At 41.5% G+C, this 220,875-nt stretch overlaps 4 protein-coding genes and 2 long non-coding RNA genes across 33 annotated transcripts; 4 read left to right on the top strand and 2 right to left on the bottom strand.

Moving 5' to 3' along the window:
* The first annotated feature begins 17,287 nt into the window (after positions 1 to 17,287).
* CKS2 (CDC28 protein kinase regulatory subunit 2) lies at positions 17,288 to 19,635 on the top strand. The gene is made up of 3 exons (XM_032097306.1): positions 17,288 to 17,445; positions 18,224 to 18,351; positions 19,184 to 19,635. Exons 1-3 carry the CDS (start codon positions 17,387 to 17,389, stop codon positions 19,234 to 19,236), a joined length of 240 nt encoding a protein of 79 aa, XP_031953197.1. The 5' UTR covers positions 17,288 to 17,386; the 3' UTR covers positions 19,237 to 19,635.
* Positions 19,636 to 20,492: 857 nt separating this feature from the next.
* SECISBP2 (SECIS binding protein 2) lies at positions 20,493 to 46,948 on the top strand. Of its 5 annotated transcripts, none has more exons than XM_032096535.1 (18): positions 20,493 to 20,566; positions 21,703 to 21,848; positions 23,692 to 23,884; positions 25,893 to 26,019; positions 26,437 to 26,591; positions 27,705 to 27,792; positions 30,958 to 31,091; positions 31,620 to 31,778; positions 34,460 to 34,561; positions 35,865 to 35,984; positions 37,149 to 37,281; positions 39,817 to 39,986; positions 40,750 to 40,888; positions 41,340 to 41,469; positions 43,021 to 43,241; positions 43,965 to 44,119; positions 44,562 to 44,760; positions 45,540 to 46,948. In XM_032096535.1, exons 1-18 carry the CDS (start codon positions 20,525 to 20,527, stop codon positions 45,647 to 45,649), a joined length of 2,523 nt encoding a protein of 840 aa, XP_031952426.1. In that variant the 5' UTR covers positions 20,493 to 20,524; the 3' UTR covers positions 45,650 to 46,948. The 5 variants fall into 5 exon arrangements, with proteins under 5 accessions (XP_031952426.1, XP_031952425.1, XP_031952423.1 ...); XM_032096534.1 differs by having other exon boundaries at positions 25,890 to 26,019; XM_032096532.1 differs by lacking the exon at positions 20,493 to 20,566 and adding an exon at positions 20,879 to 21,116.
* Positions 46,949 to 48,884: 1,936 nt separating this feature from the next.
* SEMA4D (semaphorin 4D) lies at positions 48,885 to 149,535 on the bottom strand. 24 transcript variants are annotated; one of them, XM_032096523.1, is made up of 19 exons: positions 148,987 to 149,260; positions 94,872 to 94,934; positions 87,139 to 87,531; positions 84,687 to 84,832; positions 83,418 to 83,480; positions 81,008 to 81,106; positions 79,779 to 79,872; positions 78,725 to 78,838; positions 77,651 to 77,802; positions 76,245 to 76,420; positions 75,966 to 76,122; positions 74,948 to 75,170; positions 74,464 to 74,588; positions 68,494 to 68,666; positions 68,233 to 68,276; positions 64,105 to 64,311; positions 52,728 to 52,937; positions 49,923 to 50,020; positions 48,885 to 49,415 (listed from the first exon to the last, which is right to left on the bottom strand). In XM_032096523.1, exons 3-19 carry the CDS (start codon positions 87,239 to 87,241, stop codon positions 49,386 to 49,388), a joined length of 2,214 nt encoding a protein of 737 aa, XP_031952414.1. In that variant the 5' UTR covers positions 87,242 to 87,531; positions 94,872 to 94,934; positions 148,987 to 149,260; the 3' UTR covers positions 48,885 to 49,385. The 24 variants fall into 24 exon arrangements, with proteins under 24 accessions (XP_031952414.1, XP_031952415.1, XP_031952417.1 ...); XM_032096524.1 differs by having other exon boundaries at positions 74,473 to 74,588; positions 148,987 to 149,258; XM_032096527.1 differs by lacking the exons at positions 48,885 to 49,415; positions 49,923 to 50,020 and adding exons at positions 55,104 to 55,125; positions 62,262 to 62,286 and having other exon boundaries at positions 52,780 to 52,937; positions 148,987 to 149,259.
* A 33,365-nt stretch (positions 149,536 to 182,900) lies between these two features.
* Positions 182,901 to 189,275, top strand: LOC116438361. Its single transcript, XR_004237694.1, has 2 exons — positions 182,901 to 184,515; positions 188,773 to 189,275. It is a non-coding gene; the product is annotated as an uncharacterized LOC116438361 (long non-coding RNA).
* LOC116438360 lies at positions 185,984 to 199,585 on the bottom strand. Its single transcript, XR_004237693.1, has 3 exons — positions 199,507 to 199,585; positions 188,457 to 188,463; positions 185,984 to 185,997 (listed from the first exon to the last, which is right to left on the bottom strand). It is a non-coding gene; the product is annotated as an uncharacterized LOC116438360 (long non-coding RNA).
* On the top strand, positions 193,647 to 195,355 carry GADD45G (growth arrest and DNA damage inducible gamma). The gene is made up of 4 exons (XM_032097226.1): positions 193,647 to 193,783; positions 193,892 to 193,993; positions 194,099 to 194,312; positions 194,683 to 195,355. The coding sequence occupies exons 1-4, from the start codon at positions 193,731 to 193,733 to the stop codon at positions 194,791 to 194,793; spliced, it is 480 nt and encodes a 159-aa protein (XP_031953117.1). The 5' UTR covers positions 193,647 to 193,730; the 3' UTR covers positions 194,794 to 195,355.
* Positions 199,586 to 220,875: the final 21,290 nt, after the last annotated feature.

Genomic DNA, 220,875 nt, shown 5'->3' with positions numbered 1-220,875 from the left:
TACACCAAAGCTGGGACTTAATACTCACTACTATTTTTAACAGGAAAATACAGAGTATCTGCAGGAACAGAATTAAAGCTGTGTTTTCCCTGATTTTAAATGGAGGAGGAGAATTTCATTCAAAAAGCCTTTTCTGTCCCTGGCAGTTATTTGCACTGGGAAAGTACTAGACAGTTGCCTTCCCAACTAATAGGTCCTGAGAATATGGTTGCATGTGTGATTGCAGTGGAGAACTCCTGATTGAATTACTAAAGAGAATTTGATCTCCTCCCCACTCATATTTTCAAGCTGCAGAAAGAGGCATCCTCCAATTACAAACAGGGCAGATTGAGATGCAACAATTGAATGGTAAGGAACAATCAGTCATAGATCTCACTCAGAGTGCCACAAATATGACATTCAACCATCTCAAAGAAACTGTGCTCACGCTTACCAGATGCTAACACATCCACTTCATTTAGTTTTGCCTTCTGCACAGTGAAAAATATTGTAATTTTGTAGTAATTACTGTCAAACTCACAGCTCTAATTATATTCTGCCATTTTAAAGTGCTTGCATATGCATTTAATGCTTCCAAAGATGTCACCCTAAATACTGACATTTTCTGTTCATTCGCAGAAGATACACAGCATTAATAGCCAATGCAACAGCACTTTAATGTAAAACAAATCACCAAGGAAAGTAAGGTTCAAGCAAACACTTTTGCATTTTAAACTGAGGTACACCTACATATTTATATTTGCATTGTTGCAAAATACCCAGCTTCTTCCTTTTAGTCTGCTTCATGCAGCAGCAGAACTCTGACACCACCAAAATGCACGTTGAAGAACTGCTGAGTTTAGATTAAGCTTCAGGCTCTTCTCCTCTTCTATCTTTATTTTGGTCACCATAAAAGTGAGCCAAACACAAGGGCAAAAATAATTTGATCCTCTTACTGTCTAAATTCTCTTACGCTTTGAATTACCATAGTAGAGTAGGTTCAACATTTGGTTGCTCGATTGTACTCTGTATTGCAATTTATATACGCTCTAAAAAAACTTCATCTTGAACAACAGTTGGAGCAAAACACATCCTTATTCTGTAACAAGTTGAAACTGGAATATACAAAATATTCCCTACTGATGAAACCATATGTCTTCATCTAACATGCTGTATTTATAAAAGCTCAGTCATATGATTGACTATATTAAAAAAAGGCAACACATTTAAACATATTTAAAGCGTTACTACCTGACTTATCTCCTGGAAGCTTCACAAAATTCCCATTTTGCAAGGTACTCTGAAACAGGACAAAGTGCTGTATTTTGTCAATCATGAAGAATATGTGCTTTGGAAAATATGGGTAAACTATGGATTTGTTTAAGCATCTCTATCAGTCTTCAACTGATTGGTGAGGAGCCTTGCTACTACTTCCTACTCTTCAGGAAGACCTTTCCCCTCCTGCATCCCACATCTCCAGCAAGGAGCTGACTGCATTGGCAAACCAATTCTATGATAATGTTAAACTGCCACATTCCTAATTCCTACATTCAGTCCAGTGGCTCTGTTTTAATTTTACCTTTTCAGAAAGTACAATATTGAACACCCTGAAGGTTAATTTTTTCCACTTTTCCAGATATTGGGTTGAGGGCTTAAATAAGGGGATATAGCTTCAAGTTAATTAAAGGCTGTCATTTGTTGTTGCTAATTTGTGGTAATTGGCTTTGGTTATGTACTGATTAAATAAATGAGAGCACATGTTTAAATAACAGATGATATATTAGAGGACTGTTTCCTTTAATTTATCATCAATCATATGGAGCATTTTTTATAACAGGTTTATTTTAGCATTATGCCATTCCAAAATTCTTCTCTCAAGTCTTTTTTCTCCTCTTGTGGCTCCATATGCTGATTGAAAAAATGTTAAAAGGTACCATGGTAACGCTTGCTATGCTATAAGACATATTGAAGAAAGTTTTCAGACTCCTCAGGCATAACTAAGACATTAAAAAAATGCACAATAGTGTCAGAAAAATACTCCAGAGATATAGTGCTAGTATCCAGGGATACTATTTTGAGATTTCATAGACTTGTTAATTATATATATTTTACATTAAGAAATTATAATACACAGAGAGTGGAAAAAATGTCCTAATGAAAGCCAATTTGGTATTTCACAGATGCAACATATTTTGTGACTTAAAATACAGTTCCAGTGCTCTCAAAGTGTGAACTGGCAATTTTGAAGTCTAAACTTCACTGCGCAGCATCCAACTACCAACATCAATGATCAATGTCATTAAAAAAGAAATGATACACATAAGGATTAATTTTGAGGGACAACAGGTTAATCTGGCTGCAAATTCAAAAGCACATACTGGTTTTGTCTTTATGAAAGTCCACCTCTCTCATCAAAGACCTAAATGACCAACCAGCTACACTGTTTAGACTGCTCTTGTTCCCTTAAAAATCAGACTAACCCGATCTTCACTGGGGGCTCCCTTGCAGCAGCACAGATTAGTAGCTGATATCAAGCAGGAGAAAACAGCAGGATCTAGCCAGAGCACAAATCCCATATGCAGCCTTTCTTCTCACAAGAAAAAGCACACATCTAAATCCATACTATGCTTGCACATTTCTGCCAATGGAAGCCCATGGAGAAAGGGCTCTAACTCCTGCCTTCAGGCTGGATAATAGTCTGAGTTCACACTTACTATTTAATTTTCTTTCAATTGCAAACCCACCCCACATATGATACTAATATAAATAGTAATAACACAGCAGTGTCTTCTGCATTTTTGCAATAGGACTCATTTCAGATTTGTTTTGCATTACACATATGTACAAAATGGTGGACCTGACAACACAACACCTCTGAAATCCATTTCTTCTTAAATGAAATGAAATGTTTCTTATCTGTCAAGTCTCAAACTCCAAGTATAACACTGTCTACCCAAAGCAAAGTAATTTTTGTAAGGAGGTTGTGTAACACTGAACCAAAAAAACGAAGTGACTTCATCTCAAGCAACAGTTAGTTTACGTAATGTCCCGAAACACACCCTCCCCCCCTTACTCCTCTTTTTATTTCTTGTATCTTCCCAAAACAGATTTTTAAGTCCAAAACCAAAGTACATTCTCAAGGCTGTATACATTTTATGGCTTCTTTAAAAAGTACTGTTCCAGATTTATAGCCTTACCATACTGCAGTTGGAAACCAAGAGCAGTTACAACATCTAACACAGTTCTTTCTGCATACAGCTGTAGGATTTGATAGTAAAGTTATACTCTGTAGGAAAGCTAAATATACCAAAGACTTAGCAATGATCTTAATATACCAATTTATAAGGTAATTTATTTACCTTGTGTGAGGTAAAAAAATAAGGTAATTTATGAGGACCCTGAAAGGGGAACCTCTGACCAGGTTTTAATGTGTGGCAACTGTGTGTTGCACACTGCAGTTCAGTAAAAATGTGTCTGCCATTTCTACACCCACTGTCGTTTCCACAGAAGATAAATTTATGACACATTTTGGCCAGTCCTTGGTCTGTGGCATACAGGAATGAAGAACCCAGGATGCATTCTGGCAGGCACATTCCACAGGCATAGATATACACACAGTTCCACAGTGCAGATTCAGTTGAAAATGTGAATTAAGCTTACACATCCCCACCCCTCCGCCTGTCAAACACTTGCACTGCAGTGGTTATGTTACCAAGCACCTCATTCCAGAAAGCATGTAAAGAGACAAATTAGAGTATTTTTTTCTGTCTTCACAAAGAATCAAGCTGTTGTTTCCCACAGCCTTTAATGCTTCATCTAAAATTAAAATCAACATGGCCAGCAGTAAGTAAAGGGATTTTTTTTTTTTTTAAATAGACAATCCATAAAGTCTGAACTACCAGCAGTATTTTGATAATCCGTGCATCATATAACCTCTGTCCTGAGTCTGAAGGCAGGGAGAGTCATGAGGGTTCTAGCTCTGTGCTGTACAGCTGGTAGCATGAGTGGGACCAGTGGGTCAGAAGTGGCATTGTTGTGCCAGAAATGCAGGCGATTCCAGCATCACAAAAGGGAGGTTGAGTTGGAAAAATGGCTGGGGGAGAAGGGAAATGGAAATCCCTCTAGCTCCCTCTGTAAGGTGGCACAAAGTTCTGGCAGGGTTTGAATTTACAGTAAAAGACAAAAAAGGAGGTATTATAGACATGACAGTTCTAAGATACAGCTGAAAAAGGTTAGTGTCAGGGAAAAGCAAGGACCAACAGCTCCCTAAGGGAAGGAGTGCTGGGACTCCAGTGTGTGACACAGACAGCAGGTTTAGGGTCCTGGGCCAGGCACAGGCATGCCTGCGACACAGAGGGAACTGCAGCTCAGGCCAGACCCAGCTAGAAGCAGTTCCTGCAGGCTAGGCTTGACCCCAGCACATTCTGCCCATGGTGCTGCCTGGGAGCCTCTTCCCACCACTGTCACCAGTGGGAAGGGGTCATCAGCAACTGACTCAGCCACCACAATCAAGTCCACCCAAAGGGAGGCATGTTCCCACGACTCACAGACCATGATGGAAACACCAGAAAACACCACTGTAGACAAGAACTGTTTCCAAAGTTGCAGTCAGTCCATGCTTTGAACCTCTGATAAAAAGATTATGCCCCAAAGTAAAAGTTTTAAAAAATTATTTTCAAAAAAACAGTAGCCCCGAGGCCTAATATTTTGAGCCTGCATGCCTCTCTTACAGTGATGATAGGTTCCTGGGAGAAACACCAAGGTGCAGGAGCTGCACTACCAGACTAAGCCAGCAGAACCTTGCAGTTTGATGTGCTCCAGCATGAAGGAAAGTTCACAACATGCATCTAGTTATCAACAGTGGAATAAGATGTAAAACTACTTGAAAAATATTATGAAACAAAACATGTGTTGACATTCCATTGTTCACTTACATCTTAGTCCAAAATCTGCTGAGATGGCTAAAGACTTTTCACTGATTTCAATCAAGTTCATATGAATAGTTAAGAGGTGGGAAGGGAAAATCCCATTTTTAGCACATCTGCAAGATGGCAAAACAGGATCTGACTCAGTATCCATGACAACACCACTAATATTCCACTAAAAACACAAAACGGCATTAAGTTTTAATACCACTAAAGCAAGATGAATCAGTTTGCCTGTGTTTCTCTTCTATGAATTTGCTGAACTTTTTTTTTTTTTTTTTTTTTAAGGTAAGCCTGTAAATGCATGCAAGTAATGATCTACAATTCAAGTATGGCCAAGGAAGACTTCAATCAAGGATATTCTTAGGAAAACTAATAGTTTAGGGCAGAGGCAATCCCTTTCATAACAGAAAGGGATACTGCTGTAAAAACAGGAGAACATTTCAAACTGAGCATATTTCCAATATATGCCATTTCTAGAGGTGAAGTTATCTGAGGAAGGCTCGTATCAGATTTGTAAGATAGCCCCATGAACAAATGTCCTGAATGAAATGCAGAGGTTAAGTTGATGTACATTTTTAGTCTGAGAAGGAGTAAAGACAGATTCTGACAAAATGTATTTCCAGGTAGAATCTTCTTCCCATCTACGTTGTAACTGTTAAATTATTTTCTGTATAGATACTGCATGATAATGCACAATGGAAGTTTAACTGATGGATGTTTTTCTTTACATGATTGACTAAAAAGCGGATGGAAGGAAGTGTTGAGCACTAAGAAACTAAAAATATGTATACTTAATTGTGAACTATAAGAAAGGTTTACCTGCCAAGACAAAATCAAAATTTTGTGTACCCCCTGCAATAGATGACTTTTCAATATCTAAAATAAAGAAAGAGGGGAATCACCAGGAACTCTTGAAGTAGAGACATATAAGCAGGGAAATAAACAGAAAATAAAAATATAGAATTAGCTTGCAAAATGCAGGATCCAAAATCGTGGGGAAGAATCAAATAGCTACTCAGTGCAAGGCAAATATTTTGAAATAGGCCAAGCTGAAAGTGACCATTGGAGAACAACAAATTAGATGAGTTTCCTTAAAGCAAAGCAACAGACTGACTGAAGTTCTGGGATAATAATTCTTACAGGAACAGAAAGAATGAGATAACCACAAATGACTGACAAAATCACTTTAGGAACAGTGTATCTCATACAGCACATGTTTATCCCACAGAAAACTGGTAAGTACTGCTGTGAACTTAAGGAAGATGCTCATAATAAATATAAACCATTTAGCTCATTCATTGGATCAGGGATAGGACTACATATGCAAGAAAGATACTTAAAATCCAAAAAGACAAAGGAAAGATTCAGGCTGGGGAAAATACAAAAATATGAGTTTATGTAAGCAGAATTAACTGTTCCCAAAGTTTCTGAAAATTAAGTTTTGTTTAATGCCAATAAAATAAAGGATTGATTCGAAATGCCAGGAAAAACTGACACTAATTAAATGTGTTGCATTTTATCCCAGTTCTACCAGTGGTCCAAAAAGATCACAGCCCTGGGCCTGACTCATCACTGAAGCTTTCGTGCCACACACAGAATGGAGAAGGGAAGGGAAAATCTGTCACTTGTGTAGGTGGCTCCACAAAATGGGGAAACCCTGCTGTCTGACAGGAAGACATTTTACATTTTTTATGGTAATGGAGTGGGAACTCTGGTCCTTTATGTTCATTTTATGATATTTAGATCCTCCTGCCTTCCAAACCTTTGTAAATGTTCCCACATTGTGACACAGGTAATAAGCACAAGAATTGCTATTCTTTGAGATGAAAATGTAGGTGTTCCCTGCCCATTATCTTCAAAAATTCTGTTATCATCCAGTCTTCTTCAAATGGGAGTACACCAATTAATACTGCCTTAACCAAAACCCGCAAGTACTGGCTTTGAAAGAGAAGCTTGTCATTTACCATGAGATCAGTGAGCCCTCCAGTGGCTATTCTAAACCTTTAATTGTAACAATAACAGTAAGAAAAAATATTTGTATGTATGTGGATTATTCAGATTACACTTGATTTCATTTGTATTCTGTCATCTTCTATTACTTTAACTAAACAACACTTTAGGCAACCTTTATAATACTTGCAAACAGATGTATTTTCAGCTCACAAACACTTTCACTCCTGTGCATGTACAAAATTTTTAAGTGATACATGTTAAACATTTCAGTAACTTCACAAAAGTCAATGAGCAATATTTATGTAAGGGGAGGGAATACTGATGCACTGGGTTAAAATCAAAATCTTAGCCTATAATTCTGTAGGATATAAACCATATCTCTTGAAACTACAAACATCTGGGACAATGAAAAAATATTCACAGGCCTTTTCAATGTAAAACCCAGCACATGGCAGATTTAACATAAATAAAAAATGCCTCTTCTCATAAAGGAACTTGTTCAGGCATGGAACTCCTTGCAACAAGATACTGTGGAGAGAAGGTATTTGGCCCAAAGACGACCTGAAAATTCATGAAGCAAAAATCCATATGGGCAAAGAAATCCCTCATCAGAATCTAGTCTAAGATGGGAATGTGTCATCACATACTTTTCTGACTCTTACACTCTTCCATTACAGAAGGTAACCACTACACAAAGCTGCTTGGCTAAAAGGATCTTTCCTCAGTTCAAACACTGACATATTAAAGTTTAAGCAAAACCTTACTCGAAGTATTTAAACACTGTATGAAAAATATCCAGTAACTGAAGAACTCTCCACTAAAGTGTTTTTGCCCTTGATCCACTTTAAGACACTGTCATGTTGCACAGCTTCCAGGAAAAATCGGAGCAGGACTGTGCCTCATTTGACAGAATCTTCTTCTGCTTGACTCTCCAGTTATTATACAGTATCATCCTGAATTTGTTATATGAGCATTGGTTGCTATGGAAATCATCTGCTAAATTCTGCATTATTGATTTTGTTTAACATGGGAGTTGAATCATAAGAACCATTATGGTTGGCAAAGACCTTCAAGATCATTGAGTCCGACGTTTGACAGAAGTTGATGTTGTCAACTAAACCACAGAACTAAGTGCCATGTCCAGTTGTTTCTCGAACAGCTCCAGGTTTGGTGACTTCACCACCTCCCTGGGCAGCCCATTCCAATGGCTTGACAACCCTTTCCATGAAGAAATTCTTCCTGGTGTCCAACCTGAACCTCACCTAGCACAGTTTGAGCCTAGGTTCTCTTGTCCTGTCACTGGTTGCCTGGGAGAAGAGGCTGACCCCCACCTGGCTACACCCCCCTGTGAGGCAGTTCTAGAGAAGGATAAGGCCTCCCCTGAGCCTCCAGGCTAAACAATTTCAGCTCCCTCAGTGGCTCCTCACAGGACTTGTGCTCCAGACCCTTCACCAGCTCTCCCCTGAACATGTTCCAGCACCACAGTGTCTTTCTTGTTGTGAGAGGCCCAGAACTGGACACACAATTCAAGGTGTGGCCTCACCAGTGCCAAGTTCAGGGGGCCATCCCTGCCCTGGTCCTGCTGGCCACACTACTGCTGATCCAGGCCAGGATGCCATTGGCCTTCTTGGCCACCTGGGCACAGCTGGCTCCTGTTCAGCCACTGTCAAACATCACCCCCACATCCTTTTCCAGCCATTCTGCCCCCAGCCAGTAGTACTGCCTGGAGTTCAGACACAAGGACCCATCACTTCACCTTGTTGAACCTCATGGAATTGGCCTCTGCTCATCAATCTAGCCTTGTCCAGATCCCTCTGCAGAGCCTTCCTACCCTCCAGAGGATCAACACTCCTGCCCACTTTGGTGTCACCGACAAACTTACTGCGGGTGCATTCAATCCCCTCATCCAGACCATTGATAAAGATGTAAACAGGAGTGGCACCAACACTGAGGCCTGGGGAACCCCACTACTGACAGGCCACCAACTGGGTGTAACTCCATTCGCCACCACTCTCTGGGTCCGGTCTTTGCTTTAACTCAGCGAAGAGAGCGCCTGTCCAAGCCATGGGCTGCCAGCTTCTCCAGGAGAATGCTCTGGGAGACAGTATCAAAGCCTTTGCTGAAGTCTAGGTAGTCCAGATAGCATCCACACTATTTCCCTCCTCCACTGGGCAGGCCATCTAGTCATAAAAGGAGATGAGGTTGGTCAAGCAGGACCTCCCTTTCTTAAACCCACACTGGGTAGGCCCAATCCCCTGGTTGTTCTGTATGTGCTGTGTGATGGCACTCAAGATAATCCGTTTCATAACCTTCCCAGGCCTGTATTTCCTGGATCCTCCTTCCAACCCTTCCTGTAGATGGACATCACACTGGCCAACCTCCAGTTGTCTGGGGCCCCCCTGGTTAACCAGGGCTGATGATAAATGATGGAGAGTGGCTTGGTGAGCTCTTCCTCCACTCCCTCAGTACGCCTTGGTGAATCCCATCCAGTCCCATACACTTGTGATTGTCCAAGTGGCACAGCAGGTCATTAACTACTTCCTCCTGGATTGCAGGGGTCTATCCTGCTCTCCATCCCTGTCTACCAGGGCTGGCTGCCCTGAGGATAACAGGACCTTCTGTTAATAACTGAGGCAAAATTGCCATCAAGCAACTCAGCCTTTTCCTCTTCCTTGGTGACAATTTTTCCCCCCAAATCCAATAAATGATGAAGATTTTCCTTGGGTCTCTTTTAAGTTGTTAATGTATTTATTTAAAAAGTTTTTATTATCTTTCAAAGGCCAGAATGAGTTCTAGCTGAGCTCTTGCCTTTCTAATCTTCTCTCTACATGACCTAACAACACTGTTGTACTTTGCCTGAGTTGCCTGCCCCATCTTCCAAAGGTCATAAAATCTCTTTTATTCCATGAGTTCCAGTAGAAGTTTCTTCTTCAGTCAGGCTGGTCTTCTTCCCTGCCAGCTCACCTTTTAGGAAATAGGGAGAACCTGCTCCTGCGCCTTTAAGATTTCCTTCTTAAAGCAGATCCAGACTTCCTGGAACCCTTTGTTACTAAGCACTGTTTCCCAAGTGACTGACTGAACCAGTGTCCTCAACAGGCCAAAGTCTGCCCTCCGGAAGTTCAAAGCAGAGGTTCTGTTGATCCCCTTACTTTTTTCACCAAGAATAGAGAAACTCCATCATTCCATGGTCAATGTGCCCAAGATGGCCTCTGACCACCACTTCTCCCACAGCCCTTCTCTGTTTGTAAACAGCAGGTCTGGAAGGGCATGCCCTGGTAGGTTCCCTTACCAGCTGTGTCAGGAAGTTACCTTCCACACTCTCCAGGAACCTTCTAGACTGTCTCCTCTCCACTGTGCTGTGCTTCCAGCAGACACTTGGCAAGGTAAAATCTCCCACAAGAACAAGGGCTAGAGGTCATGAAACATCCACTGATAGAATATTTCACTTCATCCTGGTTGGGTGGTCTGTAACAGATTCCCAGCAGGATCTCTGCCTTGCTGGCCATCCCTCTGATCGTCACCACAGGCACTCAGCCTCATCCCCACTGTCCCTGAGCTCTGTACAGCAGAAACCCTCCCCAATGCACAGAGCCACCCCACGGCCTCTCCTTCCTTGCCTATCTCTTCTGAAGAGCTTGTAGCCATCCACTGCAGCACCCCAGTCATCCCCCCACATTTCTGTGATGATAACTACATCACAGCTTCCTGCTGCCAATGGCTTCCATTGTTTGTTACCCATGCTGGGTGAATTGGTGCACTTCAGCTGGGCTGTCAATGTCAGACACAACAGTGGCATGTCACCCCAGGCTCGTAAGTGTCACTTTTTAGATCTAAGCTGTAGTCTTTTGAGTAGGTTCTGATCACTACTTCCACAACAAAATTCATAAAAACAGAATGAGAGAATTCAATCTCAATGAAATGACACAGATCAACAATAGCCTCCAAGCTCTGCAAGGATCTGAGTGGATCACAAACATTCTGTATTTCTACACTCATCTGCAAGCTGGGCTCTTTTATGACTTGGGAATAATTTATTTAAGAATCTATTCAAGGACACCTTCAAAATGAAATTCTTCAACCAGCATAGGTAGTGCAAGGAGCATGCATCACAACTGGCTCTATTTGTCAAGTGAGTTTATCCTCTCTCAGAGGGCAATCCTCAGTGATTCAACTGGATTATTTTCAACACTTACATTGTTTTATTCACAGTCAGCTAGACCACCAAAACATAGCATCATTTTTTAGTCTCTCTACAATTTTGTGCGAACTGAAACAAAACAAAAAGAATCTGTCTTCTGCTTTTACTAAGGGGATGTTAATTAGCACACAAATAACACTTATGATAAAGTCCATCAAATTAAGTAAGGCAGTAAATTCAAATTTAACTATCTAAATTGAGGTAAATTCTGAAGATCAAATCTTCAGAGACAAATACTGTTAATATTACACAAACAAGCAGCCTGAGAGTACTTTGAGGACTACTAGTGTTGTGGAATACTAGGCAAACACCATATGAAGCCAGCAAATGAAATCAACGAATGAAAAATTAACCTGACTGAATATAAGAACTATGTGAGGCTGGTTTTCTATTGACTCATGATTTGTGGCTTTACGCCTCAGAAAGCATGTGCACCAAACGCTGAGAGATATTTACCCCTAAAGCATTTATGCAAAGCTTTTTTCCCCATGCAGATTCTCTGTCCAATAAAATGCAAGTTTAACTGTAACATCATCCCCCATCAGAGTTCTTCTGCTCTATTTGTCTGCCTGTTATCATGAAACCTGCAAAAATTTACCAGCATTTGTCTTAAGTTTGACCAAACAAGCCAACAGGTTCAAAAGCTAGTTGAGGATCAAAACTCATGGAAAGTACAATTGTGTAAGCCTTGCTTCCATAAGAAACAATGAAAATATAAAACCACAGATAACAGTTCATCAATATGTGCTATGAATGTGATTCACATTCAAATTACTCAAAAGTCATTAACTGTGTATATGATTATGACTCATGAAGACAGTACAAAAGGTTCCTTGACTCTGATCTTGCTGTTCTATTCAGAAAAATACATTCAAGAATCTGACATTAGTGTTTTATAAGGACATGTTTGAAAACTGAAGCACAGTAAAAGTACATATAACTTATTTTTTTAAAATGTCTCACAGAACTGAACAGGAAAAGCTGCAGAGAATTTTAATCAGAGACTGCTATGCACAACATGGGAAATTTTGCATCTCCCCCTTCTGACAAAAAACACAGAAAATGTTTTCATGTACTATAACTTACATCCTGAACTCTGCATATGCCATAGTTAAGGTGCACATAGGCCCTTTATTGTAACACTTTTATTTATCATAGCCTACACATCTCTGGATGCCCTTAGTCACAAGCAAACAGCTTACATCGAGGATTTAAATCTGCTCCTGTCTAGATACACAAAATTATCCCCCACAATAATGTTCATAGTCCATCTTTAGTTCTAAAGAGCCTCTGTGCTGACTACAGTCATGCTGTTCTCATACAGAGTGCAGAATACTAGTGCTCAATTTTATACATGCCTGTGTTACAGCTACAGGAGACAGAGAGGGCAGCTCAAGAATATTCTCTTCGTGTTCTGCCATTTTATCTTGTGTTTCAACAGCAACTTAATGACAGCTGCTGCCCTAATCAGACAGGAGCTTACATTCCAGTTGAGCAGCTTGCTCACATTTCTCCTAACACACCTATACCCCTAAGGCTATGTGGATATTTTTTAGTCTGTGCTATGGCAAACTTCTTTGATAAATGCTTTAATACGTGCCTTCAACATGCCGAAGCAAAAGTGTATGATAAAGCTTTTCTCTCCCATAAATATGGGTATCTGTGGTTTCATTCAATTCTGACCTGGTTCAGAAGCTTTGGAGTGAGGATTCAATTCATCTCTTGATAACCTTAATCTTAATTCTTAAAACTAACTTCTCTGAATTTAAAAAAATATAACAATTAAAATTAAAACGTCATCCTAGAGCACTGGAGAGAAAAAATTACTTTTGTTCTACACTCAGTGTTTGCAAAAGTTACAGCAGGAAAGCATAACTAACACAACCATAGAAAGCAGGCCTCAAAGAAACCACTGATCGGAGACAGGATCAGCTTGACCTAAAACATTACTGCAGAAAGCATTTTTTTCTGAAATGTTCTAAGACATTTAAATTACGTACTGGTAAAAAATGTTTCCTAAGGTCTAGCACAAAGCTGCCCTGACAAAGTTCAAGCATTTTTGTTCTCTCCACACTGCGTACAGAACAGTTTATTCCCTTCTTTGCAATGTCACTGACACAGCCTTTGTGTGTAACAGTATCCTGAAGACAATGATGAAGAGCCCTGTTTCACACAGTACCACACAGTGTGGCTGAGGCTGGACCTCTGGAGGGAGGTCATGTGGTCTGACAGCCCTGCTCAAGCAGGGTCACCTACAGCCCATTGCCCAGAATCACATCCAGACGGCTTTGGAAGGTCTCCAAAGCTGGAGACTACAGCAGCTCTCTGCCAGTGCCCCATCTGCCTCACAGTAAAGAAGGCTTCCTGATGTTCATGAGGAATATCCCATGTTTCAGTTTGTGCCCACTGCCTCTGGTCCTTTCACTGGGCAGCACTGCAATGAGCCTGGTTCTGTTCTTCTTTGCACCCTGCCTTCAGGTTTTCACACACAGGTTCTCACCTTTGTAGCCCTTCATTGAACTCTCCCTAGCAGCTCCATCTTTCTCTTGCACTAGGGAGCCTAAAGCTGGGCTCCAGCAGAGGCCTCGCTTGTGCTGTATGGAGGGGCAGGATCACCTCCCCCAACCTGCTGGCAACAGTCATCCTACTGCAACCCTGGGCACTGCTAGACATCCTTGCTGCAAGGACACAGTGCTGGCTCACATTCAGCTTGGTGTTCATCAGCATTCCCAAGTCCTTTTCTGGAAAACACATCTCCAGCTGGAGGGTTCCCACCATGTACTGGTGCCTGTGGTTGTTCCCCGCCCCGGTGCAGGACTTTGCTCTTCCACTTGTTCCCCTTGTTGTTCCCCTCATTCTCCTCAACTTCATGAAAGTCCTCTCAGCCTATTTCTGCAGTTCCTTGATCTGGCAGCACAAGCCTGCAGTTTCTCAGTTATTCCTCCCAGCTAGGTGTCACCTGCGAACTTGCTGGGAGTACACTCTGCCCCACTGTGCAAGTCATTAATGAGGATGTTGAAAAGGCTCAGGCCCAGTTTTGACCCCTGGGACACACACCTACTTACTGGTCTCTTGTGTCATATGTCACCATACTCTGGGCCCAGCCATTCACCTGAGGTCATTGTCTGCACAGCCAGTCTATACATCAACTGCTTCTCTTTGAAGGTATTACCCACAGTCAAAAGCCTTACTGAAGTCTACAAAAACAATGACTGCTGTCTCCCAGGCTCTTTAACAAGTTGGTCAAGAGCATGATATTGCCTTGCTGAATGCATACTTACTCCTGATGCCTTCTCATTGTTCATCTGGAAATGATTCTCAAGCTTAACTATTCAACAGGTTTAACCATTTAGCAAGCTCACTGGTTTTTTCCAGTAATTTTACAAATTATATCCCTAACACTACTATTCTCATTTTAGGAAAAGGATAGCAAATTAATAGTAGAACTTAGCAAGTTCCTGGTACTGTTGCATTATTTATAATCCTCCAGAGTTTTAAAGTCCTGTCTGGAAAAAGAACTGATGAAAGCAGAAGCTGAAATGACACTCCAGTATTAAATAAGTAACCCTCAGTTACTAAAACCAATATGTTCATTTTTTAGCTCCACCAGGTGCCTGACAAACACACTTGGTCAGTCCTGAGGAACAGGGATTTTCAAATTAATCAGAGGGATCTCAAATATGATTGCATAGATATCTAAGAATCGTTTTGATCCTCTTCAAAATTATTATTATTAGGTATGAGTACTTGCAACAGAAGGAAAAGTTGCTTTAAAGGGACTCCAGGTTTTCACTTCTGAATGAGCTCAATGAGAAAGGCTTACACATAGCCTTACATAAAGGTCAATTTTCTCTCATGTTCAATATGCATGAGATAAGCAGAAAGCTTATAAAGAAAACAGGGAGATGAAATGTCTTTCATCCAGTAGAACCCATCATGGTGGTTTAATCTTTTTTCCCCATTACTACACAATGACATTCCTAACAGAAATCATTGTGTATGTTCTGCCTCAAGAATTTAAAAATAACAGTTGTGCTGCCTGAAATAAGGCTAAAAAACTCCAAACCTCTCTGTTTTGAATAATCCAACCAAAACTTTAGAAAACTTTCAGGTGGTTTGTACTTTTACAATTATACTGGAATATATATTCCTTTGTTACATTGATGCCATGAAGATTTTTGCCTTTTCTTTTATGCCCCTGTTATATCTTTTTTCAATTTCTGTATTCTTAGTGCTTTTTGCCTACATTCTTGGACTTGTTTGTTCAGCTAGGAGACTAAACATTTTAGAAGTTTCATAGTTACGGATCAGTGTGCCCCAGACCCCAAGGTCCTCTCCAGAACACATTCTGTAAACTAAGATAGAACCATCCATGGGAAGATTCCTTAGGGAGGGGGGCTCATTCAAGCCACTCATTGGGGAATTTTTTGATAGATATGCTAATTAGCAAGACCTATAATGTTATACCAGATCTTTTCGGGGGGGGTATTGTGGTGTGCACTGAGGTGCCTTCGACCTGGACATGGTGCACCTAAAGATCCTTAAAATAAATACCAAGCTAAAATCCCTTTTTCCCTTCTAACCATGTTTCACTCTTGATTTTAAGACCAGGAAAAAGCATCAACATGAGTTTCACACATTTAACTGTATCAGTTCAAAAACACTGACTTCATTTTGCCTGTAAATGACCTGTGCCCAACAAGCTCTAATATGCAGTCCAATTAAGAGAAAAATATTACTGCTAGATTACGATAAGCACTCCCTTTAATGATTATACGGTGTGAAACTGGCTTAAACTTTATTGTTTAAGAGAAGCTGCAGTGCCAAGCAGAAACAATGCTGCTAAAAAAATCATCCCTATTACCCACGCATGTGTATCTGCAGTCATGCATCACATGGCTTTGGTTGTTTTTTTCCTCTATCAGAACTGTTTTCAGACACATGCATTACATAACCCCGGGCAGTACCCACGTTTCTGGCAGCACGATGGAAGCAGAAACTTCTTGAAAGACTTATCTCCTTTTTCTGCAGAGGCCCAGCAGGGAGAGGAGAGAGCAGCACACCACAGGGAGGGGGCATGGACCCTGAGGGGAAATTTAGGTTTGACGCTAAGGAACTCTTTACTGCGAGGGCGTGAAGCACTGAACAGGCTGCTCGGGGGAGGCTGTGCATGCCCCATCTCGGGGCGTGTTCAGGGCCAGGTTGGATGGGGCTGAGCAACCTGGTCTGGTGCAAGGTATCCCTGTCCATGGTGGGTGGTTGGAACTACATAATCTTTAAGGCCCCTTCCAACTCCTCACCACTCTATGGCTCTATGATTCTATGAAAGCAACCGTAAGATTGCTCTTTCTGGCCACGTTCCCACCGCCCTTACCTCATCCCGCAGGGCAGAAATAGCACGCGTATCTGGGGAGCTGCAACGCCTCTTAGACCCTAGCGGCCTGCTACGCACGTATTCCCGGGGATGCGTTTGATGGTTTGTTTCGCTGGGTAAGGATGTTTGCAAACTGAAATCCTGTCCGGAGTTCCCACCCTGCTCTGGGTACATCTGCACCCCGCGTTTTATCTGTTTTCACCCTGAGCAAGTACGACCGACACTGCGGCCACTCCCGATAGCTGCAGCCAGGGCACCATGGGCTTACAGCAGCTACCCGGCAGGCCGGGGCCAGCGTACTTTTAATGTGAACGCGACGCTTTGTTAAGAGGACGAGGCGTCTCTCGCTCGCTACTCTGAAAGAAGCAGGCCCCCCGGACACCGGGGACCAAGCCGAGCCGGGCCCCGCCAACTGGTGCAGGGCAGGGCAAAGCAAAGTACGGCAAGACCGGACTGGGCTGGGCCAGGCCGAGTCAGGCACCGCAAAGCAGTGGCGGTGAGCGCCGGAGCGAGCTACGCATGCGCGGGCCGGGCGCACCCTGCCCGGCCCGGCCGTCCCACCGTCCGCTCGAGAAACCGCTGGAAGGGCCCCCGCCCGCCCGCCGCTGGCCAATCACGGCGCGTCCGCGCCTCTTCCCCCACCCGCCCCGGCCCCCCCTCGTGCCGGCGCCGCCGCTCTGCCCGACCGCCACCGCCCGTTACGTAACGCTGCCCGCCCGCCGCGGCTGCCGGGGATTGGTTGGGAGCGGCGAGCGCGCGAGTCACGCGGCGGCGGGCTCGGGTGGGGCGCGGCGGCGCGGCACGCGATTGGCCGGCCCCAGCGAGAGCCAATGGGAGCCGAGCCGCTGGATTCAAACGTTGAGGGGCGCGGAAGGGGGCAGTTAGTGCGCGAGGTGTTCGTGAGGGGGTCACCAGAGGGCTGTGCTGCTGCTCCAGCCTGTGCTGCTGCCCGCCATGGCCCACAAGCAGATCTACTATTCTGATAAGTACTTTGACGAGCAGTACGAGTACCGGTAAGAGGCTGCGGGAGAGTGCAGGAGGGCTAGCTGAATGGATTGGGAAGAGCCACTCCCTAGGAGGGCGGCTCAGGCAGGCGCCTTGGCCGAGCTGTGCGGACTGTTCTCAGGGAATGAGGGCTCCGCCGGGAGAATGGAGCCAGCGAGGGCGCAAGGCCAGGGGGGAGGGGCTGTGTCGAGCCTCCCCATGGGAGGTTTCCGCGTGGCTTTGAACTGGCTGGAAGAAGGGGGTGGGTGATCCAATGCTGTTTTCGGCTGGTCCGGACCGCTGGGCAAGCGGCCACAGGGTGATGGCGGAGGGGCGGCACTCGCTGCGCGACTCCAGGGAGGGGATTGTGGCAGAGCCTGGGATGGAGCAGCGTCGGCCCCTGCGGACGAGGGACTGTTGAAGTTTAACTCCCTAGGCTTACTTGAAAGCTGTATTACAACTATTTTAGAAGTCCAAAGTTCCTATTTTTCAAGTAGCTGATATGGCAGCCTGTTGCTAGGAGCGCATGCTTCTCTCACTGTAGCGACATTGAATTTCTTCTAGAAGGCAGATTGGCTTCCAGTATGCAGTTGCTTTACAGCTATAACGTTTAATATTCGTAAATAATTTTAAACTAGATTATGGGACGGGTGTCATAATCAAATTCATGCCAAGACTCTGTACTCTTGTTTTCTTCATAGGGAAACTGAGTATTCATAAGCTGCTTACTGTCTTTCAGTGCAAATCTGTTCTAGTTTTCTAGTGTACATTATGTTGTGTGTGTGTTTAATAATTAAACCTCTCCAGACATGTGATGCTGCCACGAGAACTTTCAAAACAAGTGCCAAAATCTCATCTGATGTCTGAAGAAGAGTGGAGACGACTTGGTGTTCAGCAGAGTCTTGGCTGGGTTCACTATATGATCCATGAGCCAGGTGAGCACATCTGAACACAATTAGACAAACGAAAAAGTCAAATATCACCTACCTGGTGTTCAGTTGAAGTATGTGATGCATAACTCCTACTGTGGGATCCATTTGGAGTTCACTACTGAATGTTTAGACTCTCTCTCCTTTCTATTTTAGTCCACTGCCAACAAAGGCAATGTAATCTTTTTTTTCAACCTTCACATCCTGCTTCCAGACTTGCAAAATGCAAGCCTTGTCCTACATGTGTATTGTTTAACTGTAGAGAAAAAATACCAGACTGGAAAGTGTTCCTGCCTCTGCCCATAGAAACAGGCTTTTTGTGAGTTCTTAAATAACAGGGGTATGCAGTGACTGAATCAAAGTTAATGTAGCAGCATATCTTTAAATCATAAAGCTGACACACCTACTTTTACTTTCCATGAGGCATTTAGAATTAAGAAGATCGATAATAATGTAAGCTGGCTGTATTAACCAGAGTGGATCTTGTTGGTGTTTGATATGTACCTAACAGACAGTATCAGCAGTTTGTTAGTCTAAGTTACAGTAGCAGAGGTTATCAAATAGTCTAATGTAAAGAGACATTATAAAATACTCTGTATTTCCCCAGTACTTCCCTTCTACAGAAGTTTATGATACTGCCAGCATTGAGTATAAAAATGAAAGCTTGACTGTTGCAAGGGTACTGCCGACTTGGTCTGTTAATATTGCATGTGAGGCCATATTTGGGCTTACTAATTATTTATTTGAAAGTAAGCTTCAACTATCATTCTAAATAAAAGAAATCCCTTTAATCAAGACTTGGACAAACTGACACTTTGTTCAACTTTTCTTTCTGCAGAACCACATATTCTGCTCTTCAGAAGACCTCTTCCAAAGGATGAGCAGAAATAAGCCATCACCTCTTGAATCTTCTGGAACTATGTATATGAGTGTATATATGTTGGTAGTATTCAGTGAATACTTTGAATTTACAAAACATACATCCAAACCTGTGCATGAGCTGTATTATTCACAGCAACAAAGCTCAGTCAAATGCAATTCCAAGTAGGCTGCTATGATGTTCAAAGAGTGATGACTGTACTGTTAATTGTTAATGTAAGTGCCTCTCTGACTTAAATTGTGTTAATGTTTGTGTTGCTTGCTCTAATTAGCTCATCGCTTGTTAATGTTCTGTAACTTTTGCACTCATATATTCTGCTGTAGTGTAGTATGTTCAAATCCAGTAGTTCAACTGTTTAGGAGTAAGTAGGCTTAAGAAATAAACCGGTTTTAATGTTCTATGAAACTTAAGTGTCTGGAGTTGCAATTTATTGGATAAAACAAATATTCATTGTCCAACATTTTTTTAAGAGTACCTACTTCAAAAAAACAAAAATAATTTGGTGAACCTATTCAATGATTACTTGTTATAAACTTAGGGTTGAGTAGTACTCAGTATTTCAAAGAGCTATTTTTATGCTCCTTTGTTTGCCAATACCAGTCAATTTTCTATCACAAGGTTTTTACGCTGGGGTTTTAGCCTGCTCTTCCTGTCTTGCATTCAAATTGTCACTGTGGCATCTTGGGACTCTGTAGTTATAGCCATACAACCACTTTTTTTTTTTTTTTTTTTTTTTTTTTTTTTTTTTTTTTAAAGAAGGTGCTTCAGTGTATTGAGTAACAGGTTCATTTCAAAGGTGAATTGCAGTACAGTTGTGCAAAAGTTGGAAGGCCAAACAAAAGCAGGGCTGAAGTGTGTGCTCGCTCTGTGTAATGTGTGCTTTCATGGAGGCAGACAGAAGTAAGTAACCTGGCACGTTTGGTGAGGAAAAGAACCCTTGTAGTCTTTCCTCCAAAAGCGCCCAAAGATGTCTGTCTCAAGTGCTGATCTGTACCAGGCCCGGTCAGAGCAGAGCTGTCCAAGTCTGCTTTAAGGCATGCTTTTCCCCAGAACGTGACCACCGGAGTCCTGCCTTTATTCCGTGCTTTCGCTCCTGTGGGACAGAAGCGGCTGCACCTGCCGGCAGGGCGGCTCCGACGGGGCCCCAGCCGCTGCCCGGGCTGCTTTCCCCGAGTACGGGCCCTCCCGGCGCGGCCATTCGCGCACCGCCCCGGGCGCGCGGACGGAGCGGGGCCGTGGCGTCATCGCGCGCGCCCTGCGCCGGGCCGGCGGCGGGAGCGGGGCCGCGCCCCCCGCGCCATGTCGGCCGAGAGGCGGCCGCGCTCGGGCCGCGGCGGCGAGGTAAGGGCGGCAGCACCACCCGCAGTCCCCTGCCCTCTTCCCGGCTCTTCTCGGCGCGGAGTCGCTCGCCAGGAGCCGCCTGGGGCGGGAGACGCGGGTGGATCTCCTCGGCTCGCGCCGAGCTGCCGCTCCCCGCCCCAGGGGCCGCTCACTAGCCCGGGCCGAGCGCGCCGGCTGCCCATACACTTCCCCCGGGCAGGGTAGCTCCCACTGCGCCTTGGGTCAGCCTTTGGTTCAGGACAGGGAGAGGAGTCCTTCTGGAAGGTCAAAACCGGGGGGGGAGGGGTCGCTCAGGTTGGAGCAGAGCGAGGGGCTTCCTACCACTTGGGGTGGGGAACTCTAGACATTACTGCCAGTGAGCTCAAGTGTGGAAACATCTCTTTATTTAGAGTGGAGAGTCTGCTGGAAGGACAGGTAGACATCCCAGGCATTCTAAGGCTGGGTGCCCAGATTCTAACCAATTGCAGTAGTGGACCTATTACCTGGTTCGGGGATGTTAGTGATCAACCTACGGTCACAGTTGCTTCCTGCGTGTTTTGATGACATGGCGGTAAATAGTTCGAGTCTCATTTCATTCAATATATACATATCCAGTTTAAGTCGATGGTAATTCAGAACAAATGGAAAACTTGTCTTAATAAATTTGTGTTGTGCTAGAAGCAACAAGGCTATTAAATGAAGTGTTCCATTTCAGGCGGACTGCTTTAAAATGCAGATGTGCACAAAGACATTATTGTTACATACTTTCAGAGTTTGGTTAACAGAAATGCTAGTATATTTATGAGTTTTAGCTTGTACTGTTCAAATGCGAAGTAAGAATTTGTATATTTGCATTTACTGCATCTTGTTTTAAGCAAGCCTTTGTCCTTTATATAACTTACCTTTGTGAGTGTTTCATGATAAATGAGGGTATTTAATAACTTTGCAGAGCAGTCACATTTTTTTTTGAGTTCCTTGGTTTTGTTTTCATCTTATTTCTCCATTTCCTTTTGGTGAGCTTTATTGTTTTGCATGTTTTATTAGAAGAGAGCAAACTAACACTTTCCAATGACAGTTAAGCTCACAAGTCTGAGTATTTTTCACTTAATAACATTAATCTCCAAATGCATGTAGCCAAAAAACGTTTTGTTTCTCAGGGCATCAAGTTGTCAGCAGAGGTCAAACCATTTGTTCCAAAACACGCGGCGGTAACTGTGGCATGGTCAGAACCCTCAGAAGCATGTGTCTTTCCTAGGTATTTAACTACATGCTACCGATTTGTTCAGGAACCATCTTTGGATAAGTATGTATATTTTCTGAATCTTATTTCTTGGGGGATTTAACCTTCTGGTTTTGAACAGTGAGTAGTCTTACGAAGCGAGGTTCAGTACATTATTAGTCCAACTGTAGAAATGCTTCTGCATTATCTTCATGATTTAGTTTTTTACATTTATGTTCTCTGGGCATATACTGGGTACCTTGTCTTTTGCTCACAAGGGCCTGTACTGTTTAAGAGCATTAATGTGGATTTGGTGGTCTGTAATGATTGGTCTGGTTTTTGTGTGTTTTGGAAGGAGCTGAATCCAGTCCTTGGATAAAAGTTGTGTTATGACCGGGCTGAGGTAGTTGTAGTTGTACACGAGCAAAAAGATTCTTCAAGAAGGTTTCTCATCCTGTAAATATATGATATATGGGGCCTCTCCTGGATCTCCTCTCCACAACCTGTGCATCCTCAGAAAGGCAGTTTTACTGAAAATGCTACAGGTTTCTGAAAGTTTTGGTGTTTTTCTACTAGAGCCCAAGAAAAGTATTCGTGGTAGACTTACAAAAGTATTTTTTAACCCAGAGCAAACTAGAAGAAAGCCTGTATAATAGGATAGGAAGTAACTGGGTCTTGTAAGAATCTGATGATGTTACACAATTCTGTCATTGCTTCTCAGGACCCTAAGCATTGGATTAATTATACAATTACTGCAAAGTTGTTGGTGTTTCCTTAAAAATTCAGAACATTAGTGAACAAAATCATTGTAGGCCTTCTTTTTATCCTGCAGGGAATCTCAGTATTTTCAACCTATTTTCATTTGTACTAGAAATTTAATGTTGAGGTGAGTATGGCCTGTTCTATGCGTTAGAGAAAGGCCACAGCATTAGCATTAAATCAATTACTATGAAAAAAACCCCAACGCAGACAACAGTAGTCTCCTAATGAGTGTTTTGCCTTGTTGTGAGACACAGTTATATTTTTGAGTCTCATTTGGTGTATTTCTACTTCGTGTCTAAACTGATTATAAGCATCGTTTTGACTACATTCTATCAGAATTGCAACGGGCAGTATGAAGTGTGTTATCTGAAGTCTTTTGTACTGATGGGAAACTTTCTCTGTCATTATCTACACAAAATTCTGAGGTTGGCAGCTTCGTGGTGAACAGCTTTAAAACCTGAGTGTAACTTTTTGAAGCTGAGAAATTTCTATTCTCTCTAATGAAATCTAGACTCTCTAAGTATATATTTTCTGGACAAAGTGTAGAAGGAAATTGAAAGGGAATTTTTGAGCATACATTTGAAGGAAAGAGGCGTGCCCCAGACATGTTGTGTATTCATAAATTGTGATGGTTACATGGAGGTCAGTTAATTATTATTATTTTGTAATTCTACATTGTATTTCATACATGTTTCACACTCCATAGAATGTTATACTCCTACTTTGTTACTGTCATTTTAAGACAGGTTTTAATGTTTGCTTTTTTGCAGTCAAATATGTGATGCATGTCATGTCCTTACGCTGTGCTTTTAGTTTGTTTCACAAGAAAAAGCTTACTGAAAATAAGCATGAAGAATCTTGGTAACCTTAAACAGGCATGAGAACTATAACTGCAAAGCAGACTAGTTTTGACACCTGGAAATGGTTAACATCTGTGTTTTAAGATATTTGCTTAACTACATGTTCTCCCAAAACAAAATTAATTGTTTTTGAAGAAGTCTGTAGCAGTGAGTAAATACTTAACTGAAATAACATGGAATAGTTTTCTTTTGAAATAGAGCTTTCTTGTCAAACAAATTCTTTAGACAAGGAATATGTTTGTCTAGGCAACAAGTAGACTTGCCCCAGGATGACTTTCATTTCTTTCTCAATATCCATCACTTAGTGTTCTGGGAGATCCTGCCTTCCGTGAATACTCCAGCTGCTCTTACTCACCTGATGTTGTTGCAAATGTGTATCCAGGAGCTGGCTCACAATATCAGTCTGACAACTCAACACACTATAATGGTTCAGGAATAGTCAGCGAATCTGCTGAGCAAACATGTCTGGTCAGACAAGAAAGTAAGAGCCTTTCAAAGGTGAGCAAATCTGTGTTTTTTTAAAAATTAATATTAAATTCTTACTTTAAATCAGTCTTTGTAAATGTTTGGTTCCTACTTTTAAAGTGAATCATCATTCTTTCTTGTAGAGGTCATGAATGGTATTTAAAGAGGATAGTATTATAGTGTGCCCAACTTCAGAATACTAAAAAGTTCATGTAATTCTACGCTTCAAATTAATACAGTTTTTCAAGCAGCATTTTTGGAACATGAGGGGAAATATTTTTTTTTCCTCAGAAAGCAGCATCTAAGGTGGGGGGTCAGGGGGCAAAGGCCATTCATTTGTGAGCTGTGCTTTCTTTCCTCACTCTTTGGGCATGGGGGGAAGGGAAAAGGGCTTTCTTTAAGCCCAGTGGCAGCTTCCATGAACCTTACTTAAGAGAGACCTGTGTAATCATCTGTTTGACTGGTAAGTGATAAGACCACTTCTGTTGTTGAAGGATTACCAAGACTTGCTACAGGTTGAAGACAATCCACAAGAATGGAGGAAGTTGTGTTGCCGTGGAGAGGGAGGAAAGGTTCATGTTAGGAATGTACTCTTTTTCAGTCAAAAGTAAAACGGATGTTCAGTAAACACCTTCAGTCATTTGTGTGTGTGTCTGTTCGGAGATAAATTTCCTGAAACTTGCAAAATATTTTCAAAAAAAAAATAGACAAACCTTTCAAAATATAAAAGGGAAAAAACCCTAATGTATTATAAACTAATTTCCCTCCATGGTTAGACATTGTGCCTCTTAAATTTGTTGTGTTTAGTGGTGTTGTTTCCAGTAGTTGCATCTAATCTGTTCTGCAGTCAAATCCTTCTGGTGGACCTCACTATCTAGGCAGAGACTTGGTAATTTCACTGTGGTCAAGCTTCTGTAGAGGAGTTGTAAGACTAGGTCGTAAGCATGCATTACTAGACATAACATACAAAGTCTAGACACCTAAAATTACTCGTTTTCTTGCTGAGAGGAGGATTAAGCATTGAATCTGTCTGGGGAGAGGATGAGCTCAGCATTAGCACAGGTGATGTAATATGAAGAAACTTAGTTAAGCTTCTGGGGGGAGTTCTGTGATCTTTGTAGGGGCTTGGTCTGAGCTGTGTACTGTTTTACAGGTTTTTTGTCATTTTTCCCTGTCGTGTTTTTTTGTGAACTTCAGAGAAGTGATTCATCTTTGTAGCTTTGCATTAATTTGATTATGTCTCCTAATGCTTTAACAATTTACCTTTGGAGATCAAATAGTGCCTTGTCCTGCCACCTAAGTAAACAATTTTGCTTCCAAATGTACTTCGAGTTTAGTCCAACGTCCTATGATCAGAGTTAAGCCATTCGTTTATGTTGGTATAGTATAGTTTGCATAGATGCAAACCTGGCGCTTATTCCTTGCTCACTGATCCCTAAGTCCAGCTCTGCCAAACCTTGTTTCGTGGAAGAATCATAAGATTTCCACAGCTGTGCAGTCAGTATGTGTGAATGTGTGTTCTTTACAGGGATCATGTAGGTGTGTCTTCTCTAACTTCTTTGCTCCAAGTTTTTTGGATGTTGTGACATTGTCTTACACAGTTTTGTACTTGATATGTGATTTAGTTAAAAGATTGCATGCTTTTAAGATTTTGGCTCTGCTCTAAAAGAAACTTTGTTTTAGAAAATCAGACTGGATGATAATACCAAACAATTTCAAATTATTGGAAGTGCTCTGATGAATGAGATCTTAAAAGTGCAGTTGTCTAGAAGCATATGTATATATCCATCTTATTTGAGCTATAATATATGCTAAAAATGGCACAGGTAACAAGGTAGATGAAATTAAATGGCATATCTCTAAATGGCTGTTCGTAGTTTTATTGGTTACTTGTGGTTATGGTATACTAACTATTTGTGTTGTATTAACTTGATGGTCGAACTCCAGATGCAGAGATGGTTAACTGTAACTCATGGCAAACTTGCTGGCTTTACAAAATTTAAGTAAAACCAACTAAATATGTTGCAAATACTTGCAGCAGAGGAGATCAAAAGAAGGGGAGAAAAAACTGTACAAGAAAAGGCATGATGGAGGTGAATCTTCGGTCAGAATTGTGAACAGGACTTCATTCCAGACATCTACATGCAGCAGAGATTCTGTGAAGCCAGGTACAAACATGTTGTTTGGTTATAAGTACATGGAATAGATGTAGAATGGTTGTCTGTGCAATACGCTGTAGTTTGTGACTATGTTTCTAAGTATAGAATAGTTAAGGAAAAAGATATTTTTTCTGTGTGACTCTTTTGAGAGGAAATGGTGACCTGTCTTTTCCTGATTGAACAAATTCACATCGACTGATACAAAAAATTTCTAAAACAAGCATCTGAAATTTATAGTTGCTTGTTGAGTCAGTGTTGTGTATGCATGTTGATTATAATTGCTAGGTTTTTTATTTAATATGAGCTGTGCATAGCAACAGTCCTCAGTGATGATTACTGTAGTTATGTAAACTAGTGTACCATAAAACGTACCTAGAAATAATCACAAGCAAATTTAATTTCTTAGACTTTACGTGCTTTATTTAGACAGGTTCAATAAAACTACAAACAAGAAGTCAACTGAAACTCCAAAACCAGAGTCTCGTCCTATACCCACATTTGAAGCTAGCATTCTGGATTTCCGCAAGTCACAGAGTTTGGGAAGCAGTGAGATACTGAATGTACGCCATAAAAGTACACCAGTAAGTTTGGTGGAAAGTAACACTGTCCTTAGTCAACCTCACATGTCTCTTCTGCTGAACACTGAGGTTAGCCTGTGCTAACCCATGTTGCAGAACTCATAGGAATAAAACTTGTCAAAAGTACAGGCATTTCTGAATGCAAGTATTTTGCATTCAGTATGGCAGTTTACGACCTATGTAAGTACCTTGCAAGCAAGGAGGTTCAGAGCTAGAGGTTTCAGGGCTCTTCTAGGCAGTGTTGTCAGTGCTTGCTGTCTCTTACCCTTTCTTACTGTTCTTTCCTTGTCTGTGCTGGCCATAGATAGAGGAAAGCCAGGATCCACTAGAACATAGATATGTACTGATGTGGTCTATATTGCCTATGGAGACCACATATGTTCCTGTACTTTCTTAGCAGCTTACTGTTTTCTTTTTCACCTGGAAATAATAGTAAGTAGTCACTTACTCAATAGTTTCAACACATTAAAAAAAAAACAAAATGTGGTGTTGTACTTAATTGCTTTATGCTAAATGTTAAAATAAGAAACTGAATTCCAGAAGGAGAAAAAAATTGTTGAGCGTTATTCTTTATTTCCTCGGTTACCTGTTTGTTAGTAAATAAAACACTGAAGTATTCAGCAGTATGTCCTGTATATTGAATCAAAGTTTTCAGTAGTGATTAATGATTAATAATTCTGAAGGATCCAGACAGAATAATATTTCTGATGCTTCTGAGTGGAAGACTGTCTGTAATGAAAAAAGACCTTTCTGCTAACTCTTGAGTTTCATTTTTCATTGCTTGTTTGAGTTTGATGATGGAATTTGTTTTTAGCATACATGAAACATCAAAATATTTTCTTGTCTATTGTTAGATCCTTGTTTTGATGCTTTTGTAAAATATAAGGCATAATCTTGCTTGTACACCAGTGAAGAGATACCTGCTCAAATTTTGTATTACTGTAGGTCTGAAATAATCGTTCTGCTAAGACAAGCAATAAAAAGGCTAAAAGGGTCCCTATGCCTTTATCTGTAGATGGGTTGAGGATTTTTTGGTTTATGGTGGTTTTTTGTGTTTAGCTCTGTTTCGGTCAGTGATTCTAATCCTTTTATGATACCTGATCATCTGTTTTGCAGGAAGATACTTCTGCAATAAGCAAAGCTTCACCACAAGCTTCAGATGAAGCAAGAGCCAGTTTAATTCCCTCTTCATTTGATGATAGAGGTAAGTTCTCCAAAGAAAAATGATTTGCTTGCATTTTTAACTGCTTGTGTCTCATCAGTTTGGAAAACTAAAGTGTTCTGAGGAGCTGTTGATGTGTAAAGTAAAAAAAGGATTTAGGAGCAAGCTCATTATAAAAGAAAAAACCCTGAAAAAAATAATGCTGTATCACTTTCTTTCCGGTGAAATGACCACTTATCACTCATTCTGGCTCATATATGTCATCAGCTGGGATTGTAGAATTGAAGAATTATTGGACCATAACCCTAACACTGCCAAGTCCACAACTAAACCATGTCCTTAAGTGCCAAGCCTCCACACGTTTTAAATACCTCCAGGAATGGTGACTCAACTACTACTCTAGGCCGCCCTTTCTAGTGCTTGATAACCCTTTTGCTGAAGAAATTTTTCCTAATGTCCAGTCCAAAACTGCCTTGGTGGAACTTGAGGGCATTTCCCCTTGTCCTGTCTCTTGCTGCCTGGGAGAAGAGACTGACCCCCACCTGTCTAGACCCTTCTTTCAGGTGGTTGTGGAGAGTGATGAGGTCTCCCCTGAGCCTCCTTTTCTCCAGGCTAAACAATCCCAGCTCGCTCAGCTGCTCCTCACAGGGCTTGTGTTCCAGACCCTTCCCCAGCTCCATTGCCCTTCTCTGGACACACTCCAGCACCACAGTGTCTTTCCTGTAGTGAGGGGCCTAGAACTGGACACAGGATTCGAGGAGTGGCCTCACCATTGCCAAGTACAGAGGGACAATCTCTGCCCTGGCCCTGCTGACCCCACTGTTGCTGATACAGGCCAGGATACCATTGGCCTTCTTGGCCACCTGGGTGCACTCTGGCTCAGTTCAGCTGCTGTTCACCAGCATCCCCAGGTTCTTTTCCACTGGGCAGTTTTCCTGCTGCTCTTCCCTAAGTCTGTAACACTGCATGAGATTGTTGTGGCTGAAGGACAGAACCTATCATTTCACCTTGCTGAACCTCATGCAGTTGACTTCCGCCCATCAATCCAGCCTTGCCCGGATCCCTCTGCAGAGCCTTCCTACCCTCCAACATAAAACGCTCCTGCCCAGTGTGGTGTCACCTATGAATTTGCTAAGGGTGCACTTGCTCCTCTTGTCCTGGTCATTGATACACAGGACTGGCCCCAATACTGATCACAGGAGAAAGTAAAGAAAACTGGCTCCAATATTGAGTCCCATTCTGTCATGTCATTGATGCTCAAGGGAGCATATTCCTGTAGTTGCCTCTCATGTTATTTCAGGTGAGGAAAGGAACATGTATTGGTTATTGGAAGTCTATTGAGTCATATCCAGATGTTTTCCATGAATAAATGAGAGACGTATATTTGGTCAGTCTTTATACGCAGATTTGTTTTGAATAGTTGGCACTCTAGAGTTTAGTATGTACCTAAAACTTCTTTTGTGTCATATTTTATTTCTTTTAAGAGAACTGTAATGCCAAAGCACCTCCCTTTTTTTGTGTTTGTTTTGGGAGTTTGGGTGGGGAAGAGGGGCTTTGGGGTTTTTTTTGTTTACCTGTTGTCTGACTGCGGGAATGAAGACCTTTTTTTTTAATTGCCACAAGCTATCACGTGGCTAGTTTCATGTGAAAACAGTTCTGTTCATCAGGACTCTGTCTTGGAGGCATCATATACGTTAAGATTGAACTAAGTGCCTCTCACTGGATTTCTGTGCATACACAGATATGCACCAGTCTGAACAGTTTGGTCCTTATCTTCCCAGTAACTTCAGTAAGGATTCAGAAAGGACAGGAGAATCTGCCGAAATGCCTTGAAGGACCTTCTAAAGATAAAGTTATTCCAGAAATTTTGAAGTCATCTGGTAATGGTGTTTTTTTAGTTAAATACTACTATAAATTCTTGTCCCTGAGAAACAAGTAACAGTTTCTGGTGGGTTGACTGTGGCAGCAGTCAGACTCCCACCCAGCTGTTCTCTGGCTCTCCCTCCTCAGCAGGACAGGAGGAGGAAATAAGATAAAGAAGCTTGTGAACAGAAATAAGGACAGGGAGATTGCTTGCTTGTCAGGCAAAACAGACTCAACTTGGTGAAGATTAATTTATTGACAGTTAAAAATAGGGTCTGATGGTGAGAAGCAAAAACAGAACTAAACCCACTTTCCTCCCACTCTCTCTTCTTCCTAATATCTCCTTCATGCCCTGAGTGACACAGAGAAAGGCCACTCTGCCACTTCTTTCTCTGCAGGGTTGCAGGGGCACAGTTGCCTCCGCATGGTCTTCATAGGGGCTGCAGGAGAACCTCTGCTCTGGTGCCTGAGCACCTCCTCCCCCTCCTTCTTCACTGACCTTGGTGTCTGCTGGGCTGCTGCATTCAGGGCTTTTCTTACCATTGGCCTTCCAACTCCTGCACCTGTTCTTCATTCTGTCTAAACACAAGCACCACCAGCGTGGCTGATGGGCCCAGCTGGGGCTAGCAATGGGTCTGTGTTGGAGCTGGCTGGGGCTGGCCATGTCCATCTCCTCACAGCAGCTAATGCAGACTCCCCCTGCTACTGAAACTTTGCCATCTAAAACCATTACGCTATTTTATTGTTCAAGGGAAGTTTTTTCTTGTTCTTAAGAAAAATCTAGATTGTGTTCTATGTTTGCTTTGCGTTAGGAATATTTACAAAATTAATTATGTCTTTCTAAACACTGATACACCTCAATGGTACTAGGTGACGTTCTTGTACACTGAGGCACGTTGAGAAGTATTTCAGCTGGTACATGTGTCTGTAACACAGGGAAGGTTTTAGGAAATAAAAAGTACTGATGTGGCCTTGTGCATGAAAGCTGCATGACTGTTAGGAGAAATATTAAGGGAATTTTATATATAAACATAGCAGAAGTTTCAGTATTTTGGAGAGGATCATGGGAGTATGGAGTTAGGGTGATACAGTACAGATCTCCAAATATTGTTTAATTGTGTTTATGTGTAGTGTGGGACAGTATACGGAGTAGTTACAATTCAGGAGGTTTGCTGGAGAAATGAAATGTGTGTTTTATTCCAGTCCTTCTTCAGAAAGAATATGGCTCTGCTTTACTTGCTAGGCCTTGATTAATTAATTACCAATGCTTTTCCTTTTGAGTATTTGAGGCATGTTTTTGAGACGTCTTTGTGTTTCCTTTTTTCCCAATGTCATTTCCCGAAGCACCTGCAGATGGCTCTGCTCAGCCACGTGTGTCTTGGGCCGTGGTACTTTCGCAGCCCCCAAAGAAAATTGTTTCATCACCAATATCTGAAGGTCTTTCCAGAGGCAAAGGGAAGCAGGAGAGTGAACCAAAGGTACTTCTCTGCTCTCACCTAATTTCTGTCACTGTGTTTGTGTCTCTTTGCTGGCATTTTTTCCCTGGGCTCTGTACAGTATCCACTTCTTTTAAGAGATAATGTAAAGTCAGCTTGTTCTTACTAGAATTTTTCTTGTAGTGGAAAAGAATCTCAGGGTATCAAAAAGACAGTGCTACTCCAGGAATAAGAACTTTCAGCTCTGAGGCTGGATTTTTCTCAAATTCCTGACCCTCAGAATGAGACATGAAACATGGAAACTCTTGCCTTACTTGGCTGAATATTTCCTAATTAAATCCCAGTAGTCCCAATATATTCTGAAAACAATGCAGTATGCTGCAACTGAAGAATTCTTGCTGTAGCTATGAATTTCTAAGAGATATTGAATTTTCCTTGTCCACTTAATGTCCCAGCCTGGTTTGATTAAGATACCCTTTAGTAGTGTAAGGCTAGTCACTTGCATATATTTTGGTAGGTGATACTGAAAAAGATTAGTTTTTAAAGGTCATGCCTCGTGGTCTTTTTCAGCAGTCAGAAACAAAAAATAATGCGAGTGAAACTGAGCCTGAAGAAGGGTCAGAAAAGAAGAAAAAAAAGAAGAAAAAGAAGAAAAAACCCAAGTCACCCACTGATGTAGAAGGACCTCAAAGTGAATCTAATACAATACAGGAGCCACCAAAGATTGAGGTAAACTGAAGAAGTTTTTGTTGCTGTTCTTTTAAGTGTTATGAGTGTACTAGAAGACCAAATGCCAACACAGCTTTGTAGAAATTTAAGTTCAAATCCTATTTGTAGAGGATGTTGGTATAGTTTTATTTCAATTGAGATGTTTTCAGAGGTTACTGGTAGGAAACTGTTGTACTTTTTAAATTACCACATATTTGTTGAGCACAATTTCCTAAATTAAAAATACTCTGTAGCAATTGTTGCTTGCGGAATATACTAGGTGCTACAGTGTGCCACAGTTTTAAAGATTGTGGCACCAGTATTACAATTCTAATTGTCTCACATATGGAAGCAATTTCTGTGTAACACAGTTGACAATGCTTACATTTCTAGCTTTTAATTTCCGTGTCTTTCCAAATTCATGTAGCTGTTACAGGCATATTTGTACTTTGATACTTCTGTGTATCGGTATTCCAAAGGCATGAGCCTCTCCCATGTTAGAAGATTGTTGTCTGGTCTGTGGTTTAACAGTGCTTCACTGAAGGCCCAATATTGTACAGCATATGCATGTGTTGATTTACATGTTTGATCTAGTGAACATAATATTCAGTCTCCGAAATGACAGCATAAAGAAGCAGAGCTTGTGTCTACATGGTTTCATTGTGTGGTTCCTTGTCCAGGAATGGCATAAGAAATTAGTATTAACAGACCTCTTTGTTAGAGAATTATGGGTAAAATCAAAGATCTGCTGGTTTTTTTCTTCAGAAGAGTATCCCCATTTTTGCTATATGCTACCACATGGTGCCTGACCTATGAATGGACATTGTCTAGACTGCAAGAGAATGGCAGAAGCCATGGAAAATAAGCAGAATGGTAATGCAACTATTGAAGTCAAAATCGGAAAAAAATTGCCTAGAATCATGGAACAAGACACACACATTGTACTGAAATCCATGATGTGGATGCAGCAGCTCTTGTGGCAGTGGGGGAAAGCTTTGTGACCCTCTTGGTTTGCTGGGAATGCTTGTGTCCTCATCAGCTTGAAAAATGGGTGAGATGCTTGTATGATGCTCTTGAAATAATAAACATGAAGAGATGATACACGTGGAGCTTCTGGGCACCCAGGAGGCTTCAGAAGGTTCTGCTCATGTGCAGCAGCTCAACAGAGCCATGTATTGGATTGCTCACTAGTTTTATACAGGTCAGACATTTATAGGCACTGCTAATAAGTATAAGTGGATACATCTGGAGAAAGCCAAACCTGTATTTTCATATGCATTGGTAGGTCCTGACCTAGATGTTTTTCTTCAGTTAAATATTGAGGCTGCTATTGATAATCAGGTGAGTGCTAGTAGTACTGGTCAGACATGCAAACGGTGCTGGGAATTACTAGGAAAATAAAAAGGAAAATGGATTATGACAGTACAGAATTTCAGGGCATATCTGATATAAATGTAGTGTGGATTTTATTTTCTTACATTCCCCCCATTCCTTAAAAAACACACATATTTGAACTAAAAAAGATAGACAAAAGGCCCCAAAAATAATCAAAGGTATGAAGCAATTTCTGTGGGAGGCAAGACTGAACAAAATTAGGACTCTAAGTATGCAAAAGAGATGGCTAAATGGGAATATGACAATGTTAAGAAAATAAGAAGGAAATTATTTGACCTTTCTCCTAATTTTTGATGTTCTTACAGATGATAACTTACGAGCAAATACAGGGAGGTGTAACATCACACTGAGTGCTACATTTTAATTATTTGGTTTTCTACTGGATGTTTCAAATGCCAGAAATCTCTTTGCATTTCAGAAGCAAGCAGACAGACTTACTTGACTCTTCTGGTTGAAGATGTCACTAAGCTGAAGAGAGTGTATTTGTGAAATACTTTTTCACTTCCTTGCAGTTGCTTTTTGGCTTATTTGCAAGCTTCTTTAAAATTATTTCATTGGTTAAAGTGTGTCAGTCCTTGTGCTACAGCTCCCTAGCTTGGGGTGTTTAAATGAAGCCTTTCAGGCTGGAAAAAGTCTTGGTGTGTTCAGTAGTACTGTATCACAGCTAAAAAGGCCTCTCAGGAAGTGGGAAGAGAAACAAAAACCTAGTTGGTGGATTGGGATCGTTATGATGGAGACAGTGGATATAGGGTGACCAGAATAGAGCAGACTTCAGCCTGTCTGCACTTGATTAATCCAGATTCTGCATATGTATCTTCTGCTAATAAAACTTACTTTTGTATGTAAGCCATAATAATTTGAGTAATTCCTGTGTTTATTTCTGTACTCTAGTACATACTGCCTGTTTTGTTCTTCACCACTCACGTAATTAAGGCAGAGTTGCACAGCTGGAGACTGTACTGGAAGAAGAGGGAAGTTGTTTGCAAGGCTTTTAAATTATTTGAAAAACACTCCTTTAGGAGTTGTTTACCTCTAATTATTTCTATCAGCTGACAGCCATAACCAGCTGCTGTTGGAAGCACCTCTGTTACAAGCTGTTTCAGCCCTGAATAAGCTGCTGCATAGAAGACTTAACCATTGTAATATTTGTCATAGCTGGTGGCACTACCCTTGGCTTCTGGATTTTTGTACAGTGAAACAAATTATGATGAATGTTTGATAAGCGGGGAGAAAATCGTTGGAGTGTAGGAAAAACAATTTTGAAAATACGGATTGTTCTTATGAAATCATCTGGTTTATTTGTTTAGGATGTTGAGGAGTTTCCTCATCTGGCAGCTGCTTCTGAGAGGAGAAACAGAGTAGGACCTCAGAAACCGTCCTTTACTTCTGCAGTCAGAAAGCAGTCTGAAGTAAGTAATCCTGCGACACTGTGTGAGTCAAATGTCAGTTACGAATCCAAGTTGTTTGGGTTTTTTGGGGGTTTTTTTACATGACTGAAATAAATCCTAAGAATTAATTTAGAAATGCATTCATTATGCGAATGAATCCTAAGCATAAATCACAATGATTGGACATATGATTGTTTTGTCAGAGCAAGTAGCATAAATAATAATGGTAACATTCCAGATTTCAGTTGCTTTGAAATTCGTTTTGCTGCTAAAAATTTTGGTCCTTGGTTTTATTTCCCTGTGAATTTTAGTGGTTTAAAAAAATCCCAAAACACAAGAAAACAAAATCATTGTTTGCTTTGTTTGAGGCAATAAATAGCTTTGACAAGGAAGAGCGAGTAGCAAAAGGCACAGCAATTGCTTAAAAAAGATTTATTATAACAAAAGGTGCTCTACAGACATGCAACTCAGATGAAAGCAACCCCTTACCTTTGTAGACGTAAGTGGGATATAACCCCTCAAAGCTTACATAAACTGTAGAGACATGTGATTATTAGGCTATTCATATGCCTGTAACAAGTATTTGAAAATGAAGCTGCCTTGCTAGTTTTTTCTTCCAAATCTGAAAAAAAAAAACCCCATGAATGTGATTAAATAGTACGGCAGCCAATAAATGGTCACTCTTCTAGAAGGCCACATAGGGTCTTCCCAGAGCCTTCTCTTTTCCAGGCTGAACAACCCCAAGTCTCCATATTTTATCATAAGAGAGGTGTTCCAGCCCTCTGACCATTTCTCTGGCCCTCCTCTGGACCTGCTGTAGCATGTCCATATATTTCCAGGTAGGGACACACAAGAGCAGAGTAGAGGTAGAGAATCACTCCTCTCAGTTGGTGGGCCACGCTTCTTTATACACAGCCCAGGACACGTTTGAGTCTCTGGGCTGTGAGTGCCCATGGCTGGGTCATGTCCAGCCTCTCACTTGCCAGCACCCCAGATCCTTCTCAGCAGAGCTGCTCTCCATCTGTTCATCCCCCAGCCTGTGCTGATACTGGGAGTTGCCCCGACCCAAGTGCATCACCTTGCACTTGGCCTTGCTGAACTTAATGAGTTTCACACAGGCACACCCCTCAAACCTGTCAGGAATGCCATCCATCATTCTGAATGGCATCCCTTTCCTAAAGTGTACTTCTCGGCTTGGTGTCATTCACAGACTTGCTGAAGGTGCACTCAGTTTGAATTTAATAGCATCTTCACCCTTTTCCGTGTGTCTGTTTTGAAATATTTTTTCTTCCTTCCTGTCACCTTTCATCTTTAAAATTCAAAGATCCATCTCTCCGAAGAACCTTGTGATAGTTGGTCTCCCTCTCTGGATGAAACTCCCAGGGTGGATGGACTGTCAGGGAAACAAGTTTCATCTTCTGTATCAGAAAGAAAGAAAACTCAGGTAAATGAATTCGTGTTTGAAGGGAATTCACAACTCAGAATGACAAAGGCAGTGAGCCTATTTAAATATAAAACTAAGTCCATTCTCATCTTGTATTCTGTATTTATACTTTGAGATAAGGGATATGGTCCTCTTGATTAGAAGCAATCAGTAGTAGTAATTGCTAGCCCCCAGGATATGATGCAGCGTTTAGGGAAAACCACAAACTTTTCATTAATATCTGTGGATTTCAGATACCAGGAATTTTTCTTTCACCTGTTTTACTTGGTCATGGCATAAATCCAGTCCAAACTGTTTGTCATAAGGAGCTGGGAACCTCCTAAAAGTGGTTCTAACAGAACAAGGAGGTAAGGAGATCCCTTTATCTTGGGGCAAGGAGGAGGAATACAGAGCAAGAGTGAGGTCAGGAGGTAGTTTCGTGTTGGTAAGTAGGTTCTGGCACAGCTCTGATGCAAAGTGGGATTCTATTTGAAGACTGAGGAGGTCATATTCTGTAACCCTGTTGTAAGAGAAATTACAATGAATTGATTCTCCCAGATAAGACTTCTGGAAGTGCAAAATCTGGCAGTCATTTCCTTAGCATGTTTTGCTGTGGTAGTTTGTCTGTTAATAGTCTTAGCCACACTTTTCATTTATAGTCTATTCATATTCTGCCTCATTAAATATGGATCATGGCTTTTGCCTTCTCTTCAAAGCAGAGAGAAAGATGAGTGCTTATGAGGAGATGGTGCAAGATGATGACCTCTCTTTTTAGTGAGACATTGGAGATAATGATTTATGTGCCTTGCAGTCACATACCCTGGAAGAATCACCGTAGTTTTTTTATACTTCTAATAAAACTTTAAATTCTGATAAGCCTTTTATCTCATTCAAAGATAGATGGCAGTCTGACCAAAGTGGGACCCCGACATAAAAGCCTTCCTTTATTGAAGACTTTATATTTTTATGCTTTGTTGCAGTAGCTTTTTAAAAAGTTACCTGAACTGTTCCTGATATTGTTATATTTTTGACATTAAAGTTGATGTTTATTTGAAGATCATTGAATGACTTTAAAGATCAGAAGTATTGTGGATAAAGATGTTAAAAGATGTATTACACCATAAAAAATAACAGTCTTTACGTTCTGAAGTGGAGGGCATTACTAATTGGTTCTGAACTGTTCAGGAAACATCCAGGAGCAGTGGTAAGAAGAGTCAAATTCCTGTGCAGTTGGATTTGGGTGGCATGCTTGCAGTCTTGGAGCAGAAGCAGCAAACAGAGAAGTCAAAACAGTCTCCTAAACCTGTGGTATTTTCAGGTATTGGTTACTATGAAATTTCTTTTCTTTCACCTTAAGCTATTTTTAAGTATTCAGACATTAAATGTAGTCGGATTTCTGAGCTGTGATGATCTCTATGCAGGCAAGAGCACAGTTCACCAGATACAGGAGAAAGTGAAGGTTCTTGAAAAATTTAAAAAGCATGGCAGTCTGAATTGTTTGATGGAAGACTTGTGGAAAGAAATATCTTAAGGACACTGATTTGTAAAAGAGTGCCTTGTATAAATATGAGGCATGATTGAAATGTTGCTTTGACAGAAATACCAATGTTTGTGGAGGTTTTTGCTCTGCCTTAAGTATGTGTGTTATTGTTCTGATCTGAAGAGGCAGGCAGGGGCTACACAGTAAAAAAGGCTTTCTTAATCTTTTCTGATGCTGGAAATCATAGAGCTGTGACTTGATTGAAAACGCTCCTTTTTAAGCACAGAGTTACATGAGAGTCAGGCAGCCTAAGCCAAGGGACGAGTTCTGACATACCTCTTAATTGTGAAATAATTGATGTTAGCAAAATGCTAGGTTTTGTTAATGGAGAGCATCTTTCAGTCCTTTTGGATGTATAACCAGGATGCAGAAAAAAATAGCTTAGTGCCTTTCTCATTATAGGTCAAAGTTTAATCTTGATTATGCTAGTGTAGAATATTTTGCAGAAGGAACTGTGATATTTGCTAGCATTCAATGATGGTAAAATTTCTCTTACTTCAGCAAAGATTTTTTTTTAGAAATTATTTCAGACAGAGATTTAATCACAAGAGGTTTCATCTCACAATAATTAATGTGATAGCTGAGATTTTAAATATGAAGCTCAAGATTACCAAGCACCGATGAGATTTTTCCTTCACTAAGCTGAGAGAAACTGTAAGATGCTTTTTTAAAATACTTTTTTTTTCATTTGATCTCCCTTTTTTTCATTTGAGTCAATCAGACTTAATGCTGCAGAGGCACTAATAACCAGTTTTGTTTCTACAAAATTACACAGTGCACATATTGATGAGTAGGTGATGGGCCACAAAGGTGTGGGTAAAAATACCTCTTTCTAATCCTAAGTTTCCTGTGCCTGAATCTGCTGCAGAAGAGAAATTGATGTGGCATGTTTGTATCCTGGAAGCATAAAGACAGATGTTACCTTAGCTTTGTAAGTTTTTGATGTTCAGTGTACCCATTAAATTGGTGTGTGCCAAAGTACAACTGTAGGTTGTGAAGTGGCATTGTGCTGGCCTCTGTTACCAGAAGAGGACAGTGAACAAGAACAGAAAGGAGTGTGACCAGAGACAGTTGTTTTTATTCCACTTACTACTTCACATGATAAATAATACTGGTAAAGTCATCAAGTTTAGGAGCATGAAAACTGTGAACTTGAAATGGTGATGTCACATGAAGGAAATTTGTGTCTGCAGGGTGTATGCTTATTTATTGCTTCAAATCCAGCTTCAATTTTTGTAGCCACCTGTGCTGCATAATGTTCTTGGCAGTGTGTTGTCAGTTTGCCTTTGATACACAGAGCCAAAAAAGAAACATTAGGTGTAGCAGTTTTGTGACGTAAACTGTTTATAGTAAGAGTACTGCATGTGGTGTGGGAGGATCTGCATATAAATACTGTGGAAGCAGTAAATGAAGATGGCTTAAGACAAGCCTGCCGGAATATTTGAGTGTATTTAGGGGAGAGAGGTTGCCTGAGTCACAGAGGTGTCAAGCTGGTTCCACTGATACTTAGTCATCCTCTCTATTGACTTGCTAATGTGAACTGCTTTATATTGCAGGTAACTGAAGTTTGACAAAGTGCTCTACAGGATGCAGCAGTTCCTACTGATAGTGAGGGAGAGTAGTTTTTTGGTATGAGGTCATGGTGTGGAAGATCCAGGTTTAATCATTTGTCCACTCATTTAAAGCTTCTGTGCTCTAAACCCCCTGAAAAAATGCAAGTAAAGTAGACATCTTCAGCAAGCTTTTCAGGTTAAGCAAAAGAGACCTAGCTGTAGCTTTGCATTACTCATTACCAATTTGCAAATGAATTTCATCCAGCTTCACTAAGGTGTAACAAAAGGTGGGCGTCAGTGCTCAAGTTTATTTACAGCAAGTGAATCTAAAATCTGTAATACTGCTACTCAGTATTTATCTTAACACAGTACAGAATCTGTGGAGGAAGAAATGCCACCACCATGAAGCACAGAAATTCCTGAAAGTTTACCAAGCCAGCATGGCATGGTGTTGAAGGTATCTTGGACTGCAGCGTTTGGTGAAATTCTGCTTTTGAGACACAAAAAATCTGCTTGTGATTCCAGGGGTGTAATAGAAGTAGAGGACGCAGCAGTCTTTTGTGAGTCTTTTTAAAATAACAGTGTTTAATGACACAGGATTGCCTGTAAATATTCTTAATAGTAACACAACACAAATTTAATATATGTATACCAGTCTTAAACTTGAAATTGGATTCTAGTTTAGGTATTCACTAGGTATTTCATCGGTATATTTAGGTGTATCATAGTTGTCTGATGCAGACTTCTTCTTAAATCTCAGTTGGCGGTGCCATACCATTGCTTTCTAAAGACCCTGCTACAGCCACAAGAAGTCACCGTTTAAACCAAGGAAAGATGCCTCATAATCCCTTGGATTCCAGTGCTCCTTTGGTAAAGAAAGGGAAACAGAGAGAAGTACCTAAAGCAAAGAGACCAACACCTCTTAAAAAGGTCCTCGGGTATTTTTTACCTTAAATAGTAAAACCATAGGGTAATCTATTTTCTGTGAGTCTGTTAAGCCCCCTCATATGGAGATTTGCAACTCAGTGTCCACTGGTCTGAATTAAATTTTAGCTTTGCTTGGTTTCAAAGACGGGATGGGTAGAAGAGGGTAGTCTTGTTAAATGGCATATACAAATTCCCAAAAAATATACTTTCTTCCTTGAATCAATTGATAGCTGAAAAAGTGCCACTACAAAAGTGTCCACACATCAGTGGTACAGGGGGACATGCAAAGAAACATTACTTGCCTTGGCAAAGATGACTTTATTTGCAGGAGTGGGGGGAATGGATCAAACAGAGGTAGTATTCAATGTTTCTGTGCTCTTCCAAGCCCGAACTCCAGCTGATTCTGCAGCAACAGGTGTTAGGTCCAACTGGTGATTTCTGTTGTATCTTCCCTCTTTGCCCATTCATGTTGCTTCCTGTCATGTCTTCTATACAGAGGATTTTTTTAACTGTAGTTTTGCCCTTGTAGTTTATCCCTAGTAAATATTTTCTCCACCCATGCCCTGGTAATCAAGGTAAAAGTCCTTTTCTATGTAAATTTAGGAATTATCTTTCCTTCTTTTTATGTGCAAATAGAAAAGGTTGTAAACTTCAGATGCTAGTGCTGAACCTCTTTATGAATGGTCTGTATGTACATATGTGGTAAGAGTAATGCTTTGTTATCTGTATGACATCAAATTGATTTGATTTTGATCTGTATTTTTAGATTATTCTGAAAGAAAGAGAACAAAGAAAACAACAACACCTGTTAGAACAGAAAGCAGCGCCAAAAGATGAAGATAACATTTGTCAGACAGCTGGAAATGTTACTGAAGACGAAACACTTCTACAGGATAGTCGCGCAGGTATCTTTCGAGAGAAGCTGTAATATACAGTATGTAGCTGAAAATTTGAGCACATTTAGTACTTTAGAAAATAGGTACTAAATACTGCCAAATGAAAGCTGTGACCTCAGAATTTTCTGAGAATCATCTCAGGCTTATCTTGACTGTAAAGTGGGCCAAAGCTGCAAGTCAGTGCAGTTGAGTAATAGGGATTCTGATTACTGTTCCACACTTCTATGCCTGTTGGTTTTATGGTATGTTGTAATGACAGTTCCCACACACCTCTGGCAATTAATGAGGTTTGAGATGAGAAAAAAACCCTATGAGATAAAAAAAAAAGTTAGACCTGTTTCCCTACTACCGCAGACTGTTGCAATACGAAAATTGTGACTCTTCCATGCTTGACAGCTTAATCTTCTCACAATGGTTTTTGGTCTGTTTTTTCATTGAAATACCTTGATTTACATGATAGCTGTTCCAGTAACACACGTTGCTGAAGGGTTTCCAGAGAACACAGGGATCAAGGAATCTAAAGAAGGTTCTGTGACTTCAAAGCAGCTAACTACCACTCTTCCAAAAATCCACAGCAGGAATTTTAGAGAGTAAGTATTGATAGTATTGATGTCTCATTTTGCACAATGCCACCAATACGGCATTTTTCGAACAAGGTAATTCAGTTGCATTCTCTGCAAAACTAACTGGAGTTTAGACTGAAGACTCTAAATTATTTTCTTTCAGTCTTTCTGTAAGCCGACACACAAAGGAGTTAGAAACTTTGTGTGTTTTGTGATTCTCACTTGAAAATGCATGTTTCGTGAAGGAAAAAGCAGTCAAACTCATTAGAGGGTAAGGGAGGAAAAGAAGCTGCTATTAAAATAATAGGTACTTTATTTTAAATAATGCAGTAACAGCTTAAATAAGGTGTGCTACTTTATTTCATAATAATATTTTTAGTTGTAGTTTGCTTTTCTACTGCCAAACCAAATGGCAAAGATGGAAAGAAACCAGATGACATTTTCATGTTGGGGCTGGGCAAAGAAATAAAGGGGATATTTATCAATTATTATGTGCAGTTTCAATTAAACATTTAAGGTGATGTGTATACACATTTCTTTATAAAGAAGAAGTAGTCATTACTATATATGAAGAGGTCAGAGATCCACTCATGACAGCTTAAAGCAGTTTTTTGAGGAAAGCAGTGTTTTAATTTTTTAACTCAGTCTTACTTATTACAGGATGTAGAGCATTCAGCAAAGCTTAGATTATTTTCTTTAGGTTAGGTTTTTTAGTGTTTCAGTAGATCTGTCTTCAAGACTTAGTGAAATCAGTAGGAAATATTAAATACTCTTGTAACCTGAAGAAAATTGGGAAATAATTGTATCTCTAAGATCCAGGATAGATGATGTGATCTCTTGTCATTATCTTACGTGAATTTGCCAGTTGGCATCCTTCTGTTAACAGTGCAGTTGATATATCTTTAGTTTTTCTCTTTGATACCCTTCCTCACTGAAAAATTCTTTGTGTAAAATGTGGGGTGGGCTGAAATAATTTGTAACTCTGATCTTCCCAGAGAGTACTAGAAGGATGAAGTGCATCGTTTTATATCCTTTCCTTACGAACAACACAAAGCCATAGTCAGATAAATGAAATAGGATGACAGACATGAACATAGGGAGGAGGAATCTGATCCTGTTTTCCATGTTTGTTACACACAGCCTTGAACTTACAGAAATAAGTGATAATTTTGTACTTTGGTTGCTGTACTTGGATTTATATACATCAAAATAAATGCCCTCAGAAAAATGCTTCAGTAGAAAAAGATACACACATACTTATCTATTGGGATAAAATATATATATATGTGTGTATATATGTATATATATAAATAGGTTTATTGTATATATGTATTTTTAATGTAGTTTGATTGAGGAGCCAGGTAACACAAGGGACAAAACTTCCTCCTCTTAAGGTCTCAGACACTGAAAAAACATCCCAAGTAAATTTTTATATAACAAGTGTGTTTGGATTGGAAACGGAAAAAAGTACAAAGACATAGAATAGAATTTAAAATGTATATTTAATGTTTTACTCATTTAAATGTTACGTATTTGTAATTTTAGTCAATTTAACATTTGATTGCTCCTTTCTTCCAGTTACTGCAGCCAGGTCCTTAGTAAAGAAGTTGACAGTTGTGTGACAGATCTCTTAAAAGAACTGGTTCGTTTCCAAGATCGCTTGTATCAGAAAGACCCAGTAAAGGCCAAGATAAAACGCAGGCTTGTTATGGGTCTTAGAGAAGTTCTGAAACATCTGAAGCTGAAAAAACTGAAGTGTGTCATCATCTCTCCTAACTGTGAAAAGATTCAGTCAAAGGGTAAATAAGTTCTTAACAAAAAAAATACCAGTTCAATAAAAGAAATGGAAAAGGTTCAATATACTGACAGCAATATTATTGTTGGAGGAATGTATATGAGTATCCTCTGAAATCCAGCCATATAAAGTTGCCTCCTGTGTTCAGATTGTTTACTGCTGTGCAGCTAACTGTGAGCTGAGTCAAGACTATCTTGGGTCTTGGGGTGGGAGAAGTTACCTGAGATTAGGATCTCTTTAGTCACTGATTTGCAGTGCTGCCCTACAAAAAATTGCACTGAGACAATCCAAAGGCTGCTGATGCCAGCTCTGCTATCACAAGGAGTCCCACTGTATCAGTCTCTTTTAGGACATGGAGTGACAATAAGTCACTAGTCATAGTTTCCTAAAAGTTGTCATTATTTGCATTAATTTATTGTCATTATTGTAATTATTGTCATTTAAATAATTCCTTAGCAGCTGGGTCTTTTTTGATACTAGATTAGACTGTACTACGTATATAGTAAAACATGGAATAGTAGTAGTCTAAAATTAATGCTAACTAAGAATTAAGAAAAAAAATGTCAGGGTCTCCTTTAAAAATGGATATTCAATGCTACTGTTGTGATCCCTGGTTTTTTTCCTATAAAATGTAGTTTCAGAAAGCACCCATAATTTTGGGATTTTGCCATGTTTTAACAGTATGGTTCTTTAGCTCCAGTCAGCCTGATTGTATTGTCTGCTCCAGGTGGGCTGGATGAGACTCTACACAACATCATCGACTGTGCCTGTGAGCAGAATATCCCGTTTGTTTTTGCCCTTAATCGTAAGGCCCTGGGCCGCTGTGTGAACAAAGCAGTGCCTGTGAGTGTGGTGGGAATTTTCAGTTATGATGGGGCTCAGGTAAGCTGAAATAAGTCACTTCATGTTTTTGTTCAGCTTCATTTTTTACCTGGAAGAGGAGATAAAAATACTGAGATATTTGAAGGGTTTTTTGTTCGTTTTGCTTTTGCAGACTTAGACTGTTCATCACAGGTCATACACATAGCTTATATGAAAAATGGATTTTAGAAAAAAACAGGCAGCACTGTTTTAAAAAAATTACTTTTGCCGTCTCTTCCTGACATCCTCTTCATCTTTATCTCCCTCAGGTTTTTTTTTCAAGAGAACAAGTGTTTTTATAAATGCTAATAAATGCTGTGTTCTTCATGTCTTCATGCATACTAAGCTGCTCAACTTTTATATATGAACCTACACATTCTGAATAAGGAATATTCATTAGATTTTCAAGGAGACATTAAAACTTGCTGTATGATTTAAACTCTAATATTTTATATTGCCGTAGGACCATTTTCATAGAATGGTACAGCTGACAACAGAGGCCAGGAAGGCCTACAAAGATATGATAGCAGCTTTAGAGGAAGAAGCTAAAGCAGGACTAGGAGAAACCCAACCCAGCATCTTACATGAATCTGAAAAAAGTGGCTTGTTAGAAACTTGTAAAACATCTTCCAGGGACTCAGATGAGGATGTTCCGAATTACAGTAAGTATTTACTGACTTGTTTTTTGTTCCATTTTCATACATAGTGCTCATTAATTCTGTGATTTTCAATGAAACAAATGATACCTGCACTAGTCATTAGTAAGGAAGGGGGAAATTCTTGGGGTTTTTTTTATAAATTGGAGGTCAGGTTTTGCTGAGAAAGTGTTAAAGAAAGTTCCTTTCTGAAATTCACCAGTGGTGAGCAGTACTCATTGCTTTGCTGAAGAGAGTTTAACAGAGCTCCTAATTACATTTCTGTTTGTTTAAAAAATCCTCTTAAGATTAATTGTAGATGTCCATACTTCGTGACTGTGGTAGACTTGGCTTTTGTAATGAAGCCTCTTTGTGATCCATCTTCCTGTCCACAAGCACTCGCTCCTAGAAACATTTTCCTCCAGGTCTGTTTTTAAGTCAACAGACAATACAATGTATTGCAGATACTACTCAAAACTTCTTTGAAAATCTTGAAAACTTACAGGTTTTTTTAAAGCTGGAACCACCTTCAGAGTTAGCCTTGCTTGAGTAGGGTGTTGGACACAAGGACGTCAGTAGACCCCATCACTCCTAAGCTATTCTTTTGTGTGTCATCTGATGCTGCGTAATGTAAATGCCAATGTGCCTGTGTGTCAGCTTATCTCAGCACTTACTTTGAAGGGGAAGTAAACAATCAGGTTTGGCTTTTCATTTTAAGTTTTACCTCAAGTATTATATGGTAATATGTTGATTTTCGTTTTTTCTTTGTTTTCTTGTTTGTTTGTTTGTTTTCCAATATTCCCTAGTTAAAGTCTGGAAGAGAAAACTTGAGGAAGAATATAACCCATATGCACTGGAATTGGAAAAGAGTGCAACTGCTGACATGGCGATACTGAATTTGGAAGACCATCAGTAAATCCAGATCCAGCTCTATTGGGCTTTTTTTTTTTTTTTTTTCTGTAAGATCCCTAGGAAAAAGGTAGAAAAATAACATAATCTAAAGAAATACCTGAAGTTAGCTAAGTAAACTGTCCAGAATCCCTTTAAGCAAAATATACACTGGAGCATGTGAGGCACTGGTTAATTTTTATGTTCTGTGTGTTTGATTACTATAGCAGATGACACTACCAAATTGTCATAGCCCCAAACCATTTGAATTGGCTTGAACTTTAATGCTTTTATGGACTAGCATTGATGTCTTGGGATAGAATATACCAAAAGAATCTGATAGAAAAATAATTTTCTTTGGGAAGAGATTCCTCGAGCCAGAAGGGGCTAAAGGAGAGTTGCCCTTAATTTGCAACTCCAGTATAAAAAACTTCAGCTGTTGTTTGATTGTGGGTTTGTTCTTAGTTTTTTCTTATAAATAAGCCTGCTCAGAAGGGCAGGCTGCTATCAGTGTCACTTTATTCTAGTCAGCAAGAAATTAATTTGGGGCAGGTAGCTTGATTTAAACTAATTAAGGAAGGCCATGACAACAAAGTTCCTAGTTAGCTCTTCTGTGTTGTTATTTGGGGATCATACATCAGGTGTGAAGGAGATAGCACAGACTACAAGAGTCTGAAATTCCTGAACTGAATGTGCTCTGTTTAGACTTTTTATAAATTTCATGTTTCTTTTGCTACTGAGAGTAGTTTATCGTACATCCTGCTTTGAAGTTAGAGGATATTGCAGGACAGCAAATGTGCCAGCCTGCTATCTGTACCTTCTCCGTGCTGAGACTCCTCATTCCTTCAGTTTGGGGTTGTGTTGGTATGTACATCTAGGAGTTTTTGAGCAATCTCAGTTTGTATCTAAAGAGAAAAGATTTATATCTTACAAGAAATGAAGTTTGTATCCTAGAGGAAATAAAATGCTAAAAACAAAATGTGCTTATAGTAGTGGTGGAGCACCTCAGTGGGAATGGCCTGTATCAGTACTGGTTTTTGAGGACAAGCCTAAAGAAAGTAACTGGAGGGATGCACATGTAACTTGTTTCAGCTTTTCTAAAAGGTGATACAGGTGCTGCTCAGCACCTCTGAGGTATGTCTGCAAGTGCTTCACCATACTGAACATTTGTAGTGCAATACTTTGGAAAATAGCTGCCTTGTGATGATAGAAGTGATTTTAAAAACTTTAAATAATTTTGAAATGCAAACACTTTTGTAGAATATGAATTGTATAAAATCTGTTACAATATATTGATTCTATAAAGAATGGTTGTGATTTAAGTAAACTTGTCTTGTGGGAATTTAGTGATACTTGAAATGTCAGTTTTGGGAAAGAACATTGAGAAGGGGAGCCGGCCTTATGCTGAAATGCACAGTTGGTCACTAGTTATGATGATGATCTTCTTGTATTAGTTCCTTCTAATCTTAAATGGAAATTGGGGGTGAAAGGTCCCAGTGACAAAACATGCTTTTGGCCAGCATACACCCTTGATCCAAAGGTAAGTTGTGATTTATTCATTTGGACCTGTGCCATTCAGATACACATATAAAATTCTGGAACTGCTAAACCCAGTCATTGCATGGAATGAGGACCATTTGGTGAAGAAGTCTGGGTTTTGACTCTGTTTTCTATTTTGTCTTACTGTAGAAGAGCATAAAACTTTGGAAACATAGGTTGTTCACAATCTTAGGGACTTATTTTCAGTTCTTCGTATAAAAAAAATTTAAGGTGTCACAGCTGGTGCACAGATTTTTTTTTTTCCCCCACAAGATTGAACTAAACAAAAAATTTGGCAACTTTTTACTGCTTGCAGTAATTTCCTGCAGAGACAAAGCAAAGCTTAGCTATGTCATCCATAACCCATGTTCCCGCTCAACTCCACTGAACTAAACTTAAGTCTGCTCCAAATCTGTTGAACAAATGGAGGAGAGACAATTCAAGGAAAGTCTATTTATCGTTGTCCTAAGAACAAAAAAATTAGAACAAACGAGACAAAAATATCTCTGGTGGTGTCAGAAGTCTGCATCAGCATTAATGAAACGCCTATGTGAAAAATAGGGAAAATGGTTAAGAAAATAGGGAAAATATGAGTTGTCACTTTGTGTGTGTGACAAGGTGGTCTCATACTAAAGAAAAAGGGTCATTCGAGTCTTAGCATGGGGTGACTGCTGTCTTTAATGTGGAAACACTCATTTAAATCTTACCACATAGGGGAGAACTTAGGGATGACTATGAAGCTTTCTGCTGTGGCTCGAAGCAGCTCTCCACCTGGGCTGATTGATTAGGGAGCATCTTACTTGCTTACAGATGGTTGAAATCCATTAAGCAGATAATAGAGAAAATTTGATTTATACCTCAGACTTTTGTTTCTTAGATGCAGAAGGACAAAACTTTACAGCATTACTGCTCAGAACAATTGTACTGTGGATAGTGTAGGTCCTCATATTTTCAGTCCACACTTGATCATCATAAGGAATGATTGAATTCATTCAGCATAGAATTCTTTTAAGCTACATTTTCTCAAATATAGAAGAAGAATTTTCAAAAACTAGGGTCTTCTTGCATACTTTGTAATCTATCTGTATTTTAAGCAGTAGTCAGGACTTCTTTATTTGGTACAGAATTATTACTGTCATGGTTTAAGCCCACGCAGCGACCAAGCACCACCCAGCCTCTCACAGTGGGAGCAAATCAGAAGGGTAAAAGCTAGAAAACCCGTGGGTTGAGATGATGACAGTTTAATTGGAAAAGTAAAAGCCATGCACACAAGCAAAGCAAAACAAGGAATTCATTCACCACTTCCCAATGGGCAGGCAGGTGTTCAGTCAGCTCCAGGAGAGCAGAGCCCCATCACACGTAATGGTTACTTGGGAAGACAAATGTTATCACTTCATACATCTTCCCCCGCCTTTGTATCCTGAGCACGGATGCCATACAGTCTGGAATATCCCTTTGGTCAGTTTGGGGTACCTGTCCTGGCTGTGTCTCCTCCCAACCTCCCATGCACCCCCCAACTTCCTCGCCATTGTGGCAGTGCAAAACGCAGAAAAGGCCCTGGCTCTGTGTAAGCCCTGCTCAGCAACAACATCTCTGTATTATCAACCCTGCATTAGCACAAATGCAGAATAGCCTCCTACCAGCCACTGTGAAGAAGATTAACTCTACCCCAGCCAAATCCAGCACAATCACCAAAGGAAATGTGTTTGAACAAATGAACTTGATGACACTAGAAAGGAATGCTCTTCAAAACACTGGCAACATAAGGGTAAACATAGTAAAAGAAAAATAAGTGTACAAGTTGAAATGTCTTTACATAAATGTGACCCACATCCTAATTTCTAAATCATATGCCAAGATCCTCAAGCCCAAAATTACCTGGTTGGCTTTATGAACTCAAAACAGAAGACAGGCTATGTTCTTTGAACAGCACAAGTTTTACTGAGACTACTTTTGTTCTTTATTAAGCTGAAATAGCTGACATCAGAAAACCAGAGATAGTTGCAGCGTGGGATGGATGGCTTTTCCTGTAGCGTGTAACTTAGTTATTCTTCGGTGCAGTAAGAAAATCCCCTTCCACTTCATGCTTGAGGTGATTCTGAATATCAGTTTTAAAGCCAACTCTAATACTTGCAAAGACTTCTCCAAATGCAATAACACTAAGAGTACCAGGTATTCTTAACTTGCATACATTTCTCCTTCTAGCCTGTTCATTCCTTTGTCCCTTAGAGGCTGTTTCTCTTGTTGCAGGTCTCCTGAAGAAAAAATTCAGAATGATCTATTAATACCACTCTAAAAATGAAAATGGGGCTTAAAGGTTGCCTATCCTAACTGTTCCACAGGCAGCAAGCATGTCATATCTAAGGTTTTCAAAATTAATCTTTGTTCTAACTGTTGAAGAAAAATACTAATAGATGGGTATGGACCTTTTTTGTAAAAAATGGTCAGCCTTTATGGACAGTACCATTTCTGGAGTCCAGTAGTCTCTGCAATCCAGTTAGTCTACAGATGTGATGAAATTGATCTACTCTATTCATTATACACAGACTTACTCTTTTGGGCAGGAAGAGAACTACTGACTGATGAGCACTTGGTTAGTGGACTGAAGGAACAAGCTGACGTAACTGCGATGAATGTCACAGATAAAATAGACTTCACTGCTGAGACGGTCATGAACCATGACTTGTACAGGAACATTGATCATTTTGTTAGTAAGTACAGGCAGTTGCAGAAGTGCAAGAGGCAGTTTATAAAAGTCTTACCCATGTTTTCCTCCAGTTTTGCATCATCTTGTCATGTTCACTGATGGCACTTCTCCAGGTATCAAATTCTTTGGTCCATGCATCCTGGCCATCACTATCTGAGAATTGTACATGGGATGATTACATAACGATATAATGGTAGAAGTCAGTACCTGATCAGTTGCAGGACTGCCTGTCCTGCAGGAAGGAGAGCTAGAAGGAACCATCATCTCATTTGGCAGTAAGTGCTGTTGAAATTGTTCTCTCACCCTGTGCAGCAAACTTAATATCCTCCAGAGGAAACAGGCTTAGTGCTGTTTATCTGTGATTCAAGATCTAGAAGGTAGGACCTACAAATTAGTAGTTCAAACCCATGTAACAAGCACAGGAATGCTTCAGTTAGATCATAACAAGCCTGGGGAGAAAAATGACATGATGGAGAGGACCAGTTGACATGATGAACCAATGACCTGATGGATGTGTCCAGCTAGTATTCCCCATTTTTCAGTAATCGTAGAATCACAGAATCAGTCAGGTTGGAAAAGATCTCTGAGATCATCAAATCCAACCTAGGATCCAACACTACACTGTCAACCAGACATGGCACCCGGTGCCGCGTCCAGTTTTTCCTTAAACACCTTCAGGGACTGTGGCTCCACTACTTCCCTGGGCAGCCAATTCCAATGTTTTATCATCCTTTCTGTGAAGAAGTTCTTCCTAATGTCCAATTGAAACCTTCCCTGGGGCAGCTTTAGACTGTGTCATCCTGTCCTGTCACTGGTGGCCTAGGAGAAGAGACTGGTCCCCACCTGGCTGCACCCTCCTTTCAGGCAGTTGTAGAGAGGGATAAGGTCAGCCCTGAGCCTCCAGGCTAAGCAACCCCAGCTCGCTCAGCTGCTCCTCACAGGACTTGTGCTCCAGACCCTTCACCAGCTCTGTTGCCCTTCTCTGGACACGCTCCAGCACCTCAACATCCCACTCCATCATCTCCCCAAACTGCGGGCACCCAGAACTGAATGCAGTACCCAAGGTGTGGCCTAAGCAGTGCTGAGTACAGGGGAAGAATGACTTCCCTGGTCCTTCTGGCCTGTTGCTGATACAGGCCAGGATGACATTGGCCTTCTTGGCCACCTGGGCTCGCTGCTGGCTGGTGTTCATCCACTGTCAATCAGTACCTCCAGGTCCCTTTCTGCCTGGTCTCTGTCCAGCCATTCTGTCCCCAGCCTGTAGCGCTGCAGGGGGTTGTTGTGGCCAAAGCAGGACCCAGCACTTGGTCTTGTTGAACCTCGTTGCTGGATTCAGCCCATCAAGCCTGTCCAGGTCCTGCTGCAGAGCCCTCCTATCCTCCACCAGATTGACACTCACCCCCCAACTTGGTGTCATCTGCAGATTTGCTGATGGTAGACTCAATCCCCTCATCCAGATTATCAATGAAGATATTAAATAGGACTGGCCCCAGTACAGACCCCTGAGGGACACCACTGGTGACTGGCCGCCAGCTGGATGCAGCACCGTTCACCACCACTCTCTGGTCCTGGGCATCAGCCAGCTCTTAACACAGCAAAGAGAGCCCCTGTCTAAGCCGTGGGCTGCCAGCTTTTCCAGGAGTATGCTGTGGGCGACAGTGTCAAACAAAGGCTTTGCTCAAGACCAGGTAGACAACATCCACAGCCTTCCCCTCGTCCACCAGGCAGGTCACCTGGTCACATAAAAGGGCATCAGGTTGGTCCTGATTTAAGAAGGACCTGTCCGTCCTAAATCCATACTGGCTGGGTCTGATCCTTCAGCCCTCTGTAGGTGCCATGTAATTTCACTCAAGAGTTCTTTATACTTCCTCCCAGTGATAATTAAAGAAGGGATATGTTACTGCATCTTGGTAAAATTCTAGTGCTATTTCTGTTTGCCAGCTTTTTTTGCAGAAGGTAAGACTGATGGTGACATATTTTCTGTTTATCCTTTGGGACACTAGCAATAGTGGTATGTACGTTTTAAGAGCACAGTGAGAGCCCTTCTGTCTGCTTTACATTTACGTTGGTTTCACTGAGATGCTCTTAATTCTGCTTCCAATGCAGATTTCAAAGTAACTGGAGTGATGGCATAACTCCCATGGCTTTTCTCTGTCATAGAAAAAAGCAGCACTGAGCCTTGACAGACTCACATTCAGTATTAACCAGTTGGTTAATTTTTCCTTCATTTTGCCAAGAAAATCCATGCTGTGTCATGTCCATTGCTCCTGCTGTCTTTTTAAAGACTGTTCAGACCTTCTCCAGGCCTGGGTAAGGTCTCAAGAGCTAGTTGCAGCAGGCATTCTGGATACTCCAAAATCGTGCAGTTGCTGAAGTTATTTAACTGCCTACCTGCCTAGTTAGTGTCCCGATGGAGCTGAGAATACTGACCTTGCCCAACCATAGATGGTTTACAAATCATGCAATTTCAAAAATCTAGGGTAGTGGGGGTTTCTCTTTACCTTCTGACTGCCTTAAGTCCGTGTGCATTAAAGAATTTTTCTACATTACCTTGTAGAATTCCAGCTGAGTACTTACTTGTAGCTCTCTATTACTCATTTGGTTTTCAGTTTTTGTTAATTAGTTTAGCAGGTTTTGGTTCAATTTCTAGATCATAACTGCTAATTTACATAAGCCCTTTGAGGGAAGGGGTAGAAGGAGTTTTTATGGCTCTAAAACATTTTCGTAATTGAAGTGGATACTCATGCTGCAGGCAAGAGTTACCACCTTTAGATATGCACATGTTTTATGGGTGAATATTACAGAGCTTTACTCTTATCAAGGTCAGGCCAAACACAGCATGCATTTGGAACAACCGTACCTTTATCTTCCACTGTGATCAGCACTTCCGACGTTGTGTTCCCAACTTTTGAGATGAATGAACATCTGTATTCTGTGTTTTCTGATACTGAATCTTTCACCCAGCTGAGAACATGCACTCTGCCATCAAGCAGCATGTGAGATTGCTCTGTGATGCACGCCTTCATCTTTTGTCCATTCTTCTTCCAGACAAAGTAGGAGTCATCCGGACCTGTAAAAATGTCAGGTTATTCTGTAAGAAAATAGACGATGAGTCTTTGAAAAGAACACAAACCCCATCACATCAAGATTAGGCTTAAAAACATGAATGGTTGATTGTAATGCTTCTTAGGTTTCTTCAGCTAAAGTTCTAGCTACGAAAAACCTGGGATAAAGAGGAGCTAACTCTGGAAATTTAGGTTCAAGCCAAAGCTGTGAGTTCGTATGTACTGAGGAATTCTGTGTGGATTCTCGCAAGGGGGAACTTAGCACACACATTGTAGAACCAATGATGAACACCAGCACCATCTGCCCGTATGAATTCCTGTAGCACTAGGCACATTGCCTACTGCTGCCCAACATAGCTCCTGGTACAAAGCTGAAACCACCTGAGACATGCCTTGCAGAATCTGAAAAAAAGGCCAGGAGGGGAAAAGTTCAAGAACTCAGTGCATCAAAGATGCTGGAAGTAGTAATGAAAAAGGCAGAAGTGGAAAAAGCACAGAACCAGTAGTCACAGCAGGCACTTAAGCAAGACAGAACTTGAAAGAAGCTTGGATCAACAACAAAGAGCAATTTAATTTTTTAGCCTGGTTACTGTTATTTGTCTTAACCTGCAAGGGCAACATTTGAATAAATCAGAGATTGACAGTAGCCTGGAGGAGAGAACAGCTGTTCCCAGAAAACTGGCAAGGTTGGCTGAAGTGTGCTTGGCAGCATCAGAGCCTTTCCATTTAAAATACAGACATCTGGGCCAAGCTAAGATCTTTGTAATTCTGATGTTTAAAACATGACTATTTCTCCCTCTGGGCCTAGGATCCAGACTAGCCTTAGCATGAGAAGATGTAAAGAGAAATTTGAGGTAAAAAGAAAATGAACTATTTTTGCAAATATGTCTTGACAGAACCTACTACAGCTTTTACTGTGAGCAAGTTGATGTGGCCTTTTTTCCCTAGAAAAATACAATTCTACTGTTAGTGTCCCAATTAAGTTTTAGATAATCATGCAGAGAAAAACCAACTAGTTTTCACATTTGTGTACTTCCTCAGTGTATCATATTAAATTCTTAACTCCTAAGTTTTATTTCCAAATCTCCCACAAATAATGGGCACACAAATTAGCAATAAGAGTAAGGGTGAATGATAGAGAACATGATCTAGTTAAAGCATTGTAGAGTTTCTCTGAGGGAAGTGGCACAGTCTGAAGGGCTGACAGCAGAAAATAGCTGGTCTAGCACACTTTTTTTTTTAAGGGGTTTTATGGATGATTGTACTTATTCTATAGTTGACAGCAGACTGGTTACATGTCACTAAATTAGTGGGAAGTCTGGAACCAGGGACAAGTTACTTCAGTAAACTAAAGCTGAAGTTGAAATTTGGACAAACTTGAAATTTGGAGGAATAGTAAGTGCAAGCACAGCAAAAAAGTCGAAATACCTAAGTGCCATTTTAGAGCCATGCAAGGAAGTGGCATGTTTAGTGCAGGACACTTCCCTAAACTTACTCAAATGTACTAGAGAACCTGCTCTATTTTCCTGTGCTAAAGATCTCAGTTGTGCTGGAAATCTGTCAAAATTTCAGCTTACATCCACATTTCACCAAGAGATAAATATGCAATCATTTCTTTATACATGTATAAAGAAATGTATAAGTATAGTAAAATATGTAAAATATAAATTTTGCAAGCTGTCTTGGTTCAGATTGGCCCCTTACAAAGTTGCAACTTGGCAATTTTACTCTTCCTTTGTTTTTCTGTGCAGTCAGAAGCACTGGAAATCCCCAGAGATACATACTCATCCCCACTTACACTGGTTGACAGCAAAATCTAGGTGCAAGCAGTACTCGGGATTTTACTGATCCTGTTTCAGTGGAGCTTGTTTCCAATTCTCGGGCAATTACCTTCTCTACTTTGATTTCATTTTCAGATGGAACAACAGAAAAAAATACACTGTGAAACAGTTTAATCTGCAAAAATTTTCAATCACATTTGTTACATTTTCTACAACTCTGTGGTGAGAAATTCAGAATCATATCTAATGGTTAGGGAAGTATTTTTTTAAGATAAAGGAAAATAACACGAGCATATTCTCTGCATTTTCTATTGTTACTATAACACAAATTAATTGTATGTCAAGTGCAACCTTTAAAATACAAGTTTCTGTCAAACCTGATCTACTTACTTTGCCATCCATGTTAGGAATGCTTGAAAGATTTAAAAAAAGTAATCTTATTAAAACATAAAAATCCAATAGAGAACTAAACAGCACAACAGGCCAGGTATATAAGTAGCTATGTCTGAGAAGTCATTAAATAGATTTCAAACAGTTAACATCAAAAACATTGCTTCAATAAACTACATTAATTACACGTGATGAAATAAAACCAACTTCACCACCTTGGTGATTCTAGAAGGGGAATTAACAGATATCAAACAAAAATATAAGAAACTTTGTGGCATTATCTGAACTACCCCTTTTCTTTGCATAAGCCTCTCAAAATTTCCAGTGTCTGTGGAAGTGTTTGCTTCTTTCCCACATAGACTTCATTTCCTCTGCTTTCAGCAGTTCGAATGAAATTATAACACCCAGGTAGTAATGGCCCAGGTACTGTCCAGGTAGTTTCTGCCAGCAGAATGGGTTCTCTGACCTATGTGAAATCAGGCTGGTTTACACAAATGACATATTTAATACCCAGATGATTTTTTTCTCAGTATTTTCCATGAGAAAAAAATTCAGCTGTCATAGGTAGCATAGAAACTCAAACCACTGCAGCTGCTTGTAATCTTCTACCCACAATCTGACTGCATTCACTGGGTTATTCATGTAAATTTGACCTAAGGTTAAAAAAGTAAGTAAAAAAAAGCAGACTTGAAGCAACTGAAGTATACAGCTACAGAGTCAGAGCAGCATGGGGATGCGCCCTGCTCAGCTGGATCAAATTAAGCATTTGCCATATACACATCACATCCTAATAGACATACGGGTTTCAAGACAGCTTGGAGATACTAATTTAAAAGGAGCTGATTATGGATTAAGTTGAGCTCAGTGACATAAGGCAGGAGGACCAAGAGGGAGCACTGGCCACGCTGGCTCATTGTGCCAAGTGCAATGTGCAGAGAGCTGTGGAGATTTCAAAAGCAGCCCAGTGAAGCTGCACTGTGAACCCTGAGCAGTGCTACCACTGCTGGTGGTTCAGCATAGGGTCTCCCTCATTTCTAACCCAGTTCTTGAAGGGTAGCATTTAATAAGGCTTCCCTATATTCACAGAAACACTTCCAAGATAAAGACAGGGGACTTGTTACAACAGCAGGAGCCATCAGCAAACCTAGACCCCAGCTAATAATTTCTGCAAGTTGCCAGCAAATTGAAATGCAGGGAAGATAACCGACAGGTATCCCACAGAGAAATTCTACCAGGGCAACAAAGAATCTTTTACACAAATGCCTATAATCTAGACAAAGAACTGCTACCGGAGGCTATCCACAGTGATGGGAAGTTCAGGTTTAGGAAAAAACTTCCTTGTATAACCCAATACACACCAAAACCTCTTTCAAAGCTCACCACGTGCAGCAGACTAAGAAAAAGAATGGCATCTGGATTTAATGCTTGCTATCAAGCTTGCAGCTTTCCTGAATGCTACTGAAGCAAACATCCCAGATTTCTGAAAACCAAGATCATACAGGAAGCCCTCATCCAGAGCAGGGATTAAGTTTTAAAAAGGCCCTATAATCTGGATGCAGGAAGTTTTTTTAAAATCAGGCATCAAAGTTAGCCCAGGAAGAGGTTAGTCAATCATTAATATGAAATATTACCACCAGCACTACCTAGTATGTGAATGTAAGATTTAGGGCTGGTCATAGTTCTTGAGTTGTAGGAGTCTGAGTCATTGCTGCTGATAACATACCAGAATAATAAATCAGTACAAAATGAAGCCATCAGTGGATAACTGACTGGAAAAGTGAAGAAAAAAAATCTTTAATTGAGGCAATCATCTTTGCAGTTTTCTTCAAATATTGTGCAAATTAAATAGCCTGTACCCCCTATAACAGGCGTGCATTTTTTTTGTAGTCTTGTTGACTGGTGTTTGTTTTTGATTGTTAAAGTAGGGCAATGCATTCTAGAAGACAAGCTTGACAGCAATGGAAAAAAGTCCCTTCAAAAAGCCAAGAAAATAGACCGCTCTGAAATGCCACAGAATATTACTTCCAACACCACATATTTCATACTGAAGGATGCATGATGTCCTCCTCCTTCAGACACGTGGTGCTTCATTAAATTACCGGTCCCTGTGTGTGACATCACCACAAGCTGATGCAGCCTTACGAAGGCAGATGAAAAGCAGGAAGCACTTCCTTTCCACCTAAAAGCTGGAAGCAGCAACCAGTCACTAGAGGTGATGCACAGCACACGTGGGTGCAAGTAGGACACGGCCTCTGTCTTCTTGGAGTGGAATTTAAAAGCAGGTTGGGAAAATGGCTGACTGGCACATTACATGAAAATGCAATTGGTAACTGTTCATGCATTTATTCAGATGTTCTCTGACGGTGTCCAGAAAAAGGTTTTGCAATTGGAACATAGATAATTGTCTGTGAAGAAAAATCAGATGAGGCACCAGTAAGCTAGAACCAGGGACTGTCAAAAAAAAAAAAAAAAAAATTAGGTTCCATTTTCACAGTATCACAGAATTAACTAGGTTGGAAAAGACCTTTGAGATCATCAAGTCCAACCTATAACCTTACACCACCTTATTTAGACCATGGCACTATGTGCCACATCCAGTCCTTCCTTAAAACACCTCCAGGGATGGGGACTCCACCACCTGTGTGGGCATCCCATTCCAATGCCCAATCACCCTTTCTGTGAAGAATTTTTTTCCTGATGACCAGCCTAAACTTCCCTGGCACTTTGAGTTTGCCTAATTATTTCTGGCCATCCTATCAGCTAACAAGGCTACTACATTAAGTTTTAAAATAAAGTGAAGAAAATTGGAGAACATATTTTAAGGAGTAACATGCTCTCCAAAAATCACTCCTGTTCTCCAGAAAACACAAACTACTGCTTTTGCTTTGTTTGTCAGGTAGATCTAGCAGAAGATGACTGAAGAGATGGAAATGAGACTTTCATCTCCACTGTGGGGACAATGCACACACAACATGCTGAGGCAGCTCTGGTAGCAGTTTCTGCTGAAATAGCTGAAAAAAAGGTGACAGCTTTGGTCTAAATTATTACTCAGTTAATCAGCCACACCAGTGGATTAATAATTACAAGTCTACAGGCTGTAGCTCTCATGGGCAAGAAAAACATGTGTACAGGTAGCCAGGCTGCAATCCTGATCAGTTGCAGGTAGCAAGACGTTCTGAGGAAAACAGTGTAAAATTGTGGTTATGCTCCAGATTCCAATACCAGTCCAAATCCATCACATCTCTTTAGGCATGACTGGGAAATCATGGCCAGTGTGTAGGAGTTATTACCAGTGTACTGCTCCAAGCTGAGGCATTACTGAATCAAGAGTTCCACATTAGCAAGGAGAAAAACAGATGAAATATTTATGCTGAATTGCAAAAGAAGAAAAGCTAAACTGGGAGGCCAAGTAAACTGTTGTAAGCAAATGGTACAGGAACAAAACACACCTCTGAATCCCCCTCTCCTGAAATAAGACATCCCAAAAGGCATTTGGGTCTCAAAGACCCCAGTGCAAAGCAAGCTTCTCCTTTTATACATACCTAGGCACACTACAAAAGCTGACATGGATTCTGCAAAACTTCTTCTTCCTGAGCCCTCGTAGTCTCCCAAAATCGCATACATTAAATTCAAATGGAGAATACTGCCTCTTTTGTGACCTAGTCAGTTCATCTCTGCTGACAGCCCATGCAGCACCCAATCCCCAAGCAAGCTGAAAAGCTGAACTAGACAACGAAGCAGCAAAGCTGCTGCTTCACAGAGGTACTCCTGCAGAGGTGCCAGCTCTTTTCCTTGGCCTCGACAGACTTTTTGACAAGTAAATCTCTCAAAAGGGCAGCTCATTCAAACTGTGTGCAGGTACCAGTGGAAGGCTTTGAAAACCATGCAGTGGCTTCCTTTCCCCAAGCCCTCTGCTGACACGAGATGCAGCCTGTAAGACTTAGTGGTGAGTGCCTGCAACACCTACTGGCGTGCAGGAGACACACTACAGCACACTGCAGCTTCAAGTGTTTCACACACATTACAACAGCAGTAACCACTGCAGGCTACAGCTTCTAGTCCTAAGTGGACTGAATCTTCCATGGGAAGGTATTTTAGGGCCTTTCTTTATGTTTTAATCATTTATAAACTACCAAAAGCCACAAAAGATGTTTCCCAACTACACCTTCTTATTCATTCTGCAGGAAAAACCTGTGCGAATGTGGTCAGCTGCACACTGTAAAAGGTAGGAAAAAAAATTGATGAAATCTTCTGAGAAAAAAGTAAGACACTTTTGGTTCTACTTCTTTTCCTTGCTCTCTGCCTTCTTGATTTGATGCCTGATGCTTTTTAATTTGCTTTATGCTTAAATTATTTTTACACTGAACTTATTCTAGCCCTTACTGGAAAACCAATATAGTAAAAAAAAAAAAAGCAAGGAAAAGGCATTCTTGTTGCACACCTTTCCACATATTTCTTAGCTTGACATAGCCTTTACACATAAAACTGCACAGCAAAGGAAATTTCTACAGAGATGTTTCAAAATCTGCTGCTGATGACAGAATTTAAAAATGCATCATCCATGTCACAGTCCTCATGAAAATGAATTTTCAATTTCCTTACAGAAATCACTGTGAAGGAAACCATCAGAGCCCAGCACTTACAAAGGCGTTTAATGCTGTTAGTTTTGCATGCAGGCTTAGCTATGATGGTCTCAGCAAGCCCTATATCTGAAAAAAGGAACGCCAGCATTGTAGTAAAAAGATTACATTCCTAAGATATTGCAATCTAAAGCAACAAGGGTATCTTTAATGTCTGTGAGTTTAAGGCAAAATAGGTCTGTGATATGTACCCAGTTTTGTAACCTTAAAACTTCCAAGCCCTTTTCTGTTATATATTAAAGGTACAATCTTAATTTTTCAACTTATCTTCTAGATGCGTCCCAAATAATAATAAACAGGTGGCATGTCAAGAGATCTGCACACAGGAAAGGTTAAAACCTAGTGCCAAGGCGCTGTTAAGCAATGTTTAGTCAGTGCAGAAATCATTGAAAAAAATTGTACAAATTTACAAAATGACAAATTAACAGCTACTATGAGACAACTGTAGCCAAAGACTGATACTGAGTCAAAAAGCATGTGATGAAACACCAAAGGTCTGCTGAGCAGACAATTCATGAAGTGGGGTATGAAATTGTTTAACATGGTGCAAACTTACCATTCCCACAGGAAGGTAAACCAACCATTTACTAAGCATACAGATTAAAGTAATGGGTATTGCTTCAGGAAAGCATCACTGTGTAAATCTCAAAACATACTGCATAGAAACTTTAAAGTTCTATAAAGTTTTGAAATATTTGTGCAGTGGATTGATTTGTCCTGGAAGATGCAGAGCTTTTCCTTTCAAGGCTACCAATTAAACCATTCTCACATTTCAAAAACTAACATTGTATCTCTCCATAGCCATAATTAAGAGCCACTTACCAACTTCAACTGGTTATAAAACACAAGTGTATGAAAAATTGCTCTTGATATTTGTGCTCTTGTAAGAGCAGAAAAGTAACAACCCAAGTAAAGTCCATTATAAGATGCTGGCATGCTGTAATTTAAATGCTGTCATTTGTAGTTCTGGACAAACATTATGTCCAGCACAAAGCACATTCCTAGGCAGGCTCATTCTGCTCTGGATGCTGCTCACCTCCATGCCTCTCCTGACTGAGCTCTACACCAGACCAGACCAGACCATACCAGGGCACCATGGCTGATGCAATCATGCAAATGATGCAAAAAAACCTCACCCAAGAATGAATTACTCATTTCCATGGGTAAATCAGTCTCTGACAGGCGACTTCCTCCTCCCAGGGGAAAAAAAATCAGGCGCAGCAAGGTATACGGACTTTTGAGCCCTTATGCTGGGACCTGCAAAGCACCAGCACTTGGTGACACGAGCACAGGCAGCCCTCAGGTGCCGGGACAAGCCTGGGGCTGGCCTCTTTCAGACTCACTCTGCAGGTGCCTTCTCAAGAGTCTTACTCAGTCTGCAGCAGTCCTCATGAAGTGCACTGCGTTTTGTATTTTCACTGCATTGCATTTTGTATTTTCCCACCCTTCTGCATGTCCTTCAGTGCAACTTCAGGCTCCACCAAAGAGGAACCTCTAGTGAACCACCCACAGTTATGATTCTTCAAGTTATGGATCTTTTCTTCCACGGATGTGGGAAACTTTCTTGTACTCCTAAAATAGCATAACCACAGGGAACAGGCATTGTACGTGGGTATTACCAGATACCCATCTTAATATCTCCATGAAATAATAACTCCTTTAAAGTATACTGCCAAGTTCACAGAGCTTTTATGGTCACACTCCTGGGTTTTTTTACCAAAACTGGAAATAATCCAGTATGTAAAATCTCCAGCTGCAGACAAACTAAGGGAGGGAGTCATCCTGACACCATGGACAGAGAGTCTCAATCTGCAGGTAAAGCACAGTGTTTTGCAGCATTTCTGATCATAGAAGTATTTACACTGTTGCACAGCACACTCAGTGTAGTTTAGCTATGTCATTGGTCTGTGAAGTTATCGACATGGAGATACTACTCCAAAGCTGAGGGAGGAGGTGCCAGTAAAACATCTCCGAGCAGAACCAAAACTCTAGAAAATGCCTGTTCCTACTATATTTCAACAGAGCACACCAGAGAAATTATACAGCAGGTGCATACATCATCAACTCACTGTCTCTCCCCTGAACTAGATGGTATAGTATTTTGTTCAATTTATTTGAAGCTTGCCTCAACTGCCTGCAAAGATTTTAAAATTCTGTAATGGGAGAGTAAAGTTCTATTAGAAAAAGTACATAGGAAACGTAATGTTTGCCCATGCACACACAGCAGACAGGTCTCTGCAGAAATGTGAGACTCTTTGGGGGACTAGAGAGAGACAAACTGGGAAGAAATTTGTGAAGGGAGATTTATTCCCTCCTTTTCCAGAAGGGCAGGAGGACTCCATGCTTGAAAAAATTTATATTTCAGAAAAAATGTACCAGTTTACCACAAGTGCTGTTTGTGCTGTATCCACTTTACCTTATGGAAATGAGCCAGTTACAAAGTTGTAAAGTGTTATCCTTAGGCAAGCTTTCAGGTTAAAACACGTGGGATGAGTAAGAGATGAGCAAAAGAACTCACCAACTGCTGCCGAGTTTCCAGACAGCTTGAAACAGATATTTACAATTAAAAAAAGGAAGAGATTCAGCAATTCTGATAAAATAACAATTAAGTTAGAAACTTAATTAAAAATAAGCTTGAGGTTTTTGACTGGATGATGTGGCAATCTATGTATTTGCATCATACATTTACTGATGCCATATCCTTTTTGCAGACAAGGCACAACATTTAACTCTCTGCCTGTCTCATTTAACCCTGTTGCTCCTTGCAAACACGTTTTACCTGATAGTCATAGCTGAGCAGAATAAAGTTCCATTACAGCTATGTTAATACAAAGAAATATCAACAGACACTGAACAAATCTGAACAAATCCAAGCAGAGACCTTCCTTGCAAAAGCAATTGCTTAGCCAACCCCCACCCAGGATGAATTCATATATCCCCACATGCAGGACCCAGAAAGATGCAAAATATCTGCACCAGTTCAGTGTGATGGTTTACATTTGCTGGTTTGTTTGGTTTTTAACTCAAGAGACTAAAGTTGTAATCTTGGGTAAGACGAGTGTGATGTCAGCCAATTGCCTTGTTTCCCAAAGGGAGCAAAACCTCCATCCATGACACAAAGTCCAGTCCTTCCCTGCTTTGAGAGGCATTGGAAGTGCTTCCACAGCTGGGTCACCTTGGCCCCACCTGTGCCATTACTGCATCCCTTGGATGTCAGGTGTTGTTAGCTTCTCACACTATTCACCCCTACACCTCCTGACGACTGAAGTCCACAAGCTGACTTTAGGACACTGCACCTTCCTTCTTAAGTTCACTACCAAGGCAAATACAATTTTTAAGGACAGCATCAGCATCATGTTAAGATGGACACTGCTGGATGAAAAAAAGCAATTTAAAAATAAAGTCCAGATCTGTAGTATGATTATCGAACTGTTTAAATCTTTTGTGCTACTGTAACTTTTTTTTCCCATGGTGGACAATGAAGTTTCTGAATTGCCTATGGCAAAAGTGAACGAATTACTGCTGAAAAGTGTTTTCCAATCTAAATGATTCTATTCTATCAAAGAACCTTCATCCCACTGTTGTTCCTTTTAGCCATGGAAATACAAACAGTGCCTTTATTAAGATCTATGCTTATAAAGATTTATGCATTTTGATCTGATTCCATATAACACTAATGGACACAAATATGGAACAACACTACTTTTTATAATTATTCAATTAGTGTAATTTCTTCTTTTAAAGAATAAGGTTACATATGAAGACCCGTTTAGATCCATTAAACCACACTTAGTTTAAAACAGCAATTACAAACCGTAATTTGTAACAATCTAAAAAAAACCTTGAAAAAAATGTTGAATTGCTATGGAAAAAACAGCTTTGTCCTCCTGTACACCTCATATAATTTATCTGTCATAAAATGGAAGTTGTTATTACTGTATGTACTTCACCATTTGAAATAACATGAAAAAAGAATGACCTGGTCCAGAAAATATGCTAAGTTCAAATCCAATAAAAGTGTGATTTTCAAACTGCATACACACTGACAATGGAAATATCTACCTGCTAGACATCCATGTGCAATCCTGATTCACTGAATTCCTTCAGCATGCAAGTGAGCCTAATAAAATCAGTTACCTATTAACATACTAAAGTGCATTGCTGAATCAGAGCCTCCATTATACAAAACAATACTCGCAGTGACTCACTGTTGGTAAGAGCATGTTGGCATCCTGATACCATCTCTGCTCTTGTTCCCCCCCACCCAAACATCAGAAAAGTAAAACTTACACAGTACACAGTGACACAGCTAAACCTTTAATGCAGAAAGTGCTGGCTTATACAGGGGTCCTCCAACTTACCTGTGGCTTGGCAGAAGAGGTGGAAGGGTCCCCGGATACTAACATGCTGTGCCTGGTCACTTAGGAAAGGTGGCAACAACATGACCTTTACGGGGTCTTTGCTAGACCAAACATCAGGCTGGGTACTGGTGGGTGAAGGAGGTGAATCACTTCCCACACAGGACAAAAAGGAGGTACCAGTAGGAGGGAAAGGTATAGGAGATGAGGCTGTGTGACAGAAGAGGACAGAAAAGAAAGTAAAAGGGTACTAAGGAAAAAAGTTGCAAGAAATACATCACACAATGAAGAAATAATGCAAAAAGACAAGTGAGTTTTAGAAAGGTAGTAAGACGAAGTGTCCCTAGACCCCTAGAGAAGAGCACTTCCCTCCTTCACCCACGTTGTTTTTCTCCCATCCTTCCCATCTCCCCACCCTGGGTTATATATAACCCATACAACTGAAGCTGAGAGGCTGCTTCAAATTAATTACAAAAAGTTTTTACATTCCCCCCAAAGGAAATCTGAAGGAACATCAGTGCTTGCCAAATGGAAAGCACTGTCATTGTGTCACGTTTCAGAAAAGCCAAGATGTAATACAATTTATTTTAATATTTATTCTGTTATATGTACATAATTAAAAATAGAAAAATAAAACCAAACTGAATCTTATAAAATATAAACCGTTTACACTAAGATGTTCTAAATTATGTTTGCATGAAGGTTCAACACAGAAAAGCAGCCCAGGCATACTGCTATTTACTGTTAAAATGTATTCTACTTCTAGCAATATTTACAGAAAGAAGCAGTGAGAGGAACAATTCTTCAGGACTGTACTGCACACAAAATGCTTTTACAGACAAACAGTGCTGCTGTGAACCAGGCTGAGAACAAATGCACACTTTCACGTTAGCAGGCATGATTCACATAAACAGTTCAAAGGACTGATTGTTTAAGCAGCTCCAGTTTCAAGTCTCCAGTTGCATAGGAGAGTGAAGGTATCATCCAGAAAGGGTGACGCTGCAAGTATTTGTCACAAAAAGAAGCTGAGTTATTTCTGAATCTGAAAAGAAGAAAAAAATCAGCAATGTTTTCTCATCAGGCTGTGTCCTAACAGTCCATTCCAGCAAGTCACTAGCTGAATTGTTGGAGTTAATTCTTCTTGATTCCTGTTTTGCTTCCACAATGCAAGAAATCTCTTTCCATGTCACTGCTAACTGACAGTTGCTTGCCTGTACTGTTCTATAAACTAAAGAAAAAAAAAAAAAATCCAGTTTTGTATAGAAAATAAAATGTGACTATGTCCAGCTGGCTGGCTGGTGGGGGGAGGAAAAAAAAAAAGAAAAGCATTTGTTTCCTCCTTCCCCATTCCCCACTTACTCCATGTTTTGAACTGATATTGTAGTACCTACATTTCTAGAAAGCAGCAAAGAAAAAAGCCTTTAAACAAGATTATCCCTGAGTCTTACATAAATCAAGGCAATGCTATCCCCATTATACCTTAAAATCTAAGATACTTACAGAGCAGTTAAAAAAATTAACTTTAACCAACTAAAGAGATCTAGTGTGCCAAAACAGAAAGCATAAAACTAAAAACAATCACTAGGAGCAAAGAAAAAAAATGTCCCAATCCGGACAAAAGTCTATAATTTACCAATCTGATAAACTAAACTCAATTTCCAATTTGGAATTAAAATGAAACTAGATCTTTTTTTAATGGCAACTAAAAATATGTGTAGACTGAAGTACTTTTTAAAGCCAACTGAATTATAAAGTTACTTTTACACTCTATTGAAGAATATGGCCAAAGAACAAGCAAGTAGCTTTACTAGAGCAAAGCACTCACTGGAGGGGAAAACTGGGAATAAACAAGTGGTGATCTGAAACTGGCCATTTGAAAAAAAAATAGAAAAAACCACAGTACAACACAAGATGCTACGGTCTCCAGACAAGTACACCACTTCTCTAATCTGTTGAGATCTGAATGAAAATTGGCTTGCTGTACAGCTTAAGCATGTAACCCCTGCTATGGCTTAGCTGTCACACCCAGGCTCTCCGTGCTCAAATAGCCAGCCGCAGGACCACAGCTCACTTCCGCCACTGAGAGGGACAACGGGGCCTTCACTCCCCCTCCACATCCGAGTCAGCATACTTGAGCTCGCACTTGACATCGAAGGGCTTGTCCCTGGCCTCGCGGGATGCCTGCGAGTCCCCTGCCTGCAGCTGGCTGTTCCCACAGTCGGGCTCGGTCTCGTAGCCGGTGTCGTGCGCAGGCTTGGGCTGTTCCCCACTCTGGTGGCTGACACTGCCCTGCTCCACCAGCGTCTCTTTCACACTTTGCTCACAATCAGAAAAATCTGACTTCGTCTTCTTCTTACCGAGCAGCATCACAGAGCGAAACTTCAAGCACTGCCCTGGCAAGTAGCCTTTGTAACAGTTGTAGGAGAGCAGGCACAAAAAGAGGATGAAAAAGAAGAGGAAGAGGAACATCAACAGGAAGTTATCATTTGACTTGAGGAACATTGTCTTTTCCGGGACTGCATCAGGAATTGAATTGAAGAGCTCTGTGCTGGAGGCTACACTTGTTAGGACAGGGCCAATGGGCTTTGATAATATCCTTGCTGTCGTTACTGGTACCATGTGAGTGGTCGAGATGTGAGCAGTGGACCCCTCGGTTGATACAGCTGATACTTTTGGCACATCACTATTACCTTCTGTTGGTGCGGCTGTCACAGTGGGGCCCACTGTGGTATGCTGCATTTTTTTCAGTTCCAAAACATGCTTAGCCAGCACTTGAGAAAATTTCTTGTTTTTCACTTTTTCTTCTGACAAACATTGGTAAACACCACTGTCTCCTTCTGATAAATTGAAGATGAGCAGTGCCTTTTCCAGCAGACGGTACTTGGGACTCTCCACTCTCAGCACATCATCTTTGAACTTCCAAACTACCTGTGCCAGATTGGACTTTTGAGAACACTTGAGTTCTGCTGTGCTCCCATGCTTGAATGTATGCTGTAGGGGATTCTCTCTTACTTTATCTGGAACATCAAAATAAACGTGCAGAGTATCAGCAATGATTCCAGTTTGTTCTAATCTGTACAGCTTCACCAGACTGTGTTACAGTCTTACTGGAAGCATGAAGATTATGGCATTCACCTCACAAGACCAGGTGGACAGCATGCAAGGATCTCAGTGGAATACCAAGCTGCACGTGAAACATCAACACAAACTAAGAGATAGGACACCTCAACTCTAAGACAGCCTCCACTTCTAGACAAGTGAGACCTCAGTGACCCACAACTGAGAGTACACCTGAGACAAGTCATTGTTTGGGAAAGATACTGTACTTAGTCTCATTTTATATCCAATCAGTGCATTTTAAGTAAACCAGCAACTACAAAATATCCAAGAGGAAACTGAATTAGGAACTCTCTTCTGAAAAAAAAGATTAGTTGCACTTAGGGCACACCCACAATGCCACCCTGTAAGTTAACAAAAAAAAAAAACAGGCAAAGCTCTCATAGCAGTCCAGAGTTTGCTAGGATTAGAAATAAAAAGTGAGTACATCAAACTCTTAAGAGCTTTTTTTACTGCAGCTCAAATCTCCTGTAACTGTACTCCTCTTTACGATCTCCTTGATCTGGTGGCAGCAGGACATACTATAAAGAAAGGACCTGTGGTTACTTGGTTAAAGCACTGTGGAAGGTACTTCAGCTGCTCTGTATCATGTTCTGAGTTCCCCCTCCCCTCTCACCATAAACCCAGCTTTTTTTATAGAATCATTTAATCTGATCTAGCAGCAATAACCAAGCACTTGTCAAAGCTCACAGTAGAATGTCAAATGCTGCATCAAAGAGACAGAGGCCTCTGCATTAGAAGTACTTCTGGTATTGCTTTCATTCACAAGTCACTGTTGAGGTGCCCCCATTCATTTCAGGGGGTTGTGCACTGCATACTGAAATGCATACAAACACAGACAGTTTTTAAGACAACATGCAGGTTGTATAAATGCTCAAACATTCAAAGCAGAATCCCATACCTATTTAAATGCAAATCAATGTCCAGATAATCACAAAATAAAAGCTGAAATAAACAGAACTCTTTCACCACTCCACCTAGACATATGACAGAGCTCTTCAAAGACTAACTCACCAGAACAAGAAGATGCATCTCCACCTATGTTTTGAATCCAGCTCCTGTAAAAGGAAGTCCAACCATTACAACTTCAAATCTTGTTTCCTAAAGTCTGTCCATCCTTTTGTACTAAATAGGACTCATCTAAACAGAACTAACAGACATAAATGGATAGGAAAAAGTCTGTATCTGAAAACATTCAATTTTTAAAATTCCAATCATCAGTAAGACTGATTAAATACTGATTGTAACTGTAAGGTAACCAAAGGATACTATTACCTTTCCATTTCACCTTCTTTAAAAATATCAATGCAGGAAGCTTCAAGGGGTTTCCAAGCACAGTAAGGATCCCTTGCTAAAACACAGTCAACACAAGTGGTGTACTTGTCACAGAATGCCACTGGAGACTGCACCACACCAGAATTTGAACCAGCAAAGAGGTATCTTCTGCCCTAAAGAAAACAAAGCACAACAAAAAAAATCACAGCCAATCACTTTCTCAAACCCAAACAATCCAATTCATTGAACAATTTAAATATTATTAAAAAGTGCATACATACAGGCATTTTGTAAAAAGTGGTGCCTGAGGAGAATAAGCATTTGATTAGCTTTTATTTCTAGACAGTTATCTTGGAAATATTGCAGCAGCGCTGAAAGTGCAAAAAGACAACAAAAAGCTGAAACAGGTATGTGGAAAGTAATCATGTCTAACTATGACTTTACGTCTTAGGTTACAATGTAAGATGTAACCAAAAGTATGTATTCTATCACCATCTGCTAAAACCAGGTAGGGCAGTGTTCTTTCTCTCTTCTGTGACAGATCCCTGATAACTCCTTCCAGAGAGGTATCTTCTGTTAATGAGCCATCTAGGCTCACTGCATGACTCATAAAATTACATCATCCCATTGTGAGATGCTCCGCCCAGGGGGAGGAACCAAGCGTTCCTACCTGGATATAATCTGAGGTTTGGAAGGCCACAGGCAGCCCTTACCTACAGAATTCCCAGAGGACAAGAGCTACATAACCACCACTGGACCTTCAGAGGAAGACCAGACCCTTCTACAGGATCACCAATTCAACAGAACCACTTCAAAGAGGACCGCAGCCACCACTTAATCAGACTGCTACCACCACCCTGCCTGGCAGGGCGTCATGTTGTATGCTGACTGTCAGGTTAAGCCAGGGTTTCTGTATTATTGCCTTGTTATATATACTAGTAAGGAACTATTATTCCTATTTCTCATATCTTTGCCTGAAAGCCCCTTAACTTCAAAATTATAATAATTCAGAGGGAAGGGGGGTACATTTTCCATTCCAAGGCAGGCTCCTGCCTTCCTCAGCAGACACCTGTTTTTCAAACCAAGACAGATCTTGGCGCCCAATGTGCGGTTCGAGGGCATTGAGAGAAAAGGGCGAAAAACGAGTAACAATTCCTGGGTAACCTGATTTTTGTGTGCTGAATAGAGAAACCTCATTAGGCAGCACCATGTGGGCTAGCTTACCCTGGTTCGGGTGGCAGGTGGTCGTGGCTATATTTCTCCCATTTGCAGCTCCTTATCTAAACATGGGTCCTACAACTAAGGGTACCATGACTGTTATCCAGTTTGCACTATGGGTCAAATAAGGTGAGGAATTAATGGATTTTTAAATTCCCCTGGAAGGTGGGCACATGGATACAAGGCTATCTCACACTGAGTGCATGTTTTTGGGGTTATGTTAATAATGGTACCTTCCGTGAGGCAGTAACACCGGGGGAAGTTTTCTCCCAACCCTTCAACCAGTTCTTTGCACCTATCCCACCAGCATTGGAAGGGTTTACATTACCTCTAGATATTAACCAAGTGGTGCTGATAGGCCTACTCTATTTAGCACTCAGAGGTAAGGTGAGATTGACTTGGGTAACTACCCAGACAACCACCCCAGAGACGAGAGGTGCTGCCCCAGAACCTGACATGGCTCCAGAGACTAGGGATCCTGCCCCACAGCCCACCTCAGAAATGAACCACCCAGACTTAGTAGGGGCACTAATGAAGGAGATGTGTGAGATGTGCAGAGGGAATACACCTCCTCAGCTAGTGAAAAACCCTCTCCCTGCCCCAAAGAGGGTGAGTCCGATGGTGCAGCAGTGGAACCCACGGATGTTACAACCGTCCAGGCTTCAGCTGAACCACAAGGACAACCATAGCCAGCAGCAGTCGCCTCTGTGCAAAGGAGGAAGTCTAAGACCAAATCAGTACAACCAGTTAATGATGATGGGCAACCAGGGCCCTCACAACCAGCAGGAGAGCCAGAGCCAGAAGTCATCACTGAGTCCCTGTCGCACGACAGTCTCCGTGCTATGCGAAACGACATTGTGCGAAGGGGGCGTGAGCCTTATACCACCTGGCTGCTTCGGGTTTGGGACCTTATGGGCACAAGTGTGCAACTGGATAGTGGTGAGGCAAGGTATCTGGGATCGTTGACCCAGGACCCAGGTGTGGACCAGATATTTGTGAGGGAGCCAGGGCCCCTTTCTCTCTGGGAGCAGCTTTTAATGAGGGCAGGAGAGAGGTTTGTTCACACTTTATCACATAGTTTTTCCAGAAATATGAATGCAATAATCCTTCTATGAGGCAAGGCTTGCTCTGCGCAGGACCTGCTCCTGTTAACCCAAAGCAGCCCTACTGCTTTCAGCTTTCCAGCCAGCCAGTCTCTGCAGCCACATCGGCATCCCCCTTATGAGAGCCAAATGCTTCTTATGGAAGAACACTGGTAGTATTCAAAGGAAACAGCACTGGCAAGACACCTAGGAGAAGGGGAATATAATCAGAATGGCTGTTGAACCACTGCTGCTGGGGATCCCAAATCCCCTGAGTTTGACTCAGAGTCTGACTCTAAGCACCGCAGGAAAAGACCACACTCATCCTTATTATAAAAGGCAGGCAGCTGCCGTATTTCACTCATCTGCTTTAGAGCTCAGGGAAAACAATGGCTAAAAGTAGACTCTAACTTTCCGTATTATCAAGCAAAGCCTCAAGAAATGGACCTGTGCTACAGTCCCAAACCACCGCGACTGACCCACTACTCCTTTTGAGAGGCTCTGCATAAGAAGATGAATGGCACACCCCACCTCAGCAGTGAGCTGGCTTCACCCTGAGCAGAACACCGAGCACGTTTATCAGCACCCCACTGCAGCTGTCAGGCAAACAAGCTGGATCCAAGCACAGAATGGCTCTTCTTGTACTGCAGCCATACCAATCTCAGTACACAGCAATGTACTCGGAGTCGTGTCTGCAGTGAGACTGCTTGACTCCAGCAGGATGAGTATGGTCACAAAATGATGCGCGGACATGCAAGGAAGGATTTAAAGTAGAGAAATATTCTTCAAAAATCTCACGTTCAGGTGCAGATATTTGGTCTTGACATCGTAAACACCCTGAAGAAAAGAACTGACAGAGCATCTTAGGGCTGAATTTAGGTTTTGGGGCTCACTGATGCTCTGCTCTTTCAACTAAGGATGTAAGGAGATTCTTCCATGAGAACTCGGAACACGTCAGTCTCTTTAATGCAATGATCATGAGGAAGTCTCTAGAGGAAACTGCAAGACCAAGCACAAATTAGTTTGAATCCTTCTTGAATATAAAGTGTGCAAAGAACCTTCAAGGAAACTCTTGACACTAAAAAATGCGAGATAAAACAGGATCAAAAAAGAAACTGCTGGTACTGCTGGAAGATACAGCTTGAAAGACAGTCAAACGAACGTTGAAATGCAGTCTTCCATCCTGATATTTGACATAGATTAGTGCTGGACTGTGATGCAGTGCTCACAGAAGGAAGTCTACAGTGTTGGAGACATCCAACTTCCTAGGGAAAGTTTCCCATTCTGCTCCAAGATTTCCACAGTGCCCTAAGCACTGCTCATCTCTAGTGCCCTGCTGGGTAACGCTGCAACAGTGCAACACTGCGCATGGATTGTAGTGTCTTGGCCTGTTTCCCAGCTCATGCACTCAAAAGTTCAAGGAACATGCAGCGAGCTGAGCAAACCATTTAAAAAAAATCCAGACACACCTTCCGGTCAAGCAGGAGTTAAGATAATCTACTGTAAGCTCATCTGACTCTGTCCCACCACCCTCCACACACTATGGGAAGAACCTAGAGACTAGCAAAAAATACACTCAGAAAGGACTCTGACTCCAGAGAGGTCTAAAGCCCACCATCAGGGTAATGATCACCCTTCTGTGGTACATCCACTGCTGTGGGTATGCCATGACATATATCACAGTTCAGTGGTGGACTTCGGTAGCCACTGACTGTGGAGGCAGAGACTTGCGTTTTCAGGCTAGGAAGCAGCAGGAATCCCTGCTTGGATGGTACCGTGACGATACAGTTACCATGGCTCTGGCACCTGGCACACTTCTCATCACTGAAAAGGACCTCTGGTTTTACAGGAATGTACTGGGCAGTATTACTTCAGGGTTTAGTTTTATGCGTCAACAACTATACTTGCAACATGGAGATTTTCCCTTGCAGAAGATACAAACTGTTACTCTCCACTGTGACAATGCAGGAAGCAGTGTTTTATTTCAATTCCAAGCTCTGAGAGAAGTTTCTCTGTGAAAAGACAGAGCATTCCCTATGCAGTCTCTGTGCCATGCCTTCTACTGTCCCCTTTCTGGATATCCTTGAGGAACTGAGCATACGGCGCCTGGACCTAGAGCGAATAAATTCAATTTTTCTACACTACCAGTATTTCTACACTAGTCTTCACTACCAAGTGTGTGCTGAAACTGCTACATGATGTGTCTTTGGTATCAGGCTTAAGGCCCATTTCTTTCTTTGCACTCCCCTGAAATGGGCAAATCATAATTGAGGAAGTGTAGGAATGATCCCACAATTAGAAAAATGTGTATTAGCATATTTATTAGAAGAGCTATCTACCACTGTCTTTTATGACAGGGAAAAGTCTGAAACTTCCTGTCAAAGCAAGTAATTTGAAACTTTCTTTGCACATTAAGCAAATACTTATTTGCTTAATAAATACAATAATAAATACAAATAAAATAATGTATATCTACACATACACAAGTGTGATTAGTGTGATGTATCATACAAAAATAATACAAGCACGTTTACGGAAAACTAAGCACAGATGGTTTTAATCCTGATTTTCATTTGTCTAGCAAAAACATACTCTGTCCTTTCTTTCTATTATAAGCATGAACGGATAAGTAAGTGTGCAGGATGAGCTTGTAAAAATTATGGCATAAAGCTTTGTTCCACTGAGCTGATCATGTTGACATGCAACATTTTATTAAATATCACACAAAAATAAAAGCTGTTTCAAAGTATTCCTAAATCCCTAAGCTGCAGAGCACTTATGGATCACTGTGTAGCTACTAAAGGCTGGTATTACTCCTAGATGCTTCAAAAGAGGCATTCATTCCTTATGAAACCCAGAAAATCTCACTGATGCTACAAGTGACTTTAGGCATAGACAGATACATTCATGGATCTGAAGGTTTGAGTAACTAGGGCCAGAAACCCAACTCATGAACAAACTACACACAGTGATTATCCTCCTACTGTCACAAAACCCCTCCAGGATTAAACCAAGCAACTGATGAATGGTGCACGACAGCTGCCAGGTTTGGAGCCTGCAGCAGGTCTTGTGCCACTCAGCTGCAGCTGGTGCCCCACTGGGCAGACAGGACCTCACCAGAGGTCCTCACCCACAGATGCAGCAACGTGACTGCTCTCACAACTCATCCAGCATGCAGGAGCCTGTGAGATTTGGGACGGCAGAAATCAATTAGCTACACAATTATGAGTCTCTGTGCTAGAAGACTTTCTCTCTTCTTAGGTGTATTTCCTCAAAACCACACACCACTCCTCTAACCTTAACCCCAGGGATTTTTCCTCACAAATCTACAGTGGCCACAAGGGGTCAGGTCTTTTACATTACTCCATTACTGAAATCTGGTATCTTAAATCACTTTACAGTTTCCAGCTTTTGCACATGCAAACCAAGCGAAGACCTGCACACCTGTGCTCCCCTGGCCCTTCCCCATGTCCACATAGCTTCAGAAGCTTGCCACCTACCAAACATACTGAAACACAGCAGGCAATACGTGATTGCTGCAGCATGGTGAGTTACAAATGCAGCCTTTGGCTCTATGCACAGTGATTGTTTCTTGTCACAGGGCCGCAAAAGTGGTAAAAAAAAAAAGTTTTGTGAAAGAACAAAATGAGATGAATGCTGTGATGCTTACACCACTTACTGTTTTGGATGAAAGCACGAGAGTTTGGACTGGTTCAAAATTTGGAAAAAGCTGTGTTTCTTCAATAATATGCATTCCATTTTCATAGCTGATAGCTTTGTGCAGGGCTCCTCGATCTGAAACAACAGAGAAATATGTTTAAGTAAGATCCTTGAAATAAAAAGGCAGGAAAAAAGCCTGCACAATTGCTACAAGTTGTCTCAATAATTTGCTTGCTGTTCAGCTTTGACTCTGTGTCAAAGGCAACCATTAAACTTGCCATCATCAGGACCTCTGAGCAAGAAATAACATTTTGGTACACAAAATGACCAGTTGGGGATTATATTGTGTGGTTTTGCTGAACTCGTTGAAGCTTTGCAGTTCTTTTCCCGTGATACTTTTTTAAAGCACCTAAGATTGTCCACTTACTGCGGCATCTTACTTTTTACATCAGCTGGTGTGAAAACACCAGAAACAGGTGTTTTGTAGAACTCACCTGTACCAATGAACATAACATCATAGATGGTGCCATTGAGTACTCTGACTCTGTCAACTACAATCTGTGTGTACTTCACATCTCGCTTTACTAGCCGAGGTCTGTCTCCCATTGGGGTCACTGAGTCATCCATCAGAGGATGATCTTTAACAAACTGCAATGTTTTGTCTGGTAAATTCAGAGAACTCATGTAGTTTGATGCTCTGGCTTCATTGTTTATACACTAGAAGGGGGGACAAGGAGGGGGTGAAAAAGGAAAAAAGACAACCAAATTGTATCATTTACTTGTACAAAATAAAGACAATTAACAGCAGCTGTATGCATTTTCTTCTCCACATTATTTTGGCCAGTAACCACACCTGTACACTATTCTCATTGTAGCAAGGAAGGTTCTCAGGTCTCACTGCACTTTGGCTTCAGGGATGTACTAACCCCTGAGTTTTGGACTACGTTTTTGTTTTGGTACAAAACATATTCTAGGAAAATATTCCTCCTGTGCTCTCGTGCATTTTCAGTACTTTTAACCATCACTTCTTTAAGCACTAGCAACAATATGATCGTAAGGAACGTAAGGAAGTAAGAAAAGTTGGAAGGAGACCCAGCACTAGGAAAGTTTGAGTTTGCAAAGCAGTGCACTACATTGGATAAACCTGCTGATTCTACTGTGACAACGCAACAGTTGCTGTATTTCTTTTCATCTGAACTAAAAAGTATATGATGTTGCCAGTGTAAACTGAGTTCTATTTCCCAATGAGAAGATAATTAATGAAATAATGAAATACAAAACCAGAAAATAACTTAATTCTAAATTTCAAAAACCCAAAACCCAAAGACTTTGATTCCCAGATAAAAAGTTCAGAACACTTGAGTGTTTTTCTGCAAAGTTTTTACAAGAAGTAACCAGGTGAGGGCAAACAAATGAATCATTAGTAGGTTACTAATGTCTAGTAACTAATGCCTAGTCTGTTCACTACTGAGCATTAAAAAAGTCATCAGATCCAAGATTACAGAAACTTACCGCACCAGGTCGAGGATTAGGAATTTCCCCATTGTATCGTACCCACTTTGTGTGAGACTGTTCTACTGTAGCACTCTGCATGTATTTTCCTTTTGAGAAAACCTCTTCTACAGTAGACAGATTGTACGCACACACTGCTGACAACCCCACATTATTCCTGTAAGTTCAGGAAGAAATTAGGAAAAAACCCCAACAAAACATAGGAGTAATTACTATTTTCTTATAGTAACGAATTGAGATTAAAGGAATTTATCCAGGAAAAGGCTATACCACACTTACAGCTGCGGGGTGAAGACTCCATATATCACTGGTTCCTTCAAAGTTGGAGATTTGAGAATAAAAACATCATTGATAACATTGAAAATTAAATTCTTATCAGGGATGGTACAAATCAGTCTGGCCTTGAGAAAGGAAGTCCATTTTTTCTGCAAGGTCCTTAATCCTCCTTGGTCCCTCTTATGATATTAAAAAAAAAAAAAAAAAAAGTGTTTGTGAGGAGAACTAGCAGCCTTTTTGCATTTAAAAACCATATTTGATATTTGAGATGTAGCTCTGATACTTCTCTTATAAAAGGGCAAATTGCATCACTATTAATATTTCCACTTAATATTTCCATTCATTATCCAATGGTGTATGCAATGTATTAAAGGAAATCTACAAGATTTATTATAACAGTTAAGTATAAATGCTTACAGATTTGCAATCTGCCACTGATTTCTATTTCAAACAACAGTCTGAAATATATAATAATATAATAAATGAAGCTCTCATATTCCACAATACTCCCCTTTTAAAGTGTGCACAAGCTGTCAGTGGACAGAGTGCCACAACAATAAGCCCCATCTAAACCTGCCTCCAGCTCCTTGTTTAATGGAAATCTTAAGGGCACTAACTTGTTATTGATGTTTTGACTTCCCTGTTTAAATACAAAACAGTAAAGTCAAAACTTTCAACCTCATAAAAATGAAACAGCCAGATAAATTTCCTGTTGGAAAAAAAAAAGGAAATTGATACATTCCACTGAAAAAGTTTTTGTTAAATAAACATTTTCTACTGAAAAAAACTTTAATCAGCAAGACTTTTAACCAGCACTTCTGAGGATGTACTTGAATCAGCTTAACACACTGAGGTTTAAGCACAGCAAGTGTGACAGAATCAGGCTGCTGGTGACCATTTCCCCTCAGGCTCTGGCAGCTGTAGCAGCTTCACAGAAGTACCATCGGCTACACCACAGTCAAGAAATATTTTGCTGTGGACACAGCTACAGTTTCGCTTGCACACAGCTACTTCAAAGTCACCTGACACATATCCTATCTGCTCAGCTCCAACCAAAGTCACTTCTTCACAGGGAGCTGTACTTGTTTAAAAAAAATTACAAAGAAAACTGGGGCGACACTTTTTCTGTTGCTGGGTTTTGTCATGGTTGTTTTGTTTTCTCCCAGAGAAGAGCAGAACCTTCAGATGTACTGAAATCTCACAACTGTGCAAAATTAGATCAAGTATTTATTTACAAAGCAGCCATTAGGCTTTCTTAGTTCTGATTAACTGATTGGAACTGCTCATTGATTAAGATTCCCTGAACTCAAACATCTCCATTTACCTGGCAGTAAGTCCACAATAATGAATGCTTTTTAACACGCACACACAAGATTCTAAGAGATAAAGTAAACTGAACTATCTCCCACCTTGCATACTCTAGCTATTCTTGGTATCATCAATTTTCCAACAAATTCATACTCCACAGACACCTCAGTGAAAAAGAAGTATATCTTGTCGTCTTCTCCATCTGCGCTGTTTGGATCTGCTCTTATCACATCAGCAAAAACAAAGTTGGGCTCTACAGATACAAACAGAAGAATTTTCTATTACATATGTGACTACTAACTTGATCCCCTCAAAGACCCTCAGAAGCTGTGTCTCACCCAAACTCCACACTGCATTTCCCTCCTCTCCACTCACTGACCTGCTTACACAGTTTGCTGCTCATAACATGAATAGGATTTCTAAAAAACACCAAACCACCAAAAACCTACCAGAAACAGAAAAAAAACCCAAGCCCCATAAAACTTATGTGAAAGCACTAAGATACCTGAGAGATCTCTATGATCTGACAGCTCATTACTTCAGCACTCTTCAGTTCACACTCAAATGTGGTTTTCTAATGGGCCTGGAGAGGTAACCTTCCCTTGCCTGCTTCTCCTCTATTTCAGCTATTAGCTGAAGCACTGAATGACAGTGCCATTACAATACGTATTACAAAACTCAGAATCCTGTGCTTTTTGGACAGTGATCATGACTTTGGTCCTTTTGGTACAAAACCTCAAACCTCTGAGCATTCACAAAACTCAGTGAATTTTGAAATTGAGGTACTTAAAAAGCATCAGGAACCATGATCATCTCAATTTGAGAACCAATTCAAGACCAAAACCATTCCATTCCTTACCATATCATAACTAAGCTGCATTATTGCACAGATGAACAAGCAGGTAAGAGATAAACTGTTAATGTCAAGTTGAAGCGTGTATATTCGGAAGCTGTTTTCATGACCAATGCTGATAGAAATCCTGAAATTTCAAAATAAAGTCTCTTGATGGCATGCATGAGGGCACACACTCATAGTGTATGCCAGTATAACAAAATCCATCTCTTTGAGATACCAGACAATTACTCCTTACCCAGGGTCAGACACTTAGACCCTGTACGTGTGATGTTGAAAAAGGAAAAGTAACTTGTTTGAGCCAGTTCTCATGCCCACTTACCATTAAGCCAAGGAATTGCATACTCTGTTCTCAGAGGGCTCTGATGAGAGTGCCGTGAAATAATAGGTTCACTTCCCAAGAAATTGTAAGAAGTCCCAGAATAAAGCTCCTCATCTTCAACACAAAACCAAGTATGTTAGAACTTATGGACTGGATACCATAAAGGGTACATAAATATTTTGTAAGTCTATATATATGTTTTAACTTCCCACAAGAAAAGGTAAACACGGATTTCCTCTGAATTGCCCTACACATGCCTTTTATGTTTACATTTCTGCCAATCATTCTCAAGCCTAACACTTTTCCACACTTGGGTTTATTGTTACTACTGCTCTAACATGAGAACTGACAAAAGTCAATGTTGTTTTTGTGGTACCTTAACACTTACCATGAAAACCTACAGTTTAAGTTAAAACATGCAAATTTACTTAAATGCATCAGAAGTCTGGAATTATTTTCCTCTCTTTCTATGCCACCATTACTCAAATTCAACTTGTACGAATTTAGGCACAATGCAGGGAGCATGTTCTATTGTTCTCATTTCCTGTTTCATGCTATATTGAGCTTCTCTCTTCTGATCTTGAGACACACAGGTAAAGCCACAAATTCTGGCTTCCCCAAATTAAGATTCAGTGGTGTCTTTCCATGCAGTAAGTACACTTGCAGTAAGTATCTCACTTCCCTATTCTGCTGCATGCCTTCAGGACAGCTAACAATACTACTTGCTATATTTACTGAAATTACAGTAATTGATACTACAAGGGCAGTCTAAATACATTTAGACTATCTGGACTAAGTATGTTTAACATCTGGAAATACAGTTTGAAGACTGGTATTCTAGAAGTTGCTTCCAAAACAACCATGAGTTTGAAGTTCTCCTTTTAAAGAACATGCTTAGGGTGACTATGTAAGTATTTTAACGTCTATATAGATACACAATAAAGACAAAAAAATAGAGACGCAAGCTACTGTTTTGATAATTACAGTGAGAGTGACAGTGGAAAAGATAGAACATTTTTAAACATAAGAACCAGGATGCAAAGTCTGAACTTACCAACCATAACAGATGTGTAGCTTTGAGCAGGATCAAATGGACATCTGCCCTTACCATCCTCATTTTTACCTCCAAGTTCAAATGAAATTAAATTCTGTTGAAAATCACAAAATAACTGTTAGCACTTTTTTCTTTCAGCCACTCAACTTGTGCAAAGTTAGCTAAAAACTAAACACTAAATAATGGGCTATATCATCAACTTCCAGCATCAAAGGAATTTTGTGTGAAATTATAGAAGGCATATGTGTTTTCAGAAAATCTTATCAAGTCCCAAAGACAGAGAGGAAATGTGTTCCTGTAATTTTGTGAGGGTGGAAGCAGAAAAGAGCAAAAGATGAAAAGTTAAATCCAGACAGACCTCAAGAAAGAGTACCCAAAAAAGCTAGACAGCAGGAAAGGCAGACAAGTTAACTGATACACAGAAAGAACTTGTAAGTATTCAATTAGCCTGAAAAAAACAGAGAGTCTTAGAAATCAAAAAGGCTTTCTGAGATGGATTAAGCAACTTTCTGAGATGACGTTAAATTTGTGAGATATGGTGTAATCCAACTACGCTTTAAAAAGCAACAGAGCACTTTGGCTGCTACTTTATAAATCCCTTACAAATCAAGAGAATGAGGATCAGAAAGCTGAAATGTAGACACAGTCCTGGGGAAGTAATCAGTTATACTATGTAATGAAGGTACTAGAAGCTAAAGACACAAAGAATTACAGGATTTCTCAATTTTCGAATTACTAAGAGCTGCAGTAAGGAAAATGATACAAGAGTCAGCAGCGAGAAAAGGGAGTTTTAATTTTGTGCCAAGACTTCAGTTTGAAGGATTCAGCACTACAAGTCTTAGGCACAGCCAGGAGCAGAGACAAGCAGAGACAGGAATCTGAGAAATTTCAGGGAGATTTGGTAATGGGAAGTGGCAAACAATGTAATTTTAGTTTCAGTAACTGGTTTCATGCTAATGCACAATGCATAAAGAAGTATAAAAGCTAAGAAAAAGTAAATCTGCAGTTAGACAAGATGAATCAGTAACTCATTAAGTGCTCTGAAAAAGGAGCAGCACCGTTTATTTCCATACTCTCCCATTATGATGGGACAGTGAAATAAACGCTCCTAACCATACAGCCAGCAGTGAAGATGCAACAATTTTGGGAATGGAGACTAACTCATTTTCTATCTGAGTTGCTTTTAAGTTACAGCTGTTGCTGGGTCAAAACACATGTACATTTCTTACCAGGTAATCACATGTTGGCTGAAATGCATTAGTTCCACACACGTAGAGAAAAGTATCATTCAGCTGTTGCAAGACGCGCACATAATTACGACACTCTGTCTGTAATAGAGGATGAGAAAAGGACTAGTCTGATAAACCATAGCTTCTACATTCCAACATAAACAAACAACGTTGTCCATTGCCACTTCTTATGCCACATCATACCAGCAAGCCCAGGTGACACATGGGTGACACTGGGATGCCATGTCCCTACAGCTCCAGAAGCAGGTGGCTTCCTACAGCCAGTAGTGTTCCAGCTACCTCAGTGTCCTAGCAGGATAGCATGCTCAGCAGGGTCCACCCCAAGCTGTTTTATGGAAGGACAAGCTCCAAACACACGTCCAAGTCCATGGGAACAACTAGTTAAACATTAAGTGAGTTTTAGACTTTGTCATCCCTTGTACACCTAGATGAAACAGTGACAGCCAAGGCTGTATCTTAAGCGCAAAACCTCTAATACCCTTAAATTAGCTACAAAGCTTTGTCACTTATAGCCATCTTTTTTCTTTTTTTCCAGTCCTTGATATCATCTAAGGAAGCTCCTTAGTATCTTTTGGTCTGAAATAGAACAAGGAGTTTGAGCAAAACCCTTAATGAAGGATACAATAAAAATTCTTAATAATAATGAAGTGAAACAACTCTAAACATCCACTTAAAGAGAGGGAAAACAGTTTCGACAATACCCCTTAACTCTTGCTGGTACACTGCCAGATCCCTCCACTGAACTGCTACTCCATGAACTTCTTAAGCAAGCTTAAGCACTGACCTTACTATTCCTTCTTACAAGACAAACTAGGTATTTCTCTGACTGTGTGGGAAAACACTGCAGGAGGGAAGAGTGTAAAACCAGTTTTCTGCCAGATGAGGCCCCTGAGCAGCTGTATGAATGCTTTCTGCTGGCATTATACAGCATGGTGCTGATGGGTGGGGGAGAGAACTGCCCATTTAAGTGTAAGAAATAGCAGTAGTAGCTTAATTCCTTGACCCTTTTGAAACTATTGTACTGTGCAAAACATCATGGCTCAACATAAATACAACTACTCGGAGGTTAGAAGTACAGTGAGGAAAAAGTATGACTGGTAATAAGTGTGAGTTGCTAAACTGGGAGCAGGAGAAAATAAAAGAAAATAAATTCAGAGCTCAGTCGAAGTACATATTTATGGGGTCTAATATACCCCACCAGGAATTTTTGAGAGGTCTTGTGGGGATTCACACACAAGTCTGCTAAACGTATGCTCATGCATAGGAGGAACTCATATCCCATATTCGTCATGGATGTATGTCAGTATTATCAGCAGCAACCCCAGCTGAACAGGAAAACAAAAATAATATTCTCTGATCCCATCCTGAAGAGGTAGACAAGGAGGAAACCTTAAATATCTGTCACACCTCGTGTTCGAACAATGTACTGATGGTCATCAGTGGTCAGTCAAGGAAAAGAAGTAGCTAGTCAAAGGGAGATAGTCCACTCCCACCCTGATGAACCACATGACTGCAGGACAATCATCAGCCCTGGATGCAGCATTTGGGGTTTTTTAACAGTGCGTACCAAACGGGCTGCATATTCAAGGATCACATCCCTCCAAGCACAGAGTAGATCTGCTTTTTGTATTCACAGGACTTGCAGACTTCTACTTTCAAACCTGTGCTAAAGGCCCAGCAAATCCTTGCTTTACTGCATCATTAAATGAAGTGGTGTTACACAACAGAAAGGTACATCCACATACAGTAAACTACCTCAAGTAAGCCATCTCCACAGAGAGGCAAATGAGCAGGCCAGCCTGTGCCCTGGCACTCATGAGGAGTCTGTGGGTCCCAGAAACACCAGGGAACCCTGCCCAGCTGACAGGAGGTCTGGCTGCTCCAGCGCTGGGGAACTGTCTGAGTCACACCACAAGGGGCACACCCGCCAAGCAACCCAACACACATATACAGAGTCAGTGAAAAAAATACACTGGCCTAATAAAAAACTCCTATGCCCTAAAGCAAAAATTAATCATTCACTCTGTAGAATCAAATGCTGTGAAGGAATTACTGCAATAACAAAACACAACAGTTGCTATCAATTACTTCAGTGAAAGCAATACTGGTTTATTGTCTTAATGGAAAACCATTAACGTTAAGCACACATCAGGGTGTGTTCAGATTTTCAAACATTCAAATAATATTCAACAACAAAAATAATGAACTAAGAATTAAAAAAAAAAAGACTAAGCATGCCGCAGTTTCTAACGCTCAACTTAATTAAAAAAATTTAGGTGATTGTTTTGAAATTTTAATTTCACACAGTTGGAGACTTTCTTCTTTTAACGTCACTCCTCTTGAAGTAAAATGTGCAAGATCTTTCTCAAAGTTCAATAAAAGTACATACCTGTTCTGATTTGCCCTTGACTGCACATTTAGTCCTTTTATCTTCTGTGACCTTCCAGTGTAACTAAGTGAAAAAACATGCAACAAAAAAGCACATTCGAAGCACTTTAATTCAATGCAAGGTCTGAAAACCTTGCAGTAACACACACAATAAAAGACAATCCTAATACTGTCTAGAGCAAATTCAAGACATTTTGCAAGTCGGATTGCAAGGTTCAAAGCCATTTTTTCCCAGGGATGTGACACTTTCAAATCCATGTCCCTTAAGCAGAACTAAACTACCATCTTCTGGGTTCATAATGACGATTCTCCACAAATTGCTAATGAACTGTTCATTACCATGTGCATTAGGCAAATGCAACTGTAACTGGTTTCAGTGTTTTTTTCCAAGTTAAAGTGCATCTCTATTTCATTAACACTTGAATAAAAAACACTTTGGGGAAAGGAATCAAAGAAAATTTACTGGACTAATTAACACTGTACTGAGTACAAATTTACAGCTATGTTTTATATGCTGGTAAAAGTGCCCACCACCACCCATTAACATGGTCTTCAGATTAAAAATCATATGAGCATCTTCCAAAGCACCCTGGGTGGGAGTTCATGCTGCACCTGTACATGTCAGCCTGTGTTGCTGATGTGATGAAAAGCAGGAGCCTGGGAAGGACCTGGAAGCAATACAATATTAGCAGACTTCTGCCTGGGCTAATCTACTTAGAGAAACCAGCACCAGAATATTCAAAGTACTTCTCCTGAGCAAGCTAGATCAGACCTGTCTGCACCTCCACTTGCTGTGCAGACACACCTAGACACAAACAGAAGATGAGACTGAAAGGACAGGGCTTTCATTTGCAGCACATCTGCAGCCAGCTACAACTGAGCAAGCCCCAACTTTGTTTCTTTTTCAGATTACTTTTTGACTCAGATTAACAGAAGATGGCCCATTCCTGATACTAAGAAAATGTGTAAGAACTACTGCTACAGATGATACCCTCAGTCCCTCTCGTCCAGCATCCTGCCCCCAAGAAGAAAATACCCAAGGAGACCTCTAATTACTTGTTTATATCCAGCTTCTCCTTTCTTACTCTCTATTACTCTGTAAAATCTTCCAGAAACAATACTGGAGTAGACCATACAGAGTTTCCCTTTTATTTCTCTTTTATATTCTCTTTTACCTATTTGCCTAAAATGCAATCCTACTGACATAAGGAAATTAAGTCAAATTTGGAGTACAATTTCTACATGGAGGATAACGTATTAAAAGGCATACCTCGTGCTGCTTCTCAGCAATATTCACTGCGTTTAAGGCAAAGATCACTTCCCTGGCTCCTACATATAGAACATTTTTGTCTTCACTTAACAGCAAGGTTGAATAGTTTGACACTTTTGATTCATTAAAATGTATTAGCTGGACCTCTGTTGAAATGGAAAAAAAAAAAAACAGCACCTCATGAAGAAACACAATCACTTAGGGTCAAGCTTATGAGTCATTTTTTCTAAGTTGTCTAACAGCTGTTGGATAACTTGAAAACAACAAAGGTTAATTCAGACAACCTCTGTAGAAAACAAGGGACCCCTCAGAAGCTAGATTCAGCAGAAACAGCAGCTTCCAACAACAACATCAAAATCACCTTTCCCGACTTTCTCATTCAATTTCCAATGCTTAAATATCTCCTCTTGTGGTGATCCCTATAACTCACTTCTTCCTTCATTTTTTTTTTCTACCTACTTTTTCTAAACTTCCATTTTCCACATCCACTGTCAGGTTGTTTCTCACCTTTTCCTTTCCACATACCAATCTACTGTGGAAAATCAGGCCAGTCACCACATCCCTTGCAACCACCCTTAACAAATCTTACAAAATATTCTACACCTTAAGACAACACTTCAGCACACTGACATAACAGAAAGAAGACACAGAAGCAAACACAGGAGCAAATAACAAATCATTTGCAGTTGATTGTGAAGTGAAAACCAGAGATGAAATACATAACATACACACAAAATAACAACATGAGGGAAAAAATCAAGATGAATAGAAATAAGACAAGAAAAAGTGGGAGATATGAGAGAAAAGGCAGTGGAATGAGGAAGCATACAGAATGGACCAGAATGGCTTGGAGAAAGATGACACAAACTGACTAACACAAAAGAGTATTTTCTCTGAGTGTACAACTATAATATAAAAATGACTGAAAGCTTTTGTACATGAAGACACAAGATTAATTAAGCATGGCTTTTTATGATACAGATGAAAATAATGTACTATTACTTCCAATCCTATCATTAGTAATTGCACATTTTCAACTTTAATACTCCAGAAACATTAATTTTAAACTAGATTCTCAGGCCTGAATTTTGAAATCTTTTACTTGGCAGGAAAATTTTCCCCAAATGGATAAAGTGGTTCATACAACTCCGCTGAACTAAATTTCCTCTCCTATTCAAAGTAGGTTTCCAACATTTCAATGCAACAGTCTTTAACAGACAGACGAGAGAGAAATACCAGGAATGAAAATAAACTCCATTTATTCTGACTAATTTGGATGTGAGTTAGCAGTACCTCACCATACCATTAAATAGCAACTTGCCAAATTTTAACTACAAGATAGAAGCATCAAAGCGTCTAAGCAGGAACTACAACTCTTGGCTAGGCCACCCTTTCTGAAAGGCTGTATCAGCAACTCATTAATTGCTATACCAATAATCAGGAAAAACACTTCCTACAGTCATCTCATAATCTGCTTATTCCTACTACATTCTTAATCTCCATCTATCTTTTCCTACAGAATGTCTGCTCAGAATTTAATATCCTTATTTAAGATTGCTTCATTATATGACCAATGTATTTGTTCGGGTTTGTACAGTTATTGCACAGTTGGATAAGTAATCAATTGCTGCTTACTAATATTAAAGAAGGACCCAAAGACAAAATCTCTTATTATTTAAAGCATCCATGCCACATGGGGAATGGGGGGGTGGGAGTAGAAAACAGGAAAAAAAAATGCATATGTACACAAATGCAGCAAATTACTATTCTACAGTCTTTGCTCTAAAGTTCTTTTCAGATCCAGGCTAAATTATTAAACCAAAAGTTAACGGATCCTCTGATTTCTATTACTTCTCTTTGCACTGCATTTGCACACTCCTGATTATTTTATTGGAAGATTATGAATATGTGCTGCAATTTCAAATGCAAGAAAAGCACTGTTCTGTGAAAGACTTTCATATCTAGACACCATAAAATGCTGTCGGAAGAGGGCCAAATGCTGATTTTTCCTTTGCCTGGTGATTTATTTAGTGCTCAGGATGGCTTGGTGTCAAAATAGATTATTAGCGGGAGAGGTGCATTTTGCTAACGTATTCAGACTCCAGGCAAAAATAATTTGTTTAAAACAAAATACACCCACTGAGGTTTTCTCTTGAAACAAGTTTCAGTTGCAATATTCTTCAGCTGAGAAAGCCAAATCTGGAACTCCTCCTTTAAAAAGTTCTGTTTTCAAAGCTGCTTAAAGGAACCAAAATCAGTTAACCCAGTGCCTGAATGACTTTTGAATGTTCTGGTCCTAAGCATTTTGTAAGATGAGCAAAGCAGCAACACCTGATCAAACTCACAGCAAATTGGCTGAAAGAACCTAAAGCCTCAATGAGTTTCAAATCCCACAGAAACCCTGAGGATGCGGCAATGTCCCATATTACAATACTTAAATTTCTGTTCTTACCTTTGTGTTCCCAAGTGATCCTTGGTACTGGGCCAAATGCTACTGCCACTTCTAGCAACAAACCCCAAACTGCATAATAAGCACACAGGGCCATCTTCAGCATCCTTGCTCTTCGGGGTTCACTGGGTAACTGCAGCAGGTAGCGTTTCTTTGGCAGACGAAATGCAGATCCCAGGGAGTATTAGAGACAAGGCATTTCAGACCTTGAGAGCAGTGCAACAAGGGAGGCTGGAACAACTGTACAAGTACGTGCTTTTCAGCAGATCACTTCAAGAGAACACACATTTTCCAGGATGCTGCATACAGAGACTGCCCACACGCTCCACAGGCTGCAGAGTTGCTGAGAAGTGTGACTGAGTGCATTCTTCTGTTTCGCTGGAGAAATAAATGATGCTGTGGACAGAGGAGGGAAGTAAGAAGTAAAAGAGAAAGCAAACCAAATACTGCCAAAAATAGCATTGATCTTGCACTAGTTCTACAGCTGTCTGTAAAGCTTAATTTAGATACAAAATGTATTAACTAGTGAAAACCATAATCTTAAAAAGACACACATTACATGGCAAACAGGCAACAATTGAAAGCAATCATTTCAATCTAGAATTCCAAGTGTAAATACTTTGAATTGTCCATTATGTTTAATGCACAAAACTTGACTCTATTCTTTCAACAGTGTGTCAAAGAAAATCCCATCTCTCTAACAAGCAATAAACAAAGATAACAAAAATCACTATGACTAAGATCAGAGAGCAAAGAACATGAGAAGTACAGCACTAATAATGAGCATGGTTACACAAATCTTCTGTACCTCCCATCGTTGGGATCTTACAGAAGTGTCTTTTTTAGTGAAGTTTTCTATAATGCTCCTAACTCACTCAAGATGTTTAGGGGGTAGAAATACAGCTACAGACACAAAGAGCTAATGCACTGCATACAAAAATAAAGGGAGAAAACACTTCAACAGTAGTGTAGGCAGTTTCATAGGTAGTCCTATGAAAGCCATTGTGTCTCTGAGTCACCTGTTACTCTCAGACTCAGAAAGGTGTGTCCTAATAAATAAAACTGTTCACTGCTTTCTACACCATCTTCCACAAGTCTCCACCGCTTCTGTCTTCCTACAACCACTCCTAGGTGAAGACTCCAGAAGCAGTGAGTGTATTCATCAATTACTAGATCATAAATAGGTTTTGAGGGCTGTACATTTGAGGTGGAGATGAAAAAAACCACACTGTTCTTTGCAGCAGAGTACACAAGATGCTAGATTTTCACTGTGCCACCACTGAGACACCGAGGTGACTCTAGTACGACACAAACTACAATGCAAGATAGCTGTAATACCTAGATATCCAGCAGGAGAGCAAGTGAAGGTCTAGTGCTTTTGCATGGCCTGGTTTTGCTAGCAGGGGGGCTACAGAGGTGGCTCCTGGAAGAAGCTGCTAGAAGCTTCCACCATGTCCAGCAGAACCAACCCCTGGCAGCTCCAAAGACAGACATGCCATTGGCCAAGGCTGGCCCAATCAGAAATGGTGGTAATGCCTCTGTGATAACATAGTTAAGAAGAAATCAAAACAAAAGCAGTGGCACAGTTTTAATTCTGAGCAGAAAAGAGCAGAGTGAGAACATGTGAGAGGAACAACTCTGCAGACATCAAGGTCAGGGGATAAGGAGGGGGAGGAGCTGCTCCAGGTGCTGGAGCTCAGATTCCCCTGAAGCCTCTGGTGCAGCACACGGTGAGGCAGCTGTGCCCCTGCAGCCTGTGGAGATCCATAGGGATGTAGATATCCACCTGCAGCCCATGGAGGAGCCCCAGGCTGGAGGAGGTGGATGCCTATAGGAAGCTGTGACCCTGTCGGAGATCCATGGAGAGAGGGACTCTGTTCCTATGCTACATCAGCCTGTCCCTGAAGGACTGCACGCCATGGAAGAGTGACCCACGCCGCAGCAGTTTTGGGAGGACTGTTGCCCGTGGGATGGACTCACACTGCAGCAGGTCACAGAGAGCTGTTGCTTGTGAGATGGATTCATGTTGGAGAAGTTCATGGAGAACTGTCTCCTGTGAGAGGAACCCCACGGTGCAGCACGGGAATGACTCCTCTCCCTGAGCAGTGGGATAAACCGTGGGTGATGAATTGACCATAATCCCCACTTGCTGTCCCCTTGCACCACTGGGGCAGGAGGTAGAGCTTGGAAAGGAGAAAGCAGTGGGGAGGGGAAGTTGTTTTTAAGGGCTTTTTTTACTTCCCATTATCTTGTTCTGATTGTGTTAGAAACGTTTTCAATTCTTATCTCTAATTAGAGCCTGTTTTGCCCTGGTGGTATTTGATGAGCGATCTCTCCTGATCCTTATCTCAACCCATGAACCTTTTGTTAAATTTTTGCTTCTCTGGTCCAGCTGCAGAAGAAAGTAAGGAAGTGGCTTTTGTCGGCACCTGGCAACCAGCCAGCGTCAAGCCATGACAGAAGGTTACAAAATCGCTAGTAACATTAAAAAAGAAGGGGCCAGTACCTGAGAAACACAGAGGTTAAAAGACTATGGTGAAGCTGCAGCACGAACATCTCTTAGTGCAGGCAAGATGCCTCTGGGAGGACCTGGGTTTAAGCAGGAAAACGCAAGGAAGATGTCGCAAGGGCAGCCAGTGGACCTTAAGGCAGCCGAGTAGAAGATGAGCAACTACATCCTAAGTGTTTACACCTGCTTTATTAAATGATCACAGGCAAGATTAAAAGATTCAAAATCTCATTTATTTCTACACATCTTTTGTCTACTAAGAAAAAAATCCACACAATGCTATAACTTGCTCAAGCTGAACCTGTAACTTGACTATTTTTGTCTATTTGTTTTTTGTCTTGGTAAGCACTTTGGCTCAAATGCAACTGTTTGTAGCACATCATGTAAAGCGTTTTGGTTTTTAAGGCATCATGTTTTCAGTTAGGCTTACTAGGCTTTTTTGTCTGTCCTTCATCCTTCTTGTTTATCATCATATACAAGCAATTCCAGGTTTTACCCTCCAATACATTAAAAAGTGCCCACTCATCCGATTTACAAGGTATCACATATTTCTGAGGCAAGCAAACAGCTTTACAGTTGAATGTTTAAAAAGGGAATAGTAATTCAATGATTAAAGTTCCAGGAAGTTTAGCTATTTTATTTTAAGAGAAATGTAAGGAAGAAAACAGCAGTTTGAAGAAACATCTTTGAGCCATTGTTTAGAAACACAGCTAATCCTTTTCTTAATGCTACCTTTTGTTACTGAAAAGACTGCATGTAATAATCAATTCCCTGTTAACTCTTTATTTTTTTTTTATTTATGAGAGACAGCCAGGACACCTTTAAGCTATCAGTTACAATACCATATAGTAGAGACGACTGCAGAGAAGACTTCAGAAGTCCTGTAAATTTTTTGGACCTTCAAATAGGATTAGTAAATGTAAGCCCTAGTAAAGGAAAATCCTGAGTTTTCCTACAGTCACATTCCTAGTCTAGCTCACCTACCGCAGAAAATGCAAAATGACAATGAAACTTGAAACAAATTACATTATCTTTTGAAGGAAACAAATGGTCTGGCTGGATTGTTTAGTGTTTGCTTTTCTGTGTTAACTGAGAATAGCTCTAGCTATACAAAATGGAAATCTGTGATTTCATTCCTATTGTACAGGGTTGCAAGAAAGGTCCTTTTTCACATTAGTAAGTTTGACTTGTGGGACATTACTCGATCTAAGGCAAAATTTTGTATGTTACAAAAAGGAATGAAACAGACTACAGTGAACATTACATGCCCAATTGTGCAATATCTACTTTGTTCTCATTTCTATAACTTTTAATAGAGATGAAAATGCAGTCAGAACCTTGTCCTATAATTTAGTCTTCAATTTAATTACTCTCCCCTGCCCCTCCCTTCCCTGTGCTGAAAATTTTCTGGAGTAAGTCCTTCACTGACATCCACTGGGAGGTCATCCATAATCTAATATGAACCTCTTTTTACATAACACAAGTGGCACAAGAAGGAAAAATAACAAAAAATTTTAAAAGGCCCAGACAATGGCCTGATTTCCAAATTAACTCAGTTCCATCAGTGTTCACTGGTTTTGATTAGATCTGAATGCTTTGAATTTCTGAAAAGTTAGGTCTCCTAATACTTTAAGCACTGCTCCCAAAAAATAAGCTACAATTTGCTTGGAAACAAGTACACTGAAGAAGTAAAGCAAAAAGAAACGTGAAATATTTGGGTACATAATTAAACTCTAATTAAAGTGACCACAGGTCCACTTTTCTGTAAAACTTTTTAAAATTTTCTGAGGTAAATAATCAGTAAATTGGTAATTCAGGGATTCTATGATGATTTTACATCAATATATAATGACGAAATTGAGCAAAGTGAGTTTTCCATAATGCTTGTTATTTATGGTGACTAAAAACAGGGCAACTACAGAAGCAGAAACAGTCAACACAACTCCTGTCAGTTTGGCAGAGCACAGCTGGAACCTCAAAGCTGTGAACATTCCCCTTGATGTGTATAATTGTAATGCACAGCAGAGAAACAGGGAGAAACAACTTTCTGCTCTCTTGAAGGACAGAAATTCAAAGCTGTCAGAAAAATTTCAGGCTGCATAACTGCTAATAAGGAATACTAGCACGAACTTTTAAACAGGGAATTGCAATGGCATATACTGACTATTACTGAGATCAGAAACCATCCGTCTCTCACATCACCTGTGTCACTGGGCATCAAAGAAGCAGTGCTTTAGTCCACCTTCTGGAAAAATCCTAGCCATGCAGTGTGAGAAGCTGGAAAACCAACCATGGGAAGGAGACTGTCATCTTTCTCATCCTCAGGACACAGAGGCAAAGTGTGCACAAAGAAGTAGTTACAAAATTTCATCTTTCGGAGATATCAATTCAGCAAACCTTACAAGTACTCATGTTTTTTTTACACATAATGCAACCCAGAGGCAAGTGTCCTCTTCCCCAGTCAGCATGGTAGAGCTGGATCCAAGTGTATATCCTGTACACGCAAATCTTGCACAAGTTAGCCAAATTCTGGAATTGCAAAGCTAGGAAATGGACAATTTTGCAACACTGATTTTGAAATATTTTTTTCTTCTAAGAAACACTTAGTTGCATTGTGCAACTTCTCAGTTTGGCTCAGCATTACATAAACTGCTAAGTGGATCTAGTTTTATTTTGTATATGAAGGTTAAAACCAGGAGAATTTACTAACACACCAGAAACAATCAGCGTTATAGCTGGGATTGTTGTGATTCCCAAGAAATGATTATTACCATCACATAGCATCCAGCCTCTCCCTGAAGAAAGCCAAACAAGCACTGGCCATCCTGGCCTAATTCTGTCACTCTCTTCATGATTCCCAGCCATGCTAAGTGTCCCCATAACTTTCCTCCCTTTTTGTATTGCACTTTATTCTCCTCCACAGGGTTTATCTTTCCTTGCAATCCCTCACCTACTCTGTAGTTATGTTTCCACCCATGCCATCACTCACTCTTCTTCCTCAGTACAAGCAATGCACAGCTCCATGACCACAGGTGATGCCAGCCCTGCAGTAAGGCTGCCAGACAAAAGACCACCTTCCTTCAGGCTTAAAGGAAGGCCCTTTAAAACACATACTTCCCTACCTCTCCATCAAATCACTGTCACACACCACTCATTGTCCAGGGACAGCAAAATGAGGACCTCACAGTAAGGAACTACCTGCAATACATCCTTCCTTCCCACTGCCAGAAGCAAAACAACCATGGCAAGTTTACCAGGCAGTCTACCCTACTATTTTTAGATAATTAAAAAATATATATATACATTTGCAAAACTTGCAAGGAGTAACTTGTAAGTCACGATGATGAGGGATATGAAGCTCAATATGTGGAGACAGGAGCATTTATGAGTGAATTGCTTCCGCCAGCAGAAAAGGGGGAGTTAAAGGATTCAACTGTCAGAGGGCATAAATTCCAAGTTCTTCCTAAATAACTTTCTTTTGAAAGCTTTTTAAGCTTTAACAGAATACAGGCCTGCTTTAATATTTGTTGATGCCTATTTTATAACAGATTCTAAGGTTCAATACAGGAAAAACAAACCAGGGAAGTCCAGCTGTGAGATTTTGCTTAAACCTTTTTTTCTTTTCAATTTTGTTTCCAAAACTGAAAGGAAAAGTTAGCAATACTTGTCTTTTAAGTAATCAAAGTTACACAGGGAGAAGTATACAAATTACCTTTGACAGCTGAGTTTTATTTACACAGTTTGTGAATTTCAGGCCAGTAAAGACAGATTGGTTATATCCTTTGCTTTAGTTCTCACCCTTTTAAAAACTTCAAGCACAGTGCCATTTTTATAGAGTCTCATGAAAAACATTGTTTACAATAATGTAAATACATTATTTACAATCCTTTAATTATAAAACTCACATGGACTCATTTTCTCCTGAGGTAAGATACAACTTCAAACCAGCAGACCAGTAGCCTTTTATGACTAACATAAATGTAGAGCATGGGATTATTTGCATTTCAAACTGTAACCAAAATACTTTGTAGTTGCTAGATGATTACAAATTAGATGAAGATCCTTAAGACAATTGGTGTGGTCTTTATCTCTACCAGAAAGCCTGCTGGAGGATGTGCACTAGTGCTAAAAGAGGATATAAATTCTGAGGAAACAAATTCCCAGTTTTAGGCCAGAAATCAGTATTTTCTGTTTCTGCATGATAAACATGTCATCAAGCAGTCCTTGGGAAACTAATGCTTGTGCTTAAAGAAGAGAATTTATGTTCAGAGGGATACTTCAAGAGATCCTTTATTTTTTTAGATTCACATTCCTGTTCTTTTACTACCACGTGCTTTTTCTGTAGGCAAAGATTACATGAACATAAAGTGTTATTAAAAAAAAAAAATTACAAGACAGATTAAAATCCTTGTTTTTCAGATTATTGTGGGTAGGTCACTGGAAATAGTATTCAACTTCCAAGAGCAATAGGACAGAGCTACCTTGGATGCTGAGCTATCCCAAATACAGAATTCAAGAGCTGCCCTAGGCATGTTCTAAGACCCTTTTCTGCCTGAGCGGGTACTCCCAGATACTGAACCCAGGTTGTGACAGTGACAGTACTGCAGTTAAAACCAAGCAAGAAAGGAAATCCCCCAAGTTCATCTTCTCCTACCAGTTAAACATACTGTCACAATCAAAAATATTGCTCAGTTTGTTTCTCATTTCTTCTTGGGCTCATAGGACTGAATGAGTCATTCAAAGTTACTCAGAGATGCCTATGGCAACTAATGGCAATGTGAAAGTACCTGCATGTCTAAATTAACAGGCCTGTGTGCTTTAAAAAAAACTATCCTAGGCATCCAGCAACACTTTCAGAGTCAGATATCTCCAAAAGCAAGCCCAGTACCCCTTCATACACATAAACTGCATAACACAGGGAAGGTGCAACCCTGAACATGACCTTTTAGTGATAACTAAAGAACAGGTAAATACAGAGTATGTTCCCAAGTGAAGTAAGTCCTTTCCTGGTAAGTTTCCTGAGTGTTTTGGTCTTGGAACAAAAGAATGTAATAAATCAAACTTATAATTCAATCCTTATTAACATTTTTCAGTATGCACTAAGTCCCTAGTATTCTTGCAGTACGTTTATTTGTTTTGCTAACAAAGACACCTGTAACAGAGTCACCACGAATCCACCACAGCCCCCCTTGCTGTGGGGATGCCCCTCTGGTTTCAACATACGTACCTGCCACCCTTCGGAGCCTCCTGAACACCCCACAGCTGAGAAGCTGTCAGAGACACGTCCTTTCTGAAAAGGGGTAAGAAACAGGTTTTGACATCAGTACCACATAATCCTGAATGGCAGGTTCTGATATGGGAATTATAATATATCCTCCCTCAAAAGTTTGGCTTTTCCAGATTACCAGGGCAGAGCATTCCTGACAAAAACCAGAACTGCTACATTTGCATCCAATGAGCCAAGATCCTGACGTTGCACTTAACACAAAAGATATTAAGCAGACCTGATAAAAAGCAGACGTATCAGCCCTTTTAAAATTCAATTTGTTTCTCCTATCCCAAGCTGGCTAATACATACTCAGTACAAAATTATTCAGCACTTGCATTACAGTAGCAATTACTGATACTGGAAGAGTCTGGGACCCCTCACATGCTGGTACAGGATGTACTAAAGAAAGGTTAGACACCAGCCAGCCCCACACACAACTACCGTTACTAAAATCATACAGAGCAGTTCCAACACTCTCCTGCATTATTAAAGAACTGTATGATGCACAAGCTTAGGAAAGAGGATCTGGACACGGACAACGAAACCTGGCATGCTCGTATTTATTTTGCTGTAATCACAGGAGAAGAATGGGCCACTCTGAAGCCATCACAACTGGGCGCAACAACACATTTATCCCAAGACTATTCCAGGTAACATGCTTCTAATATGCAGACCCATAACACTGTTACATCAGACTATATTCAGCATACGTATTTCCTAGTGCTCATCCAAGCACTTTTAGAATGGTCTGAGCCATGTGAAGGGACAGTGTTTTTTAAATGCAAGTCATTGTGGGTCTGAAGTAGATTTTACTGAAGTCAACAGTAAGGAGGTTCCCAAAGATGCAAGTGGTTAAGATGGTGCACCTGACAAAAAAATCTTCACTGCACTTCTGAAGACTTCATTCTTGATCCAGAAGACTGTAATGATTCACAAGACAGAGGCCCGAGAAGAAAAAGGCCAGAGAAAATTTTAAGAAACAGCTCAATACTGCAGGTCTCTAAGGAAGGGGAGAGCCTGATACAGGGTCTTTTCCAGAGATCTTCAACAGGCCATGTTTTGTGGCTACCAATATGGTAAAAGGCATCCAACAGCTACATCAAACCCACTTTTGCTTACAAAACAGTATTTTCAGTATCCTTTGGGTCTTTTGGGCTATAAAGAGGGCAATCCAGTCTGATTCTCCCCACAATCTTTTTTCAACAAGATACACCACAAAAATCCATCACCCACCTATGTTATTACCAACTGGCTACTTTTCACAAACGGTAGCAGAATATAACTGACTTATTTTTGGTATAAAAAGATCCCATCCACTTTTCATTCTGTTGAAAACAAACCAGAGCAGGCAAACTGTAAATCATACAATCAGTTATGAAGCTCTCCACAAACCAATTTACACCAGATCATCTCTATGGCTGTAGCTACTCAATATTTAAGTGAACACGTAAAATTTACAAAAAATTCCTGCTTGCCACAAGAGGACATCAATCAACATAGCCAGTCAGTATGACTACAGGAGTTTTCAGATCCCAGTATGCCTCCTTATAGTTTACTGCTCACACAGCAAACTATAATCATCTACTTTAGCTGCAGGTACCTCAAGGGAAAAAGAAAATTCTCTTTTGCCTCTCTTGAGAAAGAGCTTCCAGCAGCCTACAGCTTGTACAAGCACTTTTCATTGTAACAAAGCACTTGCATCTAAATGAATTGCTACAGTAGGTGTGAAACTCCTCTGAGAAGTCTAGCAGGAAATTAGCTAACCTATATACTTTCCTGGCTTACTTTAAACAGCCTTACATGGAGGTTTTCAAGTCTCCACAAATAGCTCCAGGTTTCTGAACTGTGATCTGAGGTCACTGGGGACTGAAAGACAGGTAGGCAGATGGCTGGAGGTCAGGCCAGCTCTCAGCCAGCCTCTGGATCTCCACAGAGAGGGAATGATGCAGATCAACTGCTGGACTTCCAAGCTGTGGCACCTCAGCTCAAGAACTCTGCTCCCAAGAGTAGTCCATCCCTCCTCAGTGTGGTCCTTGGGAAGCAGTCACTAACCACCAGTGTTTCTTGCAGAGAAGTCCACAGACATGGGGCTGGATGTGAGAGGGTGGCCGGGCTAAGGTGAAGAAGGGTGGTTTGTAAGTAGGGCCTCATTCCTCTCCTTTGGTCACACTGCCATTGGCTGCTTGTGAGGACACCATTTGTAGCCATGCTGCACACATGAGTAACTACTCCCTGCTTGCCAGAAGCTGTGACATAATTAAGCCCTTTAACCCAACTTGAGTATGAAATTAAACATCCGTGTAAGCACTGCAGGTTGGCAGACATCCTTCAGGTCCTCTTGTTTGACCCAAACCTCACAGGTGATCCTTTACAGCAGGCACCACAGGAGCTCCTTAACAAACCTTAGACCCTGTCAGGTTTTAAGAGTACTTAAGTCTAAACTTACCGGGAAAAAAAACCCCGAAACTGTTTCTTCTGGCAACAATTACTTAAAGCTTGAGGAGAAGAATTACACCTCGAATAGCTCATTATTTTGACAACTGTGACTAAGTCTTCAAAGATTAAAGAAAACACCTACTGGATTATAACTGAAAGACAGCCTGGAATACATTATGTAGAATGAAAGGATAGTCACCTTAACGAAAATTTTCATCAAAGATCCACAATCCTTCATATATGTGTTTGCATACACTTTATTTATTTGAAGACCTTCTCATCTGTCAAATTCCAAAGCACATTAATGCATTACAAGGTACTTCAGGCTGTCACATCCTACTTGCATTAAAAAAAAAAATCCAAAGAACAACTAACATGTACTACTTTTCTTTCTGCACATCAATTACCATCCAGATCAGTAGCATTTCTTTCATTTTCTGTTCAAGCACACGCCTGCTGTAACCATGTCCTAGTGATTCTAACTGAAAAGAAGAAAGGAAATTTAAGAAAACTAGTTTATAAACAAATTTTCTTTACTCAGAGGTCTCTTAGGGAGCCCATAGAGGCAAATTTTAAGTTTGAGAACATTTCTAGTGTTACAGCATTATACACTAACCTTTGTGAAATACGATTTCCAGATAAATATACCTTGATGATCACAACTAGAGCTGTATTTGCTACCTATACCTCAAGTCAGCCACAATCTACACATATCGGCTTTCTTAGAAAAACTATTTTAAAAGCTTACATGGAAGCCACAATAAAGCCAACATACAGCTATGAATAACTAAGGCTGCACAGACAGCTGCCCACAGACAGTGTCTCTCACTTAGAACTTTCCTGTGAATGCTGTGTGTGGTTTAGAGTTTCAAATGACATGAAAAGGTAGGCTAGACTACAAACTTCAAGAACAGTGCATATTACCATCAATTATATTTAAATAATTGATCTGACATACCAAAGTAACAGTTGCTGACACGGCCATAACTTCCACTGCTCCCACCCACTCTGGATGGGGCTGATTACACCTGCTAACCACCTGTGCAAGACACTGGGGGTGAAAAATCAAGTAACAAACATGCTACAAGACTTAAAGAGCAAAGCTCAAATGTTTTTTCCCCTTTCCTGCCTGCAAAGTTTACTTTTCATAAAAACATCTTTATTTCACAGACCCATTTACTGGCCTATCAACACCCTTCTACTTTTTCTAAAGATTATAAGAAAGATAAGTACATGAGCTTTAACCTGAAACAGAGGCCCATCCTAAACCTTGTTCTGAAACAACAAAGTAAAAAAGCTCTGTTAGGTCTCAAAAAGACATCTCAATCTAGCCCAAACTGTGCTGGGGTCCTCAGTTTTAATTCCTGTCACCTTGGCCCTCCTCAGATCTCACAAGCATCTTCAAAAAAGCCAAGAAAAACAGAGACTAAACTGGAGACACAGAAATACAAATGCCTTCTGTATCCAATGGCAAAATACAAGTATCAAGATTGGGCCAGCTACTGCCATGATGAGAGTTTCTCCATTTTTAAGGATATTAAGAGAATCTGTAGTTAAGCAACTTCCTTGGTGTAAAAAAAATCCCATCCAGCTTTCATTCTGTTGAAAACAAACCAGAGCAGGCAAACTATAAATCATCTGGTAAGTTATGAAGCGCTCCACAAACCAATTTACACCTTAACTTCCATAAAACTGAACAGGAGCTTTCATGATAGTATCTATGCATCCCAACCCTTCTTCAGGAAAGGATTTGGTTCTGAATCAAATTCCAGTAAAGGTAGAGAAAAAACTGTGTGAGAGCAAGAGCCACAGTGCAGGAGAGAAGAAACGAGGATGCACAAATGCATAAAGAAAGTAACAAGTACAAGCACTTTTGCTTCAGATTAATCTTTTTAAACCACCACTGCAGGAACATGTAAAATTTTTATGTATTCATATAACCTTTGCTTAGGGAAGGAAACAATTCAGAAGCAACACTGGAATATTCTGGTCAATAAAAACATAGTTTTTGAAGAGCAGAGATCACTGTGACCACCTCCATATTCACCAATTTTTTTTACTTCAACAAAGTCAAAATAAAGGAGACAACTACTAAGCCTCTCGTCATAAAATCCCATGTAATTGGCGTCTCCTTCTATCAGAAAAGGAGCAATCCTGGAAATTATTTGCCGGTTAAAAAACCTGCACAAGAATTAACAGCAGGTAAGCCTTCAAATCTTACTCTTGGTATTCAACGAAAAGTAACAGGAAACGGAAGTCTAAATTCTGCCTGTATTTTTCGCTGATGTTCTTTATCAGATGTTCTTTAAGCTCTCTAAAAGAAAATCAAGAGTTAAAAAGCCCTAAAAACCCCACAAAACCATGTGTCTTACCCAAAAGACTATCAGCTGCCAATTATGGGGAAACACTTCCTAATATTAGTAAGAGAAGTTACCTACTTCTGTATTCATTCTGACAACACACCAACCCAGGAAAGCTAAAACTAAGGTCAATATGCTGTACTATACCACCTGTTTTCTTAAGAGCTTAGATCAAATATTTTGTCCCTTTCAGAGAACGCCATTTGTTGCTTTTCAACTATACAATACTACAGCATTTCCTGTTTTTACTTTTCTGGATTCTTTACATAAACTGCATTAGCAGTGCTTACAGGTGATAGTTGAATATATTTAAGAGAGTTATCTAAACATAGATTACAAAACACCTAGATTTCACAGTATTTCATATTTAGTATTTTTCAGTGCTGCCTTGGTATTTTTTTCTCTTGCCTTGAGAAACACAACGCCCCTTGACAAAAAAACCAAAAACAATACCAAAAAAAACCACCAACACCAAAAAAAAACCCACACAGGCAAGGAAAAGACATGAAGAATCTTTAGTGTTCTTTAGAACTGAGTATTTTACCATCCTGATAGTGCAGAAAAACCCAGTTATTCAGTATCAGAGTCTAGTTTTTCAGGCTTTCAAGCTAGTTTTTAACAAAACATGCCAGTTACTGACAGGTCCCAGACTCTGAAGTTTCTTGACTCTCAGAGGAGGCAAATACAACAACAACCTTTTGCCCACAGCAGCAATTTTCAGTACCAAAACATCTTTGGCAAGTTTGCCCACTGAGAACACTCAACTTGGTAAGCTGTATATATCCCTACACACTGTCAATACCATGCACTGCTCAGGGACACAAACAATGAGACAACACAATGCAAAACCAGCTTTAAACTAACTTTAAAAGCACATTCAAAACACTGCCTTCCTTTTTCTTTTTTTCCTAAAGTTGTTTGGCATTAAGTGGAACAGAAGGAAAAAGAGGAGTAATTTTCATCTCAGCACATAAAACTACAAGCCAGTACTTCTTCAACTGCCCAGCAAAACGTTTTACACCTTAAAGAGAAGCCTTGGAAGAGGTTACCTGTCCGTCTGAGAAAAAGCTTCTGTGCTGAAAAAAACCACGCAACTTCAGTTCGAGGAGCCAGAGAATCAGCTCCCTGGTTGTGTAAGATATAGCACAACTTCCCTGAGGGAGCTGCACAAGGTTGCTGAAGTAGGGAATTTGAACCAAGTTATTCAAAACAGTGGAGAAGTAACGAAAACAAAACTTAACTGTGTTTGGCTATGTAAAAGTCAGAAATTGAACCTTGCAGCAGTATTTACTGTTAAAAAAAATCCCAATTAAAATTCACAGATGGAATTCACCCATTTTTTTGTAAAACCAAAACAAAACTCTTTATGTCCAAAAAAACCCTAAAAAGCTATAAAAAGGGATTTCCTCAAGCACTACAAGTTCTGTAAGGACATCTCTGATTTATGAACAGGTAAAATTTGTTCTACTTCTGAGCATCTCTATCTTACTACCCTGCATCACACCTGCCTTATCACACATGCCACTTTGAAATTATCTACCCCTCACGTTCAATTGCACAAATCATAATGCAATGAGAATGTCAATCGAACTGGTTAGAATGATACTTCATAGCATGATAAAAACACGCCCATTCAATAGTAAGACAACCAGAATGGACCACAGGAAATTAATACATTCTTGAATCCTCCTGTACCACACTCCCAAATTACATTTGGGATGAAGAACTACAACAACCAAATGCCAAACAGGTCAGTTTTGGATGCAGAGAGGGCATGGAAGCATCAACCCTCCCAGTCCTTCACCTGTCACTCCACAGAGCTGCTTCTACTGCCCAACACACACAACCAGCTTTGCATTTGACATGAATCATGCTGCCTGAACAGTAAAATCTGCAATTCTTCCTCCATCTGGCATTACACACATTTAAGGTGGTGCAGTAAAGCCCTCTTTCAAAACACTTTTTCCTCAAGTAATTGTATTTCTATGGCAGTTAGCTGAAGAGTCACCATCAAATGCTGTCAATTCTCTTTTCAAAGCTCCAAGCTGAAGCCAGTGCCTCTATGCATGTGCTGTTTGTTTTGTAAGCTGTTTTCTCAGAACAAGTTTCACCACTCGTGTTTCCATACAACAGAGACAGGGGTGTTAAGACTTACACAGAACATCAATTCCTTTTTTCCTGTCACTCAGTCGTGGGATAAAGTCATACAGGGAATCTTCTCAAAGCAAACCCAGTCTTGGCTTCTGAACTTATTTCCACTGAAAACCTGATACAGAATAAAGAATTAACCACAACAACAAAACATACTAAAAGTGGTAATTTCCCTCAGGTCTGCTTACCCTTCCATTAATAAAAATAACAGAAACATCTTTTTTTCTACCTTCCATACCCATTCTTTGATACCTGACTTTCAGACAACAAATGTAAAATTCTATTTTCAGATACCACATCAACAGCACAAAGAAGCAACGCAGTTTTCAAGTTTTCGTTGCACTGACACAAGTAGAGTTTGACATTCTCAGCTCTCATGCCTGCTCTACCATCAGGTAACTATTTTTTTCCTCTTCCTCCTGCAGTATACCACTTGCAGTATGAGGTAACTCACTCTTGTTAATACAGCACATTTAGGCTTTATAGGTCCTAGACACCAGCTGATAAATTACATGAACATCTGAGTTTTAAGACACTCATCATAAATTTAGCAGTGTACCAGGGTAAATGGCTTAAAACAATCATTCCCTGGTTCCCCAAACAGGGCTGGGAAATACAAGCAAGATAACTGCTTTTCTTCCTTACAGTTTCAAGATGTCCAGCCTGCTTACTTACACTGTCCTGCCTCTGGCCACTCCTGTCCTCTGGTCTCCATCCATCCCTAATTCCCAGCCCAGACCTATTCCAGAGGTCAACTGATCAACTTCCAAAGGCTAAAAATGTAGTCTGGGGAGGTGCTGGATCAAGGGAGTTTAAATCCACCCACAGTGCCCCTTTCAGCAGGCATGCTAGCCTGTGGCAGTTGAAATGTAAGTGGAACACCACAGGAGACATTAAGTCTGGGCCTTCCTTGGGCAGGGGAAAAAAGAAAATGGGAATGGCAAATAAGTGTTAAGACTCACTCCAAGTCCTCCTTGCCTCATCTCAGGGCCAATATAAGAAAAAGTGAGGAAGAGATAAGCCATCCTGGCCCATAAAAGAAAACGCTGAAGGACTGAGGGCTGTATATTATTAGGCCTGTGACACATGTAATGCAGCTCTCCCCTCTAATGCTGCACAGCAGCCACCAGGTATGGACCTTTCTGCAGGATTGCTTGCCAAAAAAAGATGTTGAAAAGACAGAAGTCCACCCAAGGGTAATACCACTTCCCCAAAGAATAAATACTGCTCTTCTGCTGCAATACCATTAGAAAAACAATTTACTTTATTCTGCCAGTGATAAGCGACTACAATTCCTTCTCATCAGCTAAACCCTGGCCACAAGCACGTTAACCCTTAAATTTCCTTGCATATTTAAGAAACTCCACTGTCTCTGAAGGACTGGCAAAGATCACATATCATGGTAAAACCGCATGTCCCAGCCAACCTCACTCAAAAACAGACATACAAAGTTTAGGGTCAAAATTCAGAATTCACCACACACTGCAAAGGTCATTTTAAATAGCTGAGATCTTGACAAGAGATTATCTCCAACAGCAAAATACAACTCATATTTTCTTGCCAAGCATGACAGAAATGCAGTAAAATAGCCTTGAAATTTAAGGAATCATCATTTCACCTTAACAGATACACTTAATGCAGGCAGCTTCAGCAGCAAGCATTTTAAAAGGTTTGGGATTTCGCTGTGCTTAAGGTTCTGCTAGGTCAGAACCGAATTATCCTTTTTTACTGTGTTAAAACATTTACATCAACCCTTGCATTTTTTATGCTGAAAAGTAACAGAACCATACTTCTGAAATAAGCTGCTAGTGCTTTCCACAGACAGCACAGACATGGGCTTTTACAAATCATCCTTAGATTATTTTACCGTTGCTCACTAACAACCTTTGCTGTTTTTTGAACTATGTACAGCCAGGGAATCTGCACTCTTCTGTAAGATATACAAAGAAATTATAGATACCAGCAAATACAAAAATGTTTGCACAGAAAAGAATTTGTTAAACATAAGCAGAATTCAGTTAGCAACAACTCAGCAATGACTGACTCTAGAGTTTGGAAAAAAGAAAAAAAAACCCAACCAAAACCAAAACCCTCTGACTCTGGGGTATCTTCCACAGATGCAGTGATTCATCATGTGCTGTTACATCTATTCTATGGGATTATAGAGCATCGATCTTAACTGTTCCTGCCTCAATACAACCCTTGTGTTGATATTAACAGTGCAAAGGTCATTCTGACCTTTACCTAGTAACTGGGTATCAGGTTTTGCCCATATTACTGCTTTCCGTACGTCCGAAAACACAGGTGCAGATCTCTCAGTACAAGTGCTTCAGGTTTCACATGAAATTATGTGTGAGCATGTCAGGGACAGGATTAATAGAAGCTTTGCTCGCAGAACATTCTCATGAGCATTACTGGGATTTTAACTCCTACAAAGCCGAAAAAGAGCTTTTTCTTATGCCAAATGAAATGCTGCAGAGAGAGTAATTATTACACTCGACGATTAACTTTCAAAACCTTGTTTGCACTATCATTACAGATATTTTAACAGGAGAAATAGGAGATACATACACCACAGAGGTTCTGCCTCAAACTTTGTTGACAAAGCACATAATTACTGCAAGTTTCTAGCCTTTGAAAGCTGAATTTGAGGGGTTTTAGTATTACAGAAAAGCAGAACTGGAAAATTACATGAAGGCATTAGAGGCAAGATGAGATTTATGTGTTTCCTCCAAGGTTTAGTGCTCAACAGAGAAACAAATCTTTCCTTGGCAAAGCTGACCTCCAAATGCCACAGCAACCACCATTCATGTCTTATCTCAAACCACAGATTCCCACCCCAAAACACTTACAGCTTTCACATTTCAAATGCCAGAGTGGAAAAATTAGGTTAAGCTCAGCCAAACGCAAAAATTAATCCCAGACAAGAGAGATTATGTTAGAGAATTCAGTGGAAACTAATGTGACTTGTGAACCAGATTCTGCATAGGTGTTCAAGCCATTAGCTGCTTCCCTGTATCCCTTTATATCCTTCTGAGGTCGTCACATTACCAGAAAATATGCAAAGAAGAACATCCTTGAGACTGCTATATCCTCTTTCCTTGCTGCACAACACAGAACACGTAGAAACAGGAGTCAAGAAGATAACCTTCACTGTCTATATTCCAAGTGTCATTCTACACTGCAAAATATCCTTCTCTTCTAAAGTGCACTTAATAGAGCAAGAAACAAACAAAAGCCCCCATACAGCCTATAAAATAAATGGGCCCTGTCTACAAAACAAAACGAAAAATCATCCTTCTACATTAATTCAAATCAATTAAACTTTTAAGTGGAAAGTTCTTTGTGGATGTATTAATTTTCTAAATTTAAATTTCAATTGTTATGCAGCTCATTTGCTAAAAGTCTGGTGTTTTGTTTTGGGTCTGTTGGTTTTGGTTTTTTGGTTTTTTTTTGGTTTTTTTGGTTTGTTTTTTTTTTAATAAGGGCAGATTTATTACAGTAAACAAATCAATGACTCTTACTAAGCATTGGTTTCCTTCTCACTCTTCCTTGACACTTCCCCCAATTTTCTCTAATTGGAATATTAGCTTTAAACTACTGCAAGAGTTTGTAACAAAACAAAACAATGTCCCATTATTAAAATGTGAGCCCAGCTAGATAATGTTATTTATTTGTGGAGTTGCTTCTGATACAGAGTTTTCTTTCCAGATAACTATTATCTACACTTCTTTTAATCCAGAAATTTTTTTTTTTCAGAAATTGAAAACCACTGACCTTCAAGTTTCCTATACAATGTGCAGACTTGCAGTTAGAATTTAAATCTACTAACAATCAGCTTGCTATTCTTAAGTAGCCTTTGCAGATCTATTAGAAGTCATTCAAGGTAACCACAAATATACATACTACAAACTGAAATCAGCACTCCAGATTAACATCCATATATTAGCTGCTTTCCTACTGCTCCTCTACAATTTAAGACAGAATGACAGATTTCATTATTTTTGTTGCTAAGAATCCTGTCTCCCGTTGGACTGTTTGCTAGCGAGCTTCATTTAAGCTTCCTTATTCTTAAAGGCTGCAGACATATTTCTGCTTGGTAAAACACTGTCTTTTTAACAACAGATTTGTTGTTCAATGACACATGAGAAACTGCGCAACTGTTCACAGGCAGTGGTCTAAGCTGCTCACCAGCAAGGTAAGCCAACTGCACACCTTGAGACACAACACAAGCGGCTCCTTTATTGATCACAAAACTCATCTGATTTCCCTCTGAGAAACCCTAAAACTAATAGTCACTCTGCAGAAAAATTAAAGGTACTGGAGTATCTGTGCTCAAACAGCTTCTCTATCTTTCTAATACAATGGACATTATGAACTTTACCATTAGCTCTTTTGAGCTACGGCACTTTAGAAGTATCTGAATAAGTTAAAGTTTTTAGAATCCTAACATGCTTTGAAAGGCTGGTGGCATATCCAACATTTGAGTGACAGAAAATGGTTATGCAATTTCACAACAGCTGACCCCTCCCTCAAGACTGCTAGCAAACACTTGTCATGCTGTGTCACCTTAGATGATGTTAAATGGCATCACCCCTCAGTAGCAAAAAAAGCCCTTGCTTACTTTTGTGTTAGAATGAAACAAAGAACTTAAAATGTTAACACTTGAAAGTACTGCTCAAAATGAACCTTCTGCAAGAAAATGACACACTTATGAAAAATTAAAGAGTTATGTTTATTTCATCTATGTTTCAGCAGTGATACAAAAATTTCTTTTTGCAGACATTCACCTAAGTTCTCCAAATTACTTGAGATGCACAGGGAACAAAAGATGCATCTCCTGCTGTTTCTCAAGAGTATGAAAACTGGTTGCTTCATTCTACCTACTACAGGATTTTTTGCAAGATTTCCTACAGGAGTCCTTCCCATCTAACAAGAGAGGCTTCATAGGACACTTCCTGAGAAAACATGTTCTGAAAACAATGTGGTCAGCTCCTGACCAAGACGAGCTGCTGACTAGCAATTGCTCACACCACTCCTTGGGTGATGGGTCTTTTTTCACCCAAGGCCCAGAACTTGTCATTGGCATTTATCTTCTCTCCAGTGCTCTGGTACATTCCCAGCTATCAGAGACATGCATTATGTTTAAGCTTCTCTGATACATGACAGTGCAGCTGCCAGTTCCGTGTCTGACAAAGAGTGCAAAAGCCTGGGATCAACTGTTTCACCTCCAAAGGACGCGGTAACTGCAAAAACAGAAAGTGACCACGCCTGGGAAAGCAGCTACTCAGCAGAGCACTCCACCAGCTCCTGTGGCACACAGAGGCTGCCAGGAAACCTACTGAAGTGTCACAATGGACTCAATGAAAGCCTCTTCTTGCTAGGGCACTTGAACAACAGTTCAAAAAAGCAAAATTTTACTAATCAGAAAGACTTGAAGACTTCAGCAGCTCCAACAGAAAGAGGGTGAGAAGCCTGCCTACTGAGGATTTTCATGTGGCTTGTAAACGGTACAGTTTGGATAATTCAGTGAAAGTCTGCACCACTTTCAGCTTACACATCTCAATGCTTATGTCACTTAGCAAGCAATTCTCTCCTAAGCCACTTCATAAGGTTTCAGGGGGAAAACAAAGTTTAATAAACATTATTTATCAGTCCCTTTAACAGTCTGAGGAGCTGGCAGCATAGCCTGTGAGCACCTCCCATCACCTGCCATCCACCTCCATGAGGCTCTCCCAGCCACTCACCACACTCCTTCCTTCACACCTATCTCGACACCTACCAGAGCTACCTCACTGTAGCAGCCACTCCTTTGCCACCACAGGACTCTTCCAACTGCACCCAACGACCCAAGCCTGCCACAGAGTAGTACAACCACACCTTCAGTACTTACATGCAAACTTAGAAAACACCCATCAGCAAAAACAACCTCATGTATATGAATGCAGAGAGGTTTGAAAATAGTGCCTATTCTCTCAGCAGCACTCTATCTGGTCTTCTAGCAACTAAACCCTGTGCCCTGAATAAACCCATCTCCATGAGCTGCTGGTAAGTGAGAGACGCAGGTGCAAGCAAAGACCCCATGCCAGCCCCTCTACTCTCTTCCATGCTGCCAGAAGAGGCCAGCTGGACTTCTCTCTCCCATTGCTGTGCAGGGTCCTGTTTCATAATTTTGACTCCAGGATGACTGACAAATTTTCAGACCAACAAGCAACAAGAAGCACTCTCTCAGACAGCAAAGCACATAGCCTGTTCTTGGGATATCGACAGCAAAGACGCACAATTTCAAGGAATAAATATGCTGTCATTTGGATTGCCTCACTGAGAAAGTACTAAACAACCTAAAGCTGAATATTTTTCAGGTGAAATGCTCATCCAATAGGAAGTCTGTAGTCCTCCAATCCTTGCCCTGCCAGCTTGAAATTGAGACAAATAAGATTACAAGATATTAAAGCAATCTATGCAAACAGATAAAGCAAACACTTCAGTGTGTTACTGCAGCACACTGGAAGACTTAACCAAAACACAAATACTGTTTCTCAAAGGAAGAGGTCTTCATAGCTGCAGAGTACCATGGAAGAACATGGAGTTGTTTCTGCTGCTAGTTTGCCAAATTTAAACAGAAAATAGCAAATAAAAATGCTTAGAGAATATAAAATATTGTCAAACCCCATTTCAATAATGTCAATTATATGTCAATGTCTGTAGTCCAAAAGATTAAACTCTATTGGATCAGAAAGGATGACATGTCACTTTCAGAAGGCTGTCTGTGACAATTATATCCATGAGACTGCAGAAGGCTGATCACCAGCAGAGGGAGGATAAAGCAAGTCTACAGGCCTGAAAGTCAAGTTACTAGTCCATTCTGCAGACAATACTATAGTCAGGCCAGGGTTTACACAGCATTCAGGCTCTTGATCTACACAGTGGATAATGCTGCCCATCAACCAGGACTTGAGGAAGCTAGTGGAACAATGACTCGCTTTTTTGTACCTGAAACAGAAACAACCACCACTGATGAGCAGGATTTGCATTAAGCACTAAAGAGAACAATACAAGAACAGAACAGGCACAGCTTGTTTGGGCTGTAACATCCCACGTGGTACAGCAGAGATAAAAACTAAAAAAAAAGTAAAATTAAAAAAAATCAGACAGCTGTTTCAGAGGAAAGCTATCTTGTGAATAAGACAAAGAATAAATTTTTAACCAGGACACTCTACAGTCCCATCATCGTAAAGATCTCAGTCAAGAGAAGCAGCAGCACAGGAGTTCAGGGAAGGGGGCAAAAGGACAAGCAACGGGCAATTGCAGTTACTCAATTAAGCACAACCTGAAGCTATGACTTAAGGCTGCATCCTTGGAGTACTGGCCTTCCTCCCACCCTGCTCCTGGGCCACTTTCTGCAGCAGGTCAGAGTAGTGTGAAGCTGTTCACACCTAGGAGCTGCAACACTGACAACTAGATCAGAGTTGAAGGAGCGAATACTGGAACACCAGACTCATTTTCCTTTGCTGTGTATTAGGAAAAATCTGGAAACACGGCAGACTCTGACTAAGAATTATTTGCACTCCAGTCTTAGCAGACATTTTATCTTCTTAACATACGGGTCATTATTACATCGCCAGTTTCAAGGAAGCTGATAATCTACTCCACCAGCACACAAAAACACTACCAAACTAGCAAAAATGTTTTCACATGTTGTGTATTATATGGTCCCAAACCAAGGCTGACGAGACACACAAGAGGCATCTGATCTGCAATAGGTCTGCACACACCCTTTCCTTTGCTTCTGCTTATAGAGGGTCTGTGGTTGACAGAAGCTAAACAGAGCAAGAGCAAAAGCAGAGAATTTCCATGTGCCGAAAGATTAAACCTAGACTGCAAAGTGACAATCATTTCTGCCTTTATGAGGAAAATGCCATGGTTAGAACAAGCTGAGTGAATTTAGTTAAATCATAACCACATTAAGCCATTCATCTCTGTGCAGAATATCCCAGGCTTTGCAGCTAACATTTCTCTACGTGAATGGGTAGAAACATTTGCTCACATAAGCTGGTTAAATGTGATTCAGCCCAGATGTCCGAATGGCTTAGCAGTCTTTGTTGTGAGATGTTTGCAAAACATCAATAAGGAATGACAGACACAAATACATGACTGAGTTCCTGTACAGAGGACGTGCAAGGCCTGGCGTTTAACAAGACTACTCTTCATAGCACATACTGCTAATGCTCACTGATGTACCAGAACTACGGTTATACAACATTCAGTTCGTGTTCAAACGAAAGGTGAAAATGGATACAATCCAGAATCTAAAACACCTGACCATTAGTGTCCCCACACACTCATGCAGAGTGCTGCACCTGTCAGCAACAAGGAGGCAGAGAGACAAAAGAGGTAAGAAAAATGCTGCCAATCTTGGAAAATACCTGATACACACTATGGGATGAGGTGAAATGCTCCACTTACAGCCATGACTGTTTTCATAAATGTGTACCAGGATAAGTCCAAAAGCTTTGCCTTACAGACAGTGGCAGGGATGAGTTAGCTAGGCCCAGAACTGCATTTACAGTGGATCTGCTCAGATACTTCTAACACAACAGTAGCACTGTCCAGCTCTCTTAGTACCACATACAGCTCTGGAAAACACACACATAAAAGACAGCATTTTAAAACGAAGTATCATAGACATACAAAGCTTAACAGGAGAATCCAGGGTGCGAGTAACACAGGGAGAAACTTCGAACAAGGCCAATAACATGCCAGTAATTCATCCTCCCAAACACAACGTCATTTTCTACCCTCATTGTGGAATGTATTGATTCTAATTAAACACAGAATTTCCTCCAGCAATATGATGTCTGGCTCAGCCAGTTTCCACAACGCATGTGTACATTACAAATTTACCCTTAAAAAGCAACCTGGGTAAATACCACAAACTTGATCTATTATGCAAATATGTGTAAACATTCACATACAAACTTCCGCACCACTGCTACACTGAGGTATTTGGTTCAGTGTGGTGAAACAACCTGACGTACAAGCACCTTCATAAATAAAGGCATCCCCCTGACTCAATCTCAAACAACAAATTAATCTCAATACGACTGTCCCAGATTATCTGCTAGGGGCATTTTAACAGAATACAGAGCTGAAACCAACAAAAAAGCTTGATTAGAGCCCAAGTCTTCCCTGGAACACACCATATACCAACAGACAAGCCTTAACACACAAGTTAAAATGTACCAGCAGCAGACGCACTAGTTCTCCTCCACTACTTAAAACAAGCTAAAATCTAATTTGTAATAAAGAGGCATTTCACAGACCAAAAAATGGATATGCAGTAATAAATACCAATAAATTTAGCATTAAAGCAGGACACTGTCTTCCCAGACACCAGTTTATTGCCTTCAAATTTAATTTTTAAGACAACAAATTAAAGGAAACACTCAACTCTGAAAGGGCCTAACAGCCCTTCAAATTCTCCTCCTTAAAGCTATCCCCATATTTGAAGCTCAACAGACATTCTTTTGCTTGTAAAATTCAGATATTGAGTTCAGATATTGTAATTTGAGAGTATTTGCATTGACCCACACTTTAGAAGTTCTTTCTTTAACACTGGGGCTAGAAGGATTGGGAGAAAATTGAGCATCAAGTACCTAATTACAGCTCAGGTGCAAGCAAAGCAAAAATTTGCTCACACTGAACACACTAAACTTTAATCAACACAAAATACTGAAACCCTGAGCAACCATGTTCTTGATACACTTCTGCCAGAAGTCTTTATATTCTAAAGGAAGAAAATTACCTTTCGGGCATCATTCTCCTTCAAAAGTCCTTTATAGCTCCATGTTGTTACATTTAGTTATAAATGTAGTTTTCCAGTGTGTTCTCCAGAAAGGAAAGCAAAAAAAAGCGGAACAAAGGACTTTGTGGCAAAGAATAGAATTCTGGGGTCGAAGAGCAAAAAATCAACTAACAGAGATTCTCCTGTCCAATATCAAAAACATGCAGAGGAAGTTTACTGATGAAACATTCAGTCTTTTGTTATAATTAGTACCTATCATTTCACTGAACAGAGGCACCACTCTCCTGCATCTGTATTTTGAAGGTACATGGACCAACTGTTTTCCACTGAATTGTACCAATAATCTTTCTACCTGCCACACACTTAGGATGGCAATGTACAAGCAGTTACTCTAGCCAATTTTGTTCCAAAAGAAGCAACTGCTCTCCTTGTTCCTAAAAAGAATTTAATGAAGCCATCTGCTCACAGTTCAGTCTATTCTAAAAACATCCTGCATTCTTTATGCTCTCTTTTACAGTTCACAGTCTGGCTAGCTTCCCAAGGCTACAACCTTTGCAAAAAGCAAAGCAAGAAGCAGAAAAAAAATTCCTGAAAATATTTTGTTCATATTTACATTAAAATACTTTAGTGTCTGCATATATCATATGCAGATATCACATAACTGACAACATTTTTGGCAATATTCGTATTTTGAAGAAAGGCAATAGACTAGTAAATTGGAATGCAAATTGAATCTTGGAATGCTTGTTTTTAAATATTTGAATAGATTATTTGGTAATGTAAGCAATGTCCAATCGAAGAAGCTAACTAATAGAAAGTTTAAAAAGTGTTACAGCCTCATATGAGCATAGCCAAGAAATTAAGAACTTCTGTTCGTTTAAACTCTGTCCAACCCATCTGTAAAACAGCAACCAGGAAATACAGATTTAAAATAACTGATGCAGGGTCTACAGGAAAGAGCCATGTTTAACTGTCACACACCTGTGACAGCTGGTTTCAGCTGTCAGGATGTTGCCTATCCATGCAGGATATACAGGACAAGAGTACTGGAAGTGGCACACCTAGGCAAGAATGAACCTAAGGTAGGTCTCCTACATTAAGTTACTGCTTTTACACATAGCACAGATACGGAACATGTATTGACTTTCAATACTCCAAACTTAGAGGCACATTTCTCAAATTTCCCCTCTGGCAGCAGTTTAAAACATGATTTTTCATTATTAACTTCTGGTGCATCTGGCAGTATTAATAAGCATTAAGTATGGTTTTCCAGCTGAAAAATACTCCCTTTACCCACAAGTTCAAAACCTGTTTCACTGTGCATCGAACACAACTCTGAAATTAATAGTGCTGCAAATCCAACCAGAAACAGAAAATACATTCATCATGGTACCAAGCACAATGGAGCCTTCAATTTTGCCTGGCTCTTCTAGATCACTTTCAAACTCAATTAAGGGTTATGCTAAATTACAAACAAAACACTGTGAACAACAACAACAAAAAAAAAATACCAAAAGCCTGTAAATGGCACAATAAAAACACCTAACTTAGTTTGCAGGGAAACAGAGCCTTCAGACACCAAGAGCAATAGCCTGAATATACAACATGCATGTTTTGGGTTTCACTGTTTCCACAGAAAGACTTTCTGGAAGGCTGGGGACAAGAGAGGGAGAAGAATCTCTTTCAGATGTTTTTATTACAGTTTCCAAAAAGCATGGTTACTCCATGGAACTCACATTTAACATACTAAGACTGCATACCCAAAATTTCAGTAATCATCTGGTGCCTGAGAGAGTCGGCAGTAGCACCGGACAGGCAAAAATCAGACCAAAACTGCTGTTATAAAAATATATATAAAAAATCTGCAAAATTCCACACCAAAACCTGGGTGTGAACATTTGCTCTGTTCTCACAGCACCAAGTGTCAAAATTCCATGCTCACAGTTCAGAACATATTGTCAAAGAGCTGCTTCTTCAAAGAGCCAAGCCTGTTGTAGCATGAAGAAAAAAAAAAAAAAATCTCAATTTACAGTTTTTTCGCCCAGATTTCTCTGTAATAAAACCAGAACTGCGCCTTCCAAACTTGGCCTTTTCATGACCATAGAGCAAGGAAAGCAAGGCTGTAATTTTGGAGTTTTATACATGGAGAAAAAGAAGTAGAACTGCAATATACTGCAATAATTAAGTAATTTTTTTCCCAGTGCTGAGATTCTTCAAAAGCAATCACGTGCCTACTGTCACAGCCACGGCTAACTCATCTGAAATAATATGTGGCTGACAAGAGACAGCTCCCAAAATAGGCCAAAGCTTTCAAAGGGCCTCCATAAGGCCAGAATTAAACTTCTCATAGAAGCCAGTTCTCCTGTTGCAAATGGCGCCATCTCCTCATTCTGCATGTGGTGACTGAAACATAAAATTCATGAAAATCGAATCAGAAAGCACCAAGACAATGCTACAAGTGTTGAAAACACACAGCATCTCCTGTTCTAAGAACAAAAACCAGTCCATAATTCAAAGGAAAATGGGGTAAGTAGGGTGTTTGCTATACTCACTGATTTAAAACAAATATACCTGTCCTCCTCTGCTCTGGCCTGAGAATTTGCGCCATAACAGCAAAAATCTTACTAACTGAACTGCATCAGCCTCACTCTCTGTGCCATAAAAGAAGGCACATCTGCAGAGTGATGGCAAGATGGGCCTTACTGTGAATGAACCCAGCATGCTGTGCCCTCCATCCCTACACAGCCCTGGTCTCAGGCCAGAAAACAGGCAGCCAACAACACATCTCATCACTGTGCAAAGGGGAAGTGAAAGATCTTCCCATCAAGGGTGGCATGGGAGCCTGCACCTGGCTGTCAGTGGCTACTTAGCAATTACTGCTCAAACAGCACCACCATCCAGCTCCTTCTCACATTCAGTGAAAATTCCCAGCATCATCCCCCACTGCACACTGAACCAGCCTAGGCCATATGGAGAGAAGACTGGCATTCCCTATCAACACAGCCAAAAGAGAAACAGTGCTCTCCCAAACACCACTTTCTTAACCAGGGATTCTAGCTGGAAGAACTATGGCAGGGATCCATACTTCTGCTTGTTTCAGCACTTCTCAGACCTGACCAGTTCTGAAGAATATACTTCTGGGATATATAGAAACAAGTCAGGCAAAAATGTATTTTCCAGGTTTTTGCTAGAGTCACATCTGCACATACACCTTTTTTTCCTCCCCCTTGTTGTCTGGTGTTACTTACCAAGGATTAAAGAGACTGTAAACTATCAAGTGCTTGAAATCTGCTCCATCAGAAAAGCCCCGAAATTCACTTGTTTGAAGAGTATCAGGCAAGAGATGGAAGATAATTCGAATAAAAATTAGCAGTGCATTAATGGAGATAGAGAGATTTGCCAGCAACGAACAGTCTTCTCTCCACCTACACCAACCAGGAACAGAATATCATCACCCAAGGGACGAGAAAAACAGGACCAGGCACACAAGCAGAAAACTTCAGACTTTATACAATCACCAGACTGACAGTGCCTGAAATGACACTTCAACAGCAGTAAATATGTAACATATGTATTAGTACGAGAGATGCAGAAAGCTACACATGCATAGGTTTCTTCCCCTTATTTTTACAGAGAAATGAAAACACTAAATTTGAAGTTTCAAAAGACTTACCCAGACAAAAAACTAGGCCACTTGCTTTGATGGGGAGAAATGAAGGTGTGACTTTTCAGCCAGATCAGCTTCTAAATGCAGCTCAGTGTAGAGCCAGAAAAGTTTTAGTACTAATGCAAGGAAACAAGTAAAAGCTCACTTAACTGCACATTTTCAGGAAGAATATGCTCTCTTTCACAGTGCAGAACTACGGTTTTGGAAAGTGTTAAGGTTTTGACTGAAATTCTGCCAACCAGAGAAAACACATTGGAAGCTACCAGACCAGCTGCTGCCATGGAACAAAGCATCTTGAATGTGTTCCTCACAGATTTGGGTTTCCACTGATCCACCCGTCTCTTCAATTTTTAATTGCATGTGGGTATCTTTTGAATCTCTTTTATGTAATTTTCCTTCGGGCAGCTGCACCAGAGACTTGATAAACTATGAAGCATGTCTCTTCAGCTCAGAGCACACACAGGGTTAATGCTCTTGCTAACCAAGTGAGGAAACACTGCAGAATACCATCCTATTTTATTTGAAGTCTGTGTTAACTTGTGTTTGAGCTACAGTGGAGGTGGTGAGAAGCATACAGAGAGGCTGGACCTCTGAAGCTCTGAAAAGTCTGTGCTGATACTAGAGGACTGAATAAACATAAGTGCAAGTGCACAAGCTGTGTTGCTGTCACACACACACAGGAGAACACTTCAGAAACACCAACCTGAGCGTCACTGAAACACAGCCACAGACGGCTACAGGATTCTGATCTACAACAGTATTAAGAACGGGTCAAAGCTTGTAACGCAGGTGCACTAAAAAGTGGAAGATCTGGAGTTCAGAATAGCAGGACTCAATGCAGATCCCACCGCCTTTGCTCTCTTCCCATCCTAGAGCTTGTCTCAGTCCATTTAAGCAGACAGATAACATGGGCTTCAGCTGCCTGCAAAGCGTCTCTCTACAGAAGTGTATGGGGGATGCCAAGCCTACACTACTCCATTCTCACTCCAGCCAAAACATGAGCTGCTCCCAGAAGATAAATAAATAATAAATAAATAGCTGAATGACAGCAGTCCCACAGCTCTCTTCTGTTCTCATGCTGACGAAACCTAGCAGACTGTGGCAGGGACATAATGATTTAGCATTATGAGAATATAATGATGTGTCACAAATGGTCAGCAGCAGGACCTGAAAACGAACACTGAGGAAGAACAGAAAGAGAGAGGTCACCTACGCTGAAGCCGGTTTATTTACTTTTGTCTTCCAACTTCAGTGACTGCAGAACACCAAAAGCCATTTTGAGTGCTGTGAGATAGAGCAGATAAATGCCTGAGAACAAGCGTAATTTGTACCACAAGCTGGTTTCACAACTTGGGATAGCACAAAGAAAGTATGAACAAGCAATGTTAGCATGTTTAAAATTTGCTTGCCACACGTTGGAGACTGAAAGTGTACCATAAAGGATCACTAAGAAAACTAAGGCACTGGGTATGGCAAACACAAACCAAGTGCATTTACAGTTTTAATGCAAAGTCTCAGCCCTCAGCCTGATGCAACTTCAGGCAGCAAACAAAGGCTCCAAGAACAAAAAAACCAACCTGAAAGACACAGTTCTGTGTAGAAACAACATGAAGTAAACTAATTTGACATAAACTGATGTTTAACCAAATTCTGCCATCTCACTCTATGAAAGTTAGACTGGTATTCTCATCCAAAGATTCTAAATGCAAAACTGCTAGAGAAGCAGGTAGTGGAATGAGCAATTAATGGCTACCCCCCTCCAGATCAATGAACAGTGACAGACTGAACATGACACACGGTATAGTCACGACAGCTGCAGCAGACAGAAAACGCTTTGTACAAAAGCTGTAATCAGGAAAGTTTAGAGCTGCCAAAGAAAAAGTTAACATACAACTAAGACTTTCACACACAGGCACTTCATTAACCTTTGCTTTTCATGCTATGCACCCTTGAGTAATGGGTATGTGAAACTTTGTTTTAAAAGGTTTGTCTACCTTACTGTAAATGTAATGGGGACCCAAAGGCAAAGCACTGCAATTACTAAAACAGTTTAGGTGGGTACTGCCATCTTGAGAAACAGAACTAGGTCTGTGATTAAAGCCCTGCCTAAGCATGATGGCATCCACTTGTTTCCCTGGCAGAAGAACTGGATATTAATCCTGTCACTCTCAAAAGTAGAGCTTCAAAACAGATAAATCATAATTCACAGCTACTGGCACAAGTCTAACTTTTCTGCCAATGAATGAGTTTTAGATGCTGAAACTCATACACCAGTCTGAAAGGTTTTCAAGGCAGACAATTACATATTCCTGTAGCTTAGTGTATCACTGAGCAATGGGCCTCCTAGCACTGCTCAGACAAACAAACTGTACTAACAGACTGTCCATTAATTAAAGCTGACGCTTCCTTGCCTATCAGGCAACAGCATTCAGGAGCCATCACATAACGAAACCATTGTTAGTCAGTCTTTTACATATTCAACTGGAGAACAAAAGGTGACTGTTGTACAGTCAACAAGGGCTTGAACTTCTGCAGGTAGCTCCATTTCTCATCAACAAACACAACAGTGAAAAGAGATTTTGCACTGAAAGAAGAGGTGAAAACTCTTAGCAAAAATAGAAAGTTTCCCTGAAGTTTCCTCTTACAGTTTTTCACTGAACAGCACCTTTTCATAACAGCCATCAGATTTTAAGTTCAATATCATACCACTTAACTACTGCCATCAGCTAGCAAAGACAGTACAAAACCCCTCCCCAGGAAGGACAGTTTCTCCTCCTTCCAGCCTCCTAGGTCACCATATTTAGTGCTCTTTTGCAACTTTTAAAACCTATGAAAAAAATACAACATTTTGACACTCAGGTATGAGACAAACATCTAAAAAAAAAGAAAAATCAGATATTCACTTCTTCCAAAACATTTGTAACATGACAATTATTCTTCAGTAAAAATAGGACACAAGAAATTGAAAACACTTACCATGAGAAAAAGGTAAAGAGAAAACTCCTTTCATAAAGGAATCTACGAAGGATTTTGAGTTTCTGTTGGTGTTTAATGAACATATACAACACATTTAAGAATAAAAATCAATCATATCAATGTTGTTTCTAAATTGTAATGTTTTATCAACCACACTAACTACAAGCAGCAATCGCAGGTGGCACAAAGTGAGGACCAACTGAGAAGAGGTGAATAAATATTTTCATCCTAATTTTCATGAGAAGAGAAAATTGATGAAAGAACATCCAAAGCTTCAGAAACAAGTAAAGAAAGAAATCCCAGAATAAAATGAAATAGCAGGCTGACACAAGTAAAGGGCCTGTAATGGTAGTGATTTATTCTATCACAGCCTGTTAGTGTCAGGTTATGTAATAAACCCACATGATTTAGGAATTCATGTAGGGAGAAAATGTTTTTCAATTAGCAATATGGATCTGAGTTGGCTGATGTCAAGTGCCTGTAAGTGATAATCTCGTGAAAAAGACAAATGAACACTTTAAACAAAGTCTTAAAATTCATTTATTTTTATGACCCTAAGTTTATTAAGACATGCCTTAATGCTATCTTCAAAATCAACCAAAAGAAATTAGATACCAGATATAAGCTGTTCTCCCAACTACCAACATTTCTCTTTTCAAGTATCTCCGCTTCCAAGCTAGGATACAGATGAACAATGTATGAAGTCGAAACACAAAGGTAGGTAACACACAGCTTTGAATTAGAGTAGGTGAAGGCTGTAAGAAATGAAATAAACTCACAAAGAACAATTATTATATGATAAACATTTACAGAAGGGAAGATATGGATGGAAAAAAACCACACAGCTAACAAACTCAAAGCTGTCACTGAAAATTTTTGCTCTTCTGTATAACAGAGGCTGCTAAACCCCTCCACAGGTCAATTGAAGAGAAAATCTGCTCTTAGAAAAGCAATTCCCAACATACAGCCTCCCTGCAGAGGTAGAATCCATAACCACTTTTCCTTTATGGAAGCGTGCTTTATTACTTCTCTGAAATACCTGCCTCCGGTTTCCAAATATTGGGGTCCTACATATGTTACCCTAAGGAGTCAGCTAAATTTTTCTTCCCCATCATTTGTAATTATCCATTTATACCCATTATTTTTTCTTTGAGAAATCACAAAGGTAGTGCTTCTTGAATTTATCCCACTGTAAATATTTTTTAGCACTTTTCAACCCTCCATGACTCAGGTAATACCCTCTGCTCCTTCACAGGCAAACAAGATAATGGAAGAAGACTACACCAAGCTTTTGTGAGCTTCACTAAACTAATACTCATTACAAGCATCACAGATTAAAAACATACATAGCATCAGTTCACAATGGCTAAGTCATTACTGATGCCTTGGAGTGGCTACCTCAAAACAGAGCCTAGACAAGATTAAGAGAATAAAGCAAAATAAAGCTCCAAACTTTCAAATTAATCCTTGCAAGTGTCTTTTAAAACTGTTTTTTGAGACATTCAGACAATGTCTGTCCAAAACCTTGTGTTTTCAAAGCAACCAGGTTCAGAGCCAGAAGTCATGACTGAGACCAACAGCCTCTGGGGGCTGTCAGCACTGGAGTCCTCTGATGTTAATTTAGGTAGCTTGAGTTACTGAAAAGAAAAGCCTACAGCAAGCGTTTACCCTCCAGAATCTCTAAGACACAGATACTCTTTACAACATAAAGGGCATAGGTAAAGCCACTTCTTGGAATTTGCTTTGGTTTGAGGTTGTTTTTTTTTCTTTTTAAAACAGTTACTTTTCAGTACACCGAGATCTTTCATTAAGTCATGCAACTTCAGCCAGTTCAGCACAGTTCCTAAAGTTAAGAAGCAAAAAATTAACCCTTAGTGCACTTCTGCATTCTTTTCCACTGTAGTTACATCATTTCATGTGAGTAAAGGAGGTCTGTCAGGTAGAAATCCTTCTGACCAAGTAAGGACCAGAGATAAGCTACTAACACCCAACAGATTTTTCTCATGGCCCATTTTGGCCATGCCATGAATAGGTGTACTTCTCTTCAATCTGAGTCCAATTCTTAAATTACTAGAAGACACAAAATCCTCTTCATCCTCTTACTCCCATCAACTAAAACTGACATAAAAGTTTGCAAGAGGAAGAGAAACAAATGGGATTACAGAAACAAAATTAAACCCTTTGACTCATTTCCTTCTTCCCCTTTCATTCCAGTACAAGCCAACAAACCTCTTGCCTTCACCACTCAGATGAAATTGCTCGGCTTAATCACCATCTGAACTTACCTTCTTCAGGTCATAAGAATCCCAATGTCTTCCTCCTTAACTGAGCTTAAACATTACATGGATGAGAGCACAGCAATATCAGGATGGGCACAAAAAAGCAGTGAAGTGAGGGGAAGGCCACCCAGCTGCAACGCCAGAGAAGACAAGTTCCCTCACACTATAATGCCCAGTGCGGCACATGCCCCATAACACAGCTTTCCTTCCCCATGTCCTGCAGCCAGTCTGGCCACCACTGCATCTGGCTCTTGTCCTCCCAGACTTGAGTGCGCTGCTCAACCACAGGGAGGAAAACAATGAGGAAAGCAAGGTCAGAGAAAGGGTCCTGTGTTTTCCACCAGCTGACTTTCTGGTTTAGGGGCCCATTTTTGTTTAGAATTTGACTTACATGAGAAGCAACTGATGTCATCTTGGTTCAGTACTCTAGGGCACCAGGACAGCAGTGACCACGGGAATTTAACGTAGTGGCTACCACATCTACTCTAGAAAGCTCCTCAACAAAACAGGCAAAAATACTTTAAAAATTGATACCTACAGAATTGAGAGGATTACAGAGAAGAGCTCAGCAACACCAAAATGGGAGAAGAAGAAAAAAAAAAAAAATACAATCCAATACTGTGCTGTAAGTGAGCCCTGGAAAGCGTAGAAACCTGATGATCCAGATGGCATGAGTCAGCATTCAGACAAAACACATCAGTTTGGTCAAAGACTACTACCAGATTACACATTAGAAAACCTTATTAACAGTATCACTACCCAGAAGAGATAGAGGCCAATCCTCCCCGTAGGCCCTGTCGTTGTCATCAAATACAAATATCCTAGAAAGGCACCTTGCTCGTTAAACCTGGTATTTTTGCTGAATCCAATTTCTACAGATACAAAGAGGCGAGTCACAGTTCTTTACCAACATTAAATGGGACATGGAGTTCTTGTGGCAACCCAGTTCCACCTCCCAGGGCCAGCAGAGCAAGTCCTGTGCCAGAGGGTCTTGGTTTGCTGTCTCTCCCTGGTGCTGGATCAGAAGACAGTCTGGACCCATATGCTCACAAACCACCATTCTGGCTGTCTGCAATGTAAGCCAGACCATGCCACACAGCACTGTTCCCCAAAAACCACAGGGATGGTAAAAGATCGAGGAGGCGCTTCCCGGAGGCTCAGAGCCTGCTCCCTCTGGCAGGCACTGGGAGGCAGGGAGGGAGCAGCCAAGCACACAGGGATACAGCTAGGCAAGAGGCTGACAGAGGCAGTGATCACCATGGGAAACGGTGAGTGTAAAAACCTGGTAAGAGGCATAAATTACTAGAGATGGAGGCCATTTTTGTAGTGCTGCCAAAAGGAGCTGTGGCATTGCAACTTTCTCAATCATTAACTGAGGGGAAAGCAAAACATGCTTCCCACCCATCTTTCAGAGCGGGTTTCTCCTGGCCCCCTTCAGCTCCAGCAGCCTTTCCCAGAGGCTGGTGCTGGACAGACACGGCTCTCCTGTCACACCACCTCAAAACAGGGGAGAGCTGGCAGCTGCTCCTCCTTGTCCTCCATCCTTGCCCCATGCCTTCAAGAAGGGCATAAAGGCCTCGGAGGAAAGTCAGGCTGACACTGGGGCTGATCTTGCTATGCCAGATTGCACATACTTACAACAAAGGGGGAACAAATAAGTTAACATCAAGATACTCAAAATAAGAATGACTGTCAGATGATTCTACCAAATCTACTACTCAAAGAAGGGTAAATAACTCCACACCTAATTTAGAAAGAAAATTAGGTCTGTGCTCTTAATAATCTTCAGATGACATAAACTTGAAGAGCCTGCCATCCCAGCAGTAACGCTCCTTCCCCTCCTTAATGGATGCCCAGTTGCGTTTCTGTTTGGTGAAGAGTTTGGGTCAGAGCCTCCCTGGATCCCTACCATATCTCACATCCCCAGTCAGCCTTCAGCCACCCCAGAAGACTCTGCTCACACTAAGCCACCAGCAGCTGGCCAACACTGCTCCAACAGCCAGAGGGCCCCTACACAACAGACACTGAAACATGTCACAGAAGAAGGAAGGAGGTTGTCTTGGGGTCTACAGCTATCATCTGCCATTAATAATTTAAGGCACAGTATCAGACAGTTTTACTATTTTTAAAAAGGGCTTTGTTCAATGTTAAACCACACAACTGATTTATCAGACCCTTAAAAGGCATTTTATCCAGGCTGAAAACACCAGCTGATCTGTTTGTTTCAAATTAAGGGTCAACCCTCTTTTCTTAAGGCATACAAAGACAGCTTTTATCAGTTCACATTTTATACCTTGAAACTCTTGCCCAATCAGAACCTATCAAATGATCTGTATTTTAACTAGACATTAAAAAAACCCCTAACACTAAACTTCACCAAACTTTTATCTATTTCTAGCTTTGAAGAAACCCTGCTGACATGTATTTTTCTTACCCATGAGCACAAAACAACACTGTGCCACCCTTGTAAAAGGCAGAAATATCTTCTCCATGCCTAAACCCTATTCCACAGTCAAATGTGTTACCGGAAATAAATGCAGTCGAAACAATATGGAAAATTAGGAGTTTCAAGTGCTAGATAAACGTACACAGCATGACTAAGCACATTTTTTTCTCCAGGAGCCCCTCAACAAATAGACTAAAGATTTATCAGGTCTACAGCAACCATTCTTTCAGGAAGATGATTAAAAAGAAGCTGCCCACCATACTGTCCCTATGATGCAAGTTTTGATACAGAAAGATTTCTGCACACTTAAAAATTTAAACATCAAATCAAGGAGTAAATTAAGACCTGCCATTAAACAGCTGTGTTTTCTGACACACTTTTCTTAAAATTTTTCCACCATTCAAAAGCAAACAGTACTCCCATAAAAGACTAAAACCACATGCTATATATATGTCTGTGTGATTCTCTGCAAAGTGTATCAAGCTACAGAAGGTTAAGTTTTTAAATTAAACAAAAACTTCTGTTTTCAGCCTTCTTACCTAGTAAGTAGCCTGCTGTTAAGACAACAGGACCAGCAAACTTCACAGGAGCTGTCACATATGGGTGAGCTAAAGCAAAACAGTTTTGTAGCAAAACACTGCCTACAGCCGGTGAAGTAATTTCTAAATGAAGATTCCATATTAAAATCAGCAACTTGTTCAATGTAATTAAAAAACATACGTTGGAAGCAGGATATTAAATCTTGAGGAAACTACTTAAGCACAATGCAAGCTGTGAAAAAGTACCAACCACTGACAGTAACAAAAATGCAGAAAACATCCCAATTCATTAGTAGCCATATAATTGATCACAGTGAGCTGGTCAGTGTTGGAAAGTGTCCCCAAAAGCCTACAAAGCCAGATTACATACTTTTTAAGGAGAGCCCTCCCTCTACATTTAAAGTCTGGGCTTAAACAAAGACAGCCCACAGAACAAGATGCCACCTATTGAGAGTGAACAACATGGTAAAAATCTGTGCCTGCACAAACAAGATCAACTACTAACCTGAACTAAAATCAAAGAGAAAAGAAAATATGCAGCCTACTCTAAGAAACTGTCAGCTGGAGACATTAGAATGCCAGATGCTCTTATTAAACTGACCCATAGAAGTCAAGGTGCAGAGAGCACCGAAACATGAGGGAAAGACATCAGCATCAAAAGAAAAGTACATTGTGCAACAGGTCTCCAACACCCCATCCTCTGCAATTCCATTCTAAAACTTGGGGGGAGAAGAGATAGCCTGACAACCCATCATCACAAAGATCATAATCTCTTGCTTCAGGGAGAGGTGTGGAATTAAAATAATTCCCTCCTTTGGTGGCTGCCAACGAACATGACCTACAATTCCACACTAGATAATAAGTGAGAGAAAGCCAACACTTATGAAAGCTAAAAGAAACTGTCACTTCAGTCAAGTCAGATTTACCCCTAATTTGTTCATGCCCATTTTCATGCTCCAGCTCACCACAGCACAGATCACACCACGGTTTCACTAACACTCCTCTTGCTGGCAAAACCAGCTGAGGCAGCTCCTGGCCTCACAGCAGTGCTGCTTTGTCACTGGTGGGGCCACACCATCAGCAAGAAGCACTGATGTGGTGCAGCATCAGGCCTCTAAGCAGCGACACTACCACTTCTGAGGAAGTTAGCATGGGAGCAAGGAGAGAGAGTGGGAATCAGCAGAAGTAGCTCAGACTGGCTTTTCTGGCATATGCAATGGCAGTGGTGCACCAACACTGAGAGACACAAGCCTCCGTGAATGCAATGATCATGAGAAACACAAAGCACCACTAATGCTGCTGCATTTGAGTTGATCTTAATGAGCAAGTGGCGACGTTGGATATTTGCATATGTATTCAAAATAAAGAGTTTTATTGTGCAATTTTCAGGCTACATTAAAGCAATAAATATAATCATGGAGGAGAAAGAGGCAACTTTGGTTTTGCCCATAGTAAAGATGAACCCACAGGCAAGCCTATGTTTGGAACACCCACATTGTCCTGCCCGTAAGGGCTTGCATTTGTGCTTCACATGTCTCAAATCACACTGACTCCTTTTTCAGGCAGGAGGAGGGCAGCATGGACACTGCCACATGCCCAACAACATGAACAGGCCATCACACCACTCTATACTCTATCCCCTGGCAGCACCACTATACCACCACAGCTAACCAACCCCAGGCCAGCTCCTCACAAGGTCTTTCTTGTAAAGGTCCAGCACCTGCATGCCCCAAGAGCCACAGCCATACATACACAGGCAGCTCAAAACTTGGGGTCCTCTGCAACATGACAGACAGCCCATCCCAAGTTGCAAGCACTCCTATACAACCAAATAGTACGCCAAAATCAGCATGGCCTTCCTGCCTGCAGTACATTACAGGCATCCATTACCAACACAGCAATACCACGTGAAAACCTGCAGTCACCTTTCTTGTAGGTTTTCATGCATGTGTAACTAGTATGCACAAATAGTTATCCCAAGGCAAGGGGCCCACTTCTTGCTATAGTTAAGGTAAAACGTCTGAGTACCACTGCTAGTTCAGAAAACACCACGGTACCTGAGTAATCTTTGCAAACAAAACAAGCCTCTTCAACATAGACTGTCTGGGTAGACACTGCCAATGAAGACAAAGGACAAATAAAGGTCACAAAGCTAGGAGAGTTTTAAATACCTGCTTTGGAGGCAAACCTCAGCAAAACATACAGGTTTAAAAAAAAAAAACCAACCAAACATTTTCTTTATTTGCAAAGTACTGTGAGATCATCTGAGTTTCTATACCTTTACCTCAGTTTGTAATTAGGACTCTCTCAGTACCATGTGCACAGGATTATAGATTTCCTTCCCTCCCCACCCCCCCCCCCAATCAAGTTTCAACTTTGTGGACCAGATCCAAGGAGCTGGTTTCTATGCATTCCTGAGGGAGAAAGGGCTATAGAAAAGTCTTTTATTTCTGCATGTATTTCCCAGAAGGCCCAACTAATGCAAAAGGAAATGTATCATGCTTCTTCAATGGGGGAGGGCAGGAGGGGATTAACATGTTTCATAGGCAGTGTGTGCAAGCCGGGAAAGTTGAGCACTTCAGTCTGAGCAATTAGATGCAACTCTTTTGTAAACCTTACAGTACGATATCTGAAATACCCTTTTCAACAGAAAAACCTACTCAAGTAAATGTCAAAGTAAATTGTGCTGAAAAACCGGCTATGCCACAAAAAGCTACTGCAAAGGGGCACACTTGAGACTGAATATGTACACCTCATGAGAATCACCACTGAAGCCCATCAGCATCGTGAAGTTAAGGGTATAAATTCAGGAGTGCATGTTTTCATTGCAAGTCAGCATCATCTGCATGAACAGTTTCATGTAACTGCTAGCAACGGTTTCCTCCTCCTAAACTGATCTTGTACATACTTCTCTACAAAGCTTTTCAAGAACTCTACCAAGTTTGAGTCCAGCTAGCATCAAGATTAAAAACAAAACCAGGCAACTAGGAACAGAGCAACTGTTCCCTATACTAAAGTAAGTATTACAGGAAAACTGAAAAAAGTTATTGCTCCAGGATTATGACTCCTGCTGCTGAGTCTATTTCACTGGCAAAGCATATCTATATAGGCAATGTACAAAGCATCACATCTCCAGGGGCTCAAACCGTGACTCCAGCTACCACATACAATGTCAAATGCAGCATTCCCAGAGCCTCTGCTGTTCCCCTAAGGGTTTTCTTTAAAATGCCCCCCTTACACTTGCTCACAGAAGTAGAATTTAAGGCAGACACAGTGTAAATTTGCTGAAGGTACACATTGCTTCCACTTTTAGAGAGAGGACAGGCAGCAGACCATGTCACTCAGGTTAACAGGCAAACATACAACTGATTTAACAAGAAGCTCAATTCGTTTTGCTGCATTTGCTGGTTCAAAAATTCCTACCCCACCTGTATTTAAAAACTGTTTGCAGTTTAATATAGCATGCAACTATTACAGCTGTCTACTCAAAGTAAAAACAAATTCACTCCCAGAGTTAATCAGAATTATTAGTTACAGTGTAAATGGCCTAGGATATTTAACTAGTACATTCAATAACAAAATCCTCCGCTCCTCTTCAACCCTCACATAGAAAAGTAAAAGCAGCCGAATTATTTATTGACTTAAAACCAAATGATGAGGTTGATTGTTCCACGACTGTGCTTTTAGATGGTGAACTATTCAGTATTGTATTTGCAACATTTAGTAAATCAATGGGGAAAAAAACCAACAAGATTTAGTACTGATTTTGCTCAGTCACTTCTTTCCTATGATCTTATTTTACAGTATTTGAAAGCTTCCACTTTTGCAAAACTATATTCTGGAATTTTAACACTACAAATGATAGACTCCCTGTACACAAAGATCAGCCCTTCCAACAGTAACCCATTTGCCTATGAAACGCCTATTACAGTCTAAGCAATATGCAAACAATTTAAGAGTTTATCATGTTGATAGGAGAAGGTGATATTGAATAGCATGGTCATTCATCTAATAAAGTATGAAAAGATCCAGCAGCCAGAAACTGATGATCAACAACAAAATGCACAGGCTCTCACAGAGGAGAGTAATTAATGCTTGGAAATAAGATGGGGGATTTGCAATCATTAGAAACAAAATTCGTAGAGATCCATTTTCTGCATGGGGAACATGAGAGTAGTGGACAAGGCTCAGTATAGAATTTCACTCAGTCATTCCAGAGGTCCATGTTACTCAGGGGCTAAGGTAACACCTGTAATTTGCTGTTCTTCAGGAAAACACTGGCTCACTTTTTTCATCAGGTTATCTTCTCACCTTCAGCTGAAGCTTGCCACCCTCCCCCCACCCCGTCCCCTGTCTCAGGCAAGAGAGGGGGCATTGAAAGGGTAGGCAGGACAGCAGCTGCTGTAATTCTGGGGTGCTACAAGAAAACTGGTTTTGTGGCTCTATCAAGAATTTTACTATCTTTTACATTTTTTACATAGTTCTACAATGCAGCCATGTCACAAAGCTGCAAAAGCAATGAAAGATAGAACACAGCTGCAGCACAGCCCTTTCTCAGGGCAAAAACCACTCAGCAGTCTTCTGCTACACTTGCAGCTGCCTCACTATCCCATGCAGTGCTCAGAAACACTTCATGTGTGTACCTCTGAGAGAGACAACAAAAGACCAAGGCAGCAACCAGTCTTATGGCTGTTTTGGATACATTTCTCTATTATTTCACCCAAAACCAAAACAAACACAAAACAAAAAAACCCCACACCACACCAAAAAAACAGTAATTCATCATTACAGCACAGATTCTTTTCATCATCAATCTGCCCAACTCACTGTCAAGCTGGAAGCTAAACCATAGCATCAGTACGTATGTACTTTGGAAACAATGTCTAGTCAATACAGAGCAAAGCTCTACTCAGCGACCTATCTGAAAATTATTGTGAAAAAACCTTCCTAATTTCTCTTTGAAAAATCCCACTTAGATTTTTAAAAAGTTTCTGTCACAAAGCCACACTCCTCTAAGTCTGTTCTTATTTGCCATGAATCATTTCAATACAAGTTCTCCATATTAACTCCTTCCACCTTGCATGGCATAATTACATATGTTCTCTCTGCATATTTGTACATATTTAACTGAGAGATTCCATGCCATGCGAAGGAAATGTCTCAGTACACATTTATTTCACATGTTATGCTTACACACGGCTACACCATTTACTTCTCAATTTCTAGATAAGCTCTAGCATAGTGCAGGTCTAGTTCATAAACAACAATTATAACACAAGATAAAATACAATGTAAGTACACTGACAGAACATCAGCTGAAAGTAATGCAAAGGGAACTCCCCAAATTGCACATGATAATTAAGGGCCTTCATGATGAATCCCATATGAAGAAAAATTTAATTGTAGAACTGGAAAATGGTAGTCTGTAAGATCAAACAAATGGGAAAGTAACTTTCAGCCTCAAGATACTGTACATTCTGCATGCATGCCAAACCTCAGAAAACTCTCTCTGAAAACCTGACATGGGATCTGAAGATGTCTGGGACAGTATGGAGTGAAAGAAAAGCAGCATTATCTCATGTTTTGCCTATGGTAGCAATGCTGTTTGGGGAAACTCTCTCATCCCTCTCGGTATCACACATCTTGCCCAAATTATCATTTGACCAAAGCATTTGTGTTTGTACTGTTACTACCCTGAAGAGGGCACATGGCCCGAAGGGTTACTGAAAATACACTAGCAGAACACCTCACTCTGCATATCATCTGCCAAACTGAAGTCAGCAGCAAGTGCCAACACAGCTAAGGATCCTTCCTCCTACACCAGTCTTTCCCTTCACAAGACTACAAATTCTCAAGCAGATGAGGACCACTGATCTAGTGCCTGGTGTTGTAGTGCTACTGCTGAGACAGAGTTAAACATACTCCCTTTCCCAGAAGCCCTGTATCTCCAGAGCCTCTGAAGGCAAGGGTGGTCCCTTCAGGAAGTAATGAATCCCCATCACCCAAAAAGATGGGCAAAACATAGCCAGTTAACACCGAGCTCAAGCAGCCTCCCTTCTCCATTCTTGACTACTTCCTGAAATATTTCATCTGCTTCTGTCACCCACAAATCCAAATCAAGAAGGCAGATCATATAATAAGAGTGGTAAATGCTCCTGAGCTTGTAACTAGTAGCTTCTCAAATCAAGGAAACAGGTATAACTTGTTTTTCTTCCTGAAGTTCCTCATCCATCCTCAGAATAACATTGAACTTCAAGCAAACTTCAGGATCCTGACCTTCACTAGACTTCCAGAAAAGAAAATTTGTATTTACATGATTAATAATGTAATTACTATAATTACTTATAATAACACATTAGTATATAATATATGTTAGGTACTACAATACATATTAACAAAGTGATATAGTTACTTATATTTATTAGAAAAATTTTGAAAAGTACAGGCCTCTTTCATTGACTGATGCCTTTAAAGTTTAAAGCAACATCTAATATAAAAGCAGAAAACAGTCATGAAAACTGGGCTATGCACTCATTTTACTCTGGTCTTCCAAGCAAATTTAAGCGCCTTACTTCATTGAGCTTTTTGAAATCCTCCCAGATGTAAAATTCAAACAGCAAATTTATATTGTCCACATAACCTAATTTCAAGATCATGAGGCTATCACCCAAAGTCACTTAAAACTTTTTAGAACAAACTACTTTTTAAAACAAACTTCTTTGTTTAGTTACACTGACTTCCCCAGAGGCCAAAGCAAGGATGGCAACTCAGTCACTGCAGCTCTCCCCAAACCTCCTGACTGTTTGCAACTCTGGTAGGTGACTTTGTCAGCACTATTTCTGCAAACCATTTTAACTGCAAAAACCAGCATGCACCACTGGCTTCTGCTCTGGCATGCTGTGCTACATACCCCCAATCTGGTCCTCGGTCACACTGGTGAAGCGACCACACTAATCCCAAACGTGTGTCATTTTTTCAAAAGAGATCATTAGTTTCACAGCAGTTTTTGTGGACCTTATTTTACACTGATGAAGGCTAACAGAAACAACCAGAACAGCAACAGCTACTTTGTTCACACAGAAAACAATGTGGAACTGCCAGCATCATTCTGAATTGCCAAAATTGCTAAGTTTTACTGCACTATGTTTAAATAGCTGGTCTACAAAGCAAAGTCACAAAACCGATGGTTGATAATTTCCGTCTCCCATTCACCCTCCCTCACAGCAGATGCCAACTACTCAGCTACATTTCATTAATAAGAAAAACACATAGTCAGCTGATACAAACATGGTAACCAGAAACCTCTCATTGTTTTAACCATTTCGTTCTTGACAGAATAACGAGAAAGGAAACCTGAACACTGTCCACTTCTAATCTGCAACTATACTTCTTCAGCTGGTGTTCACAGCACAATTCTGCAACTAAAAAGCAGTAACTCTCAGCACACAAATAAAAACTGTATTATGAAAATTACTTGGCAAATCCATGGTTTTGTGGGCTAAAAAAGAAAAGAAACAACGGCAAAATGTGATTTGTGTAAAATGAGAGAAGCTGTGGAGAAGGACGCAACTTTCATGTGAGGAACACTCTCAGTTCCACTCCCTACCACCACCTGTGGTTTATGCCCTGACACTTGGCAGCCCAGCCTCTCCCTCTGTGAAGGTTCCGTAGCAGCCCATTCTGGTGCTCTTATTCCTGGAGAGGAGGCAACGGCCAACAAGCAGGCAGGTGCCCCAGTGAGGCTACCACAGCAACATCCATTGCTGACAGGTTAGCAGAGGACCTCCCGAGCTGTCCCACAGCACTGGCAACTCTGCCCCTGTCTGCCAGCACCTGCAGAGATCAGGGGAAAACTAATTACCACATAAGCTACAGGGACAAAAGCAAAGACAAAAGAATAGTCTGTACTGAAGTGCATCAATAAACAAAGCTGTAGAGAGTTATGCAAGATAGTAGTCATGTGGCATGAGCTTAAAAAAAAAATTAAAAGGGAAAGGACTAGGAAAAAGCAGACACGGCTACATACCCAGAAAAAAACGGGAGAGAGCAAAACACCAACAACAGCTACTCCAGATCAGAAGTATCAGCTTACCATTCCCCAAAGAAAGTTACGCCACGTACCAGGTTTCAGCCATTCAGGAGAAAAGCAGGTCTGTATGACACACATCTCCCACCAATTGGTAGGACCACCCTCTCAAATCACTCCAACTGAGTGCAAAGAAAAACCACCTGCACCCACAAAAACAATCCTCATCTCCCAGCAGCCTTGAAAACCAGACCAAAACCAAGAAAAGCCTGCTGTGGCAAACTCCTACTGAAGGACCTACCACCACCAGACCAAACTCTTACTCCCCTGCCTGCACCTATCTAGTGCTCCCTGCACACTGATCTATGGACACCACCTCCTCAGCCAAATTCTTCAGGAAAGTCTCCCTTTCCAACAAAGATGAACTTCCTCAAGAGAGCTATCCAATTCTTTGTGTGTGCCATGGTCTCACTGTAAAATCCTTCTCCATTTTGCACACTACATCATCAGCTCTATTTATTCTGCTACCCGCCAATATCCCTGAAAATAAACATATATATACACACACACCTTTTTTGTCATAGTAGGAGGGAAAAAGAAATTTCAAGATATCAAACTTCAGACAGATAGCACTGCATGCACAACCACCACAAAAACTCGTTGAGAAATGTTCATTTCTCTGAATCTGATTTTCTGTCATTGTTACCATTCTGGTCTTCTTTTTCTGATCAAATTTAAAAAAAACTAATTGGGAATTCATAGGTTTAGTGAGACCTTGACTAAAGGTCATATTAAACATATTAAAACAAAATTAACATATTAAAAAAAATTAAATATACATGTTAAATGAGAACCAGGGAAGTCTCTTCTTGAATTCTTAGCTTCTCAAAGTGCTCACAGAATCCTCCCCATTTGTTTTCTTTTTTTTAACAGACAAAGCATCAATGTCATTAAAATGTAACAGCATCCTTTCAGTATTTAATAGATTCTTGTTATTAAGGAAAAGATCTTTTAGGAGCATAAAAGATTATTCTGATCCCTTCTGAAAGGCAGATTTTATTCTTGGTTTGCCTTTTGTTTTGCACATATTTCCAAACAACACCCTACTGATTTTGCATTTGTGTGGAGTGCCTTCTGTTCATTTATTCAAGTGGGCTTCAGTGACGCTGATAATCAAGGTACAGTTAAATTTTTAAAATCACAAAACTGGAAAAAGCAAATACTAGTTACGCAATACATACCACAAGTTTTAATAAAAAAGCAAAAGCACTGGCACGATTTAGAAGCAATAACCAGAAAATGCAGTAATACATTCTAGAGCACAAGCACAATTGAGGTCTGTGCCTGTCATCCCAGCCCCCATTTATTCATCTAACTTCAGCATGTCTTTGGGCAAAAAATACTGATATTCAACTGCCATTCACTTTTGTAAACACAGATTAATCTTGAGATTTATTTTGAAGACATCAGGCTTTGATGTGATTTGTAGTAAGGTATACAGAATAAAGTTACAGTTTTGCACACTCATTGTGTAAAGAAAGCAGCCAACTGTTCAGCCACAATTTACACAAAATAGGCATCAGTGTTTTTCCAGAATTCTTCACATTTAAGCTGTATGGCAATAGAAAACATACAGTATCTATAAACAATGTACCAACAACAACAAAAAGAAAACAGCTTCCCAATGGGTCATATTAGACAGCACTGAGGCACTTACTCAAGCACTGCTGTTCCTGGGAACTACACCTGCATATGTCTCCAGCTGAACCAAGGCTATTACAGAAATAATGAAAACTACTCACAGAAAGAGATGCCACTGTACACATACGAACATTTACAGTTAATCTCCACATACACAACATGACTCAGAGTCAGTTTAAGAAATTTCCATCTGCTAAGCAATTCAAACAGCTTCATTGTTAGTTATGATGTAATGAAATTGACCAGTCAACAGTGATAACACTATGTAAGCCTCTCCCATTTGGAGCCTAGATTACACGATTTTACAAGTTAAAAAATTATTTTCCACTGCTACTAAATTATTCCCTATTGTGACAACTAATTTACTAGAAGAGTCTTTAAATGAGCTTCCAATTCACCCTGCCTAATAAAATATCTAAAAAACTAATTTCTTACCTGCAACTCAAGCTGCATGGCTGTTCGCAGAGCTTTATTACAAGGACTGTAGCAAAAGGTTGCCTTGAGCATTTGGCAATGCCCTAAATTTTGTCATCAAGTAATGAGTCTGCCACAAATATAATGACCACATCGTAGCAGCCTCCTGGATTTAAATCCCTTTGCGGCTTAAAACTAGATTTTGGATCAATATTAAAACAAAAACAAAACAAACCCCCTAATACTACCTGAAAAGAGTAGAAAGAATAAGAAGCATCAGTGCTGGTCTCACTAACAGGATGCAAATTAGCACTAGGCTGTTTTACATTTGAGCAAGTGTAAAGATAAGAGTATGAAACAGAGAACACTTAGCTCTGCACATAGTCAGCTCACAAGTGCTAAATGCTTCATCATGTAAACGGAAAACCGTTCTTAAGAGACACTAATACTAAGAAACAGAAAAATAAATGTTTTGGGAATGGCATCCTCCCTTTCCAGCCCTGCTTACCCTTTGCTCCCATAAGGCTTCAGTTGTTGGTTAACATCTCTCCATCTGAAAATAAATGCCTGCCTCCTAAAGGCATCTCAGACAGTGTCACTCCTTAATCAGCAGGAGGACAGCTGAGTGATGTGAGGCATTTCCACCTTCTCCCTGGAGCAATCACACCATCTCCACACGGCACTACTGCAACATCAAGAACTAAAATGACTTTAGATGTGGTACTCTCCCATAATGAGAGCCATATTCCAATAAGGCTGCCCTCTAAAAACCCAGTTCTATTACCAGCTGCCTACTAGGACGCAGCTTATTGATACAGCTATTGCCAAGGATCAATCAGTGCAGCCTGAATACAAACCTCAGGGAAAACCCATTTGTAGAAATGAACTCCCAATATGTTTGGTATACCTAGATACAAAACCACAAGCAATAATCAACTGCATTATCTTTAAATTTTTATCATAGTGTGAACATGGTAATCAACAGCAGTAGGTTTGCAAGTTCCAATGCTCTGGCATAGGAAGGATACCAGTAAAATTCTACTAGATTTATAAAATGTGATTAATTTACTTCCCTGCATAAATACCTTAGGAAAAAAACCTAGATATCTATTTCTCATCAAATTGGAGGGACGGAGGGAAAAAATGTGATCATGGGCTTTGTTACTGTATTTGCAGTGGGTATACCAAGAAGGTAACGTGTGATCAGAATGATACGTATTTCAGCTTGCATCAGATCAGTAATACACACTATAGTCTCACTCCACAATGGAATAACCACATCTAGAAATTGCATGGATGAGTTTCTTCAGAGCAAGTCCCCTTTTCTTTTCACACGACACATTTGTTTGAAATCTAGACATGATCCTTCCCATCCTCCCTCTCAAAAAGACACCAAAATCACCTTTTCTGTAAGAACACTTAAATCCTGTAATTCTTTCTTCTTATCCAGTTTTCCATCCTTCACAACTCCACGCCCTTCTTGACTATCCACTCTTGATGTCTATGCCACACAGCTCAGACATGTGGGTGATGCTTACATCCCCTGCCCCACACTTTCAATTTTGCAGTATATTCAATAAACTAACAGCTACTGCTACCTTTCCCTCCTCCAAGCATTTGGGATCCACTTCCACAGATAGCCTTATCTGGAAAGCATTTTCAGATGAAACAGCCAAACACAAATTTGAGTGACTCAAAGGAGCAGGACCACTTAAATTATCTTCCGAAATTCTGATTCTCCTCCTTCCATGAGGTTCACTTTCTTCTTGTTTCAAACTACGCTGTCAACTTCATAGGGCAGTGACCATGTCTCCCACTGGTGTTTAAAAACCATAAACCCTTAACACATCTGCCTATCTGGGGCCCTCGAATGCCATCAGAATATGACAGCCCTGGTAGTACCATAAAGCCATCAATTACACTTGAGCCTGAAGTCTTCAGATTTTTGCAGAAAATGGAACTCATTAATTGTGAAAGCAACAAACACTATCACAACCTGCAAGCCCTTCTTCTCCACATAAAGGGACCTACCTAATTTTGTTATATCAGGCACAGTTTAACTGTTGGGAACAAAGTTTCAGAAGCCTTCATAATGACTTCCACAACCTCTCAAAAAATCACTTCTCTGTTTCCTAAATGTTTTTTAAAGCTCACGTTTTCAACAACTACAAAAGATTAAACTTCCCTTGCTTCATGTCACATCACAGTAACACAGAAACCTTTGAACATTTTCACATAAACTTCGAAAAACAAATACAATTAGGTATTAAAATTAAAGCAAAATTCTGAAAATTGAGAAAGCAAGTCTTTGCTTTGGGAGGTCAAAAAAAAGAAGTGCTTTATATCCTGAAAATGATCAAGGCATCCTGAGAATCTTGAAGAAACATGGTGGCAATGTAAGCAAATACAGAACACGCCTGAGTACAAGAAAATTCTACCAAATGCTTAAGGCATTCAAGTCCAGAAGTAAATAAACTCCAGTATTTCATCATACAGAGGCTAGACAGGAAAGGGGAAGTGCTAATGAAAAGCTCGGGTTTTTAAGTGTTTCCTGTTCACACTAGAAACACTTCCTTGATTAATCAAGGTATTCCTGTACGATGCATGTCTACATGACCCCCAAATACAAAGACAGCCAATACACAATGAACAGTGAAGCTCACTAACCTCACATTTCCATCTCTGCAGATGGCTACAAGAAGAAGCATTAAGCTTCATTACTGATCCTCACTGCTATCACAGTTTCTCCCCCTTTAGCAGTTTCAGACCTAGGCTGTTCCACATGCTTCTCAGACATGTAAAAGCCTAAGTAGTTCACCTCAGGCTTTGGACCAGATCACACTGTCCTCCTGCCAAAGAGCTGAGCAGGAGGTTACAGCCAAAGTCCAGATGCATGCCACAATCACCACAGCAAACACTCAGCTGTTTTAGTGAACTCCAGTTTCCACCTGCCACAAAGTTCAACCCCAAAACAAGCACAAGTACTTTACTCCTGTGGGTAACTCTCTGGCTGACAGCTGGGCTGAGACAGAGCCTCTGACGAATTCTATACCTTGCTGTGCATTTTATGAAAAGTTAACAGCTTTCACCCTCCCACTTCCTGCCTCTGCCACAAACACATTCACTTGAAATACTAATAGAAATACAAGGTTTTGAAGGATTTCTACACAGACTGTACAAATCACAACAGAGCCCCAGAAAAGACAATCATCACAATGCTGGTGCTGTCCTGGATATTGCATGCCTTGCCTCTTGCTCTATACACTTAACCCTTTGGCACAAACCCCACTACTGGTTCAGCATGATGAGTCCAGAAAATCTGTGCCAATGTGCAAAGACGACAAACAGCTGTGTGTGTAGTTTGTTGTACATGATAGTATTAGGAATTTAAGGCAACTGAGAAGCAGGCTTTATATACAATACTTCTTTGTCTTAGGTGTTAGAAATACCTACTTTATAGCCCAACTTATACAAGCTACATATACTATCCACTAAAAACTCACTAAACCAACTCTAACTAATTTTGAGACCAAAATTTAGATTAAAACAATTTCTAAGCAGCTTGATATTAAAATTTAGACTAAAGTGATTTTAATTTTAATGACGCCTGACTTCTAAGTCCCATGGAATATACCTGTTTTCAAAAGCAAGGTATCAACTATATTTTTATGAACTCCTTTGGGGTAAAGAAAATAAAACAACAAGAATTTAAACTAAATTGAATTTTAGCTACAGCTTTTCTCTTTGAGTGAATAGCAATAATCATCAGTTTTTATTACAGTTTTGTCCTTCACAGTCCTCTACTCAGGATGATTCAGGAAACACTGAAGTTGCTTGTTCCAGTACACGCAGAACCCACCTTACATTGTTCTGGCTCAGAACAGTACAAACAGTTCCATCAATACATTTTAAAAAAATGACTTGCCAAAACAAACAGTGGCTCAAAACTGTGCTTTCCCTCTTTGAATGCTGAACCTGATATTCATCATTATTGTCAGTATTAAAGTGATAAAACTTCATTTTTTTCTTGCTTCCCACAAGAATCTTAATATATGCCACCTTCAAACAGTATAGTCTACAAAAATGCTTGTGGCTTTACTGTCAATATCTGATTAATTTTAACCCAAACCAAAGGTTCCTCTGTCTGAACAGAGGGCATACTCAGGGGTGGTAATGTATAAAGAAAAATCTAATAGCATGTTGCCTCAGTAACCAAATATAGAATCTCAGCTACATTTACAATTTTCAAGTCTATAAAGTCTTAAATCTCAAGGCTTGAACACCTTTAACTCATGCAACCAACAAAGGATTTTCAACACCTCAGGAAGGGTTTCAGAAGAGCCTGCTGAAGTCATTTGATCACATCTGAAGAAGTTTTGAAGTCACAGCAGCAATCCCGTAAGGACATCTAACCATTTTCATGGTGCTACTGGCTGTAATCTAAGTACCACATTAAAAATCCACACTGCTCTTCCTAGTGAGAGCATTAAAACATTTTTCAGAAGCCAACATAAAAACCTGCAAATCCTGAACAAAGGCTACAGTATTATCTTCTAGATGCATATCTATTCCAGCTGAGCTTTATCCAGGCAGACATTTCAGGATTAGCGTGAACTGTTCAAAGACTGCCCAAACATCATGGTCTGAACACTCAAGTTCAGAGCTGCCAGAAGCACACGTTCAGATCAGAGTCTATGCTGCATTTTATGCACCCATCTTCAAACTCCAACACGTGCTTTCAGTATCCTTAATTTTAGACCACTTGACTCCCACCTCTACCCCCATTTTAGGCAGTTTCAATTAATGTTATTTATCTGGATCTTGCCTGTTTTTACTCTCTTAGTGAAACAGGACATAAACCTTGACAAGGCTTGCAAACAAGTCTTCAGGAACCTAAAACAATGGTTAGAATCTTAGCTGTAACTGACAGAGAAGCTAGCTAGCAAATTACGTTTTCTATTCTCAAACATTACCCCAATCCACCCCTGTACAACTGCTACGTTCTACTGCCACATTGCAAAAGCTGACAAAAACAGCACAACTTTCCTTCTCTGGTGGTAACTGCTGTAACAAAACCTCAGAGAGAGGGGTTGTGACTTCAGTGTTTTACTGAGAGCACTCTTCTCTTAGAAGACAAATGACCATGCTCTTTCATGGGTGTAACTGTATTCACTTGCATAATGTCTTGCGTTCAGGTGGTAAGGCAACTTGACCCAAAAGCTAATTTGGCCTTAAAATGTATGTTTAACTCTGGTTAAAGCCAAAAATTGCCAAAACACCACCTCGTCCTCTATTAAAAACAAAAAACAAACCACACTGACTAGTGCTAAACCTCACCTTTTTGGTTTATGAAAATTGATGGAAATGCTGTAACTATGCCACCATGTCAATTTGACATGTGGTCCTGACACCACGATGACCTCTGTTTTCTGATGCTTTTACTTAGATCCCAAGCAGACAACAGTTATCTCTTATTTCAGAGTGGCCAGAAATACTTATTCATATCACAACAGCCACTGTAAACCATTCTCAATGCAAAATTACACAGATTAATAACAGTATCAAGATCGTTTGCTAGCTTAAATAAAAAAAGTAGTTTGCAATATCCTCTTATTTTCCTCTAAGTTTTCTTTTTCTTTTCTCTTTTATAACAGAGAATATCCTTCTAAATATCCCAGCATCATGAACTTTCCAGTCCTCTTTGCATAGTCACTATGAACTTTCCACAGTAACCAGCTGGGTCTTTCAGTACCAAAAACTCTCCCAAGGAACGTTAGGGATCTGTACAAGGGCAGCATCAAGGGTGCTTTGCTTCATGGTCAAGGCAGAAGTGGCACATGAAGCTTTTGGTAATGACACAGTGTGCTTGGCCTTAGCAATTCAAATGGAACAATATATCTGTAGCACTAAAACTCCCTGTTATGGCAACCATAGGCAACCCTGTCCATTTAAATTATCGATCACCAACCACTTAGCTTAGTAGCATCTATACATCTCTTCCTTCTGAAATAAATGACAGCGAAATGCTGGAGAGATTCTGCATGCAGTCCCAACAAAGTATCTGTCCATTTCCCTCACCAAGACAGCAATCACCAGCCCCTTCTGCCCTTACCTAGAGTCAGTACTGACTAGACCAAAGCAAAGGCACAGAAGAAACACCGTTTTATTTCATTCCTCTGCAGAGGTCCCACTGCATTAGTTCTGGTACTACAGCTCAATTTCTTCTAGCATAAATGTGAAATCCAAAAGTAATTCACTATTTCTTCACAAGGATGATTCAAGAAAAGTGATAGGTGGCAAAATTCTGTTGCATTTCAATAATACTAATTCCCAGGAAGTGCAACATGATGCATCTGAGAATTACAAATGAGAATAGCTAACCTGGACAGACAGCACTCCTTTCACAATCCTGATACCTGGCCACCACTGCATGTAGTAAAATATTTTCAAGAACACAAAGGTGGGTAAAGGAGGGAGAGATGTGAAGATGCACCAACCATAAATATGCCCTCCTACATAGCTTGCAAGTCAAGAGCAAGCCTAAGTTTCTGCAGGAACAGCTTGCTCTCCCCAGCAGAGTAAGGTTTTTTTTGCGTCGGCCACTATACTGCTTAAGAAACTATGATTTAGGCCATCTCATGTTCCTCCTCTTTGAAAGTAAGTCTTATTCAACAGAGAATTAGTTTTTTTCCTCAAACACTTTTATCAGAGTAACAAATATCCTAAAATAATAAACTTCAAGTATAATTTTGGTACAAAATACACTAATGTAAGTAAATAGCAACTAAATTGGTAGAGTGATATTAGTGCAGCTATGATCAAAGTCAGATAGCCATCTCCAGAACATCACATTTACCCCCAAATGTCATCTCGAAGTCTACCAAATGGGAAAAGGACAGCTGTGTTCCTTATAAAATCTCCACACTCCAAGGAATGTAAATAAGGGATATTGTTAAAATGAAAGATCTAGTTAAAGCTATACATTTGTAACTTCTAAAAGGTTTCCTCCTCCTTTTTGTATCTTTAATCAAAGGTTATAAATGTGTAAGGGATGGCTGTTGCCATGGAAATATTCAGGCCAGAATCTCTCTGTGGGAACCTCAAAGCTCCCTTCACTGCCGGGCGCCTTGTAATGACAGGGTCACATTAGCACCGTTGACTCTCAAAGCCCATTTATTGCATAGAAATTAGCACAGCTGAATCCATTCACCTTCCACAGACCAAACAGTAACTATTCCTGCTCAACTGATTTTCTGCTGCACTCGCCCATTCCCCCAGGACATGCTCCTAAACCTGTTTTAGCACCATCCTTCACACTACAGCAAATTCAACTTCAATGTATATTGCCTTCTCAGCAAACACTAAGCAGAAAACAGAGGTTGCACAGGCCATCAGATGTTTCACCTGATCAAGAGCATCATTTCATAATACATTGAGAAATTTCTTTTTCCAAAGCAATTGACATATAATAAATCTGCATTCTACTCCAGAAGATGGAAAGCAGAACTATGAAAAAAAACAGAAGCAGACGTGCAGCAACAGGAACTGAACTCTCCTAAAAGCCAACAATTAAATTAGAAAACAGAAGACAGCCTCTGAATCATGGTTACTTTTACCTCTGGTGGTTGTCAGTGCTGAAGAGGGAAAAAGAAGTTCTTAAAAACCTCAGTGGAATTCCTGGATATCAGCATGTACCATTCGATGCACAATCGATTTATGCACATAGGAGGCCCATTTCAATACAAATGCAAACAGATGCCTTTTTTAATTATTATTTTAAATCAACTCAAAATAGGCAAATTCAACCATCTGAGAATGTCTTCTTAACATCATCTTAATTTACACATGAGCCAATATACACATTTAGTTTATGCAGTTATGTATTTGTATGAAATAGAGATTTGTGTCACATACCCTCTGACATTGCAGTAATAAATCCCTTAGACACATAAAAGATTCAAAATACATTTAGAACAAATTTATCTACATATTTGAAGAAAGAAACTATTTCAGTAGTATCCACCCTCATTAAAAACAGCCAGTCAAATATTTTAAACAACTAATATACTGCAAATGTATACGTATGGGTTCAGGTTTGGTTTTTTTTTTAATTCTTTAGAGAGAGAAAATTGTAGAGAAAAGCTCTTAAGCCTGTAGAAAGGTCTCACATATTCACCATACAATCCTTTACAACTAATTCCAGCACAAAAGAAGTGAAACAAAAATTACATTCTATGTCTCACTTACCTAGAAGATAACCAGAACGACCTTTCAAGGCAGTTTATCAATTTCACTGATGCTGAGTAAAAACCTGTCAGATTCAACAGAACAGTAAATTTATTTCTACAGGGCCAAGCATCTAAACATGTAACCGCAGATTTTTCACAATCCCAATAATTTAATGAAGAAAAAGGCAGTCATTCTCTCACCTAAATAACACTAGACTTTAACAGGAAAGAAGAATTTAATTCCCACTACTTAGTAAAATACAGACACTTTTTAATGGCTTTGCAGGGGTTTTTTATTGTTTGGCTTTCTTGGTGGGGGTATTAATTCCATCAAAGGTACTTATTTTCTTTACACCTACAGTTCTGATGGATGAATAATTTTCTGACAAATTGACCCTTCAGGTGGGGTACATCTACAGCCATATACAGATGGGGATCTGTGTGCGCATATATATGCACCTCTAGCAAATCCTTAGTAATTATATGCAATTGCTGAGTGGAAACAGGAATGCCTAATTTCTTGCCTCTGGCCATTTTAGGCACTTTTTGTGAAAAGGAACAACAGATATATGGGAGTAAAAAAACAGCTTTGAGCACAGCACTGGTCCAGCAGACGCCTAAGGTCTGCAGACAACTAAACCTTGCTACTGAGGGTTTTTGGTTTTGGGGGATTGTGTGCGTGTGTGTGTGGTTTTGGTTGGTTTGGATTGTTTTGTTGTTGTTGTTTTGGGGAGTTTTTTGTTTGGTTTGGATTTTTGTTGTTGTTTCTTTGAGAGGTCAGGAGAGCATACTTGCGCAGGACCCTGTACCTGACGGAAACCTCTGCAGGCATAGGCCCAGCCTCAGCTACGTTCCATGCACACAAACTTGCCAGCAAGACCAGGGCCCTGATTATTAACTTCTGCATGCAGACCACTCTTCTCTTCTTAAATGCTTTGCAGACAATTCTTACCGTACTCAAATTAAGTGCAGATTTAGACACAGCACTATCTCGTGGCCCACACTGCAATGTCTGGCATGAATTACAGAGTCTATTTGAAAACATCCAAGATGGGGCTCAGAAAGAGGGGCAATAAATATTTTATAAGATTAGGTTGAGAGAATATTGATTTCCTAAAACCTGCCATTGTATCAGTTGGTCCAGTGATCCTCTTTCCACAGACTGTCTTCCTTACACTCTCAGACAAGCAAAAGGAATCTCATCTGATTTTACTGAACAGCCAAATGCTTGCATTAAAAACTGGGATTTCATTTCTTAAATATGACCTAGTAAGGTCTTTTGAATAAATTCAAGCATTACTAGATGAGGTGAAAGCCGAGTATCTGCAAAATAGTGTACTGACATGCATTCTTACAAGTTACTTTAACTCTAGCAAACAAACCAGTGTTATCCATGTGCGTATGACAGTCCCATATACCACAGGGTATTTATTGCCAGTTTAGTCTTTCCTACTGTCACAAGAAATGATCTGCAAACCAAAAAGGTAAAGTAAAGCATTTTATGGAGATAAATTACTGAATTAACTGTGTCCCCACACAAACTTTGACCAGTCTATATCATGCTCAGCTAAACAAACAACAGCTCCTTTTGAAGCATTCCAGAATTATGAGTTTAATTACAACAAATATAAACAAGGTCAAGCACAGCTTCAATGACCTGATTTCAGAGTTCAATTCAATGTGCACTTTGTTTTTTAAAAAGTCTATACTGCTCCATTCTCCCCAGAACATAAAATTTACACAGAGAGTTCAAATACAAATCCAAGAGCTTCCACATCTCTAGGTCTCTTCCTTACATCCTGCATTGTTTCTCCAGTAACACACAACCATAACTCATTAGCTCTTTCAGTGGAAATGAGAACGAAGACATTCTATAAAAAACAAAAAGCCTCCACATTTCTATGCACCTCTTTGTATATTCAATGACAAAGTTCATACAGTATCATTTGTTTATTAAAAAAGAAAAAAATCAAGCACAACTGAGCATATACTTACAAAATCAATTACTTGGGGCAAGAAGAATGCCTGCTTTATATTGGGAGAAGGAAGAAAACTCAGAAATACTGTTAAAGCCTGCCCATGAAAACTACTCTTGAACAAAGCAAGAACTATAATCATGTTTCATGCATTTTTCTCCCTACTCCTCTGCTCTTCCATTTGCAATGCATGCCAATCTGTGTGGACCTGGACGTTTTACTAAGGCACAGGGAACACCAGCCTCCCCACTGTCTCGCCTTGCTGCAGTTCTGTCAGACCTTCTTTAGCTTCCAGACAACCTTTGGTCTCTCTGTTGCATGCCAGAAAAGAGCCAACCAAGTTTGTAGAAGTTTTTCCTCTCCTCCCTGTTTTCCCAGTAGAACTGTCCATCTCCATAAACCTTCCTCTGCTTTGCATATCCTTTTCTGTCTCCCAGCTCAGTCAAGCAATCAGATGCACTAATGACACCACAATTTCCCAGTCTGCTAATTCCATATATTTCCCAGTCACTTCCACAGCAGTGCTCCATCACCTACACATCTGCTCAGCATGCACAATCCTGCAGAGGAAAACACAACCAAGCTCCATGCAAGAGACAGGGAGCCTGCCTGTCCTTGCAATGAGGCCAACAGGTACTAATTTTGCAGCAGTGTTCAATCCTCTTTGGCCTGCCTCATATATAGGCTAATACCAATTTTTTAAGAGGATCAATGCAGAAAATGCCTAGTGGATTATGAGTTTACTGCTGTACATGAACAGACAAAAAGGAATAGGTGGAAGAGCAGAGAAAGACAAAAAAGTGTGTCCACTATTTCATGTGCCAATAAACTTGGCTCTAAATTTGATACGTGGTCTTCAATTAACTATATTTAGTCTTTACTAAGGTTCTTAAGTTCCTTATCTGCTTACATGTACAGATTTTTATTATTTTTTTGTCTGTTTACAGGTTTTTATTATTTTCTCATCTGTTTTGTTTTCCCCTCAGGCCACAAGAACTGGACCACTCAGTACAGAACAACATACTGTTGAAATAAAGGCTGCTGTTGGGTGCTTTAAAAGACTTACTTGTCAAAAGTCTCAGAGTTACAGTACTGAGAACAACATGCATGCCTCTTCATTCAATACAAGTCTTTTTTTCCTCCTCCATCCCATCATAAAAAAAAAAAAAAGCACTACACATACTAAAAATAAGTTTTGGCATATTTTTTCATTTCATTTTCAGAAATGCTCACATACCCAGAAGCTCACTGCACCACATTGGTGTTACAGGGAACAGCTCTTGGACGCCCTTGGCTGGAAGTGGCGCTCAACACACTCCGTACTACAGGCAATATCCTCCCTCATGGTGAAGGCAGGCTACAGCAACACCTTCAGAAGGCTGAACAGGCCTTTGCATTCCTGGACTTTACAGGGAGATAAAACACCATAAAAGCTTTTTGGCTAGAATACAATTAAATGTAAGACCTCATTAATCCAGTTCTGGACAGCAAGATCTGTAACTTCCCAATCCAGGATGATGGCAAACATTAGTCTGAAATATGAGGTACTACTTTTTTCTTTGCAGCTGAAGACCTTTGGGAACAGGAAAAGTAATTTTTGGTTCCTTTCATTAATTCATCCAAGAAACAATGACAAAACCCTCTTATCAAAAGGGAAACAATTAAAATATCTTCCACATCTAGCCTGCACATCTATATCAACACACGGGCAAGTCAACTGCAAGTGGAAGCTACAGCAGTGCCTTTTGGCATTCCCAAGCTCCTTCTGGTACACAACCAGTTGAATAAGCTTCACTGGAAAGCAGCTCTTCAGCCACTTCAACTTCCCAAACTCAAGTAACGTAAGTGGGACTTTCCTCATTCTATTCAATACCCTTCTTTTACCTATCTACCTAGACACTCGAGCACGGGACTACTATGCACAGACAGATGAAGAAGGCCTTATAAAAGACTGCTTTGTCATCAGAAAAATAACTAGTTACAAAGAAGGAGGCATAAAATTTCAGAGAAAGCACAACCAAATAAAAAGCCAAAAGCACTTCCCAGCTCCTTGTTTTTTATGCAGCCTCCCAACTGAGCATACCTTTCTTCAGTTAATTGACATGGCATAAAGCAACTAAGTATAGGGCACAACAGAGAATACCCCCCCAACAAACTGTTTAATATTACCACAGTGAAAGTTTACAATCCGCTTTGCTTGTTTTTGTTGTCATCTTTAAATCTCCAACCTTATTCTCACATGCTTCCCAGAATCTAAAACACCATGAAAAATTGTCTCAGTCATGTCTACAAGTACTTAATTCTCAGTTTAATAAGAAACATAGTAGATCACCACCCGTTCATGAATAATGCTTTCATGGTCATATACCTTCAGAAATTACTTTTCAACTCATTTAAATCACAGAATATGAATCCAATAAGATCCAATACCTGGAAGCATTGAAGGCTTACAAGAAACGTTAGTCAACTTTGGATATTATTTTATTACCTTTGCACAGCAAAAACCAGGATAAGTAACTTCACCTCTGAACATTCAGGGGAAATACTTTATATTCTTGTTACCTACAAAATCCCTATTGCAACAACTGCCTTGAGATTCCATTTTTCCTGGAGAAGACCAAAACTAAATCGAAACAATTGGCAGAGTTCTGAGACAACATAACTATGATAGAAACGCTTCAAGATTTTATTTCTACTGATTTGGAGTCGCACTTTGAGAAGTCATCCTTAAAAATCAGATTACGGCACAACTGCCTATCAACTTATCCAACACGTTTTGCTAACTAGGCGGCATATGCACCTAGCATTATATCTAATGCTAGCAGCCCAAAGCAAGAATTAATTTTGACGTGACTGAAAGAGACCTTCCACTTGCTTCACTGCAAGAAAACATCTAAGAAAACGTATTTTAACACAAAAATATTCATTTGGCACACAGCCCCTAAGACAGCTGGGAGAGAGGGCAAGAGTGTGCTGCAAAGCAAGCACAGTGCAGTTTCCAACTCCAGCCAAGTGGCCTTCAGCAGATGACAGATCCTTCTGAGTTCTCCAGCTCCTCCCCAGCAAGAGGGTGCATGAAGCACGTAACTCTGACGCTCACACGCTCAGGAGGCAGGCCAATAAGGGATGCACCAGCGCATCCAGAACATCTCTCCTTCCTGCAGGACCTCCAAGTGGTATAAATCCACACATTTTGGCAGGCTACTGCTATATCCATGCAAGTTTAACAGAAAAGGTTATCAAGTGTTCATTGTAATGGCTGTTTATACAGGGACTGAGGGGGGGGGTATCGTAATACCAGCAAAGAGATAGCAACACTGCGTATTAAGTCTGCGGGCACTGTACTTACAGTGTCCAGAAAAACCAATGAATCAGTGTTACAGTTGTGAAATAGAACCGTTCACATCAAACGCTTCATTTGTTCTGGAAGCAGCTACCGCCGTCCCCATCAGCTACAATGGCTTTTGTTTCTTAAAAAAAAAGAGAAATTTAAAAAACAGCTACAGACCTATTTTGGTAGGTACGAATGCAAGCAGCTTTTGTCAGCAGACTCTGTAGCAGTCCTTGACCATTGAAAAAGGTATATAAAGTAATTGCTTCAGGGGAGGGGGGAAAGATAGTGAAATACTCCCTCTCCAAGCCAAGAAATCACAGTAAAGACAGATTTCACCTGTCAATCCAGCGCCCCATTTACAAAGCTTTCTTGCCCTCCCCGCCTCCCCCACCAAGAATATAGACATAGTAACAGATTCCCATGCCACTCATTTGCTTTCAGTGGAAAAAAAGTCACCTATACCTCATCTCTGCCGCCGGAAAGAACGATGAGTGTCCATCCACACATAGCCTGCTCACCCCAGGCAGCCCACTGTACAAATGTTCTTCCCAGCACAGCAGGGAACACGGTACGTACAGTGTTTCACCCTACACGGGCTACTCGGTTCTCTCTTACAATGCCCCTTTCTAACTCAGTTTGTAAATGATACTCCCACTCCGGCTCGGCCTCCACATTTGCCATCCATGCAGCCAGCACAGCTTCCTTTAGGCGCACTTGCGTAATTGCCTGAGCTCGCACTCTTTCTAATAAAAGAAGTCATTAAACAGTTCTCCAACAAAACCACCACACAGGTATCCAAAAGGGAGTATGAGATCAGTAGCTATTTCTGAGCCTGATGGGCATAAAGCACTCAACAGCCTTGTGCTCATTACTATAGGAATTTTAGTTTTCTTTAAAAAAAGAGGCTTTATTACTACAGTGACTTCCAGAGCTACTAGAAACACTTGGGTGCCACAGGCTTAAAGGCGATGTTTCACATTTTTCAGCCGAAGTAACTCCCCGCAAGAGGTACATGATAATAAAGACATGAATGGAGATAGGAAAATGTTTCAGCATTAAACCAAAAAGCAGACTTGAAAAGCCCTTCAACCTACAGATCCATCAGGTTCCCTCCCACACCAGGGCAGGATCAAGCTACTGTTCCACTCCCTGCTAAAGGCAGTCACGTAATAGAACGGAGCTGCAACAATGAAGTTACCACAGCTGCATTCGTCCACTCAATCCTTCTCCCCTAAACGCCCATTACGTAGTTTTGTATACGCGGAAAATACCATGCAACAACCCACACATCCGCGAAGCAGTAAAGACATCCCCTCAGAATTAGCAGAGGGGCAAATGGGGACAGAAAACTCTCTCTTCACCCGTACCTTGCAAACTCGGCACCTCTGTGGAGACGTGATTTAAAGTCTCCTTGACAGCTGAAAAATAAAACAGCACATAACAGCTCTTCAGCACACATGCAGCCGGTTACCCGACAGCAAGTACCCAGTACCGCGTCCTGCTATTCGCTGAATGAGGGACGGCGGCTCCCAGCAGACAGCGGCCTCCCCGAAGCGCCCGGACACACTCCTGGCAACCTGGGCTGCTGGCCTTTGGAAACCGACCGCTTTCCAGCCGGGCGAGAACGCCTCGCATTCGTCCCCACCACCCTCGGGTGCGCTCCCGGCCCCCCGTCTTCGCGGCAGGTGCGGCGAGCACGGGCGGTGGGGACCCGGCCGCCGCCCCGGACACGCACCTGGCGGAGCCGCAGCCAGCGGGCAGGCGATCGCTCCCGCCGGAGTCAGCGGGGCTCGGGGGCGGTGGGAGGAAAAGCAGATTTATAAACCTGACAGCCCTCGCTCATTTGCTGCTGCTGGAGGCTCCTCCTCTCCGCCTCACTCCAGCCGCGTCGCAGGCGGGGGCTGCCTCAGCCCTCGCCCCCCGCCCGAACCCAGCGGCGGCCCGGGCCCCGTCAGGCGGCAGGACCGACTGCGTTCCGTAGGTGCGGCGGCACCGCGCGCTCCCACTCCGGGTCACTCAGCCCCACACCCACCTCGGTGGGAGAAGGCGCGGCGGGCACGGACGGTCGCTGGCCCCAGTGCCGACCGCTCCCTCGCCGCCGCCTCCTGCTCCCTCCGCCCGCCCCCCGCCGCCTTCTCCTCCTCCCCCGGCCGGCGCACAGCCTGCCCCGCCGGGCGCTCCTACCTGCGGGGGGCTGCGGCGCTTCCCTCGCACAGCCCCCGCCCGCCTCGGCGCCTTCCCCGCGGCTGGGGCTGGGCCGGCGCAGCCCCCTCCTTCCCCCGCCGGCGGGGGCAGGGCGGTGGCGGCGGGAGGGGCAACAGGAGGAGGAGGAGGAGGAGTTGGTGCCCGTGTGTAACAAGTTTGGGTTGTCCCGCAGTATGGCGGCCGAGCGGCGCTGGGGGCGGGCCCGGCCCTCCCTGGCGGGGGTCCGGCTGCGGGGGCTGAGCCGCCCTCTCCTCGGTGCTGCTCGTCCCTTCCCTCGCGCCCGGCGCAGCCCCGTTAACGGCAGCGTCCCCGCCAGGCGGCCGGAGCAGCAGGGGCGCCGTGTGACATCAGCCCGGTCACGGCGCCGAGGAGCCGCTCCTCCCGCGCCACCTGGGGCTGCGTGGCTTGGCGAGGCGTCTCTGCCGAAAGCAGGTGCGGTGTCCCGCAGTTCAGCTGGGCCGTGCAAGAGCCGCCGCAGCTCCTCGCACCTAGTGCCACTTGTCGCATTCCGCTGCTCCTCCTCCGCCTTTTCGTCTGGGGCAGGATGGGTCCGCTCGCCGCAGACCACAGGGAAAGCCGCACCTGGGATCCAGCTTCTCGACACCATGGGAATGGAATAACTCGTATCGAAAGCAAACGTTATTGGAATTACTGCACCTTAAAGCGTAGATTCGCCTAGGTGACTGCTTGGCGGTATATAAAAGGAGGAAAGAAAATAGGTCAGTAAATGCACAGATCTCACCCGAGATCCTTCTGCTGAGTCACTGATGGGTTATTGATTACCATCATGTCCGTGCACGCCTGGTGTTACTGTTCAGATGAATGACATGGACCGACACATGGGTGTCTGGTTTTGGATTGGGGTTTGGTTTTTTTTATTGCTGTGGAACAGGTGATACCAGTGTAGTGAGATTGCCATAGCTCAGTTAGCAAGAGTCATTGAAGCAAGACTGAACAAAATATTTTGTTTGTCAGATATTGGCACTTGCTTTCCTGGCTGACCTTTAAATTCCAGCATTACACAACATTGTAATTTTACAATAACATGATAGTCAATCTCTAATAATTCACATTAGCTGTAGGTAAGAAATACTGTCAAGAAGAAATCACTGGGCAAATCAAGCCTCTTAAAGACATGGAGACATGATGATAACCTCAGATGAAGAAAGTTTAGGTGCAAAGCAGCCTTGATATTTCAGGGTCTATGAAATGATAGAGTGTGAAGGAGGATACTAGCATAGCCAGCAAACAGTCTGTTGTGTGGAAAACACTGGGAAATCAATTTTCCTGCATTATGTTTTCAAAATGGTGATTTAACTTAGGCCACTTTAACATTGGGTAACCAGTGTCCATCACACCATTGGCATCAAATGGGGTCATAATGCCATCAAAATATTGGATATGAAACATGGAGAAGAAAGCAGTCGTACCCAGCTCTGGGAGACAACAGCAGCAGGGAGCAGGAGGGGCTGAGAAGCCACAGTCTGCCAGGACGGAGGAGAACCTGAGTCTTACAGGAGCATAAAAAAGGATCAGATGAACCCATGCCAGAAAATCCTTGCTGCAAATACAGTAGCGTGACAAAAAATCCTTATCTTATTTTATTTGGGCAATTGCAGTAATTTATACTATCAGAAGATTAGCCTGCGTCTCCACTGGGACTGACTGCTGGTATTAATATGCCAGCTAAACCCTCTAGTATAGACAAGACTTGAAGCATCTCCTGAGGGGTACAACTATGAAATTATATTCCAAGGGAAGAAACAAAGATGCTTTTTTAATCTCTCATTTTACAAAGTCTAAGCTTGGGCAGTTCTTAGCTCTGAGTAGGAAAATCTCAGGGATTTTGTTAGGTTTCCCCGGGGAGTCTGCAGTCTGCACAAACTTCCAAAAACCCAGAGTGGCACAAAGGAACTGGAGCAAAGGCTAGCACCAAGACAAAATTTCCATTATTTCTGACTCTATCCAGGTGACATTTAATGACCTTTTAAGAACTGTATTGTTAATTTGTATAATGTAGTTTTCAATCTCCATTCTCAGCAAAACCTGGAAAGTCTTACAGACTTGAAGGTCGGAGGTAAAACAAGGAATTGATACTTGTACCTTGTCAAATGCCAGATTCTCAGTCACATTTAGAACCTTCTTTCAAGTAAAATATATTGCCAAATGGGATTTGCTGTTAATAATAACAGTGTTGGGAACACACATAAATACCATAAATTGCACCACTGAAAATTCTTATAGGTTCCAGTGATAAGTCATATCTTTCACAGGACTAGGAAACAAATGGCCTCAAACACAAATTTGACAGGTTTTCCAGAGGTCTGTAATATTAATCTGGGTTGTATGTGAGCTAGTGATGCAGGGCTAAAGACACTGGTCCTCACAGTAATTATAACTGATTTTGTTTTCCTAAAAAAGATTATAGTCTTCCAAATACTGCGTGCTGTGTCAATGAGATCATATAATGAACAATTATTAATACCTGTCCACATCAATTCCATAATGGGTATTCCAAGGACATGGAGGAAACATGCTTTTAAAAACCTCTACTATAAGCATAATAAAGTCTGATCTTAAAAAGGACACATAATGCTTTCTGCAAAGTAATAACATGTAAAGAATGCCTCAGTCATAATACACTTAGTTCAGACAGCATGTTGAGGTTGAATATACATATGGGTATTTTAAGTCTAGGCAAACCGTATCAAATCTGTGCCAGGGGAAAAAAAAAGCAATTAAGCAAGAAAAAAGGATTAAAGAAAGCTGTAGCAACTGATGGTGCTCTAATTAAACTCGGAAACAAGTAAGCTACAGCATAGAAGATACAGGAGCAGAGTAGGGAATGAGAGGAGACCAAAACTGTCTCGGAAGCCAGGTCTGGGACTGAGAGCAGATCTGTCCAAGAGTGAGTGAGTGAACAGGTGGAAGGTTTTTAGTAAGTCAGTGAAAAGGGCAGTGAACGTGCCCGGAGGTTTGCAAACCGATATATGATGCAGGGAATAGGTCAGTAGCAGAGTGGATGAGAGAATGAATGGACGAGAGGATAAAAGAGTAAGTAGTTGGGCTGAATGTGACTGTGAACAATTCTGAATAAAGTGGAAGTTTCAAGCTATACCTTTATATTGCTATGATGGCATGACTTTTCAGATCACTTGTCATTGACGTAAGCCAGCATCAGAGGAAAAAAACCACACATTGCTGAAGAAGAAATCCCTTTTCACTGCCAGTTGTGGGAAAATAACATAATAAAAATAAGGATTTTATATGCATTTTACAGTCATGACAATAAAAATAGTTTTGGAAACATTATTATGGAAAAACAAGCACACAAAAGACATTTAAAAGCATTGCCCAATAAATTAATGTTGATTAATGCTATCAAACTACTAGAATTGACATAGACCTAAAATTCTTTGCAGAGCAGGAAGATGCCATTAACTATCCTAGTTAGGAACCTGATACACAACAGCTCAAAGGGATTTGTGCAAGATTATACACTAAGTCAGTGGCAGAACCACAGATGGATAAAGCCTTGACCTTTTACTTTTTTATTTTCCCCATCAGGCAGAGAAAATGCATTGGCTTCACTTTTGCAATTACAGAGGCAATGAAACTAAATTATAATAGTCAAGGGGTGTTATCTCCTAACCTTGGGATTTTTTGGGTTTTGTTGGACTGAACACTTCCTATATCATTATGGATAAACGTGGCAATTATGTAGAGGATACACTCAGAGACTTTGAAACTGTCCCTGTATTTACCATGTTTGTATGCCTAAAACAGAAGAAGAGGGAGCTAAGTAAATGTTACACAGACTTCTGCATTTAGATGATGTAGTGTAGGGGAAGTGCATGTCTGGATGACGTGGCAGAGGAAGGTCTTTTTCTCTGCCTTTGGTGGATCTAGTGGCTGTAAAGGTCACAGAGAATATTTTCTTTTTATTTCCTAATCTGATAACAGATTTAGTGGAGCTACACTGTAGGTTAGTGTCTAGCCATGGAGTAATCTATAGTCCAGTCTCTATTAAATCTCACTGCAAAGCGTGTTAGAAAGTTTGCTAAAGGGATAAGGGACACGGAGAATTTAGGGAAGGATGGCAAAAGTGGTAGGGATTTCCTTCATTGTGGTGCTGTGTCAGCATTTGTATTTTAAAATGAGGTATCACTAGCAAATTACTAACATACTTTGCTCCTAGACAAAATAGCAACAACAAATATTTTGTGTTTCCACTTATCAGTGTCCAAAAAAGAGCCTGTAATTCTTACACAAATAGCTAAGTTATGTGCATGGGTACAAAATTAAGAAACTAACCACTCCAATGGTCTTTTCATTGGAAGATGGCATGGAAAGACTTAGAATCAACAGTCAATGAATAATGAATGAGTGATAAAGACACTTTATCCACTCTACATGGTGGAAGAAGTACATGGGCTAGTGAAGGAGGCACATGTTTATTAATGAGAAAAATAATAAAAAAGGTGTCAGCCGTGCTTGCCTCAGGGGACAAGGTCAATGAGGCAACATCAATAATGTAGTACAATAAGAATAATGAAGAAACTAAAACTCAATATATTGTTTTTATGTTTTTTGAAAATGCAATTACATTTCCAAAAAGATTGAATTAATGAAAATTGTTTAATGGAGTCATCACCAATCACAGGAATTATTTCTGATTACATGTTTTTCACATGTATAATATCAATATCAAACTATTGATGTGGGGTAACATGTGCTAGTCATGAATAAATATGAAACCCGAGAGGTAACAAACGTGTTCAGTTGTTAACACAGGAAAAGCAAATGTAGGGTTTGACAGTAATGGATTGAGACATTTATAAACTTTATACTAAGCTTGCATTCTTCCTGTATGAACCCTACATTTTTATTGCCTGCACTATTATAATATTTTATGATGTTTTCTTATTTTTCTTACTTCTTTTAATAGACTAATAACTTCATATCATGTTTTACAAAAACAAATTAAGAAGTGGAATTACAAGGGATTTTTCTGGTGACAAACTTGATTGTAAAAGATAGTAACCACAGACCTGTCTCCTTTATGTATGCGTGTCTCAGATCATAGTGTGGCCTGAGAAGGGGGGAATGCATCACCACAGTAAGGAATGAAGAGTCTGCCTTTTTATCATTCAGCATAGCATTTTAATTCAGTTGCTTTCCATACACACAATTTACTCGGAGAGGATCACAAGACTATTGGGATTCTTTGACTTGTACAAATGCCTGTAACTTATGCTGAATTACCCTGCTAAAACCTGTAGACTCCCCAAGTTTGAACCTTGATGGAAAAATAATGTTAAAACATGCATCTCATAGTTGCTCCTGTTTTTGTACGGGGCATCTGTCTCAAGTAATGCACAAGCCAGTTGACTCCTGTCAACTCTTAAGACAACCATGAATCCGCAAAATGAGAAGTCAGCAATGGAAATATAATGTGAATAAAAGGTGAAAGCAGACTGCTTTCCTCTCCTTGTGTGACCTTTTTTTTTTCCTTTTTTGCGCTGGCATCCCTTGTCCTTCTCACTCCCAAAGAATGCAAAAACCTGATGTAACTTGCTTCTTGAACTAAGTTGCCCTAATAACCATCTCTTTGGCTGAAGCTAAACCAGGTCACGATTTCCCAGTGTGATGTCTGTCACAGGGACATTTCTTTCCTGCCCTGCAGTAAGGTTTTCTTTTCCACCAGCGGCTCCTATTAGGTTTCTGTTACTTTATATGGAGAACAAAAGCAAAGGATCCAATTGCCTCACCATTATAAATTAAATAGAAGGACATACAGTACAGGAAAGGAGGGGTTTTTCTAAGCTGATATGAACAATTTGCAACTATCAAAACCCTCTTAGGCACACAGAGCTTTGTTCAGTGAATAACAAAAGGGAAAATAAAAGATAGGTTGGAAGGGACCAAGAATAGTCCTTGACAAGAGACTCACAAAGATAATTTTAAAAGGTCATTTTAAGCATGCAGAAATAGGGAACATTTTATAGCTTCTCTAAGACTTGTGTAACAATCCAAGTGAGTAGATGTGCACAATGTCAAAATTCACATTTGTATCTCGCTGTCCCCCTGAAAGACAAAGAGAAATGCAAATACTTATGATTACCTCCTTCAATGTGCATTGAGCAGTTTGGCTACCAGGAAAAGATGTCTTTTGTCTGTCTGAAACAATCCCCTCCTTAGAAGTTCTTTATTCATGTTTCTGCAGAACTGCCAGACAATACAGGAAAATTAAAAAAAAAAAAAAAAAAAAAATTTAGGAAGAAAAGGGAGCAAAAGTTTTATAGTAGAGCAAGTTGGGATTTTTTTTTTTTTTTGTATAATCCTGAAAATTCTCCATTGGTTAACATAAAAACAACTTACAAGGAAAGAGATTAAACTCTGTGATTAAATACTGCTTTTGTAATTAAAATTATCAAGTTAACCAAAATTTTTATCCACTAGCCAAAAGTTTTTATCCTGAAGGTCTTCTCATTTTGAAAATTAATGTTTGTTAATTAACACTAAATATATATATATTCAATTACAGATTAAACAATTTGATTAACCATTTCTCTGGGAACAATTTCTCTTACCGATTTTTTGGTGTTGCTTTAACATCAAGGAAACTTCTAAGGCAAGGAAGGAGTCGTCCAAATTCTTAGTAGTCTTCAGGGCAATAGAGTGTGATAGGAACTAATGACAGTGAAAGTGTGTTGGTCACTCAGATTTTCATCTCATGATCTCGTGAGTGTGTCACAACTATGCGGCACGGTGCCTCACGGATGTGGGCTGTGGTCACGGAGCACGTTTCTGTCCAAAAGGTGGGCCCTGGTAGCTGAGCCTGTCAAAACTGCTAAGTAAAACCTGTTAGCTCAGATTTTGGTTCTGCATTCTTTTACGTGACATTAAGGTGATTTGTTACCCAAACAGCTGTCTCTCTTTTCCCTCTGCCACAGTGTGGTCACTGGCATAAAGGGGAGGCAGGAAGGAGCATGGGAGGGCTGTACAGCACGTTTGGGCTTATGTCCTGGGCAAAAGTGGAACCTCTTCCTTAAACCTTATTGCTGAGGAACCCTGACTCCAATCAGGTGTAGCTGATACAGCTACCTACTAACCTTAGGAGTAAACTAGAAGGTGGGAGAACACAGTATTTACTCTTTGGGGTTTTTTTTGATTAGGGCTTAAAATTTCTAATTTTTTTAGGTTAAGAGAGGTAAGAAGAAGGCTAAGAAAAATGTCAACAAAGAAATTATGAAGGACCTTAGCTGATAGCCACTGTTCTTTGTTTTGGCTTTAGGAATGAAAATACAGAAAGAAAAATCAAGTAGAAAGCAAGCATCTTTAGTAAGAAATAGTCAAGATAAAGAAAAAAAAAAGAGGTAGAGAAAAAAAGATCAGAGAAAAATATTAGAAAAATTTAATGACTCAGCTGGGCCTGTTATTTATATGTTTCTCACATTTTAAATATGTTTTTCCACTGAGATAAGGGGAAAGATAAGAAATATTCTGTAATTAGGAGCAATAAAGAAAGTTCACTCCCAGACTTCCTAGGGTTTTGAAGTTGCTTTCAAGGCCTGTTGTTTCTGGTTGTTATATGTCTTCAGTGTTAGGACAGGTCTGGAGTTTCCAGCTTCTGGGATTCGTTGAGTGATATGCCTAGGGGCAGACATTTTAAAGCAATGCTTTTGAGAGTCACTGGAAGTCTGCTTGCATTGTGTATTCAGTCTATATCTATTGTGTACACTCCTTTATTGGAAAAAAAATACCCTACAACAAAGGATAAGAAAATGCTATTTTCTGTATTGTGTGCCCACTTTTTTCTTTGACCTTGCAGCTGAACAAATAGCTCAGTCAAAGACCCTCTGAATGGATTTCAGGGATCAGTATCATATCTGTCCCTTCTGGTCACTGTCACACTTGATACAGATCCTCCAGCCTTCTTTCCACATGAAGTCCTATTGTTTTAAGGCAAAGATACACACAGTGCCAGACTCCCTGGCTGGTGCTCTCTTACCTGGTCCAGAGCCCAACCTCATTTGTTTGTCTGCAAGTTAGTCACTTGGAAATCATTTTATGCATAACAGCCAAGGAAGTCTGGTAGTATGAAATTATTAGATAGTATGTAATGTTGAAAAAGCCAATGGCATCAAAAGAGCTGCTCATGAATGTCTGTGTGAAGCAAAGAAAGAAGTAAGCCAAGCCCAAATCCAAACATGTTAAGCTGCCTACTATTTTTGCAAAAATAACAGATACATTCACAAATGCTAAGTGATAGATCTTCCAAAGTGTAAATACAGATTCAAAATGCAGGCTGGGATTGCCCATTTGTGCAGGAAATTACCAGTGGTAGGAGCTGGGGAAAACAGTGCCAGTGGTAGAGTAGGCCAAGTTGAGAAGACAAATTATCTCCAATCTCACTGCAATGACTGGTGGCACAACATGCACTTGTAGCATGTATCATTCAAGTATCATGCAATGTACTTATTTAACACATTTAAGAATGGGATAACCAACTGCTGTTCTGAGGGATTTTAAGCCTATTAATACCATGTCCTAGTTGTGAGGCATTATTGTCTTGTGCCCTTGTTGAATCTTGCCAATTTTTTTTCAATTAAATGGAGAAGGCAACTAGTAGAATTCACACAATCTCCCTTTATGGGCCTTGTAATGGCACTTGCTCAACTCTTCATGAGTGAAAGACCATCCTCTTCATAGTCTTCAAACCTTAGCCTGGCCAACAGTTTCTGTAGGATGGTCTCATGTGTTCCCAGCTCTCTGATCATCAACTGAATTTGATCAGGGGGTGGTGCAAGATAACTTGCCCCTGCTATGCTGCATTTTGTGGGTGCAAGGGAGACTTGGCTGTCCCTCAGTGTCATCCCCTCTCTCCCCTTTTCCCATGGTTTTATAGCACCAGAGCCCCTCTTCCCTTTTCCCAAGTGTCAGCAGTGTGCTCTCAGCTCAGCTCGGCACCAGAGCAAGTTGAGCAAAATCCTGACATGATACAGAGGAACAAAGTTTCAGGGCATATTGCTTCATCTCTAGCAAAAAGTACAGATGTGGAAGACATGTTTCTCCCAGGTAACACCTCCCTTCTCAGAAGGATTTGTGAAAATCCTTGCAAACACAGCCCTCTTCACAGAGCTTTCCCATAGAAGGAAATGACAGAAGAAAATGCCATTATTTAGAATGTTGACAGTCTTTTCCTCAATTTTGCCAATTCCACCTCTGTCATATTCTGGGTTTTACTGGTAATTCTTGGCCAGTTTCCAGCCACATTATCACAAGCAGGTGTAGCCAGCACTCAAGCAGGAATTGGTATTCTAGTGGCTAGCTGGAAATATACATAGGGAAAAAGACAAATAATGATTTTAAAACATGTATTTAAGTCCTGATAAATCAGAATAGGATTTTTGTCCACATATTTGACACTGCTTTTGATGTCTCAGACCAAGGAAATAAAATCACACAAGATTTTTTTCCTGTGTTCTGCTGTGAGTCTGGCTGACTGGTATACAGCAATGAGCGTGTGAAGATTTTAGGGTAGTTTTAGAGTGCTGATTAATGATAATTTGAAACTGACTGAGCACAGGTATATACCTTGAGTTAAAAAAAAGTAAACACATTGCTGTCACTAATGTACGGAGCAGCAGGTTTTATGGGGGTGCAAAAGAGCCTGCCCACAACTCCTGTCCCTTGACAGCCCTTGTGCAATGCATGAGCCTCTACATTTCCACCTTCCTTCCTCCTGTCCTCAGGCATACAAGTGACCTTTATGGTGACAGATTTCTCAAATGACCAAATGCAGTACAGATACCCAGTCAATAGGCATGTTTGTTGTGCTTGTTTCATAATTTGAATGGAGGTAGAACATGCTTTCAGATTCACAAAACACCTAAATGTATCCACCAACCAGAACTAATTCACAGTATGAATTAATTAACATGAAGTAAAAGCTCAAAAAGGGGAAAACCGATGATTTTCACCCTTTATTGTGTATCGCTCCTCCCTGTTCTAAGAACAGCTCAAAATGAGTTGCAGGAACTGTGATTTGCATTGCTTGGTCGTGTTTATACATGTTGTTAAACCGCTCTCCATGCTGGTTTAGTTACACCCAGTACTGACACCCGTGATAAATGCAGGATTTTAGGACGCAGTTTATAAAGCTCAGATCCTTGTATACTAGGGATTCTGCCACAGAACAGCTCGTACCACAGGGAACTGTGCACTTCCCTCTTTCTGTTGGTAGGTTCTAAGGATTAAAGATGATTGATCATTCAGTCCTACCCTGTGTATCACAGAGGTCAGTCAATTCAGCCAGGGTTTCCTGCAGCTAGCACAAATGATAAGCATCATGGTTTTTTCCTGGAGCACAGTACAATAATCTTATTTGAAGACAGAGTAAAGATGGCAGGATGTAACTCCTCCAGGTTCAAAATTAAATATGATATTTCATGGTGTGGGAAGCTTGTCCAGCTGGTATTCAAAGTGTATGTAATTACTTCTCACGGTTCTGCTTTGAAGGAGAGGCTGTCAAGTTTTCGTGATTATCTGTCCAGCACAATTCACAGACATGAAAGTCACATATAAATGTTTACAGACAGATATACATGCCCACCATGCAAGATTATTCATCTTACTCTCTTACTTTGAAAGAGCCAGGAAGGAGAAGAAATGCTGTACTGGTATATATAGCCTCATGAAGAACAAAGGATTGCATACAGTAAAATAATGCAGCACAGATCTCAAGGGAATGAATGATGGTTTGGTTGTTGGTTTTCCCTCTACCCCACCACAGAGCCTGTAAGTCTGAAAACCAAACACATGTGGGAATCAAAGAGATTTCCTGTATGCGTGGTAATTCTTTAAGAGCAAGTCTGTAACAGAAATGCTGCCTAACCAGTGTGTTTTCAGATCACAGCAGTGTGCGATCTGTTTAAACCAAGAGGTGATCAGCTAATGACCAATTGGACACTTTTTAGGCACTTGAGAAAATTGTAGCAGCCCTCAAGCCTTTTACATCCCTCCACTGTGGCTGCAAGCCAACGTGCTCCCTTGCTGAAGGCAGCAATAAGCTTAGGCAGCTTAGCCCAGCCAAAGTAATGAAATTACATGTCGCAGTTCAGTTCACCATGGTCAGTGCCCTCAGCCTCCATTTGGAGAATAATCTTCCTGATAGCAACTGTTCTCAAAGCTTGGTAATACCAGCTCTTGCCTCCTGCTAGTCTTTGCAGAAATAAAATCCCTTATTTTCCTTTTTGATTAAATGAAGTATCCCACAAAGCCAAAATGACAAAGCTTTAATGGTATTAGAAAGAAAAAGCAATAATTTTTTCTCTACCTCAGAGACAAAAATACCAATCCAAACTGAGAGTGCAGAATAAAAAGGAAGGAGCGCTGATTGATAACTCTCTAGGCATAAAAGTATCTTAGCTGAACTCAGATACAAACACATCTTCCCTAATGGAAATATTATCACATTTGGTAGCAATCTTAGTGCTAGCCATGGCTGTCTCCTGGCATACAAAATACAGTGAGTTCCTCCCGGAGGAGAAATCTCCCTGAACATCCATGTGTATAAGGCTACCAAGTGTTTGGCGATGATCCAAGCTTGAGGCAGCCCTGCTTCTGGGTCTCTTCTCTGAAATCGGCTTTCATTCCTCATCTCCCCTCTGCACACTCAGGTGTGGTGTCTGTTTGTTTGCAGGTTTCATTTTTTTTAAAGCTGGGACATTTCCTCAAGCATCTTGGAGCAAGGCTGCTGGAGTGGTCTCCCCATCAGGAGCAAACAGTGGGTAGGCAAGGGGAACAGGAACACCTTCAAGCAGTATTGCCACCAAATGCTCCATACCATGAAACAACAGCCCAAGTAATTATACTTTTGTCAGCACTTCTCTTGATTTCATGGATTAGTACAAGGAAGACAGGCTATACTAGAAAGATCAAGGGCTGTGATGACTAAGGAGTTAATTAGGGAGGTCTGAAGCTCTCAGTACCTTCCTGGCTCTTTCCAGACCTACTACTACTGTAGATGTGAGTAGGGCCATACAGAGAAGGCCAGAAGGTGAAGCTGGGTGTGAAATCAGTGCCCTGCTCATATGGCATTCAGGGCTCAGGGAAGCTGTTCCCTGAGGAGCCTCTCCTAGGAAAGTCAAAATGTTGCTCTGACAGCCCTCCTGCTTTGCCCCGCCGACTCAGCCATCCTGTTTATGCATTCCTCCTGGATGCCTTTATCCTGCTCTGCAAGGGTTTGGGTGGCTTCTTATCAAATTAATTTCCCATCTTTCAGAAGTTGTTATTCATTAGTAATGCAGAAAAGTTTCCCATGCACTACAACCTTGTAAATCGAATTGGCGCTGACAGCAGTAAATGCCTTGCAATGTTCCCTTCCCAGGAATATGGTGTGTTGCCCCACTGCCAGTTTACAGAAACATTTTAATTTCTCAAGTGAAATGTAATAGTAGGAAGATGCAGTCTGAGCTCAGAAATCAATACCTGCTGCTAACAAAGCCACTCCTTTGGGAACTTATTGGTATGAACTAGCATGATAAATTGGGAAAAATTACATGTGATCAGGTTTTATAGAAAGCCGTTACATTATTATATTATTTACCAATTACGCAGCACCATAAAATGGTAAGAATGACTTGTCCCCACACAATGTATTTTGGTGGCATTTAATTTTCCTCAGCATGCATACAGTTACTGCTTAAACCAGAATTAATATTACAGAAATCTCTTGTTTATTGCTAGCCTGTTATGGTGGAGTCGAAAGTGTTTGCACTCAATGGTTTATTTATAAACATTCTTGATCCTTTCTGCTCAAATGGGATAAAGTCCGTACTTAAAATAAGTATTCTGCACTACTCCATCTTTTTTTACTTTATACAATGTCAGGCTTCCATCCTAGATGTACACTGGAAACATATAGCTATTCCCAGCCTGACTCCTCAGTCCCCAGTGGGTTAACTACACAAATTGATAGTAAGTGGTAAGCAGCCAAAAAGTACTTTAACCCTTTCAGAGGAGGTCCATAACAGCATTTCTTATGAATGAAGATGATCATTCATTAATAAATGTAATTTTAATTTATTGCATGCTTAGTGAGTCCAGAGTCACTTACAGAAGGAGAAAATGTTTTTGACATGAAGTCTAGACTATTAAAGAAGGAGGCACTGCAGCATGCAGAAAATACTGCTCTTGGCGTTGCCATATCCCTGAAGGAAGGATGTGGCAAAAAGGAGCTTTTTCTATCATTTAAAGAGTATAACATTTTGGTTTGGGGAGTTTTCTTTTTGAAACAACGGTTCGACATAAAAACTTTGAATTTCCTCTGAGATGTGCTGTAAGCCTGGTAAAGTGCCCTTTCATTTGTGAATCATGTTTCCTTTGGAGCCAAAATGAGAAAGAAAGATCTCCAAGGCAGATGTGCACTACGTTGTGCTGTCATTGGTTGGCTGCCCTGCAGAGGTGTATGTAGTCTGTGCAGAAGAGTAAGGAGAGTTCTTTTTTTCCTTTTCAAGAGCTTTAATCTGTGTGAGAGGTCAAACCGCAGGGATAAATGAGGTCCGTGGCACCTCCAGCCTGTGGATTGCCCACAAGGCCCCTCGGCACTCCTTCTGGGTTGTCTCAATGTTGACACTTATGCTCCACATCTCCCTGGAGCCAAGTATCTTTGGTTATATTTGTTATTTTCTGAATTTCGGTGCTTCTGGTGCTGGCCTTGGCCACCTTCCAAAAAGGCAGCGTGGAAGCTATGGCATGTGACAGGGATTGCCACCTGCCCGAGTCTTGTCAGACCTCCTGCGGATCGCTGCTGGAATAATCAGGTAGGAGTGGAAGTCTGAATTTTAATGAAGCTTTTAGACTAGACAACAGTGCTATGACGGATCTGATGGAAAAAGAATCTTCCACTATGGCTAGGGTTTGTGTAAGCATCAAGGCTTAACCTTCAGCTATGAAAAAGAATAGGAGAGGCTGATAACAGTGGCATCGGCATGTCCCTGGCGCTTGTGTTACCTGCCTGCTTGCATAAGAACAGGCAGTTCGCCCTGGCACTTCAGGCTAATGCTTATGCATATTCTGCACCGAATTCTTTCCTTTGAGATTAGGAATTCGCAGCTCCAGCCTGAATTCCGAGAGCCCACTGCAGAGCAGGGACATGCCCATCCATGCCTGCAGGCCCCGGGCGGGCCGGGGGAGGCTCCGTCCTTGCCCGCTGCCGCCGGCCCGTGCCAGCCCAGCCTGGGCCCTCCGGGAGCCGCCGCCGCCGGCCGCGGAGCCGGGAGCTCGGGCGGGGGACACGGGAGGGACACGCCGCTTCTGTGTTTGAGCTGTGCTCGCCTCTAATTCATTTCTGCGGAGTAGCTCGCAGCCTGCCTCTGTTGTGCAGCCAGATAGACCGCACCGACAAAGCCTTGGCAGAAGCGTGGACCTTGTTCGTTCTCTCTTCGGAAGAATTGACTGAAAAGCCTCCCTGAGTATATAAACGCCATGTTGGGGAGGAGGGGTGGTGAAACACGGTATTACAAGAAGTATCGACTCAGTATCAGTTATGTTTTGACTAAAATTAAAATAGAAAATATGACCTAACAGATATTGACATGTGATTCCGCAAGAATTACCGAAGATATGCTAAGAAGATGTTAACAGGTCATGGTGAAGCCCAGAGCCCGAAGTTAATCACACCTAGCTAACGCATGAGTTCTATTTGGAAGAGCTGTAATAAAAATAAGGCTGTCAACATGTGAGGAAAAAAAAAAATTATACATATACATGTATATGTACATCATCTACGTCTGTTATCTACATATATACGTATATATATATAAATGACATCCTTAACACTTCATTCTCCTTAAAAAAATTCCAAAACAGATTTTTTCTCAAGCTAAGCCTGTCACAGGTCTAGGTCACATACTAGCTGGAAGCTTTTTGATCTCAGAAACGCCTTTTGTTTCCCAGCTGGCCTTTTGAGTGTCATGGAGCAGACCTACGAGGACATATCAAAAGAAAAGAGATTTGAACTGCAGAGACAACCATCAATAAAACTAACTCTGTACAGAACCTGGGAAAATCCAGAGAGATTTCCTAAAACGAATTGCGCAAACCAAACACCCTGCGGCTGAGGAAGTTTCTGCTGTACCGATGCCTTATGAATCCACAAATATCATGGCAAAGATGGTGTATTAACTGCTGCTAATGAGTGCAAACATGAGTATAAACACTGGGAAATACTGTTGGTGTTTAAAAACAAACAAAAACCAGAGCGAAACAGAAAAACTCTCCTCTCCCTTTGCAGGACCTGTCTGGACAGGCTGCCAAATCCCTGCCTGCAGCAGCTGCCCATGGGAGCCTGATCCCAGCCTCTTTTCCCCATCCCTCTCCGAAGTGGGAGCTCAGATACCCCGCCTGTCTTCACTGATTCCCTCTCTGCCACTACCTGAGATGCAAGTGAGTGCCGGAGGGAAGACTGGGGATCCTTTTTATTTTTTCCCTGGTGTCTGCTGCCTGGGTGATTTAGCTCATCCATTTTTTTTTGGTCCCTGCTGGATGTTAGCCCTGCTGTTCTCTATAGGATATTCTTCATTCCTACTTGCAAATGTTTTTTTCCTTCTTCATATTACTACAATTATCTGCTGGGTTAGATGAAAAACTGCTGCATTCTGCTTGTTTTCTCTTCATACACTGAGGAAATAACCCTTTCTCTTTCCCAACAGTTTAGTTGCTACCCGTCCAAGTGACTGGAGTTTGCTCTTGTGGATGATTTTAGTTGTCTTTTCTCCCCAGAGTCATCCTGTCCATGCTTGCATTGTCCCTAAAGGGCAATGTGACTTTCTTTTTTTTTTTTCCTCCTCACCCCTGATATGGCAATAAGTTTAAGGGACATTATTTTTTTTCCTTCTACATCTGCTGTAATGACTCATATAGCTCCTGAGTCTATAGACAGTGCATTTTTCATCCCCTAAGTAGGACATTCTTGACAACCCTTCTCCTTCTGACAGCAGACCACTGTGCTAAGCAGCAACCTGTCGTCTGCTTCTTTGGGCAGCCATCCTGAAGAAGTGCTCTTGCACACGCTGGGAGCAAGGATGGTGATGTGCAACTCTTGGGATGTGTCATGTGTGGAGAGCTGTTCGGTGCGTCCATGTTTCTGAGCACTCTGGGACGTGCTGGCCGTGCTGGAGAGATGCAGCTGGTGAGCTGTGGGGCATACTGGGCTGCCCTCAGACTTGGCCAGCATGGATGCATCTGTCAGGGAGATGTAATTGATAAAGACAGGAAACAAGGCCCACCGAGTTAAGTTGTGTCAAGAAGTCTGGAACAGGTACTGGAAGGGAACCTTGCCCCTGAGCACTGCACTAATGGTTTAAACCACGTCATGAGTAAAAATCAGATGTAACCTCACCTGAAAATACGTAAGGTACAGAGAACTCATTTCTGTTCATCCTTTAGACTCCATTGCCTCCTTTAGGATTCTGGTCCACTATCTGTGCTCTGTGTTTCTTTCTGGAAATTCTACAGATGCCCAGTTGCATAATGGGACACCTATGAACGTGCCAGTTTTCATGCACTATTAGGTCTTTGCAGGGCCAAAATTCTCTCTATGTCTTTCTTACTATAAAGTTATTGCACAGTTTTGGTAGATTGAAAAGCATCAATCTAATGAGAGCTGATTACAAAAGGAAATAATTTTAATATGTGTTGAATGAAATCCCCCGCCCCTATGTTAGACATTTCCAGATCTACTGCACCTAGTTTTCAAGTTTCTCTGGTTTATTTCTTTTTTTTTTTTTTTTTTAGTATGTGACAGTTTAACTGAGAACACAATGTACTTCAGATTGTCTACCCTTATTAAAAATCAGAGATTTTTCACCCACACTTTTCTTCTTTTGCTTATCTGCAGTGCAGATGCAGACCTATTTGCTTAAATCAAGGCTTGCAATTCACCAGAACATCAAAAGAGCAGCTCCTATCACTTCAGTCGCTTTTATTATTGCACCTTGTCTGCATGATCTCCTCTGCATTCTTGCTGCAAAAGGAGGTCTCTTTATCACTTCCCTTCCTTTCCTTCTGCTCTTAGTGGAATCTGCCTTAGCAATCAGAATAATAATGATTTATCTCCAAGGGAATGTGAATGCAAGCCAAGTTCCCTTGGTACAGGGAAATCAGTTTGGTATTGTTTACTCATCCCCTGTGGATTCACCAGATGGCATCAGACAGCATAATCTGGATTCTGTGCTCAAAAGAGAGGCAAGGCTGGAGCTGCAGGAATTGATAATGTGAAATTACCAGGAATAGTTCTGTTCTTTTTTTGAGGATATGGCATGTCTTTGTCATACAGCATGCAAGGAACCAAAACAAGCTGTAGCACACCTGGGCCCCTAACATGTTAAGTAAACCATTTTTAATGTGGTCACTTACGAATTTTGGCTGGTCTTCTGATGCTTGCTCTGGAGAGGATGCTTTTCCTGGGCTGGGGTGAAGGTCCTGAGCAGGTCAGCAGAGAAGAGGCAGTGGGAACTGAGGCATTGCAGCTGTTTCCTTCTAGGCTAGCACTGCTTGAATTCAGTAAATAGAGGATTTAGGTTTCTGTTCTTTAAATATCCCAAGCATAAATTATTCACTCAAAATACATTTGTCAAAGAAGAAACACTAGGAAAACAGAAGTGGAAAGCCTTAGCAGAGCCTGAACCAGCTACAGCTTTACTGACCACAGCACAAAGCACTCAGTGTAGTCTGATGTCCCAGCCCTGAGGGATAGAGGAGATGATCTAATCATTCTTGTCCATCTTGTTGCTGTGATTTTATTATTTGAATTGTTTTCAGGCCAGATACTAAACCAACATAAGCTTTTCTGTAGTGAATCCTGCTGCATTGATTTATAGCTGCTGAGTGTCTGGCCTTTGAGGACTGTTTTAACCTTTAGAATATTGATTTCTCCTTTTATTTTCCCTGGTGCTGGAAGCAAGCCCCTTGGTCAGGACCCTGGTTGTGCAAAATGCAAAAGTGTGATGGTGCCATGATTTGTAAAAATGAGCTACCAAAGGGGTGAAAAGTTCAGCAATCTTAGCTGCAGCACTGCATAATCGCAGTAAAAGGGGCCACGGCCTCCAAAAATCGCTTGACAGCCGTGTTTGCCGGGTGGAACCCATCCTGCTGCAGATGAAGGACCAGAACCAGAGGCGAGGAGCAGGCACAGGAAACCCAGAGGAGTGGGTCAGAGGACCCAGGGCAGGCTCAGGGCATTGATGGGGAGGACATGAGGACTTTCTTGGTAGCTGCCCACTCAGGAGCATACTCCCTCACAGGTCTCATTGCCTCTGACCCTTCCTTCTGGCACCATTGCCCACCGCATCCATGCTCTTTTTCTCCCCTTCTCACTGCTGCTGCCCTCCTTTCAGGCCAGGTCTTCATCTCAGAACCAGCTGTCAAGACTCTGAGGTCCCCTGGGAAGTGTTTAGAGGACACAGGAGCATTAGTTGAAAAGATTGCTCATGGCAATGGACAGTCTATGAAGGTAAAAGAAGTGTGAGGATTAGGAGCATAAAAATAGTTTGCAAAGTACCAGTGGTGCTGATCTGCCAGCCAGATCACTTCCCAGGAGGGTGGTAGATGCTGCCACCCCCAAGGTGAATTTTCGTTCTCGAAGGATAGTGTTTGTCCTGGTTCTCGGAGGGACGGTGCCAAGCTCCATCCTCACTGCTGAGATGCCCCGGAAGAGCTATTAAAGGGAAAGGAGAAGGAGAGGGGCAGACCACCCACTGTGCCTTCATGCCAGCAGCTGCAGAATGTGTTGAAAACTTCTGGAGACACAAATCATGCACGGGCTTATCCTGTGACAGAGCCACCAGGATCAGAGGGTCCGGACCAGAGCCCCAGTCAGTCCCCAGTACTTTTTGTGACTTCAAAGATGGCTGGCCCCAGCCAGAGGGGTGTCTTTCATAAAATATGTCTCAGTTTTACCTAGGCCTGATGCAGATCTGCCTTTCTTGAAGCAGCTAATTAAAGTGATAGAGTATCTACCATCTTCACCCACACCCGCTCTGTCACGAGTGGCTGGCTTCCTAAAAGGAACATATGCCTGCCTATGGAGCATCCCAGAGGAGACTGTTGCAGGAGAAAGTATTACCTTGTGCTGCCCCTTCTGTGGTTATCTGCATTGATAACAGTGATTAATTACATGTTCTGATAGCAAGAAGTGGAATTCAGAGCTAGGAGTCTACCTGCTGTCTGTACCCTTCTGTGTCCTCATTTTGTAACTGATGAATAAAAAAGTGAGCTTTTGCTTGATTTCAGTGCTGAATTATCATTCATTAAAAGCTTATAATGCAGAAAAAAACCCTGGAAGATCTCATACATTCCAACCAGTTTTTGACATATTCATTAGGCATACAGTGACATACATATTTATATATGAGCACAGTACATATTTGGGTATTTAGCTGCCAGAAAAAGGGTGTGATTTTGTTCTCATGCAATGGTTGTCCCGTATGGTAATACCCAGATTTAAGTAATGGAATAGCACGATGACTTTGAAAGACATACGTGGTATCTACAGCCTGGTTAACCATCACAGAAAACCTGCTCTTCTCCCTGTGAGGAGAGTGTGCCAAGGGTACTGGGCTCACACAACCTTCAGACATCTTTTGCACCGTGGTTTTCCAGCTCATTCTAGGCTGGTGGTCTTGCAGGAGTGGGGATCGCTGTGCTAAAGCAGATGCAGTGGTGGTTGCCACTGTTTGGATCTGGTTCCTGCTGCTGACGGGCAAAAAGGAGGCAGTGGGGCAGCTGTTCCTTCCCCAGTGCTGTGGTGACTCACAGTCCATGTCAGTGGGGCTTTCCGTGGCCGGTGTGGTGTTCCTGCTTTTGCAGGGCCCAGGGTGGTGAGGCTGCTGGGCAGCACTGCAGCTGCAGCAGGCTGGGGCTTGGTGGTCTGAGTCAGCACCTTCCAGCCAGCCTGGCAGTGGGAGCCTGGGAGAGCAGGCTGCCTCCAGCCTGGGATGCAGGCACCCATGCATGGGCAGCCTTCCATCCCGTATTGCCTTCCAGGTCTTGGTGCTTTCACCAGCATTTCCTGTCCCCTCACTGGGGCCTCAGGTGTCTGGATGCACTCAGCTACATCTTTTTTATGGCCTTTCATCTGCAGGGTAGAGCAATGCCCTGCTCATTCTGGCCCACTTGTGCCTTTGACATTTAAGTACGTGAGTAATGAGGCAAGTGAGCCACCGCATCAGGATGAGCTCTAACTGAACCCTGGCAGTGCAGGTCCGACTCATAACTGCAGGGAAGCCAGTCCTTACCACCTGGAGCTCTTCCCAGCACGGTGGATTCCAGTTTACAAAGGGCTCTCTGGTTTAGGAGTAATCTAGGGGATGCTGTGAAATATCACACTCAGGCACTTCCTTTCAGTGCTTTGAAATACCCAATTCTCACAGAAGCCAATTGCCTATAATGATATGCAGCTGGGAATCTGGAAATACCTCCTCTAATCTCCTCCCCTATTTTAATGTGCCCCCTAGCAGAAGAAAGTCCAGAGAGGCGGGTAGCACAGAGTGTTGTGCCAGTTATCCACTCCCCAGAAATTCCCCACTGCTTCTTGTATGGCAGCCATCCAAGCTACTAGTACCATGAGACTAATGCAAAGTGCTCTTCTTTCCTGTCTGTTTTGAAGTTAGGGGTGGATTGGTTGGTTTTTTGGGTTTATTTTTTTTTTTGGGGGGGGGGAGGGGTTTGTCTTGATTTGTTTTGTTTTTCATATTTGTCTGTATATTAACCTGCAGCAAATCTCACTTTAATTTATCCAGATCCCTCATATGGATAAAAAAAGAACCCCAGCCACTTTTTCCCACCGTCTGTTCCTCTTGATACCTACAACAGTGTCCTGTTGGCATCAATTGCAGCTTGCTTGATGTACTGTTTACTCCCAGGAACTGTAGGTTGTCAGACAAGTAGAGAGAAAGGTATTGGCCAGCTATTTGTTCAGTTACATTGTCATCACCAAACCATCGCATAAAAATCATGTTACATAGTACAAAATATTGTATGTTTAATATTTCTATTACTCCCTATTAAACTGTCTTTCCACTAAAGCTATGCACTTATCAGTAGCCTTGCTTGTTTCCTGGCTTGGTGTTAGCCAATCTCTCAGGAAAGCTGTTACCCTCAAAATGTGCCCAGGCATATTGGTTTCTGTCACAGGTTCATTATTATACCGCCCCTTCCATGCAGCCAAAATGAAATCAGCAAATGCATTCAGAAAGACAGCTTAACATGACTGCAGTCTTATAGATACTTTTTATTCTGTAAGTATGTCCACATTTCAAACATTTTAGACTAGAGAATGAATAGAAACACTACTAGAAGTGGATTTCACTCAGAATTGCATTATTACAGGACCTCTTTTCTATAATTAAACCCTTTCTATAACATTACCTATAAAAATACTATATACTTGTTTCATTTATGTGTAAAATGTAAAGATTTGTAACAGCTGTGACAACTGTAAATTGTGTCTCCCAAAAGCATAACTGATTTGTATATTCAGTACTGTGGAAGGACTTACTAACATAGTCAATAATCTGATCATCAGCAAAAGGTTCATACCCAAGCCTGAAAACAGGAGGAGGAAATCTACTCATCAACTTATGTTGGTGGTTTCAAGATTGTCTTAATTATTTTAAGTGCAATCCTGAAAAAGGCTGAGAATTTTCAGCTTGCATTAAAATCTGAGAAGTCAGTGCTCAAGGCTGTGCAAGAGCAGGCCTGAGAAAAGAACAATTACAAGTGTTGAATGCCAAATCCCTCACTGCAATAGCTGATCCGGAATTGAACCTGCTTGCACCACACATCAGTTTGGCTACAACACAGTAAAGCAAAAGAGCTTGTCAAGACAAATGTGCAGCAATATGCCATGTGAGAGAGGCCAAAGTACGTGTTAGAACACATCTTTCTGGCTGCCAGGAGCACGGCATAATTATTTGAGAGTGCTGTACAAAGTCTCGCTAAACAGGTCTCTCTGATTTTACGCATTAAATACGGTGAGTCCCATGACTGGGCTGTTTGATGCTTTGTAAAATGCAAGCTCTGTTAGTGAAATCTGACTTCTCTCTTCTCCTTCTTGCCTCCAGACCATGTCCTTTACATGTTCTGAAGCAAACATTTGTAGCTAATCCTGTATTATTTGTAATTACTAAATGCTCTGCTTCTGTGAAATCAGCTCCTCTGACTACAGTTCTGCATTCAGCTGCCATCCTGAATGTGTTTCATGGGATGTGCCATCAGACAGAGCTGCCTGGCTCTCTGAGGCATCCCTGGTTTCTGCACAGCAGCAATTGCATACACCTGAAGAACAGTCTTCAGCTTCAGAGCCAAGAGCAGGTTGCAGCTCCTCCCATAAGTATGTCCAGATCAGCCACAGGTCTGTAGTTTCTCTACAGGGAGTGGTTTTCCCCCACACTTTGCCCCAGTTTTGGCTCTTGCAAAGAATTGACGGGAATAAAAAAGTGATTTTCTTTACTAAAAGTCGTTTGACATTAATATCTAATACAGAACAAGAATGAGAAGGAGGGAATTCAGGAGGGGACATAATGCAGGCCTACCTGTAAGGGAACCAGGCACCTCCATATCCTGGTTTTGTGCTTAACATCTCTTGTCTCATACACAGAAACATCCTCTGGAGCAAGGTCAGGAGCTCAGGTCTCCCAGATTTTATTGCTAAGCTTAGGTCTTGCATTTCTTTCTGTATTGTAAATAGTCTCAATACTGCACCCAGAGATAGCAGGTTGAATTGTTTATCAGAACAGGATTGAGGATGGCGGATTCTGGCAGCCCTGGCCCAGATCTAGCTTCTGGAGTGGGATGACATTTCACATGTTTTCAGTGCTCAGTGCTTGCTTTTGTGCCTCTGTGAAGCGAGTGTTCTGCATTGCCAGTCTGAGGCACCGAGGACATCCTGTGTGCTGTTTCAGCAGCCTCAGGACATAACACAGAACTATTGATCTTTTTTCAGGGGTCAAGTGTTTTAAAATCGTTGAAACTCTTCAGTTCTGCACATCTTTGCTGCATCTAGCTCACAGCTTTGTCTTTGCAAACTTACAGTTTTCACAGAATGATTTAATTTGTTATGTAAATTATTAAATAAAACAATTAATGATTTCTACAGTTACAGTCACTGGCTAAACAACCCTTAATGGAAGTGCACTTGGGAAAACTCTCATGCTTCTGTAGGTGCCAGTTTTCCAGTTTTCATAAGATTAGGTAACCACAAAGCACATAGATAGGTGTATTACAGGCAGTACAGCTCTGCTGGGGTGCAGGGCTGTGCATCCACGCCACAGGGAAAAGAATATGGCCCATTCAGATACTTTCAACCAAAATGTGTGTTCATAAATTTTGGTGTGTAATTCTTAATAGTTGACTAAGTTTGGTTATAGTTACACCACTGAAGCATGAACTGATACCAAGAACATAATTTTCACTTTACATCAGAGGGAGAATTTGCCTTCAAAGCAACATATTCATTGCCTAAAGTGTTTGTATTTCTGTGTCCTGCTTAAAAGTCTCTGGCGTTGGAGGAAACTTTTGTTTCCCATTACCTAATCTCAGGTATTTTCTAGCGAAGTCTGGCCTCTGTGTAGAAATCAAAGGTTTCCTTAATCCATGTTTTTGGAATGAGGAGACCAATTTCTGCTCTACTCACTAACAGTTTCAGTCCTGGAGGGTTAGTTATATTCACTACTGCCACTCTTAGGGACTGCAGAGATATGTAGCAAGCAGAGCTGGAGTACTCCATCTGCTTTGTGAAAACAAGCATAGCTCGATGCTAATGCAGGAGTGGCAACAAGCACCCTTTCCTACCCAGCTCTTGTGCCGTAAGGACAATGTGCAATCTTCAAGCTGCCCTGTGGGAATGAATGCGCTTTACCACCATCAGCGTCTCATACATGTGTTAGAAATCTTCTGTCCTTCTCTTAACAGAACCAGCCTGCTACAGCATTGAAAATGTGTGTCAGCAGGCCTGAAGTTAGTGTAACTAACAGTGAAAGCTTATCTCTCTTTCGCAAGTAAACTGAATTAAATGGATAGTCAGGCACTATCGGAAAATCCATAGATCTCTGTGGGGTTCTTTGATGGCTGCTTAAATCCTCTCTGTTAGACTGTCTGGGTTCAGAAGCACAGATCTCATAGACCTCTGCAGAGAGAGAGACAGAAATAGGCTGCATTTGAAAATAAACTAGTCATTTCCACTGTTCTTGGTTATCCGTTCCTGTGGTCATGACCTGTCACACAGGAACAAGTTTCTGTAAATAACCTACTTCTGTAGGCAGGTTAGTGGCCACAACATCTGACTGGAAATCAAATAACTATCTACCGACATCAGTGGCCAAATGAGTGACCAACAGCCTCTTGGCCTTTCTGTAGGGTAGTTTTTCCCTTTGTGAAATAGGAATAATAATAATGATAACAATGATAATGATGATAATGATGATAATGATGATGATGCTGATGATGATAATGCTAATACTAATACTACTAATAACAATTATAATACTTGTCTCCTTTGTAAAAGGCCTTTTAGATCCGGTGATGAAAAACAGTATCGAAGTTAGAAATAATTGCTTCTTATTGTCTGAGAGCAATCATATTTCTTCATAGCTTTGGAAAATCAGAATATTTGTAGCTTTAGGGAATTATTTCAAGCAGAAATCCCCTTATTTATGACACTGTTTTTCAAAGTGTGTCTGCATCGTGGTGACGGAAGCCAGGATGTATTTGAGGGCATGTCTAGTTTCATCGAGCGTCTAATCCAAGTTCAATTTTTATAAAAAATGTTGGTTTGGGGCATTGGTCATTTAGGAGAAGCAGAGACCCCAGACATGCAAGAAAGGAGGAGGAAGTATCAAATGCACCTTCATACAGTTTATGGAGACCACTCCCCCAAGGTGCCATGTGATTTTGACCTTCTCCTTTCTGGCAGTGTCCTGGTGTTGCACCTTGCTGTGCTCAGATCTGAGGTACCTGCAGCAGGGTGAGATTAAATGAGTTCCTTGGGACTGCTCCTCTTGTCTGTGGAGGACCATGTCAATGATGCTGCTCAGTTAGACCCAGCTGGGATCTGCTGCTTTCCTTTGGGGCAGGGGCCATATGTCCCTCTTAATCCAGTGCTTAGTGCAATGCTTCCGGCATCCATAAGTGGACTACTGGGGGAGATGGCAATGAAATTGGGCAAATCCCAGACAAGGGTGAAAGTCTGTGAGGGCATTGGGTTACTCCCTGGTGGTAACAGCAAAGGCAGGGCTTCTTTCTGTGCGGCTGCATAGAGGGGTGCATGCATCTCTCCTTGGATAACAAGGAAGTCCTGGAGCAAGATAGGGAATGTGGGAAACAGTGCAAGAGACCATGAAATAAGTCTGTTTGGAGCTTAAGGGTTCCCCTCCTACAGGACTTAAAGGTGGCAGTTTGGCATGGCCCCAGCCCTGCCTTCATGCTGCCTCAGGCACCTGGCTGCAATGGGGAGGGCCACCAGCAGAGGCAAGGGATTTGAAATGGCTTCTCTGTGGAAGAGACATTTTAGTCTTTGATGGATGTGTGAAAGGTATGAGGATACGGTGATGATTACCTTCTGTTCCATTAGTGAGTGACTAGGGAGGATATTAAATGGCAGATATTAAGCTTAAACATTTAAATGTCTGCAGGATTGGATAACTTCCAGGAATTGGCCAAAGAGCTTTCTGAACCATTAGTGTCGACACAATGAAAAATAAAAAATGGAACAGTGAAGACATTGAAAAGGGTTGGAAAAAAGCCAATCTTTTAAAAGAGTAAATGGGATGAGTGGGGCAGTAAATGCTCCTGAACCTGACATCCATCACAGAAGGGAATGGAGTGGCTGGTACAGGATGCAATCAACAGAGTGAAGGGTCCTAGCCTCCATCACAGGTCGATTATAAGCCGATAGTAACTGGTACTGTACAAAATGACTGCAATCCCCTACTGAATGAATTAAGAACTGGGAACCATGGAGTGCCAAGGCAACCATACATGTGAAACTGGTGTCCATTTGCAGCTGACCCTGAAAGAATCTGCTGTACACATGGCATCCTTCCACACAGTGTTTCTCTGAAAGGAAACCTGAAATTGTCACAAGTCAAGTGTGGGACTGACTTCACTGCTTGGTGTAACACTAGCGGTGGTATGAACGGGTTAGCTAAGTGTTCTGAGCTAGGCTGTTTATCTGTATATTTCAAAGCCACCAACTGGCAGATCTTGAAATAAAGAATATAGGCCACCAGGGAGGCTGAACATTATGTGGTGTGGTTCCTAAAAGGAGAGCTCTGTGAATCTGCCTAACTGAACGTAGGCTCCCTGTGCTGTGCTCTGCTTGGGATACCAAATATGTTCCTCAGAGATATAAGGCAATATTCTTAAATGTACAAGTCTGTGTGATCCCACTCGTAAAGCAGAAAGCTAGTGCAGTTGAGTTCTGCCTTCCACTGCTCCATGTGTAAATATGTGCCATGCATTTCTAGAAATAGATAGCTGCTACTATGTGTTAAATTCTACTGTGTAGATGGTGTGAATCAGCCAAAATTGTTTTAAATTAAGACAGTAATTTGTTTATTCCCATGGTACTACTCCTGCTATAGATTCAAGACCTATGCTGAATTAAAAATCAAAGCTGAACAGCCCTTTCTGTTGTGCCTCAGACAAAAGTACAACTGAGGCTGCTGGTGACTTACTTTTTCCTTGCCTTTTGCAATTGCATGAAAAGATGAACACTCATTTCAGGGGGATAGCATTGAGTTTGGGTTCCAGGTGGTTGGTTACACATCTTCCTCATAAGCTATCTTTCTTTGTTTGAGCTGGCCCAAACAGCTGCAAAATGGTTAAGTCAGAATCGTGCAAATTATTTTGTGTATGTCCTTGGGCTGTCTGCAATTCTAGTTTAACAAAATTATCTGAGTTCATTACAAGAAGATGAGTTTTAATGTTCTGTGAAGGCTGTTACATCTGAGAGACTGTGAGCAGTGTGCCTTGTTAAGTAACACAAGGGACTTGACTTCCAGGCTCAGGTTGCCTAAAATAAACTCAGCATCTCATACATTCCCATCTAATGCTCCCCCCCCCTCTGCCCCTAGACAAAGTCAGTCTGTGTGCGTGCAGTGTCCATTTTGTGCCATCCAGCAGCAGACCTTTTGTTAGATGAGTGACTGAGGAGTTGGCTCTCTTTCTTTGTTTGCCAGCAGTGGATTCTGCAGTACTTGCAGAGCAGGGGCTGTGGGGCCCAGGTGTCACAGGGATGTAGAGTAGGGCACACCCAGCCCTGGTCTTCTCCCCCAACATCTGCCTGGTGGCCAGCCTTGACTGGGTCTGTGGCAGGAAGAATGAATGCAGAGTAACTCCTTCTTGCAGCTTAGCAATGCAATGGGCATTTCAAGGTCACAAATAGTCCTGAAAAGCACCGAAGTAATTGTGAGGGTTTATTCCTTTTGCACTAGAAATGAGCTGTAAAAGAATTACAGTTTTTGGTGCAGCAGCAAACTCTATCTGAGGAATCAATGGAAATTTCTCACAGCCTTCTGAAGGTTTCTTTGCGAAACAATGGTGTGACATTTTTGAAGTATATTAGCGCATTAATGGTATTTTTTGGTTGTAAGCCATACCAGAGATGTTCCATAGGACCTGCACACAGCCAGCATGGCTGTGTGTGGACTCTGGGATATGCTGTGCATTAAAATATACGACAGGACGCAGGCCATCTTCTGTCATGAAGAACATGCTGTCAAAGGGTAGCCTCAAATTTGCAAAAAGAGTGCCTAAAATATTTTGTTTCTGTTTTGCTGCTTGAGAGCCCTGAATGAGAAAGCAGAAGTCTTTACATTATTCACATCAAGTGCTATTTCCACCCACCCCCGTCCCCCTCCCCCCCCCCCCTTTTTTTTTTCTTTTGGTCAAGCCATAAACTTCATTCTCAATTTCCTGAATGCTGATGCAAGGTCTGTGTTTTGCAAGTGGTGCATTTACAGTGTGTCAGCCAGCTGTGCAGGCAGGAGTAGGGACGTGCAGTTGAGGAGTTTATCATGGAAATTAGGGGGAAGGGTATTAGAGTGTTTCTCTGGGGAGCCGGGAGACTCCAGTGAGAGCGTGGTGACCCCTGGAAGAGGCTGGTGCCTCTGTGTGTGCCAGGAGAATTGGTGCAAGCAGAAGCGGAAGGAAGAGTGGGAGACCCAAGGGAGTGTATGTCTTGCAGGGGGGAGGGTGCACAAGTGTGAAACTCATTTTTTTCTGCTTTCACTTCAAGTGTTGCAGATGTTCTTTTCCTGGCATTAGATGCTGGGAAAAAGAGCAATGTGTAAAACCTTCAGTTTTATTAATTATTACTGTTATTATTATCATCATAATCATCTAATTGTTGTGTAGAATTGCAAATATTTATTCAGCTTTTACTCTAGTATAATTTTAACCAGACTTGTGGGTTTGCAAATTAGTGAAATCATAGGATCCGTCAGACATTTTACAAGCACAAATGCAATGATAACATCTGCTTTCAGGGATCGGAGACTGTCTGACTGCAGATGGGATGCTATTAACCTCTTTCTGTCTGTTACGGATGTGTCAGAAAATTGTCAGGACAGTGCTAAAGACACCCCAAATCTGTGTGATGTAGCAAACCCTTAGATCCTTACTCAGCAAGAATTTAATCCACACGTAGGGTAATGCATTTGCAAACAGTCCTGTTGCAACAGTACTTTCAAGTCACTTTTGTGTATAACCTAAGCCGGGCACAGAAATGGTTGAAGGAGCAGTATCCTGAAAAGTAACAATAACATTAGTATGCCTCATCACAATATATGGAAGGCTTCAGGTACTGGAATACTAACTACTTTTGATTCTAAATTGTGACAGCAGGGATACCGTGACAGTCAGACTGACATTGTTAGATGGCTGATTTACTTCCACAGCAGTTGTTTGTTCTTTCGTTCCCAGTCATGGTCACTTTCATGCTTCCAAAGTCCTGGCTACTTTCAACTTTCAATGGTAATACTTTCTGCAGATGCCTGCCAGAGGAATCCTCAGCGCAGGCTTTGCCCTCTGAAAGTCAGGGGCTTTACAGGTGAAATGGGGAACTTGTTTCCCTATTTCCTACTGGTTTTGTGAAGCATTGTTTAGGCTCAGGTATGCAAAATCTATCCTATTTTGACTGCTTTGTATGCAGAAGCTAAATTAATAAGACTGAAAGAGAAAGCTCTGCAATTAATTCCAGAAAGTGATGTCAGTGGAAACTTTTTAGCTGAACTCAGCGTAGCAGTGACCAGTAAGCACATGCTCAGTCTGGTTTCACCATGAGACATGGATGACCTGGCCATCCGTGGCTGTAAGAGAAAACCCAGCGCTAATAGGAGAATTTCCACAGCTTTCCAAAAGTCATTTAAGAAGCTGTGTTCAGCAAATCTGCATGAGTGTAACCCGTGGGTGACACCTTGTGAGCAAAGCTGGTGAGTTGCCTGGCAGTTGAGAGTTACAGCAGTGGTTTTTTAGGGTGGTCCCGCACAGTTGGTAACAATACTCATCGCCCTTCCTTCACAATGCTGACAACTGCCAGTGTTGGTAATGACAGTTATGTGCTCTGTTTTACCCAATACCAAGGCCCACACACACACAAAAAAAAGAAGTTTGGTTTAAAGAAGTTATTATTATTATTATTATTATTATTATTAAAATTTATTTATTTATTTTAAAAATTTTGCTGTCAGTCTATGTATTTCATTCACTTCCAGCTTTTCTCTCAAGCTGTGGGGGTCAAAAAGCCTTAATTCATAAAACAAAAAGCTTCTCTTCACTAGCATGAATCCAGGAACTGGGAGACTTAAAATTACAGAAAGCATGCAGGGCTTCAGCTGGTCTGCTAATCCTGTTTTGCACACATGGAACTAGGCCAGGCACAGAGAGCTTTACTGTTCTGTCCAGGGTTACATATAATTTTGAACAGAGTGAGATGTGCTGATGTCCAGATTACTAAACAAGTTTTCCTCTTCTGGAAAACAGAGATGACTAAATTCTTACAACATAGTCCCCATTTCAAACCACAATATGAGGTCACTTAGCCACCACTCTCTTTAATCCTTCCTAGCAAACACCAAGCTGTATGTATAATGTCTGGACTTTTCTTCAGTAATTGCCTTATTTTGCAGTTGCTTCTGTGTTCTGAATGACAACTGCTCGTTGCACAGTGCTGTACAGTGGAAAAAATCTCTGTAACAAGTTCAGTCTTATTATTGTTATATAAATGTCATTGCCAATGTCCCCAGACTCTCTTTATCAGCCAGCAGCGGGCCACTTCTCCAAATGTGTATATCTTCAACAGTGAATAGCAACAGAGTGAAGTTGGATAACAGGTAAGTGATGTTCACATCTTCCTCCTATTGTATCCACACAAACTGGAGCTAAGGGAAACTATATTTCTAAAAAAGCGATGTCATTCTTAGATTTTGAAATATACATGCAGGATCCCGAATGGGGGATTTGCCCAGAAGGGTGGGAGGCAGGACCTCGTGGGGTGCTGAGGGTTTGAAGACATATCTATTTTAACCACTAGAGGTCCGTTTCACACAACTCCTTTTCAGAGTACAGACAGGATTCTGTATTAGTACCAAATTTTAAACAGATATTTAAACTATTTTGCTTTAAGTGGCTGGTATGAGAATGCCACCTGAAAAGATAACATGTATTTTTTGTTTTCTGGTGGTTCTTGCAGTAGCAGGTAGATCTTTTTTTCTTCTTTTAAACACTCATCTAGTCAGCAGACTACTGAAGAGTACTAAACAAGAAGCTAGATTAGTATCCATCTGCTGGTAATTTTACTATTTTCTCAATCATTAATACAGAGGATGAAGTTACTGTGCGAGATAAGTCACAAAAGCCCACTCTGACATCCTTATCTTTTTCTCAGAATATTTGGAGGCACAAGTCAAAGGAGCTTGCTAATGGCCCCTCTTATCTATATTAGACAAATTACAGAGACAGAGCGCCGTACTGGGACATGAAACTCTGTGCCCTAAAATGAAGAGTTGTTAGGGGAAGAGTCACTGTTCAATGAGTTTGTGACTTTGAGGAAGCCTTTCTAGCCAAGGTGCTGTGCATGGCTTTGGGTACACAACTACAGAAAGACTCAGAAGGGTGTTGGGGTCTCCCCTCCTGCCGTGTAGCCCTGGGAGAGGGGCCCTGAGGGCACAGACACGGGGTTTCCCTGCCCCTGCTCAGCCTCGTTCCCATTGGTTGGTTTGTGTTCCCTGCGCGGGCAGAAGGACCCTTGGTCCCGTGACTGTGACAGTTCCTCAGCAGAGCTCCGGCCATGCGGCTGGAGAAATAAACATCTCTGAAACAGCTATCAAGAATCTATCCGTCTATATATATTTCCTTTCCACGGGACTCCTGGTTTGATATATGCATGTTGCAGTATCCCCACTGCAACATAATGGTGGAGATGCTGGGGGCAAGACACCGATCTCTGAGGAAGATTCGTGAGTAAAATAACCACTCTAGACCTCTCTCTTCTCATCTTGGTTTGGATATTCTCTCTGGACTATGGAAGAATTGTGGGAAATGGGGCTCTCTGAGCCACAGAAAAAAATGTATCTAGAAGTAAAAGGAATCCTTGAACAAAACAAAAAAGTAATGCAACCGGGAGATCTAGAACATTTTTTCATCTGGCTTTTCAAAAGGTTCTCCTATATTTCTTGAGACTTACTTTTTGATATCAAACCTCCTGAATCTTGTGAGCGGTGTTTCTGGGACGAGATCTGGGATAAAGTAAGGGATCAAAGAGAAGGTTTCCATGCATACCTTATAATCAGGGAAGCTCTTGAGGAGCATTTGTACGGTCCCATTACCCCTAAAGCAGAGGATCCTACTTATCCCGTGGCCGAGGCCACGCGGCCGCCATCCCGGGAGCACATGACTACAGCTGCGCTGGATGCGCCCGGCCCCCTCGGGAGCGCGCACCTTATCGCGGACCCCATCCCTGTCTCAGGGTCCCCGGCCATGCGACCGCGAGTGAGGGAGCGATGCCGCAGGCGCCACGGGTGCCGTGGGCCACGAGCAGCCAGGAACCGGGCATCGGCGTGGCAGCCCGCTCTGAGCACACGGCTCGGAGAGCCCTGCGGAGGGAGAAGCGGCGGTTTCCACAGCGACACGAGAAGCCGCGCAGCGCAGCGCCGAGCCGGAACGGGGCCGCTCTCAAAGCAGCGTGGAGTTTGCGGAGCGAAACCACTCACAGGGCGTGGGGCTGGCGGCGATGGCAACGCGGGGCCGCACAGAGCCCAGACACGCCGGAGCAGCGCCGCTTGGAGGGCGCGGAGCAGCCGCAACGCGGGGGCCCGGCCGAGACATTGGAGTCGGTGAGGCGGCGGCCACGCAGGACCAGCAGCCACGACAAACACGCAAGCACGTGATGGGAGGAGTTGTAGCCACGAAAGTCACAGGAACTGTGAAATGGTACAATGTGAGAAACAACTATGGATTTATAACACGAGATGACACAGGGAAGGATTTATTCATCCATAGAACTGCCATTAAAAGGAATAACCCTAAAAGTTACCTGCAAAGTGTAGGAGATGGGGAAGTTGTACAATTTGATATAGTGCAAGGAAAGAAGGGTTTACAAGCAGCAAGTGTTACTGGGCCTAGAGGTATTCCTGTCAAAGGCAGCCGTTATGCACAAAATTATAAACAATATCCATCCCAGCAACTTCCCTACCCACAGCCTACTTTCCCCTTTTACCCTATACCCAATATGTACCCCTTCCTAAGTTTACCCCATCCCCAGTTTATTCCTAATCCGTTTTTCACCCCATGGCTTCCCTATACAATTCCATTTCCTTACAATTCATTTCCGATGCTGAGGGGGGGATGAAAAGGGGGAGGGAAGAAATTAAACCCTCTCCTGCCTCAGTTTCCCCACAAAGCATGCTCAGAGGGTTCTGACTCCCTTCTGTCAGCCCTAAGATGTTCCATAGAACCTGTTTGGACATTTAAAGACTCAGGAGGGTGGCTTGTTTTGTTTTGAAACTGTTCTTGTTATGTTTATCCAGTTGTTTTCATTCTCCTTTTATTAAAATAAAACAGGTGAGGTGTTGGGGTCCCTCCCCTGCCATGTAGCCCTGGGAGAGGGGCCCTGAGGGCACAGACACGGGGTTTCCCTGGCCCTGCTCAGCCTCGTTCCCATTGGTTGGTTTGTGTTCCCTGCGCGGGCAGAAGGACCCTCGGGTCCCGTGACTGGAACAGTTCCTCGGCAGAGCTCCGGCCATGCGGCTGGAGAAATAAACACCTCTGAAACATCTACCAAGAATCTATCCATCTATATATATTTCTTTTCCACGGGACTCCTGGTTTGATATATGTATGTTGCAGTATCCCCACTGCAACATAATGGTAGGGCTGGGTGGGTGCAAGTTGAAGGATGAAGACCTTATTCCTCCAGCATCTCCATGTGTGTGCTTCAGCTTCCGCTAGACACGTACCCCAAACCAAATTCTTGCCAGTGTGAGTATCTAGAGCAATTTCAGACTTTCAATGCTGCTTTTCTGCAGCTCAGCCACATCTGCCTCCTATAACTAAGCCCTGAGAGTCCAGAGCACACAGTCTATATCTTTAAAACTGGACTGAGCACCAAATGCAGCTATTCTGCCTAGGCAAACCCAGGACCAGGGTCAGAGCTGTTGCTTCTGCCCCTGTTTATTCAGCTGGGTAGAAAAAACTTTGCTCACTGTTGTCCTGCGTCCCAGTTTCCATTCCCAGGGCTGCCAGAAGCTCTCCATGGGCATATTTTTGGTTGAAACTACATGCCACTTCCACAGTCAGTGCTTGACACTCTCTCTCTTCAGGCATTACAAATAGGGAGCTCCACTCCTCACCAAACCCTGGAAAGTGTTGCACTTGAGAGAGTCCCACTGAGACACTCTGCTTCTACTGCTTATGGAGGGTAGCTGGCACTGGCGAAGCTGAATTCTGGTCTCCATTAATCTTTCACTCCAGGCTTTTTGATGATGAACAACATCAGGTGTCAGGGGCCAGGCATAAGTCACAGCTGACAAAGCTTATGCTGATGGTGTAGCTACTGAAATATTAGTTGTCGATAAGAGTGTCTACCTGATATCCAGGGTAATATACAAACTGACTGGAACCAGAGAAATTTTCACATTTTCTGAAAACAGTGTCATATCCACACCCCAGATAGTAACTGATCACAGCACATGCCACAAGAGTAGGCTATGTGCCACCCCACTTCTTATATACACCATCTATGCCACTGCCTGCCACACTTTCCCCACACCAGATGAACAACTAAAGTCTAGGCGGAAACCTGTGATTAGGTTTGAACTAAAATCATATACTCAATATCTGAGGAATAGGGCTATATGGGAAAATGACAAGGAATTACACATAGGAACATGAGAAAGTAAAAAGCAACAGAGCAACAGTGATAATTTAGCCAGGTGGCATACACATAATTTAATTAAATTAGTTAAAGCTATCTCAATGAATTTCAAGATGGACAATTAACTAGTAAAATGTGATAGTGAGGAATAATAGTCCTGCAGTTATTTCATACTCACTAGCTCCCCACTGGCCTTTTGTCCTATACAGTGTTAAACTGTGTCCGAATGTTATATTTCTGCACATTCATCAGCTGTCACCACTTGCTTTTTGTAACCTTATGCATCAAAGAGTGCAACTGGATTTCTCTTTATGAGGTCATTCATGGCTCACTTCTCACTATGATATTTGGAGCGCTTGATTAACAAGAGCTCAAAGAGGAAATTTGAACTTTTAGATACCATTACATAGTACTTTAATTAATGTGCTTCTTTATATCTAAAGAAAATACCTCTGCTCATCCTTGTGGGTGAAAAGGAAAGAGAAAATCTGTGCATTTTCTAATTTTAAGCTTTTTCTATTTTTACTGTCACCAGGATTGTTGGATAAAAATGTTTTGACTTGATGTTGCTTGTGAGCAAGGAAAATTGGCAGTGAAGAAGCATCTCAGCAAATAACTGAGGTCGGTAAAGATTTTTGATGTTCTTACCTTTCATTTGTTTTAAAGAAAAGGGTGAAGGGAAGGTAATCCTGCCCCCATCACATTTTATTTCTTACCTGTTTAGATATAAGCCAGTTTCATAGATTTTCTTTTTAAAGGCAGACAAAAGCACATGGAAAAATTCAGAGTTACACATTTAAGGTCTAGGCTGACCATCTGAATTTTCATTCTCCTGTTGCTTGTCCTATTACATCTACAACAGAAGACATCAAAGAACTAACAAAGGATCAGAGTATTTCACTCAGGTAGGCACATCTCTGCTGAAATATGAGAGGCTCTTGACACAGGGCAACACATCTACAAGTTACAGAATCACAGAATCACACAGAATCAATTAGACTGGAAAAGATGTCCAAGACCATTGAATCCAACCTTTGACTTATCACCACCCTGCCAACTAGACCACAGCACCAAGTGCTACATCTAGTCATTTCTTGAACACATCCAGGGATGGTGATTCCACCACCTCCCTGGGCAGCCAATTTCAATGTTTAACAGCTCTTTCTACCCTGAGTTTAGCTCAGCTGGTTAGAGCATGGCACTAGTAACACCAAGGTGTGGGTTAAATCCCAGTACGGGCCATTCACTTAAGAGCTGGACTTGAAGATCCTTGAGGGTCCCTTCCAACTCAGAATATTGTGTGAAGAAATTTCTCCTAATGTCCAGCCTGAACTTTCCCTGATCCATCTTGGCCATTTGTTCTCATCTGTTGCTGGTTCCCCCGTGAAGAGGCTGATCTCTGCCTTGCTACCACCTCCTTTCAGGCAGTTGTAGACAGTGATAGCATCTCCCCTGAGCCTTCTTTTCTCCAGGCTAAAGTCACTCTTAAAGGTTGGGCAGAGAAGTGATTGAGAGCAGCCCTGGGGAGAAGGCCTTGGGGGTGCTGGTGGGTGAGAGGCTGGACATGACCCAGCCATGGGCACTCACAGCCCAGAGAGCCAAACGTGTCCTGGGCTGCATCCAAAGCAGCGTGGGCAGCAGGGGAGGGAGGGGATTCTGCCCCTCTGCTCTGCTCTGGTGAGACCCCACCTGGAACGCTGCATCCAGCTCTGGGGTTCCAGCACAGGAAGGACAGGGACCTGTAGGAGTGTGTCCAGAGGAGGCCACCAAGATGATCAGAGGACTGAAGCACCTCCCCTGCAAAGACAGGCTGAGGAAGTTGAGGCTATTCACCATGGAGAAGAGAAGGTTGTGTGGAGACCCCATAGGAGCCTTCCCCATAGGACAGAGAGTAATAGGTTCAGATTGAAAGAGGGGAAATTTAGGTTTGATATATGGAAGAAACTATTTACTCTGAGGGTGGCGAAGCACTGGAACAGGTTGCCCAGTTCAAGGCCAGTTTGGATGGGACTTTCAACAAATTGGTCTAGTGGAAGCTGCCCCTGCCCATGGCAGGGGGATGGAACCAAATGGTCTCAGAGGTCCCTTCCAAACCAAACCATTCTATGATCTGTCTTCGTTGTGAATTACATTTCTTCATGTTGCAGAATTACCCAGCAAAATGAATAATTCTGACAGCACCTGAGCTAAGAGAAGATTTTGCTCTTTTTTCATTTAACAAACAGACAGCTCTTCAGTGATCTTCTTAACCACTTGATTTTTAACTTTTCTGGGCATGTCTACGAAATATCAGTACACAACAAAAAAAATTGCTGATCAAGTTATGTTCAGCTGTTTAAAAATTCACTTTGGCATTGTATGGAGCCATTCACTGGGAAAACCAACATCATCATTCAAATCTCTCTTTAATGTCTTCTGGTTGGACTGGAGAGATAGCAAAACAAGGCTGTTTTTCAGTAGTTCTGTTCTGCTGGAGGAGAGGGGCTCATATGCAGGCATTAGCAGATATGGCAGAAAAAAAATTAAGGAACTAAGGTAAATGGGGCTGAAAAACAGCTACATTACAAGAAAATCCCATTTTTATTTGTAACTGAGCCTTACTTGAGACTATTATTGGCAGCAGCTGGAAGACTGAAGTGCTGAGTGAACGGAGAGCCAGAATCTGGGATTTTTGATTTGTCCCCCTTTCTCCTGGCTTGAATTATTAACAAATACAATTTTTTGTGTCACTTATGTAATTTTTTAACCTTCCATCTGAAGCCATCCTATTAAGTAAGATTTCCAGGCATTCTTGGACAAGGTGTGTGCTCAAGAATAGTAAATCTGACACTGCAGGCTTCCTGGCACACAGGCTTCAATTGAACATGCATGCACAATCTGTCCAATTTGGCCAGAAAACATAGGATTTACTGAGCTGGTTGTTACACAGCCATAGTGCATATGGGCTGTGAATGTGTCTAGGATTACCAGTCACACAGCAGCCAGTCAGAGCTGCTGTGAATGCACAATAAGGTTTCGGTTGCTGGACTTACAGACACACAGAAATCCCAGGAGAGAATCCTGAAAAATCTGCCCTGATAAAATTCTGATCTGATAGAAAGAAAGCATTGCCAAGAAAACCTGGCTTTCAGCAGTTCTTAATTAAAAGCAAAAAGAAAAGAAAAAAATAGATCATCATGCCTCCCAGTGTTTCTGAGGGACTCCTGAGCTGGGGTGCTGCAGAAGGTTCCCTGACATGTTATCAGCTATCCCCCACAAACTGCTTTGGACTGCCCTTCTCAGCTGCCAGGATGTGAATTATGCAGATTTTAGCAGAGGCCTGGGGAAGGAGCTGTCCCAGACACTTGCAGCTCACCATAGTCTGAGTGCTTGCCCTTTTGTTTTCCTTTTTAATGCACACTAGAGTGGGTCTCTCAGGAGTGTAACAGTGGAGATAAGCATGGAAAAAAACCCATCTCCTGTCTGTAACTCTATTAGACACTCCTGGTGGAGATGGTCTTGTTTAAAATATGAAACCCAAATACGCAATGCTACTGCTAGAATGACATTGAGGTGCTGGAGTGTGTCCAGGGAAGGGCAATGGAGCTGGTGAAGGGTCAGGAGCAGCTGAGGGAGCTGGGGGTGTTTAGCCTGGGGAAAAGGAGGCTCAGGGGAGACCTTATCACTCTCTACAACCACCTGAAGGGTGGGTCTAGCCAGGTGGGGGTCAGTCTCTTCTCCCAGGTAACAAGTGAGGACGAGAAAAAACAGCCTCAAGTTGTGCCAAAGGAAGTTTAGATTGGATATTAGGAAAAATTTGTTCACCAGAAGAGTTGTCAAGCGCTGGAATAGGCTGCCCAATGAAGTGGTTGAGTCACCATCCCTGGAAGTATTTAAAAGATGTGTGGATGTGGCACTTAGGGACATGCTTTTGTGACGAACATGACAGTGCTGGGTGAATGGTTCAACTTGGTGCTCTTAAAGGTCTTCTCCAACCTAAATGATTCCATTCTATATGTGACTATTGAGGGATCACATGGCTAGATGAATGCAGTATAGGAATCTAAACAGTAAATAGATCATTTGTACAGAGGAAAAAGGCTTGAACTTGCTAAATATTTCCATTTAAGTATTGCAGTAAAAGCAAACCTGCTGGGGAAAATAGCACTGTGTTTGGAGGTACAAAAACTCAAACATTCAAAATTAGTGCAAGGGCTTTTGCCTTTTTTAGTGCAAAGCCTAAAAAGATGACAGAAATGAGGGCTCTGTACTCATCTACACAACATTCTGTAATAATCAGGTCTATGCAAACAATTAAGTGTTCTCCATTCCATAGAATTTCACTTATATTTGTGAGAATACTCAAATCTTTTTAACAAAACAGTAGAACACTTAATTGAGAAGACTGCTGCTTCTATTACCACAGCTTTTTTTTTTAACCAAGACTTGTGATACGCAGGGATTTTTTTGTTTGGTTGGTTTGGGTTTGGTTTTATTCTTTGTTTTGTTTGTTTTGTTTGGGTGGGGTTTTTTGTTGTTTTGTTTTCGTTTTTTTTTAAAGAAGAAGCTATGAAAAGCCTTACTTCACTGCTTTCTCAGTAAGTTAAACATCCCTGTTGCTTACAGATTGTGGATATTTGGTCTTGGCTGGTGTCAATTCTGTGGCAAAAGTGTCACAGAATAAAGTTTATGTACAGAGGATGCTAATTGGTTTACGAGGCATGGGGATCAGCAGTATCTGTGTCAGGTTCAGTGGAAAGAAATTATGTGAGGATTAGGTAGGTGACTGTTGATCTACTGGAAACACGAAATCAGCTTGAATTTAACCAGAGGATTTGTAGACCCTCCTAAAACTTGTGTTCAGTAGAAAGGTTTTTGATTTAGTTTTTATTTTGTAAGATGCTGCACCTGGAGAAAGAAGCTTGCTGGGTGATTACAATAGGTCTGCAAAGGAGGAGAACAGGATGGAGGACTGGGCTAGGAGAAGGAGAAGCTCTGATGGATTTGGAAAGACATCGGCAAGGGACTACTCCATCTGAACTGAAAGGACTGGTCTATCTTGGTAAAGAGAGTCTTTGTGATACAAAGATGTGCAGCATGAGCCAGGACAGCACTAGGCAGGTGAAAGCAGTGTAGGAGCCCCACAGCTGGGACTTCTGTTAGCATGGCTGGCAAGCCTTTTCTGATGTGGAAGGTTTGAGTCTTCTCTCACTTAGGCCAAGAAGTAATGTCTGTGACTGCTGCACTTCAGCTGGAGACATGCTATTATTTCCCCACAAAATGACAAAACTCATGTTTATTGCCAGCTATACAGGTGTGTAAACCTTTCACACTTTTATCTGTCAAATTCTGCTGGGTTCCTTGCCTTTGTTGTGATTGAATATACTATTATTTCTCCTTTACTTTGTGTCTCACTTTTTATACTAGGTGTCTGGTTTAGAACCACAGAATTATCAAGGTTGGAAGAGACCTCTAACATCATCCAGTACAACCATCAACCCAGCACGACACTGTAACCCCTAATCCACTAACCCACATCACCCAGCACCAAATCCAGATGCCTCCTAAGGACGTCCAGGGATGGTGACTCCACCACCTCCCTGGGCAACCAAATTCCAATGCCTGACATGCCCTGCCAGTGATAATTTTTTTCTAGTATCTAATCTGATTCTGCTGTTTCAGCTGAAGGCCATTTCCTCTGGTTCTCTCACTGCAGGCACAGTAGAAGGGACCGACCCCCACCTCACTACAGCTTCCTCTCAGGGAATTGAAGAGAGCAATGAGGTCTCCCCTGAGCCTCCTCTTCTCAAGACTAAACAAACCCAGCTACCTCAGCAACTCCTCATAAGACAGGTTTTCTAGACACTTCATGAGCCTTGTTGACCTTCACTGGACAAGCTCCAGCACCTCAATGTCCTGGAGCTGTGAGGGGGCCAAAACTGGACTTGAGGTGCAGCCTCAGCAATGCCAAGTACAGGAGGATGATCACTTCCCTCGTCCTGGTGGCCACACTATTCTTGGTTCAGGCCAAGATGCCTTTGGCCCTCTTGGCCAGCTGGGCACAGCTCACACTGAGCCGGCTCTCAGTGAGCACCCCCAAGTCCCTTTTTGCTGACCAGCTCTTGACCCACTCCTCGCCCGGCCTGTAGCACTGCACGGGTCTGCTGAGACTGAAGTGCAGGACCCAGCACTTTGCCTTATTGAGCCTCATGCAGTTGTCCTTGGCCCATTGATTGAGTCTGTCCAGGTCTCTGTAGTGCCTTCCTACCCGTGAGCATGTCTGTGGATCAACTCACAGACTTTAGGGGATCTCTGTGTAGGAAGCACCAAGGTCTACTTTTTTGTTTGTTTGATTGGTTGGCTGTTGCCCGGAGTTTTTTTCTTTTCTTTTTCATTTTTTTTTAATTTATTTTTTGTTTCCCCCGTGTCTCCGTTGGAAGCATTCCGGACACGGGAACGGGAGGGGACACGGCGGGTGCCGCGCACCAGGGCCGCGGCAGCTCCGGGGGCCGGCAGCGATGTCCCAGGTGACCACGAGAGGTCAGCGCAGGCTTTGCTGCGAGCGCGGCGCCGGGCGGCAGCGGCGCCTTCGGTCCCGTCCTGAAGGCAGGCTCTGCCGGCGAGCCTTGCCGTGCCGCGGGGAGGGAGCACGGACAAGTGGCACTGGTGTTATACCAGGCTGTCAGCAATCATGGCAAAATCCACTCACTCCTGTCTGAGTGCTGTTGCCAGGTGATATTCACCACCCTCCCCCATCTCCCCCTCGATCTACAGGAGTTGATCCTCCAAAGGTCTGTGCCCACCAGTTGGATGTATTAAAAGCGTGGGAGGAAAAGACCAAGAAAACAAGCAGTGCAGACCGACCTTCACTAAAGTTCAGTTTGCTTATTAAGCGTCAAAGGTATCACATCTGCAGGGCTGATGCCTTCAAACCAGGGACGGGACCTTGGGCTTGCACAGCTTTCATTTCTACACCTCCTCTTCTGCGTCAGAGGCCTGGTGTTGATACTGTGGTTTGAAATCAGCTGGATCAAGTATCCAGTAATGAATGCTTCATGGCCTTCAGCACCATCTGTGCTAGGAGACCCAGGAATAACGGGGCAAACTGAAAAGTGGGATGTCAAGAAGCCCTAGTTCCAGGGCACTGCATCATTAAGCTGAAACTGGAAGCCTGGATGTGGAGGGATGAAGGTGCTAATATGGATCCATATATCACTTTATTATCTAGACAATTATATGTATTTTACTATTACATATGCACAATTCACCACTCTGAGTTACTTTGGCTTACTAATTTGGATCCATTTTAAGTAGCATTTTTACTGTAATGAGAAAGTGGTCAAAGTCATAGCTGATATCAGCATCTTTCAAAACTGTGAGTCAGTTCTGGACTTTCCACCTATTTCATCAGAAATAGGCCCTTGAATACTTCTAAGAGGCATACCATTTAGTGTGTCTTACCATTCAAGCTGTTCTTCTGCATTCATCCCCATTTATATACCTAGGGAAAAAAAAAAGAAAAAAAAAAAAAAAGAGGCTGATGTATCAAGGGTTTTTATCTTTTGAGAAAGAACGGTACATGCTACATACACTGTGCTATTTCCAGCAAGTGGAGATAATTGCTCTTGCATGAATCCAGACCAGGAGATAATTTTCTGGAAACTTTTCACTTTTTTTTTTTGAATAAAGCAAACTAAGAATTTATGCCCTTCTCAAGCAAATTAAGAGTGACAGGTCACTGGTTTAGTTTCCAAGTTAAGAATGCCTTTGCATGTTAGTAGGGTTAAAGAGGTTGTTAGGCTTGGGAATTGGTATTTACATCAAAGAGTTTTCTCCCCAGTACTGACAGCTCTGTAGACATCAGAGAAATATTCTTAGAGAGGCTGGATGTGTCTTGGCAGACATCATGCCTATGTTGTCACTAGTTAAAAATGGAAGCTCACTAAGTGATTACTGCCAGGTCCAATGCTGTCACCTGTAGTGTCACCAAGGCACTAACTAGAAACAACTGGAAGTAGAAACACAGCAGCTCATTAAAGTGGCTCAGTTTGAGAAGCATTTTGGAAACTGTGGTGCTCAAAGAGACTGAAAGTGCTGAGCATTGTATTGTATATACCATATAGACGAGACGTGCTTGATCCAGGACTCCCATTGAAGTACTGGAAAGGACATCCCCGGTTTAAACACATTTGAAAGGGGACGATGCGGCTGCAGGCTAGGGAACAGCAAGGGCGACAGTTTAGAGAGCTCCGTCTGTGCGACCCGCTGGAGTCGGTCCGGGCAGGTCGCAGTGGCACAGCTTACCCCAAGGTGGCTCTCCGCAACCTCTGTTAAACCGCTTGGGGCTGCTCTGAAGCGGTGACTCGGTGGAGACAAGTGCTAACTGTGAGCCCAAGCCTAAGCGTGTCAGACGCTGAAGGGACGTGAAAAGTGATTTGCATTTAAATATTTAGACTGTGCTCATTCACAGTGGGAAAATTTGTTTTATTTTTGCTTGGTTTGCTGACAAACAGGTTCAGATCTGGGTTCAGCAATCACACTCTCTTCACGCTGAATTAATTATGAAGGATACAGTGTTCAAATTGGAGCTACTTTAATAAAGCCCGACTGAAAAAAAAAAATCTGTTCTCTCAACACCCCCCCCCTCCCCGCCCCCGCAGCATCATAGGCCGATACAGCCTGCAGAAAGGTTACCAGTGAGCTCAGAACAGGTGTCTCAGGGCTTTGTCGCATCGGGGCTTGCAGTCCTGCAAGGATGAAATCTACACAGCCTCCTTAGACAGGGAGCCTGCTCCACTGCTTGACTGTTCTCAGGGGGAAGGGGTTTTCTTTACATCCGATCTGAGCCTCTTGCTTCACCGTAGGCTCACTGTCTCCTGCCTCCCCACTAGGAATTGCTGTGAAGACCCTGTTGTCTTCTCGATGATCGCTCCACAGGTTTTGCAGCCTGCAGTTTACCACCCAAACTGTGCATTCCCCAGGCTGAACTGGCGCTGGTCCCTCAGCCTGCAGAGCAGGACAGCGCCGCAGCTCTGGACACCTCGGAGCCCTCATCAGCACTTGCTCCAGTTCATCCATGTGTTTCCCCTACTGGGGGTGCCCAAACCGGACAAACTACATTGCTGATGTCCCGTGAGTGCTGAGCAGAGGGGGATTATCACCTCCCTCAGCCGGCTGGCCATGCTCCTGTTCGTACAGACCAGGGCACGGGGCGGCTTTGCTGCCGCCGGGGCACTGCTGGCCATGACCAGGTCACTGCCCAGTACAGCCCCAGGACCGTCTCCACAGAACTGCCCTCAGCCCTGGTGCTTACAGGGGCTGTCCCTTCGCGGCGTTTACGTTTGCAGAAACCATATTAATAAAACCTTTTGTTTATTTTTTTTTTTCTTTTTTTTTTTTTAATCTCCCCTGCACGGTTCGGATTTTCCGTTCTAAATCTTGGACACAAATCGCCCTGCTCCTTGCCGGTGCCCACGGCGAGCGGTGCGCAGGGAGCGGCCGGGCGTGCAGGCGCACCGCCGGCCCCGCTGCCCCGGTTGGCCCCGGCGGCGCCGCTGCCGCAGGCCGGCGCGTGCCTGCGCGCCCCCCCCCCCGCCGTCCCTTCCCCACGTGGGCTCCCGGCACGAGCCGCCCTGCGCCGCCCCCCCTCGCTTCCTCTCCGGCGCGCGCCGATTAGCATAATAAAGCCGCCCCTTTCTCCCTCGGCGGCCAATGGGAGGCCGGGAGGCGCCCGCGCGGGCTATAAGTAGCGCACGCCTGCCTGCTGCCACTTCAGAGCGCTGAGGGGGTGAGGGGAGCCAGGGCTGGGCGGAGCGAGGGCTGAGGGAGCCGCTGCCGCGCTGTGGGGACTAACTGCTATGACTCTGGAGGAGATCCACGGACAGCAGCCCATGCCTGCGGGCCACGACTGGTACGTGCGGGTGGGCACTGGGAAGCCGAGGAAAGCTGGTAGCGGGCGGTTTCGGGGCGGTGGTGGCGACGGCACCGCGCTGACCCTGTGTCCTCTCTCGGCCCGCAGGATGCAGGGCGCCGGCACGGCCCTCCACGAGCTGCTGGTGTCGGCGCAGCGCCGAGGCTGCCTCACCGCCGGCGTCTACGAGTCAGCCAAGCTGATGAATGTGTAAGTAAGGCGGCGGAGGCAGGGGGAGTGTGTAAGTCAGCCCGGCGGGGCTGCGGGGCGGCCGGCGCCGACCGCGGGACTCATCACGCTGCTCCCCTCTTGCAGCGACCCCGACAACGTCGCGTTCTGCGTGCTGGCCGCGGACCAGGAAGACGAGGGGGACATCGCCCTGCAGATCCACTTCACTCTGATCCAAGCCTTCTGCTGTGAGAACGACATCGACATCGTGCGGGTGAACGACGTGGCCAAGCTGGCGGCCATCGTGGGGCCCAGCGAGGACTCCGGGGAGCCGCGGGATCTCCACTGCATCCTCATCACGGTGGGTGTCCCGCGGGCGGCAAACGCTGTCTCCCCGGCGCTGCCGGCTCTACCCCGCACGGCCAGAGCCTGTCGGGGGCGGCCCCTTCTCCGCTGCGGGTGGTCGAGTCCTCTGTTGGGCACAGATAGAGCGCTTGGCACGCAGCGAAGTCAGCTGAGTAGTAGTAGTAGGAGGAGGAGGCAGAACTTCTCGTAACTGTGGATTTCCTCTGCTGTCCACAACGGCAGCATCTCTGCTTCCTGTCTTGTCTCTGTCAGGACAGAAACCGTCTGGAAGTGCCTCCAGTCCTAAGCTAATGCTTCTGTAAATGTTATGATGACCTCAGCTGGCGGGCAGCACTCACGGTGTGCAACTTTTTTCTTTCTTGCAGAACCCGAATGAAGAAGGCTGGAAGGACCCAGCTCTGGAGAAGCTGAACTTGTTTTGCGAAGAGAGCCGAAATGTCAATGACTGGGTGCCAACCATCACCCTGCCTGAGTGATGGTCACCCGGTGCACCGGGGAAGGCTGAAACCTTTGTTGCATTCTCAACGTGCTGTGCGTTCACCAAAATGTGCAACAAGCTGCTGATTCCATGGATTAGCCTGGTCAAGAGACTGGATTAAAGTCCCTCAGACTGGCATGCAGTGGGCTCTTACAGAGGAGAAAGAGGAAAACAGCTCATCTCACCAGTGAGCCTCAGTAGGCTGCAACCGTGGAGAGGCTGACATACCATGGAACTGAAAGAAGTATTGCAAGTTTGGCTGTGTGGAGCTGTTTCAGAAGGGAGAGGGAAAGTTGAGGGAAGTGGGCCAAAACTTTCCAGAAGGACTGGATAGAGTACTGTAACTAGGAACTGTTGGTGCTGTCTGCAAAACACAGGAGAAAGTATCAATATTTATGGAGTATTGGGGATTGGTTATTAAGACAAATGCAGATATTCCAAAGCAGACAGACTTCAACAGGCCTCTTGGGTCACTCTGCAGATCTGTTTTAATACTGCAATAACTTTTATTGAAATATTTGCTGCTATTGAAGCTTTCATAATAAATTTTTGACAATTAATTTCTGGGAGTGTCTTGCTTGCTGGGTGTGGGGAAGCATGTCACTGAAATACCACTGATGTTTTGCTTGTGTGCTGTAGTCAAAGGTCTGTTCCACAGTAATGGAGTTATTGCTCAAATACTTTCCTGGGCTGGCTGAATGAAGTGCTGTGCTGTCCAAGTTGATAATTCAACCTTTTACCCTCTTGCAACAGCTGCTTATCGAAACAGCTTGCAAGACTAAGGAGTTGCATGCCTAATGAGCTCACTTATTGTAATAGGAGGTCTTTGTAGTCTACTGGAGGAACACAATGCATGTTAGAAACATGGATTTTTGGAATACAGACCTCCAGTAAATTGCATCATTATTTCTTAAGTATGACTTCGATGCATTCAGGGCTGACGTGTTTCCACTTGACAGAAGCGGCTTAAACATGATGGGGGGGCTGCAAAACTCCTTAGATGTCAAACACATCTAACATTTGCTTTGATTAGAATGACATCATTAAATCTAAAACTAGCAAATGGTGAATAAACATCACATCTGCCACAAGCTGCTCTCTGATTGCCATATGCTGTAACAATAGAAGCTGTCAGTCCAGAAGCCAATTTTGCAAAACCTAATTGCATGACAACACCAAATTAAGTCCAAAGCAATTTAAGGATGGTGTGGTCTTTTTTTAGACATACTGTCATGAAAAGTTAATATGGGCAGGTTGATTTGGCCCTATGTTAAAAGGGAAAACATCACCCCATTTTTGTGCACAAACTATGCATGTGCTCTGGGACTTGACATTAAAATGGCACAGTAATAGTTCCCTCTCCACAGAGCAAGAAAGCTAAACTACTCACTTCCTTTATAGGCACTAAAACCACTCAGTTATCACAATTGCATTTCCTCTGGGCTGGCTTGCAGTGATTGACAGTAGCACTTGCTGAAAAGTGGTCATTTCCACTTGAGCAAGGAAGCTGCTTGCTCTCGGTTTCATTGTTCCTGATAAGGGAAGTTCAAATTCAGCTCCAGCATTCCTGGAATATGCTTCCTTGTACAGGAGATATCTAGCATATCATATTTTTTACTCTGTCATGAGAGGCTGTAGGATGGCAGCATAATCAGAGCTTAGACTGAAGTAAACACTGTGGGGGCCTCAGACCTCTGTAAGTATTCGTTTTTGCACTTAAGTTACAGGAGTTTCTGCACAGCCTGTTTTGCTACTTAACCTGCACTCAGCAACTGGTGTCTGTATAGGACTTTGAGAAAAGTCACATGGAGAAGCAAGAGAGTAAACAGCTCTGGCAGCTGTGATAACAGAAACTGCCTTTAAGGCAGTTGCCTTGATACAGAGAATATATCAAGTGTGAGTGCTTTACTAGACATTTTTATATTTTTCTCTTAGCAAATGCAGGTTTCTTCATTTTACAGCCAAGAAACATATTTCTGCTCTTTGCTTGAGGCCTAATTGGTACTCCGAGCCAAGAACAGATTAAAGTGGACTGTCCTGAAATCAACTTTCATGTAAGTGTAAGCAGTACTTTACAGCCTTGAGTGGTTTAAACAAGCCTGAGAAGACTAAAGGAAGTTCTCACACATGTATACAATTACATAGATCATTAAAGTATAGCAGAGTGAGTGTAACTGGTCTGTTGACTGAGACAGTAGGCACAGATAGTGGTACCTGGTAGGAAGTTTAACTTTCCAGCTTTTATGGAAGGAGTATACTACGGAGAAAACAATTAAATTAGTGGGGCAACACCAAAATACCCTTGTGAAGATGTTTTCTCTAGTCTCAGAGGAGATGGGAGGATGACCTTCTCCTTCAGCCTTGTGAAACTGTAAGCTGTATCCCATGAGAGGTACACAATTTCTTATTTTATTGACCTGTATAATTCTCCTGAAATCCCTTCTAGATCAGTGCAAATACACTGTAATGCAAATTGTATGAAACTGAGATAGCCTGCAAGTGTTATTAATACAGCATTGCAACCAAAGGCAGCTCTGACATGCAAGTTATGTGCTGCTGCAAGTATCTGTAATGATCAACGCTACTTAATGTAGCAAAAATTCAGCAGCTGGTATCTGCATCTTTACATGCTCGGATATATAACTGCAAAGAGCAACTATACTACTACTATCTTTGTTAAAGATAGAGAGTAGGCTTGGGTATTATTGACTGTAGTGGGGACAGCTGGTCGGGAGATGGTTGGCTCACCAGATGTCTGGGATATTTTGTCAAGTACCTGGGGGACCTGGAGGTTGGGACACTAGTCTCTTGTGTCTGTGAGCAATATGCCCTGAGTATTTTGCCTTCCCAGTAAACAGAAGTACCCAGGAGAGAGGCACTGTGGGTTTGCAGAACCACTGGGACCTCTGCCAGGGTGTCTACCTCCCAGCTGTGTTGCATAGTGTGCATGGGTTGGCTTGTCCTGTCCCATGGTGACCACGTCAGCAGCTCCGGGGAGGAGACTGAAGTTAATAGATTTTAATAATAAAGGTGGTTCTTCAGGGCATGACCAGCTGAGGGACATGGCAGGAGGTGCAGGACATGGAGTGGAGTCACTGAGTGGTGGTGCTTCTGGCTTTGCTTTCCATCAAACTCTTCATTTGTGTGCTACTAGGTGATAAAAACTGTGTATTTCAATATTGTAATCATCAGCTTTGGTGTTGTTCTGACTTTATTTCTAGGTACATTTTTAAATGAAGTGATGCATAAAGTTTGATTTCAAATTTTTTGAGCAATAACTTTGCATTTTTCTGTGTATCTATTTCACCACCTAATAGTAATGACTGACAGGAATTTCCCTTCAGATAAGGTTTCCTTTTCTTAATGCCGTTTTCTTTCTGTTACACTTCTGTGCATTACTTTGCCTTTCTCTCTTTGTGGTTATAGATAGTAATCTCTTCAGATCACTGACGGTTTTAGTGTGTGCTATATTAACTGCATTATCATCTTATCAGGATATATGTATGAATACTGGCACACAGCTGTAAACAATGCTTCCTCTGCTGTGGAGTAGAAAATACAAAAAGGAAGATAATAAAAGGTATATTATGAAGAGGAGGGGAAACTACTGCACAGAGTAAAGTTTGCATAAGATCTGTGCTTATGCTGGATGATATAAACAGTGTTTATAGGTCTTGATGCTCAGGGAAGGAGCTTAGATTTCTGCAGACTGGTGGAGTTTTAGTCATAGGTGGAGGGTGTTTGGATTAATGTATGTTCTGTAAGGAGAAGATCTTTGCAAAATTGCTAGTGTCAGAAACATGCCATAGCACCTCTGTCTGACAAATAAGGGAGACCTGGCTCATGTCAACAAATCTATTTATGCCAGCTCTCAGATCCCCTGACATCAGGAGGAAAGAGCAGTGTGTGCCCATGTTAAAGCACGGCAAGTATGCAGACAGTATCTTACAAGTGGAAGCAAATGCCATCACGTGTGTGCAAGGGAGATGCGTGGAGAAGGATGTGTGACCATTGTATTCCTTGTAGGGACACACATTGTGGACAGCTGGGCTCATGACTATGCATCCACAGGACTTCATTCACTGCAGAGCAGCAGTGGCAGAATCCAAGACTGGCTGAGGGATGGAGCTGTGCAGAGAGTACGTGCACCTCACCAGAGCCACTCTTTCTACAGGTTTTTATGAAAACTGCTTTTCATTCCTGCTCATTCCTTATCCATTTCATCGTGGCAGCTATTTGATCATGCAACAATAGGATATTGAAAAAGCTGAGTTAATACTTCTTGTACAATTGTTTCATACTGAATTAGTGAATACTTGTGTTATTCTGCATTATTCTGCAGTAAATCGTTATACACAACATTCTGACTATTGGAGTGTATGTGAAATACTGATTTGAATGGATCTGTGTCTTTTAAAGTATGATCAGGTCCCATACATCACAGTTATAGTGGCTGTTATGTCTTCTCCAGTCTTCCACTGCGCTGGCATATGATTATTTTGCCATGCTTTTCTTCTTTTGCCCGAAAATAACACAGAGTTATTTCCTTCTGTGTGTATAATCCTCTCTGTAGAGCTGACTACTTTGAAATAATGACTTTGCAATGTTAGTATCAATACACACTGCTGATTCAAAATTAGTTTGTGCAACTAATTTTTTTTTAATTGGTTTGGTTGCTTGCTTGCTTGCTTTTTTCACCTGGATTGGAGACATGACACTGAACTGTGCCCTAAATCAAATCCCTCCTGATGGGAGAGAATTTTCTAGAAGTCCTTGCAAGGAGTTTCAAAGATAAAATGAGACCTTTCCTGGAGTTTCAATGCTGAGGGGTAGTTGTTTATTAAGTCTTATCAGAGGAACAGAGCCACTAGCGTGACCTGGGTACAGTACAGAGGACAGAAAGCAGGAGTGAAATCTCATTATGAAGACTTACACAGCCTTTGAAAGATATTTTAACCAATAGTTACTAAAAATGTACATTATTTTCACTTTCCTACCAATTATTCAGTAACACGGCCAGGAACTGTGGAATTTTCTATCCAATCATTCCAAACTACTTTTACTGCAGAACACAGAGTAGTAGAAGAAGGAGAAGAAGGTTTAGAGAACAACAACAATCCTCCATTTTGATATTTTTTACTCTTATCTATGTACTACAAAGAGAAGCCCAAAACCTCTAAATTTTTCACCCTGTGACAATCTTACGTAGTAGTCTATCACCTAAGTCACACCACTGTATTTTCTACTTCTTGGCTGATTGTTGGTAATTTTTTCCAAGGTTGGAGGTTAAAACAGTGTTGTTCAGGGGGGGTAAGAACCCTTAAAAACAGGCAGAGAAATATTCTCGGCACTCTGGGTTCCTACAAGAGACATAGCTATAGAAAATAATACAAAGTTTAGTTACTGTTTCTATATTTCCTGTGTGCTACAACTGGCAAGAAAAAAATCTACCTTTTTTTTTTAAAAAAAATATTTTCTTGAGAAAAGCTGTTATTCCCCTTGTAGGAAATCCCATGTATTATAACCCATTGCAGAATTGTGACAAAATTTAACAAAGAACATGTAACATGAATTTAATATCACAAGGCTTTTCTGTCCCACTAGACACTGAAGTTAAGAATTTTCAGAGTGGTGAATTTGAGTTTTGCTTCCTATTCTCTTTTTGGGGGTGCCTGAGCTGTAACAATCTATCTTTCACATCCTGTTGAAGCCAACATGAAGTAAGGGTGCTTAATTACTTCTGTTTAAATGCATAAGTAGCTGAGGGCCAAAGTTTCGAATTTGTATTTCAGAAACAAGACATGTACTAAGTGCATTCAGATACCAATATGCTCAACTGTGAGCCCAGAGTTAAAACTCTTCAGTCAATCAAATTATTTATCTGTACAGCTGCTTACCAGATTGAGGCTTTGCTCCTCTGCTTTAGAATGTGTACTGTAAGGGCACAGCTGCATTAAATGTTTTAGCTTGGATCGGTCAAGTGGCTGGAAAGAATCTGTGGATCTTCTCCTGCTAGCCTACTTTGGTTCACACAGAAGAGCAGAGCTGGACCATGCAAACAGGATTTCTCTTGGAAGAAACCAAGCCAGAAGAGATATTCTAAGGGACTATCTAATGCTTTCCAGCTGCCACTGCGCATTCAGTTCACGGGACCACACTTGAGGTACATACAGTACAATTATTTGCTGATTAAGAGTAAACAGGCAAGTCTTGGCAGTCAAAGAAGAGAAGTACGTTGGCCTACTTTTCACAAAAGAAGTGATTTTAGTGTAATACACATACCAATTTGTTTTAAACAATTGCATGCTCTTGAATTAACAGGGTTAAAAATCTGCTTTGGCAGCAGCTTGCTGAATTTAATTGTTTCTGAGGCAAGAACGATGAATGGGACTATTTCTAGAAGTGTTTGCCAAAGGTAGTTTTTGTAATAGGCCAGCACTGCCCAACTGGCAGTGTCAGGACAGCTTTGCCTGGACTGATGCCTTTGTGCCTGAGGAGCAGGTGGCTTCATGAACCATGCGTGGTGATCCTGCCCTGCTGCTGTGCCACCCCATAGGACAGACAGCCACCGTATGAGTCCTGTGCTGGCCAAAGCAGGGGCTGTCCCTAGTGTGGAACCTATCCACTCCTATTTCCACTCATTATGCAGCTGGACTTTCTACACAGGTGCAATGGTACAAAATACTTGCAAATTATTTCCAGATGACATAAGGATGAATAGGACTGTACCCCAAGAGTAAATATTACACTAATATCTGAATCCCTGAATTAAGTTGTAGAAATGTCACAAGAAATTTTTAAAATATAACAAGTGCAAGGTGATGCATCTTAGTGCATGGTAGGAGACTGTAGCTACCAAGTAAGAGACAGTGCGATCTTACCCTAGTGCCACAACTGGTCTTGTCTTTGGTCTTGTATAACATTTCTGTGCTTTATGTCTGCCTACATTGAAAGCAAACTGCTTACTCTAAGCTATTTTTCCAGATAAAAGAGTTAATGCAACAAAAAAATGCATAATGTCACTAGGTGCTTCTGTGCTTTTGAAGGCATGCTTATGGTACGTGAGGAATGAAGCTGGATGTGGTTAAAAATGGAAGGATGGTAAAGCGCTTCATTTTTTCTGAAGTATCAGTTGCATTTTTCACTGATACAGATGCTCTCTGTCTCCCATTCTGCTCTGTTTCTGTAGTGCTGTAAAGACCTTCAAACAAATTAATGATGAAGAAAGCAATAAGAAGCACTGCATGGTTTGTACTAAATGAACATATTGTTTGGAAGCCGCCCCTCCTGCAGAGGAATGATAGAAGGGCTGTACACTGCCTATCTTGTCTGGAATGGGAATCACTCACTCCCACTGATTCCAGGCTCAGCCTTGCATAGGTCACTGCATCATGAAGTCAGACAGTATTGTACAAGTGTAAAAACAGGTGGTTTTGATCATATTATGGGGCCACAGGTAATAGAAGCATGCTTTCCGCCTATTAAATGTGATGACAAAAATTGTTCCTGGTCTCTCCAACCATCTGGCTATCCAGTCTAATTTACAGCAAAGGTAGACTGCATGGCTCTCTGGAAAGAAATGTTTTCCACTTCTGAATCTGGTTTCTTGATTTAAATAACTTTTAAAAAGTGCTGCTTGTTTGCTTTTATAACATCGAAATCAGCTTTCAGGCATATAGCCATTTTCCATGGCCTGTAACACATGTGAAAATATTGTTTAATTGGGAAATATGTTGTGTTTTTATCCCCATGCTAAGGTACATCTTGAATGTTATAATATTTTTCTTCTCTTCAAGATATGTATAATATGTAAAATAATTCCTAATTTAGAGTAAAGCCCTGAGAAACACTGGAGGAGCTGGGTTGCTAAATAATAAAAATAGATAAATAATGCTAGCACTGAATCATGGTAGTTGTACTTGTAAAATAATTCAGACGTATTTCCAGAAGAGAAACATTGCATTTAACTAAATATAATACACCTAACCTTGTAGTGTGTATGCAAAATAGCTTCTCACCCATAAGCTTTATTCATACACACATAGGAAGGAGATGCAGAATGATTCAAATCTGACACTATATAAATAGTTTTGTATTTTGTCTCTGTGTGCTCTGCTTCATCTTTTGTCAGAAGAAAATTTACCACTAGAACACTGCTGCAGAATGGAATTCCCTGGTTTGCCTCTTTCAGCAAGCCTGCCCTTTTAAGTAGAGGAAACAAACCACCAAACTGGATACTGTGCTTATGAAGGTCTGCCTGCGTTGCACAGTTCCCATGGGGCAGGCCACTTAGTGGAAAAACAATAGCAACCCTCAGAAAACTATGCAAAGGTTTTCTCAACCCTTGTACCTCCTCTACACATGCTTCTAGACTGCATTTTCAAATAACTATTTGTCTTATGTTGTGTTTTCAATAGTTGTCAGTTCATTGGTGTCAAGGGCTCATGGTTTGGCATCTAAGGTGCAGGAGCCAATGAATTTATTCAAGCAAGAAAGGAAGGAGTTGTGCAAGAGTAGCTTACCAAGTAGGTAAAAGTAACATGGCATGGTGCTTTTCAAACCAATGGTATAATAAAGTTTTGGCATCCTAATTGTTCCATATCTAACCACCAAGAAATACATGTTGCTCTGTACCTGGTTTGCCAGAGGAGCTTAGTGGTGCTCTACCTAACCTGAATGCGGAAACAGTAGAAACAGCCTTTTAGGGAAGAACAGCTGTAGATGGATGGCTGAATGGAAGGCATCAGGTGTGGAAATGGTCACTGTAGTTTGGTGGCAGAAGGACATGGCTTATGCCTGTGGTTGCAGGACTGAATACTTTATATGGAGCTCCACAATGAATATTTGAACCACCTGGACCAGAACTCTTGAAGATAACCAAGTCCTACAAGATCTATAGAAGCTATTATCCAGAGAGATGAGAGCAGCTCAGTGTCCTGTCTGGTGCCAAGCCTGCTGCATGTGCTCATAACTTATTATTGACTCCAGAAAATCATCTTTGGAGAAAGGATTTCTGAATGATTCAGCTGCAGAAATAGAATCTGGCAGCATGCACAATCAGCCTTTAAGACAGACATCCAGAAAAAGCCAGGCACAGAGCTTGTGTATGTTGTTACTGCCCTGCTGCATCACGCAAGTTACATGTGAGCATCCGCATGGATCTGAAGAATAACATGATGCTTTGTTTACAAGGTAAACATTTGACTGGCCCTCCTGTACCTTCACCTGAATTACTAATAACTTACTGTGGTGTGTCATTTGAAGCAAATAGCATTGTTAATTATGATAATAAACCCATGCAGGCTAGATCCAGGAGGACCCTGTGGAGAAGATGCTGAAGCGTGCTCTGCTCCCAGAAGTGCTGACGTTACTACGCAAGCCTCAGCTGATTGAGGATGTTTTGCAAGAACTGGTTCCCCACCTCCCAAACCTGCATTTCTCCCCCATAGGTCCACATCCTGTATTGCTGCCTCTGCAGAGCCCACAGCTTCAGACATATCTGTGCAACTTCCCTGTCCAGGAGCACATTGCTCCAGGCTTTCTGGGGGTCTGCCTGTAAGATTTGATTGTCCTCTTGAGGGTTCTGCAGTGCTTCTTTGGCAGGGGCTGAAGTTAAAGCAGGACAGCGTAGGAAATGTCACTGCTGTCACTCACTGAGAAGCCAAAGGTGTAGTGGCCTCAGGGGTGTTTTGGTCCCGGGGATACTGAGGTGGCCAAACCACCCAGTCCACCCATTCTCCTGCCCCATGGCAAGGGAATGGGCTTCCTCCCTGCCCCAGCCTCACACAGCTCCCCATTGCCCAGCTGATCTGTCTACACTGAGCCAATTGCTTGTCTGCTAAAAGTGTAACATGGACAAGTTCCCCATTGCTTCCTGAAGCTATGAAGAATATCAGAAGACTAGTGGGAAACTTCAGAAGCAGCAGTTCCTTCCACAAGCTGGGGATAAAATTTCCATTAATGATAAGTGCAGAAGAAAGCAGCCACCTGATTCAGCTTCTGCAGTAACATTCTAATCTGCCACAGGCATATGGTTTACTGAAATGAAAACTGAATATAACCCGCAACTGAGGTTACCAAACATACTTACATAAAGCCTTTCACAGCGGCAGCATATCAGCTGGTAGGGGCTGCTACTAGAAACTAAGGTTTCTTTGTTTCTTAGCAGCAGATGATTTCCTCTCCTGGGGCAATTAGGTAGCCTAATTGCCTGTAATAATCATCCCTGCTAGAAGTGCCTTAATACCAGCCCTTCTCCTTTTTTTCCACTCCTTACTGACTTTCTGCTTCCAAGTAGCAGAGATTGACTTTACACAGTCAGAAAGCACAGACAATACTTAAGAATATATGTTTTTCTTGTCTAATGCCCCTCTTTGATGCAGTTATTGGTGCCTAAACTGTTATTTCAAAAATATCATTAAAACAAAAGAGAAAAATGATAATGTTAATTTTTGAGATGTGACCTATTCCTGAAAGATTAATTGTCCTTCCAGTTACTTACAGTTGTTTAGGGTGTATTTTCATTTGTAACAGTTCTTTGTATTTATTACTTTGGTAAGATACCAATCAGATGAGATGTACCAATGATGGACTCTGCTATGCTGCATTACAACAAGTTTTAAAAGTAAGCCAGAAAAATCCCTAAAAAAAGTCATGAGATATACCGGACATTGGCAGGATGGATTAGATAATATATCTTTGCTGCTACTGGCTTTTGTGGTTTCATTTAGATGTTGCCAGTGTTTTCTTTCTTGCAGATAGTGTTGTAGCAATACCTGATCACTAATAACCCCCTTTTCCAGCATTCACATTCATATGTGAACAGTGAGCAATATAGCTTGATTTTTGGACAAAGTTCAGCAAAATACATAACCACACATGTTCAAAACAAAGATCCATCCTACCTAATTTTTTTTTCTGTCAGTGACAAAGAGCAGATGTGTAGAGAAGGGTATCAGAAAAGGGCAAGCCCACAGGGATCCTTCCCAAATGTGAAGCTCCTAAGAAACTTGTAGTCCGGAGAACTTCTGTGTCTAGCACTGTAGTAACAATATATATTTTCAACATAACTTATTTAGAGGCCGAATGCTTAAAATTCAGGTACTGGAGATAGATAACATAGCAAGTGTGTGGTCAAAATCATAATAAAAAGGTCCCAGAAATACAGATAAATAGAGTTCCCAGGTGGAGTGTATAAAGATATCTGAGAAGGAGATTGCTCAGCTCCCTGCACTTTGCTTCTGTAGATCCTTTCTTCCTCAGTAGAGTGAAAAGGGAAGCTGCATATTCTGTTTGCTCTTAAGGCAGAGGTATCATTGCAAGAGTCCACCAATCATGTTAATGACTATGCCTTTTCCAAAAGAGGATTGCAAGCCTTCACTGTTAATTTTGTCTGGAAGAAAGACCTTTTATTGTAATTAAGTCATACTTTAGAGCTCAAGCAGGGCTATACTGCCTACTAAGGGAAAAAGTATTGCTGTTCAATGTATGCTTTTGATAGTAGTTTTTTTGATAATTATTTAATGCCTGCTATTGCATCTGATGAAAGAAAAAGGGCAACCATAACCACTGTATTAATGCCGAAGTTGAGTAATAAGGTTAAGTGGAATCTGATTAATGAAGGCACACTTAAACTATAGGAAAAGAGACAAATAGATTTTATTTGGAGAAATGAAAGAAAAAAAAAAAGATAACCAGAAACCCTTTAGAGACATGAGAAGTGAAGTTCTATATGTGTGTCAGAAAAAGGTTGTTTTTGGTGTGGTGGGGCAGGGACTGCTCTCTGTGAAAAGCTGGATGCTTGGATATGTCCGAGATGAGGATATCATCAAAGAAGAGGTACAAATATCTTGCAGCTTGGAAGTTTAACAAAAATACGAAATGTCAATTCTTGAGGTCCGGGTTCCAGCCCGGGTGTTTTCCAGTATCATCTAATTTCACCAACCAGAAGCTTGTACTACCTTATAAAAGCTGAAGAGATCCCAGGGATGCAGGCTTTACACTACCTAAAAGTCACTTTGGCAAGGTGATTCAGCTGCTCTCAGCCTCCTTTGCCTACTGACCCATCTCAGCATATATGGCTGTATCCAGACAGGCATTAAGTTCTCGGATAATGGAGGACAGAGGTCAGAGGAGACTTTAAAGGCAAAGGCTGCAACTTTGTTTCCTGAATTCTGAACTCAGCCTGTAGACCTGAGCAAAGATGCAGGAAGACAGCTGTTGTCTGAAACCATAAAATAATAGGTTTTACTTGCAGCAAAATGCCATCTCTCTTAGTTTTCAAGAAACATTTTCATCTTTAGGTGTTTGGCTATGACAGTATTATTTCATAGACCCTTGGTGTTGTAACTAAGCAGGGAAACCTGAGCATTCAGGAATCACAAGCTTAGGAACAGCTGACAAAATTATGTCAAATAAAGCTGAGGAAACCTGATGGATTTTTTTCCTCCCACAGAAATCATACAACAGAAGCAATGTTGTTTTGGGCCCTATCACTTTACATGTACAGAAGTACAGTCATATTAGTCATTGCTGTGTGGCTTGACAAGAGATGTGAATTAAACTGCACAAGAGTTAACTCTAAGCTGGCCCTTTTTGTGAGGAGTGTCAGTCTGTTGTCACAAATTCCCCCAAACAGAAACACCCTTGCCCTTTCTCTAGGAAGGTTTCATTTCTTGACAGTCATTTTTTCAGGCATAAGCAGAACAGATCTGGACATTTGAAACCACTGAATTTTGCATCTACCCCGAGAGACTCAGAAAACCCAGCATGGATTAGGAGAACCTCTCCTCTGTATATGGGGTTGCTCATTATCAGGAACATGCAATACCGCTGGAGAAATACTAAATTTTGCAGAAGCTGAAGGAACCATGAGGCCTCTATTTATGAATATATTTATATGGAAGGGTATTGTTACAGAGTAGAAAGGCAGGGAGAAAGAGAAGCCACCGAAAGCAGTTTTGCAGCCTGCCACCCTTACATAATTCACAGAGATTGTGCTGCTGCTGGAAAAGGAGGGGTGTTGTGCTTAACTTTAATAGGGAAGTGTAAATATTGGACCACACTGCTGTGGTGGTAGCTCTGTCCAATTCAATGTGACGAGATGAGAGCTAAATTTGTCACTTTGTGACTGTCTCTCTTGGGAGCCTGCATGGATGCTTTGGAGTCCTTTGGGATTGATCCCACCCTTGACTTTCTCTGGTTATTTGCACGATAATGAGAACTGTAACCTCGAGACTTTATAAGCATTGTGCCCGTGTAGCTCATGCTGCTGAAGGGTCTGAAACACACAGTACCTATGCTGTATACCCTTCTGGAAGGTGTGGGCATGGTGTAGCTGAGATATGTCCCTCTTTGTTGGGTCGGATAAAAACACCTCCCTTATGGTTTAACTGTCTTCAGCTTTGCTTAGCTTCTCTTCCTCCTGGAAAACATTTCTGTGTTTACTTGTGGTATGTACTTTTAATTAGAGGCAGCACCTAGGTCTTCATGTTGAAATATTAGATTCCTTTATGGAGGCATTGTGTGCAGCTCCCTTCAAAAAACACAGCAAGACAAGAAAACCCACCATCAATGGCACCTACTGATTTTTCGACACAGTGTGTAAAAGAGGAGGTAGGGAAGTGGGTTTCAGATTCTACAGCTGAACCGAAACACTTCTTTTTGTAGGAGAGGGAATACTGCTCTTCCAAGATTTATGGTCTACTTTTCTACCTTAATGACGATGGTAATATGCAGTTTTAGTTTTTTGAGCATGTGTGGGGGACCAAAACCCAGCATGGCATGAGTGCTGGGTACTCTGCATTCCTGCACAGTTACCTCAGCTGCTGTTCTCTCCCTCTCTCTCTCTCTCTCTCTCTCCCCAGCCAGGATGATTAGCCAACAAGTCTATCTATCTTGTAAGCATGTGGGTTGTCGCTCCAACTATGCACACTCACCCACACTCACAGTCATGCAGGCTGAAAAAGACAAAGGCATGTTTTCCTGGCATGGCAGTAATGCAGTCAAAATTAAAAATGAAACAGGGAAGAAACATAAAACTGAAATGTAACTATTATGTATGTGATTGCAATTCACTATTTTCTTCAAAGAGCCTGCAAGGTCTTTGATAAAGGTGACCCCCTGCAAGAAAAACAGCCATGAAGTTTGGGAAGCAATTTATGTATAAATTTAGGGAAAATTTACCCTTCACAAAAGAAAAGGGTGGGGCAGACCTGCTCCATGTGCTGCATGCAATGACACGTCTGAGGGCTGAAGATGAGCCGAGTTGGTGAGTTGGTAAGGAAGAAGGGAACCCTGAGTATTCAGGAATGCCAAGTGGAGGAGCCGAGAGCTGACAAAATTATGTCAAATAAAGCTGAATAAACATGATGGTTTTTTTTCCTCCCACCAAAATCATACAAAAGAGACAATGTTATTTTGGTAGTTTTATCATTCTACATGTACAGGAACACTCATCTAGAGCTAGTCTAGTCTAGAATTGCAGTGGATGCTGAGGGTGATCGGTGGAGACCAGCAGCCAGGATAAGCCACGTGGTTGTTAGGTGATGCTCCTTTGTTTAGAACTCTGTAAACTGGAGCATGGTCAAAAGTTAGCAGAGTTGGTTATTGTTATTGCTATTATTGTTATTGTTATTGTTATTATCCCCCTGCCCAGAATCTGACCCTTGTTTTACTTACTAGCTGTGTGCAGAGGGATATTTTACCCCCAATGAGAGTTCTTTTTTCTCCAAAGGTTTTGGTGGACCTGGCAAGGGAAAAATGTCCTGGCAAGTCTCAGTAAAATGTAGATAATTTTAATTCCACCACTGTGTTTTCCTAAGGATATTGCTGTATTTATTTTTTTTTTCCTGTGAAAGATTGTATATATTTTTCTCTGGTGCTTCAGAATAAAACTCTATTGGATGACATTTATATATAGCTTGCCCTAAGAGGCTGGATGCTGTGAAGAGGACTCTGTCCAGGTTGACTTTGACTTTTTGAGAGTCCTAAATGAAATCCTGGGTCACTAAAATCTTTCTGCAGAAAAGGAGTGAGCCAAAACCACCAGCTATATTCTCTTTAGGGTAAGTTGAAGGCAAAGACAAAATAACCTTTCTTAAAAAATCGACTGCTCAGTGGATGATGCCTGCAGGTCAAGGTCTGGAGCTCATGATAATTTTTTCATGTCTATTTTTGAAGCCTTCTATCAGCTAAATTGGAGACAGCATTTCAGAGCAAAAGCATACCTGCAGATTCTGATATCCTTCTGTAACTACACTCTGTGAAAATAAATTAAAACTCTTGACCTAAAGAAGAGAGTAGTGGGTCCTCAGCTATTTTTACTATGGGCCCGGTTCATTATCTCATCTTAAGAAAGGAGAAATGAGGAAAGTAACTTCTTAGTGTTCTGTCTTTTGGCACAGTGAGAGGCATGTCATCTTAGGCTTTTAACCTAGCTTGTGAGGGGAAAATATTGCTATTGGGTATGCTTAGAAATTAGTTTTGCCAGTGTATTATTTCACCTTAGAAAGAAAGCCAAATTGAGATCCAGAACATTTTTCTCAAATGTTGCAGGCCTACAGTTCTATAATTTTTCTTTAAAATTTCATTGTAAAAATATATTGAAATTATTAGGGTACTGCTAAAGAGAAACTAATTGCCAAAATAAAGAGAAATTATAAACTTAACTGTGCAACACTGAAGGAAATCAGCCAGTAGAAAACAACTTCTACTCTAGGGATGCTGTGCCTCAAAGGAAAGAAGAGCAATGGGCAACTAATATGCATTTTACTAAGGAGTTTTTGAAAAGGATTATTTTAATTCTGTGTATAGCCAAAATCCTCAGGGAGTATGAAGTAAATGTCGAAAGCTGACAACAAATATTTAGTAGGATTTTTTTAGTTGTAAAAATGCATAAATAAAAAAAACAACGTACTTACAATGAAAGCTGAAAGCATTGTGAATTTACCAGTAATGGGTCTGAAAATGTTCACCTGAGACATGTCCCTGCTCCCCCTCTGCCCTCTTCCCCCCACTGCTTAGGAAAAGACTCCATCAAGGATTTCTTGTTAGAAAAGTAGGATTTTTGTGCAAAAACCTGCCCTGTCCTTTTCCTTTGGAGGAGGGGCTGGTCCACAGTTACTGCATGTTGAAGGGACACATGAAGCCAATGGGCAATGGCAAAAGTGCGGTGGGTCTCATTTCCACCATCCAAAGCTTTGGACAGTCTTGGCAAGGTGCAGCATGCTGGGATGAGAACACCCTGAGTCTGAGGATACACTGTTGAGGAGTGGTGTTTACTGAGGACGTCAGAACTGCTGTGCAGCATCACCCCAGCAAGCTGGAGCTCATGGCAACCCCCTGAAGGCAATAAATGTAAAACCTGTCATTTAGGATGGTATGACCCCGTGCAACAGAGTGAGCTGGGGGCTGATAGTCCAGAGCAGTGTCTGTGAAAAAAGGTGGTGGGGGTCCTGCTGGCTGGCACACTGAGTGGGCCATCCAGCAAGCAAATTGCATTCTGGCCTGCGTCGGGGGATGTGTTTTTTTCCTCTCTTCTCAGCACTGGTGAGGCTGCATCTGGAGTCCTGCATCCTGCACATGAAAGATACCGATAACTTGGATCGAGTCCAGGAAATGAGGGGACTAGAATGCTTGATCAGTTGCTGCTGTCAACTCCCTAGCGGGTGTCTGTAGTGAAGATGGCAGCCAAACTCTGCTGGGCCCTGCACAGCAGGAGGATGAGAGGCAAACTGCCACAAATTTCAGCAAGGCAAGTTGGAACAAACTATAAAGAAAGATAGTTTTTTTCCTGGTGAGTGTTGAACACTGGGGAGGCTGGGTGTCACCATCCCTGAAGACATTCAGAGCTTTTCAAAAAATGGTCCTGGTCTCACTTCAGAGTTTATTAGCCGTGCTTTAAGAAGGACGGTGGACTGGATGGCTTCCAGTAAACTTTTCAAATCTAAATTTTATCCCACCTTTTTACCCATAAATTACCCATTAGCCTTCCTATTCTGCAGGTGCTCTCAGGCCATTCTTATTTCTTGACCTTGATACTCAAGGGAAATTCAGCTACTTAATCACTACTCAGAACGGAGAGAGGAGGAAAGCCCTGTTAGGTCACATCCTCCTTTACCAATCTCCTTGATCTGCCGTGAGTTAATTCACCCTTTCATCTTAGTTCCCAAATAGCTTTTAAAGACGCATTTAAGGCCAGAAAAACACAAATCAGCTCTCAGTGTCATTGAGGATTGGGTAGCAGAGCCTTCTAACAGAAGGAGCTGGCCAAGCACTTGAAAATTTATTTCAGGTGTGTACCCATGAAGGATACGCTTCTCTTGGCTTATGCTGCTCCCACCCACTGGGTGACTGGAGGGTGTTTCTGAGGAAGAACAGTGACTGGTCTGCAGATGTTCAGGGAGCATTCCATGCTGCTCTTGTCTCCTGCTGCAGCCAGTGGGTCTGCATGTGAGAAAACCATTAGCAGGCTTTTGTGCCCTAAGCATTCCTGCCTGGTTAAAGACGTCTTGGCCTCACACGAAATCCATATGCACTCTACTCTGTTTTGATCGGTGCTTGCTCCTCCCTTCCCTGATATTGTTCCCTGACACAGGGTCCTGCCAATGCTTGTCTGGCTCCAGGACCTACTTCACTTGGCAGAGCCCCTGCAAGTGCAGACATAGAGCTTTTCCAAAGCCCATACTCCACCCTTCTTTCTTTTTCTCCTCTTGCATGACTTACTCTTAAATTGTTTCCAATTTCCATGGATGCTGTCAGTCCCAGACAGTGCAGTGATGTTCATGTTTCATGCTATCTGAGGTTCCTAAAATATGCTCAAAAAGCTGCTCTGTGTATTGTCTTCTGTAGGAGAAGACATGGTTCCTTTCTTGAGCCACACTGGTCCATTACACCAGTTTTTATTTGGCTCATTACAACACTAGACACAATTGCACTGATCTGCACTTATTTATAGGTAGCAAATTAGCTCAGATTGTTGACGTTTTCAGCAGCAAAGCATACCTAGGACAAATCACAAAAAATGATTTGTACAACTTCTTTTTTTTGTAAATAAACTCACAAACTTAGTTTTTTGACATAGTTCAAAAAAATCTCTGTAGTTGTCAAATATCAGCCAGATGCAGAAGTTTCTTGCAGTGTTCTCTCTGAGCCAGTGATTCCTGGGTCAGGTGCTTGATCACTCTCTATGGCTGTGTTTCTCTTCTTTAAAAATTCACAATCATGTAGTCACAGAACGAAGACAGTCCACACGTTTAAGGTGAGTGTTTGCTATAGGAAATTGTTGATGTAAATAATCTGTGAGTCAATTAAAGGCTAGAGCTTGGCCATATGGACCATTTACAAAATACTTGTGAATTACTAAGACGTAGCCAGAAGATAAGTTCCATTCATAAACAGGGCACAGCTAATGCAATATGCTTTACTGAGAGTAAAATGCAAGCTGCCCGTCTCGGTGAAGAAGATATCTATAGGGGAGAACAAAACCACAGCAAAATCATGCATTTAATGCTTTTCCCATGTCACTGAATTTTGCTCACTGCTACTGTGTGTCTATGTACTGATTTGCCTTTTCCTTTGCAATAAGTTATAGAAGTTCAGGTTATATCCTCCTGTAATCCATCTTTCCCACATTTCCAAATATGACCCCATTTCCTCGTTATCAAAAAATCTTTCAGGTTTCTAGAGTAGCATGTCATGCTGGAAGCTCTGCAGCTTTGATTGTCAGTTCTACAGTGCTGCTTGGGGTCTTTTTATCTGTCCCTGTTCATAGACCTACGAGTGAGAATGACACACAGAGAAGTATGATGTGACAGTGCTTACATACTATCAGGGATGTGAGAAAATCCCTGCTGGCAGGAGGATCAAGAGAACAGATCTCTTTGCATTTCTGGCCTATGCTCTCTGCATCCTACTTATACAGCTTGAACCTTTGCAAGGATATCAGTAATGTTGCCCTGCTGAGGCTGGGCGGTATATAATTTAATAAAGGATTGCATCTTAAAACTGAGATTTACTCTGTTCAGGTTGCCAGTAGAAACCTATTTGTGATATGCATTCTGCTCAAACACTTAAAAATTTTTCTAATTGACATTAAAGCGGTACACAGACATAAAGCTAACCATCTGAAAGTTGTAAGTATGAAGAAGGGGAGGGGCAGAGGAAAGACTTCGAGCGCAATGTTGAACTGGCTTTTCTGTCTTGCTGTTGTGTCATTGCTGGCCCATCTTTGGGTCAGAGGTGAAAAAATGTGGGATGTGGAAATCGATACTCTAGAGTAGGCTCCCTCCATTTTCCTGTTGGGATTTTCTGTGGGACAAGTAGGTGCATGTTTCCACATTCAGGCTGACTTCTCTGGGCATGCAGGCTGCTGGGGAGTGCAGAACTGCTCCATTGCCCAAGGGGAGCTGCCCCAAAGGCAGCCCAGCCAAGGCCCTCTCTCCATGCAGCAGCAGAAGCAGGAGCAGGAGCAGCAGCAGCAGCAGCCTCTTGCACAGGCAGGCATGCATCTTGGCAGCAGCCACCGCAGTGAGAACACAGTGGTTCAGGAGTGAAAAGGCTGGATCCAGGCAGTCACATGAACAGGACAATGCATAAACAAGGTCTGCAATTACTTAGCTGACTCCCTTCCCCAAAGCTGAGCATAAATAAATATTAGAGCAAAGCCGGACTGGTAGCTCAGTTATTTTTTCCATCCTTTGGCCAAAGAGTCTGTGGCGGCTGCATTTGGATCATGCGTCCTCAGCATTCCTGTGATCAGTCATCAGGACAGCGTCTTGAAACAAGTGGTAAGCTGAAGCAAGCTTTATGGAGAGCTGCCAGTTTCTCTTCCTTGATGTTGTTATTTCAGCCCTGACTACTTTTCCTGAGGAACTTTCTCTTCTGAGATGTGATGGCTGAATGTATCAACAGTAAAGCAGTAAAGGTGCAGTATTTGAGCCAGAGATGTGTAGTAAATGTTTCACAAGCATTTTGGGCTTGTATTAGCATTGTCAGGATACAAATTTTTCTCTTCTCGTTGATAAACTTGCTTTCATGAAGGTAATTCTATGTCCGATCTGTTTTATCTTGCTTTGTGATTCCCTCGGCCTTGTAAACAACACCTCCCATAGCTTGAATTTCAGAAATTTACATTTCAAAAAGCGTCCACCAGAACCCAGAGTGTAAGTGATATTTACAGAAGAGATACACTTGTTGCCTAGATTTCCCTGAGATCATCTTATTTTGCAAAAAGAAAGTTATTTTTTTTAAATGTCCCAAATATTTTCCTCTTCCCTTTGAAATTTATCCAGAGGGCTAATTCACTGTGTGTGCACTGCAGTCAGGCTCACACTGCAGTGGCTGTGAAACACTGCTCAGTGGGACAGTGGAGCAAACAGGTTTTGGAGGCATTGTGCAGGCAGATGACAATTCTGGGGCTGGCCCGGGGACTCAGGCACACTGGTGTACCCACTGGACCAAAGGCTGTGGGTGACATGGAGCCGAGCCATGGTCAGCCATGTGGGGCCAAAGCCAGTCCCAGTAAAGAGGGCTGACTGCCCCACACCACCTGCCCTCCTACCAAGACTTGCCAAGGGTCTCTGGTTGCTGCCAGCTACCCCAAGGCCCTGAGGCTTGGCTAGCCTGGCACTGCACACTCCTTAAAGAGCCCCAAGTTTGCTTTGTTTCTAAGAACATCTTTTCAGCAGATTTTGGAAAGAGGCTGCAAAAGTTTATATCAAGTGAGGACACAAAACAAGGCAAGCAAAGGCCCAGTGTGATGGGAATAATACTGCCCTATTTGCAGAAGGTCCCAGGTCCCTGTGCCCCCCGAGTACCCTCTTCTCCATCCCTGAGCCATGGCTGCACCCACATGAGGCTGTCAGGACACCTCAGCTGTGTGTGAGGCAGTGCCAGGCAAGCTTCAGAGCCTTTCATGTGTTTCTCTTTTCTACTGTCAGCCTCCCATGCTGCCACTATCTCCAGGTAACTTAGAAAGCCTCTCAGCATCCTCCATGAGAGCTCAGTACTGTCCTTTCAGCATGTGCGAGGGCAGGGCTTCTCCACTGTGCCAAGGGTGGCATGGTGCTAGAAAAGGATCTTGAGGATGAGGCCAACAAAATGTCCACCAAGGACTTCACCAACAGGCACACTATTGCTTTTGTTTAGAGTCAGTCTGCCAGGGCAAAGACTCTACTGTTCTACTGTAGGTGTGCCTTCTGCTAAATTCAGGGTCTTGTACATATCCCAAACATTAATTGGTACCTTTATTTGCAACCACAGAGCATGATGCACCTGACCTCTTTCCAGCTCTTCATAACCCCACCACGGTGGCTGGGGCACGCTGCTGGAGGAAGGGGGAAGGCTGTCCTTTCCGCCAGCCAGCCCTGCTGCTGCATGCTCACGCCAGGGGCAGCAGCACTGCTGCTCGCCTGGCTGCCCTTCTGGAGAATGCAGAACCATCTCTGCACTGCTAGCACACCAGCAGGCCCAGGGGACACAGACAAAACCTCCAGGAATACCCCTGCCTTGAGGAGGTCTGGTGAGGTGTGTCGAGGAGCCTGGCAGTGCGTGCTGCCTGTGGATTTTCACCTTCTGAGTCAATGGAAACCTGCCCACCAGCTAGTTTTGGAGCCTGTGGACCCATCTAGATTAATTTGTGGTGGCTTACTGAGGATATACTGTCTGGACAAGTGTCTTAGTGCATAATCCCCACTAAAGCCAACTTGGAAAAGCTCCTGATGACTCTTAGCGGGCATTGAGTCATACCTATAGTCACCTCCTTTTCCAGACATCCTGACTATGCTGAAAGCCTGCTGAAGGGAACACAGATTGGGAACCTTCATAATCTGAGTGGCCTGCAAAACCAAGTACCAGGGACAAAGCCCTGGCTAACCAATGGAACTAGGAGGGAGTTAACAGTCCAGGCTTCCTTCCATGCATTTTGTCCATGGGCAGAGCAGGGAGTGGGTACAACTCCTGTAGTGTGCAAATCAGTCCCTGCAGTTGGTCCATTTGCAGAAGGTCAGCTCAGCCCAGAGGAGGGAAAGGAGATGTTTATAAGTCAAGTTTTGATAGAAGTAAATGCAACAAAGGCAGGGGGCAGGGGGAAAGAAAAGGGTGGATAGAATGGGTCTTATTTTCATTACAGTACAAAGAAGGAGCACAGTGACTGAGACAGTTCATAAGTCAATATTACACCTACATGGCTGTTCAGATTTTATTTTGCAGAAGCTTAACTGTTCGTACCCTGGACTTGAGACTTTGTGCTGGTGGGAAGAGCAAGCATCCCAATTTTATGTATTCTGTGGGAACATAAAAAGATGGTAAATCACATATTTTATGGGAACATAATGGCATCTAAGTAGACATTCAGTAAACTTTCTTAAAGCAGTTATATTTATCACTTATCTCCTTCTTCTGGAGACTAGCAGTATTCTAGTAGAAGGTTGTGTCTGAAATTTGATTTTTTAGTTTGGTTATAAAACTGTCAGAGAAATTCAGGACTGACCTAAAGTGAAATTTCATTTTACTCTTCTTGCAGAAATTGTATTCCAAGAAATGTCTCTTGTCTGTCATGCAAAAAGTAATTTCTGACCCAAGATACATGTGTCATCCCCATTTGGGGAATTTCTAATGAGACCACACAAATGAATGTCTAGAAATTACTCACAAAAGAGCATGGACTTATACTTCTCATGTCCCCAGTGGATACTCTATTCAGTGTTATTATTCACTGTTCTCTGTCAGGCTGTCTCAGTCTCTTCTGTCAAACTCAGTTTCTCTTGCATGCAGCTCTTTCATGCATGTTCTGCTTGCTGCACATTCAAAGCTTTAGTTGCTAAGGTACAGTGTGTTTCATGATCACAACCTGGGGCTGGTTAAAAATCAACAGTCTCCACATGCTGTGTACTTTTGGTTATCCATTTGATCCAATGATTATGAAATGGTTTCAGGAGGACAGTATAATGAAAGACTGGTTATTGCAGCCACTTGCAGATGAATAAGTCAGTCTGCAAAGTTGAGAAACATGTGAAGTGCGGGAACCCAAATTTTCAGTAAGTGAGCTCAATCAGCATAGCAAAAAGTCTGTCAGCAGCTACCTCTGATCAACCTAGAGAGCATTATCTTTCCCTGGAAGTGCAGAAAAAGGATATTTTTTATTTAGCTCTTCATCTCGGGGAGCATGAGGAGTGTCACTGGTTTCACCATGTTTTCACACACCAGATTAGGACTTTAAGCCCCGGTCTTAATACAGTATATGTCTATATCAGGAAGGGTGACGAACCCCACTGGCTCCCATTGCTCAAAGTGAGAGAGGTTAAATGTGCGCTCACTTATTTGACAGGTCAAAGCCTTTCTTCATAAAGTGAGGTGAGAGGTATGTGGTATTCAGTATTTCATAAAGACCTGATCTCTTTTGGAACACTAGCAGTGTTGTCTGGTTTTGATTAGGATAATGCTGTCACCTCTTTCTATCAAGAGAGCTGCTGTGACTTACAGTTTGGTTTTCACTCTAAATGGTTATCTTTACAATCTCTGAATGTGTGTTTTGCTAATATGCACTTCAAAAATGCAGAGGTTCTGAAAATTTCCAACATGTCCCTCTCAGCCAAGTAGTCTGCTGGCATTGTCTTGAGAAACAAGGTGCAAAGAAGACAGAATTCATTCCCTTGCTTGAGTGGGTGGTGTGGGTACTGTTGGGAGTTACTGCCCAGCTTTTGCCACAAACTGGTGCTACCAGCTGCACTTTCCTGATATCAGCATCCCAGTTCATGTTTTCTGGTCTCTTTAGTGCCAAAACTAGGGCTGGATCATTAAATATTTTGCACCCTGGCCTTGCTGCAAGGTCTGTTTGGCTCACTGCATGCCACCAGAGCTTGACACCCTCCAGCTCACCTGATATACCCAGGGAGGGTGTCTTATCTTAGCCACTTTGGGCTCCTTCTTTAGCTGCCAGCTGAAGAGAAACACATTTCTTCAGTGCATCTCAGGTCTTAGTTCAATACCTGTCACAAGCTGCCTAACGTTTTCTGTTCACTTTAGAGATAAATGATTATGTTTTTGCAATCATCTGTGGCCTAAGACTGGACCATCATTTTAGCAGTTGACCAAGATATTTTAAATTTTACCTAGTTCCAGCACAAAAAAGATCCCTGCAGGTCAGCCAGATAATGCACACTACCATTAATTCATTTCCTAATAATTGGCTTTGATTAAAACTATCAGATCCTTCTTTCCTGTCACATCTCAGCCACCAGCACCAGGCAATGCTTTCAGTCAGTATACAGCCTTTATCACACATATATGGGAGTCAGGCTGGTTAATTTCAGACACTCACAGAGCTGCACACATCCCATTTGATAAAATTCACTACTATACAAGGGCATTTCTCCAAATATATTTCATTGAGAAGAGCACCAAAATACGTGGAACTAGTGCTCCACTATAAGCACACTTTTGTGAACCAGTGGAAATACAGTCAATTGGTAGCTCTAATTCTGTTCTGTAGTGACAATGCTTGTACCAGTCTAACACAGAGTCGTTTAATTTGTACACGTCTGACAATTTTCTGATTATCCAGACTGGGCATAATTTGTTAGCTTTGTTTTCCTTCCTTCCTCTTAGTACTGTAATCGTTGCTTTTGCAATTTTATATTCTGAAGCAAATGGTCTTTATGGTGGTAAAGGCTAACTAAAATAGGTATGAGTTCTAAAGAAAGCATCTCACAACTATCTTAGTATCTAGTATCACTGGAAATTCACAGCATATTTCAGCAGGAGTCTGCCAGTCCTAAAGAGGCCATGGTACTGCCGTGACCATGCTGACCTTAAGTTTGTTTGGCTGTGTTTTGGGGCAACTGTTGATGCTCCCTAAATATCATGGCAAGCAAAAAATCTTGTAGAAGATGTACAAGCTGAAAAATGTCTGTATATATGTGAGGGAAGCCATGTTTTATGTGAAAACAATGCCTGTTTCCCAGATTGCATCTTCAGGATTTCTGGTTATCTTACACAGTGTTCCAGGAGGAGCGTTGAACTCCATCGATGTGGTGCCTTTGCCATATGACATCTTGGTGTTGAATTATGCTAAAAGCAGTCTGGCTAACTAACCCTGAATTAACATCCTCATAGTGAGACAAAGATTTGGCAGATAATCTGCTAAGATAACTTGAAGACATATGACTGCGCGTCATATCACTTTACACTATAAAAGTCCAGTCCACTTTCGTACATTAGTTTCTTCTAACATATTCCTTCTTGGAGTATGTTCATGGAGTTTCTTCCTTTGGGTAAGGGGATGCCCACCAAGGACACTCCTCAAGGCTAGGAGAAAGACCTGCCCACAAGTGTTGATATAGGTTAGTTACATCAATCTCTATTTAACGATTATTTCTTTTTGCCAGCTTTAATATAATTGCTTTAATATAACTGCTTTGATAGAGTGCACTATCCTATTGTTCTAACAGTTTTAGTTTTTGTACTGTGTAGTAAATAATTCTGATCAAGGTCTTTTGTCTAATCATAAATAATTCATATTATATAAATATATCTGATTTGCCATCTTTAAATCCTGCTGAACAAAGTTATTTAAGTTGTGACAAAGTCTAGGGGTAAGACTGGATTTAACTGCACCTAGGCTCCTCTCTGAGCAGGAGTTTAGGATGCAAGGGTATCTTTGTGGCTCAGCAACAGGGCTTCTCTAACAAACTTCGTCTGAAATTCCCACTCCACCTGTGACACCTTGGCAATGTTATGCAAGCTTTCAGCAATGTGAGAGCCTGTAAAAGCACTTGGGGGAGAAGCAAAGGGCCTTTGAAAAGGAATCTTACAACTGCCATGGGAGGTAGTGATTTTTCTTCAATCCCATTACTGCACAGGGAACAAAAAACTGCTGGGACAAAGAGAACGTCAAGGCACAGAGCCTGGTGCATGTTTTTCTGGTGTAGACTGAGTGACAATATTTGCAGGGTAAGCAACAAGACACACTGCTGTCTCATTCAAGCTAGCCTCCATCTATATTGAGTTGTTTTCAAGAGCAGCTCTTCCTTTAACCTGTATGTAAAAGCCCATTAATTAGTCTAAGAGAAAAATACCAATG

The sequence above is a fragment of the Corvus moneduloides genome, chromosome Z (genome assembly GCF_009650955.1).
Source record: "Corvus moneduloides isolate bCorMon1 chromosome Z, bCorMon1.pri, whole genome shotgun sequence".
NCBI lineage: Eukaryota > Metazoa > Chordata > Aves > Passeriformes > Corvidae > Corvus > Corvus moneduloides.
The sequence above is the reverse complement of the archived record's forward strand: the minus strand, read 5'-3'. Positions and strand labels throughout refer to the sequence as shown.

What these genes read in the sequence shown, in the direction of transcription:
- CKS2 (XM_032097306.1), top strand. Translation starts at nt 17,387, where the DNA reads ATGGCCCACAAGCAGATCTACTATTCTGATAAGTACTTTGACGAGCAG. An exon ending in GACGAGCAGTACGAGTACCG is followed by an intron (nt 17,446 to 18,223) that starts GTAAGAGGCTGC and finishes AAACCTCTCCAG; the next exon opens with ACATGTGATGCTGCCACGAG. An exon ending in CTATATGATCCATGAGCCAG is followed by an intron (nt 18,352 to 19,183) that starts GTGAGCACATCT and finishes TTCTTTCTGCAG; the next exon opens with AACCACATATTCTGCTCTTC.
- SECISBP2 (XM_032096531.1), top strand. Translation starts at nt 21,060, where the DNA reads ATGTTAGTGATCAACCTACGGTCACAGTTGCTTCCTGCGTGTTTTGAT. An exon ending in TCTACAGGATAGTCGCGCAG is followed by an intron (nt 40,889 to 41,339) that starts GTATCTTTCGAG and finishes TTTACATGATAG; the next exon opens with CTGTTCCAGTAACACACGTT. An exon ending in TGAGGATGTTCCGAATTACA is followed by an intron (nt 44,761 to 45,539) that starts GTAAGTATTTAC and finishes AATATTCCCTAG; the next exon opens with TTAAAGTCTGGAAGAGAAAA.
- SEMA4D (XM_032096508.1), bottom strand. Translation starts at nt 87,241, where the DNA reads ATGCTGAAGATGGCCCTGTGTGCTTATTATGCAGTTTGGGGTTTGTTG. An exon ending in GATCACTTGGGAACACAAAG is followed by an intron (nt 84,833 to 87,138) that starts GTAAGAACAGAA and finishes CCATTTCAACAG; the next exon opens with AGGTCCAGCTAATACATTTT. An exon ending in TTGCTGAGAAGCAGCACGAG is followed by an intron (nt 83,481 to 84,686) that starts GTATGCCTTTTA and finishes TTTTTCACTTAG; the next exon opens with TTACACTGGAAGGTCACAGA.
- GADD45G (XM_032097226.1), top strand. Translation starts at nt 193,731, where the DNA reads ATGACTCTGGAGGAGATCCACGGACAGCAGCCCATGCCTGCGGGCCAC. An exon ending in ATGCCTGCGGGCCACGACTG is followed by an intron (nt 193,784 to 193,891) that starts GTACGTGCGGGT and finishes CTCGGCCCGCAG; the next exon opens with GATGCAGGGCGCCGGCACGG. An exon ending in TCAGCCAAGCTGATGAATGT is followed by an intron (nt 193,994 to 194,098) that starts GTAAGTAAGGCG and finishes CCCCTCTTGCAG; the next exon opens with CGACCCCGACAACGTCGCGT.